Source organism: Rhineura floridana, chromosome 5 (assembly GCF_030035675.1).
Source record: "Rhineura floridana isolate rRhiFlo1 chromosome 5, rRhiFlo1.hap2, whole genome shotgun sequence".
Lineage (NCBI taxonomy): Eukaryota > Metazoa > Chordata > Lepidosauria > Squamata > Rhineuridae > Rhineura > Rhineura floridana.
Window position 1 is genome coordinate 168,571,152 of NC_084484.1, and position 288,358 is coordinate 168,859,509.

The window sequence follows — 288,358 nt, forward strand, 5'->3', positions numbered from 1 at the left end:
CACCTGTCAAACTGGCCACGGGGATTGGGGAAAGTCAGAATCGAGCCCACCCTAGCGTCCAGTGCCTTACCCCTGCCATACACAAGACAGCATTCATTTGTTACCACTAGAGGCCACCAGAAGCTGTTGAAGATGGAAAACGCAATATAGCCTCCTTTCTCTTTTAATGGTAGTTTTAATCAGTATGTTTGCCTTGCCAACTCTATTTACTCCTTACAACATTCAAAGTTGCCTTAACCGTTCCTATCTGAGATTCTTTCAGTGGGGGTTGCCAGGGGTTGAACCTGGGACCCTTCCGCCTGCAAAACATGTGCTCTGCCACTGACCTGTGGCCCCTCCAGAATTGCACGCTTGTCCTCAACCCTTTTAGCGCAGAAGCCCTGTCTGATATGTATTTAAGCACTGGCCTGGTAGCAGTAGGCAACGAGGAGTTGCATGCGGGTGGGTGCATGCATTTCCATACAGGCAAATGAGCCAGGCTGATGGGTCCCTCCTCTATGCCCTGCATAGAAACTAAGAGGGCTGCCAGAGGGGAGGAGGATTGTCCTCCGCACCCAGCAGAGAATGTAAGCAGGCTGCTGCAAGGCTGTGTGTGGTGGAGCTCTCTGTTACTGTTCCGCCATATCTAGTTGGCTAGCGAATACATTTTTGCAAGCTATTAACTTTCATGGGTTTATTTGCACACAAGCTAGTATGTGTCGGTATATCAGATGCGGCAGTATTCTGTCCCAGGCTGTATATTTGTCTCCGACAGAGGGGGTTAAGTTAAAATCAACAGTTTTTTAGACTGCCTTGCAGCCAGAGTTTCCGCAAAGCAATATTCAACAAAAAGTGTTTTTTACACTTTACCATTTAAAGAGGTATGCGTGGCGTTTCTGAGTAAGGCAGCTTCCTAATAGCAAACTGACCATTACCCCGAAAGTAAAAATAGCCCCTGGAAGCAGATGCAAATGCAGCAATAGCACCAGAACCAGGAAAAATCAAATTATCCATTAAAAGCCTGGGAGAGTTAAGTCATTTTCAGTGAGGGCCAAGAAGACAGCCACAACCAGGCCCCTCATCTCCAGTCGCCACCTACCACCACTCTGAAGGTAGTGGCACTCAGAGCAGGGACTCAGGTGCTGATCTGGAGGTTCATATAGGAGCAAGTGGTACATACCCCGGTTGCGTAGTCTGAGACAGGAGGTGAGACGACTAGAACGCCGGTGGCGGAAATCCCGTTCTGAAGATGTCCGAACACAGGTTAGAGCAGCAATAGCTGCCTACCAGGTGGCAATAAAGGCAACAAAGAAGGATTTCTTTGCTGCCTCTATTGCATCCACAGAGTGCTGTCCCAGGAAGCTGTTCCAGGTGGTCCGAAGCCTGGTCGGTCCAGTCGCTCAGGAACCCCTGGAACATTCTAAGGCTTCCTGTGACAAATTGGCAAAGCACTTTGCGGATAAAGTCGAACATCTAAAGAACTCGATTCCGTACGCTGTGGATGCGGTAGATGATCCTGAGTTGGCCAGCTGCAATCCGGTTTCATGGGATCTGTTTCGGCCTCTTCCTTCTGAGGATGTGGACAAGGTACTTTCAACTGTAAAGCCTACCACCTGTCTGACTGATCCTGGCCCATCATGGTTCCTTGTGAACTGTAAAGAAAGATTGGGCGAAGGGATTAGGGCGGTGGTAAATGCATCCTTGAAGGAGGGTGTAATGCCACCGGCCCTCAAGGAGGCAATTGTAAGACCTATCTTGAAAAAGTCCTCCTTGGATCCCCAAGTTTTGAACAACTTTCGCCCTATTTCGAATTTACCATTCTTGGGCAAGATCATTGAGCAAGTGGTGGCAAATCAGCTGTCAGCACACTTGGAGGAAGCGGATTATTTGGATCCATACCAATCGGGTTTCAGGACTGGACATGGTACTGAAACAGCTTTGGTCGCTTTGGTTGATGATATGAGGAGGGCTATGGATAGGGGAGAATTCACCTTCCTTGTCCTCCTGGATCTCTCAGCGGCTTTTGATACCGTTGACCACGGTATCCTGTTAGATCGCCTGGGAGGGTTGGGAATAGGAGGCACTGTTTTACAGTGGTTCCGTTCCTTTCTCTCTGACAGGCATCAACAGGTAGCATTGGGGGATGAGATTTCAGACCCTTGGCCTCTCACTTGTGGAGTGCCACAGGGTTCTATTCTCTCTCCCATGCTATTTAACATCTATTTAAAACCGCTGGGTGGTATCATCAGGAGATTTGGGCTGCGGTGTCACCAATATGCTGATGACACGCAGCTCTATCTCTCGTTTAAATCTTCACCGGAGCTGGCTGTAGAGACCTTGTCCAAGTGCCTGGAATCCGTGAGTGGATGGATGGGAAGAAACAGGCTGAAGCTCAATCCTGATAAAACCGAGGTACTGCTTGTGGGTGACAGGGGAAAGTTGGATATTGTTGACCTGGAACTCAATGGGGTAAGATTGCCCCTGAAGGATCAGGTCCGCAGCCTCGGGGTTATTCTTGACTCCAAGCTGTCCATGGAGGCTCAGATTTCGGCAGTGAGCCGGGCAGCTTGGTATCAGTTACACCTGATACGGAGGCTGCAACCCTACCTCCCTGCTCATCAGCTCCCACTGGTAGTGCATGCACTGGTCACCTCTCGACTGGACTACTGCAATGCGCTCTACGTGGGGCTACCCTTGAAAACGACCCGGAAACTACAGCTGGTACAAAATGCGGCAGCCCGTTTACTTACAAATAGCCGCCGCCGTGATCACATTACGCCGGTGTTAGTTCATCTACACTGGCTTCCAGTTGCTTTCCGGGCCCAATTCAAGGTGTTGGTATTAACCTTTAAAGCCCTATACGGTCTCGGCCCAGTTTACCTGAAGGAGCACCTCCAGTACCACCAACTTAGCCGCCTGACTAGATCAGCCACGCAGGGCCTTCTCTCAGTACCACCAACGAAAACAGCTAGGTTGGTGGGAACTAGGGAGAGGGCATTTTCAGTGGCGGCCCCCACTCTCTGGAACTCCCGTTCGATCTTCGACATGCCCCTTCCCTGGATGCATTCCGCCGAGCATTAAAAACTTGGCTCTTTGGACAGGCCTTCGGGACCTCCGGGGTGGGCTAAGCTTTTATCACTATTACTGAACGCCCGTTGTTTACATACTGTTTTATGCTGTAATTTAATCCTTTATTGTCGACTGTATTGTATTGCTATGTATTTTAAATCGTATTTTACTGGAATTTAATTGTGTACATCGCCTAGAGTGGCCTTCACCAAATAGGCGACACAAAAATTAAATTATTATTATTATTAAGGGATCCTGGTCCCAACCTGTATAGAGCTTTATAAGTTTATGCCTTTAACTACTGGCAAGATACAGTCAGAATACCAGTCTTTAGTCTGGCTGCTGCATCCTGAACCAACTGAAGGTTACGAAAAGTTTTCAAGAGTAGTCCCATGTCCAGCTGATTGCAGTAATCAAGTTTATGATTAGCTACTCAGTCTCTGGCATGTTCCGACCTTTCATTCTTCATTTTCCCATCTGCAAAATGGGAGTAATTATGACCCACTCGTAGGGATATTGTGAAGTTATTCTTCATGAGAGGCTGCCAAGTATAAAATCTTAAAGCAATAACCTTTCTTAAGATGTTTCCAGAAGTGAATAGAACTCTTCTGTCTTGCTGGGGGCTGACCTGGTTTGAATCCTTATTCAGCCGCAAAGTTAACTGTGCAGTGTTGGGCTGCTATTGCATAACAACCCTCTGAGGTAGGTATTACTGAGGTATTAAAATAGGATAATCCCATGAATACCACCTTGAGCTCTTTGGATGAAGGGTAGGATATGGATATGATTAAATAAAGATTAGTTACTGGAGTTCCATTTAGAACTTGCATAACCCGTTTCATAGTAGCTGCATTGGTTGCCAGTTGGTATCTGGGTCCAACTCAAGGTGCTCACATTAGTGGTTAAACACCCAGTGTGGTGTAGTAGTTAGAGCAGCCTTTCCCAACCTTTGGGTCCCCAGATGTTGTTGGACTAGAACTCCCATCAGTCCCAGCCAGCATGGCCAATGGTCAGGGATGATGGGAATTGTAGTACAGCAACATCTCAGAACCCAAAGGTTGGTAAAGGCTGAGTTAGAGTGTCAGACTGGACCTGGGAGACCAGGATTCAGATTCCCACTCAGCCATGAAGCTCACTGGGTGACCTTGGGACAGTCACTGTCTCTCAGCCTAACCAACCTCACAGGGTTGTTGTGATGATAAAATTGGGAGGAGGAGAACCATGTTTGTATGCCACCTACCTGGAGGAAAGGTGGGATATAAATGTAATAATAAAATAAATAGTAATTATAATAATAAATAAAGCCCTAAACAATTAAAGCTTCAAGTATCTGAAAGATCACCTCCTTCCCTACATATCGTTTCGGGTGTTGAGATCGGCAGAGGGGGCCCTCTTGGTAGTTCCACTGCCCTCAGAATTTTGGGGGTGGCCTGGGAGAGGGCATTCTCTGTGGAGGCACCTAAGTTGTGGAATTCCCTCCGCACAGAGGGGCGCCTGGCACCTTCACTGTACAGCTTCCGTCACATGCTGGTCCTAGGGAATCTTTAAATCAAGGCAACTATGTACTCCACTTCTGGTTTACACAAGTTGAATATTTTGCCATCTGGGCAGAACAAAATCAGCTGGTGTATGTTCTGCAGTTTCATCCAAAGGACAGCCAATCAAACCAATATTTCTGTTCCAAGCCAAAAGGGGGGGGGGTTAAAATTTTAATCTGCCACTAAAGGAGCTGAATTTGCAAACTCTGTTTTGATTCATTCTGCTCTCTCTCTCTTTGTATTGTATCAACATACATCCTGAACATGAGTAATGATAGCCTTATTTTGCCTGGAGCAGTGTTTTGTGTTTGTTTGTTTTTTAAATCTTGGTGATGTGTTTTGTTTGTTAAAAGATTAGGATTTAGTTCAGCCTTGTGAATAAGCCCATAAAAGTTACTAACCTTTTATTTATTTATTGCTAACCTGCTTAGAAGTGTTTGCTGGGGCTGAGAGCGAGACTCAATAGGAGTGGATTTTGTTTGCTCTTGTAACTTGGAAAGTGCTCATGGGCATAAGCAGAGTGTACTTGTCACCTTATAGCCATCACCCCAGTTGCCTTCAGTGGGAGGGACGTGGTTTTTTGTGTGTGGGGGGGTCATGAGGTCTGGCTTCCTGTTGGGCTTCAGCTGTGAAATCAGATGGCTATAAGGATGTCTTCACCAACCTGGAGGAAGGGCTGCTGCTCAGTGGTGGAGCATCGGCTTTGCAGGGAGAAGGTCACGGGTTCTATTCCAGGCATCTCCCTTTTCTGAAATCCTGGAGAGCTGCAGTAGCCAAAAGACAGCCAAAATGGTGCCCTCCAGATTGTTACAATTTTTGGTATGTGTGTATATGTGTATATATGTATATTTGCGGTAGAGTGCAGAAATGACTGGTTTGTTAGGCTGGTAGTTGAAAGAATAATGAAGCTTAAGGTTTATTACAAAGAGATACGGACATACAGGGAGCCATTACTAACTAAATGAGAACAGAGGCAGGGAGGAAGGGGAGGAGCAAAGCCTGCAAGAACAACAAACACTTTAGAGGAAGAATAAGCAGAGAGAAGAATAGATTGTCTTTTTGTCTGTCGCCCACCCCCACCCCACTGGTTCATGTCACTTGTAGCATGCATTGGTGCATTACTCCCAAACAGACATTGTTAGACTACAACTCCCATCAGCTCCAGCCAATTTGGCCAATAGTCAGGGATGGTGTAGTCCAATCAGATCTGGAGAGCACCACACTGGCTACCCCGGTGTAGACAGTTTTGAGCTAGATGGACAATGATCACACTCAGGGTAAAACAGCTGCCTGTGTCCCTCCAGAAGTTTAGGACCACTGCTCCCATCAGACCTAGACCAGTACGTTGTAGTCCAAAGCATCTGGCGGGCACCAGGTTGGAGAAGCACAGAAGTTTACTTAATGGGGAAGCACAGAAGTTTAAAACTGAAGGTCAGCTCTCCATGGTTTGGACTTTATTGCTCCCTACTCAGACAGGATACATAAAGTGGAAACCTCAAAGTAGTTTCTGGCTGCAGGCCAGGCCAGTGTTTGCCATATGTTTGCTTTCAGAAATCGTGAGAGCTGCTTTTATTTCAAACCTGGTGCCACAAAAAAAGAAAGAAACCTAAATATTCTGGAAAGGATGGTTGGGAATTGTTTGGGGCTAAGTCTCTGGCGCCCTCAAAACCAGATGGAACAGGAAACTTGGCACTTCTGTATAGCTCATGGACCAACTTTTTCTCATTTTGACAGGAACTAGAGCAGAAGGCTGAAGAGGAGAGGATACGGATGGAGAACATCCTAAGCGGGAACCCTTTGCTGAATCTCACTGGTCCAGTCCAGCCCCTGGCAAACTTCAAAGTGAAGAGGAGGTATGGAGGTATCACGTAGCATAGGGATCCCCAAATTTCTTCTGCCCGCCTTCTCTCCATCCTTGTACAAGTTCACGGTTCCAGAACTATTTCATTGGATTTTGATCACATTTGCTAATGGGGTGCTGTTAAAATCCGAGCAACCTGTGAGTCCCCAGATGTTTGTTTATTATTCATTCATTTATTAGATTTATATCCCACCCTTCCTCCCAGCAGGAGTCCAGGGTGGCAAACAAAAGCACTAAAAACACTCTAAAACATCATAAAAACAGACTTTAAAATATATTACAACAAAACATCTTTAAAAACATCTTAAAAAGCAATTCCAACACAGACTGGGATAAGTTCTCCACTTAAAAGGCTTGTTGAAAGAGGAAAGTCTTCAGTACGCACCAAAAAGATAACAGAGATGGCGCCAGTCTAATACTTAATGGGAGGGAATTCCAAAGGGTAGGTGCCACTACACTAAAGGTCCTCTTCCTATGTTGTGCGGAACAGACTTCCTGATAAGATGGTATCTGCAGGAGGCCCTCGCCTGCAGAGAGTAATGATCGACTGGGTATATAAGGGGTAAGACAATCTTTTAGGTATCATGGTCCCAAGCTGTATAGGGCTTTGTACACCAAAACCAGAACCTTGAATTTAGCCCAGTATCTAATAGGCAGCCAGTGCCATTCTTTCAGCAACAAGGTAACATGTTGGTGATACCCTGCCCAAGTAAGCAGTCACGCAGCCGCATTTTGTATCAACTGTACCTTTGGGACCAACCTCAATGGCAGCCCCACATAGAACACTTATAGTAATCCAGCCTGGAGGTTATCAGTGCATGGACAACAGTGGTTAGGCTATCCCGGTCCAGAAACAGCCATAGCTGTCCTACCTGGCATCTGGCAACAAAGATAGATCCAGGAACACCCCAGACTACAGATCTGCTCTTTCAGAGGGAGTGCGACCCCATCCAAAGCAGGCAACTGACCAATTATCTGAACTCGGGAACCACTAACCCACAGCGCCTCTGTCTTGCTAGGATTCAGACTCAGTTTATTGGCCTTCATCAAGCCCACCACCGACTCCAGGCAGCAGTCCAGGGCTTGCACAGCATCTCTCAATTCAGATGTTATCGAGAAATAGAGCTGGGTTTCATCAGCGTACTGCTGACACCTCACCCCAAATCTCCTGATGACCGCTCCCAAGGGCTTCATATAGATGTCAAATAGCACAGGGGACAAGATGGTAAACTGCAACACCCCACAGCACAACTGCCAGGGGGCCAAAAGACATCACCCAATGCTATTGTCTGAAAACAACCCTGGAGGTAGGATTGGAACCACTATAAAACAGTACCTCCAATACCCATCTCACCAAGTCAGCCCAGAAGGATACCATGGTCAATGATATTGAAAGCTGCTGAGAGATCAAGTAAGAATAACAGGGTTGTACTCCTCCTGTTCTTCTGATAAAGGTCATCCATCAGGGCAACCATGGCCGATTCAGTCCCATAACCAGGGCTGAACCCAGATTGGAATGGGTTGAGATAATCTGTTTCATCCAAGGGTACTTGCAATTGCTGCACCACAACCCTCTCAATCACCTTCCCTAAGGGGGCATTTCTGACCAGTTGGTAATTGTAGCAAACCAGTGCATCCAGGGTGGGCTTTTTCAGGAGTGGTCAGTTCATTGCCGCTTTCAGGGTGGCTGGAACTGCTCCCTCCCGCAATGATGTGTTGACCACCCTGGATCCACTTAGCCAAACCCCCTCGGTGACCTTTAATAAACCAAGAAGGGCAAGGGTCCAGAGGACACGTTGCTGAACTATAACTTCCATCAGCCCCAGCCAGCATGGCCAGTGATCAGGAATTATGGGAACTGTAGTCCAGCAACATCAGGGGACCCAGAGGTTGGGAAAGGCTGATTTAAGCTACACTAAACTTGTAGGGTGGGGTCAGTCTCTGCAAGCTTGAACTTTGATGGACCTCAAAAAGGAGACAGCTCTAGAGGGGTAGAATAGTCACTGGAAACAGTGGGAGAGTTGAGAAGAAGCTTATGTTTTTACTAGATTTTAAACTCCTTCACTGGCTGTTGTATAACACAATATAACAATAAAATATAATGTGTTGCAAATTGCTTTACAGATGAAGGTAGATACACTTTTTAATTTAAAAAATGCCTCCTGTGGCAATTTTCTCTCTAGAAGGTTTAGGTCGCATTTAAGAACTGTTGGAATATAGAACTTTCAATCTCTTTTGGTCTGCAATTCTAGACTTGGGTAGACTTTGCTACAAATGTTTTTCTAAACTAGGTGTGGGGAACCTTTGACCTTCCAGAAGTTGCTGAACTGCAACTCCCATCAGCTGCAGCAAGCCTGGCCAGTGGCCAGGGATGATAGGAGTTATAGTTCAGCAACATCTGGAGGGCCGAAAGTTCCCTGCACCTGCTCTAAACATTTTATTCATTTATACTTGGACTTACAAAGTAAACTCTTAGTTGTATTCATAGAAACAACTTCCTCTCTGGGCATCTACAAGGTTAGATCCCTGACTGAGCCCCATAAGATAAGTAAACCAGAATCTTCTGAGGGTGATTATGGGGTTGAACATTTGCTTTGTCCATTCCAGTAGCAGGATTGAATATCCTGTTCTGAGATTCTGTTAGGTCTGTCTGTTTTCTCTCTCACTATAAAGTCACAGATGAATTCCTTAAGAAAACCTTCAGGGTCTGCTGTGACCCAGAACCTCTATCCCTGAGCCAAGAGCTTCTTCTCTCTTTGCAACATTCTGGTGCTGCCAAAATTTGCTCCAAGACTTTTTCAGCCAGGGAAAAAGTTGTTGGGGAAGATCAGTTTCTGGTCTGGCCACGGTTCAATCATCTTGAACATCCTGCAGCCTGTTATCCTGAAATTCTGTACACACTTACTTGGGAGCAAGTTCCATTGAATTTAGTGGGACTTCCTTCCAAGTAAACATGCATAGGATTGTGCTGTTGGCCATCATCTCTTGAGTTTTGTGTGTCACGTTGTATATCGTTGGTCCTACTGCCATGATGGCTACTGCTAGCCACTTGATGCTGAAATTCTCTTCTGCCTCCTGGCTTCCAATAATGAGGGCTGTCATAGTCTTCCTGGGGTTCCCTGGCTTAGCGGTGGCGAAGAGATGGTGGTTCATACTGTCAAGATCTGCCTTGGTGGTTCATACTGTCAAGATCTGCCTTGCAGCTGTGCTCTCTTCTTCTTGGGAACCTGGCAGCAAGTTGGTTCTACCCAATCCTTTGAGGCACTGCAGGTTAGACAGAAGATCTTAATAGAATATAGGAAGCTGCCTTGACCAGGCCAGACTTATTTGTCCAAGTAGCCCAGTGCTGTCTGCTCTCACTGGTAGGGCTTTCTAGGGCATGGGTGGGGAACAGGTCCCTGTGACACAGAAGTTCAGTCACACTAATATTTTTGCAAAGTGAAAATTGTACCCAAACATTATGGTGGAGAGCCTTCCAGATTCTTCTTCAACTTCTTATGATCATCATTATTATTAATTGAGTTTATATCCTGCCCTTTCTCCCCCAGGGTGGCAAGCATATACAAAACAATTTTACAAGAAAAGGAAACGCCTACTAAAAAACGTTGAAATGTTCCAAACTCCAGATTAAAAGTATTCTAAAATATCATTTATTGGTGTTAGGTGACAGCTCCCTTCATCCCTAATCAATAGCTGTGCTGGCGGGGGGCTGGTTGATGTTAAGAGTCCAAGAGCATCTAGATGACAACAGGCTCCATATCCCTGCATTATAGTGTAATTAACGTATTTTGTCTTGTTGTCATGTCATAGATACATTTTCGCTTAATTTGTTTTGCTAATCTATTTTGCTTCTTTGTTTTTCTCCCACCCCGGTTTTAGATGGGACGATGACGTAGTCTTCAAGAACTGTGCAAAGGGGGTTGATGAGATGAAAAAAGACAAAAGATTTGTCAACGACACGCTACGGTCTGAATTTCACAAAAAGTTCATGGAAAAATACATCAAGTAGTATTTCTTAAAATGTGCTGTGTCGCTGATAGACTGAATGGAGCGAGTCATTTCCCTCCTCCTGAAATACTTTGGTTAAAGTAAAAATTTGGCAAGCAGTTCTCCTCCGAGGTCACTGGTACCTGTTTAACGTAACCCTCCATCTGGAATATTTTGTGGTTTTCTTGTTTTAGCTTGACCAGCTAATTTCCAAGAAATATTTTGTTTCATTGTGACGAATTTACTTTTAATGGCTTTTCTGTAAATGTTTTGAAAATGATTTGCAATAAATTCTTCACTCTTAAGGCTGTGTGTTTATTTAACTTACCATAGCAACTTACCTGTTCTGGATGAGGTTGCGCTTTCCCCTAAAGCAGGAGTGTGTGGCCCTCCAGATGTTGTACAACTCTCAGCATCCTCAACTATTGGCCTTACTTACTGGGGTTGGTAGAAGTAGCCTACAACAGACGTCAGCATCTGGAGGATTGCCAGTTAGCCATCCTAGCCCTAAAGAAACAGGCTTGTAGTTAGGGGGTGCTTCTAGGTGAGGGATGGGGAATCTTTTTCCAGCCTGAAGGCCACATTCCCCTCTGGGCAAGCTTCTGGGGCCTACCATGCCAGAGGTGGGTGGGTGAAATTTGAATTTTTCACAACCCTTTCCAACAGGCAAGCAATATCGGAGTTCAAGGGTAAATTCAGACCAGGCAAAAATGAGAATTCGGATCAAGGCTGGTGAGGGATTTGGCTGGCGGGAGAGGCATGGGGGCCAGATTGAGAGACCTGGAGAGCCACATTTTAGCAAAGTGAGGCTGTTGTGTAAGTCCTGGGCAGGGACAGCCTGGCAGCTGTTGTTTAATCACTGCTAGCCTCCGTTAGAATTCTGTAGTACTGAGCCAAGGCCTAATAAAACATGATGAGTATGCCTTTTGAGGTTTCACAGTTGATTTCCAAAGCATCTGTATTTGCACAACTTAAACCTGCAATGCACACCTGGTAGGTAGAAGCATGCTGTTTTAGTCCTGCCTGCCACTAAGTTCCTGCAATATACCTTGGTGCTCGAATGACCAAATGCGTTCCTTGGGACAAAGAGTCTTCACAGGTCTTTTTCTGGTACATTAGCTAAAATAAGCAACTCAAGAATGGTAAGTATACTATATTCTTGAGTGCTGGAAAAGGAAGACGTCGTCAAGCATGTTAGGTAATCATAAAAATATTACTACTTCCAAACACCCACTGGAGGCCTCCTTTCTCCATTCCCTTGAGTAACAAGACTACTGAAAGGGTGCGCAGGAGTGCTTGTCATGAAATGCCCATGCTCTTTTACTTCTAGACTGTTCTGTGTTTGAATGCATGAAACTTGTTCTGGGAATGTTAGTTTAAGCCAAGAGAGAATGTTTGTTCCAGATAAGAAAACATGTTTTTAAAAAATCCACGTAGAGGAAAATTTGATGAAAATAACTTGAGCAACTGAGGCTTCTTCACAGCTCTTACAAATATGTGTTTTGATGGGCCTTTTGCCAAATATGCCAGCATCCATTTTGTGCATGATTTAATAGCTTCTTCAGCAAGCCCAGCTCTAAGCTGCTATTACAATTAATGTAATGCACTATAATCATTTGCAATGTTTTTCATCCCTAATCCTTGCTCTCCCCTTTTGCGCTTCACAAGGGTAGAAAAGGTGGCTCTCACCTTTACAAACCTCATAGAACAGTAAAATTTGAAGGACATCAAGTCCATCCCCCTGCGCAATGTAGGAATCCAGCTGAAAGCACACCCAACAGATGGCTGTCCAGCTGTCTCTTGAATTCCTCCACTGCTGGAGAGCTCACCACCTCCCTAGGTAATTGGTTCCCTTGCTGTACAGCTCTTTTCCTGATTTTCAGCTGAAATCTGGCTTCCTGTAGCTTGAGCCCGTTATTCCATGTCTTGAACTCTGGGATGACTAAGAGATCCTAGCCCTCCAGTAATAGACTCTAGCCACCATGTTCCTTCTATTCCTTGCCTCGTTTATTTTAATACAGATAATCTCAGGGGCTACCAAGCTCATTCTCCTGTATTCTGTGCAGGGATATATGTTTTTAACATATAGTGTGACTCTGCCTCCCTTTTGATTCCTTCTGAACAAGTTGCATCCTTCAATTGCAGTATTCCATTCAAGGGAGTCATCGCACAAGTTTCAGTTATACCTATCAAGTTGTATTTACCCTCCTGTATTTTGTTGCAGCCCCCTCTAGGATGCACATAATGTGGTGAGGGGGTTTGAGAGTGTTGAAGATGCTAAGAGCAATGCTGTCAGGAGTCTAGAGCAAGAGGCTTGACTCCTAGCAGGGACACCCAAGGCAGAATGGTCAAAGCTGAGACACCAGACTAAGATACATCCAAACTCAGAGGAAGGCAACGGTAAACCACCTCTGAATATCTCTTACCACGAAAACCCTATGAACAGAGTATCCAAAATGCAACATGAGATAGTGCTGGAAGATGAGACTTAGGAGACAGAGATGAATTCTGTGAAGCCAATAATTTGTTTCTTGCTAACACATTTTTTGAGCAACCGAAAACATGACTGTACATATGGACATCACCAAATGGTCAATATAGGAATCAAATTGATTACATAATTGGTAGCAGAAGATGAAGTTCCATACTTTCTGCAAAAGCAAGACCAGGAGCAGACTGAGGTACAGATCATGAACTGGTCGTATCAAAATCAGAGTAAAGCTAAAGAAGAACAAGAAAGCAATCATAATGCCACAATACAATTTAAATAACAACCCAGAAGCATATAAAGATCAAATAAGGAACAGGTTTGAGGCTTTAAACTTAGTTGACAGAGAACCAGAAGAACTAAGGAATGAAGTCAGAGGACATTATAAGGGAAAAATGCAAAAAGACAATACCTCTAGTTAAAAAGAGAGAAAAACCTGAATGGATGACTGAAGAAACACTTAAAATGGTTAAAGAGAGGAAAGCAAAAGCAAAAGGAGATAGAAGCACAGTTAGAACCCTAAATACAACAATACAGCGACTAGTGCGTAGGGACAAAGAGAACTATTACAATAGTCATTGTATAGGAATAGAAGAGGACAACAAAAAGGGCAGAACAAGAGCCCTATTCCAAAAGATTAGAGAAATGAAAGGGAAATTTAAACCAAGAGTAGGGATGTTGAATAATCAACAGGGGAACACACTGATTGAACAAGATGAAATAAAAGGAAGATGGAAGCAATACACTGAAGAACTCTATAAAAGAGATGCCAGGATGACAGATTCATTCATGGAGGAACCGTATGATGAAGAACCAGAAATTTAGAATGCAAGGTGAAAGCTGCTCTTAAAATACTTGGAAGAAACAAATCAGCAGGAACAGATGGCATACCATTAGAGTTGCTACAAGCTACTGAGACTGAATCTGTCCAAATTTTGACAAAAAATTGTCAATAAATACGTAAAACTAAACAATGGCCCACAGACTGGAAGTGTTCAATATACATCCCAATTCCAAAGAAAGGGGATCCCAGGGAATGCAGTAATTATCAAACTATTGCCTTAATATGCCATGCAAGTAAAGTAATGCTCAAGATTCTACAACAAAGGCTCTTATCATATATGGAGCGAGAAATGCCAGATGTCCAAGATGGGTTTAGAAAGGGAAGAGGCACCAGAGATCATATCGCAAACATACATTGGATAATGGAACAGACCAAGGAATTTCAGAAGAAAATCACCCTGTGCTTTATAGATTACTGGAAAGCCTTTGACTGTGTAGATCATGAAAAACTATGGAATGCTTTAAAAGAAATGGGGGTGCCACAGCATCTGATTGTCCTGATGCGCAACCTATACTCTGGACAAGAGACTACTGTAAGGACAGAATATGGAAAAACTGATTGGTTCCCCATCAGAAAGGGTGTGCGACGGGTGTCACCCTATTTATTTAATCTATATGCAGAACATATCATACGGAAAGTGGGATTGGACCAAGATGAAGGAGGTGTGAAAATTGGAGGGAGAAATATCAATAATTTAAGATATGCAGACAATACCATACTACTAGCAGAAACCAGAAATGATCTGAAACAAATGCTGATGAAAGTTAAAGAGGAAAGCACAAAAGCAGGACTACAGCTGAACGTCAAAAAGACTAAAGTAATGACAACAGAAGGTTTATGTAACTTTAAAGTTGACAATGAGGACATTGAACTTGTCAAGGATTATCAATACCTTGGCACAGTCATTAACCAAAATGGACATAGTAATCAAGAAATCAGAAGATGGCTAGGACTGGGAAGGGCAGCTATGAAAGAACTAGAAAAGGTCCTCAAATGCAAAGATGTATCACTGAACACTAAAGTCAGGATCATTCAGACCATGGTATTCCCGATCTCTATGTACGGATGTGAAGGTTGGGCAGTGCAAAAAGCAGAAAAGAGAAAAATCAACTTATTTGAAACGTGGTGTTGGAGGAGAGCTTTGCGGATACCATGGACTGCGAAAAAGACAAATCATTGGGTGTTAGAACAAATTAAACCAGAACTATCACTAGAAGCTAAAATGATGAAACTGAGGTTATCATACTTTGGACACATCATGAGAAGACATGATTCATTAGAAAAGACCATAATGCTGGGAAAAACAGCAGTATAAAAATGGGAGTATAAAAAGAGGAAGTCCAAACAAGAGATGGATTGATTCCATAAAGGAAGCCACAGACCTGAACTTACAAGATCTGAACAGGGTGGTCCATGACAGATGTTCCTGGAGGTCGCTGATTCATAGGGTCGTCATAAGTCGTAGTCGACTTGAAGGCACATAACAACATTATGTTGCAGAGTAGCAAAAAGCATCTAAGTGAGCTTTGTGTGTTTGAATCTTTACTAAATATTATACTTTGCCTGGAATTAGTCACACTGAGACTTCAAAAGAAGAACTGCTTTATTCTGGAAGTACATACTTGATAGGAAAGAGTTCTACACCTAGCTAACTAGCTAAGTTGGAGATGCAAACACTAAGCCTAGTGTTTGCCCTCATGCTGTGAGAAGAGAGACGGACAAACAGAAGATGTCTTTTCTCTCTCTCAAGAGAATGAAGAAGCAGCCAGAAGGTGTGGTCAGCATCCTAAGAATACCAGTTTACACAGGAAGAGTTAGCAGGAGATCAAAGGATAGGTATAGTCTAGGAATCAGGAGGTCTCCACTCTATCTACCCTTTTTAACCCCATGCAGACCCAACCCACCAGTTCGAGTTGAACCACATATTCCAACATATTAAGAGTTCAAGTTTGTCCTCTTTGTTTCCCATATCCTGGGCATTAGTATACAGACATATAGAAGACCACGTGATTTCCAGCCTGACTTCCTTCCTACATTTTTATGAAGACTATTACTGGGCTCCATTAGAGCCATTCCCTCATTTGCATAAGCCTTAATCAATACCTCCAAGTTTACTTTTCCCGTCCCCTTAGTATTCAGTTTAAAGCCCTCCTGATGAAACACATTGTTCCTAGTCCTTGTGAGGTGCAACTCATCACTTGCCAGCAGTCCATCTTCAAGGAAGTGTAGCATGTGATCCCAGAATCCAAATCTCTTGTGTCGGCGCAACCTTCATAGCCAGCCATTCACCCGGAGTATTTTTCTTTCCCTTCCTATTCCTAAGTACTGGAAGGATGCATGAGAAAACTATCTGGGCCGCAAAGTCAAGGTTAGGCTTAGAGTTAGTGCCTGGGTCCATGAAAACAAGTCAGCACCACCTGCATACCAGCCCTTCAGATATTTGAAGACCACAATCATGCCTTCCCTCGTGTAGATAGTAGCAAATTCAGAAGTGCAGGGTCCCTTCATGACAGTCACAGTCACAGTCACAGACCCTCCCATCCTTTCCCCCCCCCTCCTGCTGGATTGAGAATGAGATCCTTGTTAATGCCTTCTTCCACAACAACAGACATCCTTTGGAGCCAATACGCATGAAAGGGGAGAGTGTTGGCTACTGAGAAGAGTCTTCTCATCTCATTTCACTCTGATTGGCTCCATGCAGCAAGAAAGGACAAGTAAGCATGTTGGAAGATTTTTCTCTGTGGCTAACATGCTCCCCTTTCATGCTGATTAGTTCACAGAATTTTGGGACCCTGCTCCCCAAAAGGTAAAGGGTGTAAGACCCCCCACAAGTCCTGGATGACTACACCCCTGCTTCTCTTACTTAAAAGCAGTGGTGTTTTCATTGGGACTGGTAGGGCAGAAGGCAGGGCACCCAAACACTAAGGGGAGCCATAGCCAATGACAGGCAGGGTCAACTCCTGCTAGTTCTGTCCTTGTCCTCCTCCCTGCTGAGTTCTACAAAAGGCAACCCAGAGGACTAAGGAGAAAGTAATGGAGAGGTGGGGCCATCTGCCTCTGGACTGAGTGTAAGAAGGCAGGGAGGTGGGGGCTGGCTGGGGGCAAACTGAAGCTGGTAGGCCAGTGGCCTTACCTGAGCAGTCTTGGGGCTTAAAAGGAACTCCCACTGACTTTGATGTAAGCTGCTTAGGCGGATTAAGGGGGGGGCTCTGCAACTGGTCAGCCATAAACTGTTTGCTCAAAAGAAGGAAGGTTAATAACACACTTGAAACCGCAAGAAAAATGGCCCAGCCCTCTTGGGTGCTTTTCCCATCCCTCTCTCTCTCTCTCTCTCTCTCTCTCTCTCTCTCTCTCGCTCTGTGTGTGTGTGTGTGTGTGTTGGCAACCCAGCTTTCCCATTCATCACTTGGGCTGCTGGCATGAGTCCTATTAGGAAATACCAGTGGAATAGCACTTTCTCAAATTCGCTATCTATAAGGAGAGGCTGTGCATTTCTGCCTGGAATGCAGACTGCCTCTTTCTCATGGTCTTTTGGCTCAGAATAGCAAATCCCAAAGAGCTTCCATCCTGACTCCTGTTGTTATTGCAGGCCAGATGAAGACACACTAAAATAAAATCCCTACGCAAAAGCAGAAAACTGAGGCTTCTTGCAGTTTCTCACACATTTGATTAGGTTAGGGAAGGGGTGGAGTAGGGTGTAGAGGGGGTAGTAGTCTTTGTGAATAACCTCAACAAGCAGGAATTATGCTCAGCAAGAGCTCTGCCAGTTTACGAAATAATAAGATCTATTAGAGCCACAATATATGAGAAACTTTGGGACACTGAAATGTGGATGATTCCAAAGGCTTCCCTATCCATTGGTAGACACAAATGTCACACGGTTCCCTGTGATCTAACCACATGGATATGGAACCTGTGGACTACAACTCCCATCTGCCCAAGCCAGCAAGGTCAAGGATGATGGGAACTGTAGTCCAACCACATCTGGACAGCCTCAAGTTCCCCATCCCATGCCTGTCTTAACAGCTGCATGGCATGCAGAAAGTCAACAGGAGAAGCATCTTATCTGTGCATGTCTGTACTGAGAAAGTGTCCCCTGTTGAACAAGAGAGAGAGAGGTCTCAGAATAGTACTGAAATAAAAATGGGAATTTAATAAAACACTGAAATGCCCAAAGCATTTTGATAGAAACACTTCTCACAGGCACAAGAATTCAGTTTATTGGACTGTTTCTAGTAAGGCAACATCAGTATTATGAGAAATAATAAACTGACGTCTTGCACCTAAGGAAGGATTTCACTATTTTACCCAAGTTCCACATTTCTCTCTCTCTCTCTCTCTCTCTCTCTCTCTCTGGTTGATGTTATCCCTCTCTCTGTCTCTTGAACTTAGAAATGGAAACTTTCCCAGAAATAGAAATGCAACGATATTGGGGAAAGCTGCTGATTATCTGCTTAGAGGCACAGGGCTCTAGCGGGAGGAACAAGACATATTCTTGGCCTCTATTTTACAGCAACAAAACACAACTCTTTGGTTGAAGACACATTTACATGAAAGTTCAGAAGGGGACTGAATGTGCTCACAGGGCACATCCCTACCTCAACATTGTCTGTGAACAAACACCATACATTTAAAGCACATTTAAAGGGTATTGCTTCCCCCAAAGAGTCCTGGGAACTATAGTTTACTCCTCACATACAATCCCCACCACCTTTAACAAACTACAGTTCCGAGGATTCTTTGGGGGAAGTCAAGTGATTTAAGTGTGTTTTAAATGTAGGATGTGTACACAGCCACCCGTCCAAAGCAACCCTCTTCCACCAGTCGCTCAGCCAGCTTCCATGCAAGCCACATAGGTGAGGATGAATATTACTACTAGCATATCACTTCTATAAGAAATACTTTCCACACATGGAGTGTAACCGAGGTAGGCACATAAAAAAGTCTGAGAATGTATTCTGAGAAATCCTTCACTTAATGTTGTGGTTCATGTTGGACATCAGTTGAAGTTGCGGTGGATAAATACAACTGGCCTACCTCACTGATATCTTGCAAGGATTATGTCATATCTGGAGACATCTTGTTACCCAACCTAAAGGAAATGAATAAAAATGAATCACATTGTTTATGAGAAGAGGTGGAATAAGATATTTTGAATATCCATGCAACCTTACTGAATTTGTTATTCTTAGTGCCAGGCAATAGACAGAGGGCTGGCCATGCATGATCTGAGGAGTGGGTTCGAATCCCTTCATAACCTTATGTCACCTCAAGCTATTCACTATCTCTCAACCAGAGCTTGGAATATTACTTTTAAAAAGGAATAAATTACAATTACTGTTACATGGCCCCAAAAAGGAATAAATTACCATTACCATTACAACTGTTCTGAAAGGAATTGATTACTTTACTGTTACTCAAAAGTAATCACTACAATTAAGGTTAAATTACTTTAAAAAAAACAGTGCCTACAAGGTGCTGGCCTTAGCTGCTGTACACCTAAGTAGCCTAAAACAACATTAAAAATAAACACACACAAAGAGGGGGGGGAATTATCCATAAGATACCAGTGGTGGTTTCTCCATGGGTAAGGGAGGCAGGGAGGGAGGCACAGGCCACCGCTCAGATCGTCACGCATCAATCCAAGCGCAAGACTCTCTCTGTCTCTCTCTCTTTCTAAGCCGGCAAGTGTCATCTCTCTCACTCAGCCACTTCCCGGACCCTGTCCTGCCACCAACTATGGTACACCCACCTAAGCAAACTTTTCCCCCGGGGTGCAAAAAAATTAAAACACTGCAAATGCAGCAGAGTAGCCGGGAGACTAGGGGAGGCTACTTTGCATGCCAAGTGCAAATACAGTATTAACACACATACACACACACACAGATGTCTCTCACCTCCACAGTTCTTTATCTCCGTTCCGCTGGTGCCTCCTTCTCCTGTTTCATCCACATCCTTGCCCTCCAGCTTTCTCCCTCCCCTTCATTCTTCACCACCATCATCCACTTTTTTAACAAGTGCTTTCTCCACTCCACCCCCATCTCACTCTCCACCTCCTCGCTCGTCACCTCCTAAACACCCACAGAGCACGAGGGAAGAACAACACTGCACAGAAGCACAGTTTGAGGCACATATTTTCATCCATGAATCACAGGAAGGGAACCCAAAGTAATGATAGAAACATTACAATTACTCCTCAAAAGTAATATAATTACTCCTCATTCTATTGCAATCAAAACTTAAAGAAATTACCCACTCATCCCTCAAAGAAGTAATAAATTACAAGTAATTTGTTTTGTTGTAACGAATTACTTCCATGCTCTGCTCTCAACCCAACTTTTTTTTTAATCATTAATTTTTATTCAAATTTTCAAAAACAAAACAAAACAAAACAAAAATACAAATTAAACAATAAAATAAAATGTTGACTTCCGATTTGTCGTAGATCAGTTATAGGTCTACAATATATAACAAACCTGCCTCTTAAATTATATTACAAAATCACTTTCCTCCAGTAATTATCTTAATTAATCATCAAATCTCATAAACATCACTTTATTCTTTCCACAAAAAGTCAAAGAGAGGTTTCAACTCCTTGAGAAATATATCTGTCGATTTTTCTCCAAATAAGCATGTCAATTAATCCATCTCATCAAATCTATTAGGTCCAATAATTTCAATAGCCATTCTTCCATTATCAGTGTTAATTCCATCTTCCATCTTCCATCCTTGCACCCATAATAATCCTGTTAGGTCCAGTAATTTCAGTAGCCATTCTTCCATTATCAGTGTCCCATAATAATCTTGCTGTCATAGCCATAGTCATATAATAAGAGTCTGATGGGAATTTCCTTCATCACAAATAATTCCTTGCCATCAATTCTGAATGTGTTGCTGAAATATTGTTGTAAAATCATATCTCTGTTCTTCTTTTTTACTAAATGCACTGGCACATCTCTTGAGAGTTTTTCCATTGCCACATATCTGTAATTAATTCTATAGATTTTTTCTATGTCAAGCTCCATCACATCATTCCAGTCCAGAAGTTTATCCAAGACATTGATAACTTTATCTCTGATATCTTCATTAATTTCTTCAAGGACAACGCTGAATTCCAAACAGTAAACTTTATCTCTAATATCCATAAACTCCAAATCTTTTTCCAGTTCCACATTTGTTCCAATCTCCAGGGCTTGCATCTTCCCTTTAATTTTTCTTTTTTCATCTTCTGATGCTTGTCCAGTTGTATCTCTGATCTCATCAACCTCCCCTCTCACAAAATCCCCTATTTCTTTAAGCTCCTGCTTTATTTTGCCAAATTCAATTTTCATCTCCTGTCTGCCCTGTCTCAGGGTTTGTTTCGTTATCTCAATCTCATCCATTATTTTTTGAAACATAATTACTTCCAGGGTCTCAGCCACTTTCTTGATTGCCATTCTTAAAACCACGAAGAAGAAAAAAAAAACACTTCTTATTCCAGCAACAAAGGGGTTAGTATTCCAAGCTTGATGACATCACAGTGTAGACAGCACAGCCTGCCTTATCTCTTATATGTTCAGGAATGCAAAACAAATTTAGTTCACAGCATCAAAACAGTTAGTGGCATCGAGAACAAGCAGATTCGTCAAAATGAAATAAAATAGTCCCAGACATATAATACTCAAAAATTCATAAATCAGATTTATTTATTTTTTCTCTTCGGAATAGAAATCCCTCATCCGTTTGTATCTTTAAAATGCACAATTCCAGGCCAGCTTTTTGCAATAAAAACAAAGATAAGCTATTTCGATTTCTTTCCTGCTTAATTTCGTGAATGAAAGAGAAGAGTTATAACTCACCCAGGGATTCTTTATAGCTGATTCATTGACAAATCTCTTTTTGCTGTAACAATTTAAGCCAGATGATAAAAATAGAAACAGGTGCTTGCCTGTTAATCCGTTTTTCTTTAAAGAAAAGATAAACGTCTAGCTTAATCAGTTAGAGCTTGTTTGAAAGTCTGTCCGGTGCTGCTGGCTGAACCTTCTTTCATAAACTAATGAAATCCAGTCCCCCCAACAAACACAAGCTTCTGTGGTTAATCTCTACATTTCTCCCTTCCTGGGAGAAAGTCTTTACCAGTAAAAAAAAACGTTCTGACTGATTTTAAAACTGAAAAAGCTTCTTCTGAGACGAGAGCTCGTCTCAAAGGCAGGCACAGGCGAAGCAACCCTTCCCGGAAGTCGCTCTCAACCCAACTTTATGTGATGAGGTTGTTGTGAGAACTTTATCTATCCTTCCCTCAGCTCTTTAGAAGGTCAGGAATCAGGACAGAAATATACTAATACACTAAAAGTAAACTCATTATTTTAGTGTGGATCTTGCCAAAAGGGCACCACCCATAAACAAAAGGGACATGAAAGTTGTCTCAGGAATGTTGGGAATAAAGCACCAACGCTTGTAACAAGTAACCTGAACGGGGGGGGGATGATAGACAGAAAGGCAATCTATTCTTCCTTCGCTGATTCCTTCCTTAGAAACTTCTTGTTTGTTTTTTCTCAGACTTAACTTCCTCCCTTCCTCTTCCTGTCTAGTCAGTCAGAGTGCCTGTGACTGCAGGCCTCATGGCTCTACAATGGCCACATGCATGCCTGTAGTCAGAATGCCTTTATTTCCTGCTAGTAATAAACCTTAAGTTTCTTGATTCATTCAATCAACAGTTTTACCAGACTATTTCTGCACTCCTAACGTACATTGTTTGCACGCAATTTTGCCTCATAAACATATTATTGCAAGTCATTTTTCTTAATATGTCATTTTCACTCAATACATGCATTTATATTTTATGTCATTTTCACTGACTATATGCATTTTTATGTACACTTCCCCTTATCCGTGCGTTTTTGTGGACATTATTTGGTTGGAAACGTGCATCACAAAATTTGGAGAAGTGTGAATTTTGCAGGATAGATGTGTTTCAGTTCACATAAGGTTTCAGAAAGGGCAAATGAGCTAAGCTGGCATTAAACTCCCTACCAAACCAAATTTCTCACCTATCCTTACCATGTGGCTCTGCCTTGAGTGGTCTTCAGTTTTTAAGCTCTCAAGTTTTCCTCTCTGTGACTATGAGCAGCTGCTGCTGGGGATCATTCCTCTCCCCCTGCACCACATCACTCTCTAAGGCCACATCCACACCAAGCATTTATTCCACTTTAAACAGTCACAGCTTCCCCCAAAGCATCCTGGGAAGTGTAGTTTGTGAAGGGTGCTGAGAGTTGTTAGGCAATTCCTATTCCCCTGACAGAGCTCCAACAGTCAGAGTGGTTTAACAGCCAGTGCCCAGAGAATTCTGGGAACTGGAGTTCTGTGAGGGGAATAATGGTCTCCTAACAACTCTTAGCACCCTTCACAAATTACACTTCCCAGGATGTTTTGGAGAAAGCCATGCATGTTTAATTAATGTCTGGTGTGGAGGTGGCCTCAATCCCCCCAACTGTTTTTATACAATTACATTGGAAGCTCCCAACACAGAATTCCAACACTGCATATAGTTTGGCCCAACACTTCATCTCAAAGGATGTTGTGAGGATAAAATGAAATAATCCTGTTTCCGTCCCTGAGATTGCTGGAGGAAAGTCAGAAATAAACAACCAGTGAATGAAATTTGACAAAAACTGCCAGATGCTGGTTTTAGAGCAGGGATGGTTAACCTGTTGCCCCACAGATGTTGTTGAACTACAACAACTGTCTGCCCCAGCCAGCATGGCCAATGGTCAAGGGTGATAGGAGTTGTAGTTCAGCAACATTTGGAGGGCACCAGCTCAGTTTTAGAAGGACTGGTTGAATGATACCATTTGATTTGGACAATTTGAGTTTTTTCTATTTTTCTCACAGCTAAAGACTGAGGGTGGAGTGGGGTGGTCAAGCATCAATGTCAGATTAGTGACATCTGGTGTATCTCTCCTACTGAGGTAATTTATTTGATGCTGAGTAGACAAGTGAGCTGATCTTTCTCAAGTTTGTTCCAAACACATGGTTCTCATCAAGCAACGTGGGAAAGGGTTGATGTTCAAGGACACGACAAAGTTATGGTTTTCTGACCTGCTAGGGTCATAGACCCATTGACAGCTTGTGTGTTCATTTAAAAAGGAATTACATTTTAATTCATACACTCAAAAGTGCTACAATGTGAATTTAGTTTGGTAAAACCTTCTCTGAATCTTTCAGCCATTCTCTCACTCTCTCTCACACACACCACTAACTGTCCTTCATCCACATACTCTCACACTACACACAACCATCCCAGATACACATACAACTTTCACACAAACACTTTCTGTTCCACACAGGGCTGTTCATACACACTTTGCCTTGACATTTTGAAAGTGAACCGCTAGTAGACAAAGAGTGATGAACTCATTTTCTTTTGGTGGATCTGTCTGTAGCCAAAACGACACCATCCACATACACAAGAGAGGGATTGGCAGGCTTGGGGGAGCCCCAAGGTTTGCAGAAGTAAAATTCTTAAGTGGGAAAAAAACCCTAAGGGGAACTGGAAAAGTCAAAACAAGCCAACGAGGGCAAGAAATGCTGAGTGAATGCTGTGAAAAATGGAAAATGATGCCTTATTTCAGGGGATGTCCCTAGACTATAATTCCTATCATAATTGACTTTTGGCTATGAAGACTGAGCAGGCACACAGAGATCACAGCTTTCCCTATGGAGAGATGTATTTCCATTTAAATTTTAGCCATGATTTCTAAATATGCATCTATACATATAAATTAGCATATGCAAATTCTATGCAAATGCACACCCTCTCTTTGTGTGTGATGGATTTCCTTTTTGTAATGCATAAATGGCCACCCCAGGTGCTTCCTGCACACTTTTATTGCGATGTTAACACCTCACCAGCACAAGGGACACAGAGTTCTTTCTGCTCGTCTTCTTCATTTTGTTTCTATGGCAACACAATACTGGGCTTTTATTTATAGCACCGAATTCCATTTTGTGGCGTGCGCGTGCTCTTTTACCTCCGCTAATTCTTTCCCTTTTGCCAACCTGTCAGTCTCATTTTATTTTTGCCTTCAGCTATGCATCTTTCATGATGTGAATGTTCTCTTGTCATCTATTGGAAGGGCACCAAGAGCACAATCCACCGGGAAGTTCTCCCATGCATACGTCATTGAAACTGGGGGCTGCATAAGGGGACTGGCTTCTGCACTTTCCCCCTTGCTGTTTGTTAGGCCTGGGATCCAACCCCAGAATACCTACGCGGTAGGGTTGCCAGGTCAGAACCATCCAAAAACCTGAGAAAATGGGGGCGGGCCCTAGTGACATCAGGAGGCGGGGCCTAGTGATGTCAGGGGGCGGGCCCTAGTGATGTCAGGGGGCGGGCCCTGGTGATATCATTAACATGATACATTGTATCAACCACAGTTGCTTGGAGCATGCCATTCAAAAAAAATTCTCTGGAGATTAAAATAGAAATCTTACCTAAAATAGGGTGTTCCTAGGTCCATCTGAAGTGACAAGGTCATTCTTTCTCACAAGCTTAGGGTGATGCAAAATGGAAATGGACTGCCTTCAAGTTGATCCCAGATAGGGTCTTCATGGTAAGCAGTACTCAGACAGAGGTGGTTTACTATTGCCTTCCTCTGAGTCTGAGAGGCAGTGACTGGCCCAAGGTCACCCAGGGAGCTTCATAGCTGTGTGGGGATTCAAACCCTGGTCTGCCAGGTCACAGTTCAACGCCTTTAGGGAACATTTAATCTAGCTTACTTGCTTCTGGGAAGAAGGGTTTACGTGCCCTCAGGCCAGCCCATTATTGGAAGAAAGGAGCTTAGTGTTGCAGAGACGTTAGATGGGAGCACAGATAGATGCCCCTGAAGGCAGCAACTGTAAGCATGCTTATTAAGGAACTAAGCCCCATAGAACTCAATAGGACTTACTTCTGAGTAGATATGGTTGCAGCCATGTTAAGGACAAGGGAGGGCATTCTAGGCAAAACAGACAAATAATTGGGTGTCAGAACAAATTAAACCAGAACTATCACTAGAAGCTAAAATGATGAAACTGAGGTTATCATACTTTGGACACATCATGAGAAGACATGATTCACTAGAAAAGACAATAATGCTGCGAAAAACAGAAGGGAATAGAAAAAGAGGAAGGCCAAACAAGAGATGGATTGATTCCATAGAGGAAGCCACACACCTGAACTTACAAGATGTGAACAGGGTGGTTCATGACAGATGCTCTTGGAGGTCACTGATTCATAGGGTCGCTATAAGTTATAACCGACTTGAAGGCACATAACAACAACAACAAACCTCCCTGATAGACTGTGGGAATGCTGTGGACACAATATATTTCAACTTTAGCAAAGCTTTTGACAAAATGCCACATGATATTCTGATTAGCAAGCTAGCTGAATGTGGACTGGATGGAACAGCTATTGGGTGGATCCACAGTTGGCTACACAATCATATTCAGAGTGCTAATCAATGGTTTCTTCTCAACCTGGGGGGGGTAACTAGCGGGCTACTATAGGGCTTTGTCTTGGACCCAGTGCTCTTCAACATTTTTATTAATGACTTGGATGAGGAGGGGCAGGGAATGCTTATCAAACTTGTAGATGATGCAAACTTTGAAGGAATACCTAATTCCCTGGAAGACAGAAACAAAATTCAAAGGGATCTTAATAGGCTGGAGCATTGGGCTAAAAACAGCAGAATGAAATTTAACAGGGATAAGTGTAAAGTTCTACACCTAGGAAAAAGAAACCAAATGCAGTTATTAAGATGGGGGATACTTGGCTTAGCAATACTACATGCAAGAAGGATCTTGGGATTGTTGTTGATCACAAACTGAATATGAGCCAACAGTGTGATGTGGCTGCAAAAAAGACAAATGCTATTTGAAGCTGCATTAACATTTGGAGGCAATATTTGAAGGCCAGTTGCGCTTATTTATTTTATTTATCTATTAAACTGATATCCCGCCCTTCCTCCCTGAAGGGTCCTGCTTGCAGGCTTCCTATTACGGTTGGGGTGAGGAACTAGATGTTCTTATGTCCTTAAGGGAACCTGAAAACTACTGAAAGGTACCAGGAGAACAGATGGGCCCAACTCCTGCTGTGCAGCTCCCAGCACGGGCGGATGAAGCAGGGTGGCCAAGGCAAACTAAGACTCCGAGCCCTGGCCTGAGGCAGGATTGGACCAGATGTGAGGATCCGCTTCATTTACCCAGGAATGTTGGATGCAGACCCATGGGTGCTCTCTAGCCCAGTGCTGTCTGCACTGGCAGCGGCTCTCAGGGCTTCAGGCAGGGGTGTCTCTCAGCCCTACCTGGAGATGCCGCTGAGGACTGAACCTGGGCCCTTCTGCATGTGCAACAGTTTCCCTAAAAATAAAGTAAGATTCTAGTCCTTATGGTTCTGAATGAAGGGTGATTTAAACAGGGAGCTGCTTTATACTGAGTTAGGCCATTGGTCCATCTGGTTCAGCATCAGCACTGTCTCCAGCGACTGGCAGCAACTGTCCATGTTCTCTACCACTGAGTTACGGCCATCTTCCCTTGATTTAAAAGGGGGGGAAGGGCTCTGGCCTGCAGGTCCCCCAATATCACCTGCTCCACAGGCTCTTCTCAGGAGGGAAGGTGTTCAGCACTGGGCAGTCTCTGCTTGAGGAGAATTTTGAAAGTGCACATTGGGCAAGCTGGCAGCTGACCCAAGGCATCTCCTCAGGCCACTGACCCACAGACAAAGCCAGCTGGGGCCTCAGGTTGATTTGGCTGCTGGTGGTCAATGGCTCTTGACAGACAAAAAGAGGCTTCCTACTCTGCTGCGGGGGGCTTTGCATGCACACTGAGAGGTTTAACTTCCAGAGTCTTGAGTGGAGGCAACTCAATGCTGAAAAAAGACTAGAAACTTGTTAGCAGAGTTAGGTTTGGGATCAAGAGCAGACCCAGCGCTGATGTGTGTGTGTGTGTGTGAGAGAGAGAAAGAGAGAGTGAGTGAGAGAGAGACTTTCCCTGTGAAGTAGCAGACTTTTACGCTGCAGCAATAACTGAGGATTCAGACTTAGTAAAATAAGGAACAGCTTGCTTCATTGAAGGAAATACACAATAGATAGGAAAGGGATTCTAGTTCTAGTAAACTACCTGCATTGGAGGTTCATGGACCTGACATGGCCTTTGCCCTCATGCTGCAGGTGAGAGAGACAAAGCAAAGACATCTCTTCTCTTCAAGAGACAGCGAAGAAGCAGGAAGGAGAGAGTTGGAAGGTGTGGTCAGCATTCCTAAGAGGTATCAGTTTTCAGGAAGCATATGACCAAAGGAAAGGCACAGCCTAGCAACCTGGAGGTCTCCTCTCTGTCTCCCTCCAGACATGGAAACACCCAAATCGAGTTGCATTTCCACAATTCCAACACAAGTGATGCTTAAAATGGAAACTGTGATTTATCAGGGACAGGGATTAGGAAACAGACATTGTTCCTGGGGAACCTGGCCTGGTTTTCCCTGCCTTCCATCTGCAAGATTCTTTCTTTATTTTAAGACCCACTTTGCACCCACCTGTTCCCAGGGCTGCCAGCTTTCTTTGGGTGGCAGCCAGAAATTCAAGACGTAGAACTTTCATTGTCACACACAAACCCAGCTGGAAAAATCACATGGCAACCTCATCCTGCTATACATTTTGCTTATTTAAACATTTGGTTTTCAACAATCCAAGGAGCAGCGGCAGACATGGAACCACCAGCTTTCCACAATCAGAAACGGAAGAGGGGGGGCCCAGGGTGTGAGTGTGTGTGATGGAATTTCCTCCCCCAAGGTGTGGTGATGGCCAGAGACTGCTGAGCCCCATCTCTCAGGCCTCTCTCTCTCTCTGGCCTCTCAGGCCTCTCTCTCTCTGGCCTCTCAGGCCTCTCTCTCTCTCTCAGGCCTCTCTTCTCTCAGGCCTCTCTCTCAGCCCCCCCCTCTCTCTCAGGCCTCTCTCTCTCTCAGGGCTCTCAGGCCCCTCTCTCTCTCTCTCTCTCTCTCAGGCCTCTCTCTCTCTCTCTCTCTGCAATCAGCCGCAGTCCAACCTGCTCCAGCTCCTGCCACCCAGCAGCCTTCTGCTTCCAAACGAGATTCCAAACTGCTCTATCGGCCGCGATGCAAACCGCAGCCAGAAACGCCCATCGCGGCCGCTCCTCCCACCCAGCAGCCATGCGTGTCAATCACGCATGCGTGCCTGAGGGGGACGTCCAAAAGCCGGAGATCAGCCTCTTCACACCAAATATGGCTGGAGGCCGGAGATGGCCCACTTTTGCTGGAGACTCCGGCAGAAAACCGGAGACCTGGCAACCCTACTACGCGGAGTCACCTCTCTTTTTTTCCTTCATAACCTGCCTCTTTTTGGGGAGCCTTTGCTTATTTTCCCAGTCTCCACCTATAACTATAACCTCGGTCACATCCACACACCATACATTTAAAGCACATTTATACCACTTGTAACTGTCATGGATTCCCTCAAAGAATCCTGGGAACTGCAGTTTACTCCTCAGAGAGCTGCAATGCTCAGAGTATTGGAAGAGGGATTGATTGTTAAACCACAGGGTAATTGTAGCTCTCAGAACCCTTAACAAACTACAGTTCCCAGGATTCTTTGAGGGAAGTCAGGACTATTTAAAGTGTAATAATGGTGCTTTAAATGTATGGTGTGAATGCGGTCTAATTGACCAAGGAACGTCAGCTGACTTTTGAAGACAGAAATTTAGAGAAGGGAATGGAATGGAGTATCCTGCAAAATGGTATGGCCAGCTGTCTGGAACCCTGAACAGAAAGCATTTTACATGGCAATGTTTTATTGCAGACCCCTCTTATATGCACTAATAACAGCAAACTCTCTCCAAGTGCCAATTCTTATGCAGCCAAAACACCATCCACACACAAGAGGAAGGCATCAGCAGATTTGGAGGAACCTCTAGGTTTAGGAACTTGACTTATAACTGAGACAGACTACCAGTCTATCTAGCTCAGTAATGTCTACACTGACTGTGACATTGGCACCCCAGTTTTTCAAATATGAGTCTCTCCCAGCCCTACCTGGAGATGCCAGGGACTGAGCCTGAGGCCTTCTACATGCATGGCAGATGCTCTACCGCTGAGCTACAGCCGTTCCTGTTTGCAAGGGGGAAAAAGCCTTGAGAAAGCAACCATTAACTGGGTGGAGCAGGGAGTTCAGTGAAGACCAAGTATGTGCCATAGTAGAGAAGGGCAAGAATTTAAATTCAGTTCACATTTGAAGCTGACTCTGCACTTTCCAAAACAATATGAGAAACACAGTCATCCTTCAAAATTCACAGTTATTCAGATTTTGCACAGCAGTTCGCCAATCATACAAAAATGCCTATGTTAGGGGAAAGTGTGCATAAAAATGACTATGTAAGTGAAATTAACATACAAAAATACATTATATGACAAGAAATGGCTTGCAAAAATGTGTACATTGGTGAAAACGCCATACAAAAATGCGTTCATAAGAAGAAACTCACACTAAAGTACTGTTGCGTGCCTCCTCAATGTCCAAGCTGTGATATTTCAGGGTCCCTGTGCTTGTCCCAAACTCACAATGGTACAGATAATTTTCATGAGGATTAAAAAAATGCAAATTGCTGCAGAAATGTGGACAGATCTTTCCATCCCCATGGAATGCTGACTGTTGCGGGGGGCTGGGAGGAGACTGGAAAATCAGAGAAGAACAAAATGGAGTACCATGGAAAAGGGCATGGCTGGCTGGCTTCCTAAACAGAAGCACTCCATATTGCAACATTTTGTTGCAGGTCCCACTTGTCTTTATAATGTCTCAGAATACCAGCTGCTGGGGAGTAGAAGTGGAAAGAATGCAATTTCACCCAGATCCTACTTGTGGGCATTCCGTAGGCATCTGGTGGCCACTGTGAGAACATGATGTTGGACCAGATAGGCCATTGGCCTGACCCAGCAGAGCTGTTCCTATGTTCCTATCATCATAATTAGGGCTAGTGCCTAAGGGCATCCAGAGCCCGACATCACCAAGGGCCCTTGATGCCCAGAGGGGCCCCTGAAGGGGCCCTCCTTAGCGTGTGGGGGTAGTGCTCCCCTTCTGCGATCCTCGGCAGGGTTGACTACTGACCATGTCGCAGATCACAGAAACAGAGCTCCCAGCCTCCCCTACAGACTGTGTGGGCCCACGACACCCGCTCACTCCACCTACCTCTCCTCCCTTTCTGTGAATACCTTGTGCACTGTCTGTGCAGCTGCCATCAACCAAGATGCAGCAGAGGCTTCTGTAAGTTGATGCCCCATCTGCCATCTTGATTGATGGCAGGCATGTACGCACACGTGTGCCATCAGCAAAGATGGTGGCGGGAGTATCAGCCCCTTAAAAAAGTCTCCACTGCCATCTTGGTTAATGGCAGCAACCTGCGCTCCCAGCACGCAGGGCATTCATGGAAAGAGAGAAGAGGCAGGTGGAGTGGTCCTGCACAATCTCTAGAGCGGGGCATGGAGCAGGGAGCCCAGGGCAGGCTGGCACCCAAGGGCCAAGTCACACCTGGTGCCGGCCCTGGTCATAGCATCTGCAAGTTTGTATTTCAGTCCATCTTCTCTTAAACCAAGGTAGAGAGGTACTGTGGAAAAGCTGGGGCAGCAAAGGCGGCAATATACCCGGCATGGGGAACCATTGGCCCTCCAGATCTTGATGAACTACAACTCCCATTAGCCTCAGCAAGCATGGCCAATTTCCAGGGACAATGGAAGTTGTAATTCAGCAAAATCTGGGGGGTCAACAGTTCCCCACACCCATAACAGACTGTAACTGGGGAATTTGAAACTTTTCACCTGGCAGAGAGCCCGCTCCCTAGATAATGGCCCTTCCTTTAAGGAACTACAGGAATATCCCTGCTTACCTTCAGGGCAAGGAGAGGAACTTCAGGCCCAGGAGCCACATGCAGGCCTCCAAACCTGTGCAGGACTAGGGACGGTGCAGGACTAGGGAACCAAAGGCACTCTACAATATCCCTAAGGAATAATGTGCCTAGCTAAAGCTGAATTTAGTAATACTACCAAACAGATGTGCAGGAAGCCCAGCTCCTAAAGTCTGAGGAAGAATCACTGGGTGATTGATTACAAATATATGTATAGTGTTAGATGATATTTTACATTCTTAACTTTGTTTATGGAGGCAGGGCAAAGAGGAACAAAGCAGAACAAAGCAAGGAGGGATCTTTGCTTGTTGATTGGAAACGTCATAAAGGACCTAAATTTTACTGTGACAATGTAGTATATTGTTGTTGCTTTTTAAATGCAAGATATAGAATCAATGCCTAACCTGTTTATTTTTCAGCCAGGCACCGGAGGACTATAAATGCACTGCAGTGGATATACCTTGGAAAGAGTAGGTGGACATGTGGACTATCAGTCTGCTGTGCCCTCTGTGCAATGTAAACAGCAGTGCCAGCATCCTTGTTGATATTCCTGACATCCTGCTGACAAATGTTCCCTCCAAAAAGTGGTGGAAGAGGGAAAGGAGTTGGACACTGAACAGGTGCAGAACAGCCAGGCAAGAATGTGGCAGGGCTATTGGAAAAACTGTCATGCCTTACAAAGAAGCCATCGTCCTGGATTAACTGCAGCATTTTTCACTTAGGAACATGCAATAGCCAGTTGTTAAATCCATTTTATTTCTTTCATTTCTCATCTCCACTCAGATTGATTACATTTTAGTTATGGGATAATAATAGTTGGAAGGGAACTCAAAGTACATCCAATCAAACCCCCTGCTGATGCAGAAAATCCACTGCTATGGTATCTTCTGATAGAGGTTGTCAACCAGAAGCTGGATGGCCACCTAATGAAGGAGACTTTACCACCCTCTGTGGCAGTCTGCTCCACTGCTGAACAGCTTGTCCCACCAGAAAGTTCTTAATGTTTAGTCTAAATCCCCTTTCTTGTACTTTGAACCTATTGGATAATGGTCCAGAAAATAGGACCTGAACCATGTGACAGCAGCCTTTCATATATCTGAATATTAGGGACTAGCTGATTTTATATAAACTTGGTTCCTCAGTCTGAGCAATCACTGGATTGACACCAACATTTCTGATCTCTTGTAAGCTGTTTTGAGAGCTCACATTAGCTGGTAGGAAGGGTAAATGTTCAAATAGAACAAACTGCACGTTCCTGGTCTTCCATGTCCTAAGCTTAGCACTGGGAGGTGGGCAAGATGGGTGCATGGGCGGACAGAGAGAGGATAATTAGGAAACAGCAACATCGACAAAAACAAGAAAACCTTGAGAGATCATAGCTTGCTAAGGGGTTCACTCGTGAGTTCATGGAGGAGGTGAGATAAGTTTTGCACCAGGAGTGTCTCAGCTCATACCTCAAGTTTTTAACTTCATGAACAAAGCAAAGAAACCACCGAAGTTTATTAGTTTCCCTCCAACACGTTTAACACTGAAAATTCAAGGGGTGGGGGAAAGCCATTGTATACATTTATTATATACAATATTAAGGCACAAATTTAAGCAGCAGAGAAGAGAAATCTTTGGCTGGCTAAGGTAATCAGTATATGTTGTGGGAGACGTATATAAGCTATTTGAGTCTTCCCCCAGTGTTATGTACAAACACATTCCAGCTGTACAACGTTCTACGCCAGCCATTCTGTACAACAGAAGGACAAAGGGGTAATAAACGTGACAGTATATTTACCTGGAATACTATACAACACAAGCATCACACAGCACAACACTGTTGCACATGAGTCAAGGTGTTGAGCAGAGCAGAAACAATTTTGCTACAGGTTAAGCTGCCACTTTACTAAGAGCACCATCTTACATAAATTCTGCTTTAACTTGGGATGAGCTAGAGAAACCTTTGCAATGAAAAAAAATGCACAACTAGATTAACAAGAAGGTACTTTCCGGATCCTTTTGGCTGTAAATTTCAAATCTGCCTGGAGTTTGAGCACAAGGTCTATAGCAAATTGCTTTCTGAATGCAAGTGAAACTGTAAGTGTAAATTTAGCCATGGGATGCTGTACTGGTAGGGTTGGTGCTTAATTGAATGCCGTGAGTACAGAGTTAAATCAATATAAATATAGGAAAAAAGGCTAAATCTCTTAAAACTACACCTCAGAACAGCACAATAATGAACAATTATTACATACAGCCAGTTCATACATTTGCTTCATAATAACGCATCACAAGGGGAAAAAAATCTCAGAGTGACTGTAGTAGGTGTACACCCCCCCAGCAGCTATAGCCAGCTATGCCTGGAGATCATCCTTCCAGACTTTTCCTTTCCCTACCCATGCTATGGATAGAGAGTCCCTGGTGCTGCTCACTCACCCTTGTGGCATGCACTATGCTGCTTCTGCTAGACCAGGGATTGGGAAGCTGTAACCTTTCAGATGTAGGACAACAACTCCCATCATACCAGACCATTGGTCATGTTGGCTGCGGCTGATGGGAGTTGGAGTCTAAAAACAACTGAAGGGTCACAGATTTCTCATCCCTGTGCTAGAGGAAACAAGGAAATCCCTGTCCTGGATTGATTTCTCTTGAGAAAAAGGCAGCAAGACTCTCTCCTTGTCTTAAGAGCAGGGTGGGTGGGAAATCTCAAGGTACTGCTCTTTATACTTTCAGGACTGGCAGCCACTACAGGCTCCAGAGAGGCTTATTTCCATATAATGCCTCATCAAGAGGTATGAATCAGAGTAAATACAGAGCACAGTTTTGTAGAATAAACAGTGCAAGCAATGTACAGAAGCTTATTAAATTGTTCATTCAGGAAAGAATACAGCACCGTACCAATAAAATACTGAACCAATGAGGGGAATACAAAAGCCATGCAATCTCATCTTCAGCATGGCATGTCATGGATAGAGATGCACATGCCCATCCATCTTACAATGTGAATGCAAATGCACATCCCTAGGCCAATAATGGGATTGGCACACAACACCCTGTTGTGATTGACCCCATACAAATCAGTCCTATGTAAACATGCAAAACCTTAACAGGCTGGATCCAGACTAAGTTAGGTGGACTAAGGTCCTATAAATGTGGAAAATTAAGTCTTACTGATTTAAATGGAAACTTAAGTAAAATTCACCCAGTCGCTGTGTTCAGCAACGCATGACTGATACAGATGTAAAATGAAAGGGAACTGAGCTTGGCTGTTTCCCAGCTGCATGTATGTGTTGTGATACAGAGGATAAAGCTATCAGTGGTACTAGCCACAATTTGTTCTGCCTCCACTGTCAGAAGCAGTATGGCTCTGAATACCAGCTGCTGAGAATCACAAATGGGAGAGTGCTGTTGTACTCAGGTCCTTCCCATAGGCATCTGGTTGGCCTCTGTGAGAAGAAGATGCTGGATTAGACAGACCCTTGGCCTGATCCAGCAGGCCTCTTCTTATATGAAAGCAAAACACTTGTAGACATGTAATGTTTGAAATGACCCTTAGAGTTACCTCTTTATTTTGTAATTTAGTTCCACTTGTCTTTCAACAAAGGCTACAAGCAGACCTTGGTGGCTGACCAGAGTAATCCTTACTAGCAGGAATAAAGACTCAAAATAGATGGTATACCATTATTTGAATCTTAAGAGTCAGGGTTAGAAGTTTGTCTATTTGTTTTAATAGACATAGTATTATTAAGCTGCCTTATTAATCTTCAAGTTCTTTGAAGATTTGCACAGAACTGGAGGGCAAAGCTTATAACGCTTCCAAAACATGTGCTGCTGCACATTATACATTACATCGTGCTCATCTGTAAAACTAGCAGGAAAGTTAAGAAGAGGGACACTGAAGCAAAACTATTTACAGCAGAGGTGGGCAGCCTTCAGGATAATACAATCATCCTGAGATCCACCAGCCCCAGCTGGTTCAAAAAACATATGTTTACAGTTAAAGAATTCTGAGCCCAGGAATTTTATTTTGAGAATTGAATGCACTCCACCACCCCTCACAAACTCTTGGTTACCTCCTCACTAACTTTCTTAATTTCAGCAATATAATTTTTTGGGGGGGGAGGGGCTTTTGTTGTTGCCATTGTTAAAACAACTGGGAATCAAAAATCCTTGTGCATCTACTTGCAATCACAAAGAAATCTGTCAGTAGATCCTGATCTGCCTTCTGCTCACCTCTGGTTTAAAGTGCCTAGATTAAGGGCAAAACTCAGTGCCTAGATTAAGCAGAAGTGTTTACGATGGGGCTGGTCCATAGTTTACACTGAAAAGAAAATCCACAAAGCTTTTCCTTTACTCCCATCCACTGTAATATCGCAAGTGGGACTTGTTGATCTCTTGTTATCTTATTCCCACAGTCACATAACATGGAGTGTATTAGTTCTCCTCTGGAAGAAGGCACAGACTGCCTCCCTGACCCAGGAGAACAGGGCCTTCCCCAGCCTAGCTGACCTCCTGCACTCCAGGGGAGGGCAGGCGGAGTTGCTCGTGTGCGTACCTTCAACTCATTTTTATGTCTGGCAAATAGATTCTGCAGTTTTTCTATGTGGTTTCAAAAATCTACAAACCTTGTGAGGCAAAAGAAATGTATGTGTACACCGGGGAATCAAAATCTCTCCCAAACCACATTTAACTTTTTTTCAAAACTACTCTAAGCCTCTCATCCAGGCGAACATGCCTTCAGAAAAAAAGTAATCCTTGGTGCTGTGCAGCTCTATGTTTTGGACTTTTGCCACAAGAGTCAAGCGCATATGACACAGCTGAGGTTAGCCAGCTAGCATTAGGACCCAGGGAAACCCCAGTGCAGTATGACTGGGAGTGGTTGCACCCTAAGAGAGAAACAACAGTGGGTGATTGGTAGGATTTGGTTTGAGGCCACACCCTAAAAAGGAGGGGAAGAGAGAGGGCAAAAGAAAAGCCAACACAACCTGGAGAAGAGTAGGCCACAACTCTTGTCCCCCTGACATGCTAGTTGTCTATGGGCAGGGAACATACAAGCTTAGCCATACCACTTTGCAGGTGGGAAACTGCATGTTTGGCTGCACATAAAATGCCCCTCCCTCCCCACATAGAAACATATTCAGAAAGGTTCCAGCCTAGCTTATCCTTTCCCTGCCCCCCCTCATAGGTGATAATTTACCGTGATCAGGGATTTACTTATTTTTAATATGGGAAAACATTTTTTTGCCACTCCCCTACCTGCACTTTGAAGTTTTACCATCTAACAAGAGCTACGTCACCACAGTCTTCTGTTTGTGACCTCTATACACGTTGAGCTGATTGTGACTGGTTTTATGATATGTGAAAGAAAGAAAAAGCCCCCTCCCTTTTCCTGCTTTATCCACACAATACATTTAAAACGCTCATATACCACTTTAACAGCGATGGCTTCCCCCAAAGAATCCTGGGAATTGTAGTTTGTTTAGTCAGAGCTACAATTCACAGTACCCTTAACAAACTACAGTTCCCAGGATTCTTTGGAGGAAGCCGTCACTATTAAACTGGTATGAGTGCTTTAAATGTACAGTGTAGATGGGACTACTCAGTCATGCACAAAAGGAGGTTGGTGGTAGCAACAGAACTGGCCACATTCTAGCACCCAAACAGGCAGGAGAAGAAGCAGGCTCGTAGTGCATTGGGAAGATGGTGGTACACCAGGATTAGGGATGGGGCTAGTGATATGTATATTTTGGTTCCCATATATTTAGGTTACAAGATCCAAACATTCTCTCTTGTGCCAGGAGGCTCCTGTGTTGCTCTTTTCATGTTTGCATTCCACACCCTCAAATAGCAAGAGCAAAAGGTTTTTTGTAAGTAAGCTGGAGTCAGAAAAGCAGGGCTTTTGTGTGTGTGACAGAATTCACTGGTATGGAGTACTGGCACTCCTTTTTTTGCTGCCCATCCCAGTCATTTTGTGCTAGCACCCAGGGTATTTTTATCAAGATATGAGGACCTGGACCTCATTATTCTTTTTTTTTAACCAAAAAAGCAGGCAAGTCTGTAACAAAGTTGGAAATGATTTGAGATAGGCTTCAGGGGCGGAGCATCTGCTTTGCATGCAGAAGGTCCCAGGTTCAATTCCTGGCATCTCTAAGTAGGGCTGGGAGATATTCCTGTCTGAAAACCGCTAGAGCGCTGCCAGACAGAATGGACAGTAATGAGCTAAAGGGGCCAATATAAGGCAGCTTCCTATGCCATTACATAGCATCCCATATTTATATTTTCAGAGAGGGCCACAGCTCAGTAGTACAGCATCTAGTATCTCAAGGTACAGCTGGGAATATCCCTTGCTTGAAACTCTAAGCCTGTTAAAGTTTATGCCACAAAGAATTAGGCTTGAAAATGGTGCAGGACTCTTTTGCTTAGCTAGTTAGTGTTTTGCCCCAACACACTAACCCAACTGCCCTTCGGGAAGGAGATCAGTCATTAAGTCTCACTTGTGATGTGTTTAAGATCTGGGTGTAGGATTCTAACCTAGGGACAGAGCTTGGAAAAGTTACTTTTTTGAACTATTACTTCCATCAGCCCAATCCAGTGGCCATGCTGGCTGGGGCTGATGGGAGTTGAAGTTCAAAAAAGTAACTTTTCCAAGCTCTGCCTAGGGGTAGCCAATATGATGCCTTCTAGCTGTTGTAGGTCTACAACTCCCATCATCCCTGAAGGGAGGTGTAATCCAAAAACATGTGGAGAGCATCACATTGGCTACCCGTGTTCTAAGCCCTCTTAGCAAGGACCATGCTGCTTCTGTGTTGTCAATAGCATAAAGCATACTGCCGTTGCTCAATAAATATTAAATACAGGTAAAGAGTTGCAGAAATCCATGGAAAGAATGCATCATTTTGCAGCCTCTTCTGCTAGGACTCTAAAAAGGTGGATCATAGGGAGACAAAAACAAAGCAAAACAAAAACAGGAAGAAGGCAGTAGATAATATATGGAAGTCCTGCTCCCTCATCCCAGGTGTGTATGTGGCACAAAACATCTCACACCGGGAAATGTAGCTACTCTAGTTAGCTAGCAAGTGATAAAAAAACCTGCATTGGTGGTTGCAGAAAAGTCCTTAGCATGCTGACCACACCTTTCAAAGATCTTCCCAATAAAAAATGCAGTTTCCTATGTGTCACTGCCATCACTTTTTCAAATCCACATCTCACTGACCAATGCTTTTTTGATTGTACGTAGCATATATCCCACATGCTCCAATTCCAACATCTCACATCCCCTGTGCTTTGTAAAAAACAAAAAAAGTCAGATTCACTCTGGGGGGTCCTTGTACAGTTAAACTTTCTTGGTCCAGCTTTATGTCTTCCTCTAGAGGTCTTATGTTTTTGCACAGCAGCAGCAGCAGCAGCACCCTCCTCCAGGGGGTCATATGCACTAGCAGCAGAGGGGAAAACTCAAGAATGATGCCATAGCTTCAAATAAGGACTTCCATCATGTCTGGGTCTGGGAATTCAGGCTTGTGAAGCAGGCTGCTCACCCTGCCTTTGCTGTCAGATAGCTTCCCATGGCTGGGAGAGTTCTCTGTGGAGAAAAAAATTGTACAGAGTAAAAGCTGATCTTGAGACCAAGCTGCATGTCATGTGTACATCCCAATGGTTTGTTGTTTTGGAAAGAAAGCACCAATGTTTGTAACAAGTATCCTGAACCAGTGGGTGGTGGTGGCAATAGACAGAAAGGCAACCTTCCTTTGCTGATTCTTTCCTAAGTAACTACTTGCTATTTGTTTTCTCTGGCTTTACTTCCTCCCTCCTCCTTCTTGTTAGATAGTGTTAGGGTGTAGCGCTAACCTCATGACTCCATAATGGCCACATGTACATGTGTACTCAGAATGGCTTTGTTTTGCAAGTAATAAACCTTAACTTTCTTTATTCTTTCAATCACCATTCTTACCAGACTACTCATTTCTGCACTCTGTTGCTATATGTACCACATTCCAATTTGTTGTTGCTTAGTCACATCCACACCATATATTTAAAGCACTCTTATACCACTTTAACAGTCGTGGCTTCCCTCCCCCACAAACATTCTGGGAACTGCAGTTTGTTAAGGGCGCTGGGAAGTGCAGCTCTGTGAAGGGCTCTCCTAACAACTCTCAACACCCTTTACAAACAATTCCTAAGATTCTTCAGGGGAAGCCATGCCAGTTAAACTGCTATAAGACTGCTTTAAACGTATAGCATGGATGTGGTTCGCATTGAAGTTAAAATAAACGGAGGGTGGTTGTGAAAAAGATTTCTGCTTAACCCTTTCCTGCCTCCCAGCTGTTGTTATTATTTAGATTTGTTAGCCGCTTATTACCCAAAGGTCTCCAAGCAGCTTACAACATTGTTAAAAGCACAAATCAATATATCATACCATAAAAACAAAACAGCCACAGGAAGCTTTGGCAGCACACTAATAATAAACAGTATTATCCTAGCCCATCAAAAGCTTGGGGAAAAAATAAGTCTTTACCTGGTACCAAAAAGATGTCAGCAAAGGTGCTATGCAGAACTCATTGGGGAATGTGTTCAATAGATGGGGAGCCACAATTGAAAAGGCCCTCTACCTGGTCACCACCCTCAGAGCCTCCCTCAGAGGGGGGCACCTGGAAAGGGGCCTCAGAAGATCTAAAGGTTTAGGTAGGTTCATATTGGGAGAGGCGTTTCAGAAGATACTGTGGTCCTGAGTGGTAAAGAGCTTTACAGATCAAAACCAGCACTTTGAATTGGGCTTGGAAGTATACAGGCAAGCCAATGTCACTGGAACAGAATTAATGTTATTAATAGAACTGGTGTTGATTACTCAAATGTCCTGTTCATGGGGGAACAGATATGGGGACAATGCAACTTTTCCCTCACAGAGACGGAAAAGCAGCTGGTACTGGGGCAATTTAGAGCATTCAAACCAGCTGGCAGGGAAAGGATGAAGCAGACCTGTGTCTCCTGTCAGTCGTCCATTCAATCTTGAAACCACTTTGCATTAAAAATAAATGGAAAGAAGAATCACAGAACCTACACAGTATAACATGCAGTCCGACCTTTAAAGGTAAGTAAAGCTCCTCTAGTGTTAATTTAAAACATCTTTTTGGGAGACAGGGATTACAGCCTTTTGTGATGGTAAAAAAATCAGGCAATAAACTGCACCCCTAGAATTGATACACATTCCTAAGCAATGAGAGTAGAAAATGGTATCTACTCCTAGTGGCATCTACTTCTCTTCCCTTTACAAAGCTCCATCCCCATGACTGTGGGAAATCCAGCTAGGCCTCCATCTTGCTCTCTCCCACAATCTGGCTTCTAAGGTATCAGAATACACATTGCACATATGTTTCCAAGGCTCTTTAAAAGCTTAAAATGTTGCACCAATACCAAATTCCACGAAACTGCAAAATTCCCACAGTTCTGCACCTGTCACTAGGCAGTCTTGCTTTTTTTTAAAAAAATTATGTGATCTATAACCCCGATCAGGATTAGCATCTCAATCTGGAATTAGATGTTATGAGAGATGTGTGGGTTGCTGCTGAAGTCAGCAGCTGTGCATCTCCCCCTCCCCCTCCAGCTTCTCCTACTGATGTTTATAGTAGTGCAAACTGTGCAGTTTGATGTCATTGCACTGTGAGCTTCCCCACCTGCTCTGTATGCGGCAGCCAATGAGGTGGAGCGGGGCGGGGAACCTGAGTGCAACAATGCCCCAGAAGAGAGAGAAGTGATCTGGGAATGCAGCTTTTAGTAGCAGCTGGAAGTTGCAGCTGGTGCAAAATGCGGTGGCGACACTGCTCATTGGGGCAGAGTATCGCCAACATGTCATCCCGCTGTTGAAAGGATTGCACTGGCGGCCCATTAGCTACTGGGCCAAGTTCAAGGTTCTGGTTTTGGTGTACAAAGTCCTATACAGCTTGGGACCAGGATACCTGAAACACTGTCTTATCCCTTATATACCCAGTCGATCACTACGCTCTGCAGATGAGGGCCTCCTGCAGATACCACCTTATCAGGAGGTCTGTTCCACACAACATAGGAAATGGGCATTTAGTGTAGTGGTACCTACTCTTTGGAATTCCCTCCCCTTAAATAGTAGACAGGTGCCATCTCTGTTATCTTTTTGGCGCCTACTGAAGACCTTCCTCTTTCAACAAGCCTTTTCAGTGGAGACCTTATCCTAATCTGTGTCTGTGTTGGAATTGCTTTTTAATATATTTTTTTTAAAAATAGATGGTTTTAAACTTTAAAAAAAATTCTTAAAGCTTTTAAAAAATGCTTTTAAAGATATTTTGTTTTAACATATTTTAAAGTCTGCTTTTATGATGTTTAAAGTGTTTTTAGTGCTTTTGTTTGCTACCCTGGGCTACTACTGGGAGGAAGGGCAGGATATAAATCAAAATAATAAATAATAATAAATAGCTGCCATACAACTCCTGTACCGTATTGTTCTGCCCACCAGGTCCCTGCAGACTGTTTTTTTCTGGTGGGTTTATTCTGCAACATGTCATTGACACAATAATGGTGCATTAGCAGATGACACCCAACTCTACTTCTCCTTTCCACCTAATTCCAAGGAAACTGTCTCGGTTCTAAACCAGTGTCTGACAGCAGTGGTGGACTGGATGAGGGTGAACAAGCTGAAGCTTAATCCAGACAAGACAGAGGTGCTCCTAGTCAGTCGAAAGGCGGATCAGAGAATAGGGGTTCAGCCTGTGCTAGATGGGGTTACACTCCCCCTGAAGACGCAGGTTCGCAGTTTGGGTGTGCTCCTGGACTCAGCCTCTGCGGTGGCCAGGAATGCTTTTGCACAGTTAAGATTAGTGCGCCAACTGCGCCTGTTCCTGGAGTCGTCTGATCTGGCTATGGTGACACATGCCTTAGTTACATCCCGCTTAGACTACTGTAACGCGCTCTACGTGGGGCTGCCTTTGAAGACTGTTCGGAAACTTCAGCTGGTGCAATGAGCTGCAGCCAGAATGTTAACTGGGGCTGGTTACAGGGACCATACAACTCCCCTGCTGCAACAGCTCCACTGGCTGCCAGTCTGTTTCCGGACACAATTCAAAGTGCTGGTTATGACCTATAAAGCCCTATACGGCTTAGGTCCAGGCTATCTGTCAGACCGTATCTCCCTATATGAACCTGCCCGGGCCCTCAGATCTTCAGGAGAGACCCTTCTCATGATCCCAACACCTTCACAAGTGCGACTGGTGGGGACACGAGATAGGGCCTTTTCGGTGGCTGCCCCTAGGCTCTGGAACTCCCTCCCTAGGGAGGCAAGAATGGCCTCCTCTGTGCAGTCTTTCCGCCAACAGCTAAATACTTTTTTCTTCCGGCAGGCCTTTGGAACTGAAGGTTTTAAGGGTAGTGACTGAAGAGGATGCTGTATGTTATTGTTTTGCCTGTATGCTCCTAAACTGGGTTGCAGTATTTTAAGAGTAATTGGTTTTAACATCTTAATAGTTTAATCCTGTTTTAATGCTGATTTTACATGTTTATATGTTTTATATTTTTATAGGTTCTTAATGATGTGTACTTGTTTTATCTGGAAGCCGCCTTGAGTTCCAGTTTGGAAAAAGGGCAGGGTATAAATAAAGATAATAATAATAATAATAATAATAATAATAATAATAATAATAATAATAATAATAATAATAATAATAATAATAATAATAATAATAATAATAATTAGTGGTGGATTTCTACTGGACTGTCCACACATCATTTCTCTTTATTACTTGTTCTGTGATGTTTCTCCAGTGTTACTGGATTATTGCCACGTGGAAGGGCACTCTTGCATTTAGTGCAACAAAAGTGGGGCAGCACCTGCTCCTCTTTTCCAGTGTTATGGTATATTTGTGGTAGAAAAGGTTACAGGATTTCAGTAGGAAGCTATGGGATACGCATGGATTGGGAAAAAGTAGTATCTCCACCTTGGAACTTTTGCAGGCGCAAATAGTATTGAAAGAGGGATTGCGTACAACCATTCCGATACCATCATCAGCACAAGCCATCATTAATGCACAATAAAAAGGTCACCTGGAGGGGCCCACCATCGCTAAAGCTAGTTACTATTTCTTTCCTTAACTAAAGTGCTTTGTGAACAGGAACAATAACTGTGGCAGTTACTATCATGAATATAATTATTTATTACTTCTGGGGGTTGTACCCAACTGAGTTATACTCAGGGGTAGAACTACTGAAACTGATGGACCCAAGTTAGTCACATCCATTAATTTCAACGGGTCTCCTCTGAGTAGGACTAGTATAAAATACAACCCTATGAACACTATCCTTCTAACTTTACACATTAGAACCCCCCTCAGTTGTTCCCAGAGTATAATTCTTACTCTGGAATTGCACACTCATGTTCGTCCGGTACTTGATAATATCTGAAATGTCTCCCTCTTGTCATTTACATAATTTTTTTGTTGTTCTTCTGTATTCGTTATTATTGAATTACATAATTAAAAAACTGGATTTGTTTTTAGAAAACTACAATTTCACAACTGAAAACATGGACTAAAGGTGTTGTTGATATGCACAAAACATGCAAAAATAAAATAAATTGTACAATAAAATAAATTTATTACTTGCTTGAACAACAACAATTTTCTCTTTTGTCACTGAGTATTTCCTTTACTAATGACAAAAAATGGAACTAAAAAAATGGAAAGACCTGAAAATTAAGAAGACATCAGCTGGTTGTTAAATTTTTTAAACTGCTGTTCTGAGAACACTGTGGTGTACATAACATTAGTTTGATCTGCAAATTTCAGCTACATTTGTATTAGTTTATTCATATATTTAAAATATTTATATCCCAGCTTTCAGCCGAATATGACTGACATGTGGCTTTTCTCTGGTGCTAGAATCTCACAATTCTGTGTTTTGAACACTCCGGTTCAAAACACCCTCCCTGCCCCAGCCCATCTTCCCAGGACTGATCCAGGTCAATGAGGTTCAAATTACTCACCCAGTCTATCCCCAATGCCTCTGCCTGCCATGTGCCTTAGGGCTGGGCTACTGCCAGGAGTGTTACTCAATTTCCCCCTGCCTGGAAAAGAAGCAGAGCTTGGCCAGAAAAGTTCAGAGCCTTTGTCCGTCTGAGTGCTGCTGTCTTTGCTGCCCATTTTAGTGTGGCAGATGGTCACTGGCCACGAACATGTTGCAGAGGACAGTGAAGAGGGAGGAGGCAGAGGCAACGAAGGGATGGATGAATGATCATGGGGCTCCTTCCCTAAGAGTAATCCTTGAGGAGGTAAAGAGAAAGAAACAAGACCCTTTAGTTTCATTATCATCATTTTTTTTTACACTACGTCTTCAACCACAGTAGCTTACAATCACACAAAAAGCCGTAAAAACAGTAACACAATCAAAACTTCAATCAATACACAGTAAGCAAAACCACCAGCACCACCCACTTTCTTCAAAACAACAGCCAGAAAAGCAACAAGAACCAGCAAAGACAGCTTTCCCCCACCTGGTGCCCTCCAGATGTTTTGGACTACAACTCCCATCGCAGCTGTGCTGGCTGGGGCTGATGGGAGTTGTAGTCCAAAACATCTGGAGGGCACCAGGATGTGGAAGGCGGTGCAAAAGCAACAAGCCAACCGAGCCAGAACCATGACAAACCAGGTCATTACAGAAAGTGTGGCTTTGACCCTCTGCCTAGGTCCACTAAGAGATGGGGTGAGCTGTACCTCTCTGCCAGGGCTCGGTTAACACGGAAACTCACCTATACTCCCTTTCCAAGTCTTGTCTTCCTTCTTCTCATCAGCCATCTGGCTACCGGTGAGGGAGGTCTGGCGGGAATGAGCTCCTGTTGCTGCAGCAATAGATGGGACGGATCGAGCAGGCCGCAAGCTCGAAGCGTCAGCTTTGCCAAGGTCCTTCTTGGACCGCTGCTGGAGGACCTTGATCATGGCATCTTTCTCTATGATCTTTGCATGCAGATTCTTGATCCTATTAAAAATATATTATACAGATCAAAATATTCTATAAGTGAGATGAGACTTAAAAAGATGTTATTTGGTTCCCAAAATGTTGATATGATGAATTTGGTTTGTTAGCTAGTGACGTTACTGGGATTCATTTTAAAAAATGCCCATACTCCATCTGTAGGAGTTTCCAAGGTCTGTTTACTGGTGGGTTTGGTGTACATTTAGTTTCCTGTATCTGACAGTGGGTGTTTGTCACAAAGGGAGAATATTTGTGGATTCCACCTGCCTGCAAAACAATAAAAATGGACCATTGGTCTCACCTGAATGGGTGATTTTCATAGGACGACTGCCATCAAGCGGGTTATGGCTCCACCTATTGTCCGAAGGCAAGAATGTTTTGAAGTCAAGACAAGGGGCGTCAGGCCCCTCCCACTCTCCAGTTCATTCGCAGCGAGTCCAAAGAGAGATATCTAAAAATGCAGGAAAAAAGGCCAACGGGCCTACCAGCAAGAACATAACACAATAGCAATATTCATAATAATATGACTCTAACATAGCGATATAACAGTAATAGCAGTCTCGACTTCACTAGTAAATCAAAATATAATAGCGTAACAGGAATATATGAAACCCCCCCAAAAATATCTAGGTATCCTCCAAATGGGAGGGTCGTGATGGCAGTCCTCCTATGAAAATCACCCTTCAGGTGAGACCAATGGTCCATTTTCCATAGGAGGACTGCCATCAAGCAGGATGCACCAAAGCAGCCCATAACAGCGAGGGACCACCCACATCCTAATCATCATTAAGAACCTGTTGCAACACTCGTCTGCCAAAAGAGGCATCGGCAGAGGCATAACGATCTATTTTGTAATGCCTTATAAACGAGTGTGGGGTAGACCAAACAGCAGCTCTGCAAATATCAGCAACAGGAGCGTTGGTAGCAAAAGCAGCCATAGTGGCCACTGACCTAGTGGAATGAGCTGTTATACTAGCTGGAACTGGGAGCTTAAGGGACTCATAAGCTAAGGTAATACATGCATGCAACCAGCGGGATAAGGTGGAATTACCTACTTTATGCCCCATAGAACGTGGATGAAAGGATACAAACAAAGACTCAGTTCATCGTATATCCTGGGTCCTAGACAGGTAGGACTTGAGAGCCCTCCGAACATCCAATGAATGCCAAGCCTTCTCTAGAGGATGGGTAGGATTCGGACAAAATGAAGGAAGAACAATGTCCTGGTTGCAATGGAAAACTGAATTGACCTTCGGACAGAAGGAAGGATCAGTCTTCAGCACAACAGAGTCCTTGTGAAAGACACAGAGATGGCGGGCAGAAGACAATGCGCCCAGTTCCGAAACTCGTCTCGCAGAGGTGATCGCGATCAGGAACAGGACCTTGAATGACAACAGACGTAAAGGCACAGTCCTAAGGGGCTCGAACGGAGGGTGTTGTAAAGCCTGTAGGACCTTCGACAAACTCCATGAGGGAAAACGGTGGAATACAGCCGGTGAGCGTAGCACGGTTCCCCTCAGAAAACGTTTGATGAACGGGTGCGAGGCAATAGGAGCACCAGCGGAGGACACTGAGAGAATGGACGACAGAGTGGACGCATGTCTACGTAAGGTGTTGGGTCTAAGTCCCATCAGGAGGCCCCTATGAAGGAATTGCAGCACCTGTTGTATTGTGGCCTGGGAAGGATCGAGGTGCTGGGACTGACACCACCTGGAGAATGCCACCCAAGTATGTTGATATATACGGGTGGTGGATGGTCTTCTCGAGGCCAAGATAATGTCAATAACAGCGTCAGACAGGCCAGCAGACCTTAAATGTCCCCGTTCAAAAGCCACGCTGTTAGTTTGAGCCAATTGGGATCCTGATGCAATATTGGGCCCTGGGATAAGAGGTCTGGCCTGACTGGGAGCATCCAAGGGTCCGTCACTGACATGGCAAGGAGATCCGAGAACCACGGTCGATGGGGCCAATATGGAGCTATCAGAACCAGTTTGGCCCTCTCACGTCGCACCTTCCTCAAAGTTCGGTGGCACGGAATGCGTTCTACCAACTTCGGTTGGTAGCCCAGCTACGTCCCTATTTGAGTAAGGAGGACCTCACATCAGTTGTACATGCTCTGGTAACCTCGCGTTTGGACTACTGCAATGCGCTCTACGTAGGGCTACCTTTGAAGACAGTTCGGAAGCTACAGCTAGTGCAAAATGCGGCGGCCAGATTGTTAACAAGGACCAAGCGGTCCGAGCACATAACACCTGTTCTGGCTCGCCTGCACTGGCTACCAATATGCTTCCGGGCCAGATTCAAAGTGTTGGTATTAACCTATAAAGCCTTATACGGCGCGGGACCACGATACCTGTCAGAACGCCTCTCCCGATACGAACCGGCCCGTACACTACAGTCTACTACGAAGGCCCTCCTCCAGGTTCCAACTCATAGGGAGGCCCGGAGGGTGGTGACAAGATCTAGGGCCTTCTCAGTGGTGGCCCCCGAACTGTGGAATAGTCTCCCCGAGGAGATGTGCTTGGCGCCGACATTGTTATCCTTTTGGCAGCAAGTTAAAACCTTCCTCTTTTCCGAGGCATTTTAATTTAAGTTAACTTAATTTTTAAAATTTGTTGTAACTGATTTTAGATTGTTTTATTTTTATATGTTTTGTTGCATTATATTGTGTGATTTTATTGTATTTCTTGTGTTCACCGCCCAGAGAGCTATTGCTAGTCGGGCAATAAAATAATAAAATAATAATAACAACAGTGGTATTGGAGGGAAGGCATACAATAGGCCATCCGGCCACGGTAGCGACACGGCATCCACCGCTTCCGCTGTCGTGTCCAGGTATCAAGAGAAGTACCTGGGTAGCTGGCAATTGCGACTGGAGGCAAATAGATCGACTGAGAAGATGCCGAACCGACACTGGAGAAGATGGAAAATGGTCGGATTAAGTTTCCATTCTCCTGGAAAGACCTGTTGTCTGCTGAGCCAGTCTGCTGTCACATTCCAAATTCCTCTGAGATGTTCTGCTTTTAAGGATCGCAGATGTTGCTCTGCCCAGTCGAATATGAGGGAAGCTAGGTTCTGCAGAGGACGGGACCTGGTCCCCCCTTGTCTGTTTAAATGAGATTTGGCACACGTGTTGTCCGTTCGAATGACAACATGGTCCAAGTGGAACAGAGACTGAAAATGGAGCAGAGCTAAGTGGACAGCCTTCAGTTCCAGCCAATTGATGCTCTGAGTCTGCTCTGCTGTGGTCCAAACCCCTTGAATGAACTGGGAGTTGCAGTGGGCTCCCCAGCCGAGGAGACTGGCATCTGTGGTGATAACAGTCCTGCGGGGTTCTCTGAACGGAGTGCCCTGGGTGAGATGTTGGACCCACGTCCACCAGCGGAATGAAAGACGCAGTGCGGGGCTCAAGGGAATTGCTCGATGATTTGACCTGGCAATGTCCTGCTGAAACGGCAACAAGGCCCACTGGAGTTGGCGAGTATGAGCTCGAGCCCATGGCACAATATGGATGGTGGACACCAACATTCCGAGAGCCCTGGCTAGAAGCATGACATCTGCGGTTGCGTGGTGCATCAGAGACCGTGCAATGTCTGTGATAGCAGTTATGCGGTCTGGAGACAGGAACACTGTCGCCTGCAGGGTGTCCAACATCGCCCCCAGATGTTGTAGGCGTTGGGTTGGTTGGAGATGGCTTTTGTCGAAATTGACTAGCCAGCCGTAGGCCTGCAAGACATGGAGCGTGAGTGTTAGATGGCGATGAGCCAGCTCCCTGGAACTCGCCCGTATTAAAAGATCGTCCAAGTAGGGGTAGATATGCACCCCTTGAAGCAGGAGGTAAGCCACTAGTATGAGTAGCACCTTGGTAAATACTCTCGGGGCAGATGAGAGGCCGAACGGCATCGCTCAATATTGAAAATGCTGGGGGCCGAAAGCAAACCGAAGGAATTTTCTGTGGGCTATGCAAATAGGCACATGGAGATACGCTTCCTTTAGGTCGATAGAAGCCAGGAAGTCTCCTTCGTGAAGGCTTTCTGTAATGGAGTGGAGGGATTCCATTTCGAACCTGCGATACTTTACGAAACGGTTGATGAACTTGAGGTCCAACACCGCCCTCCATGACAGATCTCGTTTGGGCACAGCAAATAGGAGGGAGTACACCCCTTCCGACCTCTCTGTTGTAGGGACTGGCTCTATCGCCGCTGTGTCCAAGAGGTGATGTATGGCTGTCTGCATGATGCAGTGCCTGGCTGGTGCCCTGGGACAAGGGGAGGGATGAAATCTGTCCGGAGGGATTGCCGAAAACTCTAGTGCATAGCCATAACAAAAAAGATCTCTGATCCAGGCGACCTGAGTCAGATGCAGCCAATGGTCTCCAAACAGAAGCAGTCTGCCCCCAACCGGTATCGCGTCAGTAATGTCTGTGCTGGCGAGACCCGCCCCGATATGAAGACGTTGAGGCACCTCTGCGTCCCTGGTACTGAGCTCTGCCTGGGAAACGTCTGTTCCAGACTCCCCTGGAGGGACGGAAATCATAGGTTCGGAAATTGCGGCCTCGTCTCCCAGGCCGCGTTCCTCGAAAGGGCTGGGTCGTGCGGTATGAGGTGAAACGTCTGAAGGGCCTGCGATCAATGTTCCTGACAGTGGCCAAGACAGGCTTTTGAGCATCGTTGGGGTCAACAAGCACTGCCTTTAGGGCTTCCTCGCCGAAGAGTAATGAGCCGGAATAAGGTGCCCTTGATAAATTAACTCTGGCTGTAGAGTCTGCTTGCCAGTGATGAAGCCAGAGGGTCCGCCGAGCGACTACCTGAGCTGCCATAGCTCTTGCTCCCAGCTGATTTGCGTCCAAGGTGGCATCAGCCACAAACGCCGCTGTCTTGCGCAATTTCATCAGTCACCTCCTCAGAGAGACAGGATTGGGATTAGGATCATCTAAGAGGTCATCCAACCACATCATCGCTGCCCTGGAAAAGATGGAAGCTGATGCAGAGGCTCGCATGGAGAAAGCGGTGGCCTCATGGTATTTGCATAAGGCAAGTCCAGCCTCCGCTCAGTGGCGTCCTTTAAATGTGAATCTCCTTCCCTCGGCAAAAGGGATCTAGAGACTAGACTAGAAATCGGCTCGTCTATGCCAGGGACAGCCAGTCTGCTTGCAAATTCCGGAGCCAAAGAGTAAAGCTTGTCCGCAAGGGCGTTAAAACGGCGTGTTTGTAATGGGTGAGACCATTCGTCCTTGGCCAGCTTAGCAATAGGATCTGGCACAGGAAGGTAGTGCTCTGCTGGCGTGGGGGATTTCAGGACCCTGCCCCCTTTAATAGCAGGAGTGGCAGCTGCAGGTTGTGTAGATTGTAGACGAAGGGTGTTCAGTACTCTGCGAGCAAGGGGCTGATAATCGGAGGCATCAAACAGATGAAAAGATGTATCCTCCTCTTGCTCCGACTGGTCACTCCAGTCGTCACCTTCGGCTTGCATAGCATATGGCGGGTCCTCCCCACAAGAGACGTCATCGACAAACCTGCCCCTGGCAATGTCAAAAGGGTTTGGAGAACATGATGGATCTGCCTCATTGCGGACATAGTGGCCCAGATCATCGGGTTGTCTGCAAACACTCCGCTGAGGCATGGCAGTAACCTGTGACTGTGACTGTGTTTGAGAGAAGAACGACAGCATGTCTTGTAGTTGCGATATGAACTCCTGAGACAGCTGCAGCCCCGGTGTGGGAGATGGCTGCGCATGTAAAGGCAAAGATATGGGCAGCTCAGCAGGCTAAGAAGAGGAATGAGCCCTAGGTGGTACTATGGGAGGAGGATAGCTGGCTGCTGGTTAGTCAGGAAACCCTGGAAAGTCCTCCTTGGAGGATGCGGCCGGAGAATTAAACAGATTTGTTAATGGTTCCTGGCCCGCCTCCTCAGAAACCGGTACAGAAACGTAGCGTGCCCGCTTGGTTGTGTTGTGGCTGGATATATGCTTGGTTTTGGCAACCGCTTTGACGTGTTTGTGCTTGGTTGCCTTAGATTGTTTAGGCTTGGTTGCCTGAGCTGTCACTGGCTGTTCCGCCATCATATATTTTTGAGGGGGTTCAGTACACGGCCACGGATGGGGCAGAATGCACTGGCTCAGATGGCTAAGTACACGGCCATGGATGGGGCAGAATGTACAGATTCAACAGCGTTGGTACATGGCCACGGATGGGGCAGAATGTACAGTATCAACAGCCTTGGTACACGGCCACGGATGGGGCAGAATGTACAGTTCAAACAGCCTTTGTACAGTATCAACAGCCTTGGTACACGGCCACGGATGGGGCAGAATGTACAGGTTCAAATAGTTTCAGTAGTCAGCATCAGTAGCGGATTGAGTAGAGGAACCTGTGTAGGATTATAGGTATCCTATCTTGCAGCACACACACAAAAAAGTAGATCTCATTGTGGGAGCTGACTTGCAGCCTTTGGCTCTGTTATCCACAGCCCTTGTCAGTTAGACCCCTTTTCAGTATAGAACAGGTTAAACAGAAAGAGCGGGAAAAGAGGGACAAACAAAATGGCGCCCGTTAAAAGAGCGGGAAAAAATTCAATCAAAAAGGGCGTAGGGACGAAGAAGAAGCAATGGCAGACACTGAGGAGCACCAGCGAGCTGAAATGGGGCTGGCCAGAAAAAATTATGTGCAACAGAACGGCCTCAAAAACGGCCGGAAATACGCTCTACAGCCGCGGGGCTGAGAAACACAATCGCGGCTTAAAAGGCCAGATAAAAATTCTCCGCCAAGGAGGCCGAACGGCCAGCGAAATCCCAGCAGCCGCTGGAACCGTCGCAAAGGGGAGAAGCTGCAGCTGCAGGCTCCTGAAGACCGTTGCGGCGAGATTTTTTTTTTAATGCTGCGGAACGAGTCAGGGGAGGCAGAGCAGCCCAACTAACAAGAGCCGCTGAGAGGAAAAGAGAGAGAGAGCCGCAGCCGCAGGCTCCTGGAGGCGAAAATTTAAAGGAACCGCCGCAAAGTCAAATGCCGCGGCAGGAGCCGGGAAGGCGGCAACCCAACAAAGGGACGTTGAAAACAAAAGGAGCCGCAGCAGCAGGCTCCTGGGGTAGGCGGCAAGCCGTAAAGGCACGAAGAAAGCGGCGGTGCAGACCAGGAAGCTGCAGCCGCAAGCTCCTGGTTTAAGGCTGCGTCCGCTGCCTGAGGAAGGGAGAACCGCAGCCGTGGTCTCCCTAAGTCGTCATTAAGCTAGGGACTGAGAAAAAACACAGAGAAGGAACAACCCCCCAAAGAAATTCCCCAGAAAGAATAAACAAACAGTCTAAGTAAAGACAGAGGGAAGGAAACGCACAGGAATACACACACAAACCTCCCACCCTGTCACACAGATACACAAAAACTTATCTAGAAGCTACGCATCAATAAATTCGAACTTGCACGGACGAAGGCAAGAATGAACTGGAGAGTGGGAGGGGCCTGACGCCCCTAGTCTTGACTTCAAAACATTCTTGCCTTCAGACGATAGGTGGAGCTACAACCCGCTTGATGGCAGTCCTCCTATGGAAAATTGCACATTTTTTACAGGTTGTAGAATATAGTTTTTCTGGCCTCAGGACTTTTAATCTTGTTAGTGCAGCGCTAATTACTGGCTGCTTAAAAGGCATGTCATTTTAAACCCTTAATTTCTCATAGAAACTCATTAAAATGAAAAATCTTCCCAAGTCCTTAATAAAGTAAATGAAATGTCCTACTCGACACTTCTTTTAATAACTGGACAGCAGAGTGTCTGGAACTCACATCTGCCCCTTTGTACACACACATACATACCTGGCTACCACACAGTTTGGGAAAACATCCATTTACTAGAGCCCTATTTGAGTGGTATCTCCTCATGTGTTCAGAGGGAGAGCCGAGCTGCACGCACACTTTGCCCATCTCCGTATCCCCAACTCCCTGTTGTCCCCATGTTGGGACAGGTGGAAGAACATAAAAAGAGCCTGCTGGATCAGGCCAGTGGCCCATCTAATCCAGCATCCTGTTCTCACAGTGGCCAACTAGATGCCCATGGGAAGCCCGCAAGCAGGACTTGAGTGCAAGAGCACTCTCCCCTCCAGCGGCTTCCGGCACCTGGTTTTCAGAATCACACTGCCTCTGACTGTGGTGGCACAGCTCAGCCATCATGGCTAGTCACCATTAGGGATGGGATCTGCTGGCAAGTGCCGGTTCTCAAGCATTCTGTTGAACTAACAGGCTGGCATCGATTTGAGTTCATTCTGTATCTGCTAGCCCCTGCTTTTATCAATCCATGTTTTTTTCACTTGGAAAAAATATTGATATTAATATCGATATTTTAAAAGGAAATACTGATAAATTATCATTCTTACAATCAATGTTTTAGAGGTGACTTGTTTTAAAAAGTCCGTTTTCAAAAATAGCTGCAGAAATTTGTTACATTAAAATCGATCCTCAGTGACCGAGAATGTGAAGTAATGGAAAATTAAGTACCAAATCCGAATTGGGCGGAATTCTAGCACATCCTTAGTAGCCACTGTTAGCCTTATTCTCCATGAATTTGTCTAATCCTCTTTTAAAGCCATCCAAGTTGGCAGCCATCACTGCCGCTTGTGGGAGCAAATTCCATAGTTTAACTACGTGCTGTGTGAAGAATACTTTCTTTTGTCTGTCCTGAACCTTCGAAATTTCAACTTCACTGAACGACCACGAGTGAGGGAGAAAAACTTTTCTGTTTTTTTCCACACCGTGCATAATTTTATACACTTCTCTCATGTCGCCTCTGACCTGCCTTTTCTCTAAACGAAAAAGTCCCAAAGGCTGCAACCTTTCCTCATAGAGGAGTCGCTCCATCCCCTTGAACATTCTGGTTGCCCTCTTCTGAACCTTTTCCTTTTTGAGGTGAGGCGACCAGAACTGTACACAGGATTCCAAATGCGGCTGCACCATAGATTTATACAGCGGCATTATGATATCAGCAGTTTTATTTTCAATACCTTTCCTAATGACCCCTAGCATGGAATTTGCCTTTCTCACAGCTGCTGCATACTGGGTCGACATCTTCATTGAGCTATCCACTGTGACCCCAAGGCCTCGTTCCTGGTCAGTCACTGCCAGTTCAGACCACATCAGTGTATATGCAAGATTAATTTTTTTTGCTCCAATATATGTAAGATCTGAACAGGTAGAGTCTCTTTTATGTCCCTAAGCTCCCTCCCCCCGCCCCCGATTTAGAACCTTGTGTGATCAGGGTTCTACATCATAGGAAGAGTAGGCTCCTCTCTTCAGACTCTCCCCCCAATGCATGGGCAGCCTAGGACAGAGCTAACAGGGATGCAAGAATGGCACTGAGCCATCAAGCAGGGTTCCACTCAAACAGGACTTGTGTGTGCATGCTGGCATATCAAGACACTCAAGTGGCTTCAGCCCTACGGATCCTCCTGTAAACCTCACATTAGGTATTTGACAGCTGTTCCTTACGTGTATTCCATGTCCTGACACCTCCGGTTGGCTTGCAAAATCTCTTCTTCTTCCTGCCACATGCGGACCTCCAGGGAACTTTCGCTGTAGCTGCCATTCCGTGAGTGATTAGTAGCTGAGGTATCCCTGGCAACAGGAGACAAAACACACACACACACACACACATACACAAAGCCATCATTCTTCAAATCGATTTGGTCAAACATAGAAGCTGCCTTATACCAGGTCAGAACGTTTCCTTGTCTGGCTCAGTATTTTTTACTCTGATTGGCAGCTGCTCTCCAAAGGTTTCTGGCATAGGTCTTTACCATTACCTATCAACTGGAGATGCCAGGGCTTGAACCTGGAACCAGGGATAGGCGACTGTCAGCGTCTCTCTGTTTCTAATTTTTCTAACCTTCAGTTCAGTTCTCCACATTAGTTTGTGATTTTTAAAAAATTCATCAGCATTTTAATGCAAATTTCTCCTAACGTACACATTTTTGTACTCAATTTTGCCTCACATATACATTTCTGCAAACCAGTTTCCCCTAACATAATGCATTTTTGTATGTTATTTTCAATAATATGTGCATTTTTATGCACATTTTATCTTAGTACAGGGGTTCCCAAACTGTGGTCCATGGACCACCAGTGGCTCACAAGCTTCATTCAGGTAAGTGTGAAGAATTCAAATTGTAATAAAATAAGTACAAAATAAATAAAAGCAGCAATAAAAATACAATTAAAAATAATACAGGATCTAGCACAGTGCATTGCAATTGCTACAACGGGCAGAAAGATCATTAAGTGCTCTGCCAAGACCCTCAGCAATTTTCAAGTGGTCTGTGGGGACAAAATGTTTTGAGAAACCCTGCCCTAGTATATGCATTTTTGTACACACTACTTGGCTGGAGAGCTGCATTGCGAAATTCAGAGAGTGCAAATTTCAAAAGATGGCTGTTTCAGTTCATGCTTTGTTTCAGAAAGTGAGAGTTTGCTAAGTTCACCTTTAAATGTGAACTGAATCGAATTTCTCTTCCATCCATACCTGGAACCTACTACTTGCTAAGCAGGTAGTCTACCACTACGCTATGGCGCTTCTAGATTTTTTTTTTTAAACCAAAATCTGCAGTCACTCCAAAATAAAAAGCAGCAGCAGAGAGGTAAAATTCTCTACTAGGTAAGAGGCTATAAACAGGCAGACGATGGTTACCACTTCCTAAGTCATCGATCATCATCCAATAAGTCAAATGCTATTGTGGGATTCCCGGAGCCAAGCCTTTATCCACTGAATGCTGCTGCCTTTTATACAGACAATGGCTCAGCTCGTTCCTGAAGAAGAATTTAGCAGAACTCACAGACTATATACAGTTTCTGCAATAAAATCATTTCCTCTGTTTCTGCAGTTCAGAGATGAGTGCAAATCCTTATGTAGGCAAAATGGCAGCAACTGTTTATTTTTATTTTTTATTTAGTTGCATTTCTAAACCGCCCTATAGCTAGGAGCTCCCAGGGCGGTGTACAACATGATAAAACCACAATATTTAAAATACAGCAAGTGTGTATTGCGCAAACAATATAAAACATTATATAAACAAAGTAAAAGAAAACTAAAAATAAAATAATTAAGATTAAAAGCATAAAATACATTAAAATGCCTGGGTGAGGAGGTGGGTTTTTACCTGGCGCCGGAAAGATGACAGGGAAGGCGCCAGGCGTATCTCATCTGGGAGGGCATTCCATAATTCGGGGGCCACCACCGAAAAGGCCCTAGATCTTGTTACTGTTCTCCGGGCCTCTGTATGGGTTGGGACCCGGAGAAGGGCCTTAGATGTCGAGCGGAGTGAACGGGTAGGAACATAGCGAGAGAGGCGTTCCATCAGATATTGCGGTCCAGTGCCGTTAAGGGCTTTATAGGTAAGGACCAACACTTTGAATCTGGCCCGGAAACATATTGGAAGCCAGTGCAGTTGGGCCAGAATAGGTGTTATGTGGTCGAATTTCTTCGTCCCAGTAAGAAATCTGGCCGCAGCATTCTGCACTAGCTGAAGTTTCCGAATTGTTTTCAAAGGTAACCCTACGTAGAGAGCATTACAGTAATCCAATCTAGAGGTTACCAGAGCGTGAATAACTGAGGCTAGGTTCTCCCTGTCCAGATAGGGTCGTAGTTGGGCTACCAGCCGAAGCTGGTAAAACGCATTTCGTGCCACCGAGGCTACCTGAGCCTCAAGTGACAGAAGCGGATCTAATAAGATCCCCAAACTACGGACCTGTTCCTTTAGGGGGAGTGTAACCCCATCTAGGGCAGGTCTGACATCAACCATCTGAGCAGAGGGCCCTCCAACTAACAGCATCTCAGTCTTGTCAGGATTGAGTTTTAGTTTGTTCACTCTCATCCAGTCCATTATCGCGGCCAGGCAGCGGTTCAGTACAGCAACAGCCTCACCTGAAGAAGATGAAAAGGAGAAATAGAGCTGCGTATCATCAGCATATTGCTGGAAACGCACTCCATAACTCCTGATGACCTCACCCAGCGGCTTCATATAGATATTAAAAAGCATGGGGGACAGAACTGAGCCCTGCGGGACCCCATACTGGAGCACCCAGGGACTCGAGTAATGTTCCCCAAGCATCACCTTCTGGAGACGATTCCCAAGATAGGAGCACAGCCACCGCCAAGCAGTGCCTCCAACTCCTAAATCCGCGAGTCGCCCCAGAAGGATACCATGGTCGATGGTATCAAAAGCCGCCAAGAGATCAAGGAGAACCAACAGAGTTACACTCCCTCTGTCTTTCTCCCGACAGAGGTCATCATACAGGGTGACCAAGGCCGTTTCTGTACCAAACCCTGGCCGAAAGCCGGATTGAAATGGATCCAGATAATCAGTTTCATCCAAGAGAGCCTGGAGTTGGCGAGCGACCACGCGCTCTAGAACCTTGCCCACAAATGGAACATGTGCTACCGGCCTATAGTTGTTAAAGTTATCAGGGTCCAAGGAGGGCTTTTTTAGGAGCGGTCTCACTATCGCCTGTTTCAGGAAAGGTGGGACCACTCCCTCTCGTAACGAGGCATTAATCACCTCCTTGGCCCAGCCGGCCGTTCCATTTCTGCTAGCTTTTATTAGCCACGAGGGGCAAGGGTCCAGAGCGGAAGTGGTCGCCCGTGTCTGTCCAAGCACCTTGTCCACATCCTCGAGCTGTACCAACTGAAACTCATCCAATAAAACAGGACAAGACTGTGTTCTGGACACCTCATTAGATTCAACTGTTACAATATTGGAGTCAAGGTCCCGACGGATGTTTATGATCTTGTCTTGAAAATGCCTCGCAAACTCATTACAGCGGGCCATTGATGGTAATATTGCGTCCGGAGAACCAGAGTGTAAAAGTCTCCGGACAACCTTATAAAGTTCCGCTGGGCGGTTACAAGATGACTGAATGGAGGTAGCGAAGTATTGCTTCTTCGCCATCCTCACCGCCTTCACATAGCGTTTCGTGGAGGCCTTCACAAGTGCATAATTACAGCCGTCAGGAGTTTGTCTCCATTTACCCTCCAGCCGTCTCCTTTCTTGCTTCATCACTCTTAGCTCCTCGGTAAACCAAGGAGCCAACTGAGCTCTGCAATGGAGAGGGCGCACCGGGGCGATTGTGTCAACTGCCCGGGTCATTTCTGTATTCCACAGAGTGACCAGGGTTTCGACAGGATCATCAGTTTTATCAGCCGGAAAATCCCCCAGAGCCCTCTGAAATCCTTCAGGATTCATTAGTCTCCGGGGACGGACCATCTTAATTGGTCCTCCACCCTTGCAGAGGGGAGAAGACGATGTGAGTCCAAATCTCAAGAGGCGATGATCTGTCCATGACAAACGAATAGATGTAAGATTCCTCACTCCCAGATCACCTTCCCCCATTCCAGTGGCAAAAATCAAGTCTAGAGTATGTCCTGACACATGCGTTGGGCCAGTAACAAATTGAGACAGCCCCATGGCTGTCATGGAGGTCATGAAGTCCTGAGCCGTTCCAGACAAGGCGGTCTCGGCATGGATGTTGAGATCCCCCAATACCAAAAGTTTGGGAGATCGCAACACCAAGTCCGAGACCACCTCTGTCAGCTCAGTTAGGGAAGCTGTTGGGCAGCAGGGTGGACGGTACACCAACAGTATTCCCAGTCTGCCTCGCTGGCCCAACGTAATGTGCAGACACTCCAGGCCATTAGCCACTTGGATGGGGTGCCTAACAAGAGAGATGGAACTTCTATAGACCACAGCGATTCCCCCTCCCCGACTCTCGGATCTACCCAGATGCTGAACCGAATACCCAGGTGGGCACAGCTGGGAGAGATTAATACCTCCCAGATCGCTCACCCAGGTTTTGGTAATGCATGCCAGATCGGCCGCCTCATCCACAATTAAATCATAGATGAGGGAGGTTCTATTATTTACCGATCTGGCATTAAAAAGCAGCAACTGGAGATCCGAGAGTTGGCTGGTAGAACTACCAGCAATCCTGTGGATGTGAGGAGGACCGGAACACGGCACAGCCACCAGTTGTCTGGTGCATAAGACGGAGGTATCAACTGGTTTGGGAGAAGCACAAAGCATCTTTAGAGGGGGGAAACCCTAAAGGGGGAGGGGAGAGAACAGCTCAAAACAGCCCAGTAAAGACTGAGCATGCTTAAGTAGCCACAGAATCCTAACTGTCTGTTGGGGGAGAAAATGGAAAACCAGGTAGGAGAGGGAATGAAATGGAGTATCCTGGAAAAAGGCATGGCTGGCTGTAACATGAAAAAGAAGCACCCCACATGGCAATGTTTTGTTGCAGGTCCCAGTTATATATACTCTCTATACACCATTTTTAGTTTTATGCCCATCTTTCTTTGAAAGACAAACGAGCACAAAAAACTCCTTTGAAGTTGACAGGGCATTTCCTCTGTTTCCCTACTTTTCTGTTGCAGCTGCAGCCGCGGCATTCATGGCAAAGTGCCGGATAGCACTCTCCTCTAGGTACTTCTGTTCCCACTTGGTCATGTCAGCTTCCAGAGCCAGAATCCTCTCTTCCTTCTCCCGTACTAGTTCCATTAAGGCAGGCATGTTGTACTCCGGCAGGGGGGCTGCCTGGTAGTTCCCTTGCCGCTGGAGAAAAGCAAACGAAGATATAGTTAATGTTGATTGTAAATGGAACAAAAAAGGAGTCCTGCTAGATCCAATCAGAGTTCTGTCTAGTCTGGTACAACATAACGAGTCCTGTAGCACCTAGAAGAATAACCTATTTATTGTGACATTATATATTTCAGCACCTCTCCTCCTTTTCTACATATAACATCTAAAAGCTTCATCGGGCGCATGGAACAGTTTGCAGACAGTCAATTATGGTCCATGTAATTTTCAGATGTGTTCATCTATAAGCCTGTCCTATTGCAATTTGCATTAATCTGCCTGTCTAAAGGTTGTTTTTTTAAAGAAGAAATCAAAAATTAAATATGGATTATAAGATTTTATCTTATGCACCAACATATTTGTTTTACATGTTTTGTTATTTTGCTTTGAGGTGAAAACTCTATCCCAAAATCTGGAGAAGTGTGAAACCAAAAGGATAAATTTGTGCATAATTAGAGTGCTTCCAGAAAGGGCAGTGGTGGCTGGAATAGGACAGCTCCTTGAAATTTCGGACTAAAACCTGGAGCGGATTTCACTGTCCCAATGACATGGAGCGGCTGTTTTGTGTGTGTGATTGACATGTGGGTGTCCATACATTTCCCCCCCCCCGCCATTTCCCGTCTACATCAATGGGTGGTGCTTATTTAAATGTTTCTGTGCTACACTTTCCGGTTCCTCCCCATGATCACATAAGAGAAAGGCGACTCTCCAAGCACTTGATAGTTTTGCTTGCCCTTTGCTTTTCCTGAATTATGTTAAATGTGCTTGTTTTGACAGTTCATTCGCTGATCAGGAAAAGATGTGACTCCAGAGAGGGAGAGATGAGAAAACACTTCAGTTTTTCAGGAAGTTGTACACTGTGGCTTGGGGACCTGATAGTCCCCAAAGGTGGGACTTTAATGAGACTCTAAAGAAGAAAAGCAACTGCTGGGCCTTCATGGCGTCTATCTTTCTGAATCACCTTCAGCGTATGTTTCAAGGCAATTTACAAGCATACCATAAAAACAGCTTAAAATGGTGGGTTTTTTCTAGTACATAAATTACAACTGAAGATAGGTTTAAAAACAATACAAAATGAACACGTAAGCCGGAGACTTCTTCATCCAGCAGGAAAAGCTTGTGGTAACAATAACGTCTTCAGTTACTTCTGGAAAGTACAGATCGTGAGCATCTGTCATATCTCAACAGGAATGCTGTTCCACAGAAAAAGGCAGTCCTGCCCTGAGTTACTGTGGAGTGTGCTTCTGATATTTTGGAGACTTGAAAGAGAAACTCTCCTGCAGAATGCAGTGACCTACTGCACATTGCTTACAAGCAAGATGCACTTGTGAGCAATGTTCAGGTGGAGTGTTCTGAGCCTGTTCTGTGTCAATCATGTATCTATTTTGTCCCCCTTTTTTCACAGGCTGGCCAAAAGAATGCACAGCAAATCTGCATGCACATTTTATGCCGTTTGTGAACACTTTCCCTGTAAAATAGGCATTTTGCATTGCTCTCCCCTTCAAATATGCATGCCGCATGCACTTTTTAGGCAAAATATGGATTTTTGTGCACAATTTTTGGGACTGAAACTAAATTGCAAAAGCCAGAGAACCACATAGTTGGCATGATAATTATATTCCAACCCGCAAGCAAGCTTTGGAACACTGAAGCATGTTGGTTCACTGCAAAAAGTGGACTGGACAAATTCCTCCTCCATCCCTAATGTGTAGTTAGGCCTTCAGTGTAACAGAGAGTGATAACAAAAATATTAAACAGAGTCCAGACTTTCCTTCTAACGGAGGTGGTAAGAAATGGGGGGGGGAAGATCAGGGAGGGCAAGCAACCCTCCCAAAAATCCCTCCCCACCCAACCCCCATTGCTAGACCCCTGTGGTTACTTGAAAGAAAAGAACACCACATGCTAAAAATGTACTTTGTTTGTGCATCCCTACCCCAATACCCTCCCCCCGTGTTGCCATTGTGTTCTAATAAAGAGTAGTACTATGTATATTAAAATGTAAGTTGGCTCCCATTTCCTTCAATATCTCAAAGCAGTACATGTATTGACCTTTATTGTTATTTTATTTACACACTGCATCAGTGTGCATAGTACTTTATAGAACAGAAGTGGTCCCTGCCCTGAGAAGCTTACAACTGGAAATGTGACACAGGGAAAATAATAGGGGAAGTGGAGGCACAGGAAAACAGTCTACAATTGTTTCAGCAGCATGCACTTAGGCTTAGTTTCAGACTGACTTTTTGGCAATATGCAAATTTTCATTGGCTCTAAGTCAGATGATCAGCCAACTAAAAATTATTTAAATGGGCAGACAAATCAGATCAAAGAGATGCATTTCCGTGCAATTGATTTGGCCAGCACAGTACGGGTGCTTACGGACTGTGGGTCGTATCCAATGCAGTGCTCAGTAAGTATCCCGTTAGTGCAAGGATTTCTGGTTGTCCAACAGGACTTTCTCCCCTCTCCTCCCCCCATGCACCCCCTAAATCTGTTCTGAGTTTCCTCCACTCTCCAGAGCAGATTGAGGGGGAGAGGAACAGGACGTGCACAGGGGAAGAAGAAGGGAGCAAGTCCTGTTGTGCAAGCAGAAGTCCTTATGATGACAGGATGAGTTAGATGAATACTGCCCAATTGCGATTTTTGGGTGGGATTCAATCACATACTGACAAATTGAGGCCATACAATTACAGTTGATTGGGAGGTCTTGAGCAACAAACCTGCTTCCCCAACATATCAGACTTTTTGTGGTAAGGAAAGTGATGGGAAAATGCACTGGAAAAGGTAAAGTAGCACTTGCTTTGACACATCATCATCCAACCTGCCTGCCAACAAATCAGAATGAATGCTCCCTAAATAGCCAATTCCCCTCGTATTCTACAATTCCTAGGATTCTCTGGGAAGAGGGACTTAGTGTTAAACCGCTCTGGCCATTGTAGCTCTCTGAGGGGAACAGGGGTCTCCCAACAACTCTCAGCATCCTTAACAAACTGCAGTTCCCAGGATTCTTAGGGCCACATGCACACCATACATTTATTCTACTGTTATTCCACTTTAAACAGTCATAACAGTGGAATAAATGTATGGTGTGCATGTGGTCCTAATCGCCCTGCCGACAAATCGGGATGAACACTTAATAAACAGGTTGTCTGCACCTTAAGCCAGGATGCCAAAGCTTGCCAAATATGCAGGATTCCAGTTGCTCATGCAAAAGCACATATTTCGACATAAATGTCCAAAAAAAAGGATAACACTCTTTTAGGAGGCTTTGCCATACATTTGGCAAGCATGACTATCCTCAGCCTTTTCTATAGAGAAGTTTGCTTTTATATCTTGGATTTGTTCAGGGGAGGAAGCGTTTGGTGGATTCAACCTCCTTTATTCTATCCTCTATGACAGCAGGCAGACACTGCCATGGCATTCGTCATTTAAGACATACCCTCAGACACAAAGGCAGTTGAGATGAAGGTTGCTTTTCCTTGCTGACTCAGCCAGAAAGTCTGTGGATAAGGGGCAGAGCTGCATGTCTTGATCAAGCTTGTGTACAGGCAGGCAGGCAAAAATTCTTGATTTTCTCAGTACAGCTGTGGTGTCCCTTATTAGCTAAGAGCAATGGAAGGTGGGAGTAAGCTGATTTCTCAGAAAATGGGCAGAAAACTGCACCCACATTTTCCTTGTATCTCTGGATCCACAAGGGCTAGAGACTTGCTTTTTTAAAAAAATGAAAGCTGGGAATCTGGGCCACCTAAAGGGCTAAGTGGGCACTGGGTAGCATGGCTAGAAACCGGGTAAAACCCAGCTAACTGGACAATATGGCAACCCTAGGAAAAAACAGCACCTGGTAAAGTATTTCTGGCTTACGGAGCAAGGGCTGCTGGGGACCTGGCAGTACATAAATAGAACAGAATTTAAATAGCCGTTTCAGAATTTGTCTCCCTTGAGTCTATGGATATCCCATAATTACAAAATCAGATGCAGTGTCTTTCTTGCCCTCAGCATATTTAATGGCATTTTACAAAATAAGGCAAGCTCCCTCTCCCCAACCCAGCTAGGCCAAGTTTGGCCACAGGCCCTGATCCAGCTAAAGTTAGTCATGACTAAGTCCCATAGAAATCAATGGAACAAGTTTAGTCACACAACTCACTTACATCCCATAGGTTTCAGTGGGTCTTCAGTGATGACTAACCTGAGCTGGGTTGGTGCCATTATCAAAGGGAATAAATATCCTGAAAATTACTCCCCTCACCCTGTCTTGCAAAGTAAATTATCTTCTCATACGGCTACAGCCTCAGTCAGTCTAGAATAGTAGAGAACATATGTGGGGGGGGGGTAGGGGGAGAACCTCAATCATATTCAAGTTCTCCTTAAACAAATCTAAAGTATAACTTTCCAAATTGGCTCAAAGTTCACCAGCACATGCCAGGGAGCTGTTTTTACACTAGCTCATCTGTGCATAAAAATACCCCGAAGGAGTCTTTTAAATCTCAATTTGGCAGCTGACAATGAGGTTCCTATCAAGTAATTCACAGAAAAGCCAAGTAATTGAATCAAAGGAGCCATTTTCTGAAGCCAAACGACTGAATTGGTAGCATTTAGTTGAATTTGCTCCCACAAAACTAGTCTCAGGAGCGTGCCCTTTGGCATATGGATTAGTATAAGGTAGTAGTTAAACAAATTAATTAATTAAACACAGACTCTCATCTCAAGTGGGAGCTTTCCAGTTTTGGTTCTTAACTGAGAGAGTGCCCCTGGGGACTCTTAAAAAAAAGAGTCTTAGAAAATTCCAAATACTTGCTCCGTGAAACTCCATATTTATTGGAATCTATGAATCTTCTAAGATTTTTAAGATCAGTGCAACCACAACAATCTGCAAGCTTTTTAGTATACCAGAAAGCAACTGCCCTCTTTTCAAAAGGGACTTGAGCCAAATGGTTTTTCCCAGATGCTCCTCCAAGGAAAGAGCAGGCTGGCTCAAAGAAGGCTTTAACTCACTCAATTTTTATGCAAGTTCGAGATATCATATGTGCTTCATGGTCCTATGACTGAAAACATGACGTTGGTGGTACTTGTTTTAAAATCTATAATTTAAGTTGAAAAAAAAATTCTGCTTAACCAAAGTGGACCACAGCAGTTAACAGATCTCCTCAGTCCCACCTGAGAAAAGGAGTGCCAGGTCATCAGCATAAAGAAAAACTGGTAAAAGGTGGGCAAAACCTGTCTCATTTAAGGCAGAAATGAGGGTTTTTTTAATCTACCTACCTATTTAATTTCACTGCATTTTTATCCTATACTTCCTTTCATGGAGCTCAGGCTGGTAGTCTTTTCTCTCCCCACCCCATTTCATCCTCACAACGACCCTGTGAGGTAGATCAGACAGCTGATCACCCCATGTTGTCAAGAAAGCAAGCAAATGTACAAGACCAAAGCCTTGCTTCACCTCCGCCCCGCAGGCCATAGGGTTTTTTTGATCAAGAATATGTGGAAGTAGTTCTTATCCCCAAAGGGCGTAGCAGGGTACAAAAATCTCTATTAAATATTAACAATCAACAATCTGTGTTGGATGTTTCATTTCACTGGACAACCAACAAAGAAAGAAGGTTGTTGCACGCAAGCAGAAACAAATTGTGTGCCACAAAATTCCTCCTCTCTCTCAACCTCTTTTCCTTTCATGTCATGTCCTTTAGATTAAAAGCCTGAAAAAAGGAACTCTCTCATCTTTCAGAGGAACTGTCTCATCTTTCATGTTTGTAAGCCACTCTGGGAGCCTTTTCTGACCCAAAAGTGGACATAAGTGCTTTAAATAAATACTGAAGATTCCAGTTCAGTGGTGAAGTTCCAATAGCCACGCCTCCAAAAAGGCAGGCAGCAGCGCATAGCCTAATTTATTATGATCAGCTGAAAATAATAATAGAGAGCTGGCAAAAGGTAGTATAGTGATTAGCATGCTGGAATTTGGCCAGGGACACCTGGGTTCACATCCCTGATCAGCTATTCTATGCACAGTTACCTGGGTGTAAGCTTCATTGCTGCTTACTTCTGACTGCATAATTTCAACTTGTAAAAGTACATTGATCTTTAACAAAAGATCTTCAGCCAGCTGAAATGCAAACTTTAGCTTTGACAAAAAATGCAAGCTATCTTCCAAAAGATGTGTTGCCATTTAAACCGTGGGCTTTGACACTGTGGAGGTACGTGCAAGAACGTAAGAGCAGGTGGTTGCAACTCAAGTGCAGAATCGGCTGGTGTGGTGGGACGTAGCTGGGGAGCTGCCCTCCCAACACAGGTATTGCTGCAAGCATCTACAGCAATGCCAGACAGGTTCTGCCAGTGGGTGGTATTCAGTGGCTGTGTCCTGTCAATGCAAAGATTTCCGCTTGTGTAACAGGGCCTTCCCTTCCTCTCCTCCCACCATGCACCCCACGTCCTCTCCAAATCTGCTCCACAGGGTTGGAAGAACCCCTAGAACAGGTTGAGGGGGTGCACAGGGAGGGACAGAGGGAGAGAAAGTTCCACTGCGCAAGCAGAAATCTTTATGCTGAAAGAACATTCATGTAGTGTTACACTGGATACAACCCAGTGTGTCCACACAGTGTCCCTCATCCTGCTGCCGCCGCCTGGGGATAGAGGAAGAATGTGATTCAGTTTGCATTGAAAGCCGAATCTACCAAATTCACCCTTTCCAAAACACAGCCATCCTTTGAGATTTGCACTTATCTTATTCGCATTGCGATGCAGTTATCCAACCAGACAATGTTTGCAAAAATGCATCTATTAAATAAAACTGAGCATATGAATGAATATATTTGTGAAAATAACATAGAAAAATGCACTATATTGCTTACCAAAAATGTGTCCATTAGTCAAAGCCGCATAGGAAAAAATGTGTTTATTAGGAGAAATTTGCACTAAAATGCTGAAAAATATTCATGAGGATTTCTTTTTAAAAAAAGAAATTCATAAATTGCTGCAGAAATATGGAGAACTGAATTTTAGATTGGAAAAACGAGAGCTGGAGCGAACTGCAATGAATAGATCTTTCCATCCCTTCTGCCACCCCATTCTGCAAGCTGCAGCAACACCAGTGTTGGAAAGGTGCTTCCGCCCCACCACAATGGCCGCTACAGTTGACCTTCACACAGAATGGATTTGACCTGGGGGGGCTTCAAAGCTCCTTTGGCAAACACACGATCCCAGGACCTGCCTCACCTGTTGCATCCTCAGGGATTCCAGCTCTCTCTCCAGCCTGGTACGCAGACGACGCTCCATTTGCTCCCTTTTCTCATAGGCTGCCTGAAGCTGAGTTAGAGCCTGCTGGAGTTTCTCTACCTTCTCCACATGAGCTTGCTTCTTGCGCAGCTGAAGGGCAGCAGGAGAATAGACAGTGTCATTAAAAAGAAGTGGATGGCAATGACATAAGAGAGAGCTCACACGTAGCAGATAATAACACAGGCTTTATGGGTGTCAGCCTGTGTTCGGTCACCTCTGGATTTCAGGCGTCAGGTCAGACAAAGCACATGCAAAGCATTGAAGTGCTGCTGCTAGTCAAAGCTTTCAGTCCTAAACTAGAACTGAAGCTAGACAAAAAGGTGTTAGAATAGCAAGATGTGTTTTACAACTTCAGTACTCACATGGTCCAAAGCAGCTCCTTTACTCCCAACTTAAGGATGGAAAACGGAACATCGGTGGACAGCAAAAGAGGTTTAAAGATGTTCTCAAAGCTAATCTAAAAAAATGTAACATGAGCATCGAGAACTGGGAAGCTTTGGCCCATGAGCATCCCAATTGGAGGTCAGCCATTATCAAAGGTGCTATGGACTTTGAAGAAGCGCAAGTACAGGGCGAAAGGGACAAACGAGCTAAGCGGAAGGCACATCAGACAAATCCTCATTGTGACCATCTTCCATTTGGAAACCTATGTCCTCACTGTGGGAGGCTGTGTGGATCCAGAATTGGCCTCCACAGTCACTTATGGACCCACTGTTAAAGACCTTACCCTGGAAGACAATCTTACTCGGCCACGAGTGATCGCCAATGAAATGAATGAAATGGTACACATGGTTTTTATAATATTCATATGACAAAAGGATTAGAGTGTAAGAGTTTACATGAAAACAAATCTGCATTTTTGTGAAGGGTGGTGGTACTATACTGTAGAGTTCACTAGTTTTGTTAACAATGGCAGGTTGTACACATCTATGCAATTGTACAAAAAAAATTAAGAAAACTACATGTAAAATCTTGATAGCTACATAATTTGTCATTTCTTTATATGGAACACATTTTGGGTTGTTAAAAAAATTATAACCATTATACAGAAAGATTGGAAACAGTGTGCTTTATAAAAAAATGTTTATATAAATCCCTATTAAAAAAACAAAACAAAAAAGAGGCAGTGCGTTTGTTTAACATCACTTCAGCTCTGTAATGGTACCAGACATATACAGTATCCATGTCCTGTGTCCTTTTCCTTACCAGAGAATTTGTGCAACACCAAAACTATCAACATACATTTCTCATGGTTTTGTGTCTGACCAGCACTGGCTTACAAAATAATATTGTCCTGAACTTCCAGTTGACGTAGCTTTTCCACCTCCTTCCATGCAGAAATTAAGTCTTATAGGAATTTATCCAGCCAGTTAGTTTATTGATTGTAAGTCACTTTGAGTTCATTGTTGTGAAGAAAAGTGACTAACAAATTAAACAAACAAAGAGGCTGTTTGTTTGAGTCTTCTTTACTGTTTCCACAATACTGGGTGTGAGGTCATAGTAGACGAGCTCCTAAGGCTGTGTACACACCATACATTTGAAACACATTCTCCCCCCACCAAAAATAAAAAATCCTGGGAACTGTAGTTTGTCAAGGGTGCTCTGTGAAGGGTAAACTACAGTTCCCATTGTTCTTTGTCCAGGGGGTGGGGCGGGATGTGCTTTAAATGTATGGTGTGTATGCAACCTAAGATTCTCAACTTCTATTTTTAAAAATCAAGTTGCTAGCCCCCGTGGCTAAGATAGGAAGACTGACAATGTATGTGTGTTTGTGTTTCCTAGTGGTCAGAGGAGGGGACTTCAGTGCTCTATAGACCCCTATCCCTAAATAAGAACAACAACAACAAAAACAATATTAAAAACAGTTTTAAACCAATTATATCCACAACTAGAGAGGATCATAAAAATATGTATCTCAAGTGTCAACAGCCAGGATGAAGAGGTGCATCTTCAGCATGCAACGAAAGCTGTACAGTGAAGGTGCCAGGTGCACCTCTATGGGGAGGGACTTCCACATCTTTGAGGTTGCCACAGAGAATGCCTTCTCCCGAGCCATCACCATCACCCCCTTAACTTCTGAGGGTGGTGGAACTACCAAGAAGGCCCCCTCTGCCCACCTTTACACCTGAGAGGGTTTGTAGGGAAGGAGGGGATCTTTCAGATATTTGGGGCCTAAGTCATTTAAAGCCTTAAACATTAGTGTGAGCACCTTGAACTGGGCCTGCAAATGAACTGGCAACCAACACAGCTGTTTCAAAATAAGGATTATATGGAACTGCAGCCAATAATCTGGCTGCTGCATTTTGGACCAATTGAAATTTCTGAGTCGTCTTCAAGGGCGGCCATAGAATGCAATGTAATAATCCAGTTTGGAAGTTACCAGAGTATGGAGTACCATGGCCAAGTCATCTCTGTCCAAAATGGGCTGCAGCAGATGAATCAGCCAGAGCTGGAAAAAGGCACTCCGAGCTATAATCTAACATGTAGGACAAAGCTTCCCCCCACCCCAAAATTTACTTTGCTGATGCTGCAAAGTAAATATTTTTTGTCTGGTGCTGCCACTGCCATCTAGACCTAAATCAACTCTCCAATCATCATAGGCTGCTCACTCCCACTGGATATTCCCACTACAGGATGCAAGACTGATTAAGGCTTACCAACAGGGCTACCCTGCAGTGGGAATCAGAGTTCCTGACCTGGCTTGGGAGTATTGTATTTCAATGGTTTCCACCAGCCAAACATTTCATGTGCTGAAAAATATTCAGGAGCTGTCGTAAGTCTGCAGCCCTAAATATACAAACTTGGATGCAAGTTCAACTGAACTCAACGGCACTGCCAAGAAAGCGAGGTTAGGATCAGGCTGTGGGCGTGAATGCTGATAATAAATGTGTGTGTGTGTGTGTGTGTGTGTGTGAAACAGACAGAGAGACAGTGTCAGGTGTAGCGTAGTGAAGCAAAGGATGCTCTGATCTCACCTCCTCTTCTAGTTTGATCACTTTGGCTTGTGCACTGTTCAGAGCCTGATCCAGGATTTCGATGTGCCTTCGCTGCTCCTCATTGGTCATGCGCAGGGCTGTCAAGTCCATTTCCAGCTTCTCTTTCTCTTTCAAGTGCTCTTTGTCTGGAAAGGAGACAATGGCCAAGACCAGCTGCATCAGAAAAGCTCACAGACCAGAGGCCACAAAACAGAAGTAAGTTCAAGAAGAGTCAAATGTGATGCAATGGTTAGGATTAGGGGTGATGAGTTTTATTTCCAGCCCACTGTCTTCATTCCCCTGTGGGCAACCTTCTGAGAGCTACATGGCAGTGGTAGGTGGGACCTAGGGATGGGCAAATTCTGCTGAATTCGGATTTAGCACCAGGTTTTTCAATGCACCACATATTCTCCATCTTTGTGGAGTGATCCTGTTTGGTTCGAACTTCAGCAACTTTCCGCCGACACAAGATCTTTTCCCTTCAAATATTCCTACAATATATTGTTCTTTTATTGATTTTACTCACAACACAAGTCTCTCTCTCTCTCTCTCTCTCTCTCTCTCTCTGTGACAAGCCCCAAGTGGAACGAAGCAAGGCAAGTCTCACCCATGTTAAGGACTCAGGAATTGCCAAAGAGGAGGTGGGGGGCACTGAAAGCTGCTTTCCTACTTTCCTTTCCAAAAGGAAAGCAGCCAGCCTCTGCTTGCTAATGTGAAACCTGACCAGCCTCAAGTCACAGCAGAAGAGGAGGCAAAGCTGTTTTCCTTTCCTTTATCAAAACTTTCTTTCAAATTAAGAATATTTTCTTCAAAACTATTGATATTATCTTTCAGTTATTATTTCCTTTCAAAATATTGATTGTTGAAAGAAAATACTGATATTAACATCCATTTTTTGAGAAGGAAAAAGACTGGTAAAAGCATCAAGGATTATCAATACCTCGGCACAGTCATTAACCAAAATGGAGACAGTAGTCAAGAAATCAGAAGAAGGCTAGGACTGGGGAGGGCAGTTATGACAGAACTAGAAAAGGTCCTCAAATGCAAAGATGTATCACTGAACACTAAAGTCAGGATCATTCAGACCATTACCAATCTTTATGTATGGATGTGAAAGTTGGACAGTGAAAAAAGCAGACAGAAAAATCAACTCATTTGAAATGTGATGTTGGAGGAGAGCTTTGCACATAACGTGGACTGCGAAAAAGGCAACTGATTGGGTGTTACAACAAATTAAACCAGAACTATCACTAGAAGCTAAAATGATGAAACTGAGGTTATCATACTTTCGACACATCATGAGAAGACACGATTCACTAGAAAAGGCAATAATGCTGGGAAAAACAGAAGGGAGCAGAAAAAGAGGAAGGGCAAACAAGAGATGGATTGATTCCATAAAGGAAGCCACAGACATGAATTTACAAGATCTGAACAGGTTCACGACAGATGCTGTTGGAGGTCGCTGATTCATAAGGTCGCCATAAGTCGTAGTCATCTTGAAGGCACATAACAACAAGATAGTGGAAAAATAATGAACTCGAATCAATACTGCCTGTTAGGTCGACAGAATGCTTTCAAATCGGCACCGGTCAACGGATCCCATCCCTAGTGTAGCCACAGGCAAAAGTGGACGTGACTTTGTACCATAGCCCTATGGTTCCAACCACATAAAGGCCAGAGGTTTCAACACCCCCCCACCCACCCCCACAGCTTCTTCTCCATCCAAGCAAGCAAGAGGTATTCCAGCCAGGAGAAAGCACTCAAGGAAAGCACAAAGCAGAGCTGACGAGGGGCACAGCCTGGTGTCTGCAGAGAATCTTGAGGGCCAGGCAGAGAGGTCTTGAGGGCCACATCTGGCCTCCTGGCCTGAGGTTCCCCACCCCAGGTTAGAGTGTGTCAGAGCAGGAGTGGAGAGACCCACATTCAAATCTCTTGCTGCCATGAAACTCACTGGGTAACCTCACTGGGCCCAGTCCTTTTCTCTCAGCCTAATCAACCTCACAAGTTTGTTGTGAGGATAACATGGGGGGGGGAACTACTTTCACTACCTTGAGGTCCTTGAACGAAAGGCGAGATATAAATATATAAAACCAGTACTTTCATGGTCTTATTGTAGAAGGTTGTCTTACTGCAAATCGTTCTAAGTAAGGTTATGGCGTTCTTATCCTTTCTAGAGCAAATTCACATTTCTTTCTTTAGAGCCAGCTACAAGGGAAGACACTTGAAAGTCCTTGAAATTAAAGCTCAGCTGCTGGATTTGCTCATACTCTAATGAAACTATGTGCTGCCCTAACCCTCGTGTAGGCAGCCAGGGAGTTCTTTTAACATTTTATTTGCAACCTCTTCTATTACTGAAGAGGCAACTTGCTTTTAGCTAGATTACAGTGTTTCTCAACTGGTGTGCCTCCGCATGTTGTTGGACCACAATTCCCATCTTTCCTGACCATTGGCAATGCTGGCTGAGGCTGATGGGAGTTGTGGTCCAACAACATCTGGAGGCACACCGGTTGAGAAACACTGAGCTAGAACTTTAAAACGTATGTTCGCTTGCTTCCTCAGCATGTAGTACAAATGTGAAAGAAGCCCCTGATTCATTAGCATTTTCCTTCCCATTGTGGTCTTGGGGACTGTTTTAAAAAATGAACTGGAATGGCAGTTTCATTCATTAATTTAGATTTTATTAATCCTAACCTTTTTTTCAGGTGTTGCATATATGGTCTCCTTTTCCATTTTATCCTCACAACAATCCTGCAAAGTAGGTGATGCTAAAGCAGGGATGCTGGCTGAGGAGAGTTGGAGCCTAACAACATCTGGTGCCCCATCTCTGGGCTAACAGATAGCAACTGTTCCAAGGTGATCCAGTGAGATTTATGATGTCAGTGGGGTGGAGAAGTTTGTAGAAGCTACGTTTCCCTGGATTCTGACACTCTATTCATCAGACCACACCTGTTAAAAATTTAAGAACCAGTGGGGTACATTACTGCTCTTTCATGCCAGCTGTTGATTCTGAAAATGCCTTGCTAGTACCAACATCCTTTTTTCAGTGGGTGTTGCTGTGCTTTATTTAGCTTTGCGCCATTCAAGTGAGCTTTGCCGTGAGTCATTTAAACGCACAGGAATCCACAGAACTTCAGCTGTTGCCAAACATTCCAGAATAGCTCTCATGCCCTGGAACAAGCTCTGGATTACAAGATATTTTTCTGTCTGCTCATTCAGCAATAGACGTTTATTTGGAGGCCTCTTGACCTTGACAAAGTGAAAGATCCCTCAAAAGGATCACAAGGACAAATCACAGATCCTTAGAGTTTAAAGACCTGTTCCTTGACAGCCCGGCTTCTCCACACACCCTCTTCTGCTGTTGTCACTGCCTCTACTCCTTTCTCTGCATTTTTTTTTTAATTTTTGGCACATTTTTTGCCCATGCACCAAATCCAAGGGTCTTGTTTCCTTGTGATACAATACCTGCCTGCACACCTAAACACACTTTTCCTTAACTTTCATTCTTTATTTCAAAGACACACAAAATAAAAGCAATTTGTGAAAGTGCAGAAAAGAGAAAAACAATTATGCAGTGCAAGGGATTAGGAACTTTTTCTGATGTTCCCCTGAAATTAACATTTTTTAAAAATTGGTATCTAATTCAGTGTAGGCCTATGGTTTCATGTCTTATTTTATTTTAAAAAGACTGTCCTGAAAGCATTCACAATCAGATAAAGGAAAGGGAGATGTACTTCACTCGTGAATGCTGTGGAGAACCCCAGGTGGCAAAACTATCAGCTACAGTAGACCTTACATTGAATCAGCCACAGAAGCCTTGCAAAGTAAGTCCACAAATTGACAAGACATGGGTATTTTTACTAGCCTGCTGTCTACCAGTTCATAGTTGTGGCTGGGGTAGAGTCTCCAAGATTGTGCCAATGTTCTAAGAGGATGGCAAGATTTATTTATTTTTTAGAGTGGTTCCATCTTGGCTTTATTGGCCACTCTAGGACAACAGACTTCACTTCCACCCCAAGGGCTACTGCATGCATGACACAGACACATTCCAGGCTAGAGGTTATCAAAGTATAAATAAATTTGACCTGCTTGAGAAGGTCCTATATAACCCCTTTTTCTATTCTTGGAAATACCTTTATCTCCTATTTGAAGCATCTAGTTTAGATGGAGTACACATGCCAAACATCTCTGCCATTTTGTATGATCCTGTCTCAAGGAACTATATTGTGAATTGATAGGCTGAGAGCTACAAAAATGGCTGCATCAGTATATTTAGCAATGTGTTAACAGACGCATAGTCCAGGCAACAATGTGTTAACGTGAAGCAGTAGAGCTTTACGAGACCCAGGACTATCACAGACCAAGTCATCTAAAGTACAGGTCCATAAGAAACGTAGGCCAGATCCGCACCGGACATTTGAAACACTCTTATACCACTTTAAATGGTCATGGCTCCCCTAAAGAATCATGAGATCTGTAGCTGGTTAAAGGTGTTGAGAGTTGTTAGGAGACCCCCTATTCCCCTCACAGAGCTACAATCCCCAGAGTTCCCTGGAAAGAGGCTGTAAAACCACTCAGAAATGTACCTCTGTGAGGGGAACTTTTAGCACCTTTAACAAACTATAGTTCCCAGGATTCTTGGGGGAACCCATGACTGTTAAAGTTGTATAATGGTGCTTTAAATGTATGGTATGGCCTTACACTGGAATTCCCGTGATGATTATGCTCTACCTCCACTGCCAGAGGCAGTATATCTCTGAATACCAGTTGCTGGAAACTGCAGGAGGGGAGCGTGCTCTTGTGTTGGGGTTCTGCTTGTGGGCTTCCCATGAGCAATGGGTTGGCCACTGTGAGAACAGGAAGCTGGACTAGATGGGCCTTTGGCCTGATTCAGCAGGACTCTTCTTATGTTCACTCTAGAGTCAGCCCAACCAGTTTGGGACCCCACCAATCCACAGGCCCGCTGTAAATGTCAGGCCTCTAGGACAGGCAACCTATGGCCCTAAATCTAATTTCATGCAGGGTGCAGGAGGGGGAACATGGGGGGGGGAAAGGTTAGCAGAGAGAGAGAGAGAGAGAGAGAGAGAGAGAGAGAGAGAGAGAGAGAGAGAGAGAGAGAGAAAGAGAAGAGAAGAGAAGAGAAGGGGGTGGCAGAAAGAAAAAGGGAGCACCCAGCCCCATCTACCACTGGCTCTAGCCTTCCCCACCACCAGCTTGTGGCCCTCAACAGATTGCCCCCAATGCAATACGGCCCTCGACAGAAAAAACATTCCCATGAAAATTTGTCAGCATTACTCCTGATAAACACATTTTCATATGCCGTTTTGAGTAATAAACAATTTCAGTATTATTTTACATGGAAGATAAGGCTACCAATGGCTACTAGCCATGATGGATATGCTCTGACCCTGTGGTTGGGCGGAGCATGCTTCTGAGTACCAGTTATTGGAAACCACAGGAGGGGAGCGCGTTCTTGTGCTCAGGTCCTGTTTGTGGATTTTCCATGGGCATCTGGTTGACCACTGTGAGAACAAAATACTGGACTAGATGGGCCACTGGCCTCATCCAGTAGATTCTTATGTTTTTATTTCTACTAATATATACATCTTTATGCAATTTCCCCTTAATTTATATACATTCTTGTTTATATTGTTTGGCTGGAGGACTGCATTGCAAAATTCAGAGAGGCGCGAACTTCAAAGGATTAGCTGTTTCAGTTCACATACTGGGTATTCATCACCACTCCCATTCAGCGTAGACCTAATGAAGTTAATGGACATGACTAACTTTGATTCATTCATTTCAATGGTTGTACTCTGAATAGGAGTTAATTGACTACCACCCAGTGGTTTAAGATGTGCAAATTAGGTAGTTTCTTATTAAAATGCAAACAAAAATGAATTTCTCCTCTATCCGTAGACATGGTAAGAAATCCCTGACAAGCAACTCCCACAGAATGGCAATAATGTATGAAGGCCTGTTCAAAACTCATAAAACAAGGAGCTTTAGTCTCCTTTTGTTTGCACCTGTATGAATTCAGAATTATAATAATAATAATAGTAAAATTTTATTTCTAAGCCGCCTATCTGGCCGAATTAACGGCCACTCTAGGCGGCGTACATAAAATTAAAATACAACATATAAATACAAATATAACATCAGTCTCTAATTAATCTACCCCCCACATCTTTACAGACTAAAACCAGATTACCCAGGAGTCCCATAGGCCCGCCTAAACAGCCAAGTTTTCAATCCTCGGCGGAAACCTACCAAGGAGGGGGCATGGCGAAGGTCATATGGTAGAGAATTCCAAAGGGTGGGAGCCACAATCGAAAATGCCCTCTCTCTGGTCCGCACCAGCCTAGCTGTTTTAACTGTCTCAGTAACCTATTAGAATTCTTTGAGAGTGTCAACAAGCATATAGATAGAGGTGATCCAGTGGACATAGTGTACTTAGACTTTCAAAAAGCGTTTGACAAGGTACCTCACCAAAGACTTCTGAGGAAGCTTAGCAGTCATGGAATAAGAGGAGAGGTCCTCTTGTGGATAAGGAATTGGTGAAGAAGCAGAAAGCAGAGAGTAGGAATAAACGGACAGTTCTCCCAATGGAGGGCTGTAGAAAGTGGAGTCCCTCAAGGATCGGTATTGGGACCTGTACTTTTCAACTTGTTCATTAATGACCTAGAATTAGGAGTGAGCAGTGAAGTGGCCAAGTTTGCTGACGACACTAAATTGTTCAGGGTTGTTAAAACAAAAAGGGATTGCGAAGAGCTCCAAAAAGACCTCTCCAAACTGAGTGAATGGGCGGAAAAATGGCAAATGCAATTCAATATAAACAAGTGTAAAATTATGCATATTGGAGCAAAAAATCTGAATTTCACATATACGCTCATGGGGTCTGAACTGGCGGTGACCGACCAGGAGAGAGACCTCGGGGTTGTAGTGGACAGCATGATGAAAATGTCGACCCAGTGTGCGGCAGCTGTGAAAAAGACAAATTCCATGCTAGCAATAATTAGGAAAGGTATTGAAAATAAAACAGCCGATATCATAATGCTGTTGTATAAATCTATGGTGCGGCCGCATTTGGAATACTGTGTACAGTTCTGGTCGCCTCATCTCAAAAAGGATATTATAGAGTTGGAAAAGGTTCAGAAGAGGGCAACCAGAATGATCAAGGGGATGGAGCGACTCCCTTACGAGGAAAGGTTGCAGCATTTGGGGCTTTTTAGTTTAGAGAAAAGGCGGGTCAGAAGAGACAGAAGTGTATAAAATTATGTATGGCATTGAGAAAGTGGATAGAGAAAGGTTCTGCTCCCTCTCTCATAATACTAGAACTCGTGGACATTCAAAGAAGCTGAATGTTGGAAGATTCAGGACAGACAAAAGGAAGTACTTCTTTACTCAGTGCATAGTTAAACTATGGAATTTGCTCCCACAAGATGCAGTAATGGCCACCAGCTTGGACGGCTTTAAAAGAAGATTAGACAAATTCATGGAGGACAGGGCTATCAATGGCTACTAGCCGTGATGGCTGTGCTGTGCCACCCTACTCAGAGGCAGCATGCTTCTGAAAACCAGTTGCCGGAAGCCTCAGGAGGGGAGAGTGTTCTTGCACTCGGGTCCTGCTTGCGAGCTTCCCCCAGGCACCTGGTTGGCCACTGTGAGAACAGGATGCTGGACTAGATGGGCCACTGGCCTGATCCAGCAGGCTCTTCTTATGTTCTTATGTTCTTATGTTCTTAAGTGGTGGGACCGAGAGAAGGTCTTGTGAGGCTGATCTCGTCAGGCGGCATATTTGGTGATGCTGGAGGTGCTCCTTTAGATAAACTGGACAGAAACCGTGTAGGGCTTTAAAAGTTAACACCAACACCTTGAATTGGGTCCGGTAAACAACTGGTAGCCAGTGTAGATCTTCTAATACTGGAGTGATATGATCACAAAACAAGAGGACTTCACCTTCCTATGAGGCATGTTTCTCTTCAGACTTTGCCCTGACATCAACGTATTTATTTAAACTTTTTCCCTGACCATTTAACCACTGATCATTAATTCCAACTTAACAGCTCCAGTGCAGAGCAGTAACATAGTGGCAAATTCAGAAGTGCAGGGTCCCTTCATGATAGTCACAGACACACCCCATTCTAAGAATATACAACCTTCTAAGATTGTAGAACAATCTGACAAGGCTTGAATTCTGCTTTCTGCTTCTCTGTCACCATTTGCCTGTCTTTTCTTGTCAGAGATATTGCTTGAATTACTGAATTCAGAATTCAGTGTCTACACGTTTATCTCCTGCTACTCCCAAATTTCTTGATGATGTAGATGGGATGCTATCACCAGGATTCACTCCGTCGTCTTCTGAAGTTACAGAATTCTCACTCTCCACAACGTGTCGTTTTGAAGTAGGAACTAATAAAGGCTTACTTGCAATTGACACTCATTGGGGCCTGCATAACTGACTCAGAAAGCCCTACAGCAATAAAAAAACAAACAAACTTATTTTTGACTGCTGGGTGCATAGGTTTATCTCCCCTTCTCCACTCTCTTTCTCTGGCAGCATTTTTGCTGCTGGGCTAATACAAAGCAGGAAAGGACAAGGAAACCTGTTAGAAGACCAACACACTTCCCTTTCATGTTGATTGGCTCATAGGATGCTGGAGACATAGGGGTCCTGCTGGGACCTGGCTACCCAAAAAGTAAGGGGACTAAGACCCCCAAAGACCCTGGACAACTACATCCCTAGTGCATGGTAAAACACTGTCTGTTAGAAAGAAACCAGTCTTCAACTTTAAAAACTGTTTTTTAAAGAAGAAGGAACACCTTCTCCGTTTTCCAACAAACTACACACATCCAATGCATATTTCTTCACTGTACATGAATGTGGTACTCACTGTGAGAAGCATAAAGACCCTCTGTTGCCTTATCTTCATTCCCATCGAACTCTCTGCTGGCCAGCTGCCTGTTGGCAGTCTCCAGTCTCTCTACACAGAAAGGGGAAACAGCTTAAGATATATATATATATATATATATATGCGCGCGCACACACACACACACGTATGTATATAAAACTGAAGGCCAACTTCAGAAAATAAGAGGAATGCCAGCTGCTGTGATATAAAAAGAATTTTGGGAAAGTGGAGCAGTTTATACTACAATGAAAAAACAGGAGATTATACTGAAAAACAGGGAAGGCCAACCTGCATTTGTTGTTTGTTTGTTTTGAAAGGGGGTGAGCTCTATTCTGTAGCCAATGATCTGGGGACTGAAAGTATATTTCACTACACAGACAAACCTTCTTATGGATCTCAGGCTCTCTCATGATTGGTACCATCTAGCGGTCACGATTTCACAATTATGGAACACCATGGACTAACATGCAAAATCCAAACAACTGGGCTCTGCTGCCCTGGGCTCCTACTGGGAGAAAGGGTGGGATGTAACTGTTTTGTTTTAATATGTTTTTAAAGACGTTTTGTTTTAATATATCTTAATCTCTGTTTTTATGATGTTTTAGAGTGTTTTCAGTGTTTTTGTTTGCCGTCCTGGACACCTACTGGGAGGAAGGATGGGATATAAATCTTAATAAAACAAACAAACAACTGCAATATTAAAATGTGGACGCTCTCTCTCTTTGTTTTTTACAACGCCTTTTTTTTTTTAAAAAAAAATTCTTATACGAGAACTGTTAAAATTTGGTAACGCTAATCGAGGCTAGAGAAAATTGCTTTGATCTGGCCCAGTTAGCCATCCATGCTATAAGAAAGGTGTGGGGAAACCTTTAGCCCCACAGATGTTGCTGAACTACAACTCCTATCATTATTCATCATTATGAAGTTCCAGGTTGCCTAAAGGAGGCAGTTGTAAGGCCTTTGTTAAAAAAGCCCTCCCTGGACCCCTCCATAATGGATAATTACCGGCCAGTGTCCAATATTCCATTTTTGGGTAAGGTAATAGAGCATGTGGTGGCCTCCCAGCTCCAGGGATTCTTGGATGAAACAGATTATCTGGATCCACTTCAATCTGGTTTCAGGCCTGGTTATGGGACAGAGACGGCTTTGGTCGCCTTGGTGGACGACCTATGCAGAGAACTGGACAGGGGGAGTGTATCCCTGTTGGTTCTGCTGGACCTCTCAGCGGCTTTTGATACCATCGACCATGGTATTCTTCTGGGCCGCCTTGCTGGGATGGGACTCGGGGGCACTGTTTTGCAGTGGCTCCATTCCTTCCTGGAGGGACGAACCCAGAAAGTGGTGCTGGGGGATTCCTGTTCGACCCCTTGGCCATTGGCCTGTGGGGTCCCTCAGGGCTCAGTTTTATTCCCTATGCTATTTAACATCTACATGAAACCGCTAGGAGAGGTTGTCCGGGGGTTTGGGGTTCGGTGCCATCAGTATGCTGATGACACCCAACTCTATGTCTCCTTTCCACCTAATTCCAAGGAAACTGTCTCGGTTTTAAACCAGTGTCTGGCATCAGTGGTGGACTGGATGAGGGTGAACAAATTGAAGCTTAATCCAGACAAGACAGAGGTGCTCCTGGTCAGTCGTAAGGCGAATCAGGGAATAGGGATACAGCCTGTGCTGGATGGGGTTACACTCCCCCTGAAGACACAGGTTTGCAGTTTGGGTGTGCTCCTGGACTCAGCATTAAATTTGGAGGCCCAGGTTTCTGCGGTGGCCAGGAGAGCTTTTGCACAATTAAGATTAGTGCGCCAACTGCGCCCGTTCCTTGAGCTGTCTGATCTGACCACGGTGACACATGCCTTAGTTACATCCCGTTTAGATTACTGTGACGCACTCTACGTGGGGCTGCCTCTGAAGACTGTTCGGAAACTTCAGTTGGTACAACGTGCTGCAGCCAGAATGTTAACTGGGGCTGGTTACAGGGACCATACTACCCCCCTGTTAAAAAAGCTCCACTGGTTGCCAGTCTGTTTCCGGACACAATTCAAAGTGCTGGTGTTGATCTATAAAGCCCTATACGGCTTAGGTCCAGGCTATTTATCAGACCGTATCTCCCTGTATGAGCCTGCCCGGGCCCTGAGATCCTCAGGAGAGGCCCTTCTCTCAATACCCACATCTTCTCAAGTACGACTAGTGGGGACGCATGAGAGGGCCTTCTTGGTGGCTGCCCTTAGGCTTTGGAATTCCCTTCCTAGGGAGGTAAGAATGACCCCCTCTTTGCAGTCCTTCCGCCGACAAGCAAAGACCTTCCTATTCCAACAAGCCTTTGGAATTGAAGGCTGATAGGGCGTGAAGGGTGCTGCATTGCTAATGTCTATTATATCATTTTTAAACTAGTTTGAACTTTTTTAGCTATATGTGTGTATGGTTTTAATATTGGAAATAGTTTAATCTTATTTTAATGTAGACTTTGTATGTTTTTAATTATATGTATTTTTTATCTGGAAGCCGCCATGAGTTCCAGTTTTGGAAAAATGGCGGGGTATAAATAAAGATGATGATGATGATGATGATGATGATGATGTATTTAATTTAATTGGAAACAGAAGATGGAGAAGTTCCATACTTTCTGCAAAAACAAGACCAGGAGCAGACTGCGGTACAGATCATGAACTGATTGCATCGAAAATCAGAGTAAAGCTAAAGAAGAACAACAAAGCAATCATAATGCCAAAATACAATTTAAATAACATCCCAGAAGCATATAAAGATCAAATAAGGAACAGGTTTGAGGCTTTAAACTTAGTTGACAGAGAACCAGAAGAACTATGGACTGAAGTCAGTCTCATGATCAGGGAAGAATGCAAAAAGACAATACCTCTTGTTAAAAAGAGAGAAAGACCTCAATGGATGACTGAAGAAACTCTTAAAATGGTTAAAGAGAGAAGGAAAGCAAAAGCAAAAGGAGAGAGAAACAAAGTCAGAACTCTAAATGCAACTATACTAGTACGTAGGGACAAAGAGAATGATTACAATAGTTATTGTATAGAAACAGAAGAGGACAACAAAAAGGGAAGAACAAGAGCCCTATTCCAAAAGATTAGAGAAATGAAAGGGAAATTTAAACCAAGAGTAGGGATGTTGAATAATCAACAGGGGAACACACTGACTGACCGAGATGAAATAAAAGGAAGATGGAAGCAATACAATGAAGAACTCTATAAAAGAGATGACAGGATGACAGATTCATTCACGGAGGAACCATATGATGAAGAACCAGAAATTTTAGAATGTGAGGTGAAAGCTGCTCTTAAAATTCTTGGAAGAAACAAATCACCAGGAACAGATAGCATACCAATAGAGTTGCTACAAGCTACTGAGACTGAATCTGTCCAAATTTTGACAAGAATTTGTCAAGAAATATGGAAAACTAAACAATGGCCCACAGACTGGAAGCGTTCAATATATATCCTACTTCCAAAGAAAGGGGATCCCAGAGAATGCAGTAATTACCGAACTATTGCCTTAATATGCCATGCAAGTAAAGTAATGCTCAAGATTCTACAACAAAGGCTCTTACCATATATGGAGCGAGAAATGCCAGATGTCCAAGCTGGATTTAGAAAGGGAAGAGGCACCAGAGATCATATTGCAAACATATGTTGGATAATGGAACGGACCAAGGAATTTCAGAAGAAAATCACCCTGTGCTTTATAGACTACAGCAAGGTCTTTGACTGTGTAGATCATGAAAAACTATGGAATGCTTTAAAAGAAATGGGGGTGCCACAGCATCTGATTGTCCTGAGGCGCAACCTATACTCTGGACAAGAGGCTACTGTAAGGACAGAATATGGAGAAACCAATTGGTTCCCCATTGGAAAGGGTGAGAAACAGGGTTGTATTTTACCACCCTATTGGTTTAATCTGTACGCAGAACATATCATACGGAAAGCGGGATTGGACCAAGATGAAGGAGGTGTGAAAATTGGAGGGAGAAACATGAATAATTTAAGATATGCAGACGATACCATACTACTAGCAGAAACCAGTAATGATTTGAAACGAATGCTGATGAAAGTTAAAGAGGAAAGCACAAAAGCAAAACTACAGCTGAACGTCAAGAAGACTAAAGTAATGACAACAGAAGATTTATGTAACTTTACAGTTGACAATGAGGACATTGAACTTGTCAAGGATTATCAATACCTCGGCACAGTCATTAACCAAAATGGAGACAATAGTCAAGAAACCAGAAGAAGGCTAGGACTGGGTAGGGCAGCTGTGAGAGAAGTGGAAAAGATCCTCAAATGCAAAGATGTATCATTGAACACCAAAGTCAGGATCATTCAGACCATGGTATTCCCGATCTCTATGTATGGATGTGAAAGTTGGACAGTGAAAAAGGCAGATAAGAGAAAAATCAACTCATGTGAAATGTGGTGTTGGAGGAGAGCTTTGCACATACCATGGACTGCGAAAAAGACAAATTGGGTGTTAGATCAAATTAAACCAGAACTATCACTTGAAGCTAAAATGTTGAAACTTAAGGTTATCATACTTTGGACACATAATGAGAAGACATGATTCACTAGAAAAGACAATAATGCTGGGAAAAACAGAAGGGAGTAGAAAAAGAGGAAGGCCAAATAAGAGATGGATTGATTCCATAAAGGAAGCCCCAGACCTGAACTTACAAGATCTGAGCAGGGTGGTTCATGACAGATGCCCTTGGAGGTCGCTGATTCATAGGGTCGCCAAAAGTCATAATCGACTTGAAGGCACATAACAACGACAACATGTATTTATTTATTTATTTATTAAATTTATATCCCACTCTTCCTCCCAGTAAGGGCCTAGGGTGGCAACCAAAAAAAGCACTGAAAACACTAAAACATCATAAAAGCTGACTTTAAAATATATTAAAACAAAACATCTTTAAAAACATATTGACACAAAACATCTTTTTTGAAAAGCTTTAAAAACATCTTTTTATAAAAGCAATTCCAACAGACTGGGATAAGGTCCCTGCGTAAAAGTCTTGTTGAAAAATAAAGGTCTTCAGTAGGTGCCGAGAGCCAGTGTGGTGTAGTGGTTAAGGTGCTGGACTACAACCTCGGAGACCAGGGTTCGAATCCCCACACAGCCATGAAGCTCACTGGGTGACCTTGGGCCAGTCACTGCCTCTCAGCCTCAGAGGGAGGCAATGGTAAACCACCTCTGAATACCGCTTACCATGAAAACCCTATTCATAGGGTCGCCATAAGTAGGGATCGACTTGTCGGCAGTCCATATCCTGTATCAGTAGGTGCCAAAAAGATAACAGAGATGGCACCTGTCTAATATTTAAGGGGAGGGAATTCCAAATCATCCATTGTCATCCACTGGGCATTGGCCATGCTTCCTAGGGCTGATGGGAACTGTAGTTCAGCAACATCTGGAGGGATGAAGGCTCCCAATGTGAATGGAATATAAAGCCAAGGACCAATAGTAGGACCAGCAACATCTGGCTTACAATCCACACTTGTTTTCCTAAACTATCTTTCCCCAAGCTTCTGCCCTCCAGATGTTCTTGGATGACAACATCTCATCATCCCTCACAACTGGCCATGCTGACTGGGGCTAATAGGAGCTGGGAGTCCAGAACATTTGGAGGGTATCAGTTTCGCAAAGGCTGTCGCAAACCATAATTAACATTAACTACAGTTTTTGGCTTGAATACAAACAAATCACTTTGGTTTACTGAAAACGGGGTTGTAGTCAACTAGGTCCTACTCAGAGTAGACCCACTGAAATTAACTAACTTAAGTGCTTTTCGTTGTTTGTTTGTATATGTTTTTGTATTTTTATTATGATATATTGTATTTTATTTTGTTTGTTCACCGCCCTGAGAGCTATTTCGCTAAGGGCGGTATATAAATTGAAATAATAAATAAATAAATAAATAAATAAGTTATTGATGTCTATTAACTTCGGTGGATCTACTCTGAGTAGGACTAGTATAGTACTCAGAAACAAAAGAGTTCAACCTCCACCTTGTGACCCTTCCAGACGAAGAGTCCAAGGCTGCTCAGGTTTGTTCCCAGAACAGTAAACTATGGTTTAGCGTTACATCTGAAGTAGAGCTGGGACAGTCACTGAGGGCACCACTTTTCAGAGTTTAAGGGAGAGAGACAGTTAAGTACAGATTTCCAACCAGACCCAGAACCTCCTTCTTTGGCAGCCCTACCAAAAATAACTCTCCTAAAGCTGTAACAGGAAACAGTTTACCCAGTTAGAGTCTCTGACGTGGCAATCTGGAATTTGATAGTTTAGGAACAAAACAGAAATGCAATGAAAAAAATACATATCAAAAGACCTTTTGTAAAAAGGACATACCACGTAAGTCCCTGTTGAAATCATGGAGCCGTCTGATTTCACCTTCTAGCTTGTTACGCATTGCCTTGTCTAGTGACTCTCTCTTGGTGGTCATCTTCACCAGATCTTCATATGCTTCTGAAATCCTCTGAATTTCTATTTCAAACTAAAAAGAAAGTAAGAGAGACACTGAGCAACTTTCCATTAAAAGCTGGGCAAGATGCATTGGCATGAAACTTCTGAAAGAGAGGTTTGTGTGGAGCCCAGAAGTGTGTGCCAACTTTCACACTAGCACTGTACAGCAGGAAGAATTTTCCCTACAATGATGCCAAAGTGCAACTCCTCCACAGGCATTAATAATCCTGCTGCTGCTGAAGGCAATCAGTTCCCCACCCATCACAGAAGCAAGTGACCACAGCAACAAAAGGGACGTACCTCTGTGGCACAGTTCATGCTAGGCAGCAGACAGACCCAGCTTTAATCCTCAGCATTTCCTAACAGGGCTAGGAAAGACCTATCTGAAATCCTGGAAAGCCACTCCTGGTCAGAGGACTTCTACCAAGTCCAACCATTGGTTCATCAAGCTCATCACTGTCTATGTTGACTAGGAGTGGCTCTCCAGGCTTTCAGGCAGGAATCTTTCCTAGCCTTTCTTGGAGATGCTGGGGATTGAACTTCTGCATGCAAAGCAAGTGACGTCCCCTCCTACGAAGGGGGTTATTGAGCAATAAAATACCCCATTTTTGCACTGGGAGCAAGATGGACCATTGGTCTGACTTGGTGTAAGGCAGCTTTCTACGTTCCTAAGGCCTCTGAGGAGCCACAGAATGGGGCTGAAGTTAGCCATGTCTGAAAATGTTGGATTCACCAATTTCATAGCCCTCCTTTTTTTTTAAGCCAAGCCCAGCTTGATGTTTTCCCCCATGCCACCATAGCATTTTTCTTGTGGATTCCGCCACTCATTTTCTTGTACAAATGGAAAATATTTCAATTGACCTCTGTCTCTTTACATATATTTGCTCACTTGGATACCTCTATTGTATCCAAGCACGGTTATCTGGCAACTGATGGAAGTATCTGTAATGCTGAAAATGCTTGATTGGTTTCCAGTCCTCAAGAACAGCTTGTGAACATCCATGCAAATTCTAGCGGGGACTCATACTCTTGTATTGGGGAGCAATGTATTGAACAAAATTCTAGGTCAAGATAATCTAAATTCTGCATAAAATTACCTAAATTTGCACACACCTCTTATTTCACACAAATTATTTCCATAAATTACATTGCAGTGAGTCACGGAGACAGGCAGGGAGAGACCTGCCCATTCTCCGTAGTCTGTTTCCAAGTTCCAGGCACTGTACACATATTTTTCAAATCTCCCATAAGAACTAGCAACTTGTTGAATAAAATAAAGTAAAATAAAATAACTGATGGTTGCACCTGCTCACTCAAGCTGCCTCTGTCTGATTTTTGGCAATTTCCATTTCTCAAAGAAGCCCCCTCATGTCAATCCCAGCCCTGATATGATCCCCAGGAGCGTGCAGGTGGCTGCAGGGGGGAGGAAGTGGTGCGACATCCATGTTGCACAAGTAGTCTTCCACTCAAACTTGAATGCAAGCCTAAGATTTTCCAGAGGCTGAATTCTACCACTGCTACTAAATTTGAAAGGATCCAGAATATTTATTTATTATTTGATTTATATCCCACCCTTCCTCCCAGCAGGAACCCAGAGCGGCAAACAAAAGCACTAAAAACACTTTAAAACATCATAAAAACAGACTTTAAAATACATTAAAACAAAACAACTTTAAAAACATTTTTTTTAAAAAAGCTTTGAAATTTTTTAAAAAAAGGTTAAAAAACATATTGTTTTAAAAAAAGGTTTAAAAACATATTAAAAAGCAATTCCAACACAGAAGCACACTGGGATAAGGTCTCAACTTAAAAGGCTTGTTGAAAGAGGAAGGTCTTCAATAGGCGCTGAAAAGATAACAGAGATGGCACCTGTCTAATATTTAAGGGTAGGGAGTTCCACAGGGTAGGAACTCAATATACTCAATCCCTCAGCATAATCAGAAGGCTGGAACATGTTGCCGTTTTTATCCATCCTGTGCCAAAGAAACGGTAGCCACAACCCTCGAGGAGACAGTTTTCTAGCTGGTTCTCTGTAAGGCTTTTATGCCAGTAGACAAATATGCTGTGCAGGTTTGGGCAAATGTGCCACTTTAAGTGTGGAAACATGCAATTGGACACTTCCCAGCGAGCAAAGAAGTGATAATTAAAAAGGACGGCAGACTAGCTAACAAAGCAAACCCCTGCCAGCTACTTTAGGAAAGAAAAATTTGCCGACAAAGGCTGGGGTCCCCTTTTTTTCTGGCAAGGGAAAGCCCACAGCTGTATAAACAGTGTTGGGTTAGAATTTGGCCAGCGTTCGAAACAACATCACTGTCTTACAGAAAGCCAGTCCATGTTCTGCAAAACAGTATCGTACACATTTATGATGAATTTTGCTATGGGGTCAGGTAAGAATAGTAATCAAACTCAGCATTTATACCACACTTTAGAGCAAGGGTGCCTAACCTGTGGCTCTCCAGATGTTGCTGAACTACAGTTTCCAACATTCCCTGACCGTTGGCCATGCTGATTGGGACCAATGGGCGTTGGAATCCAATAGTATCTGGAGGGCCACAGGTGAGCCATTCCTGCTTTAGAACCTTCAAAGCAGATAGTATCACTGTAAGCAACAGCAACCCTGGAAGGTACAGGAAGGCAGAATGGCATCTAAAGTCCACGGGTTATTTTTTTCTTATTCTTCCTTCCATCCTGGAATGTATAGCAGCACCCATATGGTTCCCAAGCGGTCTCCCATCCAGACACTGACCAAACATGGACCTGCTTAGCTTCAGCAAGGCAACGGCCTCATGTGCCTTCAGACCGTACCCTTGAATTGGAGGCTTCCCAGATCCCATGCCACTGCATTACATCAGTTCCATATTAGACATGTCCCTGAATTTCTCATATTCTGGACCAAACCAGGCAATGCTGTTCCTCCCACTCAGCGAGCTCAACAGTACCCTTTCGACGTGTCACCAAAGAGGATCAAGAAGCAAAGGCCGTTCCCACTCAATCACGCCACGCACCTTCTGAAGCTTATCCGCTTTCTCGTAATAGCTCTCCAGCTCCTTCTGCAGGGCCTCGTTGTCATCTGAGAGCATCTCCACCATTTGCTGGGCTCGTTGCACTATAGTAAATGCATCTGGTGTGAGCTGCTGCTGGCTCGGTGGAGTTGCAGGCAGAGATTGAGATGCCATGGCCATTGAGAAAGGCGGCAAAGATGCAGAGTGCAATGGGCCGGTAAGAGAGGAAGCCTGCGAGGACATCGGACTGTGCTGCTGTTGCATCTGCATTGAGGGAAAAGATGACTGGCACTGACGGCTAGATGGGGAAAAAAATAAGAGGTGGGGGATAAAGATCAGAACGCAAGAAGAGCCCTGTGGGACCTAGCCAATGGCCCATCTGGTCCAGCATCCTGTTCTCACAGTGGCCATCGAGATGCCTACAGTTAGGCTGCAAGCAGAACCTGAGCGCAACAGCAATTCTCCCCTCCTGCAGATATTCAGAAGCATGCAGCTTCCAGCTGTGGTAATAGCCATCATGGCTTGTAGCCATTGATAGCCTTATCCTCCATAAATTTGTCTAATCCTCTTTTAAAGCCTTCCAAGTTGATGGCCATCACTGCCTCTTCTGGGAGCGAATTCCATAGTTTAACTATGCACTGTCTTTTGTCTTTTCTGACTCTTTCTGTTCTGAATCCCAAGTGTGGATCCTGATGTAGCTAAAACAGCACCAACTATGCACAAGAGGGAGGTATCAACAGGCTTTTTAATACAAAATGCTTTTTTTGGACCCAAACAGTCCAATGAAAACTGAGCATGTTCTGTGGCCACAGAATGCTGTGTGTCTGTTGCAGGAAAACCAGGAGGGGAGGGCAAAGGGGAATGGAATAGAGTACCTAGAAAAGTGTAAGGCTTGTTGAAAGGAACCCTGAACGGGAGCACTCCACACCACGTTTTGTTGCACGTTTATAACGTTTTGTTATAATAATATTTGTTATTGATAATATTAAATAGCTGTATAGCGCCATGTACGTACAGAGTAACTTAATTTAAAAAAAGAAAAGAAAAAAGAAACAGTAGTAGTCTCTTTCCCAAGGACTTTACAATCCAACTTTCAGTAATTTGAGAGGCAACAAAGGAGAGGGGAAGGAAAGTGAGAGGTCAACATAACAAGGGACAAATATGGGCAAAGGCAGTTGTGCTTAGGGTTAGCTTTATATGCAGAGAAGAAAGAGTGGGATATAATTTTTCTCTCTGAAATTATCAATCCAGTAATGATGAATTCTATGAAATCTTATTGACCACTAGAAATCTTATTCAGCAACCTTGCTGGCTGCTGAAATTTCAGCAGGAATCACCCAAACTATTTTTGAGCATATCTCTGCAACAATAAGGGATGGCAACTTGATTTTTTAAAAAGAGAAAAGCTGAGACTCTCAGGAAACTGAATTCTGCAACTAATACTGCATTTTACACTTTGTCTGCACTCCTGTGGAACTACAACAAACACACAGTCCTATCTGTAACTAAAAAAAAAAAATGAACAGAACCAGGCCTTGTATTCTGTACTGAACAAGGAACTGCATTCTGCATAGGCTGGGGCTGAATTAGACATGGTCTTAAGTGATTATCTCAGCAAACATTTCGTTGTGATTTGTGTCGCTCCTTTTGATGTGCAGCTGTCAAATGTGTTACTCTTCAGGATGAAAAGTTCCTCCTCCTCTGTTTACAAACCACATTTGTCCCAGATCTGTCTCTGAAGCCTTTTCCTCTTATTGTATATATAAACTGCTAAGTGAAGCATCTCAGCCTGTCCCTACAAGGCACTCAGTGCACCTCACAGTAGCAAGCCAGTCCATTTTGGAATGAATAAACTCTCCCAGCCATGAAAGAAATCCACCCAATATCCAGTCTCTCAACAGAATATTTTTAAATAACTAACTCCAAACCAAATGTGAGGCAGGCTGTCCAGCATAAAGGATTTGAAAAACTGTCCTTGCCATTTGCTGATCCAACAACAAAAGGTGGCAAGCATCCAAAAGAAAAAAAGAAAAAAAGGGGGGGTAAACCCAAAATGCTTGAAAAAATATATTTATTATGACAAAAGCCCAACGTGTTTCAGCCACTCTGTGGTTTGGCCTTCGTCAGGGGATAAATGGGTCTAAAATATTCTGGTGTAGACTATAAGTGTGAGTTGGGTTCCCCCCCCTTTTTTTCTTTTTTCTTCTTGCCATTTGCTGCTCACCTAGGGCAAGTTGCCATTTCTCCTAGGAGAGCAGATGAATGGAAAGTATGCAAGCATCTGCTACAGTGTCATATTGCTTTCCTCCTAGTTGACTAGGATCCCCTTGAACATGAAAACAGTTGTGGAGATGCCTGAATCAGACTGGATCTGCAGTGTCAAGATGATGGTGTTAACGCTATCCCCATTCATTTTCCTGAAACAAATCACATTCTAATGCTGCTAATATAATAGCAGCATTAGAGCACAGAGAATCCAATCCCCACCCTCCAAGCTAGAATACAGGATGTTGCTTTATACCAAGTCAGACAATTTGTCCATTAGCCCTGACTACTCTGACTGGCAGAGGCTCAGGCAGAGAAAGGTCTATCACCACCTAACTACTTGAACTTTCTAACTGGAGATGCCAATGACTGAATCTAGAACTCTTTGCATGCAAAGCATGCGCTCGACCATTGAGCTATGGTCCTATTATTTTTTTATTTTTTAAAAAAACACAGGACGTCTTATCATAGATTTCCTGAAATCATGTCTAGTTTGGCCTTTAGACTATCAGAGAAGATGACCCATTCAGTGCATGGCTTAAGGGTGGTGTGTTAGGCATACTGACTGAATCCATGTGCTTGACACCTGAAGAATCTGTCTGGAAGAAGCCTTGGAGACAGAATCCTCTTACAACTTCCTGAGACTATAACCCGAAGCTGACCCCATTTTCCTTTCATTCCACTCTTCCCTTGTTGCTGCCTCGATTACATAAACAGGGGGTTTCGCTTTCTCCTTTGAAAGCCATAGGTTTTTGGCTGGAAAAATGCACACACACACACCTCTCAATATGTTGCTGTGGGAGGCTTAAAACATGTGCTGATCAGATGGAATGCAAACACCATTCCTTATGCTTCAGGAACACAAAACAGCCAAGGAACTGTGAACTTAAGAGGCCATGTCCCAGGCTACCATTTCAGGAAATATATTGCTACAAAACTCCATGGACCTGATCCAAACACTCAGGCCACATACATTACTGCTCACTGCCCCACTTGAACTTGGAGAGGGACCTACAAATCCACCCACCGCTTTCTCCTTTACAAAAACAGCAGGAGGAAGGTATCATGTTGCAGAGGAGAAACAGCAGACAGGAAAAGGGTGAAGCATTTCCCCCGTGCCCACTGCTTTTCCCCTGTGATTCTCTTCCTCTGGGCACTTGGATCCCAGTTGTATGTCCACCACACCAAGCAGGGACAGTTCCTTGGAGTTAGGATTGCAGGGTGGGGAAACATGCGAGAAAAGGGATAAGCACCACACCCATGCTTTTCCTCTACAAATTGTGCAAATATGCACAAACGTGATTGCCATGGAAAGCTACCTAAATATGTCCTGAACACTCTTACCTTGTAGTAACCTTCCTACTTATTACAGTACTTTAACTGAGTGTGTAATAGAACTGGTGACTGCTACTATTTTTAAAGAAATGATTATTAGTGTTGAAGAGCTTTGATTTATTCTCAGTTGCAATTAACTGCTATGTACACTGGTCTGTAGATTCCTGGTATGCACTAGCGGTGTGGAATGTGTGGCCCTCTCAATATTGTTATTTAATTTTATTTGTTGTTATAATGTTATTTGTTATTTAATTTAATTTTTGTAAATTGTATTGCTTTTATTGTATTTTTATATTGTATATTGTATTTTTATACCTGTGTTTATTTTTCTTTGTAAGCCGCCTTGAGGGCCTTTGGCTGAAAGGTGGGGTATAAATAATAATAATAATAATAATAATAATAACAACAACAACAACAACAACAACAATAATAATAATAGCTTAGCTTTCCGTTAGGGATCTTACTTCACTTTAAGAACATAAGAACACAAGAAGAGCCTGCTGGATCAGGCCAGTGGCCCATCTAGTCCAGCATCCTGTTCTCACAGTGGCCAACCAGGTGCCTGGGGGAAGCCCGCAAGCAGGACCCGAGTGCAAGAACACTCTCCCCTCCTGAGGCTTCCGGCAACTGGTTTTCAGAAGCATGCTGCCTCTGACTAGGGTGGCAGAGCACAGCCATCATGGCTAGTAGCCATTGATAGCCCTGTCCTCCATGAATTTGTCTAATCTTCTTTTAAAGCCGTCCAAGCTGGTGGCCATTACTGCATCTTGTGGGAGCAAATTCCATAGTTTAACTATGCGCCGAGTAAAGAAGTACTTCCTTTTGTCTGTCCTGAATCTTCCAACATTCAGCTTCTTTGAATGTCCACGAGTTCTAGTATTATGAGAGAGGGAGAAGAACTTTTCTCTATCCACTTTCTCAATGCCATGCATAATTTTATACACTTCTATCATGTCTCCTCTGACCCGCCTTTTCTCTAAACTAAAAAGCCCCAAATGCTGCAACCTTTCCTCGTAAGGGAGTCGCTCCATCCCCTTGATCATTCTGGTTGCCCTCTTCTGAACCTTTTCCAACTCTATAATATCCTTTTTGAGATGAGGCGACCAGAACTGTACACAGTATTCCAAATGCGGCCGCACCATAGATTTATACAATGGCATTATGATATCGGCTGTTTTATTTTCAATACCTTTCCTAATTATCGCTAGCATGGAATTTGCCTTTTTCACAGCTGCCGCACACTGGGTCGACATTTTCATTGTGCTGTCCACTACAACTCCGAGGTCTCTCTCCTGGTCGGTCACCGCCAGTTCAGACCCCATGAGCATATATGTGAAATTAAGATTTTTTGCTCCAATATGCATAATTTTATACTTGTTTATATTGAATTGCATTTGCCATTTTTCTGCGCATTCACTCAGTTTGGAGAGGTCTTTTTGGAGCTCTTTGCAATCCCTTTTTGTTTTAACAACCCTGAACAATTTAGTGTCGTCAGCAAACTTGGCCACTTCACTGCTCACTCCTAATTCTAGGTCATTAATGAACAAGTTGAAAAGTACAGGTCCCAATACCGATCCTTGAGGGACTCCACTTTCTACAGCCCTCCATTGGGAGAACTGTCCGTTTATTCCTACTCTCTGCTTTCTGCTTCTTCACCAATTTCTTATCCACAAGAGGACCTCTCCTCTTATTCCATGACTGCTAAGCTTCCTCAGAAGCCTTTGGTGAGGTACCTTTAAAAAAACCCTCACTCTAAGTTTGAAGAAAAGCAAGAAGAAGGCAAGACCCTCAACATTACCTAGTCATACCGTATTCCGGGGGAGGTTGGTATCGTACAACAGCTACTTCACTCCTCGCTGCCTGCGGTGCTGAATAGGAAGGCTTCACCCCTTCTTGGATCACCCCGGAGTGCTGGTCGTTAAAAAACATCCCCGGCTCCTGAGTTTTGCTCACTGGAGAGACCACCTGCTTGCTTTTGTACGGATAGTCTGGGGGCGGCCCCCTTGGATCAACGCCTTTGCTGGTGGATTGGGAAGGGGACGGCCCACCCGTTTTGAACCCTTTGCTTCTCCCCAAGGTGGGGGGATGCTGCTTAGCCCCATTCCTCTCCAGCGACAACTGCATGATCCTCTCACTTAAGGACCGGACATGGCCTTGCTTCAGTTCCTTAAGCGCTTCATCTTTGTGTGCCTGCCCACTGTTGGCACGGGCCAGCGTTGGCCTCCCTTCCGTCCTAGATTTTGGACAGGAGGTTCCCGCCGTGTAAAAACCTGGCCCAACAGTGCCAGGATGACCCCTGAAAAACTGAGATTGGGCTTTGGCTTCTTCGTAAGTCGGTAGCTCCTCATTGTTCTGCTGAGGCTGGGAGCCCCTGGGCTGCTTCTCCATCACAGTGTTATCCCCTTGATGCTCCTGGCCCTGTGGTTCCTGGCGCGCTGACTGCCGGACCATTTGTGGGTCTTCCGGCACCAGGTTTTCCGTGGAAGAAGAAAGTGTGCTGGCAGTGGAGTTGGACGGTCCCGCGCTCCCCGTGGCCTGGTGCTGGATGGCCAGCAGGTTCATGCTCTCGTTCGGGTTGCCATAGCGCAGCTCCTGGATCAACCGCTGTAACACAGTGCCAGGGGCAACATCCTCCGAACCTCTCATTTCCACCTCTGAGACCTGGAGGAAGCTTGGAGGGTGGAAGTTGCAAGGGGGGTCTTCAGCTGAGGAAAGAGAAAAGGCGAGAGAGAGAAGGTGAGAGAGAGAAGGTAAAGGCTGAATCATTTGGAATCCTTGCAGCTTTTAAAGAAAGACGGAGAAATCCTCCATGTCCTTTTCCTGTAAATTGTCCTATGGTCCGCCTGAGTTCAAGTCCTGGCTCAGGTGGGAAGGAAGTTGAGACCTGAGGCTCTTACCAGTAGACATACACACACAAGCGCGCACACACTTTAGATGGTAATGTGCATTACTTACTGGTAGAATCACAGAATCATAGAGTTGGATGGGGCCTATAAGGCCATCAAGTCCAACCCCCTGCTTAGCTGCAGGAATCCAAATTAAAGCGTACCTGACAGGAGTTCAGCTGCCTCTTGAATGCCTCCAGTGTTGGAGAGCCCACCACCTTCCTAGGCCATTGGTTCCCTTGTTGTATTTCTCTAAAAGTTAGGAGGTTTGTCCGAATGTTCAATCTAAACCTGGTTTCCTGTAACTTGAGCCCATTATTCTATGCCCTGCACTCTTGAATGATCAAGAAGAGATCCCAGTCCTCCTATGTGTGGTAAGACAGTCCCTGCGGGGTTTGGGGGGGTCCTCCTGCTCATTCTGCTGAGTGGGGCCCTCGACATTGCCTGAAGTCCTGCCCCAACAGTACCACTGGTTGTTGTTGGTGGGTAGAGTGGGTTGACCAATTCTCTCCCATTCATAATAGTTAGGTTGCAATTGTCATTTTCACCAGGGATCCCAAGATAGTTGTTTGTCAAGAAAATGCAACATGAAACTCAATCAAGGGAAGCAGCTAGAGTTCTGTTTTCCAAGCACAAGAACTTACCTTCAATATCACTGACCACGTCTACCATTAATGGGGAACCATCCTGCCTGCTGCCGAACAGCTGAGGGTCGGTATAAAGACAGCTGATTTCTTCCAGTATCTGGGCAGGAGTACTGGAAGTGTAGCAAATTGATGGGGGGCCTATAGGGAAGGTATAATAAAAGGAAAAGGTGTTTATCCATAGACTGTTCACATTACAAAAACCTTTTCCTGTAGTGATTCATGCTTGTGGCTTCTGAATTGTGTTTAGTCATTGCTGAACAAGTAAAACAGCCCCCAAAGACATCCGTTGTGTACAGACTTCTCCGTGAATCATTTCAGATGTCTGACTACATAAAGGAGTGCATGCAGAAATACACATTTTAGTGCAAACATCACAAACTTGCTACAGAGGTGCAACACAGAAGTCCCAGAGATGATGAGCACTCGTGCCACAGTGGCAAACGAGCTAAGAGAGTTCAAAGACTTGGCACAAAATTAAGCAGACAAAGAATTAGACCCCCTCCCCGAGTATAAACTCCCTGTTCCGTTTCTCTCAATGCCATTGGCAGTGATGTGGGGCAGAACATTTGCTGGAAAAATTTCCACTGCTTTATTTTTCCATTTCTTAAGTTCATTAGTAACTATGAATGGATGCCTGTTGCAAACACAGTATTAGGCAAGTGTGGCAGTTTCTAGCTTTGTTTAGTTAATGCAAAGAAAATAAACATGGTAAACTAGTTCACTCTCTAGTTTAGGGCATCAGAAAATTTTCTGATATAAACTGAAAGAATTCCAATGAAAATTACCCTGTGCAAGTTACCCTAATTCAGTGCAAATTAACTTTTCCTAATCTGCATAGGAAAATCTTCCAGTTCAAAATTTTCCAGAAAACTCACATCACTGGCCATTGGGTTGACCTGTTCTAACATTACAATGGGGTTTTTTTGCAGCCAAATGAGTCACCACTTTTCTGGCAGCTAATGGCTTACGTCTGAAGGTGTCATAGAAAATGGGGGCAGCCTTGGATTAGGCAGCTAAAAGGATACTCAGGTGGCCTTAGAATCTGAACCTAAAGTTCATGAGTAACATATTAAACTCCTTGCAAGCAAAGTGCTTTTGACTGGTTTTTCATTGGTTCCAGAACCTTTTGATAAAAACAGACATAGTGTAAATTCGGATGTAATGGGAAACCAACAGCTTCCGACTACCGAACAAGCCTCAGGTTTATACACTCCCTCCAACCTTCTCTTCCTCTTTTGCAGCCACAAGACGGAGATCAGAAGCTTCCGCTTTTAAACAAACCACGCCTGTGGAACTGTGGTTTGTTTAAAAACCGTAAGTGAAGAACTTGTAGTCCTTCAAAGTTATCAGACTACAACTCACATCTTTCCAACACTGGAGGCATTCAAGAGGCAGCTGGACAACCAACTGTTGGGTATGATTTAATTTGGATTCCTGCACTGAGCAGGGGTTTGGACTCAATGACCTTAGAGGCCCCTTCCAATTCTATGATTCTATGATTCATCCCTGACAATTGGCCATACTGGCTGAGGGCTAATGGGAGTTGGGGGTCCAACAACATCTAGATCCCACAGATTCCCAATCACTTCTTTAAAGTATGGTTTCAGAACAAGCCAAGATCTGAAAGAATGATTTGAACTTGTTTTTTCTAACAAACCACAGTTCCCTATTACATCTGAACTCAAGGAACTGTGATTTGCTTAAAGGGGGAAGTGAACACTTCTGACATCCTTGCAGGCATGTAAGAGGAGGGGACAGAGAAGCATTTAAGCCCACGGTTACCCATTACGTCCAAAACACCCCATATAGACAATACTAGTGGCTTATTTATCACACACACATACATACACATCTTGCTGCGGTACATTTTAGTTATATGTAGTATTTTCTTGTCCATAAACTTTACAACTGGACAATGCCTCAGAAAATAATATACAGGACATTCATACAAACTAGAGGTCACTGTCATGAGAAAAACTGATTATATGATATATTGCCTGCATCTGTACAATGACATCAAACCTCCCCATACCATACACTTTTATACATGAATGCTTCCATCTGTCTACAGACTCATATTCTAATGTAGCAGCTATGTTCTTCTATGGCCATAGTTCATGCATATATTTCCAGAAGGTATTATTTTGGATTAATAATGCCTATTCCCTGTTTTTCATGCTATTTTAACCAATGTCATACTTACCAATAAAATCATTTGGGGGGAAGTCAGTAACAAACATCAGTAACAAACATGCTCTTAATTATATTTCAAATATAAACTCTCTATTATAGCATGTTTACAATTTATACAACACAATACACATCAGCATTATCTTCCAAAACCCCAATTTTCAAATTACAATGTCGAATTTACACCAGCCCCAAGTAAGTGATTTGTGGAATATGTTCCATTCGTGATTTCATTGTTTATTGCAGTAGCCATGCAAATTTAATCACTGGAAATTTAAATAAAACCCTAGAATGAAACTGCACACACATCATTCCCTAATTTGTGTGGAAGAGATAACCAGGGCTTTGAAAGTTCAGTGCTTGGCAAAGGGCTACAACCCAGACTATATACAAGAATGCAATATGGAAGCTGTGTTTGAGTTTAATACAGTAAATATCACAAAGAAGGGAGAATTATAAGCTCATTGGCCCCATGGGTTGTTCACTAATTTCCCTTCCTTTGCCAGATTCCCTTCCACATGGTCCCTGCCACCAATTTAGCACAAGCCCAACTTCTTGTCCACCATTTATGGTGATTGGTCCATAACTAGTTTGATTTTCATGCACTTTTCCGGAAGAGCGCAAAAACGTATCTTTTATTAACACGCATGCACAGGTTGGTGTTTAAATAGAAACTCCTTCAACTGCAGAAGGAGCAAATTATTATTTATTATTATTAACAAACTTTATTGAAACTTTTTTTTAATAAAATACCCTTATCTGGGCTGTATCATATAACATTGTACATACTGCTTAAAATTTACTAATACAGATATGCATTCTGTGTTTTCAATGAATTGTTTGTGTAATATTGCAAAATAATTTTTAAATGAATTATTATTCATTAAACATTCAATTTTATGTTTGATTGCAAAAGAGTAGTTTAAAAAAAAGCAATGGGATACAGCCACAGAAGCCAGAAGGAGTAAGTACCCCAGTTCTGTACCGGAAGCAGGAATGAACTGTAAGAAAGAAGTATGAGGCGTGGACAGAGGATGGGATCTAACGCACTAATAAAAAAAGTGGAGAAAGACATCCTCACTACAGAGGTTAGGGCAGTTAATAGTCGGGACAGAAATAATAATTGGTTTATAGCAGGGTACGGGAAGTGCAGATTTCTCTAGAGAAAGTTGAAAATGGTGGGGAACACCATATGGAAACTGGTGAATTAATGGACATAAAAGGGGATTAGAATGCAGAGTAAAAGGAGGAATGGATGGGCTCTATGAAAGAGATCAGAAGATCCTCAGTTCGAATACTCCCCAGCCAAATACTTCATTATTCCACATTGGGGCTATTATAGCTACAAGAAGCAACCCCCAAGAGTATTTTAAGTATGAGATACTTGTTTGTTTCCACTGATAAGCTCAGAACAGTTTATATAATTTTCCTGGGTTGTCTCCCATGTAGGCAGTTTACAGGGCTGAACCTGCTTAGCTGTAGCAGTAAAATTGCACAATGATGTCAGATTTTACGGAATGTGCTGCTAGATATAATACATAGGCACATTCTAACTAAATTCATGTGTGAGCAAATTTAATGCAGGTAAACCTAGACCATCATATTTCTCCCTAACCCTCAAATTCAAAAAAATGAGAAGAGAATTAGCTAACTTATTCATTTTTAAAAAAATATATATTATTATATGCCGCCTTTCAAAATAAGTGTCCACAGTCCAAAGCTAACATCAAATGATGATTGTTTTAGTTTTGGTTTTTTTGCACGTTAACATAGTTTTTCTCTGCAAGCATCAATTCACATGGCCAGATTAGTACATTGGGGATCCTTGCCAGTTCTGGCATAGTAAGAAGTGAGAAGCCAACTACACACAGTAACCTGGTCATTTCAGTTCCCATATGGCACTCATTCATCCAGAGGCATTTATAGTGCACCTTCATCATGCGGTCTCAAGGCAGATTACAAGAGAACTCAATACAATTCAACCATGCAACATCTCCCATTCCCTTGTGCAAAAAGGCACATCTTGAGCTGACGCCAAAACATATACAGTGATGAGGCTAGACGCACCTTGGAGAGAAGAGCATTCCACAATCTAGGGGCCACCACAGAAAAGGCCGTCTCACATGACATCACACCACAAACTTCACATGGCAGCGGAACTGCCAGCAGGGCCTCAGAAAATCTCAATACCCAGGCAGGTTTACATGGGAGGAGGTACTCCTTCAGATGGCAAAGACTCTGCCACTGCTCACATTACTTTTGGCAGCTTAGTAGTTCACACATTCATGTGCATTCCTTCAAAGGACAGCTTGTGTTTGTGAATGAGTTCTCACGGATTAACCCTAAAAGTGATTGAAATATTTATCAATAGAGCTGGTCCACACCTTTTGCGGAGAGTCACAAAGCAACCAATCGAGTGATGTAATCCAGTAGTCAAGTGAACCACTAATTCATGACAGGTGAAGTAAGCACAGCATGTAAACCCGCAGGGAAGCCCCTCACAAATTTGATTCCAATGACAATTTTATTTTACTTCTTTTGCAAGAGGAAAGCAGCTTATCACAGCGGTGTCTGGGTATTGAAACTATTGACGTGGCAAATTATATCTCACCCCAAATATATGTGTGTATGCCCACGAACACACACAATCTGGAAATCCTGTATCAGATCCAGAGCGGGAAATGAAGACAAATTAATTTCTTGGTCTACAAAGTAGTTTCTCCCCCCCACCCGCCAGCAAAGTCTCTCAAACTGCAAAAGCCCATCATTTTATTATTTAATCATTTGATGAAAAAGGGCAAGTGTCTTACTCTAGCATTGTTTTTAAACTGGGGATTACAGAGAAAGCGGTCAGTGTTAGCATCTGGAAAGAAAGAAGTAAATCCAGCTGAAGTTGACTCACATCCTTTTCATTAGGATTTTATTCTGGGCAGGATCTCTCCTACTGCCTTGGGGCAGTCAACATTAATTTGCCTTACTCAGCTAGAGACAACAAAGGTGTTAGCTGGGTTGAAAACATACCGTACCATGACTCATAATAAAAGGATGCAGGATCTCACTATCCCGTCCCCTTTACTGTATTCAGCAAAATCAGCCAACTTAATCAAACTCAGATAACAGCACGGAAAGTTCTTACAAAGCTATATCAGTCTGTGATGGGGGTATGCCCTAAAACAGCTTATTGGGCAAACTTATCTCTGGATCAGGCTAGTGATTCTCTCTGTATTTAAGATATCCAAACAGCCTTTTTAACATTGCAACCCTATACTCACTTACCTGGGAGTAAGTTCCATTGGGACTTACTTCTGAGTAGACATTTAGAGGATTGTACTGCTGTCTTCAGTTCCATGAGTCCACAGATATCGTGGTCATCTAATCTAATTCTCTTGCCCTTCTTTCACTCTGACAGTTAATTTAAAATTAATTTAATTTAATGAAGCCTGATGTTCTCCATCAAGCAGTCATCCGTGGCAAACATTTCAATAAACCTCCAGCAATTTCTTTCTTTTTTTTGGAGAAAAAAATTTAATTTTTTGTATAACTCATTCTGTACCCGATTTATGTGTAGCTATGGATTCCCTACTATCCAATAAGAAGGTTCAGTAAGATTACAATGTATTTTTTCCAATGTTTCCCTTCTTTAAAATATATGAGCCCATGGAGATAAAAAAAAGTAATTTGAAATAAGACATGTAATACACCCATCAAATTTCCAAAAAATATTATGAGGATGGCAGTAAATGGCTGTGCAAGAAAATGTCTTCTGGTGTACTTTATTCAGCATTAAATATAGTGTCCTTGAATTGCGCCTTGTACTTTTTTGGCTCTATCAATGGCAGAATGGGGGATATATACATTTTTACACTAAATCAACCTCCCCACCACCACCACTCTCTCATTCTCCCTCTCAGGCTACTTGATAAACTCCTGGCCTAAAAAATGCCCAGGCAGCATAAAACAGGGGTGGCCAACATAGTGCTGTCCAGATACTGTTGAACTCCAACTCATATCTGCCCCAGCCAACATGGCCAATGTTCAGGGATGATGGGAGTTGGAGTCCAACAACATCTGGAGGGCACCAGGTTCCTCACCCATGGAATAGAGGTTGAGATGCTTAAGCCTGCTGCCAGATCCTTGGTTTGAGTCCTCTGGACCTTATAGCCCCAGCATGATGCTATGTCAAGGCCAATGTGGGGAAACTAAAATGGCAGCCACTTGGATGGAAACACTTGTCAAGGGGAGGGGGACAGGGAAGGCAGCAGCAGTAGGCCCTACTGGGATGCTGGGCCCCTGGCAGTTACCAAGGTAACCACATGGTGATGCTGGGCAAGAGGAGATAGAATCCACTGTGGGGCATAATTCCTCTTATGGAGCTTCCATTTGCTCACCTGTAGATTAAATCACACGTTAATGAACATGTGAGGAGAAGTTGCCATTTTGATCTTTTACTTCAGGCACCAAAATATTTTCAGCCAACATTGTGCCCATTGATCTACTGCATGGAGCAGCCCTCTCCAATCTTGTGCCCCCCAGATGTTTTGGACTACAGCTCCCATCAGCCCCAGCCAGCACAGCCATGCTCCACAGTACAGCTCCAAAACTGGTGGAGACTATTTACCTAGGGGGCTTTTGCAATTAACTCCACAGCAACTTCTGAATTCAGCTGTCTAATTACCAGTTTTCATGTTGCCTATAAATCTGTCATATGTATTAGACACCAGGAGGCTTGCTGGATCAGCTTGTCAGTCTACTCTCCATTAATATTTGATCTTAGGAAGAAACTGAGGGAGAAATTGGTTATTCAGCTGTGAAAACAAAGTAATAACAACAAAAGACTTTTTTTATTAAAAAGATCTGCAAAATTCATTGGGGAATGCCTTCCTGTTTTAGATGCACAGCACAAATGGTCCTTTCAAAGGATGACCTTTCAAACAGCATGGAGTGTGTTTGCTAGTCCTTCATAAACATAAACACAGCATACTGACTTACAACAAGGCAGAGTTCCAGGTTGCCTAAAGGAGGCAGTTGTAAGGCCTTTGTTAAAAAAGCCCTCCCTGGACCCCTCCATAATGGATAATTACCGGCCAGTGTCCAATATTCCATTTTTGGGTAAGGTAATAGAGCATGTGGTGGCCTCCCAGCTCCAGGGATTCTTGGATGAAACAGATTATCTGGATCCACTTCAATCTGGTTTCAGGCCTGGTTATGGGACAGAGACGGCTTTGGTCGCCTTGGTGGACGACCTATGCAGAGAAATGGACAGGGGGAGTGTATCCCTGTTGGTTCTGCTGGACCTCTCAGCGGCTTTTGATACCATCGACCATGGTATTCTTCTGGGCCGCCTTACTGGGATGGGACTTGGGGGCACTGTTTTGCAGTGGCTCCATTCCTTCCTGGAGGGACGAACCCAGAAAGTGGTGCTGGGGGATTCCTGTTCGACCCCTTGGCCATTGGCCTGTGGGGTCCCTCAGGGCTCAGTTTTATTCCCTATGCTATTTAACATCTACATGAAACCGCTAGGAGAGGTTGTCCGGGGGTTTGGGGTTCGGTGCCATCAGTATGCTGATGACACCCAACTCTATGTCTCCTTTCCACCTAATTCCAAGAAAACTGTCTCGGTTTTAAACCAGTGTCTGGCATCAGTGGTGGACTGGATGAGGGTGAACAAATTGAAGCTTAATCCAGACAAGACAGAGGTGCTCCTGGTCAGTCGTAAGGCGAATCAGGGAATAGGGATACAGCCTGTGCTGGATGGGGTTACACTCCCCCTGAAGACACAGGTTTGCAGTTTGGGTGTGCTCCTGGACTCAGCATTAAATTTGGAGGCCCAGGTTTCTGCGGTGGCCAGGAGTGCTTTTGCACAATTAAGATTAGTGCACCAACTGCGCCCGTTCCTTGAGCTGTCTGATCTGACCACGGTGACACATGCCTTAGTTACATCCCGTTTAGATTACTGTAACGCACTCTACGTGGGGCTGCCTCTGAAGACTGTTCGGAAACTTCAGTTGGTACAACGTGCTGCAGCCAGAATGTTAACTGGGGCTGGTTACAGGGACCATACTACCCCCCTGTTAAAAAAGCTCCACTGGTTGCCAGTCTGTTTCCGGACACAATTCAAAGTGCTGGTGTTGATCTATAAAGCCCTATAAGGCTTAGGTCCAGGCTATTTATCAGACCGTATCTCCCTGTATGAGCCTGCCCGGGCCCTGAGATCCTCAGGAGAGGCCCTTCTCTCAATACCCACATCTTCTCAAGTACGACTAGTGGGGACGCATGAGAGGGCCTTCTTGGTGGCTGCCCTTAGGCTTTGGAATTCCCTTCCTAGGGAGGTAAGAATGACCCCCTCTTTGCAGTCCTTCCGCCGACAAGCAAAGACCTTCCTATTCCAACAAGCCTTTGGAATTGAAGGCTGATAGGGCGTGAAGGGTGCTGCATTGCTTTGTATGTTTTTAATTATATGTATTTTTTATCTGGAAGCCTTGGAAAAATGGCGGGGTATAAATAAAGATAATAACAACAACAACAACAACAACAACAACAACAACAATGAATGCAAACAGTGCAATTCTAATCATGTTCACTCAGAACTAAAACCCACTGATTTCAGTGAGGCATACTCTTAGGTAATCAGGTATAAAATAGCAGCCTATGGTAAGTTAACTTCAAGAAGTTAACTGAAGAAAAGTTTTCTATCCCCTTGTAGCCAACTGTGCCCCCCAACCCCAGGCTCTCTGCAGAATCAGAGGACTCTCCTGAACAATGTGGGGTGTAGTGATGCAGTTGTGGAGGGTAGGAAGACGCAGGAACCTTTCCTTCCATAAACTCCCTTATCTTATGTTCTAAGCCACGGTGTGTAAAGCCAATAGGTACGGCCAATAAATTCTCCAAACCATTTGGTGAACCATTGCACTTAATCGGTGTGCTGTGTGGCAACACCAGCCACGCTAAGCAATTAAAGCAGCCTTCAGGTGTGCCCAGTCCTGAATGGACTGTCTGGTTTTGCCTGAGTATGTCAATACAAACTGCTACCTACTATCCAGCGCAGACTGTTATAGTGTTCTGTGTTTTGCCAGCAAGCACTGAAACAGAAAACAAAGGGCCCTAGATTAGTAGTTCCCAGCCTATGGATCGGAACCCCCAGGGGGAGCACAAAGCCATCCTGGGGGGTCACAAAAAGCCAAGAGAATAATTTTTTATTCATTAAAAAAATTAATGGCTGGTTTGCGCACCACCAACTTCTCAGCCTGCACTGCATGTGCGCACAGCTGCTTCCGCCTCCCCTTCCTTCCTTCTGGCCGGCACAGTCAGTTCCTGCCACACAGAGAGCTGAGCAGCACAGCACTCCAGTGAGTGCATCAAGAGAAGGGGCCAGCAGGGCTTTTTTAAGCTCCAGTGTCTCTCCCTCCCCCTCTTTTGTCAGCAGCAGTGAGGGAAGATCAATTGAGCTGATGGGCTCAGGCTATACAGACAGAGGGATCCTGGGAGGGGGTGCCTGCCAAAAAAAGTAACAGGACAGTCCTAGAGCATCCACCCACGAATACACACCTAGACACTCATTAAAAATTCACTGTATAGTTAACTTATAGTATAATGTCCACATGTCTACTCAGAAGTAAGTCTGTTCATATTTAATGAGCCTTATTCCCAGGTAAATCAAATTGTACTAATCAGACCAGACTAAGAGTCTGTTGAAGCTCTTAAGCGGTACTACTTTTGCAGGTGGGGGGATAGGACATGGGGCTGTATAGTACAAGGATGCATCATTCTGGTTAAAGGCACTAAAAATTTATATATATTATACAAGAATTTAGGCTGTAATCTTAACCAGACCTACTCAGAAGTAAATCCTGTAGAATTCAATGGAACAGCAGCCATATGAGGCGGGTTAGACTGAGAGGAATTGGTTGGAAACAGATTGGTTCTGATTCAGGGGTGTATTTTATCACCCTATTTGTTTAATCTGTACGCAGAACATATCATACAGAAAGCAGGATTGGACCAAGATGAAGGAGGTGTGAAAACTGGAGGGAGAAATATCAATAATTTAAGATATGCGGATGATTCCATACTACTAGCAGAAACGAGGAATGATTTGAAATGAATGCTCAGGAAAGCACAAAAGCAGGACTACAGCTGAGCATCAAGGACTAAAGTAATGACAACAGAAGATTTATGTAACTTTAAAGTTGACAATGAGGACATTGAACTTGTCAAGGATTATCAATACCTCGGCACAGTCATTAACCAAAAGGGAGACAATAGTCAAGAAATCAGAAGAAGGATAGGACTGGGGAGGGTAGCTATGACAGAACTAGAAAAGATCCTCAAATGCAAAGATGTATCACTGAACACTAAAGTCAGGATCATTCAGACCATGGTATTCCTGATCTCTATGTATGGATGTGAAAGTTGGACAGTAAAAAAAGCAGATAAGAGAAAAATCAACTCATTTGAAATGTGGTGTTGGAGGAGAGCTTTGTGCATATCATGGACTCCAAAAAAGGCAAATAATTGGATGTTAGAACAAATTAAACTAGAACTATCACTAGAACAGAAACTGAGGTTATCAAACTTTGGACACATCATGAGAAGACATGATTCACTAGAAAAGACAATAATGCTTGGAAAAACAGAAGGGAGTAGAAGTAGAGGAAGGCCAAACAAGAGATGGATTGATTCCATAAAGGAAGCCACAGACCTGAACTTACAAGATCTGAACAGGGTGGTTCATGACAGATGCTCTTGGAGGTCGCTGATTCATAGGGTCACCATAAGTGGTAATCGACTTGAAGGCACATAACAATTGTTGCAAACCACCCAGAGAGCTTCGGCTATGTGGCGGTATACAAATGTAATAAGTAATAATAATAATAACAACAACAGGTGACTGTATTTTGTGAGTTGTATTAAGGAATTTAATTATACTATTGGGATTTTTTTAGAAAATGGGGAATTGTTTAAACTGGATGATAAGCAGATGATAAGCAGATCACATAATGAGGTGTAGACTGCCTAAGCCGTTCTTCATATTTCAAGGTGCAAATTGGCCAACCAGGACATACCCTCTGGAAAACTCATGTGTTCTCATTGGCCTTGGAAGGATCATTCTGACAAAGTTTCAGAACCCCTGGGCAGAGATGTGAAGGTCCGGGGGGGGGGAGTGAAAAAAATGGGGGGGGGGAGTCAGAAAAAAGGATGCAAGTCAACTTGAGCAAATATACGTTGGATAATGGACCGGAGCAAGGAGTTTCAGAAAGAAATCATCCTGTGCTTTATAGATTACAGCAAAGCCATTGATTGTGTAGATCATGAAAAACTATGGAATGCTTTAAAAGAAATGGGGGTGCCACAGCATCTGAATGTCCTGATGCGCAACCTATACTCTGCACAAGAGGCTACTGTAAGGACAGAATATGGAGAAGCCGATTGGTTCCCAATTGGAAAGGGTGTGAGACAGGGATGTATTTTATCACCCTATGTGTTTAATCTATACGCAGAACATATACAGAAAGCAGGATTGACTTGAAGGCACATAACAACAACAAGCAAGCCTCAGCACCTTTCAAAAAACTACACTTCGCAAGATTCTTTGAGAGAGGGAGTCATGACTGTTTAAAGTGGAATAAACGTATGCTGTGAATGTAGCCCATGTCTATCTCCTGTCACCTTTTGCTCCATACCTTCTGATCCAGGGCTGAACCTTCAGTCCATTCGTGACCACATTCCTGCACTTTCTGATCCCTGTCTACTCACACCTAAATCAACCTTCACACCTGTCTTAGAGCTAGGCCAAGGCTTGTTAAGCTCTCATTCCAGTCTGCTATCCAGCCATGGCCAACCTACTCTGAATTTTAGAGCAAATACCAAGTTCTGCACTTTCTGTGACAAACACATACAGCTATGTGGAATGACCTAGTTATGATCACCACTACAGAGGCAAGGTATCAGTTACAATTTTGAAAACGTTTTGATCACTGTAGGAGCTAATTTTCCTTTAAAACAAACAGATTGTAGCATAAAACACAGAACACTAACACTGAATCTACACTTTTAAACCATACACAGCTGGCTTATGCTCCAAGAAACAAGTATAAAAGTGGTCTTTTGTAGTCTTACACCAGCTGGGATGGGCTTTTTGAGTGCACATCTCCGTATAATCCCCCCATAATGCATTATGATGCAACAAACATCATAACTAGCAGTGAATTTTCTGGGGGGAGGGAACAAAAGTGGCAATGTCCACCAACTTAGATGGCTTTAAAAGGGGATTAGACAGATTCGTGGAGGAAAATGCTATACAGTAAATTGCTGTTAGTCAAGATGGCTATGTGCTACCTTAGGATCAGGGATAGCATGCCTCTGAATATCAGCAATGGGGAACAACAGAAGGACATAGCTATTGCCCTCATCAGGGCTGTGGAGTCGGAGTCATGGAGTGGAAAGCAATTTTGGGTGAGTCGGAGTCGGTAGAAATGTAATTTATTAATATTAATACATTAATATACATTTGCCATTTATGAAGGAGTCAGAGTCGGAGTCAGACAGTAGAAAAATTAATATACATTTGCCATTTATGAAGGAGTCGGAGTCGGACAGTAGAAAAATAGAGGAGTCGAAGATTTGACATACTGACTCCACAGCCCTGGCCCTCATGTCCTGCATGTGGGCTTTCCATGGCCATCTTGTTGCCAAGGTGGGAAACAGAAAGCTGGACTTTGGCCTGATCCAGTAGGGTTTTTTAACGTTCTCATGTTGGGCATGAGTTCTAGAATGGTGCCGCTGGAATGCACCAATACAGTTTGGAAAAGAACAAAAAAGCTTGGCCATTAATTATAATATCTTTATGCATATATCCAGAAGTGATCAAATCATAACTTGGTTGATCTTGATCTGCAAGGCAGTCATAATGAATTCATTACATTGCTTTAATAATAGGGAAAATAAAAATTGTTTTTTTAAATAGGTATTTTAATTTTATTTAATTACAGTTAAATTAAATATCCCTTAAACATTCATCTGGTTTAAAATGACATTGGAATTCAATTCAACAAATTTATTGAGTTCTACACCTCCTGAAAACTGAATCAATGACCCTCTGTCAAAGACATCAGGCTAGTTCACATGCGATATGAACAAGTCTTGTGCTAATGTGCCTCCTTCCCTCAACTTCTCTCACTCAAGGAGTTGCCTCCTCTTTAGAGCAAACTATTGTTTGGGATGGTTCAGAAATAATACCAAACCATGGTTGGGTAAATTATAGTTAGTGATGACAGACAGAATTGAAACAGTAAATTCACATCCAAGCTTTTTCTCACTAACCATAGTTTAAAGCAGAGTTGGAGAAACGAATCCTCCAGATGTTGTTGGACTACAACTTTCATCACACTCTGACCATCGGCCATGCTGGCAGGGGGTGACTGGAGTTGAAGTCCAACATCATCTGAAGGGCCACAGGTTTCCCATCCTTGGTTTGAGTAAATTGAGCAGGGGGTTGGACTTGATGGCCTTATAGGCCCCTTCCAACTCTATCTACTATTCTATGATTCTATGAAATCCAGTTCCCAGTTATCATCTGTCACTGGGAACTGCAGTCAGTTGAAAACCAGAACTGGATGCTTCTGATCTATCGTGAACGAGAAGAAGGAGGCTTGCTGCAGCAAGTGTAGCAGTAAATCATGGTTTCTCATTGCATCTATACTGGATCTTCAATTAAGAACTGCTTTCTGTACAAAGGAACAAAGCAGAGGTAATAAAATATGATTTTTGAAGATAACCATTATGACACAATAGGTCAGGTATACTGTATTTATTATTGTGCAAACTATGAGTATTTCAACTATTTATTTAGAAAATTTCTTAATTACTTTATATTCAAAGAATCTCAAAGCAATGTACAAAAAATTGAAATAAAATATAACAGAACAAAATTTCAGTACAAAGTAGAGGTCCAGTGCCATAGAAAAGTATCAAAACAATGTGACCAACCAGGAGAGAGACCTCGGGGTTGTAGTGGACAGCACGATGAAAATGTCGACCCAGTATGCGGCAGCTGTGAAAAAGGCAAATTCCATGCTAGCAATAATTAGGAAAGGTATTGAAAATAAAACAGCCGATATCATAATGCCGTTGTATAAATCTATGGTGCGGCCGCATTTGGAATACTGTGTACAGTTCTGGTCGCCTCATCTCAAAAAGGATATTATAGAGTTGGAAAAGGTTCAGAAGAGGGCAACCAGAATGATCAAGGGGATGGAGCAACTCCCTTACAAGGAAAGGTTGCAGCATTTGGGGCTTTTTAGTTTAGAGAAAAGGCAGGTCAGAGGAGACATGATAGAAGTGTATAAAATTATGCATGGCATTGAGAAAGTGGATAGAGAAAAGTTCTTCTCCCTCTCTCATAATACTAGAACTCGTGGACATTCAAAGAAGCTGAATGTTGGAAGATTCAGGACAGACAAAAGGAAGTACTTCTTTACTCAGCGCATAGTTAAACTATGGAATTTGCTCCCACAAGATGCAGTAATGGCCACCAGCTTGGATGGCTTTAAAAGAAGATTAGACCAATTCATGGAGGACAGGGCTATCAATGGCTACTAGCCATGATGGCTGTGCTGTGCCACCCTAGTCAGAGGCAGCATGCTTCTGAAAACCAGTTGCCGGAAGCCTCAGGAGGGGAGAGTGTTCTTGCACTCGGGTCCTGCTTGCGGGCTTCCCCCAGGCACCTGGTTGGCCACTGTGAGAACAGGATGCTGGACTAGATGGGCCACTGGCCTGATCCAGCAGGCTCTTCTTATGTTCTTATGTTCTTAATGTACAAAATAAAATAAAAATCAAGTACAATACAAAAACACATACACCCTAAAATCAATATACAACATAAAAACCAGATACAGTATAAAGAAATCTCAAAACAATATACAAAGTGGAAGTCAAATACAATACAAAAGAAATCAAACCAACATACCAAACAGAACTCAAACATGACAAAAAATAAATTCATCTCAAAATGGAATAAAAATCAAGTACAGCACAAATGATTAATAATCAAATAAAAACCTTTTAAAATAGCATTATACTATGAGTAACATTTACAAAACCCCAGCCAAGCAGATTGGGCAACAAAGACAGCTGACCAGATGACAACTCATACAGCTCAGAAGTGAAATAATCATAAATCATTCGGGGCAGTTCTGTGCTGATAAGTCTCTCCCTCTGAATTATCAGCCAAAAAGCACAGTTGCTTACTTTCCATCTCATGGAAAAACAGTATTCTGTCCAATAACTACCCGACTTCACTTCTGGAAAGTTCTGGGCACTTAGCCTTCAAAAAGGTGGTCTTGCTTCATGTCCTTCAGTATATTCAAAGAAAGCCAAACACAGACCCTCAATTTCAAAATTGGTCTCCTGGATCAAAACACATACACTGCAAAAGCACATTGGCTGTATGATGTGAGGTTTAAGGTTACAGTTCATGGTAGCACACAGCTCTATTTCAGGGGCAGGGCATCTTTTTGCCTTCACAAGCCACATCCTTACCAGGATCACCCTCATGGGCCAAATTTGCCGGGAAGGGGGGGCTGCCCAGCTGTCAATCACATGACAGCATTGTGGTATCACATGACTGACATGTGGATTGTCCTGCCCGCCTGTCAAAAATCCATTGCAGGGTTCCCAAGCCTCTGCTTCCACAGAGGGAAGACTGAGAAAGAAACCTTTATTTTAAAATGCAGGCTTCGTTCTTGCACTTCCTGCAGCTGCAGCAATGGGGAGGGGAGGAAGAACGAAGGGGAGAAAGACTTTCTCCTTTAGTTCCCCCACCAGCAGTGGTGGCACCAGTGGCAGGTTGGGGGAACAGAAGGGGAGAAACCCTTTCTCCCCTGCCCCTGACGTGGGAGCCAAGAGACATCAGAGGTTGAAAGAGGGAGCGTGAGAAGGCTTGCAAAGCTCACCCCATAATGACCCTTTCAACCTTCAACATCAGAGGTTGAAAAGCTCAACGCAGGGTGGCTTCCAAGAGCAGCGCCAGGCATGAGAAGTGGTTATTCAACGGAAACAACGTTCCCCTTCCTTAATCAAGGCGTGCTGATGGGCAGTCAGCTGTTGGGTGGTTGGAGCCTTGCTCCAGCAAAGGAGCAATCAGGAGCCCAGGTTAACTTCCCGATTGTTCCTTTGAAGCTCTGCCCTTACCTGCCTTACACCTGACCTCATGTATCATACAGGGGTGTAGTAGTCCAGGGTCTTGCAGGGGTGTGTGTCTTAGACCCTTTACTTTTTTGAGATGTCTCCAGCATCCTTCGAGCCAATCAGTATGAAAGGAAGAGTCTTCTAGCATGCTTCCTTGTCCTTTCCTGCTGACTGGAGCCAGTGAAAGGTGGTGAGTCAGCCACTGAGAAGCCTCTTCTCAGTAGCTAACAGTCTCCAGTTTCATGCCTGTTGGCTTCTAGGGATGTCTGTTGTGGTGGGAGAAGGCATCAACAAGGATCTCATTCTCAACTCAGCAGCAAAAAAAGGGGGAGGGGGAGGGACTGTGACTATCATGAAGGAATTCTCCAACTCTCAATTTGCCACTACATGATGTCAGGTGTAGAGCGGGTGGGTGTGGCTTTCCCAAAACAACCTCAGGGGCCAGATGGGTAGACCTGGTGGGTCAAGTTTGGCCCATGGGCTGAAGGTTCCCCTCCCCTGGTCTATCTGATGCAAAGCTTCCTTTTATTTGATCTCCATCTTAAAATAAAAAAGTACCAGGTAGTATCAGGTAATGGGAAATACCTCTACCTAAAATCCTGGATAGGCAGTTAGATTAGACAAAACTAGGTTAGATAGAACAATTGTCTGACTTTACATAAGTCAGCTTCATATATAGAAATGCATTAGTAGTATCCATGCTTGATCGGGAAATATAATAAAACTGGAAACTTTGTCTTGATGGTTTAAATTAGAGGATTTAGAATTAGAGGATTAGACTAAATTGCATTTTTAAGTAGATTAGTTGCATTTAGGCAGTGGTGGCTGGTGGCTACATGTCAGAAGGGCAGTGGAATCCGCTCCAGGTTTTAGTACAAACTTTCAAGAAGCTGTCTCACTGACATGGAACCATCAGCAGCCACTGCATTTAGGTCTTACAGAAATGAATGGGAACTAAGTACTTGTAACATAGGCTGCAATCCTAAATTAGTAGCTCTTAGCATTAGTTAGTAGCATTTAGTGCTGTTTTAATACAAATGTTGCAAACCGCTATGTGATCCTGATGGAAGAGGGCAGTCTAGAAATATAGTAAAGAAATAAATCCTATACAGTAGGGCCCCACTCATACAGCGGGTTACATTCCGGACCCCCGCTGTAAAGCGGAACCCGATGCCAGAAAACAGCCGTAAAAGCGGAACAAGCACCGTATGAGTGGGGCTTTAGTCTAATTGCGTCTAATTGAGACCGCTGTATTAGAGAATCGCTGTAAAGCAAAGCGTCGTAAAGTGGGGCCCTACTGTACTCCATTTACCTGGAAGTAAGCTCCACTGAACTGAATGGAGCTCAGATTGCACTGTTAGTCTGGATCCAATCTATCAATTTAAATAAATCCACCCTACTTTACTAATAAAGAATACTATAATAGCTACCACCAAACATTTCCATATCACTCTAGTGTGCAGAGTGCACTACAATACTTTCTGCCTTCATTCATCTGCACCACACTAGGTTTCTCTGTACTGAGCTGCAGTCTCAATCCTTTTAACTACAGTTGCAGTTTCCAGCAAGAAAGAACCCTGGAAGTAAATAATAGAAGATAATCCCTCTTGTATGTTTGGCATTTAGAGCAGTCAACACACAGTTTGCCTGCTCTTTTCTCTCTTTTTTTCAGGCCATTTGCCAAGGCAAGACCTTTTTAGGATCATTTACTTAGAATTATTCCTACAATTAGCCAGCCCATTGTTAAGGCCAGTGTGTGGTTTTTCTTATGCAAACCACATCATTCTCACTGCACAAGGTATAAAACACAGTCCTAGCCATTCACTTCTCAGTTTTTGAAAGGGAATTGGCACTGGTTCTACAGCCACAAGAGTGGATGTTATACTATAACCAGCGTGGATTTTTTTGCATTCTGCAATGTTAAATTGAAAATACCCGCCATGCCATTCTGATGCTTCCCCTAAGCTCATTTCAAAACAAAACCTTACAAAACTTATAGTCCTGAACTCAGAAACGCTTGCTTAACAACCCTCTAAGTTTTCATGCTGATACACAAAACACTCAGAGAGAATCGAGAATTCAAAGTGTAAAACAAGAGAGAGAAAATCCAGACGCCTGTTGGACTTCTTTCTGTCAGTGGTCTCATAATTTGTTGAAATTAATTAAAAATCAGCCATGTTCACAGAGTACCTGGAATCCTATTACTGACCTTGCCCCATACTCTGACCTTCATCTTCTGCAGTTTAAAAGTTAAAAAAATGCATGGCTGTTTTTTAATTAATTTAAGAAATTTAACATTGAAGTCTATTATAGCGTTGGGCATGCTCAGTAAGAACCAACTCTCAGTGTTGTAAAAGCCAAACTCACAGCTGTTTGGCTTGGCTAATCAGGTGGCTACACCCACGCCAGATCTTTATTTCAGTTTAAACAGTCATAGCTTCCCCCAAAGAAGCCAGGGAAGTGTAATTTGTGATGGGTGCTAACAGTTGTTAGGAGACTCCTATTCCCAACAGAGCGCCAGCGGCCCAGTGGTTTAACAATCAGCCCCTCTTCTGGAGATTGTAGCTCTGTGAAGGGAATAGGGCATCTCCTAGCAACTCTCAGCACCATTCACTAACTACACTTCCCAGGATTCTTTGAGAGAAGCCATGACTGTCCAAAGTGAAATAAAGGCCTGGTGTGGATGTGGCCAGGGACAGCTTTGGTTTAAATTTGGATAGGAGACTACATGTGCCTGTTGTAGAATAAAAAGGTGGAGAAAACTCTAAAAAACAATGATATTGTTCACAATGTTTCCCTTTTGGAAAGGAAAGGGGCTTTCCCTCTCCCCAGTGCACGCCCACCCAATCCCCTGCCCTATCTATCCTAAGCATGATTGCAGGGGAATAAATCCCACTGACCTCAATAAGCATGCAAATGATCAGACCTGCCTTTCCCCTCTCTCTCTCTTATCTCCTCCTTATCTTTCCTTCCCTCACTCTCCTTCCCTCCTCCTCTCTCCTCCTCCTCCTCCTTTCTTCCTCCCCTCCCTTCTTCCTCCTCCCCTTCCCACTCCAGCCCTCCTTCTCTCCCTATTCTCCTCCTCCCCTGTAGTCAGTTTCACCTATGCTAATCATGACTGCAGAGGAATAAATTCCATTGAACTTAATAAGCATGCAAATGATCAATCCATTCTCAGCAAAACTTGCACAGGATCCCATTTCTTACCTCTCGGATGAAAAAGCAGAGAAATTCACTAACAGGCAAAAAAAAACACCCTTGCAGTTTAAGAATGTACCAATAGCCCACAGATATTTCTATCAAATTTAAAAAGCAGGGAAATTGGGCAGCTATAGTGAATGCACCAGGGGAGCAGGAGACCTGACCTCTCTGAGATATTGTACTGCATTTGGGCTGGTCTTTCACAGTCCAACCCACTTCCTGTGTAGCTTGGAAGAATTTGGTAACGTGACTCTGAGCATATGGTGACTGGTGGCAACACCTGCAATCAGCCCAAGTAACAGAAACAAGACATGTGCTGTGCTGATCTTGTTTGAGCAGGGAGGAAGCAACAATATTAAGACAGATGATATAGTTCAGATAGTCACTTTAAATATGTTTGATTTACTTTGCAATTTTAGTGAAGCGTTTTCTTATGCTTCTGTTTCTGTGAATATGTGGAGTACAGCAACACTTTGCATAATTTACACTAAAAGACTCCAAAAACAATTGTGGAATAATGGCACTGACTATTTTGCATAATAGTCTCCAGTTTGCACAAGATAAAATAGTGGAGGTGAAATATATTCTAGAAAATTTCTTTGTGTGCTCTATGGTTTTAATTGACCATGCCCACCTTTCCTTAAGTGGGGTGGTTTAAGCATAGCAGGCTGAACACATGCATCTTGGGCAGGCCAAGTTTGTTTTTTCCAACAGCTAGATTCATTACTTAAGTAGCAACATACTGTGATCAGTCTGATTTTACATCAAACTGAAGTTTCAGTTCCAACTGTTGATGCACCCAAAATAAAAACAGAACAAACCTCCAGTTTGAAACACAAAAAGCTGTCTTCATCATCATATGACATTGACTAATAACAAGGCTTTGAAATTAATAAAAAATAAATTTGACACAGATTTCTAGTATGAATAATAAGAGAAATATAATTTTTGAGGTTAGATTCTCTGTAGAAACAGTAGTAACACAGGAAAGAATCAAAGCAAAAAGAATGCCAACAAACATACAAAATATGTAATTCTCTATCTTTGATGGTTGTAGGTGTTGCCACCACTCACCATATGCTCTGAGACACACCATCTTGTACATAGAATGGCAATCATTGTAACTATTGTTTTGATTATTTTTCAGCAGCAGGTCTAAAATTCTGTTCTAAGAATACCAAAATCAGCATTTGGAACAAAATACAAACCACACATTTCCTTGCTTACAAGTTCTGTTTGCTGAATAACAGAGTTTTGCAAAGTTTGGAAATGGATTTGCTAGATGAGAGAGAGATTTAGGGCACAGGGTGCACTCGAGTTGTGGGGCAAGAAGATTGTAACATCAGAAACACCAGTATAGAATAAGCACTTCGTTTTTAACGTCATTAAACTTTATCTAATTATAATAATTCATATTAACTTTATTTTGTAATTGTGCCCAGTACTATATTTTACCTTCTTTTAATAAAGAACTGGTTTGCAACATATTTTTCCTGCACACAGTTTTCTCTCTCCTCCCCCCATTTTATTTATTTAGAAAGTTTTGTAGACCACTTAATCACAAAACTCTTTAAGCAGCGTATACAGTAAGATTATTGCATTCACAGAATCCACACAGACCCAGATACATTTGTGCCTACTGTTCTGATCAGGACTTTTTGTTGTTGTTGTTTGTGTCACCACTGACTGTTACGAAGCACCATCACATCTTTTCTCTTTTGCTGCCATTGGCAGCCATTTTATGTTGGTACCCACGGCACTTTTATCAAAACATGAGTACCAACACTCTTTTACAAAAAAAGAGCACTAGTTGTGATAAACCTTACCACTTTGTTCTAATGTTCCTTATTTATTCAAAATAAGCTGTTAGACACCTTTACCCACACACGCTCAGGGTCAGTGTACAAAAATACCCCAATTACTCTCCGCTGTAAAAAAAAAACTGCAGAGAAGAAACAAAATAAACAGCACCAAACAAGCTAAATAGTCAGCTGAACTAAAGGCCAAATGGCACAAAATTGTATTTCACACACTCTTGAACAAGCTAATAGAGAGGCAGAGTTACATGACCCTCAGAGAAAAGCATCTTCCACAGACTTGGAGCAACTGATGTAAAGGCCCTGTTTCTTGTCGCTCTGACGCTTCGATTTCTCTGTGTACACACCATACATTTAAAAACATCTCCCCTCCAAAAAAAGTCCTGGGAATTGTGGTTTACTCCTCCCAGAGCTATAATTCCAAGCCCCCTTAACAAACTACACTTTTTGATTTTTTTGTGTGTGGCGGGGGAAGGGAATGCACTTTAAATGTATGGTATGTACGTTCTCTCTCTCTCTCTCTCTCTCTCTCCCAGAATGTCAGTACGTTATGAGAGGTATTCAATCACATACTGGGAATTTAGTTTTGTGTCATTAAAGTACTTTCTTGCTTTAGTGCAACAAATCTACTTTAAAAGAAAGTACTTTTTGCAGTTAGGAAAGTGATGGTGAAATGCACTAAAAACTGTTGGATTAACGACTGATTTATGGAAAGACATAATCACTGCACAAGCAAGTCAGGGTGAAATCAGGATGAATGTTCCTTGTTGTATAACCTTGCCAAAAATAAATCAGAATGAAAGCTCAATAAGGACCAGACATAACCTAGCCTCTGTGTAAACTTTGTGCACACAAACCAGGAAGAATGGTCAATAAACAAATAATCTGGAGGAATTCTCTCTCTCTCTCTCTCTCTCTCTCTCTCTCACACACACACACACACACCCCAGTGTAGCATGCATGCATGCACACACTTCTAACTAATACAGATCCTAATGGGGCCATCTGGGTAACAGGAAACTGTATTTTTAATGAATTTGCATTTATAGTACACATTGTGTTAAACTTATCTTTAACATTATAGCTTATACTACAACAGAATTTTAAATTGATTTTAGAATTGTAATTCACTTTAAATATTATTAAATTAATTTTAAAAGTGTGTAAAGTATTTATTTCAATGTGTTCCTTTGCTTTGTAAGCCATCCAGAAAAGTTCTGTTGCAGGATAACTATATGAATGCAGAAAACAAAATGACTTCTATCAGGTGTGGTGGCGGATAGGTGGATCACTCTATTCCCCTCCTACTATGTTTCCATGCTGGTTGTGGAGGGAGAGGCTTCCCTTCCTCTGTAACTAGCAGGGAAACCGAGTAGTTTGGTGGCAGGTGTGGGCTAAAGCAATCCATTTCTCCTCCACTAGCCTGTTTATTCACCTTAATGGAACTACGGGTCAAGCAAGCTGTTAAACACAAGGCTGGTTTATAGTCTGCGCTTTCTCCAGAGAGCACAGGATGGCATACATGGTCCTCTTTCCTTACAAGAACCTTTCAATATAGGTTAAAGCTGAGAGACAGTGACTAGCCCCAGTAAGGTTTGTCACTGAGTGGAAATCTGGATCCTGGTCTCTCTGGTCAAAGTCCTGTCCTCAAGCCCAGCTTCCCCCAACCTGGCGCCTTCCAAATGATGTTGGACTACAACTCTCATCATTCCTCACCATTGGCCATGCTGGCTCAGGCTGATGGGAGCTGGAGTATAACAGCACCCGGAGGGCACCAGGTTGGAGAGTGCTGCTCTAGCCACTACACCGACTGGCTCTCCCAAATGGGTTAACTACAGAATCAGTGGTTGGAGAAGTATAATGTCATGGTGTATTGCATGAGCCTTGTCCAAGGTCTGGCTTTTGATCTCAGCTGTCGAGGTTTTGGAAATAAACTGAAAGACACCCTCTTCTCCCTTCCATCTGTACAGTAGAGGGAATATTCAACTACCACTTTGGGGCTAGTCCAGCCTCCACACAAAAGACATATTTCATTTTTGTAGCAACGCATGTTCACTGAAAACTATGCAGAATTGGAAAGCTTCCCTACACTCTCCATAGAGAGATAAAACAAACAAGTCAACCGACCTGCCCCAAACTTCTACATGTATTGCACAGAGCTATGGATTCTGCAATAACAGTCTACTGCATCAAACACGGGTGTTTCTCAGGCCTGCCATTTGAGCCACTTTAAATCAGAAATTATAGAGAGTGAAACTGGGAGCTCCTGCATGCAAGGAATGTCTCCTACCACTGAATGGCCCCTCCAGATTTTTCTCACAACTGAGTAAGTACATGCAGCCTCCATCACATCCAGAACTGTGAAGAAGAGCTGCTGGGAAAGATGGTGCAATACTCAGGTCCTGCTTGCAGATTTCCCATAGTGAGAAGAGGATGCTGGACTAGATGGGCCTTCGGTCTGATCCATAAGAACATAAGAAGAGCCTGCTGGATCAGGCCACTGGCCCATCTAATCCAGCAACCCGTCTAGTCCAGCATCCTGTTCTCACAGTGGCCAGCTAGATGGGTCTATGAAAAGCCCCAAAGCAGGACCTGAGCACAACAGCATTCTCCCCACTCTTGATTCCCAGCAACTGGCATTCAATAGAGGTAAAACACAGTCACCTTTGAGGCTAGTAGCCATTAATAGCCTTTATCCTCCATTAATTTGTCTAATCCTCTTTTATAGCCACCCAAGTTGATCCCGTAGGCTCTAATCTTAGGTTTATTTATTTATTTATTTTTATTTGGTTACATTTATATACCGCCCTTAGCAAATAGCTCTCAGGGCGGTAAACAGCATAGGGTAAAATACATACATGGCAATAATAAAATCACAAAAACATATATGACATAAAAACAAACACAGTTAAACAGAAAATAAAAATAAAGACTTAGTATACAAGATTAAAAAGCTAAAAAGATTAGAGTGATTAAAATGCCTGGGAGCATAAAAAGGTCTTTACTTGGCGCCAAAAAGATAATAGTGTAGGCGCCAGGCGTACCTCTTCGGGGAGGCTATTCCACAACTCGGGGGCCGCCACGGAAAAGGCCCTAGATCTAGTAACCACCCTCTGGGCTTCACAATGAGTTGGTACCCGGAGGAGGGCCTTCGATGACGAACGAAGCGAACGGGTGGGTTCATAGTGGGAGAGGCGTTCCACCAGGTATTGCAGTCCCACGCCATGTTCTTATCTTGGGAGACCTATCGATCCCTGACATCATTTGTTTTAAAAACTAGGCATACCACAGTTTTACATTTGTAACTGTGGCCCTTGGATGGGGTTGTTGCCAACTTTTTTAATGGAGAGACTCCTGTGCCTTTAAAAGCAACCTGGCAGGGCACCCAATTGATGCCCAGCAGTGGGATGTAGCTTTGGGGAAAGCTTCCATTGTGTGGGCATATACCTGTCACAAAACTCTTCTAGGCCCAGAAGCCTGTCCAGAGAAACAAAAGGTGGCAGCTCTGCCTTGGATCTGCCAACCCTCCAATTTGGCAGTCCATTTTGAATGCCACCAGATTTTCCTGGGCCTTAAAAGGCAACTAAATTTGACTATCAGGGATCATTGTCCAAAAGGCAGAACAAAACCAACTATATGATAGAACCACTTCAGAAATCACACATTTATACATGCTGCAATGGACGGGAAGCTAAAGCAACCTCCAAATAATAAAGCAACCTCTTCTAAAGCATTTGCACACACATGTACCCCAGAACCCAGGGTGTAGTCATCCAGGGTTTTTTGGGGGGGGGCTTGGACCCCTTACATTTTTGGCAGCCAGGTCCCAATGTCTCCAGGTTCCTATGAGCCAATCAGTATGAAAGGGGAGTGTGTTAGCCACTGAGAAGAGTCTTCTAAAGCAGTATTTAAGCCTGGCCAGATGATTCTGTAATCTTAGAAAGCTGTATAATTTTAGAATGGGGCCTGGCTACGAGAGGGCATGGCTGTGACTATTATGAAGGGACCCTGCACTCCTGAATTTGCCAGTACACTACTGTCAAGAACGTTCTCTCAGTTCACAGTTCATTATATTCTTCCCTGATTAGACTTTCCTTCTAGCATGAAACAGCAGCGTGGCTCTGTTGAAGGAAAATATCACCATCATTTCTGCCCCCGTTTATTTATTTATAAGAATGATAAACCATTTGATCAAAAAGCTCTCCAAATGGTATACAAATAATAATTATACACTTTTAAATTAGAGGCAGCTGCTACTTCTCTCTCTGCTCTACTTTTTTATCCCAGTCAGCTAAACTGCAGGAAAGCTTGGCTTCAACTTTCCTGTGGTAGCCAGAAAGGAGAGGAGGTCTTTCTGCCCTTTGCACACCAAAAAAAACACAAAAAACCCTAACCAAAAAACTTTCCCACCATATGCCAAAAAAAGCGTTCCACAGTAAAAGTAACCCCTTCCACTTTTCAGATCACTCTGAACACCCATGCTGGGCGAGGGGAATTAAGAGAAGCCCTAAAACTGGCAGGCGCTTTCCCCTCGTTTCTCCGTCGAGGTTTCTCCGTCTCTAGCAGACGGGCGGTTACTCCATCGGGCTTTTCTCTCCTATAAACAAGCACGCACAGCCGCAGAGTCCGTTTCTCGTTACCTCTTTTTTCCTCGGAAGTTTTTTCTCAGCAGAGCGACTCCACGATACGCGTGAAGTTAGAGCGGTCAGAGTCCCACCCTGGCCCAGCAAAGACGGAAAGAGGGAGGGAAGCGGCCCCCCGGCGTGCAAACGTGTAGCTTTGACAGGCTGCGTTGTTGCAAAGCGAAGCAGAAACGCACACGCGCACGCCAAAAAAAAAAAAAAAAGCCCTCAAACAGTCCCTTTTTCTCGCGCTGGAATGAAAGGAATGTCAGCAGAGCTTTTACCTACTGCCCAAATCATAGCCCAGCTTCTCCAGGTCCTAAGGTTGGCCCATCTATCCGCCCCGCCGCGCGCTCTCCCGGCCGATCCTCCGCCTTCCTTCCCCCAAACAAGCCTGGTCCCTTGGAAAGGCGGCCGAGGGGCTGGGATTGCCAGAGTAATTCCATCCGCTCGCACAGAAAGCGAGTCACCCGTCGCCGCCTCGGTGGCTGCCAGGTCCTAGCGCGCGGGAGTTGGACCGCCCGGGCTTTGACTTTACCCTTGGCATTTTCTCACGGGGGAGGGCGACGGGGAGGAGCTCGGAAGGAGCATCTTCGGCCGGGTCTGCTCTGTACGGGCTGCCCCATGAAGGTGGAAGAACAGGTCAGAAGAAGAGGCCTGGTGGATCCCACCAGGCTAGGTCCATCTTATTAAGGATCCCACAGAGTGTCCCTCGGGAGTGGGAGGGCGGAAGGCAGAGAAACCAACAGGAGGCGGCGCCAGAGCCAATGACAGGTAGAGGCACCTCATTCCATCCTCCTCCTCCTCCCTGCTAAGTTCTACAAGGGGCAACATTGAGATTAAGGAGGCGGAGGAGGAAGCTGACAGCCAGTGTTGCCACCTGGACTGGTTGCAACTTAAGTAGGGCAGGTTTGGCATATTGAGGTTGGTGGGGCAGTGCCCCACTTGCTCTAATTGGACCAGCCTGCACAACTCCCACACAAACAACCCGGAGGTCTGTGGAACTTTAAAGGCTAACACATTTATTGCATATTTATTATATTGGTATACAAGTGGGACCTGCAACAAAATGTTGCAGTGTGTGGCGTGCTCCTGGGTTCTAGCAGATGGCCATGTCCTCTTCCACAGTGCTCCATTCCATTGCTCCTCCTCTGCCCCCCCCAACAGACACTTAGCTTTCTGTGGCCACTGCATGCTCAGTCCTCGTTAGATTGGGGTTTGTTCATTTTTGGCCCCACTAGGGTTTCTTCCCTAAATATTTTTTTATAGTTCTACAAATCTTGGGGAACTTCCAGGCAGACAAATAATTCCCTTTTGTTTCTCAGTGGCTCCATTTGGGCTACACTCTTCCCAGCACCGGTCAGCAGCTGAGTTTGCTACTGATGTGATCCTACCCTTTCTCCAAGTAACTCAGGGTAGGGTGCATGGTTCTCTTCCCCACTCATTTGATCCTCACAACAAGCCTGTGAGGTAGGTTAGGTTGAGAGAGTGACTGCCCCAAGGTCACCCAGTGAACTTTGTGGTTGCTGCATATGCACAATACATTTAAAGCATATCCCTCTCCCCCCCAAAAATGAATCCTGGGAACTGCAGTTTACCCTTCACAGAGCTACAATTCCCAGTACCCTTAACAACTACAATTCCCAGGATTTCTGGTGGGAGGGGGAAAATGTGCTTTAAATGTATGGTATGTACACAGTCTAACACACTAGACTGATTTACAATGATTTAAGTTTTGGTGGTCATCAGATGCACGTTGTGGATTCTAGTTGATAAAAGCTTATGGTGTTAAAAACAAACCAACACTGGCTAATCTTTAAGGTGGCACAAGTCTCTTGGTTGGTTTTACCACAACAGACTAACATAGCTACCCTCTTAGAAGCTGTTTCCAGGATACCCATAAAGCAGGGCCTGAAGGAAAAACTCTCCTTTGCAGATTTGTTCCTAGTGTTTGGTGTTGAGAGGTATACTGCCTTTGAGTATAGAGGTTCTATTTAGCTATCACAGCTAATAGCCATTGATGACAGACCTTCATGAATTTCTTTAATTCATGTTCAAAGACACCTCAGCCGTTACAACATCTGGTGGTAGTTAATCCCATAAATGAGTTATGTGAAGAAGTACTTTCTTTTGCCTCATCCTGTGTCTAACTACCAATCAATTTCATCCAGTGGACTGTACCATTTCAGACTGCAGGTGGGAGATATAGTTTTGGAATCTTCCCCCGTAGGATTGCGGTAGAAAACTAGCTCATCAAGAATAAAGGTTCAAGCCAGTATAATCAAGATTTCAACTTGCAGGACGTTTTTTTTTTTTTTACCTAGTGGAGTTTTCAGAAATGCGATTCCTCTATCTACTTTCTGCCCAACCACTCTAGAAGATCTAGGCTGCAGGTAGATGGAAGGCTTTTTGTGTGTGAGAATTAAAGGAGTTATGTTGGAGGCATTGTTGACAGTGATGTGTCCACTCACCCCACTATCATCTCTGTTCAGAATGTTGCCCTTTGCTGTAGTGCTCCCAGAGTAGGGGGACAGTCTCCTCTCCACCACAGCAGCTAAACCTTTGTTTGTTATGAGATTTATTTTTAAAGGTAAATACAACAAATGTTTTTAACACATACTGATTTTTTAAAGAAAACAAAATCTGCAGTTTAATCTTGCATGCATTCTAGATAAAGCTTTTGGACCTTATAGTAAATTATTTTTCCCATTCCACCCCAAAATCTCTTTAAGGACTTCCAACTGTTATGCATCTTACCTGTCCACAACATTAACACTGTCATCCTATAACTGTAATTCTGATTCAGTCCTCCAAGTTCCAGTACTTATAAAAGGAAGGTAGCAGCAGACTTCGGTGTGACCCCAAGGTTTGCAGAAGTATAACAATATTTAGGGGGGGGAACTAATCTCAAAAACAGCCCAATGAGGAGTCAGACTGAGCATGCTCAGTGCCTACCGAATGCTGACCATCTGTGGAGAGGAAAAAAACTGACAACCAGGTGGGAGAGGGGATGGAATGCAATAATTGGAAAAGGAAAACAGAAGAAAAACTAGAGATACCTGCCCATTCACTAGATCTGAGCATCCTCCTGCCTGAAAGAGAGAACTTTGAAGGCTTTCCCACACCCAAACACACATTACTTTTTGTTGCCAGCCCCCACTTGTTCCCTCGATTTCTGAAGTTCAGGGGTGAGTATCCATCCTTATGTAGCAAAAATCACACCATCTGCTCACAAGAGAGAGGTTTCAGCAGGTTTGAGGGACAGCGAAAGGTTTGTAAATTCCAACAAATCGTGGAAAACACCCTACTGTGCTGTGTTGAGGGAATCCCTCAACAACTGATCACTGAGCGTGCCCGTAGCAACTGAAAGTTTGCTGACTTGACTGTTGGGGCAGGGGAATGGAAAACCAGGAAGTGGGTGGGAAATGAAATGGAGAATCCTGGAAAAGGGAGTGTCTGGGCAGGAGTCCCGAACAAGAGCATACTGCAACAGTTTGTTGCAGAACCTGCTGTATATTTCTGTAATATATACCAATTACTAACATTCTGTCACACTGCAGGACGCCTTTACAAGCCCTACTCTACTCTACTCATGATAATGATGGTCATTTTGCTAGTTATTATTCATCACATTTCTATCCCACGTTGCCTTCAAGGAACTCAGGGCAGCACACATGAGGTTATCCAATGTTATCCTCACAGAACCTTTTGAGGTAGGTTAGCTTAGGCTGAGAGACAGTAACTGGCCCAGTGAGTTTCACAGCTGAGCAGAGATTTCGAGCCAGTCTTATTAATGTTGACTCTTCCACATGTGAATTCACCATATGCAAACATTACTTTATATTGAAAAGGGTAAAAGAAAGATATCTGAACTGTGAGCCTCCCAATACAAGTCATGTATAAGCAGCTCTGGGAAAGCCAAATTCAGAGAGGACTCCATGGTGTGACAATCATTTGAAAAGGCTACCTTCGCCCTTGCCTAACCCTCCAGGGGACACATGTCAGTAGCCAAAAGTGTGTGTGGCCATCCCACACTTTCTCATGCACAGAGGACATACATAGGAAGACGCGCACAGAGGAACACAGCCCCATCGTCAGCTGATCCATGCAGATCAGTTGATGGAGGGGGCGGGGTTATCACATCCTCTCCACCCACATGATCAGTCTGCTGATTGAGGAGAATGTGTTGTGCATCCCCATCAAGGGTCTGGGCTTCACTCACCCCCGCACTGTCTCTAGCTTAATTTTTTTTTGCTGCTGCTGCTGCTACCGAAATCAGTGAGTTATGGGGGGAGGGAGAGAAACATTTGCTTGGAAGGAGGGCCCCAAACTGGGAGGTTCGCCATCCTAACACAGAGCATTTTCCTAAAAGGATGGTGACGCCAGGAGATTTTGTTAGGGGTTCAGGCAAGATTCTCAGCAAGGTTCAAGTATGTGAGGCCTGCTCTTAAATATTTTCAAGAAAAATTCCCCAAACTGCAGTGTATTGTGAAAGCATTTGTGATATTTTTCTTTAAATAATTTCTCCAAATATTTATATACCACTTTCCTGAAAACTCCAAAACAGTTTAAAATAGCGAAAAATACAATTTAAAGCCAACAATATGATATTAATATAACAACAACATAGAGCTGTATCCAGCATTGCAGCTCCTCTGGGGCAACCGACTTCCTTGCATGCAACAGAATTTCCTCTTCCAGCCCCCCATATGCCCTCAAAATCAGCTCTGGAGGGTTGGGAAGACGAAACTGAAATCTCATTGCACGAGCAGGACTTTGCTCGGATAGCGTGGGCTACATGCATTCTGCCAAACAAAAGCATTCTGCCAATCTAACTGGACGGTATCAATTCAAGTTTATTCTTTGTTCTCTAGTCACTGCTTTTACCCATCCCTTTTTTCCCCTTCGCAAATATTCATATCATTGAATTCTTTGCATCTGTCTTCACAGTGGAAGATATAGGGCAGATCCGTGAACCAGAACTAACATTTGCAGGAAGGGATTCTGAGGAACTGAGACAAATAGTGGTAACGAGAGAGGAAGTTCTAAGCTTAATGGACAATATAAAAACTGACAAATCACCGGGCCCGGATGGCATCCACCCGAGAGTTCTCAAAGAACTCAAATGTGAAATTGCTGATCTGCTAACTAAAATATGTAACTTGTCCCTTGGGTCCTCCTCTGTGCCTGAGGACTGGAAAGTGGCAAATGTAACGCCAATCTTCAAAAAGGGATCCAGAGGGGATCCCAGAAATTACAGGCCAGTTAGCTGTAGAAAGTGGAGTCCCTCAAGGATCGGTACTGGGACCTGTACTTTTCAACTTGTTCATTAATGACCTAAAATTAGGAGTGAGCAGTGAAGTGGCCAAGTTTGCTGACGACACTAAATTGTTCAGGGTTGTTAAAACAAAAAGGGATTGCGAAGAGCTCCAAAAAGACCTCTCCAAACTGAGTGAATGGGCAGAAAAATGGCAAATGCAATTCAATATAAACAAGTGTAAAATTATGCATATTGGAGCAAAAAAACTTAATTTCACATATACGCTCATGGGGTCTGAACTGGCGGTGACCGACCAGGAGAGAGACCTCGGGGTTGTAGTGGACAGCACGATGAAAATGTCGACCCAGTGTGCGGCAGCTGTGAAAAAGGCAAATTCCATGCTAGCGATAATTAGGAAAGGTATTGAAAATAAAACAGCCGATATCATAATGCCGTTGTATAAATCTATGGTGCGGCCGCATTTGGAATACTGTGTACAGTTCTGGTCACCTCATCTCAAAAAGGATATTATAGAGTTGGAAAAGGTTCAGAAGAGGGCAACCAGAATGATCAAGGGGATGGAGCGACTCCCTTACGAGGAAAGGTTGCAGCATTTGGGGCTTTTTAGTTTAGAGAAATGGCGGGTCAGAGGAGACATGATAGAAGTGTATAAAATTATGCATGGCATTGAGAAAGTGGATAGAGAAAGTTCTTCTCCCTCTCTCATAATACTAGAACTCGTGGACATTCAAAGAAGCTGAATGTTGGAAGATTCAGGACAGACAAAAGGAAGTACTTCTTTACTCAGCGCATAGTTAAACTATGGAATTTGCTCCCACAAGATGCAGTAATGGCCACCAGCTTGGACGGCTTTAAAAGGAGATTAGACAAATTCATGGAGGACAGGGCTATCAATGGCTACTAGCCATGATGGCTGTGCTCTGCCACCCTAGTCAGAGGCAGCATGCTTCTGAAAACCAGTTGCCGGAAGCCTCGGGAGGGGAGAGTGTTCTTGCACTCGGGCCCTGCTTGCGGGCTTCCCCCAGGCACCTGGTTGGCCACTGTGAGAACAGGATGCTGGACTAGATGGGCCACTGGCCTGATCCAGCAGGCTCTTCTTATGTTCTTAATATTTTTCAAGGAAATATTGATAATTTTAAAGGAAATATCAATATTTTGAAAGGAAATATTGATAGATGAAAGGAAGTATCAGTAAAATTATCATTCTTATGTCAGAGGTGGATTTTTTAAAACAAAACATTTTTTCTAAAATAGTCGCAGAAAACCACTACATAAAAATACTATCTGCAGTTATAATCTTTCCCTGAGGCCTTTCTCCAGGTCTCCCCTTTGAGGGAAGCTCGGAGGTGGTAACAAAGGAGAGGGACAGTTGTGGCTCCCCATTGGTGGAATATGTTCCCCAGTGGGTCTGCCTGGTATTGCCATCTTTTTGGCGCCAGGTAAAGACATACCTTTTCTCCCAGGCATTTGATAGATTGAGATGATGTTTTGCTTTTAATATGCTGCCAAATCTTACCGTGGCTGTGTGGGGGCAGTATTGCTATTGTTGTGTTGTTGTTGTTATGTTTTTATAGTGTGTTTTATTTGTTTTGTTTTAACATTTTGTAAGTAACTTGGGGTTCTTCGGATATCAAGCAACTAATAAATCTAATTTATTATATAATAACAATAACAATAACAAGAAGCAGCAGCAGCAGCAAATTAATAGGAAATTCAGTACGAAATCCGAACTGGGTGGAATTCTAGCACATTCCCAGGCTACAACTCATAGAAACAGCCACAATATTGAAAGCAACTGTGTGATGGAAGAGGTTTTCCTTATATCACTCTGACATGTTACTTTAATGGCCCCTTCAAATAGTGAACTCAATTGGTGAGTACAGAGCCTGGAAAAGTTACTTTTTTGAACTACAACTCCTATCAGCCCCAGCCAGCATGGCCACTGCATTGGGCTGATGGGACAGCTTTGCAGAAGTACAAAAAATATTTTTTGGGGGAAAATACTTGAGTGTTAACTTCCTCCACAAACAACCCCAATGAGACTGAGCATGGTAGCCATGGAATGTTGGAAAAGAAAAATGTGACACAACAGAGAAGGGGGGAAGTGGGATGTCCTGCTTTGAGAGAATGGCTGGCTGGAACCCTGATCTGGATGACTCCTGGGGAGATACACTGCAGCATCCTTTTGCAGGTCCCATTTGTTCCTCATATTAACTATAGCAGTTATCATCTGCCTCAGTTGAACAGCCAGGCTCAACAGCATCAGCTGAATAGTCAGCCTCTGCCTTTCCAGTATCCTCTGTCTTTGCCATACATGGCTACTATACAGACCCACTTAACTGTTTTCTAACACACAAGTCCCCCCTGCCCAGAGCAACCCAAGGCACAGAAAAATAAGAAGCTGCCTTATACTGAGTCAGACCATTGGTCCATCTAGCTCCATATTGCCTATCCTGACTAAAAGCAGTTCTCCAGAGTTTCAGGCAGGGTTCTCTTCCAGCCCTACCTGAAGATGCCGAAATTGAACCTTGGACCTTCTGCATGCAAAGCATGTGCTCTGTCAGTGAGCTACAGCTCTTTTCCTTCTCCATCAGGGTGCTTGAGGCAAAAAAATCCATATAGCATGCCTTCTGGTGAAATCAATAATAAATTACATAACTGACCATTTTATGCTCTCAAACTTCAAGAGGGTACCTGGAAAACCTTCCGCCTGAGGCCTCCTTAATGATAGGGCCAGTTTGTCCATTGCTTCCTCAGGGGATCCTTACAATACACATACCCTCTCTGTCCTAATTAATGATGGACATTGTGCTAGCCACATTTATAATTAAAGTGGTGGGTGGAGGCAAAAGAATCACTTACTATCCTTTTCATCCCATCATAGATGTACCGAAAGGGGCCTGCTTATTCTGGTTAATCGAAACCCCATTCCCTCCCATCCCCTAGAAACACAGCTTGTTGCAGCACGTCTTGTGTTAAAAGTAATCAGCCTGCTGAAATTATTTTAAGTTAAAGAGTGGAGCTTCTCACTGTATGCCTTGTTCCAAAGTTCCATCTGCAAGAAGTGTTTAAAGCAATCCTTGCTACCACATGGCCCATTGGCGCCCGAATCTGGTAGGCACTGAAAGAGACCTTGTATTCTACTCCTAAAATTAATAGGCATCACGAGATCTTTTGCCATGGTGATGAATGTACATATTTATAACATGTTCTCCAACGAGCCTTCTCTGGCATACAGTGCTGCTGCTGGAAAAAGCACACACACAAAAAAGTCACTGGCTGCACATCTGTTTTCCCTATTTAGATGAAGAGCTCTCCTTTCTTACTTTCCTTTAATAATTTGACCTCTTTTGTTTCTGACAAAGGATGCTGTCGGGCAGAGCACTGGTTCCTTGGATTCATTCCAAGCTCAGATGAGGTCAGAATGTGAGATGGGGAAGGGGGTAGGGAAGCCAGTTCTCACAGCTGGATGGCCACTAAGTAATCTGAGCAAACAGTGGGGGGCAGGATTAAGAACATCAAATGGAATTGGATTCCTGGTTGGAAGAGTTGCACCGCTGATGCAGGAATCACAAAAGCTTTGACTTCTGTCATCATGAAAAGCTGGTGGGTCTCTTTTTTCTTGCACGTCCACACTGGTGATTGCCTCTGTTCTGCATCACCTCCATTCCGATTCACAAAGGACCCCTGCAGGATCTAAGCAGCTAACTGGAGCAAACATTACTGCGTCTGCTCTGCCACTGGCTGCGCTGGGTTAGGAATAAATGTTGAGAATCCAGGCACTTGGCAATAGGAATGAGGAAGAAATCTGGTTCACTTTGCATTTTAATGCAAGCCTGCCTAATTTGTACTTTCTGAACCGAAATGCAAACTGAAATGCAGTCCTCCTTTGAAATGCAGTCCTCCTTTGAAATTCACACTTCTCTGTATTTTGCTATGCAGTTTTCCAAGCAAATAAGTACAAAAATGCATATATTTGGGAAACGTGTGCAGAAAAAGGCATTTATTGGTGAAAATAACAAACAACCATGCATTATATTAGAGGAAAGTGCTTGCAGAAATGTATATATTAGTCAAAACTGAATCGAAAGTGTGTATATTTAGGAGAAATTCAGACTGAAATGCTGAATGTTCATGTGAAAAATTGCAGACTGCTGGGAGGAAGGACAGGATATAAATAAATTAATTAAATAAATAAAATGAGGATAAATGAATTCTAAGATTGGAAAAAATGAGAAACAAAAATAGATGCATTTGACCATCCCTACTTGGCAGCCCCTGTATTAAAAAAGAAAAAAAAAGGCTTCCAGGATCACACAAAATGTGGCAACCATATGTGTATAACTGCCATGTGGATGGAATAGTTCATACAACTGTTGCCACCATGTAATCCTAGCTGAACTGCAGGCCAATCAATGGACCACTGCAAAGTTTTGAAAGGGTCTAGCAAGCATCAGAACTGGAACATAGTGCTAGACCTGGGGGAGGGGGGAGCCTCTGGCCATCTACATGTTTATTTACTTTTATTTTAAAAATATTTATATGCCACTTTTCCAAGCAAAGGCCATCCAAAGCACCCTGCAACAATAAAAAATACATGAGTAAAAGTGTCAATATTACTAACACCAAGAATAAAACTTATGTATACCAGGGTGTCAGATTGGCTCTGCAATTAGTCTGGAGCCATTTGAGAGCAATTATCTCTATGGCCTGAGTCATTCTCTCATTCCAAATGGAGACTAGGGTCCCTCGACAGGACTGCTAGCCATATCTTCAGGGAAAAGCCCCCAGGGACTTCAGAAATCCATCTGGATTCATCAGTTTTCTGGGGTGGACCATAACAATTGGTTCACCATCCCTGTAGAGACTTTGAACAGCTCTAAAGTTAACTCTGACCAGGTACTGGTATGACCAATGGTCGGGGACGATGGGAACTGTAGCCCACCAATATCTAGAGGGCCACAAATTCCCTATCCCAGTGCTAGGCAATATCTTAATTGTAGACCATCAGCTCCAATTTTCTGCAAGCAAGTTCACTAATTTTTGTCCAGAAGAACAAGAACTCCCATCCTTCTCTCCAGTGATTTATTTATTTATTATTTAATTTATATCCCGCCCTTCCTCCTAGCAGGAGCCCAGTGATGACAGGCACACTTGCATATAGTGTTGGGCGTTGCCTTAGGAGACCCAATTACTTCCTTGGCCAACCCCCTGATGATATAGGAAATCCCACTACATCTTCCTCAATAGGTAGCCATCCACCCTATCAGGGATATCATAACAATGTTTTTCCCTGCACTGGCAGGGTTGGACTTGATGATCTTTGAGGCCCCTTTCAACTCTATCATACTGTGATTCACAGGCAGCTCCACATAGAGCATATTGACATAGTCAATAATGTTAACATCATAAAATCACAAACTGTGACCTCTCTTCCCAGCCAGGTAGGGCTGCAGTTATAGAAGAGGCAGAGTCCACCCCAACTGTAGAATTCATCTGCAGTTGATATCCAAAGATCCACCATATGTTGAGACCAATTTAGCAAAAGACAAGCGACAAACTCACGTGGATGCCAGGACTGGGGGTTGCCCAGATAGGGGTGCACCTGTCCTGACCTCCCCACACTTAACTATCCACTCAGTACCTGAAACAAACACTACATCTTCAGTTGTACAGCTCGCAACTCTGAGCCCCGCACAGCTAACATTATTATTATTAATTATTGTTATTGTTATGTGCCTTCAAGTCGATTTTGAATTATGGCGACCCTGTGAATCAACAACCTCAAATAGCATCTGCTATAAACCACCTTGTTCAGATCTTGTAAACTCAGGTCTGTGGCTTCTTTTATGGAATCAATCCATCTCTTGTTTGGCCTTCCTCTTTTTCTACTCCCTTCTGTTTTTCCCAGCATTATGGGCTTTTCTAGTGAATCAGGTCTTCTCATGATGTGTCCAAAGTATGATAACCTCAGTTTCATCATTTTAGCTTCTAGTGATAGTTGTGGTTTAATTTGTTCTAACATCCAATTATTTGTCTTTTTTGCAGTCCATAGTATGTGTAAAGCTCTCCTCCAACACCACATTTCAGATGAGTTGATTTTTCTCTTATCCGCTTTTTTCACTGTCCAACTTTCACATCCATACATAGAGACCGGGAATATTATGGTCTGAATGATCCTGACTTTAGTGTTCAATGATACATCTCTGCATTTGAGGACCTTTTCTAGTTCTCTCATAGCTGCCCTCCCCAGTCCTAGCCTTCTTCTGATTTCTTGACTATTGTCTCCATTTTGGTTAATGACTGTGCCGAGGTATTGATAATCCTTGACAAGTTCAATGTCCTCGTTGTCAACTTTAAAGTTACATAAAATAATGATTAATTATTCTTATTAAGAGGAAAACTTAAAATTCGGATAAATCCTACATGCACATTATGCATTCAAGTTGTGAAATAGATGACAAAGACAAGCAAATAATCATAAAAAATTCAAAACCTGAACAAATGGAAGGGGGGCTAGACATTCTCCTTGCCTGGGGCACTGTTTAGTTTAGAGCTGACACTGAATAGGGCTCCATTGCCACCCTTGCTCTTGGAGGCAAGCAACAGTTCTGCCGGCACTCTTTGGGTCAAGCTAGCTTCACATGAATCCTTCCGCATGGGTGACTGCAAAGGCTTCCATACAGTGTGGTGTGAGATTTCTGCCATTAAGTAAACAAAACAGGGCTGAGCCAAAACTTCAGTGTGGTGTGAGATTTCTGCCGTTAAGTAAACAAAACGGCTGAGCCAAAATTTCTCAGAAAATGATTTTCTGACAAATTTTTGGAAAATGTTATTTTCCCCCCTAAGCTCTTCCTGCTGGAGAATTGCAGTCCTCCCTTGCAGAATATTCAGCAAAAAGTATCCTCCTTAATTTTGCCATCCATGAATTTTGAGTGCATCTGTGGATCTGGTTTTTAGTATTTAATATTATTTTAACGTCATTGAAGGAAGCCCCTGCTCCTTCTAGTTCCACTCTCATCCACATCCTTGCTTCATTCACAAATATGAACTAACAATGGAATTTCAACATTAAGGGATTTCACAGAAGAGAATTTTCTGTTGAAGAATTTCATTTCCGCCTGCCAGAACTAATTAGCAACCCCCCCCTCAATTTTGCCACGCACAAATAGTGTGAAGAATTTTGTGAAACCGTTTTCACTCAACCCTAAAAATACCACCACCATCACACTGGTAAGCCCATTGCTCCTATGCAGCAGAACGCAACTAGAAATTACCCTGTGTTTTTGGCAATAGTGCAATCCTGTGCCACTGAGGTCTCACTGAGTTCATGTACTCCCAGGGTACATGTGTATAGGACTGTAGCCTAAGGCATCCCAAAACCAAATAATGCAAAAGATGAAAAGAATTCCAAAGATCTTTACTTACCTGTCTGACAGGCACCAAAAATTGCTGGATCACCTTTGGAAGCCTCTGTCTCTGGAGGGAGAAAAACAAACAAACCTTCTGAAAAATCAGCTTGATTCAGAAGTGCAAAGGGAGCAATGACATTGTCATAATCAATACAGAGTGGCTGTTGCTAAGGTGTTCCTCCTAGCTACTTAATTTGGTCCATCCTCATTCTATGCCTAAATTCAACATTGCCTGATTTGATTGATGATTGTAATGAGGATGATGCGCTTTGGGTCAACTGGACATAGAAAAAACCCCACACATCTCCAATGCTGTGGGGTCACATCAGCCCCCAAACTTTGCACTGGCCAATGACTCTGACAGCTGGATTGTGCAGTTTCTTTGTTCACTCTCACCTCCTTATTTTGGCAAGACCTCCCTGATTCCATCTTCTTTCTTCACCAGAGCCCGAAATTTGCCCTTAAAGAGCCATTTATGGCTTTCAGAGGTGACAAGTGAATGGAGCATTCCAATCTCTTACCCACCTGAATTGACACAGCTTTACCTCTTCTCCGTCAACACAGCCCCCTTTCCTGCCATCCAGCCTGCCTCACATTGGTTGCTAGGCAACCAAAGCAGGCCTATTCTCCAAAGATAATCGGCATTAACTTGCCATCCTTTTTTTAGGTTGTATTTTAGAAATGTTATTTATTTTATTATTATTTCTTAACAAAAGTAAATTAAAAAATGACCAGGTCCAAATTGAATAAACCGTTCTCTGAATGTAGAGTAAGTTATCCTCACAAAAGCAGCTCACACATCCCATAGAGATTTGTGAAGCCAGAGTACTTTTCATTTGATAGGATATACTGGGGAGGGGAGTTGGAATGCTAATCTTCACTTGTTTTTCTTGCATCTCAAGAGGCCTTGAATCTTCCAAACATTAGCTTCTCCTTTTCAGTCAGGACTGCAAGATTATATATATATATATATATATATATATATATATATATATATATATATATATATATATATATGTATTCTAATCTATATATTCTTGTAAGAGTGTCTTCACAGTGTAATTCACATGGCTGCCAACAGATGGCACTAACCTGCAAACAACAATATAATGACATTTTGGAAGAGGAGGCAAGGATAGGAAGAGCAGAGGAGAATAAGGCTGAGATAGAGGAGGAAGGCCAGGTAGTGGGGGGGGGGGAAGATGACAATTAGAATGAGGAAGTGAGATGGGGACTGAGTGGGAGAGAAGGTTAAGGCAAAGGAAGAAGAGGGTAGCAGAGGAGGTGACTAAGGGGGAGCTCAAGGGGAGGAAAGCAAGGGGGATAGTCCCATTTGCTGTCGAAATAAGTCACATGGAGCAACTTTCAGAGGGCTCAATTTGCCTGGGCATGCCTGACCCCCTCCTGAGAACAGATACGCACAACCAAAGCAAGCTGCCCTTCCCCGCTCCCGAAGGTTGGGAGGGTCCACAGGAAAGCTGTGACTTCCCCCCCCTTCATGCTTGGGAGGGGGCGGGCTAAGCAGGATTGACCGCTCGCCATGTTGCCTGATACAAGAGAGATCAATCCAGGTTAATTTGGGTATGCGAGACAGCTCCCTCCGGTGACTGCTCCCACTCTCCTGAACGTAGCCTGTTTTGCTGGGCTTTCGAGTCCCAAAGTCTGGCCTTCAAATCACCTTGCAGGCAGCAATATGCTAAAAGAAAGGTTTCCACCTTCTTTTTAGCAGTGTGTCGTGGCTTGCAAGGTGCTTTGAAGCCTCCAAAGCCCAGCAAAACAGAACACATTCAGGTGAGCGAGACATCTCTGCTCTCTCGGGCACCCCAAGCAAGCTGGACTGGACAGAGGCACATAGGAAAGCAGCTGCAAAAGGAGCACAACTCCTTTTGCACAACTCTTAAATAATAAATAGAGCTATCAAAGATTCCCCATTCCTCCTGCATCCCTTTAGAATCCTTCCCTCTATGCAATGCAGTAACACTTTGGTTCCTATCCAAGTTTACTCTCACTACCAAGAGCCCCTTGCACATGTGGAAATTCATCTATTATGGAGCTGCTTTATATCAGGTCAGGCCGTTGGTCCATCTAGCTCAGTATTGTCTACACTGACTAGCAGAAGGTCTCCAGGGTTTCAGGTAGATGCCTCTCCTAGCCCTATGTGAAGATATTGCGAATTGAACTTGGGACCATCTGTGTTTAAAGCAGATTAACTACCACTGAGCCAAGGCCCTTCCTCATTTGGTATTTTATTATTATTGAGTATACAGCCAGCCTCAAGGCCAACCTTAATGTAATGCAGCAAGAGATCTGCAGTTAGGATCTCCAAAGCAGGTCTCTAGGACAGGTTGTTTAACCCTTTTCTTTCTTCTCCTTTCCTCTCATCTCTGCTACTGGGCTGGAGGTGGGGGAGAGAGAGGTACGAACTAACAGCCATCCAAAATACTATACCTCTTAATGCATTGACAAAATGAAGAACCCCACTGTGGGTCAGCCAGCTGAAGTCATCCAGGTTCCAGTTTTCATTGAAGTCCATCTTTTCTGTACAAGGTCAAAGCAACCTCTGCCTTACAAGATCTGTGCAATGTCACGATAAGCTTTTCAAGGTGACAAGAAAGGGGCAGCAAATCCTTCTGAGAAAAAACAGGACAACATATAGTTAATTATGATTAGCACCGACTTCATGATATGAAAGAATGGAAGGCTGCTACTGAAGCAGAAATGCTGTAACACATTTCAGATTTCCTCCCCCGTTAATCTCTGATGTCAGGCCAACATGTTATATCAATGAAGATCAATGAAGCAGGAAAGAAAAATCCTTTGCAGATGCAATTAATGTTGGTCTTGTAACTCTACCCCTCCTCCACTGTTGTTGTTATTATGTGCCTTCAAGTCGATTACATCTTATGGCGACTCTATGAATCTGACCTCCAAGAGCATCTGTCATGAACCGCCCTGTTCAGATCTTGTAAGTTCAGGTCTGTGGTTTCCTTTATGGAATCAATCCATCTCTTGTTTGGCCTTCCTCTTTTTCTACTCCCTTCTGTTTTTCCCAGCATTATGATCTTTTCTAGTGAATCATGCCTTCTCATGATGTGTCCAAAGTATGATAATCTCAGTTTCATCATTTTAGCTTCTAGTGATAGTTCTGGTTTAATTTGTTCTAACACCCAATTATTTGTCTTTTTCACAGTCCATAGTATGTGTAAAGCTCTCCTCCAACACCACATTTCAGATGAGTTGATTTTTCTCTTCGCTTTCTTTCACTGTCCTTCTTTCACATCCATACATAGAGATTGGGAATACCATGGTCTGAATGATCCTGACTTTAGTGTTCAGTGATACATCTTTGCATTTGAGGACCTTTTCTAGTTCTCTCATAGCTGCCCTCCCCAGTCCTAGCCTTCTTCTGATTTCTTGACTATTGTCTCCATTTTGGTTAATGACTGTGCCGAGGTATTGATAATCCTTGACAAGTTCAATGTCCTCATTGTCAACTTTAAAGTTACTTAAATCTTCTGTTATCACTACTTTAGTCTTTTTGATGTTCAGCTGTAGTCCTGCTTTTGTGCTTTCCTCTTTAACTTTCATGAGCATTCATTTCAAATCATTCCTGGTTTCTGCTAGTAGTATGGTATCATCTGCATATCTTAAATTATTGATTGCATATCGTAAATTATTAAACCAGGAGGCGGGGCTTGGACACCAAGAAAGATGGCGGTGTAGGGTGAAAGCTCCCCTGCCCGACATATCATTAATGCCCTTAATCACAGAAAAAAATGGTTTGTTCATTTATCAAACAAATTCCCTTTACGGGGCATGCTCTGGGAAGAGCAGAGAAACAAAAACCTGGACCTTACAGGATATTTTAAACCGACGGGAAGGATACTGATTTCGAGACCAGCTCAAGACAGACTCCTGATTAACTCCAAAATGGTGACAAGCATGAATAAAACCTCTATGGGTACACAAACAGAGGCAGAGGTGGGCACCCCTGAAACAATTGTGGGGACAATTGAGGAGGAAATTTCAAAGCACTTTCAGTCCCTTAAACAAGATTTGATGGCTAGCTGGCTGTCAATACTAGAGGAAAAACTGGGAAGTGTGACTAAAAGAATAGACGTAGTGGAAAGAACTATGACCCAAACAGAGGAGACTCTTAGGGATTAAGATACCAAATTTAAAATGTTAAAGACAGACCACATAATTATTAAACTTAAACTGGAGGACCTGGAAAAAAGAAATAGAAGATCCAACCTTCATTTTAGAGGGGTGGAATAAAATGAGGAACAAGATAATGTTAAAATATTGATTACAAAATGGCTGACAACGTTGCTGCCAGACTTTCCCCTGGAGGAAGACTGTGAAAGAGCTCATAGAGCCCTTGGACCAATACTCAGAGAAAGCCCCAGGGACATAGTAGTCTGTTTTGCGAAATACTCCAAGAAAGAGGCTTTACTTAAAAATCTCAAGGAGAAGGGTGAAGTTAAATATAGTAGTAGTAAAGTTTAATATGGTCACAGACCAAACAGAGTTAAATATAAAGACTCCACAATTATGGTACTCCAAGATCTTGCCCCAGAGACGTTAGAGAGAAGAAGAAATCTGAGACCTTATACACTTATATTGCAAAAAGCAGGGCTAAAATACTGTTTGGGTTCCCATTTAAACGTATAGTTCCCTACAAAGGGATTACACACATAGCATCTACAGAAAAAGAGGTAGCAAATATATTAAAAATATTACAGTTGGAACAATCATAAGAGAAAGAGAATCAGAAAAAAGGGATTAGGTTGGAGAAGCAGAATTAGAAAAGGACAACGAGGATTTTGAAATGATCAGGCGAAAAAGGCAGAACAGAGGGAGTCTGGAAAACAGAGGAAAAGGAATGCACCCCTTCTTTGAGAATTCGACTCTGCAACGCAGTCTCAGAAATCTTCCAGACGCAGATGAGAAGGAGCATCAGATCATCATAATAGTTCCAAACAGAGTTATATCTAAGTTGAGTTTGGGCAAAATGTAAACCAGTGGTTCCCAACCTTTATGAGCACGGGACCCCCTTTATAAGCTGAAAATTTTTTTGACCCCCTCCCCCCAGGAAGGCAGGCTGGCTGCCAGGAAGGAAGGGGGAAAGCAGCCTTTCTTTGCAGGCTTGCTTCTTTTTGCTTCACAAAAAGCCCTCTCCTCTCATTCTGAGCAAGGGTGTTAGCAGCAGCGGCAGTGCGAGGAGACAGGAGTCGGTGATAGTAATCCCCTCTTCTTCCTGGTAGCTCCACCCTCAGTCTCCTTTGGCATCTGCCATGTATTTTATAGGCAGATGCCTGCCCTTGGCGCGCCTAAAAGACACTCTGGAGCTTCAGCAAAAGGCCTCCCCTCTTGTTTGGAGCAAGGGGGAGGTGTCATCTGCAGCGGCAGCAGAAAGCAGACAGTGTCGAGGGAGTGAAGACTTTTTTAAAAAAATTAATAAATAAATCATTTCTTTACTGTTCACGGCCCCCTCTGGATTACTTTGCGGGCTCCCTGGGGGTCCCGGCCCCCAGGTTGGGAACCACTGATGTAAACTAAAGGTCCAGGTTGGCTTGTTTGAGTTTGAGCCACTTCCTCCCCCCCCATAATATTATTTTATTTTATTGCTTTTTTTTTTTTTAAGGGCATATAAAAATAATGATGAAGATAAGGGCTGGGATAAGATCTTGTCCCATGTTATCGTCCTATGAGGTAATAGGTCGAATCCCTGTGAGCTATAATTAGTTTTTCAATATTTCAAAAACTATAAATTAATTTACTGGGTGACACAGAGACGTGCACCTGAAGGGGAAAGAACCAGGCCTCTAAAAAAAGGGGGTGAGGTAAAAGAAGGGAGGCACAGGAAGGGGTTAACAGTTCTGTGAAAAGAGAGAGTTAAATTAGAAGAAATAGGTGAGGTTATATTCAAGATTAGTATTACAACATGAGAATTTCAACACTTAATATTAAAGGAATGGGCACGGTCATTAAGATAAACAGATTAGCCAAACCAGTAAGAGATTTACACCCTAATGCACTAATGTTGCAAGAGATACATAAGGCCAAACTGGCAGATGGATTTCTAAATGGCACTCAATGGAACCAAATTCCTGGCAAAAGGGACCAGTAAGGCCAGAGGAGTGGCACTTCTTTTTCTTGATTTTGAACCCAGTAGACAAATGTTAGACCCTCAGGGTAGATTTATCTGTGTAGAAGGAATGTTGGAAGGGAGTTTGAAAACCAGGGAGATGGCCTGTTCTGGATGTGATTGCATTTCCTTGGAAGGAGCAGTTCCACAGCTTGGGAGTACTCCTGGATCCAGCATTCTCACTGGAGGCTCAGGTGGCCTCTGTGGCTAGGAGTGCCTTTTCCAGGTACAGCTGGTTTGCCAACTTTGACCCTTTTTGACAGAGATGACTTAGCACAGTACTCCATTCTCTGGTAACTTCCAGATTGGATTATTGCAGTGTGCTCTACTTGGGGCTGTTCTTGAAGACGACTTGGAAACTTCAACTCATCCAAAATGCAGCAGCCAGATTACTGGCTTGGGTTCTTTTAGATCTCACATAAACCATGTTTTAAAACAGTTGCATTGGTTGCCATTTCACTTCTGGACCCAATTTAAAGTGCTCACGTTCGTGGTTAAAGCCCTAAACAACTTAGATCCCAAATATCTGAAAAACCATCTCCTTCTCTACAGACCCTCTCAGGTGTTGTGAGCAGCAGAGGGGGCCCTTTTGGAAGCTCCACCACCCTCAGAAGCTGAGGGGGTAGCGTAGGAGAGGGCATTCTCTGTGATGGTCCCTAAGCTGTGCGTCTCCCTCCTCACTGAGGTGCATCTGGCAACTTAAGAACATAAGAACATGAGAACATAAGAAGAGCCTGCTGGATCAGGCCAGTGGCCCATCTAGTCCAGCATCCTGTTCTCACAGTGGCCAACCGGGTGCCTGGGGGAAGCCCGCAAGCAGGTCCCGAGTGCAAGAACACTCTCCCCTCCTGAGGCTTCCGGCAACTGGTTTTCAGAAGCATGCTGCCTCTGACTAGGGTGGCAGAGCACAGCCATCATTGCTAGTAGCCATTGATAGCCCTGTCCTCCATGAATTTGTCTAATCTTCTTTTAAAGCCATCCAAGCTGGTGGCCATTACTGCATCTTGTGGGAGCAAATTCCATAGTTTAACTATGCGCTGAGTAAAGAAGTACTTCCTTTTGTCTGTCCTGAATCTTCCAACATTCAGCTTCTTTGAATGTCCACGAGTTCTAGTATTATGAGAGAGGAAGAAGAACTTTTCTCTATCCACTTTCTCAATGCCATGCATAATTTTATACACTTCTATCATGTCTCCTCTGACCCGCCTTTTCTCTAAACTAAAAAGCCCCAAATGCTGCAACCTTTCCTCGTAAGGGAGTCGCTCCATCCCCTTGATCATTCTGGTTGCCCTCTTCTGAACCTTTTCCAACTCTATAATATCTTTTTTGAGATGAGGCGACCAGAACTGTACACAGTATTCCAAATGCGGCCGCACCATAGATTTATACAACGGCATTATGATATCGGCTGTTTTATTTTCAATACCTTTCCTAATTATCGCTAGCATGGAATTTGCCTTTTCCACAGCTGCCGCACACTGGGTCAACATTTTCATCGTGCTGTCCACTACAACCCCGAGGTCTCTCTCCTGGTCGGTCACCGCCAGTTCAGACCCCATGAGCGTATATGTGAAATTAAGATTTTTTGCTCCAATATGCATAATTTTACACTTGTTTATATTGAATTGCATTGGCCATTTTTCTGCCCATTCACTCAGTTTGGAGAGGTCTTTTTGGAGCTCTTCGCAATCTCTTTTTGTTTTAACAACCCTGAACAATTTAGTGTCGTCAGCAAACTTGGCCACTTCACTGCTCACTCCTAATTCTAGGTCATTAATGAACAAGTTGAAAAGTACAGGTCCCAATACCGATCCTTGAGGGACTCCACTTTCTACAGCCCTCCATTGGGAGAGCTGTCCGTTTATTCCTACTCTCTGCTTTCTGCTTCTTCACCAATTCCTTATCCACAAGAGGACCTCTCCTCTTATTCTATGACTGCTAAGCTTCCCCAGAAGTCTTTGGTGAGATATCTTGTCAAAAGCTTTTTGAAAGTCTAAGTACACTATGTCCACTGGATCACCTCTATCTATATGCTTGTTGACACTCTCAAAGAATTCTAATAGGTTACTGAGACAGGACTTTCCCTTGCAGAAGCCATGCTGGCTCTGCTTCAGCAAGGCTTGTTCTTCTATGTGCTTAGTTAATCTAGCTTTAATAATACTTTCTACCAGTTTTCCAGGGACAGAAGTTAAGCTAACTGGCCTGTAATTTCCGGGATCCCCTCTGGATCCCTTTTTGAAGATTGGCGTTACATTTGCCACTTTCCAGTCCTCAGGCACGGAGGAGGACCCAAGGGACAAGTTACATATTTTAGTTAGCAGATCAGCAATTTCACATTTGAGTTCTTTGAGAACTCTCGGGTGGATGCCATCCAGGCCCGGTGATTTGTCAGTTTTTATATTGTCCATTAAGCCTAGAACTTCCTCTCTCGTTACCACTATTTGTCTCAGTTCCTCAGAATCCCTTCCTGCAAATGTTAGTTCAGGTTCAGGGATCTGCCCTATATCTTCCACCGTGAAGACAGATGCAAAGAATTCATTTAGCTTCTCTGCAATCTCCTTATCGTTCTTTAGTACACCTTTGACTCCCTTATCATCCAAGGGTCCAATTGCCTCCCTAGATGGTCTCCTGCTTTGAATGTATTTATAGAATTTTTTGTTGTTGGTTTTTATGTTCTTAGCAATGTGCTCCTCAAATTCTTTTTTAGCATCCCTTATTGTCTTCTTGCATTTCTTTTGCCAGAGTTTGTGTTCCTTTTTATTTTCTTCATTCAAACAAGACTTCCATTTTCTGAAGGAAGACTTTTTGCCTCTAAGAGCTTCCTTGACTTTGCTCGTTAACCATGCTGGCATCTTCTTGGCCCTGGCAGTACCTTTTCTGATCTGCGGTATGCACTCCAGTTGAGCTTCTAATATAGTGTTTTTAAACAACTTCCAAGCATTTTCGAGTGATGTGACCCTCTGGACTTTGTTTTTCAGCTTTTTTTTTACCGATCCCCTCATTTTTGTGAAGTTTCCTCTTTTGAAGTCAAATGTGACCGTGTTGGATTTTCTTGGCAATTGGCCATTTACATTCACTGTACAGTTTTAGGCAAATGCTGAAGATGCATCTCTTTACCTTGGTGTTTGACATGTGAGATGTAAAGAATGAGTTTCTCACTAATTTGTTGTTGTTGTTGTTTTTTGTTGTTGTATCCCGCCCTTCCTCCCAATAAGGAACAGGTTATGGAATATGTATGATGCCCTCAACAGTTTCTCCCATTTCCAAATGTGCCCACAGCCCAGAAAGGTTGGCAACCTCTGACCCATTGGTAGGGCCGGTTCTGCTCCTTCCACCCTGCCAAACAGGGAAGTGCTATGATGTGAGTAGTTTGTACATGGTCCAAATCAGTCACCAACCTGGGCACTGGAAATTGTCAAAATTGTTCAGGGCAAGGGACAACCCAAACTGGAAACGAAGTAGAGTTCTTCATCCTATACAGAGCTAGAAGAACTTTCACTTCTCATTTCCCAATTTTTCATGATGTCTTTCGTGATGCTGGAATTCTTGAAGATCCGCGTGTCTCTCATTGATCAAAATCCAACCATCATGAAATCACCGGGTCCTCTCCAGCAAAATATTTCAAGCAGAGCCACAAAGGCTTTTGGTTTCACTGTTCTGTGCGAGCTGTCTGCCAGTGATTCCGAAACCAGAGCACCCACCCACCCCACTCTCCTCCAAAAAAACTAAGCAAAATCACTGCAGGCAGCAAGAAATTACAGGAAAAATGGTTAAGATCAAAGGAAAGGAGTGGTAGTTTCTTTTGTCCTTAAACCATAGCAGACAGAAACTAAAGCTTAACTATTTTAAGTAGAGATCTTTCCCGGTCTGCATCTGTACTGGAATTGTTTTAAAGATGTTTTTAAGATATTTTAAATATATTTTTATTGTTTTATCACTTGTTGTTTGCCCCCTTGGGCTCCTTTTGGGGGGACTGGCGGGAAATAAATTTAACAAACAAACAATAATAAATATTTGGGGAGGATGAGACTGTTTTAGGGGCCTAAAGGTGCTGAACGACAGGGTTCTGTGAGCCCATTTTATTGAAAGATAAAATGTGGAGCCCTTCACCTGCATTGCAGTGCCTGCAGAAAATAATTAGAAACTTGCATTGCACACCCTGGGTGCTCCCTCCCTCCCTCTCTCTCTCTCTCTCACACACACACCCCTCATGCAATCCATATGCTTTAATCCCTTTTGACATCCAACATCTTTTGGTCTTTTGCAGCTCTCCACAGAATTACTCCACCCTCTCAGCCCTCATTTTGCACGATAACCCTACCCATGACTTTCACTCTGCAACTCTACCACATTATTTGCTACCATTCTAAATGGAGGCAGGGCGCGTTTACAAGATAAGAAGAAAAGAGCCTTGCAGGACCAGGCCAATGGCCCATCTAGTCTAGCCTCCTCTTCTCACAATGGCCAACCAGATACTCACAGGAAGCCCACAAGCAGTACCTGAGTGCAAGAGTGCTCTCCCTACCTGTGATTCCCAGCAACTGGTATTCATAGGCATGCTGCCTGTGACAATTTCTGATGGGGACCACAGCAGGAGTAAAGGCTACCAAAAAAAGCCCTACACAGCTTGGGACTAGGATACCTGAAATATCGTCTTACCCCTTATATACCCAGTCGATCACTGCGCTCCGCAGATGAGGGCCTCCTGCAGATACCACCTTATCAGGAGGTCTGTTCCGCACAACATAGGAAGTGGACCTTTAGTGTAGTGGCACCTACCCTTTAGAATTCCCTTCCATTAAGTATTAGACTGGCACCATCTCTGTTATCTTTGCGGCGCCTACTGAAGACCTTTCTCTTTCAACAAGCCTTTTAAGTGGAGAACTTATCCCAGTCTGTGTTGGAATTGCTTTTTAAGATTTTAATAAACTCAGAACAATTGTAAGTACAGTTCCATGGCATGCCACCCTAATGAGAAAAGGAGTCGAAGATGTGTGGGAGTTTCTAAAAAATGAAATTTCTAAAAAAAAAGAAAAGGAAATTCTAAAGGCGCAATGGCAAGCAATTCCAACAAGGAAAAAAGGGGGGAAACAACAGAAGAAGCCAATGTGGCTTCACAAAAAGCTTAGAGATAACCTGAAAACAAAAAAAGGACACATGCAGGAAGTGGAAAGAAGGCCAGGCCACAAAGGAAGAGTACAGGCAGGTATCACGGAATTGCAGGGATGGTGTCAGGAAGGCTAAAACTGAGAATGAGCTGAGGATAGCGAGGGATGCTAAAAGCAACAAAAAAGCTTTCTTCAGGTATGTCCACAGTAAAAGACAGAGAAAAGAAATGGTGACACAGCTACTCAATGAAGATGGCGAAATGATAACAGATGAGAAAGAAAAAGCAGAAGTGCTCAATTCCTACTTTGGCTCAGTCTTCTCCCAAAAAAGGGCCTATGACCCTCCCGGGAAACATGAAGTAAAAGGGTCAGGATTGGACCTTGAGATGGATAGACAAATGGTCAAGGAATACCTAATCACTTTCAATGCGTTCAAATAGGCGCACCGTTTGAAAATCACTGTCCTAGAAACAGAAAATCCTGATGCAAACTGGAGAATACAAAAGAACAGCACGCAGGGGCAGAGTGTGTGTGTGGAAGGTAAATGGAAGCCACTCATGCTTCCCAAGTGTATTGCACTAGCACCCATGCCACAGAGGCTTCTCTGGTACTCTAATTTGAATGATAAAATAAAAGAGAGCCTTATTTTCTTTTAGGGAGGCACTCAAATGAAAAAAAAAAACACCCCACACTCAGTTAATTAAAATCTGCATACATTTTCATATGGCTAAAATAAAGCATTGTTTTTTTCTTTGTCTTCTGAAGTAGAAAACATGTTCTGTAGATGAGGCACGCACAATGTCACAACAAGCACATCTCAGAAGAGGCATTCCCTGCTGTATTTCAGAGAAGAAACGTCTCTTCAAAGATGGCATTGGTACCTGCTGCCAATGAACTTGTAAATGCTTAATAATTAATATTGTTGGAAGTGGGGCAAGAGAAACTCCTGTTTGGGTTCTTTTGTTTGTATTCGAGAAGGAAGATAGAGTCCTCCAGCTGGCAAGGCTTGCCTACCTTTACCTGCACTGTTCTCTGCCTAACTTCCTTCCATTGTAAACTGATATGCTCAGGGAAGCTGACCTGCCCCTCCTTTGTCTTCTTCTTTGACTGAGGAAAGAGGAGACATCTCTGTCTTTGCTCTCTCTCCTGAGCCATGAGAGCAATACCCAAGTCTGGGCATTGCGCCTCCAACGTAGTTAGTTAGACAGAGATTGGAAGTTACTTTTTTTGAACTACAACTCCCATCAGTCCAATCCAGTGGCCATGCTGGCTGGGGCTGATAGGAGTTGTAGTTTTAAAAAAGTAACTTTTCCAAGCTCCTAGGTATGCTTTTCCTATCTACTTAGTATTTCTATAAATAAGCTTTTCTTATTTTACTAAGTGTTAAGTCTCAGTGATCTAAATGCAGGGTAAAATCCTGCAACTTAGGTAAATATACACACTAGCACACACGCAGCTCAGACTGCTGAGTATCTCTGCATATTTCCATAACAAATATATCTCAATTATGTATTTAATTATGTATTTAACCATGAAATAATTTTTTTTAAAAAAAAACTGCTAACCAATTAACTGGAGACTTTTTTAAAAAATTATAAAGAACATTTGAGGTGATTGATTTATTAATCAACTAACATTTAGGTGCCTCCTCTAGGATGCACACCTCAATGTGGTGAGGGGGTTTGAGAGTATCAAAGACGCTGAGAGTAATGCTGTCAGGAGTCTAGACCAAGAGGCTAGACTCCTAGCAGGGTCACTCAAGGTGGAATGGTCAAAGCTGAAACACCAGACTAAGATGCATCCAAACTCAGAGGAAGGCCATGGTAAACCACCTCTGAATATCTCTTACCACAAAAACCCTATGAACAGAGTATCCAAAATGCAACACAAGATAGTGCTGGAAGATGAGACCCCCTTAATATCCTTAGTGCCTTAATATCTCATGCAAGTAAAGTAATGCTCAAGATTCTACAACAAAGGCTCTTACTATATATGGAGAGAGAAATACCAGATGTCCAAGCTGGATTTAGAAACAGAAGAGGTTCCAGAGATCATATCACAAACATATGTTGGATAATGGAACAAACCAAGGAATTTCAGAAGAAAATCACCCTGTGCTTTATAGATTACAGCAAAACCTTTGATTGGGTAGACCAGGAACAACTATGGAATGCTTTAAAAGAAATGGGGGTGCCACAGCATCTGATTGTCCTGATGTCCTGTACTCTGGACAAGAGGCTACTGTAAGGACGGAACATGGAGAAACCGATTGGTTTCCAGTCGGAAAGGGTGTGAGACAGGGCTGAGTTTTATCACCCTATTTGTTTAATTTATGTGCAGAACGTATCATACAGAAAGCAGGATTGGACCAAGATGGAGGTGTGAGAATTGGAGAGAGAAATATCAATAATTTAAGATACACAGACGATAGTAGAAACCAGTAATGATCTGAAACAATTGTTGATGAAAGTTGAAGAGGAAAGCACAAAAGCAGGACTACAGCTGAACGTCCAGAAGACTAAAGTAATGACAACAGAAGATTTATGTAACTTTAAAGCTGACAATGAGGACATTGAACCTGTCAAGGATTATCAATACCTTGGCACTGTCATTAACCAAAATGGAGACAATAGTCAAGAAATCAGAAGAAGGCTAGGACTGGGGAGGGCAGCTATGAGAGAACTAGAAAAGGTCCTCAAATGCAAAGATATATCACTGAACAGTAAAAATCAGGATCATTCAGACCATGGTATTCCCGATCTCTATGTATGGATGTGAAAGTTGGACAGTGAAAAAAATGGATAAGAGAAAAATCAACTCATTTGAAATGTGGTGTTGGAGGAGAGCTATCACTAGATAGATAATGAGAAGACATGAGAAGAAAAGAGAATTATGCTGGGGAAAACAGAAGGGAGTAGGAAAAGAGGAAGGCCAAACAAGAGATGGATTTATTCCATAAAGGAAGCCGCAGATCTGAACTTACAAGATCTGAACAGGGTGGTTTATAGCCGATGCAATTGGAGGTCGCTCATTCATAGGGTGGCCATAAGTCGAAATCAACTTGAAGGCACATAACAACAACATTTAGGTGACTAAACACTGAAGTACCTTCTTCCTCTATATCAATATTATAATAGTGTGGATTCTTATTCTAGTTGCATTTTCATAAACCACTAATCTTTGAGAACAGAATACCATTGAACATAGGTCAGCTAAACTTTCAGCCGGGATTGACTCCAATGTAAAACAATCTGCCACTGCATGCATTGCCTGGACAGGAACAAGTGTGCCAGAATTTTGTTCTCTGTACCTCCATACACTCCGCTAAAATTGCACATTACCCGGGGAGAGAGGGAATGAAATAGAAGGAACAGGCTAAGACTAGCTCACACAAACAAGAAGATTTATGGGACTAGGACTCAATCTCACAAAGCTCTTATTTTGCCAAACAGTTATGGACTCTCAATTATTTTAAGCTATCCATGTTAGGTTTTGGTTCTTTTGGAAGAATGCCAGCTGATTCTCCCATGGTAGCATATTACTGTGTTTTTAAAGTTAATTTTCCTTGTAGTCTTTGATTTTCAATTCTCATTGAAAAATGCCACCATCGTGCTTTTTAGTGTTTTTATGTACCCCAGATATAGAGTTGGCACACTTTAAAAACAAAACACCTGTCTACCATTTCTACCTCTGAACATTTATTTAAGCATAAATATCACATTTCCAATTAATAAACTTCAGTTATTGTGTGTTTTTTAAAATCCATTCGCCTACAATTTGCCTGTTAAGTGATTGTGCTCTATTAGGAGACTCAACCAGATGTTGGTCTTTCTAGCCTGACAGGGGCCCACATCTCAAATTTTTTGCTTGCTTGCTAAAATTTAAGAAGGGGGCTAATTTTTAGTGAGTGTGCATCTCCAGCAGCCTTCTTCAACCAAGGCAGCAGGATGAGGAGGGCTGGTCTACAGTTAGTTGTACTGGCTGAGGCTGATGGGAGTTGTAGTCTAAAACACTGGGGAGGTTGAGCCAGCCTTCCTTGTTTAGGTGGGGCATTTGGGGGGGGGGGGGAAAGGCGCATAGCACCACCCAACCCCCGTCCCCAACTGGTGGAGAGGATGTGAAGGCCAGGCCAAGGGAAGGTGACATATTTGGCAGGTGACAATGGGTATTTCTATAGCCTGCAGGGGGAAAAGGATGTAGCTCAGTGCTGCTTTGCATGCAAAAGGTCCCAGGTTCATTCAGCAGCATCTCCAGGTAGGGCTGGGAGGGACTCCTCCTGTCTCAAATTCCTGGAGAACTGCTACCAGTCAGTGTTGACAGTATTGAGCTAGATGGACCAAGAAGAGCTGTTCCTACCATTAAGCAAAGTGAGGAGACCACCTCATCTGGGAGATTCTGGGGAGCAACACCATTGGTCCAATCTAGCTGTTCCTCTTGAGCCTTATTCCCCATTGTTGCTGTGTGGCTTCTCCAGAGGCTCCCTGATTTGGCCCGTTGACTCAGGTGCGATGGAGGATGCTAACCCATCACGAGCGTTGAAGTAAAATTCAACTGTCAGTCCAGTCAGTTTCTGTATGTGCAGTGCGGAAGGGGCACCATGTTGACATTTGCCTCGGGTGGCAAAACTTATTGAGACGGCCCTGAGTATAAGGCAACTTCATATATTGCTATGGACTAGGGCTGGATACACCCCATGCATTTAAATCAGCTTTAATGCACATCCCCTCCCACAGAATCCTGGGAATTGTAGTTTGTTAAGGGTGCTGGAAACTGTAGCTCTGTGACTGGTAATTTATTTATTTATTATTATTTATTTATTTATTTATTATTTCAATTTATATACTGCCCTTAGCAGAATAGCTCTCAGGGCGGTGAACAAACAAGATAAAATACAATATATCATAGTAAAAAATCACAAAAACATGTACAAACAAACAACAGAAAGCACAACAAAAACGAAATACAACACAAATTAAGAAGGATACATGTTAAAAGTAGAAAGATTTAAGAAAATTAAAAAATTAAAATGCCTGGGAGCATAAAAAGGTCTTTACCTGGCGCCGGAAAGATAGAAGTGTAGGCGCCAGGCGTACCTCTTCGGGGAGGCTGTTCCACAACTCAGGGGCCACCACAGAAAAGGCCCTAGATCTAGTAACCACCCTCCGGGCTTCCCTATGAGCTGGTACCCGGAGGAGGGCCTTAGATTCTGAATGAAGTGAACGGGTAGGTTCATAGCGAGAGAGGCGTTCCACAAGGTATTGAGGTCCCACGCCGTGTAAGGCTTTATAGGTCAAAACCAGCACCTTGAATCTCGCCCGGAAGCAAATAGGGAGCCAGTGCAGACGCGCCAGAATAGGTGTTATATGTGAAGACCGACTGGTCCTCGTCAATAGTCTGGCAGCCGTGTTCTGCACCAGCTGAAGCTTCCGAACTGTCTTCAAGGGCAGCCCTACGTAGAGCGCATTACAGTAATCCAATCTTGAAGTTACCAGAGCATGAACAACGGAGGCGAGGTCATCCCTGTCCAGATAGGGGCGTAGTTGGGCTACCAGACGAAGATGGTAAAATGCATTCCGTGCCACCGAGGCCACTTGGGCCTCGAGAGACAAGGAAGAATCGAAAAGAACCCCCAAACTACGTACCTGTTCTTTCAGGGGGAGTGTAACCCCATCCAGAACAGGGTGAACATCCACCATCTGAGCAGGGAAGGCGTTCACCAGCAGTGTCTCGGTCTTGTCTGGATTGAGTCTCAGTTTATTAGCTCTCATCCAGTCCATTATCACGGTCAGGCAACGGTTCAGCACATCAACAGACTCACCTGAAGAAGATGAAAAGGAGAAATAGAGCTGCATGTCATCAGCATATTGATGGCAACGCACTCCAAAACTCCTGATGACCGCACCCAGCGGCTGCATGTAGATGTTGAAAAGCATGGGGGACAAGACCGACCCCTGAGGGACTCCACAATGGAGAGTCCATGGTGTCGAGTGATGTTCCCCAAGCACTACCTTCTGGTGACGGTCCGCGAAGTAGGAGCGGAACCACTGCCAAGCAGTGCCCCCGACACCCAACTCCGCGAGTCTCCCCAGAAGGATACCATGGTCGATGGTATCAAACGCCGCTGAGAGATCAAGGAGAATCAACAGAGTCACACTCCCCCTGTCCCTCTCCCGACAAAGGTCATCATACAGGGCGACCAAGGCTGTTTCGGTGCCAAAACCGGGCCTAAAACCGGATTGAAACGGATCTAGATAATCGGTTTCATCCAAGAGCACCTGGAGCTGGCCGGCAACCACCCGTTCCAAAACCTTGCCCAAAAAAGGGACATTCGCCACCGGTCTATAGTTGTTCAAGTTATCTGGGTCCAAGAAGGGTTTCTTTAAAAGAGGTCTCACTACAGATTTCTATCCCACCCTTTCTCCTGGTAGCAGCCCAGTTCCTGGGATTCTTTTTGGGAGGTGGGAGATGGGATGTGCTTTAAATGTATGGTGTGTGTACGCAGCCGTTGGCTGAAGGGGCAATCCAGTTGTATGACTGACTATTGCAGTCTAGGTATAGAAGATCTGATCACTTTGATTTTCTCCTTTTCTCAGTTTTCCAATCTTAAATTCAGTTCTCCACATTTCTGCAGCAATCTGCACTTTAAAAAAAAAAGTCATGAAAATTCTTCAGCATTTTAGTGCAAATTTCTCCTAATAAACACTTTGTTGTATGTAGTTTTGACTTGTGTACACATTTTTGCAATTTCTCCTAATATAATGCAGTTTATGTGTTATTTTCACTAATACTTTTTATGCGCACTTTCCCCTAATATCTACATTTTTGAAAAATACCCATTGGTTGGAGAACTATATTACAAAATTTGGGTAAATGCAAATTTCAAAGGATGGCCATGTCTTGCTTCTCATATTGTTTCAGAAAGTGCAAATTTGACAGATTTGACTTTAAATGCGAACTGCATCAAATGTCTCCCTCTTCCCTATTCCAGTCCATCTGCAGAGCAGACATCTTTATTCAGCTTTGAAAAGGCAAGACATGATGAGCAGTGATGCAGAAAATCTTGAAGTAGCTATGGGTACTAGGGATGGGTGAGAAATTAGATTCAGTTCGCATTTCAAGCAGAATCTATCAAATCTGCACTTCCTGAAACAATATGAGAAACAAAACACAATCCTTCAAAATTCACACTTGTTCAAATTTTGCAATACAGTTCACCAACCAATGTTTACACAAATGCATTATGTTAGGGGCAAGTGTGCATAAAAATAAATATATGAGTGACAATAACATACAAAAATGCATTATATAAAAAGAAATTGCTTCAAAAATGTATACATTAGTCACAACTGCCTACAAAAATGTGTTTACTAGGATAAATTTGCACTAAAATGCTGAATAATTTTCATGAGGATTTTCTTTTTTTTTAAATGCAAATTGCTGCAGAAATGTGGAGAATAAATATAAGATTGGAAAAATGAGAAACGGAAAGAACCGAAAACGACAGAACTTTCCATCCCTAGTACTACTGTTTAACTTTGTCGATTCAGGTCGACAGGCACAGGACAAAGAAGGTTGACAAGAAACCAAAAGGTTAAAAGTAGATATCCTATATACTCATATCACACTCATTCTCCGTGTACATATCCTTGTGTAGTCAAAGTAGCATTATCAACACAAGAAAAAGATATCAGTAGGCTTTAGGATTCCCAAAGTTTGTAGAGGTACAAAAAAATCTTGAATAGGGAAGGGAGAGAGAAACAGTCTGATGAGGACTAAGCATGCTCAGTGAACACAGAATGCTGGCTGACTGTTGTTTGGGATGTGGGGATGGAAAGCCAGGGGTGAGGGAGAACGGAACTAAAGATCCTGGAAAAGGGCAGAGCTGGCTGGCTGACATCCTGAAGAGGCACATTCCACACTGCAACATTTTGTTGCAGGTCGCACCTGCATGAAACATGAAAACTAAGCTCACGACAAATTCTCTACCAGTCCCGTGAGTCCAGCTTCCTGCCATTTTTCACCTGAGATGGCAGGTCTGCATACTAGCAAATCAGCCAGGCTCAGACAGGCAGGTTGTCTGCCTTTTTTTTTTTATAACCCAAGTCAGCACACAGCCATACAAGAAATGCAATGAAGGAAATAAATAACTTGCATTAACATGTATTAAAGTCACCTATCCCTACCACTAGGCAGCTGTACTTAGTTAAAATATGTACACAGCAACTGAAGTCACCCAGATGCATATTGCATAGTTCACATGATTCAAGAAAAGCTGACGGAGGCAAATCTTCCAAAAGCTTCTCACTCACACTCCAAAAAAACCCCATCAGCTGACACCTTCATTCCCCCAACCAACTTTATCCTGAGATGCCCATATGTCCTTCAAACTGATTCCTTCACAGGCGATCTCTATAGAACTTCTAGATGGGGAACCAGTGGTTCACAGCAAGGATCATTTTAGAAGAGGCATTATCCTTTCTCTCAAAGGCAGAAATGCTTCTGCGAAGATGGGACGAGATACCTGCAGCTTGTTATACTACTTGGATCCAAAAGAATTTTAAAAGCTGCTCTCCAATTAATTGGGGGCACCTTATTCCTTGACTGAAATATTTTTAAGTGTTTAATCAAACTGATTGATCAACTAAACATTGCAGCCATAATCATTATGCTCCATGGCTAAGTACTTGCATTAAAAACAGATTCAATAGTCCTTCCTTCAGGGATCCTCTCTCTCTGCATGTGCATGCCTCCCTCCCTCTTTTCTTGCTAGTAAACATGAAGTAAAAAGGCAATCATAACAACATCCAAAGACTTCATCTCCAGCAGTCACAAGTATTTGTTATATTGTATATAACACCATACTACAAGGACACCAAGCTTTTTTTTTTCACACCAGGAATTGCACAAAAGAATTGTTTCTTTATGGCTTTTCTTCCAATTTTCTGAAAAGCAATCCTAAAACTCGCGTGTTTTGCCATGCACCAGCAGTAAATACTTCAGCCTCAATCAGCACAAGAAACCTTTGTAATAAATGCCAAACTATAAAGAGCAAAATCTTACCTGTGCACTGTAAACTCTCCTTTGACACTTTAAGAAGCACAAAGGCTTGTCTCCTTGCAAGTTACGTGTTTCTTTATCTGGTGATGATGACTCTCTCAAAAGTATGTGGCTGTTGTCTGGACTTGCTTAAGGTTTGTATAGAGAAAGGATTGGAATTCTACACTTACATTTTCAAAGAGCTTCAAAAGATCTCTCCAAGCCTCCCAACCAGCACTGTAAATACTGAGAGTATCTGAAGCACATAGTCATTGTCCAGAATCATATAATTAACTTTGGAAAATTAAACAATTGCAATGCAGCTAGAAAGACAGAAGAGATAAAAGCACCAATTGTTTAAATTCCTGTATGTGAGTTTTTCAGGGATATCTGCTTTGCTAGCATTGGATATGCTTTGGCCCCATCCAGAAAAAAAAATCTTATATTCCTGCAGATCAAGTTGGAGTGTGAATTGTGTAAAACTTTGGCCTGTCCTTAGTGAAAATATGGACTTACTCCTGAGATTCTACAGTTGGCAAGGATATGTTAGTATTTCCCACTCCAGTGACTGGAGAGAAATGGCCTCCTAAGTTTGTCTGATAACATCTGCTACTATAGTGGGTGCTATGCTAGGTATTTAGCGTAGAATATGTTTTGGTCACTCAGTTTTCATGGGGCATCTGCACAACTTAATGAACATGGCATCCCCCTCTCACAGGGAGGAACTGTGGCTCAATGACAGAGCACATGCACATGCCTGGGACAAAAGGTTCCAGGTCAGTCCCTAGGATCTGCAGGTACGACTCGGAGATAGCGTGTCTAAAATCCTAAAGAGCTGCTGGTTATGAGTGTAGCTAGAGAAACCAAAGGTGTGAGGGCACTTTCACGGCAGTGTATTGTGGGCTTGTCACTGCTTATGCATGCAAGGTTTTTGCAGCATCCACACAATGCCATCCTCATAAAGGAGGATCCCATATCCCCCTGTTTAATCCAAAATTCTGTTACTTTTTACTTACTGGATTTTCTGAAAAACAGTAAAAGGGAAAATAATATGGGATGGTATTTTTATAAGGATGATGTTTTATGGACGCTGTGCAAAACTTGCATGCCAAATCCACAATAAACTGCCATCTGGAAATGCCTGGACACAGTATAGGGCAGCTTCCTGTGTCCTCCCTGTTTAGCTTCCATTTTTGTTTGGAACTCATGAAATTAAGGGCCCATCTTCACAGGGGTTTGCTGTGTGTCTGGTGCTACTTGCATCCCCTTTAATTTGCATGGTTCACATGACACTCCTGGCAAACAGAAGCTATCACAGTTTCCTCTCTGTAAATCCGTACTAACCCAATCCTCTGATAATCCAAAAAGAGAAGGAAAAAACTTCTCCATTCCGTATCTCTAGGGCTTACAGATGCTTTACTCTGATGCTTCTAGGTGGGTACGCCAATCGTTCCCTTCTCCACGCCCACTCCCTCCTCCCTTCATTCATTTCCTGCAACTTGCAGCTGCTCGCACCCATTCTACAATGCTTTTTTATGTTGCTGCAAACGGTGCCTTTATTTTCTTTTTCCCCTAACGTGCACAAAAGCATAACACTGCTCAAACAAAGATTTGTATTTCAGCTGTATAGTACCAGTGAAAATACAAACAATTGCACTTCCGGATTGCTGCTTTTTAAATGAAACTAACTGGTAGAACAAACTGAGCATGCTTGGTTGCCAGATAACAAGAGGGAGTGGAAATGTTAAATTAGAGGGTGTGGTCATTAGGAAACCGCTTGATCCTTCCCCTCCAGTGTGAATAGAAAACACTGTGTTTGCAGCTGGCATTGAGCCCTTACTGTGAACGGTACAGATAGAAAACAGAGGTAAAAACAGCATATTTAGTACGAAGTAATGCTCCAGTGTGGATAAGCCCTAACTGTTTTTAACTCTATGGAATGGTTGTACAACAGTCCCAAGTGTTCATAGCCTATCACGTTGCTATTTAGACTGATTAACCACTTTCTAGATAACACTTGATCTACTTCCTTTTCTGCAGCCGTGAAGGCTGGTCCATAAGGGCTAATGGAGCTCTGCCCCATCAACCTTAACCAGCCTCCACCTACCTGCCTGCCTTCTTACTTACATCCAGTCCAGCGAGTGGCAATTTCCTCCTGCTGCTTATTATTTATTTATTTATTTATTGCATTTGTATACCACCCCATAGCCGAAGCTCTCTGGGTGGTTTACAACAATTAAAAATATTAAAAACAAATATACAAATTTAAAAACACATTTTTAAAAAGCAATTTTTAAAAAATCTCTGTGTTGCCCTTGTGGAGCTAAACAGGGAGGATGACAAAACTAGTATTACTTGGCTCTGTCTGTTGTTGGCTCAGGGTCCACCTACTGTTGGTCTCCCTGCCTTCTGTCTCACCAGTCCCAATGGGTACTAGCCTCTGCAGTCTCTCTATGGCTTTAACCATTCTCTTTCCAAGTAGCATTGCTTTTTCGCTCCTTCTACAGTAATACCTCAGTTAACAATTTATCAAGGAAAGAAGCTCCCTTTAACAAAGTCTTTTTGGGGTGCAGGGTGTATGGGGGGGCACACAGTCTAACATACAGTAGTCAGAATGTGGCTCCTTATCTACTGGATTGCGGCGGCTGCATGCAGCTCTCTCACTCGTGGCTGAAATGGTGCTCCTTGACAGGTGGTGTAGGCGCAGGGCCGGTTTTAAAGGGCAACCAGGTTGGGCACTGGCCCGACGGCCCCTGGGGCTACAGGGGGCCCCTCAGCCACCCCTCCGCTCCCCTTCCGTGATCCACAGGGCTCCCACATCCCCCCACTTACCTGTCTGCTGTCTTTTACCATTGCCCTTAAAAAGATGGCGGTCACGGTTTCCCTAAGGTACTGAAGCCCCTGCCACCATCTTAGTTGATGGCAGAGATGCGCGCGTGTACCACGCATGTGTGCCATCAACAAAGATGGTGGCGGAGGCTTCATCCCCTTAGGGAAACCGTGGCCACCATCTTGGTTAATGGCAATAATAAAAGACAGGAGACAGATAGGTGCAGGTGGGGTGGGCTGCGAACGCGCACACGAATGTGAATGTGCACATGAGGGCCCAGGACAAGCTGATGCCCAAGGGCCCCCGCATTTCTGGAGCTGGCCCTGCGTAGGCACTTCTGCAGTAAATAGTGCTTCAGGTGCCCTGGAAGCACTGTTCATGCAGACGCTTCTGCTCAAGTGTAGGGGTGGATGGCAGAGAGAGAGACCAAGCACAGGGTGGTGATGGTGGTTGCCCCTTGCCTGACTGCTCGAGCGTACAGAGAGCAGAACTGCGCTCAAAGCTTTAGATTGCTATAGAAACATGCTACATGATAAAAAAGGCAAGGCAGGCATCCCTGGATGCATTTTGGAAGAAGTCTTCAGGTGGTCTGTATGCAAGGCTTACCTGACCTAGCTGTTTCATTTCAGACAAGTTTTGAATAAAAAGTTTTCTGAAATACGTCAAACTGACCTTTTATGTGATGTAGCAACCTATCCCTATTCTTTTCATGCTATTCCTACCTCTGGTACCAAAGTTTCTGTTAAAGAAGTAATGTCCAGGAATGCATGTACTGTGTTAACTGAGGTATTACTGTATTTAAAGCAGAGCTTGGGAAAGTTACTTTTTTGAACTACAACTCCCATCAGCCCAATCCAGTGGCCATGCTGGCTGGGGCTGATGGGAGTTGTGTCATGCCAGTTTGATCCCCTTAATTATTTTCCTGGGTCCCTGGTCATAGATAGTTAAATCTTTTGATATTTTTCCATCCCGGTGACCCGGTGATTTTTACAGCCCAGCTGTATCAGCTAACAGCAAATTGGCACCTCTTTATCAGCAAGAGGGGCCTGGTTCCGTCAAGGCCGTAAAAACTCCTACGGCTTGTTATGGGAAACCAGGAGGGACGGGGCCTGGTACTGTGGGAACATCGTTTCATCATTCCTGTGATGAAACTGCTAATTAGTTGATTGTCTCCAGCTGAGGCAGGGATTTTCTCTATAAGAGAAGGCCTCAGTCTCAGGGCTGTGTTCCACTTGTGGGCACCACCTTGCTTATGGTGATGCTCTGCGGTGGCTCCATTATACTTCCTGACTGGCCGTCCCTGAGGGGAAGGACGCTAACTACTGAGAAAGAGCTGAGGCTTTGTAAGTACAACTGAGGCAGTTAGTTTTATTATTTTCATTTTGTGCCAAGAACCTTTATATCCTGTTTGTTATATACCTTGCCCCTTTTGGGTGTTGGTTTTAGGATTTGATTTGCTGCTCCAAACTATTTGTATGTACCTTTTTATCTTTTGTATCCTTTATCCCTTTTCTTATTTTCTTTCTTTTAATAAACTTTACTTATTTTAAAGCAACGTGTGTTTATTCCAGAGAAGGGGTTCAGTTACTAAGTTCAGTCCTGGCTGCTTGACCAAACTACCGTGTACTAGAGGAACGTTTTCACTTAAGACCTCTGAAGGGGCCAGGAGGGTATCAAGCCTCTGGTCCTGAGAGGTTTAGGTGTTCAGTGGGCTCTGGGGGTCCCTTCACCCCAGAGTAGTTAACCAATAGAAGCGTGGTGGCAGTACTACCGTGCAGGGTTGGTGTAAGCCTACACAGCCCTAGCAGACCAGGTTTGCTAGGATCAATTGCCCAAGGCTGGGGATTGATTCCTGGGACAGTAAAAGTAGGAGGAGTGGAACTCCCTGCTTTCACTACAAGTTGTAGTTCAAAAAAAGTAACTTTTCCAAGCTCTGAATTAAAGTGCAGCAAAAGCAACAGTCACAACCCAAAATGTGGTAAATGGAGACTGGGAGAAAGTATCTAACACTTAAATTCCCCACACCCTTGAGGCTGGGGAAAGGGGAGCTGCCCATTCAGCTACAGAGAGTTAGAAATCTGGAAGCAGAGTGGAAGGATCTCTCCATTTTGGTTCTCTGTTTTTTATTTTTCCAGTCTTAAATTCAGTTGTCCACATTTCTGCAGCAATTTGTGATTTTTTTAAAATCCTCATGAACATTCTTCAGTATTTTAGTGTGAATTTCTCTTGCAATGTATACATTTGACTAGCCTACACATTTTTGCAAGCAATTTTCTACTAGTATAATGCATTTTTGTATGTTATTTTCATTTATTCATTTGTATGCCCACTTTCCCCTTATTACAGGGGTAGGGAACCTTTTTCAGCTCAGGGGCCACATTCCTTTCTAGGCAACGTTCTGAGGGCCACATGCCAGTGGTGAGAGGGACCAGAAGTAAAAGCGGATGGAGCAACAAATGTTAATTTATTCACACATCCCTCTCAATCCTCCATCCAAAGCAAGAGTCATTACCAAAGTTCAAAGACACAGGCAAAGGCACTCAAGAAAGGTACAAAGCTGAGTTGACGAGGGGGTGTAGCCTGAGAATAGTCCTAAGGGCCCGATAGAGAGGTCTGGAGGTCTGTATTCAGCCTCTATGCCTGAGGTTCCCCATCACTGCCCTAATAAATGCATTTTTGTAAACATTGGTTGGTTGGAGAACTGCATCCCAACATTTGGATAAGTGTGAATTTAGAAGGATGTTTTGGTTTGCATACTGCAGGGGTTCCCAAACTGTGGTCTGCAAGCTTCATTCAGGTGGTCCATGGGATGTATAAATTTCTGGTTAAGATGAGAGGTACCTCTTGAAAACTGCTGATGGTCCTAGAGGAACTTAATTATTTTTCTGCCCACTGTAGCAATTGCAATGCGCTGTGCAAGATGCTGTATGCTTTTTTTATTGCATTTTTATTCATTCTTTTGTTTCTTATATATTGTATTTTATTGTATTACAGTTTGAAATCTATGGAATTCAAATTGTACTATAATCTTTTATTGCACTTCATACAGCATCTAGCACAGCACACTGCAATTGCTACAACAGGCAGAAAAATCATTGAAGTGGTCCGCCAGGACCATCAGCAGTTTTCAAGCGGTCCACGGGGAAAACCAGTTGAGGAACCATTGTCATACTGTTTTGGAAATGTGAACTGAATCAAATTTCTCCAATATTCCTAGAGCAGAGTTTCTATTCTACTTGAAACTTAAAACAGAGCGGCAGCAATTGTGTGAATCTCCCACATCTGGTATCCCCCGCTAAGACATACAAAGATATGGCCAAGTCCTTAAGAGGCAACACAGATTGGGGCTGCAGGGAATTTGTTTAGCTCTGGCTCCAAGGTTATATGAATAGTCTGGGGGAGTCTCATGTGATTCAAGTAAGCTTCTGTGGCAGGGAGACTTTTTTATCTGTGGAGACTCCCTGCACAATTGAGAACCCTGATCTTCCAAGGTTCTCAATCACTCTGGAGCCTCCATATAAGGTTCCCTGCTGCAGTTTAGTTGAATCTTGTGACAAAGTCAGGTTGCATGATTAATAGTTGACTGGGAGGTCTTGTGCAACAAACCTGCTTCCACAAAAGATTGGGCTTCTTGTGATAAGGAAAGTGATGGGAAAATGCAAGGTGCACTCTGCTTCTGGTTTAGTTCCCCTACTGATCAGCAGCACCTCTGTCTTTATCTAGATAAAGCCTCAGTTCATTAGGCCACATCTAATCAGTTACTTTACCCAGACCACAGGTCAGAACCTTCTCTTTTTCCTTGGCCTTGGATGGAGAGACAGAGCCTCATAGTATCTGTATATTGATGACACTGACACCCAGTCCTACATCCCCAGGTGACCTCTCCTAGCAGTTTCACATAAATGTTAAATAGCACAGAAGACAAAATGAACCCCCGTGGAGCCTCAGGAGCCAATAGCCCAGGGGTCAAACAGCAGTTCCCCAGCACCACCTTCAAGGATCTGCCCATTAGACAGGACTAACAATGCCACTACAGAGCAGTGCCCCATCACATTATTGTTACTTCCTTGTAACAAAATGGTAGATATATTCTAATGCTCTACATCGGGGGGGGGAAGTCTCTGACCTGTAGGCCTAATTGGGCTCACCAGCCCTCACTCCTATTTAGCCTTTGACCATTTTGGCCAAGCCACACACACCTGCCATACACAATGTCATATATGACATCAGATGCGGGACAGGTAAAGACCTGAATCAGCTGGATGGGGTTTGCAGGCACCACTGATCAGCTGATGGACGGCACATGCAAAGCCCTGTGCTTTGCAAGACCCGACGATCAGCTGGTTGTGGGGTCTTGCAGAACACTTTGAAAGCCACTTTGTAGGTTGGATTTCAAACTGTGCAGGCAATAAAGGGTCACCTGACCTCGTGGCATCAGGTGACTGATAGATGGTCCTGTCCACCTGTCAAACCTGGCCCACCAGCCAGATCCAGTCTACATGTTTTAAGTGTTTGCTCATCTGTGTTTCTTCACATTTACACCCTTAGGTTTGGTTTGGCTTTATTAAATGTTATATATTGCTTCCCACCAGTGGCATCCATTGGGACTGGTAGGGCACAAGGCCAACAATAGGTGGAGTCAGAGCCAATTACTGCCGGAGCCAACTAATTCTGATTTTGCCCCCATCCTCCTCCCTGCAGCTTCTGCCAGGGCAACACTGAAACAAAGGAGGAGGAAGTAGATAGGGAGTGTCACCCCTTGGAAATATATTGTGGTTGATGGTACTGAATGCTGTTAACAGATCAAGGAGAATCAACAGGAACCTAAGAACTGTCATGTTCTGTGGAATGCTCTCTACGTGGGGTTACCCTTGAAAACGGTCCGGAAACTACAACTTATACAAAATGCGGCGGCTCGACTACTTACAAACAGTCGTCGCCGGGACCACATCACACCAGTGTTGTTCGATCTACACTGGCTTCCAGTTGTTTTCCAGGCCCAATTCAAGGTGTTGGTATTAACCTTTAAATCCCTATACGGTCTCGGCCCAGTTTATCTAAAGGAGCGCCTACAACGCCACCAATTATGCCGCCTGACAAGATCGGCCACACAGGGCCTTCTCTCGGTCCCGCCAACCAAATTAGCTAGATTGGCGGGAACTAGAGAGAGGGCCTTTTCAGTGGTGGCCCCTACCCTCTGGAACTCCCTCCCACAAGATCTTCGGCACGCCTCTTCCCTGAATATGTTCCGCAAGGCCTTAAAGACCTGGCTTTTTCAACAGGCTTTTGGGACTTCTGGGGAAGCTTAATGTTCTTATGTTTGAAATGCCTCCTACCCTGTATTGTTGTTATCTTAATTTATATTGTTATATTGTATTTTACTGTATTGTATTCTGCTGCATTTTATTATATGTACGTTGCCTAGAGTGGCCATCGGCCAGATAGGCGACACATAAATTAAATTTTATTATTATTATTATTATTATTAAATTAGCTTTAACAGACAAGCTCACAAAACAATTTGCTCCCACGGGCAAATACATCCTGACAACTTAAATTCATTGACATCTATTTATGCTAACCAACATTCAGCCTCTGACATATTGCTTAAGTCTTTCTAGTTGTATGCTCTATCCTTACGTAATTTCATGGTTGCTCAGGTATAATCCTGTATTTTCCTACCTCCTTCACATTTATTATTTTCCAGTTGCTGTTCTCGTTATTATTACTGTCGTATTATTCCCCGTCTGTTTTAATTTTATTTTCTCTTCCTATTTTTTAATAACAGTGGGGGTGGAGGTGGAGTAGTCTAGATGTCATTTGAGAGATCCTCCACCGCCCTGTGATTTTTGGTGGTAAGACTGAAGAGGGTTAATAAAACAAGCAGAATTGCAGATTACTCTGGTGGTTCTGGATGATTGGTTAATTGACCCTCATTTATTAAGGAGATGTCTCTCAACTTGGACTGGAATTCTAGAAAGAGAGAACCATTTGGGAATCAGGGCTCAGCTTCCTCCCCTAACTGTGGGTTGGCGTGAAAGAAGAATCACCAGTCTATCTTACAGTGGAGAAAAACAGAAAATCAAGATTGATTTTGCTCTGTGTGAGAATTAAGTGTTATCACATTGGGGAAGCCCCCCACCGAAAACTAATGGGGAGGGATCAGTATCTGTTGAAGGGTTACTGCTGTGAGGCCCTCCATCTTACATTCAGCTTGTATATAGGTGTATATAAACTCAGGTATCACAAGGACACCACAATCTTCCATGATCTTCATTCTAAAGATGTATCCAAACTCAGAGGAAGGCCACCTCTGAATATCTCTTACCACGACAACCCTATGAACAGAGTATCCAAAATGCAACACGAGATAGTGCTGGAAGATGAGACCCCCAGGTCAGAAGGCACTCACCGAGCTATTGGGGAAGAACGATGGACAAGTACGAGTAGCGCTGTGACTAATGATGCAGCTGGTTCAAAGCCGAAAGGAAGCCCAGAGGATGATGCACACAGATGCAAAAGGAGAGTCTGGAGTTGTACGGCGCACACAATAGGAACATGGAATGTGAGAAGCATGAACCAGGGAAAGTTAGAAATATTTTACGCAGGAAATGAGAAATCAAGAAGAAACGGGGTTGCTTTAATAGTGAGAAGTGATGTAGCAAAAGCAATTAGGAGCTACAACGCAAGGTCTGAGCGAGTGATATCAATGAGATTAAATGGGAAACCTATTAACATAACCACCATTCAAGTCTACACTCCAATGGCAAACACAGAAGGAGAGATTTTACGCAGAAGTACAGGAGGAAATTGATCACACACCAAAACAAGATGTGCTGATAATCATGGGGGACTGGAATGCAAAAGTAGGGAACAGAGAAGAACTAAGAATTGTGAGGAAATGGAGTTTAGGAGACAGAAACGAAGCAGGAGAAAGACTTATTGAATTCCGTGAAGCCAATAATTTGTTTCTTGCAAACACATTTTTTGAGCAACCAAAAAGACGACTGTACACGTGGACATCACCAGATGGTCAATATAGGAATCAAATTGATTATATAATTGGCAACAGAGGTTGGAGATGTTCCATACTTTCTGCAAAAACAATACCAGGAGCAGACTGCGGTACAGATCATGAACTGGTCATATCGAAAATCAGAGTAAAGCTAAAGAAGAACAACAAAGCAATCATAATGCCAAAAAAAAATTTAAATAACAGAAGCATATAAAGATCAAATAAGGAACAGGTTTGAGGCTTTAAACTTAATTGACAGAGAACCAGAAGAACTATGGAGTGAAGCAAGAGACATTATAGGAGAAGAATGCAAAAAGACAATACCTCTAGTTAAAAAGAGAGAAAGACCTCAATGGATGACTGAAGAAACTCTTAAAATGGTTAAAGAGAGAAGGAAAGCAAAAGCAAAAGGAGATAGAAACACGGTCAGAAGCCTAAATGCAACAATACAGCGACTAGCACTTAGGGACGAAGAGAACTATTACAATAGTTATTGTGTAGAAATAGAAGAGGACAACAAAAAGGGAAGAACAAGAGCCCTATTCCAAAAGATCAGAGAAATGAAAGGGAAATTTAAACCACGACTAGGGATGTTGAATAATCAAAAGGGGAACACACTGACTGACTGAGATGAAATAAAAGGAAGATGGAAGCAATACACTGAAGACCTCTATAAAAGAGATGACAGGATGATAGATTCATTCAAGAGGGAACCATATGATGAAGAACCAGAAATTTTAGAATGTGAACTGAAAACTGCTCTTAAAATACTTGGAAGAAACAAATCACCAGGAATAGATGGCATACCAATAGAGTTGCTACAAGCTACTGAGACTGAATCTGTCCATATTTTCAGAAAAATCTGTCAAGAAATATGGAAAACTAAATAATGGCCCACAGACTGGAACCGGTCAATATATATCCCAATTCCAAAGAAAGGGGATCCTAGAGAATGCAGTAATTATCGAACGATTGCCTTAATATCCCATGCAAGTAAAGTAATGCTCAAGATTCTACAACAAAGGCTCTTACCATATATGGAGCGAGAAATGCCAGTCGTCCAAGCTGGATTTAGAAAGGGAAGAGGCACCAGAGATCATATCGCAAACATACATTGGATAATTGAACGGACCAAGGAATTTCAGAAGAAAATCACCCTGTGCTTTATAGATTACAGCAAAGCCTTTGACTGTGTAGATCATGAAAAACTATGGAATGCTTTAAAAGAAATGGGGTGCCACAGCGTTGGATTGTCCTGATGAGCAACCTATACTCTGGACAAGAGGTACTGTAAGGACAGAATATGGAGAAACCGATTGGTTCCCCATTGGAAAGGGTGTGAGACAGGGTTGTATTTTATCACCCTATTTGTTTAATCTGTACGCAGAACATATCATACGGAAAGCAGGATTGGAACAAGATGAAGGAGGTGTGAAAATTGGAGGGAGAAATATCAATAATTTAAGATATGCAGACGATACCATACTCTTAGCAGAAACCAGGAATGATTTGAAACGAATGTTGATGAAAGTTAAAGAGGAAATCACAAAAGCAGGACTATAGCTGAACATCAAAAAGTCTAAAGTAATGACAACAGAAGATTTATGTAACTTTAAAGTTGACAGTGAGGACATTGAACTTGTCAAGGATTATCAATACCTTGGCACAGTCATTAACCAAAATGGAGACAATAGTCAAGAAATCAGAAGAAGGCTAGGACTGGGGAGGGCAGCTATGAGAGAACTAGAAAAGGTCCTCAAATGCAAAGATGTATCACTGAACACCAAAGTCAGGATTATTCATTCCATGGTATTCCCGATCTCTTATGTATGGAAGAGAAAGTTGGACAGTGAAAAAAGCTGATAAGAGAAAAATCAACACATTTGAAATGTGGTGCTGGAGGAGAGCTTTGCGCATACCATGGACTGCGAAAAAGACAAATAATTGTATACACCACGGTTGCAGGGCTTGAAGCAGGAGGTGAGACGACTAGAACGCCGGTGGCGGAAATCTCGCTCAGAAGACGATCGGACACAGGTTAGAGTAGCAATAGCGGCCTACCAAGTGGCAACAGAGGCAGCAAAGAGGGGTTTCTTTGCTGCTTCTATTGCATCTGCAGAATGTTGTCCCAGGAGGTTGTTCCAAGTGGTCCGAAGCCTGGTCGGTCCAGTTCCGCAGGAACCCTTGGAGCACTCTAAAGCCTCCTGTGACGCATTTGCAAAACATTTTGCTGATAAAATCGATCGTCTGAAGAGTTCGATTCCGTACGCCGTGGACACAGGAAGCGGGCCAGAGGCGGTCAGTTGCGATCCGGTCCGGTGGGATCAGTTTCAGCCTCTTCCCTCTGAGGAAGTGGACAAGGTGCTCTCTACTGTGAGACTGACTGCTTGTTTGTTTGATCCTTGCCCTACATGGCTCATTGTGAGCTGTAAAGAGAGACTGAGCGAAGGGATCAAGGCGGTGGTAAATGCCTCCTTGGAAGAGGGGGCATTGCCATCTGCCCTCAAGGAGGCGGTAATAAAGCCCATCTTAAAGAAGCCCTCCTTAGATCCCCAAGATGTGAATAACTTCCGCCCAGTCTCCAATTTACCATTTTTGGGCAAGGTGATCGAACGCGTGGTGGCCAAACAGTTACAGACACACTTGGAGGAAGCGGATTATTTAGATCCATTCCAATCGGGCTTCAGGACTGGACATGGAACTGAAACAGCCTTGGTCGCTCTGGTGGATGATTTGAGGAGGGCGTTGGATAGGGGTGAATACTCATTCCTCGTCCTCCTGGATCTCTCTGCGGCTTTTGATACCGTTGACCACGGTATCCTTTTGGATCGCCTGGAGAGACTGGGAATCGGGGGCACTGTGCTACAGTGGTTCCGATCCTATCTCTCTGACAGGCACCAACGAGTGGCAGTGGGGGAGGAGGTTTCAGACCCTTGGCCTCTCAATTGTGGTGTGCCACAGGGCTCTATCCTCTCTCCCATGCTATTTAACATCTATGTAAAGCCGCTGGGGGCCATCATCAGGAGATTTGGGCTGCAGTGCCAATATGCGGATGACACTCAGCTCTATCTCTCATTTAAGTCCTCACCGGAGTTGGCTGCGGAGACCATTTCCAAGTGCCTGGAGTCCGTAAGTTAATGGATGGGAGGCAACAGGCTGAAACTGAACCCCGACAAGACCGAGGTACTGCTTGTGGGAGACAAGAGAAGATTAGGAGATTTTGACCTGGTGCTGAATGGGGTTAATTTGCCCCTGAAAGACCAGGTTCGCAGCCTCGGGGTCATTCTTGACTCCCAGCTGTCCATGGAGGCTCAGGTATCAGCAGTGAGCCGGGCAGCTTGGTATCAATTGCATCTGATACAGAGGCTGCGACCCTATCTTCTGGTTCATCTGCTCCTGCGGGTAGTGCATGCACTGGTCTCCTCTCACTTAGACTACTGTAATGCGCTCTACGTGGGGCTACCCTTGAAGACGGTCCGGAAATTACAGCTGGTACAGAATGCGGCGGCACGGTTGATTACGAACAGCCGCCGGCGGGATCACATCACCCCGGTACTTGAAGATCTACACTGGTTACCAGTTGTTTACCGAGCCCAATTCAAGGTGTTGGTATTAACCTTTAAAGCCCTACACGGTTTCGGTCCAGTGTATCTAAAGGAGCGCCTCCAGCATCACCAAGTATGCCGCCTGACAAGATCAGCCTCTCAAGACCTTCTCTCGGTCCCACCAGTTAAAACAGCTAGACTGGTGCGGACCAGAGAGAGGGCATTCTCGGTTGTGGCCCCCACCCTCTGGAACTCTCTGCCATACGATCTACGCCATGTCCCTTCCTTGGTAGGTTTCCGCCAAGGACTAAAAACATGGCTATTTCAGTGGGCATATAGAATCCCTAGTTAATTTTAGTTTTATAGTGTACAGATGGGCGTAACTGAATATGTTATAATTGTGCGCCGTGGATACAGTAGATGAACCAGAGTTGGCCAGTTGCACACCGGTATGTTTGGATCATTTTCAGCCTCTCTCTTCTGAGGATGTGGACAAGGTGCTCTCAACTGTAAAGCCTACCACCTGTCTAACTGACCCTTGCCCATTGTGGCTCATTATGAACTGCAGAGAGAAGTTGGGTGAGGGGATTAAGGCGGTGGTAAACGCATCCTTGAAAGAGGGTGTGTTGCCATCAGCCCTCAAGGAGGCAATTGTAAAGCCCATCTTGAAGAAGCCCTCCTTGGATCCCCAAGTTTTTAATAACTTTCGCCCAATTTCAAATTTACCATTCTTGGGCAAGGGCATTGAGCGAGTGGTGGCTAATCAGTTGTCGACACACTTGGATGAAACGGATTACTTAGATCCATACCAATCGGGCTTCAGGACTGGTCACGGAACTGGAACAGCCTTGGTCGCTCTGGTATATGATATGAGGAGGGCATTAGATAGGGGAGAATTCACCTTTCTTGTCCTCCTTGACCTTTCAGCGGCTTTTGATACTGTTGACCACAGTATCCTTTTATATCGCTTGGAGGGATTGGGAATTGGAGGCACTGTATTATGGTGGTTCCGTTCCTTTCTCTCTGACAGGTACCAACAGGTGGCATTGGGGGAGGAGGTTTCAGACCCTTGGCCTCTAAATTGTGGTGTGCCACAGGGTTCTATCCTCTCTCCCATGCTATTTAACATCTATATGAAGCCGCTGGGGGCAATCATCAGGAGATTTGGGTTGCAGTGTCACCAATATGCGGATGACACTCAGCTCTATCTCTCGTTTAAATCTTCACCAGAGTTGGCTGTGGAGACCTTGTTCAAGTGCCTGGAGTCCGTGAGTGGATGGATGGGAAGGAATAGGCTGAAGCTGAACCCCGACAAGACCGAGGTACTACTCGTGGGGGACAAGAGAAGGTTGGGAACTGTTAACCTGAAGTTCAATGGGGTGAGTTTACCCCTGAAGGACCAGGTCCGCACCCTCGGGGTTGTACTTGATTCCAAGCTGTCCATGGAGGCTCAGATTTCGGCAGTGAGCCGGGCAGCTTGGTATCAACTACACCTTATACGTAGGCTGCAACCCTACCTTCCTGTTCATCAGCTCCCACTGGTAGTACATGCCCTGGTCACCTCTCGATTAGATTACTGTAATGCACTCTACGTGGGGTTACCCTTGAAAACGGTCCGGAAACTACAACTTATACAAAATGCGGCGGCTTGACTACTTACAAACAGTCGTCGCCGGGACCACATCACACCAGTGTTGTTCGATCTACACTGGCTTCCAGTTGTTTTCCGGGCCCAATTCAAGGTGTTGGTATTAACCTTTAAATCCCTATACAGTCTCGGCCCAGTTTATCTAAAGGAGCGCCTACAACGCCACCAATTATGCCGCCTGACAAGATCGGCCACACAAGGCCTTCTCTCAATCCCGCCAACCAAATTAGCTAGGTTGGCGGGAACTAGAGAGAAGGCCTTTTCAGTGGCGGCCCCCACCCTCTGGAACTCCCTCCCACAAGATCTTCGGCACACCTCTTCCCTGAATATGTTCCGCAAGGCCTTAAAGACCTGGCTTTTTCAACAGGCTTTTGGGACTTCTGGGGAAGCTTAATGTTCGTATGATTGAAATGCCTCCTACCCTGTATTGTTGTTATCTTAATTTATATTGTTATATTGTATTTTATTGTATTGTATTTTGCTGCATTTTACTATATGTACGTCGCCTAGAGTGGCCATCAGCCAGACAGGCGACACATAAATTAAATTTTATTATTATTATTATTATTATTATTTTATAAGTGTATTTTAAATTTAATTATGTACACCGCCTAGAGTGGCTGTTCATTCAGCCAGATAGGCGGCCTAAAAATAAAATTTTATTATTATTATTAATTGGGTGTTAGAACAAATTAAACCAGAACTATCACTAGAAGCTAAAATGATGAAACTGAGGTTATCATACTTTGGACACATCATGAGAAGACATGATTCATTAGAAAAGATAATAATGCTGGGAAAAACAGAAGGGAATAGAAAAAGAGGAAGACCAAACAAGAGACGGATTGATTCCATAAAGGAAGCCACAGACCTGAACTTACAATATCTGAACAGGGTGGTTCATGACAGATGCTCTTGGAGGTCACTGATTCATAGGGTCACCGTAAGTCATAATCGACTTGAAGGCACATAACAACAATAGTAACAATAACAGTAGCAGTTTTTAGATAATAGTAACAAGAGTAATTCTATTATTGCTACTTTTATAAAAATCAGTAAAAAGGTACAAGAGAACTGCCATTTGGATCAGACTGAGGGTCTGAGCCAACATACTGTTAGAATCATAGAGTTGAAAGAGACCTCATGGGCGTCAAAGGGCATCTATTCCAATTCCCTGCCAGTGCAGGGAGTCTTTTACTACAGCATCTCTGATAGGTGGCCACCCAGTCACTGCTTTAAAAAACTCAACATAAGGAGATTCCACCATCTTCCAAAGCAGTTTGTTACATTGGCAGTCCTTTATTTGTACATTCTGAATTTGCAGTATTTGACAAGCTGTGAAGGTTTTTGTAATCTAAGATTGCTTGCCAATCCTCTCCTTTGTTTGGAAAGATGAAGAACATGGAATAAACTCTGAAAAACCTCTCTTCTGGAGGACCAGCTCTATTCCCTCTATGATGAGGTGAGTAATTGCCAAGCAATGACCCCCACATCAGGGGCCCAATCCAATCAAACCTTTCACACTGACAATTTATGAAGTAAAAAGCTTGCACTCAAGGGCAAATTACATGGTAAAACTGAGTAGGTAATAGTGCTAAGGAGCAGCAGGAACCAATGGGAACAAGGAGGAGATGGGCCCGCACTGTAGATGTCTTGTCCAGAGGCCATTAAAACCTTAAGCCAGCCCTGATCTGAGGGGCAGAGCCTAGGGCTTTTACTTAATTTTATGTACAGTGCATAGTTTATATGCACTAGAAATGAATAAAAACAATATAGTGAGCCCAAGTACTTTTTAGCCAATAAAAAAGGAAGTTTTACATAACACATAAAATATAACTTTAATGCAAAAACAGCTCAGCTTTATAAAAACAATCCTCTTTTAAAATATCTTCAAACTTGAACTCAAAACATCCACTCACAAGAATAATCATCAACTTAAAAGAATGCAGATACGTGCTCAAAGACATCTCAATAAAAGCATAAAACAAATGTGGCTAAAAAGCTTGTTCCATGATCACGAATGGGGAAACGGGCTTTGGTTGCTTCAGTTCTAAAACAGGAACTTCTTTTTAAAACCATGACTACGCTCCCTCTTGACATTTGCCACCTCAATGTCCTTCACAAATAGAAAAGTTTGTCGGTAAGTCTTAGGCTTGGCTCACGGTGGATGCTCTGGCCCACCAAAAAAGTCAGCTTGTTGGCATATTGGCATGGTGCTGGGACTCTGATTAGGCCCTAGAAAGCAAATGGAACACATCAGAGGTCTTGCTCCACTACCCTTTGCTGAAAGCAGCAAGGTGCTTCCAGTCCCTTCAAAACGTATGAAACAATAATCCATTAATTCTTCAGCCAGCAGTACCCAGTAGGACTGTGCAAGGCACCCCAATTCAGCAATCCTGATGGGCCCTGATCCAGGTTGGACCAATCCAGGCAGAACCCAAGCCCTGAATCAAATTGGGGGCCTTGCACAGCCCTAATGTTTAATTAAGAGTTTTAAAACAGGAGCAAGGGTGGGTGGGGGAGAGACAATTCAGGCACAGACACATTGTGTAGGCCTAATCCCATATAAAAGGAAGAGGGCACTGTCACTGTTATTTGACACATGGGCCAATCCTTTCCTAATTTCATGTGGGGAAAAAGTTGGCAATTAATGATGCTGACTGAATGCAACTGTGCTACTTACAGGCCAGTTGTAGTACAGGTGGCACATCTTATATGTAAGACGCTGCATATGGTCTGGCTTTAATCCATTGTCATCATACACCACGTTGTAGTAGGTGGGATTGACTGTGCCCTGGCGGGCAAGCTGGCTAATCAAGAAAAAGTCATACCTGTTCGGCAATGTTAGAATTAGCAGAGGGAAAAGTTCTATGTAATATGTTCTGTTTAATAATATTGTTAAATATTAATATTAATATTTATGTCAATGATACTAATAAAGACAATTATTAATATAAAAATTAATATGAATAATATTGATAAAGGCAATTATAAGTTGATCTATATTATAACCATATACTCAGTAGAGAGCTTGCTTACATTTGTTTGATGCATATAAAATAGTAGAAAATTTATTTTTAAAACACATTTGACTCCCAACTTTTCTCCAAGGAAGCATACATCCCCACTCCACCTCACCCCTCTATTTCATCCTCACAACAATCTTCTGAGGAAGATTAGGCTAACAGAAAGTGACTGGCCCAAGGACACCCAGTGAATTTCGTGGCTATGAGAATACAAATATGAGTCTCTCTAGTTCAAGACCAAATCAATCTGCTATACTACATGGACTCTCAATTTTCACTACCCAATTAAAAAAAAATAATTTGGTGTTTCTTATCCTAATCCAGGAATGAGGAACCTGTGGCCCCCAGATGTCACTGGGCTACAACTCCCATCATCCCTCACCAAGCTGACTGGGGCTGACTGGAACTGAAATCCAAAACATCTGGAGAGTAGAAATGGTGGAGAACTTCAATTCAATTTGAATTTAAAGCCAAATTTATCACATTCACACTTTCCAAAACTATATGGGAATCGAAACATAGCCATCCTTTGAAATTTGCACTTATCCAAATTTTGCCATGCAGTTCTCCAACTAAGAAATGTTTGCAAAACAATGCATATATTAGGGGAAAGTGTGCATAAGAATGAATATATGAGTGGAAGTATACAAAAATGCATTATCATAGGAGAAACTGGTTACACAAATGTGTTCATTCGTCAAAACTGCATACAAAAATGTATTAGAAGAAATTCACACTAAACTGCAGAAGAAGAATTTTATGAGGATTTTTTTAAAAAAAACAGCAAATTGCTGCTGAAATGTTGGGAACAAAATTTAAGATTAGAAAAAAAATAAACGGAGAGAACCGAAACTGACAGCTCATTCTATCCATACTGGAGGGCCACAGGTTCCCCATCCCTGCCCTAATCTGAAACCCTTTGTGATCTGTGATGGATATTGTCAAGCTCCTATACAATTGTTTCAGTGGAGGAGCAGCTCTGCAAATGCAAAGGAATGTGGCTGCAGATCTTCCCCTTTTCCCAAAATGAGTTCTCACAAGCCAGGACACTGTGTCTGTAACAAATCAATGGGATAACCACGGGCAATGCCATCAAGCTTCATGTCTAAATTAGGTTAGCTAGCATTTTTATTTATTTTATTTTATTGTTTATTTATTTATTAAATTTATATCCCACCCTACCTCCCAGTAGGAGCCCAGGGTGGCAAACAAAAACACTAAAAACACTCTGAAACATCGTTAAAAACAGACTTTGAAGTATATTAAAACAAAACATCTTTAAAAACATTAAAAACATCTTTAAAAACATTAAAAACATCTTTAAAAAACTTTAAAAATATCTTAAAAAGCAATTCCAACACACAGACTGAGATAAGATCTCTACTTAAAAGGGTTGTTGAAAGAGGAAAGTCTTCAGTAGGTGCCAAAAAGATAACAAAGATGCTGCCTGTCTAATATTTAAGGAGAGGTAATTCCAAAGGGTAGGTGCCACAAAACTAAAGGTCCACTTCCTATGTTGTGCAGATAAGATTGTATTTGCAGGAGGCCCTCACCTGCAGACTGCAGTGATCGACTGGGTATATAAGGTATAAGACGATTTTTCAGGTATCCTGCTCCCAAGCCATATAGGACTTTGTACACCAAAACCAGAACCTTGAACTTTGCCCAGTAGCTAATGGGCAGCCAGTGCAACACTTTATTTATTTATTCCTCATATTTCTAACCCACCCTATTTCCAATAAGCTCAATGTAGCACACATGGGTGGGGTTACCCTGTTACCATCACAATAACTCTGTGACATAGGTTAGGCTGAACTGAAATTTGAATCCAGGTCTCCCCAATCCAAATCCAATGCTCTAACCACTTTATCCTGTTGGGTCTTGATTATAAACTATCTAGCTATAGCTATCACAATTTAGATGACAAAATGTTCTGCACATCATGGTATGAGTAATTTGGGGGTTTCAATCTCCATTAGTGACTGCGAGTATAGTCCAGGGCAGAGATAGGCAATTCAGTGTATCCAGGTATTAACAGATTTCAACTCCCATCAGCCCCAGCCAGCAGGCTCAAGATGAGGGATGGTGAGATTTGTGGAATTTGTAGGTCAACATTTCAAGGAAACCACATTAGCTACCCCTGCTCTGGATTAATGCAGGATATAAAAGTATACTTTGTGGTGGAACCCCAAGAGATTGGGGACCAGGAGAAAGATGCTGTTCTTGGGCATCACTGACATGAAGAAAAGTGCTGCACTTTCATTACAACAAGGATGGTTGGAATATGACATTTTAAAGAAACAATTTGGCAAGTAGCTTGGTTTTCTTGCATGAGTCACTAGGGCACAGGACTCAGAGGTTAACTATTATGTGCATCGTACCCTCTGCACCCCTTGCTGATTAAAAGGACTACTATGGAACCTCCTGTCTGAGTGCTCCAAAACTCCTCGGACATGAAGCTTCATAACCTTGATAGGTTTCCGCTGAGCCTTGAAGACCTGCCTGTTCAGGCAGGCCTACGGGATCTCTGGGGTGGGTTAGTTTTTAATGCTGTTGATTAAATGTAAGAGGGGTGATTAGTTTAATTATTGAGTGTAGTTTGTACTGGTTTTATATTGTATTTATTTTATTGTGTTATTGTACGTCACCTAGAGTGGCCGTTAATTCGGCCAGATAGGCAACTCATAAATAAAATTTTATTATTATTATTATAACATTATGTAAAGAGAATTTCCATTTGTCACAGTAGCCCTGGTTATTCAAATATCATCCATAATCTCTGGATATTCTGACAAGGCTATTAATTTGAACAACCAAAGCAAAGAAATAAGGAAAAAGTCTTCAAGAGAGGGAGCCTTCTTGGTTTGCAACTGACAGAAACCAGTTGCTTAATAAGTTTAAGATCTCTTATTTAGTTGATCTGAAGCTGTTCTCCAGGTAGACAGCATCACATTGGTTTTGCGCTTGTACCAATATATACTTGCCATTCAGGTCGAGTGGCCTCTGTGTCGATAACTGTCCCAACAGGAGGGTTTTGCAGGCTCCTGTTGGTCTCAGTGAAGAAACGACAAAGACATTTTTTCCTGACCACAATCATAGACAATTTGGGTCTCCTGATATAAAAGGAAAGACATTTTAAAAGGTGAATAAGCAGTTGCATGACTAATCACACACTCTTTGCTTTGCTTATACTGCTAAATAGGTGATAAAGATCTAGGCTTGCTCTTAACATCCATTACTGTTTCTGAGTCTTTGGCAAAGGGATGATATCACCACAGAGTGGACTAACACAAATGTAATGCTGCCTTGTCTCCTAACAATGGAGATGAATCCTCCTGCTCTTTTTCATGTTCTGTTTATCATTATTTCTATACCAACGTTTTCACTAAGCATAATTAACTCCAAACCAGTTTCCATCTATTGTGGCTTGACCTAAGCATGGCTTGTTAAAGAGCTAATGCGGAACATACCACTAACCATGGATATCTTTGAAAATAAACGGGTGGGAAAATTCACTTGCAAAGAGGAGGAAGAGAGGAGGAGCTTGCTAGACATTTTTAACTGCCTACCTGATAAAGACAAATGGCAGGACAAGATCTATTTACCTGCCATCACCAGTGCATTCATCAAGGACACTTATTATCTGAGGGACTTCAAAGTCCACCACCATCTTCAGCTGTCCATCTCCAACACCATCACGATACACTATTATGCGTGCAGGTAGCTGCCCGTTATACGTTTGCCACTTACTTATAGCACCTACAGAATCAAAAGGAGGAAGAATGAATTATGTAACTGGTTCCATGTGGAAACAAGCTTACTACATGTGAGCTCCCCTTCACATTTACAAATGCTGCTTACAGATAAAACAAACAAAAAGTAGTTTTATTTGCAGCTACAAAGAATATTGCTTTAATTGCAGTTTTAAAAGGTCTGATGCCATTTGCTTGAGAATGAATGAAGTTAGAGACAGACAACAGATCGGTCTTCCCCAGCCTGGTGCACACCAGATGTTTTGCACTACAAGGCCCATCAGCCTCAGCCAGCATTGCTGTACTAGCTGGAGCTGACAGAAGCTGTAGTCCAAAACATCTGAGGAACACCTGGTTGGGGAAGGCTGCAATAGGTTCAGCACTGAAAATGGTATGATATCTATTGAAGATGGTTGACTACTGCATGGTGTGTACCAAGCTTGGGGAATTTATAACTCAAGATGTTGTTGGACTACATCATCCTTGACCATTCACCATGGCTAAGGCTGATGGGAGTTCAACAACATGTGAAGGACCACACATTCCCCACTAATGATGTATACAATAATCCCATTGTCTTCTCTGGAAAACACATTTTCCAGACTGATGTAGTATTTCAAAATCCTCTTTGCCAAGACACACCAGTAGCACCAAAAAACCAAACATACAGACAAACCCTACACAGCTGGCATCCCAGCAGACTCAATAAGCCTCTACTATAGCTGCCTAGTCAAGTATCCGGTAATCCAAAATAGACAGCCCATGAACTGTGCTTGATTTGGCAGATCACACAAGTATGGTGTACACCAAAGGCAAATAGTTTCAGTGCCTTCCAGTTAGCATCTGAGCCCAATTCAAAGTGCTGCTGCTTCCCTTTAAAGCCTTACATAGCTTGGGATCCAAATATGTGAAGGATCGTCTATATCACCTCAAGGAATAAATCTTTAACCCCAAAGTCACACAGTCCTTACCTTTCATGCAGACCTTTAAACAATCTGCAATGTTTGACCCTGAATTTTGCAGCATGCAGCGAGAGTACCACCTGGGCATAAAAGGAAAGAAAGCTAGTTTCAAGGCTATTAAGACATTGCTATAGCAGCACAGTCTTATGAGACTCTCAGATCTATACAGAGTCCTCTACTGCCTCCACTGAGGTTCTATACACTCCTACATCATCCAGAGAAACTGACAATAGGTCAGGGTTCTTCAAAACTGGGGAGCTACCAGCTGCAGACCCCTATTATCTTTACTTGCATTTACAGTAAATTGATTCAGAGATATAGACCCACATACTTGTGGAACAAATGCCAATGCTTTGTTCCCATTTCCCATGAGAAAGATTGAAATGGCAGCAAACTGGCATTCATCACCCAGCACAACAACACAGCAGCCAACAGTAATGTTGGAACTACACCTTCGCGTTACATAGCCATCGAGCCTTTACTGCAATGACACACATAACAATCTCCTGAGAAGTGTCAATCTTGTGAATTAAGAATCTTACCGGGTAAGCTGGAAATTAGTGCTGGCCACGAATCCAATAACTGACATTCCTTTGGTCATGGCATCTTTGTTGACATCAATGCCAACCACCATGAGTGACTTCAGCTGTTGAATAAATAGCAAACAGAATCAGAGGCTGCATATAGGTCATTATTTGTCTGAACCTGTGGCACTATCCATGCTCCATCTCCAGTGGCTGAGCAACTATACAGCCATATTTGCAGAGGATCCCCAAGTACACCTCTTGGGTTGTGTAATGCAGGTGCTCTGTGCACAGTGGGATACATATGGCCATAAGGCACGTTTCCCCAAAGTAGTACTCATGGGCACTATGGCAGCCATACCTAAGAACAGAGGTGGGAAACCTCCAGCCTCCAGAGCAATAATGGCTTCTGCAGGGGGTCCAGTTTGGCCTGGGTGCCATTTCCCCCAAACAATGCCCACCTGCCTATCAACTGATGTCACCAGTGTTGTCTGCTGATGGGCGAGAGGATAAGGTTTAATCCTGCATTGGCTGCACAATCCTGTTCTCAGCAAGGAATAAGGCAGCAGGATTTAATCACTGCTCATCAATTGAGCGGGGATTAAAACCCTGTGCAAAAGTGTCCTTTGAAGGAGCTCATGCTTGTGAGCTATTTCAAAGAGGCTTTTGCAAAGGCTTTAAGACAGCTCCTGTGCTCGTTTCCTCAGACAGGAGCTATCTTAAAGCCTTTTCCAATTCTTGGCAAGCTTCTCTTTTAATTTTCCAAGATCAAGGACTTAAATTTTCCAAGATCAGGACTTCATGGCCTCCATGACAACCATGGGTCTGTCCCAAGTAGTATCTGGCCCCACTCATGTTGCTGGCCACACCCTGGACCTTGTTTTCTGTGTGGAGGGGGATGATGGTGATCTTGGTGTGGAGAAACTTTTTGTAGTTCCTTTGTCATGGACAGATCACTACCTGGTGGGGTTTAGACTCACTGGGACTCAGAACCTCTGCAGAGGTGGGGGACCGATTAGGATGGTCCGCCCCAGGAGGCTGATGGATCCGGATGGTTTCCTGATGGATCTTGGGGATTTTCCTGCCACCTCGGCAGGCGATTCTGTCGAAGCTCTGGTTGACCTCTGGAATGGGGAAATGGCCAGGGCGGTGGACATGATCGCTCCTGAGCGTCCCCTCTCACGAAGTGGAGCCAAACCGGCCCCTTGGTTTACCAAGGAGCTGGCGGTGATGAAACGAATGAGACGGAGACTAGAGCGACGTTGGCGGAAGACTCGGAGCAAGTCTGACCAAACACGGACTAGAGCCTCCTTGAAGGCCTATTCCGTGGCAGTGCGGGCAGCAAAGAAATCATTCTTTTCTGCCACCATTGCATCTGCAGGGAGCCGTCCAGTGGAGCTGTTTCGAGTGGTCAGGGGTCTTTTACATTCTGCCCCCAAGAGGGTAATATAGATCACTCAACAGCCCACTGTCAAGAGTTTGCACAGCACTTTGCAGATAAAGTCGCTCAGACTCGTTCCGACTTAGACGCTATAATTGATACAGTCTCAGGGGATGTAACTTTGGCTCCTGTCTGTCCAATAATGATGGATTCTTTTCAATTTGTACAGCCCGAGGATGTGGACAAGATCCTTGGAGAGGCGAGAGCCACCACATGTCTGCTAGACCCTTGCCCTTCCTGGCTTATAAAAAGTGCCAGAGAGGGACTGGCTGAGTGGGTGGGTGGAGTGGTTAATGCCTCCTTACACCAAGGCAGAGTTCCAGGTTGCCTAAAGGAGGCAGTTGTAAGGCCTTTGTTAAAAAAGCCCTCCATAATGGATAATTACCAGCCAGTGTCCAATATTCCATTTTTGGGTAAGGTAATAGAGTGTGTGGTGGCCTCCCAGCTCCGGGGATTCTTGGATGAAACAGATTATCTGGATCCATTTCAATCTGGTTTCAGGCCTGGTTATGGGACGGAGACGGCTTTGGTCGCCTTGGTGGACGACCTACGCAGAGAACTGGACAGGCGAAGGAAGCTGTCTCGGTTTTAAACCAGTGTCTGGCGTCAGTGGTGGACTGGATGTGGGTGAACAAATTGAAGCTTAATCCAGACAAGACAGAGGTGCTCTTGGTCAGTCGTAAGGCGAATCAGGGAACAGGGATACAGCCTGTGCTGGATGGGGTTACACTCCCCCTGAAGACACAGGTTCGCAGTTTGGGTGTGCTCCTGGATTCAGCGTTAAATTTGGAGTCCCAGGTTTCTGCGGTGGCCAGGAGTGCTTTTGCACAATTAAGATTAGTGCGCCAACTGCGCCCGTTCCTTGAGCTGTCTGATCTGGCCACGGTGACACATGCCTTAGTTACATCCCGTTTAGATTACTGTAACGCACTCTATGTGGGGCTGCCTCTGAAAACTGTTCGGAAACTTCAGTTGGTACAACGTGCTGCAGCCAAAATGTTAACTGGGGCTGGTTACAGGGACCATACTACCCCCCTGTTAAAAAAGCTCCACTGGTTGCCAGTCTGTTTCCGGACACAATTCAAAGTGCTGGTGTTGACCTATAAAGCCCTATACGGCTTAGGTCCAGGCTATTTATCAGACCGTGTATGAGCCTGCCCGGGCCCTGAGATCCTCAGGAGAGGCCCTTCTCTCAATACCCACATCTTCTCAAGTACGACTAGTGGGGACGCATGAGAGGGCCTTCTCAGTGGCTGCCCCTAGGCTTTGGAATTCCCTTCCTAGGGAGGTAAGAATGACCCCCTCTTTGCAGTCCTTCCGCCGACAAGCAAAGACCTTCCTATTCCAACAAGCCTTTGGAATTGAAAGCTAAGGATAGGGCGTGAAGGGTGCTGCGTTGCTAATGTCTATTATCTCATTTTTAAACTAGTCTGAACTCTTTTAGCTATATGTATGTATGGTTTTAATATTGGAAACAGTTTAATCTTATTTTAATGTAGACTTTGTATGTTTTTAATTATATGTATTTTTTATCTGGAAGCCGCCATGAGTTCCAGTTTTGGAAAAATGGCGGGGTATAAATAAAGATAATAATAATAATAATTAAAGGAGGAGGCAGGGAGACTTGGAAGAGGCTTTTGCAAATCTCCCCCAGCCCTTTAAGTCCCTAATAGTAGAGAATTAAAAGGGAAGAATAGAGACACTTGGAAAAGGCTTTTGCAAGCCTTCCACTCTTTTCCCTTCAAGTCCCTGATCTTGGAGACTCAAGGGAAGCACAAGTGATTTTGATAGGTGGGTGACCTCACCCACCTGCGAAATCCATGTGACATCATACTGGCATCATGTGATTGACACCTGTCAGATTTGGCCCACAAGGCAGAATCTGATAAGGATCTGGCCCATGGAGCCAAAAAGGTTTCCCACCCCTGCATAAGAACGTAAGAAAAGCCTGCTAGATCAGGCCAATGGCCCATCTGTTCCAGCATCCTATTGCCACACTGGCCAGCCAGATGCCTACTATAAACTTGCAAATAGGACCTGGGTACAACAGCACTCTCTGCACTTGTGATTTCCAGCAACTGGCATTCAGCAGAATACTGCCTTTGATTCTGGAGATATTATATAGCCATGACAGTGTTGGCGTGTGTGCGTTGTTGCGTGAAACAGCATACATTATGTTGGAGTTAAGTTGAGCAAGAAACTTCTTCAGAGCATGTTAAGAGTCTTTATTGAAAGACATTAAGGCCAGAGGCTTAAGAGTAAATACATGTAGAGATTCTTCAGTCACCCCCCTTCTGGTACATCTCTCTCCATAGATAAACACAAAAGACAGCCTCTCAGCTCAGAGGCATAATTCTGAAGACGACAACACACAGACTCTGCTAGAACTTTCCCAGTCGCTATCAGATGGCTACCATAGCAACGGCCCTGGCAGTCCGTTCCTAGACAGGGCATAGGCATAACTCCCCCTTAACCTCAGTTACGTCTTCAAACTTGCAGGCTTCATGGAAAACTACTAGAGACAGTAATGCCTACTGGTCACCAGCCCAACAGTTCCCCCTTTTTCCATTAAGACTGTAAAATACACATGAAATACATCTCCATAATACATAGTCATACAGTCATACATTTCTACAATACCTCTTGCAATACATTTCAGTACATTGCATCATATATTTTCAGTTCAGTACAGTTCAAAATTACATCTCAGTACAGTTCAAAACTTTATTCACTCAAACTTTGGTTCATTCCAAGCCTTGTCACCAGTTTGCCAAATTTCTCCTCACACAAAGGCTTGGTCATTATGTCAGCCACCATGTTGTTAGTGTCACAAAATGTTAGGTTAACAAACCCCTGCTGCACAAAATCCCTTACGTGAAAGTATCTGACACTAATATGTTTTGTTCTCTTGGTATGAGGTTCTGATGTGGCTATCTTAATGCAGGTCTGATTGTCTTCATATACAGTAATCGGAAATTGCATATCAATGCCTATCTCCTGCATGAGCATTGCGAACCATTGTAGCTCATTACAGGCCTGTGATAGGGCCACATACTCGGCTTCTGCACTTGATGTTGCAACCACATTTTGTTTCTTGCTGCTCCAGTCAATGCATGACCCGTGCCACATCACAACTATGCCAGAGGTTGACTTACGACTGCTCAGCTCCCCTGCATGATCTGCATCCACAAAACATTCAAGACCTCCTGTCTTTGCTCCTGACAAAACCAGACTCTTTGTCTTCGTGCCTTTCAGATAATGCACTATCCTTTTAATCCCTTGCCAGTCAGCCTCTGAAGGATGCTCTACCTTCCGGCTTAAAATACTGACTGCATTACATATGTCTGGGCGAGACACCTTCACCAAATATTGCAATTTCCCTATTATGCGCCTGTACTTCTCAGGATCTGTACAAGGCGTCTTCTGCACATTCTGTTGGAAAGCCACAACCATTGGAGTCTTCACAACATTGCATTCTGTCATGTTGCATTCTTCTATGATCTGATTTATTTTACTTTCCTGACTCAATGTTATGCTTCCGTCTTCTGCACGCACAATATCCGTGCCTAAATAGTGTGTGACAGGCCCCAAATTCTTTGTGCCCACCTGCCTGCCCAGTTGCTCATTAAATTCTTGTTCCTCTTGCTGCTCATGATAAAAATACATGATGTCATCAACGTAAACTGCACAGAACGTGGTTTTCATCCCCTGTCTCTTTATATACACACATGGATCTGCCTTGCATCTTTGGAATCCCATTCCATGCAACACTCTGTCCAATTTCTCATTCCAGCAGCGTGCACTTTGCCGCAGTCCATATATTGATTTATGCAGTTTACACACGAACCCTTCCTTTGACACAGAACCCGGAGGCAGTTCCATATATATCTCCTCTCTTAAATCACCATGTAGGAATGCTGTCCCTATATCGTAGTGATTTACACTCATGTTCTGCATCGCTGCCAGCTTCAGCAGCACACGAATGGACTCATGTTTCACAACCGGGGCGAAAACAGCATCATAATCTGTCCCATGCTGCTGGGTGAATCCCTTGGCAACCAAACGTGCCCTGTACCTCTGTACTTCCCCGGAACTTGCTTTCTTCTTCTTAAACACCCATCTGCAACCTATGGCCTTTTTACCCATGGGTAACTTTACTAATGTCCATGTGCCATTCTTTTGCATGGCTTATAATTCTTCCTGCATGGCCTGCTGCCATTTGTGCTGCTCTGCCTCAGGCATCAGCCTGATTGCTTGAAATGATGCTGGCTCTTCTAGTTCTCTGTGAACTTCCTCCATCTGGGCAGTGAATACCGATGGCATGCCTTTTACGGCTGTCTGTTTACAGCCCTGACCGTCATTCCCTTTCCGCCCCATTGAACTCAAGGCATCAGCACACTTCACACCCATGGACATTTTAAACTGTGAATCATTAAGGCTTCCCTGCAAACACACTTGATCTCCCCTCATTACAAAACATTGGTCTTTGTGGAACAAAATTGAATAATTACAACTCACCAGTTTTCTAACTGATAAAATATTATGAGCCAATTCCGGAACAAACAAACAGTCTGACATTAGTCCAAGTTTGTCAAATTTCACCAGACCACGGGCTTCAACGTTCTTACGCGATCCATCAGCAAGTAAAACAAAGTCTTTCACTTCTTCTGAAACGTAAAACAAACGTCTGTCTTTAATTAATATATGGCTTGCTCCGCTGTCAAGAATAAAGTTAATTTGTTCCAAGTCTTTAGACTTCTGTTTACAAACAAAGTTCACACTTCCCTGCTTCAAGCCTCCATCCCTGGAGTTTCGCTTGATTGCACAATCTTTACGGAGATGCCCACAGGCCCCACTGGCAAAACAAGACTTCAGCCACTGCTGCTCCCGCTTGTTTTCCTGTCTGCTTTCGGCAGCCTGCTCCGGTTCGGCACATTTCTCCTCGCTTCTGACAGCTTCCACCGGCTGGGCTCTCTGCGCCTCCTGCCTCCGCTGCCATTCCTGGGACAAATCCTGCAACACGTCCCACATCTGTTTAGCCGACGGCTCATCTCTCACACACATCAGTTGAGAATCCGATAGAGCCAAGATTATAAACGCCTGCGCCCTCTGGTCTCGACGCTTCCAGGCCGCGGTCAATACCGCCGGGGGTGGTCCATCTATAATGTCCCATAAATCCTCTGTTATCAGCAAAGCCCGCATCCTCGGCTTCCAGCTGCCATAATTCTTTTCATTAAGCCGTTCCATCGGCAAGCCTCCCCCAGACAGGTTTACAGCCATGTTGCTCACCTCCGTCTGGTTCAATCAATCAAGCTGCCCTCTCTGGAACTCCGTCTGCCGTTCAGACCAGCAACTTACTCCCGTGTAATGCGCTGTGGATCTGGGCCCATAACCCCTGTTGGCGTGTGTGCGTTGTTGTGTGAAACAGCATACATTACGTTGGAGTTAAGTTGAGCAAGAAACTTCTTCAGAGCATGTTAAGAGTCTTTATTGAAAGACATTAAGGCCAGAGGCTTAAGAGTAAATACATGTAGAGATTCTTCAGTCACCCCCCTTCTGGTACATCTCTCTCCATAGATAAACACAAAAGACAGCCTCTCAGCTCAGAGGCATAATTCTGAAGACGACAACACACAGACTCTGCTAGAACTTTCCCAGTCGCTATCAGATGGCTACCATAGCAACGGCCTCAGTTACCTCAGTTACGTCTTCAAACTTGCAGGCTTCATGGAAAACTACTAGAGACAGTAATGCCTACTGGTCACCAGCCCAACAGACAGAAGCCTGCTTTGTTGGGGAGAAAAAATACATGTAAACAAAAATACTTACTGGTATCTCAACTCCCCACAGCTCCCCTCCAAGTTTACAAATGATCTGCATCGCAATTTTTGTGGCCACGCTCATCATCATTCCTTGCTTGCTCAGGGTGCGAGCAAGGACACACTGGCTAGGAATAGGATGCTCAAAACTCAGGAACTTCTTCACAGCGTCATAACAGTCCTTCTTATTGGAAGGCAGGACACACAGCACCTAAAAATGGCAAACCAGACAAGCAGGTTCAATCCCTGAGATTTACTCACAAGGCAGGCTTGATCCATCATGACATAACTGGAGCTCTCCTGGGGCAAGACCACAAGGGGCAACAGCAGCAGGAAAGGTTGGTGAAAGAAAGGCTTAACTCCTCCTTTCCTGCTGATAACTGCCTCTATCCCAAAGCTGCTTTTCAGCCACTGGAAGCAGGTTGCTAGGTTTTTCTTAAATGTGTTTGCATGTAACATGCAGTATGGCCAAAATATTAATTGAAAAGAGTTTCCAAATCAGCAAAAACTGCCAAATTAATGAGTGGTTACCTGCAAGAGTCATCAAAAACATTTATTCTCTTAGCTATACGCTACTGCATTAATGACATAATTAGCAATCACCCACAATGTGATTGCTAATAACATCAATTAATACAACATGTGGTCAATTAGCTGTTTAACCACAAAGTGTTTGGGGGGGGGGAAGTGCCCAGGAGTCCCAAACCAGTAGATCACATTGCACAGCAGAGAATATCTGTTCACCCTTTTTCCTTCCATTTTATCAGCACAAGTTATAAGCGATTTTGACAGTGTATAAGGGACAAGGCAGTTCTTTCACATTTAGCTTTCAAATTTTATTTGTCCTGGGATTTGGCTTTTCCTGGGACAATATTTGGGTACACTTTGGAAAATGATTTTTATGGTTGATGGTGGTGGTTATACTTTGTTTACAAAAAATATTGTTACATGTTTGAAACTGAAAAAATATATTGCTGAATATCTCTTTGTAAAGAACATAATTCCTTCTGTTTCCATGTTCAGGCTGTGAGGCTTATAAAGCCAAAACAACACGATCTATGAACAAGAGGATGGGGATGGGGGGAGGGAGCTATCCCCATACTAGTGTACCTGGACAACTGCTGCCAAGGTGGTCAGGACACTGAAAAAAAGTTGTAAACATGCAAAAATAAAAAAGATACAAATCAGCCTACTGTGCTTCCTCTTTAGAAGGACCAGCTTTCAAGAGCTTACTTCCAACCACCTTGAACATCACCAGGTGACATGCCTCCCTTTAAACACACCTGGAAAGCAACTCAAATATGCATACGCACCAGCTGTAGCTCAGGATTTACATGCTGTTGCAGGGCTCGTACAAATGTTGAGGGACTCTCTTGTACTTGTATTCTGCAGACAAAATCAGAATGCATTGGAGAACATTAAAAATGCTAACATAGTAATTGGCAGTCTCAAGGACATATCTCAGAACATAGCACTCCACCAGCTTCTTGGGGAGATGACATCAAAGACAAGAAAGGATTCATCAGCATTTTACCCACACATTCAACATTTAAACAGAGATTAATAATACACAACATTATGTTGCAATGGTGGAAAGAGGAAAGATGATCCATGAAAAAAAGAATTAACAGTATTACATTCTATCTGTGAGGCCTAGTAAAATGTCATGAAGTGGTGAGATGTTTTGTAGTTAATAAAAATAAACCTCAAACCCACTGCATGGTAATACTGTTATTAAGACCATAGAAGTTGCTGCTGCTTATTCATCACATTGCACACTCAAAGGAGTTACTAGCAGGGCCAGTTCCAGGCCCTTAGTAAAATGCCCTCTAGAAAGCCCCCTCCAACACTTTGGGGCCCCATCCCTCAGGTTGGCAAAAGCAACAGAAAGGGCTTCTTTGGCTATGTTAGGAGCAAGAAGAACAAGGGGTAAGCCCACTGCTCAGGGGGAAATGGTGAAGAGATAACAGGTGATGGAAACAAGGTGGAACTACTAAATTCATATTTTGCCTCCAGCCTTCTCCTGCAAAAGGAACTGTGTTCTACATGTGAAAAGTAGAATGAACAGCACAATGAGAGACTTAAGTAAGTAAGGAGTTGGTCAGAGATCACTAGGGAATGAGGAGAAATTAGATTCTGTTCACATATAAAGCTGAATCTATAAAATTTACACTGTCCAAAACAATGAGAACCGAAAAACAGCCATACTTTGAAATGTGCACATCTAAATTTTGCAATGCAGTTGTCTAACCAATGTTTACAAAACTCCATACAGTATATTACGAGAAAATGTGCATAAAAGTGAATATATTAATAAAAATAGCATACAAAAATGCATTAAATGACATATATCAGGAGAGAGATGGGGGAGAATGATTTTGCTAATTCTCCTTGATTTCTCAGTGGCTTTTTAAAATAATTTTATTGAATATATGATATACAGGGGGGAAAAACATTAAACAGAAACAATAACCCTATCCCAGGATCACTGAGGATATATATGTATATAAAATAATGAACATTATTTACTCAATACATTGAGAAAAAGAATAAGAGATACATATAATTTATAGAATACAATTCGAAGTTTATGAGTTGGTTAGCAAAAGAAAATTAAGAAAAAAGATGTTTCCTATTTCTTTAAGAAAACCAAATGGATCTAGCTGTAGATAGGAGTTGATCATGTAAACCATGTTTAATTGTGTAATCAATAAATAACCACCAGGTGGCAACATATGCATCTGATTTAGTCTTATTTTGTAGAAAAGGAAGATTATGAGTAATTTTATCTAATAAAGCTATACTCTGTACCATGTTGTTTTGTCCAAATTTTCTTCTTGTTTTTGTTGTTGTTGTTATGTGCCTCCAAGTCGACTATGACTTATGGAGACCCTATGAATCAGCAACCTCCAATAGCATCTGTTATAAATCAGATCTTGTAAGTTCAGGTCTGTGGCTTCCTTTATGGAATCAATTCATCTCTTGTTTGGCCTTCCTCTTTCTCTACTTCCTTCTGTTTTTCAAGCATTTCAAATGAGTTGATTTTTCTCTTATCCGTTTTTTTCACTGTCCAACTTTCACATCCATACATAGAGATCGGAAATACCATGGTCTGAATGATCCTGACTTTAGTGTTCAGTGATACATCTTTGCATTTGAGGACCTTTTCTAGTTCTCTCACAGCTGCCCTCCCCAGTCCTAGCCTTCTGATTTCTTGACTATTGTCTCCATTTTGGTTAATGACTGTGCCAAGGTATTGATAATCCTTGACAAGTTCAATGTCCTCACTGTCAACTGTAAAGTTGCATAAATCTTCTGTTGTCATTGCTTTAGTCTTTTTGACGTTCAGCTGTAGTCCTGCTTTTGTGCTTTCCTCTTTAACTTTCATCAGCATTCGTTTCAAATCATTACTCGTTTCTGCTAGTAGTATGGTATCGTCTGCATATCTTAAATTATTGATGTTTCTCCCTCCAATTTTCACACCTCTTTCATCTTGTTCCAATCCTGCTATCCGTATGATATGTTCTGCATACAGATTAAATAAATAGGGTGATAAAACTCAGCCCTGTCTCACACCCTTTCCAATGGGGAACCAATCGGTTTCTCCATATTCTGTCCTTACAGTAGCCTCTTGTCCAGAATATAGGTTGCACATCAGGACAATCCGACGCTGTGGCACCCCATTTCTTTTAAAGCATTCCATAATATTTCATGATCTACACAGTCAAAGGCTTTGCTGTAATGTATAAAGCACAGAGTGATTTTCTTCTGAAATTCCTTGCTCCATTCCATTATCCAACGTATGTTTGCGATATGATCTCTGGTGCCTCTTCCCTTTCTAAATCCAGCTTGGACGTCTGGCATTTCTCGCTCCATATATGGTAAGAGCCTTTGTTGTAGAATCTTGAGCATTACTTTACTTGCATGGGATATTAAGGCAATAGTTCAATAATTACTGCATTCCCTGGGATCCCCTTTCTTTGGAATTGGGATATATATTGACCGGTTCCAGTCTGCGGGCCATTGTTTAGTTTTCCATATTCCTTGACAGATTTTTGTCAAAATTTGGACAGATTCAGTCTCAGTAGCTTGTAGCAACTCTATTGGTATGCCAGCTGTTCCCGGTGATTTGTTTCTTCCAAGTGTTTTAAGAGCAGCTTTCACCTCACATTCTAAAATTTCTGGTTCTTCATCATACGGTTCCTCCGTGAATGAATCTGTCATCTCTTTTATAGAGTTCTTCATTGTATTGCTTCCATCTTCCTTTTATTTCATCTCGGTCAGTCAGTGTGTTCCCCTGTTGATTATTCAACATCCCTACTCTTGGTTTAGATTTCCCTTTCATTTCTCTAATCTTTTGGAATAGGGCTCTTGTTCTGCCCATTTTGTTGTCCTCTTCTATTTCTATACAATAACTATTGTAATAGTTCTCGTCCCTACGTACTAGTTGCTGTGTTGTTGCATTTAGGGTTCTGACCGTGTTTCTATCTCCTTTTGCTTTTGCTTTCCTTCTCTCTTTAACCATTTGAAGAGTTTCTTCAGTCATCCATTGAGGTCTTTCTCTCTTTTTAACTAGAGGTATTGTCTTTTTTCATTTTTCCCTGATGACGTCTCTGACTTCAGTCCATAGTTCTTCTGGTTCTCTGTCAACTAAGTTTAAAGCCTCAAACCGGTTCCTTATTTGATCTTTATATGCTTCTGGGATGTTATTTAAATTGTATTTTGGCATTATGAGTGCTTTGTTGTTCTTCCTTAGCTTTACTTTGATTTTCGATACGACCAATTCATGATCTGTACCGCAGTCTGCTCCTGGTCTTGTTTTCACAAAAAGTATGGAACTTCTCCATCTTCTGCTACCCATTATATAATCAATTTGATTCCTATATTGACCATTTGGTGATGTCCATGTGTACAGTCGTCTTTTCGGGTTGCTTAAAAATGTGTTAGCAAGAAACAAATTATTGGCTTCACAGAATTCAATAAGTCTTTCTCCTGCTTCATTTCTGTCTCCTAGGCCCCATTTTCCCACAATTCCTAATTCTTCTCTGTTCCCTACTTTTGCATTCCAATCCCCCATGATTATCAGCACATCTTGTTTTGGTGTGTGATCAATTTCCTCCTGTACTTCTGCGTAAAATCTCTCCAATTCCTCTTCTTCTGCGTTTGCCGTTGGAGCATAGACTTGGATGATGGTTATGGTAATAGGTTTCCCATTTAATCTCATTGATATCACTCGCTCAGACCTTGCGTTTTAGCTCCTAATTGCTCTTGCTACATTACTGCTCATTATTAGTGCAACCCCGTTTCTCTTGATTTCTCATTTCCTGCATAAAATATTTTGTAGTTGCCCGATTGAAAATGTCCCATTCCCGTCCATTTTAGTTCACTCACACAAAGTATTGTAATGTTGATACGCTCCATTTCTTGCTTGACAATTTCTAACTTTCCCTGGTTCATGCTTCTCACTTGCCATGTTCATATGCGTCGTACAACTCCGGACTCTCCTTTTGCATCTGTGCGCATCAGCCTCTGGGCTTCCTTTCAGCTTTGACCCAGCTGCGTCATTAGTCACAGTGCTACTCGTACTTGTCCTTTGTTCTTCCCCAGTAGCTCGGTGAGTGCCTTCTGACCTGGGGGTCTCATCTTCCAACACTATCTCGTGTTGCATTTTGGATACTCTGTTCATAGGGTTTTCGTGGTAAGAGATATTCAGAGGTAGTTTACCGTTGCCTTCCTCTGAGTTTGGATGCATCTTAGTCTGGTGTTTCAGCTTTGACCATTCCGCCTTGGGTGGCCTTGCTAGGAGTATAGCCTCTTGGTCTAGACTCCTGATGGCATTGCTCTTAGCTTCTTCAACACTCTCAAACCCCCTCACCATGTTAAGGTGTGCATCCTAGAGGGGTGTTATTCAATTCAAAACCTAAATCTTGTGCTCATGAGTTTTAAGACCTGTAAGTTGACCCATTTGTGAATCTAGTAATATTTTATAAAACACAGACACGATACCTTTACCTCTAGACCCCAACGGTGACACTGCATGTTCAAATGCAGTAAGCCGGTAGGTAGCATGACTTCTAACATCTGGATCTTTGAGAATGTGAGTCAATTGGAGTGTGTGAAACTAACCTAAATCTGAATTTGGTATATTTACTCTGAGCTGATCTAATGTAATTGGCAATCCCATATGTAGAAGTCTTTAAGCCTAAAGTAGCCACACCATTCCCATTTTGCAATGTGTTTCCTAAGTGTCTCATCTTTAATACTAGGATAAGATTGTAGTGGAGTTAATGGAGAATATATTGGTGAGATTTTTGATTGCCAGTTTTTCCAATTTAAAAAGGTAGCTTTTGTAAACGGATTGATTATGGAGTGTAGAAAAGAGTACTGGAAGTTTGTAAATGGTAATGACCACAATGGTCTGAGGTGTAACATATAGTCCTCCAACTGAATCCAAGTTTTATTAGTTCTCATAATTTTAAAGCTTAAATGATCAAGTTGAAAGGCTGAATAATAAATCTGTAAGTTCGGGAGTCCCCATCCCCCTTCACCCGTGTGAGGGTAATATAGTTTTTTTTGCTGAGGTTTTTTCTTTTGAAACACAAATCTATTCAATATGTTTTGTCATTTATTAATGTTTTGGATGAAGGAGGATGGGAAGAATTTGAAAGAGATACAAAATCTTGGGATTATGTTCATACGTATGGAAGCTGTTCTTCCCTATATGGAGAGATTAAGTCTAGACCATCGTCTTATGCCCTTTTTAAGTTTACTTATCAATGGGTAGAAATTAAGTTGGAATAATCGGGATAGTTTTTGGGGGAATTTGTACTCCCAAATATAGGAATGAAGTATTACAGATTGATATTTCCAAATTTTTACAAATTTCTATTTGATGACCAGGTGACGTATGAAAAAACATATGATGATTTGTTATAATTAATTTGGAGCCCTGCTACCTCTGCAAATTTATTCAACTCTTCTTTAAGAGGTTGTGCCGCTGACTTTGGATCCCCTAACGTTAATACCATGTCATAGGCATACATATTAATTAGATGCTCATCTCCCACTCCCCGGTATGCCGCCACGTTGACATTACTGCGTAAATGTGCAGCTAACGGTTCCAGGGAGAGGGCAAAGGGGGCACCGTTGTTTGGTTCCACTTTCAATAATAATTGGAATTTAATCCAATTTGCTAGTCCTAATCAGAGCTTTAGTAGGGACATATAAACTTGGTATTGTTGATATAAAGGTCTCTCCCAACTTAAATTTTTAAAAAACTTTTACTAAATAATCCCACCCTAAACAATCAAATACCTTGAAAATATCTAACGAAAGGACTCCCAGGGAATATTTATATGTCGTTGCGTGGTGAATTACATTCAAAAGCCGTCTAATTGGGTCTGAAATGTGGCGTCCTGGGATGAAGCCTGTCTGGTCTGGGTGAATTATATTTGAGATCATAGTATTAAGATGGGCTGCTAAAATGGAGGTAAATAGTTTTTGGTCTTGGTTTAATAGATTTATAGGTCGATATGATTCCACTCTTTTCCTGTTCTTACCTGGTTTCAGTAACAAGATTATGTGGGACATACCCCATGTATCAGGTAAAGGTCCACCGTTCCATATATGATTAAATAATTGAACTACATGTGGAATAAGAATATCTTTAAATTTTTAATAAAAAGAGCTGCCAAACCCATCTGGGCCAGTGGCTTTATTTTGTTCTAATTTTTTAATAGCAGTAGCCACTTCTTCTGTTGTTATCGGTGAACTAAGACTTAGTATTTGGTCTTCTGGTAAGTGCTGAGGCTGGAAGTCTTGAAGATAATCTACAACAGAATCCTCCCTCTTGGGTGTAGATTTGTATAACTCCTGATAATAGTTAGCAAAGGTGAAATTAATTTCTTTGGGGTCATTAAGTGAGATTCTCTTATTTCGTATAAATTACAGGTACCTGCGAAGATTGGCGTTGAGAACGTAATGCATATGCCAGTAACTTGGAGCATTTATTACCAGATTCATAGTATTTTTGTTTAATGAACCATAGAGATTTGGCTCTTTTAGTAGAGTTCAATGCTTCTAATTCCTTGTGCTTTCTACATAATTTAGTATAAATTTGTTTAGAACTTGTACATTTCTCAGTGGCTTTTGATACCATTGACAACAGTATCACTTGGGAGTGTCTCAAGGAGGTGGAGGTAGGAGGCACTGTGCTTTAGTGGTTCTGCTCATACCTCCAGGGCTGCTTCCCAAAAGTAGTTATGGGAAGCTACTGTTTGGCACCATGGGAGTTATCTTGTGATGTTCCACAGTGTTCCAACTTGTCCCCATGCTATTTTAACATCTATATGAAGCCACTGGGAGCAGGAGATATGGAGTGAGGTGTCATCAATATGCTGATGACATCCAACTCTATCTTCTGCTCATTTTGAATTGGGAGAGGCAGTTGAGGTGCTAGATCAGAGCTTGCAGGTGATTATGGGGTGGATGTGGGCCAATAAATTGAGGCTAAATGTTGAAAAAGACAGATATATTGTATGTCCAGAGTTCTTCAAGTCTGGGAGACAGGGAGATGGCCTGTTCTGGATGGGGTTGCATTTCCCTGGAAGAAGCAGGTCTGCAGCTTGGGGGTACTCCTGGATCCAGCATTCTCACTGGAGGATCAGGTGGCCTCTGTGGCTAGGAGTGCCTTTTCCAGGTCAGGGCTGTGGAGTCGGGAGTCATGGAGTCGGAAGCAATTTTGGGTGGAGTCGGTACAAATGTACCGACTCCGATTTCAAAATAAAAACCCATAGGAATTTAGGAATGTTTTCTTGTTCAGAAATTTTAATCAAATAAATATATTTTATGTTCTATCAATCTAGGCTGATGATTCACGTGGTGGTGATGAAATGCCTTGTGCTATCATTTTACTACAGTAAATTTGTTATTACTTGTTAATATACATTTGCCATTTATGAAGGCGTCTGAGTCGGACAGTAGAAAAATGGAGGAGTCGGAGTCTAAGGTTGGGCATACCGGCTCCACAGCCCTGTTCCAGGTACAGCTGGTTTGCCAACTTTGACCCTTTCTAACAAAGATGACTTAGCACAGTACTCCATTCTCTGGTAACTTCCAGATTGGATTATTGCAGTGTGCTCTACTTGGGGTTGCTCCTGAAGATGACTTGGAAACTTCAACTCATCCAAAATGCAGAAGCCAGATTACTGGCTTGGGTACCTTTAGATCTCACATCAACCCTGTTTCAAAACAGTTGCATTGGTTGCCAATTCACTTCTGGGCCCAATTTAAAGTGCCCATGTTAGTGTTTAAAGCCCTAAACAACTTAGATCCCAAATATCTGAAAAACCATCTCCTTCTCTACAGACCCTCTCAGGTGTTGTGAGCAGCAGAGGGGGCCCTTTTGGAAGCTCCACCACCCTCAGGAGCTGAGGGGGTAGCCTAGGAGGGCATTCTCTGTGATGGTCCCTAAGCTGTGCGTCTCCCTCCTCATTGAGGTGCATCTGGCAACTTCAGTGTACAGTTTTAGGCAAATGCTGAAGATGCATCTCTTTACCCTGGTGTTTGACACGTGAGATGTATATGTGAAGGACCCAGCCTATTTTGTGATTTTAGGGTGTTTCTAATTGTTTTTAATGCTGCATTTTAAAATTGTTGTAACCTACCCTGGGACCTTTGGGTAAAGAACTGGTTTCTCACTAATTTTATTATCATCATCATAATCATCGAAGAAATTACTTGCAAAAATGTGTACATTAGTCAAAACGGCATATAAAATGTGTTTATTAAGAGGCCCTAGTTCTAACATCTCTAGTTCCAACTGCTCACCATTTCACTACAAATCTTCCAGTATATTCAAGGCATATGAATTGTCCATACAAAACATAAAGTGTTCTCTTTGAAGACAACATGACCTTACCATCAACAAATAGGTTTTGCATGATTGGCTATGAATATAAAGTTTCATGCAAGAATTTCATTTATCTTTGTGGTTCCTCTGGAAATCCTATCTCTACTTACTTGTAGACAAGCATGTGGCTACAAAGCCAACTAACGTAAGTGTTGATTATTATCAATCTACCTGCACAAATCCAAGCCAGCTTGGAAAATAAATTTTCCTTTGTGTGGATCACAAACTTCAGAGATATTTTGGAAGTCTGCGTTTTTCCTTCTTTACCTGATCTCTAAAATTCAACTATCAACCTTTGTACATACACAGGTCCATTTGGATATGCAGGATGCAAGCATAGCTCATCCATGAGAGATGGCTGCCCAGCCTCTGCTTAAATATCTCCAATGCAGGGGAGCTCCCTGTTCCAAAGCAATGTATTCCATTGTTGAACAGCTCTTTCCATTAGGAAGTTCCTCTTGACTTTTACCCAAAATTAGCTTCTTTGCAAATTTCACCTACCCTGTGGAGCAACAGAGAACAAGTTTGTTTCACCTTCTGCGGGACAGCTCTTCAGATTACAAACATAAGAGAGTAAGCCTCAAGGAACTCAGTGGCACTTACTTTGGAAACTACGGCATTAAGCTAATACTGTTTCAAGTGCACAACTACTTCCTTGACGGACAGTCATTAGTCTCCCACAGCAGTAGAAAATTGGACATGAAGCCAATGCAAGGGATTTCTGTGCCAACTCTCTTGGCCCGGACAAAGGGTGAGTCTGCCAAGAACAGGAGGAAGCCTAACTATAGAGATATTGCCAGAGCATGATTACAGACTGACCCCTCACAGCTGGTGCAGCTTTGGTACTATAGCCAACTTGTGTTGGATACGTTACTCTGCCAGGATTCTGACATATTCTAGGACTGCAGCCACTTAATTATAGACAGAGAGAGGGAGAGACAAAGCATATTAAGTATGGAGCAGCAAATATCAATGCAGGCCCTTTGTGAAAGCCAGTTTTTAAAGTTTCAGAGTAAACCATGCAAAACCTGTTCAATGATGACAGGGTTGATCTTAAGCACAGAGCACAAGTCCCTATCTGCAAAGATCCTGAAATCTGCTAAGATAAACAAGTTTTTTTCTTTTACAAATACCAAAGAAACAAGAACAAAGGCAACGTTTATTTAATGTCACAGTAAACCAACCTTCAACAACCTGGTACTCTCCAGATGTTTTGGACTACAACTCTCATCAGCCACAGCCAGTGATGAGCTGCAGTCCAAAATATCTGGAGGGCACCAGGTTGGTGAAGGCTGCGATAAACCATTTATGGACAAGCACCAAACCTGTGGGATTGATTTTTTAAAATGTTCTATCTATTGCAGTTAATTTGTTATTCATTTGCTTTTAAAAAATTATATACTGCCCATCAGTATTTCTATTGCCAGGATTGCTCACACAACACTGGAAAAAGACACAAACTTCCACAACCAAACAAAGGAATGCTAGGGTGTAGGATGTACCGATTATGGGAAAATGATCACATCAAATAAAAGCTATACAATTCTTTTCTCTATGGCAAAGTCAACATGAAGTGGATCTGTCAATGTGGAATGGTTCAATACATACCCAGAAAACAACCCCAAATGTCCTGAAAAATGTCTTTGAACTAGGATAGGGCAACTCCCAAGCTGGTTGATGTGTTGTTAATATTTGCAAAACCCTTCAATGTATGAAATTCTACTAAAAAGTCAACTTAGGTTCACTCCATCAGTTAAAAATTGTATGAATCAGCTACTATTCATAGGTCATCACCTGCATTGCTGTAATATGCACAGAAGGAAAAGTAGTGCATTCAGTGTTGAATGGGGGTTAGGTTTTTATGACTTGGAACTTCTCACTTGCCTGAAATTCCAACATTCAATATGGACCACCAAGTCAAGGACAAAGCTAGAGATGTCTGAGATATGGACAATCAAGGTTGATCAAATTACCATGCAGATGTTGAAGAACTTCAGGATTTAAAATGAGCAAGGGAGGTTATATATAAGCCAGTTTCTGGGTTTTCTAATGTGACCAAAAATAGAATCCCACTAAGATCTATATGAATGCTCACTCCTACCTAGCATCAAGGCAGTCTTGCAAGAATTGCACTTTCCATACACCACACATAATGTGCTTCTGTGGTACACAGTGCAAGAAGCTCAATCCTGCAGGTGCTGGCAGTAGCACATGACTGACTTGCTGCTTGCAAGAAGCCATCATACATGGCAATTTTACACTGCTAACATATACTCAGTAGTTGCTCAGTATCCTTCCTCAGTGTGCCTAATGTACACAGGACAAAAGAAGGAAAGCACACTGTGGAAGGGCCATTACATACATTACGCAACAGCAAACCTGGGGGCCTGTCGCCAAGAGTTCCCTTTAGGAGCAGACAGCCAATGCACATTTCCTAATGAATATGCAAATATGTGTTCATCAGATTCACATACTTTATAACATCATCATATGTATTACCCGCCCTTCACTGGAAGATCCCAGGGCGGGCCATAACAACATAAAATACAATACTAAAAACAGGTCAAAACAAATTACATTCACAGCTAAAAAGGGTCCTAAAAACTTATCTCTCAAGTGTCAAAGGCTAGGATGAAGAGGTGCATCTTCTGTATACAAAAGAAGCAGTATAATTAAGCTGCCAGACGCATCTCTGTGGAGAGTGAATTCCACAAGTTACAGGCTGCCACAGACAATGGCTTCTCCCAGGCCACCACCACCCCGAACTTCTGAGGATGGTGGAACTACCAAGAGGGCTCCCTCTGCTTATCTCAACACCAGAGGGGAAAGGAGGTGGTCTTTCAGATATTTGTAACCTAAGTCATTTAGGGCTTTAAACACTAACATGAGCACCTTGAATGGACCCAGAAATGAACTGGCAATTAATGCAGCTGTTACAAGAGTTACACGAGATCAAAATGAAACCACAGCCAATAATCTGGCCACTACATTTTGGATAAGTTGAAGTTTCTGAGTTATCTTCAAGGGCAGCCTCACGTGGAGTGCATTGCAATAATCCAACCTGGAAATTAACAGAGGATGGAGACTGTGGCCAAGTCATCTCTGTCCAAAAGGAGCTGTAGCTGGCAAACTAGGCATTCCTAGCCACTGAGGCCACCTCCAGAGACAAGTTTGAATCCAGGAGCACCCTGAAGCTATGGACTTGATCCTTCTAGGGGAGGGCAATCCAGCCCAGGACAGGCTGGCTTGGGACACAAAACACCTGTGTCTTTCCAGGACTCAAATTATTAGCCCACATCCAGCCCATCACTATCTCCAAGCACTGGTCTAACACCTCAACTGCTTCTCCTGATTCAGATGAAACAGATAGAGCTGGGTGTCATCTGCATATTGGTAACACCTCACTCCGAATCTCCTGATGACAGCTCCCAACCGCTTCATATAAATGAAAAATAGCATGGGGGACAAGACTGAGCCTTGAGGGACACCGCAGGACAACTCCCATGGTGCCGAATGTTGGAAGTGGGGCAAGGGAAACTCCTGTTTTGTTCTTTTATTTATGTTCCAGAAGGGAGATAGAGTTAGGGTCCTCCAGATGGATAGGCTTGATTACCTTTACCTGTGATGCTCTGACTGACTTTCTTCCATTGGTAGACTGATACGTTTCAAGGGAAGCTTATCTGCCCCTCCTCCTTCCACCCTCTCTCTTCCTCTTCTCCCACTGTCTGGGAGAGAGGAGACACCTTTTGTCTCCGCTCATTCTCTCCTAGCCGTGAGGGCAATTCCCGCGCCTCCAACTTAGTTAGAACTAGGTATGCCTTTCTATCTACTATGTATTTCTATAAATAAAGTAGCTTTTCTTATTTTCCTAAGCCTTAAGTCTCAGTGATCCTAATGCAGGGTAAAAGCCTGCTTTCTTAGGTAAACACACACACATGCTGGCACACTTGCATTTCAGACCGCTGTTACTCTCTGCTGTGCTGCTTAACTAAATTTAGCACCAGCAACACCAAACAGTAGCATCCCATAACTACTTTCTAGAAAGAGCCCTGGAAGTAGAAGTAGAACACTGAAGCACAGTGCTCCCAATCGCCATTTCCCTGAGACACTCCAAAAGGATACCATGGTCAACAGTTTCGAAACCCTCTAAGAGATCAAGGAGAGCAAGCAGGGTTGTGCTCCCCCACAACAACTGTCATCAAATGTCAGAGCAACCAAGGCAGGTTCAGTGCCATGACTGGGCCTGAAGCCATATTGGAATGGGTCCAAGTAATCAGTTTCCTCCAAGAATACGTGAAACTGGACCCCCTCCCCAAGTACTTTGCCCCAAAAGGGGATATCCACCACTAGGCAATAGTTGTTTTCTGGGTCCAGACAGGTCTTCTTAAGAAAGGGATGCACTCCTTCTTCAAAGTGGATGGTACTTCCCTGCTCCAGTGAAGCACTGATCACTCCCTGGATCCACCTACCCAACTCCCCACAGCTAGCTTTAAGAAGCCAAGAAGGGCAAGGGTCAAGGAGGCAGGTGGTTGGTCTTATTTCTTCAAGCAGCTTGTCCATGTCCTCAAGCTGCAATAATTGAAACTGATCCAGTACAGATGGATCAGACAATGCTCTGGATGCTTCCATTGGACTTACTCTAACTGTGGCATCCAACTCTGTCTCAATCTGGGTGACTTTGTCTCTAAAGTGCCTTGCACTTTAGATACGTACACATAATATTAAAAGGGGTTTTGAGGAATGAGGTAAAAAAGCAAACAGGATTTCTTATCTAAATCTCTCTCACATTTTCGGATATTCAATGCGGAATCCCATGGGACCTCCCACTCTTCTTAAACAGTTCACAAGACTATGCGCAAGCTCCATGTTCCTGTTACTGCATAGCAGTATCCAGTTCTCTAGAGGTACCACTCCAATTATCTTCATATTACGCATATCTCTGAACCAGTCGCCAGCATTCATTGGCATACACTGTAAGTAGAAAAAGAATGGAGATGCACAGAACGTCAGTAATTTGAGGGAGAAAGATTATGTATAAACAGTCAATTAACAGAAACGTCAAATGCCGTTTCAGATGGCTGGCCTTAAATGTGCAGAAATTCAGCATCTCCCTCCAAGGACTCACACACAAGCAAGTGCTACCATGGGTAGAAATTTTTCTGATGATCTTTATTTTTAGCCAATCATAAAACTGTTCACATTGCATTTACTTTTCCCTTCCACAATATAATCAGTTGTATTACATATGCAAACATTAAGGCTGCAATCTAAGCATTCTTGCTAGAGAGTAGGGGCAAGGAAGAAATTCAATTTAGTTTCTCTCCTATCCCTATTTGTGAGCCACCATGTCTACTCAATTGAGAGGTAAGGTGGTATGTAAATGTACTGCCTTCAAGTCGATTCTGACTTACAGCGACCCTATGAATAGGGTTTTCATGAGGCTGACAGGCAGTGACTGGCCCAAGGTCACCCAGTGAGCTTCACGGCTGTGTGGGGATTCGAACCCTGGTCTCCCAGGTCATAGTCCAACACCTTAACCACTACACCACACTGGCTCTCAAGGTGGTATATAAAAAAAATGGCTGCCACTTTTACTCAATCAGTTAGACAAGAGAACCTGTGGCACTCCAGATGTTGTTGGACTCCCAGTTCCCATCAGTCCCAGCCAGCATGGCCAATGGCCAGTGCTGATGAAAGTTGTAGTCTAATGACTTCTGGAGGACCACAGATTCCCCATTCCTCCTCAGGTTGCAAAGCAGTTGCGTCTTGAGTCTAATGCATACGTATGGCACGTGCCACACATAAATGCCATGAACAAGTAATTTTTTGTAAAGTAAATACCAGCTGTTGCTGAGAGGAGAGCAGCAGCAGAACCTATGGAGAAAGGAGAGTTTAACTCCTGCCCCCTGCCATAGCCCAGTAAAAGTCACCACTAACCTGAAGCTGCTAGTTAGATCCAAAAAAAGTAGGCTTCCCTCTTCATGTAAATAGTAGCTTTGCGTAGGTGGATGAGGTTTATTGGGACCAGAGCAGGAAGAAACAATTAAGGTCCCTCTCTTCACCTCCTGTGGTGCTTCCTCCCCCCCCCCATGCCTAGCTACTATTTATAGTACAAAAACATGCACTTTAACCCTATTTACACAAGTAATCAACTTTGGCCCTTTGTTGGTGTGCTGGAAGGCCTTCAGTCTCCCTCACCCCTTAAAGAACTCACAGTTCAGCTTTTAGGGTAGTAGAAATAAAATGTTGATCTAGTACAGACCCTGTAGCCAAAGGTAATGCTTGGAATCGTATTGGCGCTTCCTCCTAATAGAGGTCACATTCAAGTACAGGACATAAAATGGAATTTGACCCTGAATAATACTTACCATGTCATTCTGCATGAGGATTTTTTCTGAGGTGACCACACGGCCAGTCAAGGAAGCCTGGCACCCAAGCTTCAGTCCCCAGCTCTCCAATTCTAAACGAGCATCTTTGTTTCTGCAAAAAGTATGCACCACCCCCAAGATTATGTATGCTGATCATTTTTCCCAGTGTAAATTAAGACAAAGCAGAAAATAGTATACTTCATGATCTTCAATTTTTTATATCAACTCCACTTAAAATGTGGCACAGTAGTTTGAAACTGCTCCCATGTGGATGAGCCTCCATGCGGTTAGCATCATGTCTGTGGGCCATATGGCTGAGCCCTGTCATCACAAAATGTTCCCACAACAGTTTTTGGGAGGGTGCAATGGTGTGGTGTGAAGGCAGTATTTACAGCAGTACCAAACCCAGAACTCAGGGATTCTTTCTGTGATGTACAAGATGGCAGAAATGAGATCTCCCAGTCCTTCAATAGTGACCACTGACCATAAATATTGGCTGGCTACTAAGGACAGCCAAAATGTGTAGAATAGAGGTGGAATCCTCTCCTTTTTAAGTGTGGCCCCCTAGTGGTCATTAACGATCTGATTCCTTTTTCCTCCAATATCTTTTCATTTTTCTGATCTCCTCCAATATGTTTTTTGGCTTTGCAGAGAATTTTCAATATTCTTCACTTGTATTAACCTTTATTCTGAACTCTGTAATTATTGCCTGTTTACATTCCTTTCAAATACATTTGCAGTGCAGATTAAGGCAGATAATCAAGTCAGTGTCTTCTCCCCTGCTGCTTACAATCAACACCTCATTCCCCCCTGCTGCTTTCTGTCAGTTACAATCAACACTTCACTGACATTAGTGAAAGCGAATACACATTTGAAGAGCTCAATACAAGTATCACTCACACTATCACTGATTTCAAAGAAAAATTTAAAAAAACGTTGCTACTTCAAAATTCTTTCCACAAAGATAGAGAATATCAGAAATAATAATTAATCCGATGGCACATTTGATTATTGCAGAAACGGAGCCCATCACTAGTGTAGAATCATGCTGGTGTCTAAGCAAGCCAGTCTAATCAAGGTTTGTTCATTCATTAGCAGAACTAACCTGTCGTTCTGTCAATATACTCAAAAAGGGAACTATGATATGGTAAAAATTAGGAATTAAACAATAACCTCAATAAACATAATTAAAATCAACCTTAAACAATACAGGAATCCAAATAAAATATGAAAGAGTAGCATCCATCAGTTCTCGTTTAAACAGCTGTATCAAAAAACTGTCCAATGAAGAAGGAAAATAAGTGGCAATGGAGTCAAGTGGACTTCCCTCAGAAGTGGTTCCAGATTCTGGCATTACAGCAGAGAAGACCCTATCTTTTATGTCCACTCACTGTATTTCGGGTAACAGGTGACTCAGAGTAGGGTCTCAAAAGGGAGCCTCTTTTCAGGCAGGTTTGTGTGGGAGGAAGCAATTCTTAAGGTACTCTGATTTGTGAAGTATTGGCTCCCCTCTATTCAGCATTGGTTAGGCCTCATTTTGAGTACTGCATCCAGTCCTGGACACCACACTTCAAGAGGGATACAGACAAACTGGAACAGGTTCAGAGGAGGGCAACAAGGATGATCAGGGGACTAGAAACCAAGTCCTATGAGGAGAGACTGAAAGAACTGGGCATGTTTAGCCTACAGAAGACTAAGGGGAGATATGACAGCACTCTTCAAGTACATGAAAGGTTGTCACATAGAGGAGGGCCGGCATCTCTTCTTGATCATCCCAGAGTGCAGGACATAGAATAATGGGCTCAAGTTGCAAGACGCCAGATTGCAGCTGAACATCAGAAAAAACTTCCGAACTGTTGGAGCGGTATGACAATGGAAACAATTATCTTTGGGGGGGGTGGCTCTCTAACACTGTGGAGGCATTCAAGAGGCAGCTGTTGGGTATGCTTTAATTTGGAATCCTGCATTGAGCAGGAGGTTGGACTTGATGGCCTTACAGGACACTTCCAACTCTATGATTCTATTCTATGATTCTATGATCCTAGGCTTCTTAGAGCTTTAAAAGTCAAAATTAATTTCTTGAACCAAGACCAGAAACAAAACTGAAGCAAATACAGGTAATACAGAATTGGAGCAATTATCTAGTTCAGTTTCCAGTTAAATAATAATCTAGTCCAGGTTCCAGTTAAAACTCTGGCAGCTGCATTTTAGGACAATACAAACATTTCAGAACTATCTTGAAGAGCAACATGACATAGAGTGCCTGATAACAATCCAAGTTGTTTCTCTATAAAAGTGCAGCTGGCAGACAAGCCAAAGTAATAGAAGATGTTCACAGGAACACAGGAACGTGCCACTAGCTCATTACCATCTCACTGGTGGCAGCTCTTCATGGTTTCAAGCTATGTCCAAGTTTGCATGGCAGGCTAAACCAAAGTTACTGGTTTACTGCAAATGCATTGATCTCACCCACTTTGCTCCTTCCCGCTACTGTGCAGGAAAAACAAGCTACAATCTTCTTCTCCCAAACAAGAGCCTATGACCCTCCCGGGAAACATGAAGTAGAAGGGGCAGGATTGGAGCTTGAGCTTGACAGACAAACGGTCAAGAAATACCTAATCACTTTGAATAGTTCAAATCTCCAGGGCCCAATAAACTGCATCCTAGAGTATTGAAGGAACTGGCTGAAGAACTCTCAGAACCGCTCTCTATTACCTTTGCGAAATCATGGAGGACTGGTGAAGTGCCAGATGACTGGAGGAGAGCTAATGTTGTCCCTATCTTCAAAAAGGGCAAAAAGGAGGAACCGGGGAACTACAGACCAGTCAGCCTAACATCAATCCCTAGAAAAACTCTGGAGCAGATTATAAAGCAGTCAATCTATAAGCACCTTGAAAACAATGCAGTGATTACTAGAAGCCAACACGGATTTATGAAGAACAAATCCTGCCAAACTAATCTTATCTCTTTTTTTGATCTTTTTTTGATCTTTTTTTGAGTGCAAGAACACTCTCCCCTCCTGAGGCTTCTGGCAACTGGTTTTCAGAAGCATGCTGCCTCTGACTAGGGTGGCACAGCACAGCCATCACGGCTAGTAGCCATTGATAGCCCTGTCCTCCATGAATTTGTCTAATCTTCTTTTAAAGCCGTCCAAGCTGGTGGCCATTACTGCATCTTGTGGGAGCAAATTCCATAGTTTAACTATGCGCTGAGTAAAGAAGTACTTCCTTTTGTCTGTCCTGAATCTTCCAACATTCAGCTTCTTTGAAGGTCCACGAGTTCTAGTATTATGAGAGAGGGAGAAGAACTTTTCTCTATCCACTTTCTCAATGCCATGCAGTCCTTCCCAGTCCCAACTCAGCCAGTCTTCCCAGAAGGATACCATGGTCGATGGTATCAAAAGCCGCTGAGAGATCAAGGAGAATCAACAGAGTCACACTCCATCTCTCTCCCGACAGAGGTCATCATACAGGGCGACCAAGGCTGTTTCTGTGCCAAAACCAAGCCTAAAACCCGACAGAAATGGGTCCAGATAATCGGTCTCATCCAAGAGTGTCTGCAGCTGGCCTACCCTCACTCGTTCAAGGACGTTGCCCAAGAATGGAACATTTGCTACCAGCCTATAGTTATTAATATTTTCTGGGTCCAGGGAGGGTCTCTTCAGGAGTGGTCTCACTACTGCCTCTTTCAGGCAGCCAGGGACCACCTCCTCTCGCAGAGAGGCATTAATCACTTCCCTGGCCCAGCCGCCTGTTCCATCCCTGCTAGCTTTTATTAGCTAAGAAGAGCAAGGATCCAGCACAGAAGTGGTTGCACAAACCTGTCCAAACACCTTGTCAACGTCCTCAAGCTGTACCAACTAAAACTCATCCAAGAAATCAGGACAAGGCGCTCTGGATACCCCGCTTGATTCACCTGCTATAACACTGGAGTCTAAGTCCTGGCGGATGCTAAAGATTTTATCCTGGAAGTGCCTAGCATAGACGTTTTCCACATCATATTGCTGAATGAACCTAATGAAACTTATCTGAGTCAGTACTGGCATGTGAGAACAACAACACAGCTAACAGTATCAGATGAAGGTGAAAGGAATGAACAACAGAAAAAGAATCAATTAGTTTCTGCAGACCAATTACGAAAATGTGGTATTTTTTTAAAACAAAAATGTATGTATTTGTTTATTTATTCATTTGATTTATTATAGCCCATCATTTCTCCCAGGAGGAGCCCAGGGCGGCATGTAAAAATGTAATAAGCCCTTTCCACACAGAAGTCTGCTCAATGCCTATGACACATCTGTAGAAACCCTCCATTTATGTTTCAGGATGTTTATAGAGAAAAATATTCCTTTTAGTCTGTGTAATAACTAGCTATGGTGCTTTAACTCCATCTAGGGGTTGTAGGCACAGGATAAACACCACAAGCGTCTAAGGCTGTAAATTCTCTACATGCATGCCTAGGAATAGACCCCATTGAATTCAATAGAACTTACATGTGAGTAGACATGGATAGGACTGCACTATAAACCAGCTACAGAGGACATTGTTCTGATATTTGATCATTTAAAATCACCTCTAATTGAAGGATTTGGACTTTGTGTTGTCGATTTTGTTTTTTCCTATCTCATTAATTTAAAAATTCTGTAAAAGGGATAATTTCAGTTTATACTATCTTTAATAACCATATCATGATATCCAATATTAATAACAATCAGAGTAAGTCCATTTATTTCAATGGTCTCCTTCAAGTATGACTAACACTGGATATTGCTCAAAGCGAATTCTTACTTCATTTTACTATAGTATACACACCTGAAGATAAAATACATACACATATGATGGGCAAGCATACTACTCTTGTGGGCATTTGAATGGAGCTTGCACAAGAGAATATCCTGATTAGACACAAGCTTAAGAAGCAAATGTGATATATTGGCCAAGCTAAGACACTAAGGGCTTGATCACATGGAGGATTAATGTGGATCTGGTGCTTTTTGCAGATCCTTTTAATTTGGACCGTTTGCCAACGCGAGTGCATTCAGCTGCTATTGCCTTTAAATCCGGATTAAATCAATGTGATAAAAATCCGAAATTGGTTTGAAAATCTGTACCTGCTTCGGTGCCTGCCTGCTGTATGGTTGCTTTCTCTGCTGTTTTTGGCTGCACAGGTTGTTCGTCATTTTAGATCCTCCCTTTCGCCGCCCCCTACACTGTCTATGGACATCATTTTGTTTCCTGCCGCTGATGAACAAACTTCCAGTCGCTCTAGCCTTTCTTTCCCCCACTTCCCCGCCGAACTAGTCCCCTCTCACAGTCCTTTAAACCAGCAATGCGCTCCGTTTACTTGCTATTTTTACTTTTCTCTCAACATATATTTTTTATGTTATGCTTAGACATATGCCACCGTCCTCGACGCACTCCTCGGTGGGCCCGGGAGGGTGGCAATGGTAGAGGAGGAGCCCCCGCTTGGCCCTCGTATTTCCTATGCTCTAGCCTTCCTTTCCCCCACTTCTCCCCCCAGCAAGTTCCCTCCCTCAGTCCTTTAAACCAGCTAAGCGCTCTGTTTACGTGCTATCTTACTTTACAAGCCAGGCGGGGGCAGCGAGGGAAGAGAAGGGGCGCTGTGCTGCACTCTCCCCTGCATCTCTCTCTACCAGGGGGAGGAGGAGGAGCCGCTTCACTCCATGCCAGGGTATTTAGGGCCGGTGCTCAGGGCGCGGGTGGGTGCGCGGCAGCGATGGCGAGCAGTCCTGCCAACCAGCAAAGGCTGCCTTCCCTACAGCCAGCATGAAAGCTGCCCGCGACCGAAGAGAAGAGATGCAGCCCAGAGAGCAGGACTTGCCACAGGATGCACCAGGGTGGCCCTGCTTGGTTTTCTGGAGGGGAAGTCGACCTGATCCCCCATCTAACACTTTCTGGCCGGGACGCAGCCCGGGTAAAGCTCCTGCAAAAGCCCTATTGCAACTAAGGTCTAGTTCACAAAGAGGTTGTGTGCGCACACAAACACACAAATATACACACTGTGCACTATAAACATTTAATTCCTTCTTCACCAAAAAGGGCTTTGTCTAGAGGAAATGAAACTGACAATAGAAAAAAGTAATTGGCGTCAGTTGCACCCCCCACTGTCTCCTGGCTTAATGTGAAATTGACAGAAAACTCCTCCCCTTCTTGATTCGGAGTTAACATGTAAATTTGGGGGCGGGGCCACAAGAAAGCAGCAATACTAATAAATGCGAACGTATGTGAATGCAAAACAGCAAATTGGATGGTAGGGAGGACAGACGTGTGTGAACCACAGAACTCATCGCGAAGGAAAAAGCTTCATATTCAATATGGATTTTAGCTCCCATGTGAACTTGGCCTGGCCTGAGTTATAAATCAGCAGAGCCCACAGTTTGAATTGTACATCTGCCATGAATTCACAAGGTTAGCTCAAGCAAACCAGTCTTCCCAGCCTCAGTGGCCCCTTCCAGCAATATTATCAGTATAAGTATACTGATCTACCTTACAGTTGCACCAGATCTGAACACACAAAATTGCTATACAATTGCTATACTATAAAAGCTTTGGAGCCAAAATATTTAAAATACCATCTCTTCATATATGAATCTGCCCAATTCCTTAAAATCAGGCGTCTCTCTGATGAGGAATCTCTCTTGTGTACCTTGTCCGTAGTTGAGACACAGGTGGCAGATACTTCTCTATGACAGCATCCAAATTCTCTGTCCTTGGAGACCTGCTTGGCTTCCTGAATATTTTTTTCCAGCATGTGTTTTTAGACACATCTGGCTTGCCTGAATTTTTATCTGCCATATTTTTCCTGCCTTTGCTTATTTTGTTACTTTAACTTTTTTTAACTGTTTTTGTATTGCTTATTCCACTTGGTTAATTGCCTTGAGCCTCTCTGGATGGAGAAACAGGATACAAATTAAACTGAATAAATATATTTAGTAACTGTTCTGTGTTGTATATTAGTTAGGAGTAGTGGTGCCATTCTGATTTTCTGCCTCAGGAATGATACAATCTTGGGTCAGCTCGAGCATCCCTTCAGACATTATGCCTTTGAAAGAACTTCTGCATAAAAAAAGAGGCAAACACTTTCATGTAAATCTAGGATGATTAACTTTGTACTCTTAGGGACACTTCCGACTGTGGTCTGTAGTGGAGGTATAAGTCAGTCAGCAAGGTGCCATCTAGCACTAAGGGCTGAAATATTATGCAGCACATGTACTCAGGCCTAGCATAACTGATAAATATGTAAACCTGAAATACGATACACTTCTGTTTGGATTTTGTATGTAATATTAAAGTGAGGAATATTTCCATCTTATATAACTTCAAAGCATGATTCTTTTCCTTAAGAGTAAAACTGTGGAGGCTTTTTTTATGTATACCTGGATTAAAATTTGGAAGAGCTCTAGGGAAAAAAATGCTTCAAGAGCCAGTTCCGGCCTGTGAACCAACAGCTGGCCAATTTTCATATAGATCACATCAAAAAAGATCACGCTCACAAGTATTATACTGCCTGAACACGGTCTGGAAAGCTATGCTTGAAGCTGTCCAAACATGACAGACACAGCATAAGTCAGGAAACAGATCTGTTAGAAATAAGTTTATTGATGTAAATTACCTCTGAATGTTGTCAGCAAGTCTAGACAGACGTTGATGCCTGCGCTCTGGGGACAAGTGAGTTTCTTGGGCCAAATCTTTCATCAAACGGAAGTCAGAAGTTGCATGGCTGCTCAAACCTAACAAACAATTCACATAATGAAATTAATCTTGGACCCATGGGGGAAAAATGATAACCAAATGCAAGGTAGGCAGTATGATTGATGGGCAAGCAGAGAAGTGCAAAAACATCTCCTCTCCCACTTCCTCCAACAGGCCTTCAGTCATAGGATACTATTTACACTAACTTGCAACAGTGTGAAGTTAGAATATCCAAGAGCCAATCTACACAATCAGAATAAACACATGATATCACTTTAGACTGCAGTGGGACAGAGGAGGGATTGCATGTTTAAATGCATCTTCAGTGTAAAACTAAAAAAACAACACTCTGTACTTAGAAAATGTGTGTTACCAAGTTCTAGCCTACTGATATACCACAGTGGGCCAGTGGTGCAGCTTTGGGAGTGTCAAATTGACTCTGCTATGCCTGCATCATGCTGAGCTCCCCACTGCCTTGCCTCCCCCTTTTGGTAACCAGCAGTGACACATGGTATAGGGATGCCAGAAGAGCCATGCAGCCTCACCCACAGTGCCTGCTACTGCTGGTATGCACTGTGAAATGCTGATTTTCAGTCCAACACTTGGGTGTGTCAAATATAGGACCTCCAGAAGAGTGGGCAAGCTTACAAAGGATGTGCTGTAAACACTGCACATACATATGCCACTTCTCAACAGCCCACTCTCACAACATTCCACCACACTTTATCTTCTCCCCCACACTATTTAACAATTATGCCAGGACTGGGGTACCTGTGGTCTTCCAGATACTGTTGGACTCCAAGTATCAACAGCACCAGTCAGCATGGCCAATAGTCAAGGATGATGGGAGTTGTAGTCCAACAACAACTGGAAGGACAGCCCTGCTTTAATCACAGATACCAGAGACTGACCTTATATAATGAATATTCCCCCACATTCTAGATTCCACTGGGCCTGACTAAAAATGTCACTTCTCCAAAGCCAATTTGGCCATGAGTTATGTCTGTAGGGCCTGAATAGTGACAGATTGGATGAAAACAAGTTCAGACTACTTACTTTAACTTCACAACTCATATAAACTGCTGCTCTACTGGGCCAGATCTTTGCAGTTAACTGTTGTTTACCTGTCAAGTAGCAGAGTTCAGGGATGAGGTGGGCCACACGAGGTTCAACAGTGCTACTGCCCTTATTCTTCAGCTGGCTAACCAGCATAGGTTGATTTAGGTCAGTCAAGACTATATCATACTGCTGTTCAGGAAAATATAAAATGAGAGGTAAGCAAGTCACTCTCATTCTGTGCCCAGTTGGTACTTATGGACAGAAAACATGCCCATTACAAAGAAAAATGGGATTTCCAACTCAATTCGAGTATTTCACTTTCCTAAAGACGTTATCCCATAACCATTTCACATCCATTCTTTCCATACTTTTACTTCCATTTTTTCACCAGTGAGTTCTTTCCCCTGCCCCTTTTCTTAATTTTCCATTCTGTCCATGACAAGGAGTTTAGCCCTCCCATATTATCCTGGTTATTTACCTGTTTGTAGTAATCTTCATAACAGATCCGAGTACCATCACTTTTCTGGAACGTATCTGTTGGCTTCACAGTCCACTCAATATCATCAACACGATAAGTCTTGTTGTTGTATCTGAAATAATTAAGTGAATAAAAAGTGAAACAAAATACTATCCTGCTCTGTCAAACACGCAACCTAATCCATCAGAATTATCTGCTCCACTAAGATTTAGCATCAATGACACACGAGGAAAAACTTGGAATTTTTTAAAAAATTGGTCTACTCGTTAGCAGCGTAACTTGGGAGGTGTGAACTCATGCAAAATGCAGCTCCCCTTCAGTGAACAGAAAAACACAAATTGCAGTTGTTCTTTCCATAGAAACATCCAGGGGGGCACAGGTTGGGGAACTCTGCCCCACCTAAATAGAGCTCTATAATCTGTTAACCGACAGGGAGGGAAATTCATACAGGAATAAGCATGTTAAGGTTTGAATACATATGAGTCTTGGCTCACTTTTCTAATTCAAGTGTAGGCACCCACTTAAAATTTCCAAAACAAGAAGCAACTTCCAAATAATAAACATTACCTTGTAAGGACAATAAGCCCCACCAGTTCCTTTTCACATGTTTCTGCAAAACATGCCTTGTCCACACTTTCATACAAGCTGGTCATGAATTCTAAAACATTCTCATTACGAAGGACTTTGTGACTCACATCCGCACATAGCATCACTGTGTTCTCAAACTGTCCAACAGACATAGCAAATCCCGGCCAAAGAGTCAATCTGAAAGAAGACAACGAAGACAAATCTGGATTGATCTAATAAATCCAGACTATGCACAATGTCTGATCCAAAGGCAGATTATGTGTGACTGAAAAACCTCAACCAAGAACAATACCCCACCTCATCCCCACAAAATGAAAAATTGTAAAGCAGATCCAAATGATGATTTTAAAGGTGGGTGCAAAATTGATGGGGTGTGTGTTTGGTAGAGCAATTTATTGACATTTCTTTGCTTTGATTGGTTGGCAGTCATCTTTTCCCTAAAATACCGCATTCTGAGGAAAAAATTACAGCCACCACCAAATAATGAAGAAATCCAGAAGAGAATGCTCAACTGTCCTCACACTGACTGGCTACATATGTGTTCCAGTTACAACAAAGAGGGAAAATCATAGAATGTACAGATGTAGAGATACCCTAAGTTACTGTGCCCTAGAACAGTTGGTCATAGAACCAACCAGAGTCCAGGCAACCCTGGACTTAATCTTAAATGGTGCTCAAGACGTGATGCAAGTCGTACATGTTGTTGAAATCCAACATGGTCACATTTTACTTCAGAAGAAGAAACTTCCCAAAAACGAGGAGACTGGTAAAGAGAAAGCCGAAAGGCAAAGTCAAGAGAAATCTCTCCAAAAATGCTTAAGAGTTGTTTAAAACCACAAAATTATAAGTTCAGCTGGAACGTATATTGCAGATAGAAAAAAGTATCACCAGGACCAAGGTGGTGCCTGTGTGGTTAATGAGCAGAAGAGGCAAAAAGGCTTCCTTTAGAAAATGGAAGTTTTGTCTAAATGAGGACAACAAAAGGGAACACAAACTTTGGAAGAAGAAATGCAAGCAGACATTAAGGGATACTAAAAAGAATTTGAGAAGCACATTGCTAAAGACATAAAGACCAACAACAAAAAAATCTTTTAATAAGTTAGTAGTAAGAGAGTGGCTAGTAAGGCGGTTGGGCCCTTAGATGACAGGAAAGTCAAAGGTGTGCTAAGGGAGGATAAGGAGATTGCAGAGAAGCTGTATGAATTATTTGCATCTGTCTTCACAGCAGAAGATATAGGGAAGATCCCTATGCCTGAACTGGTTTTCACAAGGGAGCTTTAGGGACTGAGGCAAATAGTGGTGATGAGATGCGAAGTTCTAGGCCCAGGATGGCCAATATGGTGCCCTCCAGATGTTGTTGGACTCCTGCTCCCATCAGCCCAAGGCCAATGGTGAGAGATTATGTGAATTGTAGTCTAGCAACACCCTGTCTAAGGCCTTATTGATAAAATAAAAACTAACAAATCACCAGATCTAGATGGCATCCACCTGAGAATTCTTAAAGTACTAAATGTGAAATGGCTGATCTTCCAAGAAAAATATGTAACCTGTCCCTAAGATGAGCCTCCATAACTGAGGACTGTAAAGTGACCAACGCAATACCAATTTTTAAAAAGGGATCTGGAGGAACCTTGGAAATTACCTACCAGTTAGCTTAACATCTGTCTTGAGAAAACTGGTGGAAAGTATTGCTAAATATAAAATAACCAAGCATATAAAAGAACAAGCCTTGCTAAAACAGAACCAGCATGCCTTCTGCAAGGGTAAATCCTGTCTTGCTATCCTATTAAGAGTTATTTGAGGGTATCAACAAACATACAGAGAGGCGATCAAGTTGACATAGTGTACTTTTGACAAGGTATCTCACCAAAGACTCCCGGGTAAGCTCAGCAGTTATGGAACAAAAGGAGGAGTTCCCTCTTGGATCAGGAACTGGTTAAGTAATAGGAAGCAGAGAGCAGAAATAACTCGATAGTTCTCCCAATGGATGGATGTAGAAAGTGGAGTCCCCTAAGGATCTGTATTTTTATTTTCAATTCCTTTCCTAATGATTCCTAGCATGGAATTTGTCTTTTTCACAGCTGCTGCACACTGGGTCACCATCTTCATCAAACTATCCATTACAACCCTAAGGTCTTCTTCCTCATCAATCACCGCCAGTTCAGACCCTCTGAGAGAATGTGAAATTAAGACTCCTATTCTCTGCTTCCTGTTCCTTAACCAATTACTGATTCATATCTGTACCTCTCCTCTTACCCCATGACCACTAAGCTAACTCAAGACGAGTCTTGGTGAGGTACTTTATCAAAAGCTTTTTCAAAGTGTAATGGGGAATTTTAAATATCCACGCATAATAAATATAGATATTAAGAAGGTATATGTTTTAGAATCACAAGGAACTAAGCAATAGGCCACAGGGTTTGTGATACTACAAAATCTAGTCTCACAGAGGGGCAAATGAAGTTCAGCCCTCAACCCTGGATCCCTGACTCCATTTTATTTACAAGTCCCATAGATATAGATATGTATGTTAAGAAATATACTTAGAGAACCCTAAACCCCCTAAATCTTAGCATTTAATTCAGACCTGTGAGCAAGGTTTGATGAAGCAGGCAACGGTCACAGTGATCTTCTGTTTCCTTGCCAAATTTGGCCGGTGCCAAATTCGGCCAGTGTGTGACTGACAAATGAATAATTAGTCTATTATGTAAACCCAATCAGCATATAACTGGTAAGCAGTGATTAATATAATATTGGTTTTGATCCAAGGAGATGGTTTCTTGTGTAGAGCAAGAACTCCATCTAGGGGGAAAATTATGTAACATGTATTAGAAGTTATAATGAGACAAACCGTGTGATTTTATAATGATTTTAAAACAATCCAGTGTGTTATATTATAATACAGCATCAGCAAGTATGTTTTTCATGGTAAAAAGGTATTCCGAGTTATTTATTTTATTTATTTATTAAATTTATTAGTCGCCCATCTGGCTGGCTGTCCAGTCACTCTGGGAGACGTACAAAATAAAAACATACAAATACATTAAAACATTAAAAATCTCAACAATAATAACAAAACCTAACCCACCCCAAAAGCCTGCCTGAAGAGCCAGGTCTTCAAGGCCCGGCGGAAGCTCATCGTAGAGGGGGCATGTCGGAGATCATTTGGGAGGGAATTCCACAAAGTGGGGGCCACGATTGAAAAAGCCCTCTCCCTAGTTCTCACCAGTCTAGCTGTTTTAACTGGTGGGATAGAGAGAAGGACCTTTTGAGGCTGATCTTGTTGAGCAGCATCCCTGATGATGTTGGAGGCGCTCCTTCAGATAGACTGGGCCGAAACCGTATAGGGTTTTAAAGGTCAGAACCAACACATTGAATTGGGCCTGGAAAACAACCGGTAACCAGTGCAACTCCTTCAGCACTGGAGTGATGTGATCTCGCCGGTGGCTGCCTTTAATCAGGCGAGCCGCCGCATTCTGTACCAGTTGCAGCTTCTGGACCGTTTTCAAGGGTAACCCCATGTAGAGCGCATTACAGTAGTCTAGGAGAGAGGAGACCAGGGCATGTACCACAGATGAGAGCAGATGGTTGGGAAGGTAGGGGCACAGCCTCTGTATCAAATGGAGTTGATACAGTGCCACCCGGCTCACAGCCAAGACCTGAGCCTCCGTGGACAGCTGGGAGTCAAGAATGACCCCCAGGCTGCGGACCTGGTCTTTCGGGGCAATTGTACCCCATTGAGCACCAGGTCAACATCCCCCAACCTTCCCTTGTCTCCCACAAACAGTACCTCGGTTTTGTCAGGGTTCAGCTTCAGCTTATTCCTTCCCATCCAGCCACTCACCAACTCCCGGCATTTGGATAGGGTTTCTACAGCCAACCTTGGTGAAGATTTGAATGAGGGATAGAGCTGTGTGTCATCAGCATACTGGCGACACTGCAGCCCAAATCTTCTGATGATAGCCCCCAGCGGCTTTATATAGATGTTGAACAGCATCGGGGAGAGGATGGAACCCTGTGGCACCCCACAAGTGAGAGGCCAAGGATCCGAAACCTCATCCCCCAATGCCACTCTCTGGTACCTACCAGAGAGGAAGGAACGGAAGCACTGCAATACAGTGCCCCCTGTGCCTAATCTCTTCAGGCAGTCCAGAACGATACCGTGGTCAACGGTATCAAAAGCCGCTGAGAGAGCCAGGAGGACAAGGAAGGTGCATTCGCCCCTATCCAACACATCATCCACCAAGGCAACAAGGCCGTTTCAGTCCCATGTCCAGGCCTGAAGCCTGATTGAAATGTATCCAGATAATCAGCTTCCTCCAAATGCACTTGCAACTGCTTCGCCACCACCTGCTCAACCGCCTTGGTAGCTTGCCTTTTTTATTTTCTCTGAGGCTAAGAAACAACAGCTGGTTTTAGAATTGCCCAGTGTATTTCTTAACTCAGTGAACTTCCAGCACAGTACAGTATAGCCCCTTAATTATAACTTTTCTTCTACAGTTAAGTACTTTACAGTAAGAGATGAAACTTCTAAGAAAAATATAAGAAACCCTATTAAGATACTGTGGGGCTCATGGAAATTCAGTCCTCCTGAGTTGAGGCAAAACCTAAGCAGCAGTACCTGGGCCAGCATGCCCAATCAGAACAATGAAACAATGTATGTACTAGGTATGCTTGAAGGCACATTCACAACGGTACTGGCCTGAAAGAGCATTAGTCTTGAGGGACAGCAGAACAATGGTGACATTAATGAGATGGACAGAATCTTGGAATCAGCACTGGAGTTATCTAATGCTTTCTGATTGGTTTGGAACAATTGTAGAGAGGAGGAACTGTGATGTTATGTGGGCAGGAACTCGTGAGATTGGTGAATCATTGTCACATGCTGTAACTGTACACTATAAAAGAGCTTGCACCCAGTGTCTCAGCGCAGCCTCTCCTGGATGTTTCTGGGAGGCTGACCCTGCATATGCTTGTAAAGAATAAAGGGTTTTTGCTTTAAGCCTGTGTCCTCAAATATTTTTTTAAGGACCCCCAGCAAAAGATCCCAATGGAGAAAAAATTCTCCATCAAGTGTAAGTACCTGATGTCAACTGGATTGCCTCTGTCTGTGTTAATGATGGGGAACTTCCAACCTGCAGGCCAAATGAGGCCCAGCAGGGGTCCTAAATTGGCTCATTAGGTCATTTTCCCCAAACCACACCTACCTGCTCCAGACCTGATGTCAGATGTGGGGCAGATAAAGATACAGCTACAAAGGAATAATTGGGAGCCTTAACGTATATTCCTGGGCAAGTAAGGCTTACTATCAGCACCAATTAACTGATCAGTGGTGACAGCAAGCCCTGCAGGGATCAGCTACTGCAGCTGATCTCGGTTTAAAGTCGACCTTGCTACAAGCACTAATCAGCAAGATTTACTGAAAGCACCAATCACCATATAAACTCAATAAATAGGTCACCTGGAGGAACCCTTGATTCACATCCCCAGAACCAATGTGCAAATCCAAACATGACTATCCTTTGGATTTTGCAGTTCTGATTTTACAGGGCAGTTCTTGGCTCAGAAAAAAAAATGCAAAAATGAATTTTAAAATGTGTGTGCTTTTATAAACTATATTTAAAAATGTGTAAGAAAAAATAGATTTGGAAATGGAAATATGCACTTAAATGCAAATTTTCATGAGATAGTTTAAAAACTTGAGGAAATGGCACAGAAAGGATTTATGAAGGAACACATCCAAAGGTGACACAGAACAGAAATAAATTAGTTCACACCAGTCTGAATGTCCACCATTACTGATCAAATCCTGATAAACTTCCAGGATCTCCTTGAACAGTGGCTTGAAAACCACAGTTGCGGTCAATGATATCATGGGTGCATGCCATTTGAGACATATGCAACAACAATTCTAGAAGTAGGAAAATTTGTTAAATTGTAAGCATGGTGGTATGTAAGGCAGGATCCCAAGAGAAAGTCTGTAAGGATGTAATTTAACAGCTAAAGCTTACATTTGCTGCAAAAACATTAAGGCTGCAATCCCTACATGGGAAAAAATCCAACTGAACCTAGTGAGACTTACTTCTGGAGTAAATATATACAGTAGGGCCCCGCTTATACGGTGGGTTAGGGACCAGGCCCCCGCCGTAAAGCAGAAATCGCCGTAAAGCTGAACCCATTAACTATAATGGGTCGCGTCGCACAAAAATGCCGCAAAAGCGCAAAATCGGCTTTAAAACAGGGAATTTCCCCTAATTGAAAGCTGCTGCATGAGCGGAATGCCGGAAAACGGAACGCCGGAAAGCGGGGCCCTACTGTACAGGATCAGGCTACATATAAAATAAATTGCCATACAATCTATCAGTAATATTCATTCTAGAATTACAAGGTGAGGGCAGCCAACTTACTTGTGCTGGGGAATTTCCACTGGATCCGAAGGACTGTAGAAGTTTCGCCCAATTTGGTGCATAGACAACTTTCTCAAAACCCTAAATATTAGCATATATTTTAAATTGCCATGCAACAGGAACATCATTTTTAGAATTAGTTAAATTTATACAATACACACTTCTCAAATTTAACTAGGCATGCAAACTAACATTTGCCTTGGCAGAAACTACTGCAGTGCAAGGACTCTAATCAGAACTACAGACCAGCCTTTCCCAACCAGTGTGCCTCCAGATGTTGTTGGACCACAACTCCCATCTTTCCTGACCATTGGCAATGCTGGCTGAGGCTGATGGGAGTTGTGGTCCAACAACATCTGGAGGCACACTGGTTGGGAAAGGATGCTATAGACTATAGTTCTATTTTGCAACATGTTTATACAAAAAAGAGCAATTTTCATCTAACAAATCGTTTTGAGACGCGAGTGCCACAAAGGGCACAGAAAGTAGAAATTTGTGACAAGCCTGAATAAGAGACTAGGGAGAGTCATAGTAAAACATCTGGAGGGCACCCAGTAGGGGACGGTTGCTGCATGAACAGCAATGTATAACGAAGTCTAGCATCCTCTTCTATTTTGCAAAGCACTCCCAGGAGAGGGTAGCTTGAAACAGGCAGCAGGGAAGGGAAAACCAGCTGGCTCCCACTCCTGGCATAAACCACAGTTAACAATTTATTATGAACATGCAAATGGCTCCCACACTGTTCCTCCCCCACTGTGAGGAGAAACCCACAGTCCCAAGCTGAGTACTATTTCTGACCAGAAATTGTGAAGTCAGAGTTTGTTTTTGATTTATTGACCATGGTTTGAGTGAAACAAATCATGATCTCTGGTTCAGACATTAATGCTAAGCCAGGGATTGTGGTTTGCTGTTTCTGCTCAAGCTAGTAGAAGATGAAGCAAGAATGATCTCTGTTTTCATGGTAAACCATTAGCTAGGGTTTACTGTGATGTGAGAACTCTTATGAAGGTAGCCTCATTTGTTGATGCAGTGACAAAACTGCACAAAATTTGGAAACAAGCATGATACATTGCCACTTATGTTGAAGGTTTTTTTATAACTTGCTCTTTTATTGTTTAAGCTGCATATAAATATTCTGAACATCTGTTTATGACCCACTGGTTTTTTACAATAAATTATCAAAGGCTTACTTCTTAAAGACGATGTTTAAGAACTGAAGGCACACAGGATTGCTGGGAAGTAGCTGGTGGGTTAGTGTAATGGTCATCTTCACAGTCTCGCTTCTCCGTGTTTGACAAGACAGTTCTGTAACCTAAGTGCGGGGTGGGGATGGGGGTGGACCATGTAAGTTATGTGGTTTCTCTTTAGACTAAACCTTCTCATTCCTATATACTGCAAAACTTCAGGACTCCAAAACGTTTCACTAGACCATCTCAACTGTGGGAAGTTCAGGACAGGCTTCTATAGTCAAATTCATTTCTATAAGTTCTTTTTTTGAGAATACTGGAGTTTTATAGTGTATTTGTGGAAAAACCTGTTTATTTTATTATTATTTATATCTGTCTTCTCTCCCAAGAAGCTACAGCTGCAAAAACAACCTTGTGAGGCAGGATTAGGCTGACAATATCAGAGATTCTGGGATGCTCTAGGAACCTACAGGCAGACGTCTTGTAGCTAGCTAAGTGAAGGGTTAAGAATTCAGAAGATGCATACTAAGGCCTTAGAGATCTTTTCATCACAGAAGGGACAGGAAGCAAAGGCTATCATATACCAGTTTCTACAACTGACAGGCAGTAGGAAGTCTCTTCACACAGCACATAGTTAAAAATATGGAATTTGCTATCACAACATCCAGAAGACCACATGTTCCCTGCCCCTGCAGTAAAGGATCATGAGAGTTGGAAGCGACTTCAAAGGTCATCTATCCCAACCTCTGTCAGTGCAGTACAGCATCACTGATAGGTGGTCATGGAGACACTGCTTAAAAACATCTAGTAACTAAGAAGAGAGTCCACCACCTTTCATAAGAACATAAGAAGAGCCTGCTGGATCAGGCCAGTGGCCCATCTAGTCCAGCATCCTGTTCTCGCAGTGGCCAACCAGGTGCCTGGGGGAAGCCCGCAAGCAGGACCCGTGTGCAAGAACACTCTCCCCTCCTGAGGCTTCCGGCAACTGGTTTTCAGAAGCATGCTGCCTCTGACTAGGGTGGCACAGCACAGCCATCACGGCTAGTAGCCATTGATAGCCCTGTCCTCCATGAATTGGTCTAATCTTCTTTTAAAGCCGTCCAAGCTGGTGGCCATTACTGCATCTTGTGGGAGCAAATTCCATAGTTTAACTATGCGCTGAGTAAAGAAGTACTTCCTTTTGTCTGTCCTGAATCTTCCAACATTCAGCTTCTTTGAATGTCCACGAGTTCTAGTATCATGAGAGAGGGAGAAGAACTTTTCTCTATCCACTTTCTCAATGCCATGCATAATTTTATACACTTCTATCATGTCTCCTCTGACCCGCCTTTTCTCTAAACTAAAAAGCCCCAAATGCTGCAACCTTTCCTCCTAAGGGAGTCGCTCCATCCCCTTGATCATTCTGGTTGCCCTCTTCTGAACCTTTTCCAACTCTAGAATATCCTTTTTGAGATGAGGCGACCAGAACTGTACACAGTATTCCAAATGCGGCCGCACCATAGATTTATACAACGGCATTATGATATCGGCTGTTTTATTTTCAATACCTTTCCTAATTATCGCTAGCATGGAATTTGCCTTTTTCACAGCTGCCGCACACTGGGTCGACATTTTCATCGTGCTGTCCACTACAACCCCGAGGTCTCTCTCCTGGTCGGTCACCGCCAGTTCAGACCCCATGAGCGTATATGTGAAATTCAGATTTTTTGCTCCAATATGCATAATTTTACACTTGTTTATATTGAATTGCATTGGCCATTTTTCCACCCATTCACTCAGTTTGGAGAGATCTTTTAGGAGCTCTTCACAATCCCTTTTTGTTTTAACAACCCTGAACAATTTAGTGTCGTCAGCAAACTTGGCCACTTCACTGCTCACTCCTAATTCTAGGTCATTAATGAACAAGTTGAAAAGTACAGGTCCCAATACCGATCCTTGAGGGACTCCACTTTCTACAGCCCTCCATTGGGAGAACTGTCCGTTTACTCCTACTCTCTGCTTTCTGCTTCTTAACCAATTCCTTATCCACAAGAGGACCTCTCCTCTTATTCCATGACTGCTAAGATTCCCCAGAAGTCTTTGGTGAGGTACCTTGTCAAACGCTTTTTGAAAATCTAAGTACACTATGTCCACTGGATCACCTCTATCTATATGCTTGTTGACACTCTCAAAGAATTCTAATAGGTTACTGAGACAGGACTTTCCCTTGCAGAAGCCATGCTGGCTCTGCTTCAGCAAGGCTTGTTCTTCTATGTGCTTAGTTAATCTAGCTTTAATAATACTTTCTACCAGTTTTCCAGGGACAGAAGTTAAGCTAACTGGCCTGTAATTTCCGGGATCCCCTCTGGATCCCTTTTTGAAGATTGTCGTTACATTTGCCACTTTCCAGTCCTCAGGCACAGAGGAGGACCCGAGGGACAAGTTACATATTTTAGTTAGCAGATCAGCAATTTCACCTTTGAGTTCTTTGAGAACTCTCGGGTGGATGCCATCCGGGCCCGGTGATTTGTCAGTTTTTATATTGTCCATTAAGCTTAGAACTTCCTCTCTCGTTACCACTATTTGTCTCAGTTCCTCAGAATCCCTTCCTGCAAATGTTAGTTCAGGTTCAGGGATCTGCCCTATATCTTCCACTGTGAAGACAGATGCAAAGAATTCATTTAGCTTCTCTGCAATCTTCTTATCGTTCTTTAGTACACCTTTGACTCCCTTATCATCCAAGGGTCCAATCGCCTCCCTAGATGGTCTCCTGCTTTGAATGTATTTATAGAATTGTTTGTTGTTGGTTTTTATGTTCTTAGCAATGTGCTCCTCAAATTCTTTTTTAGCATCCCTTATTGTCTTCTTGCATTTCTTTTGCCAGAGTTTGTGTTCTTTTTTATTTTCTTCATTCGGACAAGACTTCCATTTTCTGAAGGAAGACTTTTTGCCTGTAAGAGCTTCCTTGACTTTGCTCGTTAACCATGCTGGCATCTTCTTGGCCCTGGCGGTACCTTTTCTGATCTGCGGTATGCACTCCAGTTGAGCTTCTAATATAGTGTTTTTAAACAACTTCCAAGCATTTTCGAGTGATGTGACCCTCTGGACTTTGTTTTTCAGCTTTCTTTTTACCAATCCCCTCATTTTTGTGAAGTTTCCTCTTTTGAAGGCAAATGTGACCGTGTTGGATTTTCTTGGCAATTGGCCATTTACATGTATGTTTAATTTAACAGCACTGTGGTCACTGCTCCCAATCAGTTCAACAACACTTACATCTCGCACCAGGTCCCGGTCCCCACTGAGGATTAAGTCCAGGGTTGCCGTCCCTTTCATGGCAGCCTCCATTCCATTGTCAAAGAGCTCGGACCATCAGGAAGTTCTTATTATTTGAGGCCTATCCTCTAGAACAGCCTTTCCCAACCAGTGTGCCTCCAGATGTTGCTGGACTACAATTCCCATCTTTCCTGACCATTGGCAATGCTGGCTGAGGCTGATGGGAGTTGTGGTCCAACAACATCTGGAAGCACACTGGTTTGGAAAGGCTACTCTACAACAACAGAAAACAAATCTGCTCCATCATCTATGTGACAGCTGTCCAAACATTTCAAGATGGCAATCATATAGCCTCTTAAGCAATATGATGTTAAGACTAAACATACCAGAATGATGGCTACTATATTTTTGTTTTAATTACACATGCGGCCTTACCTCGTTTTCTAATTTCTCTGTTAGAAACAGAGATGAACCATCAAATACTTTGGTTTTTCCCAGAAGTTCAGAATGGTTATATAACAAAGCAATCTTTAAACGCCTCGACTCAAGGACTGGGTTAAATTCAACACAGTATTGGTACAACTGCCATTGCTGTGGCAAGCCTAAACTAAACAAGTTTGTTATCACTTTAATAGGTATCCCAGTGGAGCCTGAAATAGACAAGATTATTAAAAATTATTTTTGCACTAACAAATATGTATTATTGCTTCTTGCACATGTGCTGCTTGCCTTGGGTGGATAACAAGTTTCTCCAGGCAAGAACAGACTTAACTCATAAATCGCTCCTACTGTATCAATATAATTTACCAATATACTAGCAGCTGCCATATGACTGTGCTGTGTTTAGCATAGAGAACTACACTATAAGGGCTAAATACATGTCTGTCTTTCTATCTGAATGTGTTATAGAGCAATTTACCTTTAAACAAGAGATAGGCCTTGTTCACAGATAACACTAACACAAACCATGGCTAAGCATGAACACCCAAGTATGTAAATAAGCACAGTAAAAATTGTGGCTGCTTTGTTCTCCCCCCCCCTCCTGGTTCTGCTACTACCCTGCTACCCAGAGAAGCCATGGCTTGTCTTAGCATCATGTGCAAATCTAGATTTGTGATTTGTTTTCCCCAAAAAACCTTGGGTATAGCTCATGGCCTCTGTGGAGTGAAACAAATCGTACGTGTGGGTTCGGATGTTATGCTAAGCCAAAACATGGCTTGGATCTGGGTAGCACGGCAGCAGCAGGACACTTTTGTTGTAAAACTGTCCATGCCATATACCCAGCCAATCCCAAATGAATTTAAAAACCAATGGACACATAATCATCGTTCTTTTTCACATGGCAGAAATACCATGACAGAAATTTGCCAAGGTACAAATTTTCTGCTCAGGCTGATTTACCTGTTGATTATACAGCCACAGGAGTAGCTGTATATTTATTATTATTATTATTATTATTATTATTTATTGCACTTTTAGACCGCCCTTTAGCGACAAGCTCTCAGGGCGGTGTATAACCAGCATGGAGTTTTCACATTCTGCCATGTTAAATTGAAAATACCCCCCATGCCATTCTGCTGTTTCCCACAAGCTCATTTCAAAACATAATCTTACAAAACATATAGTCCTGAACTCAGAAAGGCTTCCATAACAACCCTCTAAGTTTTCATAGTAATCTATAACATTCAGAGAGAATCTAGACTTTAAAGTCTGAAATAGGAATAAAAAAATCCAGAGCCCTGTTGGACTTTTTTCTGTCAGTGGTCTCATAATTTGTTGAAATTAATTAAAAATCAGCCATGTTCAGAGTACCTGCAATCCTGTTACTGACCTTGCCCCACCCTCTGACCTTCACCTTTTGCAGTTTAAAAGTTACAAAAATGCATGGCTGATTTTTAATTAATTTAAGAAAATTAACATTGGAGTCTATGACAGCGCAGGCATGCTCAGTAAGAACCAAGTTGTCAGTGTTCTAAAAGCCAGACTATTTGGCTTGGCTAATCAGGGTCAAATTTGGTTTACATTTGAGTGGAAGATTACAGGCGTCTGCTGCAGAATAAAAAGTTGGGGGAAAATAATGACACTATTAAGAATGTTTTCCTTTTGGAAAGGAAAAAGAGCTTTCCCTCCACCCATGTCCCACCCACCCAATATCCTCCCCTTCCCCCTTCTCCCAGATCAGTTTCATTTCATTTTTCATTTTCATTTTATTAAATTTATATACCGCCCATAGCCAAAGCTCCCTGGGCGGTTCACAACAATCAATATAAAATACATCTATCCTAAGCATGACTGCAATGGAGTAAATCCCATTGAACTTAATAAGCTTGCAAATGATAAAACTCCCTCACCATATGCTCAGAGCATATCTCATCAAATTCTTCCAAGCTACACAGGAAGTGGATTGGACTGTGAAAGACCAGACCAAACTGTGTTTGCATTTTTATAAATTTGTTGGGCAGTACAATATTTTAGAGAGGAGGTCAGGTCTCCTGCTCCCCTGGTTCATTCACTATAGCTGCCCAATTTCCCTGCTTTTTAAAGTTCAATAGAAATATCTGTCAGCTATAAGTACATTCTTATGTACTTATGCTCTGGTAACCTCTCGATTGGACTACTGCAATGCGCTCTACGCAGGGCTGCCTTTGAAGACGGTTCGGAAGCTACAGCTGGTGCAAAATGCGGCGGCCAGACTAATAACGAGGACCAGGCGGTCTGAACACATAACACCTGTTCTGGCCTGCTTGCACTGGCTACCCATATGCTTCCGGGCCAGATTCAAAGTGTTGGTTTTAACCTATAAAGCCTTATACGGCGCGGGACCACAATACCTCTTGGAACGCCTCTCCCGATATGAACCTGCTCGTACACTACGCTCAACATCGAAGGCCCTCCTCCGAGTTCCGACTCATAGAGAAGCTCGGAGGATGGTAACAAGAACTAGCGCCTTCTCAGTGGTGGCCCCCGAACTGTGGAATAGTCTTCCCGAAGAGGTACGCTTGGCGCCGACATTGCTATCTTTTCGGTGCCAAGTTAAAACCTTCCTATTTTATCAGGCATTTTAGCTTTTCGTAAATATGTTTTAACTGGTTTTAGATTATGGATTTGCGTTTATATTTTTTGTATTGTTCCATGTGATTTTATTGTATTCATTATATTGTTGTACACCGCCCAGAGAGCTATGCTAGTGGGGCGGTATAAAAATTCAATAAATAAAAAAATAAATTCTTAAACCGCAAAGTTTTTTGCCTATTAGTGAATCTAGTACAGGGATGGACAACCGCTGGCACATAACTTATTTGACTCACCAACCTTTCCCTTAGTAGCTTACCAACAATTAAAAAACTCCAAAGCACTTCCCAATCACAAGGCTATGCATGGGCAACGCTGCTCTCTTCCATAACATGGTGTTGGGGATATTGCTGAATTTGGCTGCTACAATGCAAAAGGCCATGCCACCCTGGGAAGGTGCAGGATGTAAATTTAATAAATAATAATAATGTTGCCATAGTAGGAAAGCAGGGTTGTCTTCAAATGAAAATTCCTTTCCAGATGAAGATTATTATACCTGTTTTAGAGTCTTTTACATGGATCATTGTCTCCCTAGTATTGACCCCCATGTCTTGAAAGTTACAACGGATCCTTCCCCCTCTGTCCATCACTTTATATCCAGAACCCCCAACGGAAAAGCCATCTGGAAGAGTAAACAAAGATGGAGAATTACAGGAAGGCGCCATGAACATGAAGTTCTAAAATGGAAGAAATGAAGAAGGATGGTGAGCTTTTCTGGGGACATGGTGTTACACAGTACAGCCACAAAGCCACTGTTTCATTTCCTAACATATTGATGTATGGTTGCGGGGTTACTCCGGATGTCATCTTTGAGTACCCTCCAAACCTGTGGTTTTATACCTGTGAGATGGGATACTGTAGTAGAAGAAACTGCTGAAGCAGTCAAACCAGTCTCTTAGTTAAGTGAATGGCCCTAGGCAAGTCTGTTAAGGATCTCCTTGTACGACCAATGAGCTGGCTAAGCACTGGTGTGTTACCACAGAAACCACTCATTAGTGATTCTTCCAAAAGAAGGGGTCAGGCCTTCCCTCCTCACTTAGCTGGAGATTATGTCATCCTAGGCGAAGGAGAATAGGCCAGGGGTCAGTCCTGCCTTGACTCTGAGCTGGGAAGAAAGAGAAGGCTTGACTTGCTCTCTTTTCTGAAACCAGTTATAACTATGGGAACCCACTTAGAAACCTAGTAAGGGAGCAAGATCTGTTGGGAGCATTAATGCTGTGAGCCTTTCCATCTTATGCTCAACCTGTATATATATGTACATAAAGCTATACATCACAGACACCAGCAGTGATCTTCATTCCAAGAAAACCAAGCCTGGAGCATCTGCTTGCTGATACCACTGAAATATCTCATCATTTGAAGATTGGAGTGTAAGTTAACAGTATTTTACTTCAGAAAAGGATGGGTCTTGGAGCAAGGCACCCCAAGATGACCTGAGGGGAGAAGTGGTCTAGGTGGGAGAGGTTACTCCCTCAGTTGTGCCCTGCAGAGCTTCAAAGGTAACCACTATCACTTTTAATATGTCTTATCATACTCTGGAAGTTAGAATATTTTAACAGTAGTTATTGACTAATATTTAAGTCAGACACTTACATTTAGGAGGACTCTTCCCAGCTCTTGTATGGCTACTAAAAGCTTCCTTCTGCAAAGCAAAGGAATCACCAATCCCAGAGCAGCTCTATGAAGAAGAAATGGCAGAACAGACAGTGGCACAAAGATAGAAAGGATCATTTAAAATATTTTGCACCAAGGTGATTTTTTCTTTAAAGAAATGTTTGCATCATCACTTGTTGACATGTGATACGCTAGAATCCAAAGTGTAAAGATATTTGTTCATCAAAACCACAGTTTGATGCATGAATATGCACCACCCGTAGCTCTCTAGATGTTGTTGGACCCCAACCAGCATGTTCCATGGTCCAGGCGATGGGATCTGTAGTCCAACACCTAGAGGGTCAACAGACTTCCCACTCCTGGTTTAATGCAATCAATACAATAAAGAACACACCTATTCAAATAAAAAATATTATATTATTCATATTGAGAGTTTTTAGCCTGAAAAGTGGGCTAGAAATCAAATAAACCAGACTTTACCTATAAGAATTTAATTTCAATTATTAAAAAATCCAGTTATTAAAATTAAGTCACAATAAATTATATCTAGCACTGATACTAGTGCTTTATCGTGTTCTACTTTTAATCAATAATCCTTACAACAAACCTGTTAAGGGAGGCCAGTGTCATTCCCCTCATACTGCAGATGGGAGGCTGAGAAAGTTGAGTGGATTATCAAAGCCTAAGGCACCTACTGAATTGATGACAGAGGCAAAATTTGGGCGATTAGAAATAAATGTGCAGCACAAAATGAGGTCATGTATTCTAGGGTGTAGCTAATGGTATTTCATCCTGTAAACTTTATAGTTGGTTAGTTTGTATATTGTTTGCCCATTTAGCAAGCCTAACATTTATTTCGCTATTTAACAATAACCATTGGTTACAAGATCACAAACAATACTGACAAACTGATGTTTGGTAACAACAGCTGCCCTTCTAAAAAAAAAAGGGATCAGAATTTGTGGAAACTGACCAAGACATTTTGGTGCCTAAAACAGAAAATCCAAACGGTCCCTTCCCCACACCATGGTAGGGAAAATGTAACATGTGAAATAACTGGCAATTTCCTGGCAATTGAGTAATACCCCAAAATCTGCTGCTTCTGATGAATCTCCTCACCCTGCTCTGATACTTGAGGTATGATGTAAGTTTTAAAAAAAACCCAGTCACAGGATTCACATCCATACCGCTTGAGGGGAACCAGGTTGTCCAAACATGCCTTCTTCTTCAGAAAGGAGTTGCCCTCTGGCTTTTACTCGAGCCCGTCCAGTCATATTTAAGACACTGAAATAAACAAACAATACAGTGAAATACTTGAAATGAATGCTACCCAATTAACTCTAGTTTGAGCAGAACAAGTTCCTGAATGCACAAGAAGGGACTGTGGATCCCTCAATAATCACCTTCTCCTATACCAAACTACCCACTTATGCCATCTGAAGACATCCTATTCCGTATTCCCCAACTGTCAGAGATGCAATGGGAGTATTGTTATATGGGATAGGGCTTTTTTGGTGGTGACACAATGGTTTTAGAAGTCCCTCCCTGAAATCACACCCTTTCACACAAAAATCCACCCCTGGTTTTCCTCCGAGGTTTCTTGATTTTAGCAGCCTAATTTAGGAACAAAACTCAGTGGGGGCTGGTCAATTTAGGCACAGCCCCACTACGCTTAGTCTGCCCTCCAGGACCCACCTGCCTACATCCTTACTTACAATCAGCCTAAGAGGTGGCACTGTTTGCCATTTTCCTCCTGCTTCTTAGTGTTGTCTTGTAGAACTCAGCAGGGAGAACAAAACCAGAATTACTTAGCACTGGCCACCTTCTGTTGGGCTCACTGACTACCACCCCACCACGCCCAATGGGCACCAGGCACCACTGCCAAAAACGATAGCTGTTGCTATTGTTAAACAGTTCGCAGTCAGAAACTCTAATCTACTGCAAGTCACTGAAAGGGCTACTTTCTGCCCTCCCCTACATTGTTACTTTGGTGACAGATGCTTGGGAACAAAAGCCAATCAGTTTCCCTCTATATGCACATGCAGGAAAAAAAAACCTCAAATGTGTATAGAACATACATGATTCTCCATGGAAACCAAATGCCATTTCTTTCGTGGAGGTGCTTTCCACACAGGAATTCTTGTGAAGTGTAAAGCAGCCCTTAAAACAGGATTTAAGAGTTTCCAGTTGTTCCTTATTTGAAAAGACTGGCCCCCTCCCTACTGTAGACTAAACATAGTCAAATATTTTAATCTGTGCTTTCTGTTTTGGAATACAGTTTTCCTAATTCTGGAAATTCCCATTTGCCAGCACGGGATTCGGGGGAAGCAATGGTTAACAGTAACTTTTAAAGAGCAGGCATTCATCATGACCACCCCATAGCTTAACCCCAGGTGAATCCAAAACTGCAGGCAGCAATGTTGCTTCATTATTGTGTGTGCATGTGTTACACACACACATACACATTGCAAAGAACAGCAGTACATAGATAGCATAAGGATCAGCTGGACTGCAATTCTGTGCTGTTTCTGGAGAGTAAGGTCCACAAAACTCAGGGGTGTGTACTTCTGACTGCATTGGTCGAACTTATAAAACACATGAAAGATTAGCAAAAGATATTCATCCAGCTAAAATGCAACCACCAGCTTGGACGGCTTTAAAAGATTAGACAAATTCATGGAGGACAGGGCTATCAATGGCTACTAGCCATGATGGCTGTGCTCTGCCACCCTAGTCAGAGGCAGCATGCTTCTGAAAACCAGTTGCCGGAAGCCTCAGGAGGGGAGAGTGTTCTTGCACTCGGGTCCTGCTTGCGGGCTTCCCCCAGGCACCTGGTTGGCCACTGTGAGAACAGGATGCTGGACTAGATGGGCCACTGGCCTGATCCAGCAGGCTCTTCTTATGTTCTTATGTTCTTAATTAGAAGATGCATCTTGAGGTATGAAACTTTAAGAAGTATCTGGCCTCCAAATTATTTTCCTCTTTTTATGATTTCCTTATGCCCAAGGTAGCATAGTGCCCTTCAGATGATATAGGATTACAATTCCCACCAGCTTCTGACAGGCTATCAGGAAAGAAGGGAGAATGCAGCCTTTCCTTGCAGCCTTGCTTATTTTTGGTTCACAAAAAGCCCTCTCCTCTTATTCTGAGTAAGGGCGCCATCAGGAGCAGCAGTGCAAGGAGGCAGAAGGCAGCAATAGTAATCCCCTCTTCCTGGTAGTTCCACCCTCAGCCTCCTTTGTCACCGGCCATGTGTTTTATAGGCAGATGCCTGCCCTCAGCACACCTGAAAGACATTCTGGAGCTTCAGCAAAAGTCCTCCCCTCTTATTTGGAGCAACAGGGAGATGTCATCTGCAGTGGCAGTGGGGAGCAGACAGCATCCAGGAAGTGAAGACTTTTTAAAAAATAATAATTAATTCTCTTTTTTTTACTGTTCATGGCCCCCTCTGGATTACTTCATGCCCCTCCTGGGGGTCACCGCCTCCAGGTTGGGAATCACTGCTCTAGAGGACAGAATGACTACCTGACTTCTGCTTTTCTGTCACAGACAAAAGCTTTGTTATCACCTCATTAATTTGCCAGAGCAAGGATTGTCAATTACCCCTTGTGAAGCAGGAGACAGCGTAATTGCTCCTGCACCCCTCATTCACTGTACCTCCGGTGGAAGGGGAGAGACGGAACAGGGGATTCTCACACGGATGGAATGTATGTATTTTTTTGTAGACAAGGAAATGGTGAGAAATGGGGGAGGAAAAGAGAAATATCAGAGCAATGATGGATGGAAGATGAAAGAATATCAAGAGCAGGAACAGCACATTAAGTTCTGCATCACCATTCATCGTGGAGGGTGAAGGTCTGGAGTAGGGAGCCTCCTCTACTCCTGGAGCCTCCCCACCTGATCTAAAACCTTGATTATTCAATGATCCCTTGTATGTACATGAGGCTCCATGTTTCAGACCTTCCCCTCCATAAATTAGAGTGATAAGGGAGGAGAAGATCTGAGCACACTCATCCCCTCAAGCAGAATGCCCTAACATAGCCAGGGTAGTGTACTAAAATTACTCATTTGGAAAACAGATAAAGACACAAAGCATAGGGGTCAGAGTGTCAGGACAGGCCTTGCAAGACCTCGGTTCACCACTCCACTAATACATGAAGCTCAATTAGTGGCTTCAGGCAAGTCATTCTTTCTCAGCCTAACCTTCCTCACATGGTTGTTGCGAGCACTAAAATGTGGGTGGATGGTTACAAAGAACCACGTATGATGTCCGGAGCTGCTCGGAAGAAGGGCAAGATAGAAATGTAATACAAATAAATGAAGCAGTATCTTTATAAATGGTGACATTGGATTTGGCAGGGTGACAAGAGAAGAGGGACAAAGAGATGTGCCTCCCACTCCACCCCCATTGCTGGCAGAGACAGATTAGCCCTTTATTTTATTTAATACATTTTTATACTGCCCTTCATCAAAACAGATTCCAGGGCAGCAAACAACATTATAAAGTAACTGAAATCTAATACAATAAAATGCCAATCTTAGATACAAAAACAAAAAATAGCAGATAAAAATTGCAAAGCAGACTTGAGGGATTATACAAATCACAATATCTGGATAAATAAAAATGCCTTAGCTCGTTGAGGACCAACTTCATGGGGAAAAAAAGCAAACATCAGTGGGATTTGGGGAATTAAGGCCTGGAAGGTGGCAGTCTTGAGTTAGGGGTGGGAAAAGTCATGAGGCATGTCAGGAGTCAATATGATGTAGCAGTCAGACTAGGGCTGATGAGACCCAGTTTCCAATCCCCTACTTGCCCACTGGGTCACCTTCAGCACCCTCACAAGGTTGTTGTGAGGATAAAGGTGGGCAGGTGAAATAATGCCATGAGCTCTTTGAAGGAAAGGCAGAAAATCAATTATTGGGCAAGTTAACTTGTTCAGCCTTACCTACTTCACAGGGTTGTGAGGGAAAAAGCAGGCAATTGAAACACTGCCTTGAGCTCCTTGGAGGAAAGGCAGTAAATTAATTTTGGGCCAGTCACCCTCACTCTGCCTCGGCTTCCTCATATGGTTGTTGTGAGCATTAAAGGGGGCAAGTGAAACACTGCCATAAGCAGCTTGAAAAGATGGCACTTAATTAATCCTGGGCCACAGGGCCAGCCAGCACTGGCGTGTTCAGCGCCCCCCTGCAAATTATAAATTGGCGCCCTTACCTTTTATAATTTTTTTGTTGTTCATTCTTCAATTCAAATGTTATAAAAAATGTAACAAGGCAAATAAGGACAAATAAGAAAATCATTATGAGTAGGAAAATGTTTTGTGTGAATAGTAAAATAAATAAAGTAAAAAGAAAACAACCGTTTTGTATTGCCTTTATTTAGCAAAAAGATAAATAAGTAAGGATTACTTCTATCCTTACTGAGGTCAATATCTTACTTCTGTGCCAAGTAACTAACTTTACCGACTGAGCCAATGCATCCTTACTCAGAAGTAAGGCCCACTGAGTTCAATAGAGGTTACTTTCAAATAAAGGCACCACTATAGAGTCATGAATCTAAGAAGTGCCTTTGCATATCAGACCAAAGATCCGTCCAGTCTCATTGCTTCCGACAGTGGTCAGTTGTATGCTTCTGAAAAGCCCACAAGGAGGGCATGAAGGCAATAACCCTCCCCCAGGTTTATCTCCTACCAGATGGTATTCAGAGAAGTATACCGCTCCTGCCTCTGGAGATTCTGGGTTGCAGTCAACTAAGTCCTACTCAGAGTAGACCCATTGAAATGAATGAACCTAAGTTAATCATGATCATTAACTTCAATGAGTCTTCTTTGAGTAGGGCAAGTGTTGAATACCACCCTCTATTTATTAATAATTTTATTTACTACATTTGTAATCTTGCTTTTCCTCCAATGAGCCCAAGGAACAATGTACATGATTCTCCGACTAGATTTATCCTCAGAATGACCCTGTGAGGTAGGCTGATTTCTGTTGTTTTTATTTGGTTTTACATTGTATTGCTTTGGAATCCACCTTGGGACCTTAGGGTGGAGGGAATGAATCTAAGTAAGTAAGTAATAGTTATTAATATTTCTTGGATTTCTTATCCACCCTTCACCATAATGTCCTAGGTCACATTGCAACAATATAAAAATAAAAGACTAAAATCCATTAAAGCATCTTACAATCTGAATAATTGATTGTCATCAGAATTGATATGTAACCATCAATTGCTTCAGATATCTTGCAAAGACTTATGTTTTTACCCAGACTTTCTCTGACCCATTAGAGAAATGTTTGCAGGGGGCAAGTATCCCTCTCAAACAATGAGTTCACCCCCACCTAGTATTTTTCACTCACCTAGAAATATACTTTGCCCCATCTGTCCCCCCCCCCATTTTTTTTCTGGTGTCATTGCTGCATGTTTGAATCTTCTGAATTTGTTTTCACGTTTATGTTTTTATACTGCTGCTTTACTGGTTTTTGGTTGTGTTCTTTTTAAATGAAATATGCTTTTTTAGACAGTACTCCACTGATTTTTTTTAAAAAAATAGTAAGCTGTATATAAATGCTTTTAAATAATAAAAAAGAAAGAATAGGCTGAGAAAGGGTGACTGGCCCATGACCCAGCACCATCCAAAAAACTTCACACACATACACACACAAATTCTACAGCCAAGTTGCGTGGGGTGTCAACGAGAGGCAGCTTATTTTGCTGCCATAACTGTAGCCTGTGAGCCAGTGTGGTGTAGTGGTTAAGGTGTTGGACTACGACACGGTTTGAATCCCCACACAGCCATGAAGCTTACTGGGTGACCTTGGGCCAGTCACTGCCTCTCAGCCTCATGAAAACCCTATTCATAGGGTCGCCGTAAGTCAGAATTGACTTGAACGCAGTACATTTACATTTTTAACTGTAGCCTTCCGTCCAGCAAGCAGCAGGAGTATCTACCTCCGGTCCCACCTCGCCCTTTCCCTGCTTCCTATTTTATGCAGTCTCGTGTTTGGGAAGAAGACGGCGAGACAAACACTCACGACCCCTTCATAGTGAATGGAACAGAAATTCGAGACCGTGGCCAGACTTAGGGGTCTGAATTGTGGAGCCTGAGATATCTTTTTAAAAGGCAATTCACTCTTCCCTTCATTCCCCCCCCTCTTCTCTCTGGTTAGTTTTAATGGAAAAGGGCGTTTCCCGGGCGTTTAAAATTTGTTTTCCGGGCTTTGTGCCCTCCTGCCATGCTTGCTTACCGTGTTACGCCGGCCCTGCTGCGCCAGTCACATTTGCTCAGCCTCCTCTACCTCACAGGGTTGTTGCGAGGATAAAGCAGGCAGATGAAACTGCCTTGAGTTCCTGGAAGGCAGTCAATGAATCTTGGACCCGTCACACACACTGTGACTGAGGTAGCCTCATCTACCTCACAGGGTTGTTGTGACGATAAAAATGGGCAGGTGAAACATTGCCATGAGCTGCTTCAAAGGATGGCAGCAAATTAATCTTGGGCCAGTCACACTTGCTCAGCCTCACTTATCTCACGGGGTTTTCGTGAGGATAAAAGTGGGCCGGTGAAAATATTGCCTTAAGCTTCCTGAAGGAAAGGCAGGAAATAAATCTAATGAAATAAGCAATAATCAAGGTATTCTCCAGTAGCCAGAACATTAAACTGGAAGCGAGGAAAATACCTACAACGCTTCGCCCACGCTAAAGCAACAATCCTCGCCTGCCTCTTTTCTTAACTGTAAGCGCTTCGCTCACTCGCGCCCGCTCTCTCCTCTTCTCAGCGCACGTTCTCCATCCGGACGCCTCGCGCCGACAAACCGCCACCCCCGGAGCCACGCCCACGCCCCTCCCAGCCTCGTGGTACTGCAATTGGACCCGGACGCGTGACTTGTTGTAGCCAGAAGACACACGCTCGGCGATATAGCTCCGCCTCGTCCGTCGTAGTTCATCCTTTCTGCCAGGAGGGGGAACCAAAGCACACATCCTCTTGGCTGGAAAGGAATTAAGCATGTTGGGAATAAATAACTTGCCATTCCTCGAGAAAGAAGAGGGAAGGGTGATGGCAGCCGGAGCAGGATATTGTATTTGTTTGTTTTGAGGGCTTAGACCCTAAATTATTCTTTGGTAATAATATACAAACACACACACCCCTAAAAAAAAAACCTTCACACAGACACATGATGGCTATGCTCAAGATGCCGCTCACAGCCACCTGTCGGGTATACTTTAATTTGGATTCCTGCATTGGGTTGGACTTGATGGCCTTATATGCCCCTTCCAATATTGCTCTTCTATGATTCTGTGTTCTACTCAGCTGTCAAAGGCAATGTGAATACCAGAGGCAGTAATGGCCACCAACTTGGATGGCTTAAAAAAAGAAAAAGAAAAATTCAAGGAGGGTAAGGCGATCAATGGCTACTAGCCATGATGGCTGTGTTCTTCCTCCATAGTCAGAGGCAGTATGCTTCTGAAAGCCAGTTGCTGGAAACTGTAGAAGGGGAGTGCGCTGTTGCACTCAGGTCCTGCGCGTGGGCTTTCCATTGGCATCTGGTTGGCCATTGTAAGAACAGGATGCTGGGCTAGAAGGGCCACTGGTCTGATCCAGCAGGACTTTTTTTTATGTTCCCTTGACACAACCCAACAGCACATAGTCCTTTAGAAATAAACCTTGCACATTTGTGTGTTGTGATCAGATTTATGCACCTTTAAAAACGTCATGTTAGGCAGAAACTCAACCTGTGCAACTCCCACATATACGCACTGGATTTAGCTGTTTGTAGCAGCAGCACTTATCGTGTATAAAGGCCTAAAAATGGCTGATTATTGGTTTGCTTTTCAAAATGTCTGTCACTGACGCAGAAAGTGCATAAAGAAGCAATTTTTTTCTCCCTGCCCTGCTCCATTTGAGCTGTTAAAGGCACAGTGTTTTTTTTAGGAAACCAATGTTGGAAGCAGTGCACACTCTGAGGAAATGACCCCACAAGACCTCAAAGGTTGCCCACTTCCTGCTCCTGTGCCTTTCACAGTAGCCTGCAGCCATTGTAGCAGGCAAAGATCTTCCTGGCACAAAGACAGAAGGATTCAGGAAAGGCTTTGCCTGTTAAACTGCCTTGTTGAAAGGCACAAGTGCAGGGCAAATTCCATTGGCAACCTTGCCTAAATAGCCTCTTTTCCAGTAAGAAGATCTTCATTAAGAAGCACTGGAGAGGGCCAAACATCTGGGATCAACCATTTCTGGATGTAGGAGATGATGACTCACAATGTATGCTTGGCCATAAAGCTCACTAATACAATTGCCATCTGTTTAATGCCTGCCCTGAAAATTATGAAATTGTTATTACAGGGCCTGGGCCACAGAACAACCTGAAATGTGTGACTCAGGTCCTTCCCAGATGTTTCTGTTTAGGTGAATTTGTGAGAAACTCAGCAGCTAGAAATAGCACTATCTTACCTCTGACATGGATTTGTTATGTCCTGCCCCACCCCCACCTCCTATAGAATCTCTATATGGAGGTGATGAAATCTGCAGGTATGGACTTGTCTGCACTTGGCAACAGTCCTTGGATGAGTGTGTGTGTACGTGTGCTTTGTTCAGGATACATAAGCTCTGTTTTTGGCCCTGATGAATTCCCCAGGCTCATCAGAGTAAGGCAGAAGCTGCATTGTGAGTTTTCGACCTTGCTGAGCACATAAATAAGGGCAATTTCACAAAATTGTCTTTTGAGCTTAAATCTGCTTTGAATGCAAATGTAAACTTTAGTAAAAGGTAGCAGAACACTCCATTTGGTTTCTTTGAAGCACTCTAGAATACATTAACAGCATAATGAGAGACAGACAGACTCAGAAAGAGACTCAGATTCACTTTAGTTATTTGTTTCATTATAGTTATTTACACCTTGCCTTTCAGGATATAAATCTTTCCAAGGCAGCTTACAAATAACATAAAGATGGATCGATGAAATAACAGTAACAATCTCAAGATATAACAATTCATCAGGATCCTTTGCAGAGGGCAGTTGGTGGCAGATGGCCTTATAGACAAGTAGAGGGGTGTCTAGTTGGAGCAGGCTCTGAAGTGATCTTTTCCTCCCTCCCTCCCTCTCTAGGATCCTTCCCAAAGGGCAGTTGATGGCAGATGGTCCTGTTTGGGGACAGGGGACAGTCTGTCAGGAACAAACTCAGGGCTGGTCTTCGCCTCTCTCCCTCAGACAGTTTCATCCAGCAAGCATTTGCCATATAACTGCATGCAAAACATAGTGTTGGTCAGTCCTGGTTCCCTTGTATCTTTACAGCACCAGACCTAGACCACATAGGGTGTCCCAACAAGCAATCTTTAGCTCTCTCCTTCCATTTGTTCAGCTTTTTAATACCTTTTTGTTTGATAAAAGGACACTGATGTTAATGTTCCTGTGAATGCTTTTAAAGAATATTCATGCAGTGCTGGCCGTGTATGTCAGTGCTACTGAGTTATTTGTACTACTTGTTTCAGTTACTGAGTGAATAGCTGAGTAGAGGGCCCATAGCAGATCCCGTCACCCCCCAAGACAGTTATCTGGGTTGCCTCCTCCTGAATCTATATGATATATGCAGCCAGAGCTCATGCATTTATCATGTTAACATATTTCAGAGTCATTGTGTGATGTGGTGAGTGGACACAATGCTGGATGGAATGCAAAGGCCGACATTCAAATTCCAACTCAGCCATGAAGCTGAGTGATCTTGTGCCAACCATTAGCTTGTACATAAGCCAACAAAAGTCACTAGCCTGCAGTCAATAAAGCACTAGCCTGCTTTGAGGCTAGTAGCCTGTGCTTCCATGCTTTCTTACTCACCTGCATGGAAATCCTAGTCACCTGTGGCTACCAGGTGTGTTGTTATAAACAAGACTGGCCAATTACACTCTCTAAGGCAAGCTAGATGTTACACCCACATTCATGTAACAAAGTGGCAGTGACTTTTTAAAAAATGAAAAATAGCCTTGGGAGGAGAGCCATTCTGAGTGGCAGGGCAGAACAGGGCAGGTGCTTAACCCTTTTCCTGTCAGCTGTTTGTGTATTCCAGATCATTTTCCCAAGATGTTTCCTGTTGTGCTCTCCCGTCCCTACTTGTGTGTGTGGCAGGGCCAACCCAAGACAATTTGCTGCCTGATGCAAAGGACAAGATGGCATATAATTCCCTTCCACATACTGAAGATAGTTCTGGACTAGCAATTGAACCTCACTTCACATCTCCAGCTGGTGCAGAACGCAGTGGCTAGACTGCTGATGGGGCTAGGCAGTCTACAACATGTGACAGCTCTGCTAAAGCATCTGCACTGGTTGTGCATATGCTACTGGGCCAGATTCAAGGCTCTTGTGTTGACATACAAAGCCCTGAACAGCTTGGCTCCAGGATACCTTAAGGACAGCCTCAGCCCTTATATCCCATCCTCATCACTGAGACCATCTGGAGGAGTGCTGTTAGTTGTCCCTGGTGTCACAGAGGCCCAACCTGAAGTCAGGCATTGAGTGTCGTCAGTCAGTCCCATGCTGTGGAACGCTCTTGCAGCAGAGATTTGTCAAGCATCCTTGTTTTTGACATCCAGGCATCTCTTGAATACTTTTTGGTGCTGAAAGTCCTATATAAAATGTTTTCTTGAGTAGCCAGTCGTTTTAATGATTGTTTTGTATTGCTTTTAACTATTTTTATGTTGCTGTACACCACCAGGATGTTTTGCAATAGGGCAGTATATAAATAATTTTATAATTAAACAAACATTGGCAACAGGACTCTATGCATGTGTGGAGAGCCTTTGGCTCTCCAGATGATCATAGAATTGTAGAGTTGGAAGGGGCCTATAAGGCCATCGAGTCCAACCCCCTGCTCAGTGCAGGAATCCAAATTACAGCATACCCGACAGGTGGTTGTCCAGCTGCCTCTTGAATGCCTCCAGTGTTGGAAAGATGAACTACACCTCCCGTCAGCCCTAGAAAGCATAGCCAATGGCCAGGCATGATGAGAACTGTAGTTTAGTGACATCCAGAGGGCCAAAGGTTCTGCACTGAGGGCAGCAGGCTAGCTTAGGAGGCTCAAGAGAAATAGCACAGGACAGGCAGGAGTGCCGCCTCCCTCTGCCTAATGGTGGTGCTGGCTTTATGTGTGTGTGTTTAAAAACTGTGTGGATTTTTGTGCCCTAATCCATGACCTCCTTGGCCCTGTCTCCATGACCCGTTTGGTCCACCTCCTTGCCTGACCTCTGTGACCCCCTCCTTGGCCCTGACTTCACTTAGCTGCCAAGCCACCCCATCAGAGCCAGCGGCCACCAGCTGCCACTGCTGTGTGCAAAGAGAGCAAGGTGTCATTGCCCAACCCCTTATAGTGAGCCAGAAAAACCTCCCTCTGCCTTGCCATGCTGTGCTGCTTGTCCTGCTGCCCTGCCCAAACCCACTGAAGTCAGACACAAATGAGAAGGTGTACTTTTCTTTAGTCGTTTTAACAGAAAGTTTCAGTTCAGAGCGCTTCATGAATCATCTTACGGGTTACGTAGAAGTCAGCATCTTCACCAGGAGAAGCTAGACATGATATATTGCGCTAATATTAGATGTCACCCCATTTAATAATAAAAAAATAGTTATGTATTAAAATAGTGTCCCCGTGCAACCGAGGTTCACTTCCCACTTTCAGCTGAAACACAAAGCATCCGTTCTTTTGCTGCATTTGCATTTATCTGGAGCAGCTGTTCTCCCTGTAGTGAATTTACCAGACCCTTCTCCATCAGATTGTATAGGTGTGATTATGAGAATTACATAGGAACAAAGGGATTGAAATGCAGTCAGGCCTGATTCTAGAAGGTTGGCTGGCACCAAAGACCTTCCCTCTCAAAGCAACTTAGAGAATATTCTCCCCAAGGCAAAGCTAAAGTAGCAAACGGCTCTCACAATTAATATGCAGTATGCAGGCTGATATATCTGATAGGTGTAAGTGGCCGTAGGGGTAGCTGGGTGCTGAACTTTAGGCTGTCTTCGAGATGGTGAAGGGTGGAGCTAGATCCTGTGGTCTCTGGCAGGTAGAATACTTTTTTAACAAAAGGTAGCAGATACAACTGGACTTGAATGGAAGAGACCCAAAGAAACAACTAATAATAATAATGTTTTTTTCAGCAACTGTATCTAGACATATAATTATTTGTTTGTTTTTTTATCCATGTTTTATTAATAATTAGGAACATAGGAAACTGCTTTATACTGAGTCAGACCATTGGTCCATCTAGCTTAGTATTGTCTACACTAACTGGCAGTGGCTCTCCAGGGTTTCAGGCAGCCCTGCTTGGAGAAGCCAGGGATTGAATCTGGGACCTTCTGAATGCAAGGCAGATACTCTACCAGTGAAATTATGGCCTTTTCTATTTTATGTATACTTTTTAAATATATTTTTTGGGGATTTTTTTGATATATTTTATTATCTACACAGTTCAGAGAATTTTGTGATTAAGTGGTCCATAAATACAATATTTTCTTAAACATTCATACTAATTCAAAAGAATCGTGATCTTGTGCGTGTTGTTTGTGCAGGTATAAATCCTACTGAGCTGAATAGAACTCATTCCCAAGTAAGCACACAGTCTTTGTAAAACTTGCCCAAATGGCACAGGCTTGGCTAGAATATCATGACAGGCAACTAACTGACTCAGCTGAAGACTGAATGCCAAGGAGAAAGGCAAGCTATGCCCAAGATCACCAGCTAACGTCACCCTCAGGGAGAAATCTTTCTTCCATGGTTATCAGAGCTTAAGGTGAGAAGGGCCAAACCAGTTTGTAAGACTTCCTCAGGACCAAATGTTCTTTGGTTTCCTGAGGCTAGCGGGATTCTCTCCTCCTTGTCCTTTACAAATCCTTGAGGTAAAATATTTCTGCCATGTGTGCGTGTGTGCACGCACGCACACACACACACACTAACTAACCCCAGACCTCATTTCTAGTACCAGGCAAAAAACTTTTATTTTCCTAAGCCTTTTAATTTATGTGGTGGTTTAGTACGGTTTGCACTCTGCGAATTTTTATTCCTCTGTTTTGGGTTTTTAGGTTGTGTATACACCACACATTTAAAGCACATTCTCCCCCACCCCAAAGACTCCTGGGAGCTGTAGTTTTTTAAGGGTGCTGGCTATTATAGCTCTGCGAGAGGCAAACTACAACTCCAAGGATTCTGGTGTGTGTGCATTTTCAATGTTTGATGTGTATATAGCACAAACTGAGTTTTATTTTCTTACATTTACTATCATCATTTAATTAATTAATTAATGTCTCTATTGACTTTTTGCTCTGGAAGCCCGGAGCAATATTCTTATTCTTACTATTTCTTTTCATTTCTAGGCCAGTTATGCGTCACAAAAACTGCATTTTGGAATATATTTGCAGAAATGGCAAAAATTGCACATCAAACTGTTATCTATATCTTAATAATTTGAGAAAAACAAAATGAGAAAGTGACATCTAAAGAATGAATAATATCTATGTTGATAGTTGCTTGAAGGGTAATAATTAAAATGGGGAAACTGTAGAACTTTTGAGACTGAATTCTTGATATAGCAAGCTGCTCAAATAGCCATGGCAGAAAAACTGACTTACCAACTTAAATTAACTAAAGGCATAGCTGAAATATTTGATTTTTATATAGCATGGTATGAGTTTATCTAGTATACAAATCATGGACTTACGGAGACATTTATCATGTGATTATTATAATATTCTGATGGAGTATAGAGAAACTGTATTACATATATGCTTACCTACATGAAAAGAGGAAAAGTATGTTAAACACATTATCTTATGTTAGTAATTCTATGATGTAACTCTTTTTTTGTATTATGGAAATAATAAAGAGATGGCACATATTTGCATAACATTTCCATATGCTAATACATATGGTGGGCTGGATGAGGGCCAATAAACTGAGTCTGAATCCTAGCAAGACAGAGGCGCTGTGGGTCGGTGGTTCCCGAGTTCGGATAATTGGTCAGGTGCATGCTTTGGATGGGGTCATACTCCCTCTGAAAGAGCAGGTCCGTAGCCTGGGGGTGCTCCTGGATCCATCTTTGTCGCTAGAGGCCAGGTGACCTCAGTGGCTAGGAGTGCCTTTTACCAGCTTCGGCTGGTGAGACACCTGCAGCCGTTTTTGGACCAGGATAGCCTGACCACTGTTCACTAGTAACCTCCAGGCTGGATTACTGTAATGCGCTCTACATGGGGCTGCCCTTGATGTTGGTCCGGAAGCTGCGGCTGATGCAAAATGCTGCGGCGAGACTGCTCCCTGGAGCAGGGTATTGCCAACATGTCACCCTGCTACTGAAAGAATTGCATTGGCTGCCCATTTGCTACCAGGCCAAGTTCAAGGTTCTAGTTTTGGTGTACAAAGCCCTATACAGCTTGGGACCAGGATACCCGAAAGACCTTCTTATCCCTTACATACCCAGTCGATCACTGCACTCTGCAGGTGAGGGCCTCCTGCAGATACCATCTTATCAGGAGGTTCGTTCTGTACAATATAGGAAACGGACCTTTAGTGTGGCAGCACCTACCCTGTGGAATTCCTTCCCTTTGAATATTAGGCAGGCGCCATCTCTGCTATCTTTCGGCGCCTTTTGAAGACTTTTCTTTTTCAACAAGCCTTTTAAGTTGAGAACTATCCCAGTCTGTGTCTGTGTCAGAATTGCTTAATATGTTTTTAATAATGTTTTTAACCCTTTTAAAAAAGTGTTTAAAATGTTTTTAACGCTGTTTTGTCTTAATGTATTTTAAGATTTGTTTTTATTATGTTTTAAAGTGTTTTTAGTGCCTTGTTTGCCACCCTGGGCTCCTGCTGGGAGGAAGGGTGGGATACAAATTAAATTAATAATAATAATAATAATAATACCTGTGTGAGTTTCTGCAAGACCTGCTCCCTGCATTTCTGGCTGATTTCCACCTGGCCTGGAAGGGCAGGGCCCTGTCTCTCTCCAGCTACAAAAGCAGCAACTGCTGAAGGGGCCAGAGACCATCTACCTGTGTGAGTTTCTGCAAGACCTGCTCCCTGCATTTCTGGCTGATTTCCACCTGGCCTGGAAGGGCGGGGCCCTGTCTCTCTCCAGCTACAAAAGCAGCAACTGCTGAAGGGGCCAGAGACCATCTACCTGTGTGAGTTTCTGCAAGACCTGCTCCCTGCATTTCTGGCTGATTTCCACCTGGCCTGGAAGGGCGGGGCCCTGTCTCTCTCCAGCTACAAAAGCAGCAACTGCTGAAGGGGCCAGAGACCATCTACCTGTGTGAGTTTCTGCAAGACCTGCTCCCTGCATTTCTGGCTGATTTCCACCTGGCCTGGAAGGGCGGGGCCCTGTCTCTCTCCAGCTACAAAAGCAGCAACTGCTGAAGGGGCCAGAGACCATCTACCTGTGTGAGTTTCTGCAAGACCTGCTCCCTGCATTTCTGGCTGATTTCCACCTGGCCTGGAAGGGCGGGGCCCTGTCTCTCTCCAGCTACAAAAGCAGCAACTGCTGAAGGGGCCAGAGACCATCTACCTGTGTGAGTTTCTGCAAGACCTGCTCCCTGCATTTCTGGCTGATTTCCACCTGGCCTGGAAGGGCAGGGCCCTGTCTCTCTCCAGCTATAAAAGCAGCAACTGCTGAAGGGGCCAGAGACCGTGTGTGTGTATGTGTGCGTGAACCTGCTGCTCGGGATGTCTATAGACTACTGGGGTTTTGTTTTGTATTATATGTTATATTTTACTCTATGTTATATTTTAGTCTATGTACGCCGCCTAGAGTGGCCGTTAATTCGGCCAGATAGGCGGCCTAGAAATAAAATTTTATTATTATTATTATTATTATTATTAATAATAATAATTTGTGCAAATTTAGAAATTGTTACCACATTATATATCAAAGTCCAATGCATCTCACCATACTGAGGACTGTGACCAAGTGACCTGTATTGTGACAGATTTCCTGGCACAATTAGGGCAAGCAATATTTAATTGCCTCAAAGTTGGTATTGGCTCAACCCAAACACCAAAAATCCCCCACCCAAACCAGGCACAGCTTACATTTTTGCACCAAAAAAAAGGCTCTGTAGATCCATCTGACCTTGAGAGAAATATATTTTAAAACAACAAACTTTAGAACAAGAAGCAAACCAAGCACACACCAGTGATTCAAGATATTTTAAGCAAAGCAGATTTTTTTTTAAAGTATTCCATAGAGACACACACAAAAATACATTAGCTGGTAATTTAGACCTTGGTGCTGTGAAAGTGTCAAGATTATGTGCTGTCTTTCAAAGTTTATTTTAAAATTTACTTTTCAAAAGGGTAATCCAGTTGATGTGTGATCTATTCCAGTCTTTTGGCAACACATATGGCAGTTATAATTTGTAACTGATATAATTCTTGTTTTAACGTGAATTTTATTAAGCTGGTATTTTATTGTATCAGTTAACTAAGGACATGAAAGAAAAAGGAGCTGGATTTCTTATATGCATGTTGTTACACCTGTTTCTTGACTTTTATTTTGACATGATCCAACGTCCACCAGTGCATTTGCACTGCATCCCCCTCACCACTCCGTCCACTGCTAGTGGCTAATACCTTTTATGGCATGCTGAATTATAGCTAAAACATTTGCTAAAATTGACCATTTATTCATAAATGGCACTGGAGGGGGAAAAGTGCTTTAGAAACAAATGTGAGTCGGATGTCCTAATTAACATTTTCCCATGTAAAGTATTCATGACCAGGGCTGTTTTGAGAGAAAATACATGGAAACAGTATTTGATAGATTTTATTGCCCCCAAAATTGTTTTCTCTTAAGATAGGTGATGAGCACAACAACCAAAACCGCCACCACCAACAACAATAATAAATTAGAGTGTTTAAGCAGTGGTGGATCCTTCCTGTGCATTCCTGGCTGTAATTCAACCCATGGCTGCAATTTATCTTTGTTTACAGGCGTGACTTGAGGCATGGCTGTAAAGTAAGAATATTCTTCTGCATCCCCAGCTTGAATTCAAAGGAACTTCCTGGTCTGAATTCAAGGTGTGGCTGCAAAGAAAAAAGATTCCTTTGCTGGCGTGGCAAAACCTTTGCTGTGCCTGCAAAGCAACAAATAAAAGAATGGGGAATGCATTTAAGAATATGCTCTCCCATTCTTTAATTTGATGTTGAGTCACTGTCACCTGACATCATTGTAATATCGGATTATTGATAGGTAGGTGGCCCTGCCCACCTGTCTTCACAGTACAGGATATAGGGCTGATCCCTGAACCTGAACGAACATTTACAGGAAGGGAGTCTGAGGAACCGAGGCAAACAGTGATGACAAGAGATGAAGTTCTTTTTTTTTTTTTTCAATAATTTTTATTCAGATTTTCATAAAACATACAAGACAAAATCATAAAACATTCAAAGACAAAAAACAAAATCAAAAATAGTTAAACAAAAAGAAAAAAAGAAAAGAAGAAAAAAAAAAAAAAAAATAAAAAATAAAGAGTAAAATATTGACTTCCCATTTGTCAAAGATCAAATCAGTTATAAGTCTATAATATATAGCAATCCTGTCTCTTAAGTCATATTATAAAATCACTTTCCTCCAGTAGTTATCTTACTTAATCATCAAATCTCATAAACATTACTTTATTCTTTCCACAAAAAGTCAAAGAGAGGTTTCAATTCTTTAAGAAATATATCTATCAATTTTTTTTTCCAGATAAGCATATCGATTAATCCATCTCATTACTAATTATGATAATCTTATTGTCATAACCATAGTCAAAATAAACATTTCAATTAATCCATCACATCAGAATCTGTTAGGTTCAGTAATTTCAATAGCCATTGTTCTATTATCTCTATTAGTTCCATTTTCCATCTTCCATCTTCAGTAGTCTTGTTAAGTCCAGTAATTTCAATATCCAATCTTCCATTATCAGTATTCCATAATAATCTTGCTGTCAAAGCCATAGTCATATAATAAGAGTCTGATGGGAATTACCTCTATCCCAAATATTTTCTTGCCATCCATTCTGAATAAGTTGCTGAAATACTGCTGTAAAATCATATCTCTGTTCTTTTTTTCAAAATACACTGGGTCATCTCTTAAAAGTTTTTCCATTGTCACATGGCTGCAGTTAATTCCATAGATTTTCTCTATATTGGGCTCCATCACATCATTCCAGTCCAGAAGATAATCCATGCCATTGATAACTTTATCTCTAGAATCTTCATTAATTTCTTCAGAGATAACATTGAGTTCCAAACAATAGATTTTATTTCTAAAGTCCATAGACTCCAAATCTTGTTCCTGTTCCACGTTTGTTCCAATCTCCGGGATCTCCTCTCTCACAGGGACCCCTATTCCAGTCTCCAGGGTCTCCTCTCTCACAGGGACCCCTATTCCAATCTCCGGGGTCTCCTCTCTCACAGGGACCCCTTCCAGGGTCACCTCTCTCACAGGGACCCTTATATCTTTAATCTCCTGCTTCATTTTACTCAATTCAATTTTCGTTATCTCAATCTCATTCATTATTCTCTGAAACATAGTTATTTCCAGATTCTCAGCCACTTTCTTAATTGCCATTTTAAAAGAAAAATATAGGAAAACCACTTCTTATTTCAGCAACAATTGGGTTAATACTCCAAACTTGGTGACATCACAGTATAAACAGAGCAGACAGCCTTATCTCTCCAATAGTTAAGTAAACAAAATGCAGTTCCCAGGATCGAAGCAATTAATGGCAATCGTCAAGAAACAGATTCGTCAAAATAAAATAGACCAAAAAGAGAGTAGTCTCAAAACAGTATAATATTTTTCAAAATAAAAATCTGGAATAGAAATCCCTCTTCTGTGTGTATCTTTAGAATGCAAATCCAGGACAGCTTTTTGCAACAAAAACAGAGATAAGCTATTAATTAGTGCGTAGCAGAGAGAAGTTACGGCTCCCCAGTGAGATGTCAAAAACCGATCAATCTGGCAAATCTCTTTTAAACAGCAACAATTTAAGTCAAGTAAAAGAAAAATATAGAAAGAAGGGTGCTTGCCTGTTAGTGCGTTCTCTCTTAGAAGATAAGATGAACGTTCGCTTTAACAGATAGAGCTTGCTGTTGAAAATCCGTCCCACCTTCGTCGGCTGGACCTCGTCCCATAAATTAATGAGATCTGGTCGTCCCAACAAAAATAGGCTTTGAGGTTAATCTCTTCGTTTCTCCCTACCCGGGAGAAGTTTAATCAGTCAAAAAAAAAAGAAAAAACTGACTGATATATCTGAATAAGCTTCTTTTGAGGCAGGAGCCCGTCTCAAAAGCAGGCACAGGCTAAGTCACCCTTCCCGGAAGTCACAAGAGATGAAGTTCTAGGCTTAACAGACAAAATAAAAACTGACAAACTGCCGGGTCCGGATGGCATCTGACCAAGAGTTCTCAAACAACTCAAATGTGAAATGATCATCTAACAAAAATATGTAACTTGTCCTCAGATCTGCCTCCATACCTGAGGGCTGGAAAGTGGCCAATGTAACGCCAATCTTTAAAAAGGAATCCAGGGGGGATCCCGGAAATTACAGGCTGGTTAGCTTAATGTCTGTCCTGGGAAAACTGGTGGAAAGTATTATTAAAGACAAATTAATTAAGCATATAGAAGAACAAGCCTTGCTGAAGCAGAGCCAGCATGGCTTCTGCAAGGGAAAGTCCTGTCTCACTAACATATCAGAATTCTTTGAGAGTGTCAACAAGCATATAGATAGAGGTGATCCAATGGACATAGTGTACTTGGACTTTCAAAAAGCTTTTGATAAGGTACTTCACCAAAGATTCCTGAGTAAGCTTAGTAGTCATGGAATAAGAGGAGAGGTCCTTTTGTGGATCAGGAATTGGTTAAGTAGCAGGAAGTAGAGAGCAGGAATAAATGGACAGTACTCTTAATGGAGAGCTGTAGAAAGTGGAGTCCCTCAAGGATCGGTATTGGGATCCTCATGGAGGATAAGGCTATCAGTGGCAACTAGCCATGACAGCTGTGCTCTACCCCCATTGTCAGAGGCTGTAGGCTTCTGAAAAACAGTTGCCAGAAGCTGAAGGATAGGAGAGTGCTGTTGTACTCAGATCCTGTTTGTGGGCTTCCCGTGGGCATCTGGTTGGCCACTGTGAGAATGGGATGCTGGACTAGATGGGCCACTGGCATGATCCAGCAGGCTCTTCTTATGTTTATTATTTATTTATTATTTATTTATTTGATTTATATCCTACCCTTTCTACCAGTAGGAGCCCAGGGCGGCAAACAAAAGTACTAGAAGCACTTCAAAACATCATAAAAACAGACTTCAAAATATATTAAAGTGCAACAACCATTAAAAACATATTAAAACAAAACATCTTTAAAAAGATTTTTTAAAAAGATTTAAAAATATTTTAAAAAATAAGATTTAAAAATATATTAAAAAGCAATTCCAACACAGATGCAGACCGGGATAAGGTCTCTACTTAAAAGGCTTGTTGAAAGAGGAAGGTCTTCAGCAGGCACCAAAATGATAACAGAGATGCTGCCTGTCTCATATTCTTACACTAAAGGTCCATTTCCTATGTTGTGAAGAACTGACTTCCTGATAAGATGGTATCTGCAGGAGGCCCTCACCTGCAGAGTGCAGTGATCAACTGGGTATATACGGGATAAGAAGGTCTTTCGGGTATCCTGGTCCCAAGCTGTATAGGGCTTTATACACCAAAACTACAACCTTGAACTTAGTCCAGTAGCTAATAGATAGCCAGTACAATTCTTTCAGTAGCGGAGTGACATGTTGGTGATAACCTGTGTGGAAGGAAATGCTGAACTTTGACCTTTACTGATAAGAGAGATTCTATCATCAATATGCCTACATCTGCTTATAAAAGCTAAGAGGCTTCTGATCACATCCTAAGGTACATTTTGCGGTCACAAGGGAAATGAGGAAGTGCTGTGCTCTGCTAGCTAGCTGGTGGACAAGGAAGTTTTGGGCAGCCAAGGTATGTGAAATCTTTCTGCTTAGACTGTTTAGATCTGGTTCTGGCTGGGTACAAAGGATATATACAGTCAGCATGAGGGGTACATGCACTCAGCATATGCTCTGGATGATTGGCTGAGAATGCTGGATGATTGGCTGAGCGTTTGAATGGCTGGGAGTATAAATGGAAGGATGACAGTTGAATCTGGGAGGGTGTTTAGGAGGTGGTGTTTGAGAGGTTGAGAGAGAGGTTGGAGGTTTGGTGGTGTGGAGAGTGAGTCGGAGTTCTGAGGCAATTAGTAAGAAGTTAAGTACCTAACAGAATATAGATGAAACCATACGCTTGTGAAACATTCCTTAAGTAATCTTGTTATTTCTGATATTAAATAAATACTTACTTGGTTTACCAAAGGCCTGATCCTTGGCTGGGGAAATATACAGACCAGAAGGGAGGGCAAGGTAATTACCAAGGATGAACAGAAACTGTATCTAATGGTGGCAGCGGTGAAGGGAGAGATTGTAACAAGTCAAATATCCAGAGTAATCCAGAGTTGTATGCTTTAAATATAAAGATACAAGGGGGTTGGGAACAGCATAGGCACACAGTCACAAAGTAACAAGCTATAGAGAGACTTAGGCAAAGTCTCTGGGAGTTTGGGTTACAGAAAGTGACTGGTGGTGCTGCCTAGCAGTGGGATCTAGGGACAAGATGGTACCCTGTGGCACTCCACAGCACAACTGCCAGGGGGCCAAGAGACAATCACTCAATTTTATTCTCTGAAAACGACCCTGGAGGTAGGATCGGAACAGAGGGCAGAATGAAGGACTTTAGATTTCTAGTTTGCACCTACTGCCTAATGGCGTGGTTGTTCTAGTGCCACGTAAGATATGACTTATCTGCCTATTGCATCTGCTAGGGAAAGTATTAGAAGTTACAATCAACATTTTCCCTGTTGATTTACTTTACTCCCTTTACTCCCTTTTATATTTTCCATGTTTGCTCATAAAACAAACTTTAATAAGGCCCAAATCTGGTGTGCTCTGATAGGTAGATTAGGGACAGTCTTATCTCACTCCACATTATTAATTCTGCAAAGAATGGCAGGATATAAATGCTTCCAGGAGTTCAGGTACGGAACTGCCAAAGTGCATCTGCAAAGGAACAATTGGGAACACAGAGCGTGCACCCAAATGTTCCTTTGCAAGTGCAGTTTGCATGTAGCATTGTTTATTTTTGCTGCTGAATGCAAGCATTCTGACCCTGCTGGGGTCAGATCCATTCAGGAGCTCTCAAGTGGGTGCGATGTCTGCTGAAAGCAGTGTGGCTTGCACTTGGTGCCAAATGTAAACAGTGCTGCAGGCAAGCTGTGTGTACAAAGGAACAATGGGGAGCCGAATTCGAGCCACCCTGCTTTGGGCTGGGGTCAGAGCCACCTGATGCCATATGATGGTGGGTGACTGACAGGTGAACAGGCCTGTGGAGGGTGGACCACAATTGGATGTGTCCCACCAGGTGAAACTCTGCTCTGTAAGGTTTCAGACAGCAGTCTCTCCCAGCCCTACCTAGAGATGCCAAGAATTGATCCTGGGAGGGACCTCTTTGTGTGCAAAATATATACTTAACCCCTGAACCAAGGCTCTTCCTTTAGCAGACCTTTTTCCCTCTTCCACTTAGGAAATGACATTTTAATCTCAAGTATTTAAAACACTTGGGAAGTAGATCAGGTTTGCTGGATCCAGGGCTTTCAGACTATCTTTGCATGTGCCACTTGCGCTATTTGTGGACTCGTGAACTTTACCAGTGCAGGACCAAAAGCAACAAGAGACCCTTTTTAAAGATCAAATGTACCTGGCATTTATTTTGCACATGCCCCTCTCTGTTCTCCATCCAGACAAGCAGAGTTGAAGGACACATTCCAGCCAGGAAAAAATATATGGGGTATGAAACGGGACCAGTGAGGAATGTGTCCTGGGGAAAGAGGTGTGTGGCCTGAGAATTCTGAAGGCCAGACAGAGAGGCTTGGAGGGCCAGATTTGGTTTCCAAGCCTGAGGTACCCCATCACTAAGGTAAAAGGATGGGGAAATATTTCACGTGTGGTACGAGCAGGTGGGAGCAGGATGTCAAACTTTTATCCACCCACCGTTTCCCCCTTGAAGCCCTCTGTTTCTAAAGGGGGTGTTTGGGGTTTTCTCCCAATGGAGCTCCATAACCAAAGACAGTCTCACTTCCGCCTTCACTCTTTATTGCCCTCTTCATTCATGGACGAAATTTGAAGTGGCAGGTAAAGTAAGGGCAGCAGGAATTTATCAGAAGTTCCAGCTGTGAAGGTGTAAACAAGCTTGCTTTTGATAAGTCAGAGGCAGTCAAAGGCTGCCCTCGCTGCTGTTGAAAGCAGACATGGTCCTTCTCCAAGATGTAGCTGAATAAATAATACCAGCTGCAAACCTTCCCAAGTTTGGTCAGTGAAAAAATTATCACAAGCAGTGACAGTTCAATAAAACTGTATTCAAGCTGCTGCATTTGATCGAGGAAAAGGGTAGAGGGGGAACACCTTTCCTGCTCCTGTCAGACATAAAGGAAGGCTGTGAGCACACTAGTCACTTACAGCATAGGGTTTCCATTGGCCACACCTGGAGGGGTAACAGGTTGATCTGCCAGTCGGTTGTGAAATCTGTCTGAAGTTGAATTTTTTTTAAAAAAACGTGCTCAAGTTGATCCCACAATGTTTTACAGTAGAAAGGGTCAGTGTTTGACTAGTGTTGTGTGCCCGCTTTTAGAAAAGAGAGGTGGAGACGCACTACAACGGGCAGAACAGTAAGTGTATCTCTACCCAAAGACTTCCAAACCTATCACAAAAGTTTAAGAAACAGGGACTATAGGAGAGTAAGAGAGTAAACATCTTGATATACTTCACTTATTTTATTGTCCTCTTGTCATAAATATGACTGCAAATATAAAAGCATTTTTTAAAATGGCATTCAAAATGCCTGAAATTATAAAATTCCCTGAGTTACACACATAAAAATGCATTTAAAAAATGGGATCGTATACACTTCCATCTCAGTTGGTCCAGATAGTTGAGATGCTATTTGCCTCACCTCACTGTTATTTTTAAGAAAAACTCCCATGCTAACTTAAGACATACACGCCAGACTAAACAATAACACTTCCTAACACACTGTGTCATTTTGAAAGCAAGTCAGAACACAAAGAAATTTGGTTTTACACAAGTATACCGCACAAAAGAATGTTGTGTACCCAGTTATAACTATATTAGCATCTCCCAAAGTTGCATTAAATATATACCACCCTGATCCAGCAATGGGGATCTGGGCAGAAAAAAAAAAGAAGTCCTTCAGGAACCCGTGTGCATTGGAATCCACATTTCAATGTGAATGCCATTCATCAACACTGTAGTGTTCAGTAGGATACAGATTTGGATGCACATTCCCTTCCACCTTCCTGATGGAAACTAATCATGACCAAATAGTACTTTTTTTATAGCAAGACTAGAGTTGGATTTGGGTTATAGGATTTACATAACATAAAAGTATGTTTATGAATGGGCCCTGAAGTCTTTAAGCCTTTGGTCTCTCAACCCCACAATCAGGTAAACTAGTGCAAATAAGACTGTTAAAATGGTAAAATGCGGATGCAAGATACTTATCAAAATAATTTTGCTAAAAAACATTTTTTAAATGACAAGATTTGCTAAGTCAGTCGGAGGACCTCTTTAAAAATGACTGTTGCAAAAAATGATTGACAGAAAAACTTAATTTGTTAAAGATTCCTAACAGTGTTTACTTTTGCAATACACCCAGTAGCAGGCAGCTTGCCTGACCTCCTGGCAGGTGAGTCATTGCTGCTGATTGGGAGTGGCAAGGTGGTGGTGATGTTGGCATGGTGCAAATCCAGCACTCTGGTTGGTGTATGCCTCACTGCCACTGCACCCCTCCCGGTAAGTAGCAATGACTCTCCTGCTGGGAGGTCAGATAAGTACCTCTGCCCCACCATAAGAACATAAGGAGAGCCCTGCTGGAACAGGCCAATACCCCCTCTAGTCCAGCATGCTGTACTCACAGTGGCCAACTACATGCTTGCCTATGGGACGCCCAGAAGCAGGACCTGAGCACAACAGCACTCTCCCCTCATGCGGTTTTCAGCAATTAGTGTTCCATGCCGTCTGCTGCTACATAAGTCCTTTGCAGCTAGACCACTGGGTGAAGCCAATGACCCTTGGAGAGACAGAAAGAAATGCTTCCAACCAACGGACATAAAAGCCATGAAATGACCACTGCAATCAAATTTCTCAAACGCAGTTTCATAATTTGAGGCAGCAATCCTATACACAATTACTTGGGAGTAAAAACCATTGGACTGAACAGGGCTTATTTCAGAGTACATGTGCTTAGGATTTGAGAACGACATTTGAGGGCTACTTCTCACTTAACATTTTGTACTCAGGTATTATTCTTTGCATAGCATCACCTATGTATGCATGGATACCCCCATACAAAATAAATGTCCCTTGCATTGCCTAGGAATAGCACATGCACAGTTAAATACCCACTTTTCTAATTTAAATGAATAGAAGCAGCAGTCAGCAAAATGAAAGCTCTGGGCCTCCGTTTCTGTGCAGTTTGCAAAATAAAAATTAAAAATGCAGCAACTGAAATGTGTATACACCTTTCAAGGACCACCTGAATTTCAGGAACACCATTTTCTATACGAGAGGATTTCTGGGGCTCCACTCAACCAAAACACAGCATAGAAATATTTGTTTAAATAAAGAGATTTACAAGTGATGCAAAGCAAGTGATGCCAAAAGGGAAGAGTTAGGTTCTCATTGTGTATCAAGTATTCTTGTTCATCACAATTGCTATACACCTGCATGATGACCTTTGAGAATACAGACACAGGACAGGATGCAAAGAATTACCTTTAGTTGTGCCAAAAAGCTTGCCCAGTGATTTGTTTTTTAACTTGAAATGGCAGAGCTACACACCTGTGCGAAGGACTTATGAAACTCTGGTCTGTTTCAAAAGAGGTTTACAATGCGACATGGAGGACTAATGTTCAAGAAGCCTTCCTTGGATATATGCAGAACTAAATCATGAGCTTCTTTAGGATTCAGTGCATGGGAAATTACAAATTATTTCATGAATTGTCTCCTTGGCCAGATATCAAATGCCAGGCTATATTTTAAGCATATGACTCAATCTTGAGCATCATGTTCTTTTGACAGAGGTATAGTCATTAGTTAAACCAGAACTATCATTAGAAGCTAAAATGATGAAACTGAGGTTATCATACTTTGGACACATAATGAGAAGACATGATTCACTAGAAAAGACAATATGCTGGGGAAAACAGAAGGGAGTAGAAAAAAAGGAAGGCCAAACAAGGGATGGATTGATTCCATAAAGGAAGTCACAGACCTGAATACAAGATCTGAACAGGGTGGTTCATGACAGATGCTATTGGAGGACGATGATTCATAGGATCGCCATAAGTCGTAATCGACTTGAAGGCACATAACAACAACAATAGTTGTTAGGGGTCATGAAGGGTTGTAGATCCCTTACTTTTTTGGGAGCAAGGTTCCAGCCAGGTCCCTATGTTTCAGCCAATCAGTAAGAAAATGGAGCCACTGAGAAGAATCCTTGTCCTTTCGTGCTGATTGATGCCACCAAGGAGGTGAGTCAGCCACTGAGAAGATTCTTCTCAGTAGCTAACACATGGCCTCCTCTTTCATGTGAAAGGGATGTCTGTTGTAGTGGAGTGGGGACTCGTGAGCTGACACAGAGAGCAAGGGAGGTGGAAAAGGGGGCCTGGCTATGAGAGGTGTGGCATGACTACCATGAAGGGACTCTACGTTTCTGAATTTGCCACTATACTACTGCCTTTTGAACATCAGTGAGGCACAAACAAGACATCACAGGGAGATGCCCTGCTCACCTGCATCTTGCCTAGTATCTTCCTGGTAATTCGCTGCTATAGGGGGTGGGGACGAAGAGTGCAATATCACTCTCTTTATTTCCATTGTCCACAGGTGAGCACTGGTGCTTATGAAGCCGAACCATGACATTCACATGCAAGGGAGAGGTATCAGAAGGCTTAGGAGAACCCGGACGTTTGCAGAAATACAAAACATCTGTTCACAAAGAAAAGCTTAACTTGAGCATGCTCAGCGGTCATGGAATGCCAACTCCGTGTAGGGAAATTGAAAATCAGACGGAAGGTAGTAAGGAACAGAGCATCATGGAGGATGGCAAGGCTGACTGACTGCCATAGTCAACAGGAGTATTCTACACTGCAATGTTTTGCTTCAGGCATGCTTGTTTACATTTATTTCAGCATGCATCTCCTTGACTGGAGCTTTGGGGAAAAAAATCTAGGTTCTTAAGAGCCTGCATCAAAATCTTAGCCAATGGGATTTTGCCTCTCCTTAACCTTTTGGAAAATTTGTGTGTAGGTGGTAAAATTCCTACAGCTAGTGCAGAATGATGTTCTTTCTTTTCAAAATGGTACCTGCCCCCCATGACCCAGTCGTATTTCTGAAGAAAAGTACACCGGCAGCTTCCAAGATGACATTTGAATCTTGAACAAAAACCCCATTCGAACTGTTCACACACATCATTTCCTGGGAATGAAGCATAACAGTAAATCATCCCCAGTTCTGGGAGGGTTGGCCGGTTCTAGGAGACCAACAAGTGTCACAAAAGATAAATATCCAACTAAATGATACTCACAGTAGACCCACTGAAATAACTGGACTTAAGTTACTAAATTTATTTCAATAGATCTACTCTGAGCATGACTATCAAAGCATGTCTCCCATTGTTCCTGGGGAAAAACAAGTTTCTACTTTTGTAAAAAAATTTTTTATTGCTATCGGCTAATCATTATCTTAAGGTTTGGTGAGTAGGAGGAAAGTCTTATAGGCCTAAAACAGAGCGATCTCTCCAAACAAAGTTGCATCCTTTTAAGTCCCATTGATTTCAGTGGAAGAGGTTTAAGTGTACCTTTGAAATTTTCCTACTGAAGTCAAAATGACTTCAAAGTGTTCCATTTGAATTTGGATTTTGTTCAAGGTGATGAAGTAACACTTAATTTTCTTGACAGATAATTCTTTCTTTGACCCAATATGATTAAAACAAGCCCAGGACTAATAATCTGTTTTCATTTCCTGATTCACAAATCACAAAAAGGGCATTCAAAATGATTCGCCTTCTGATATGGATATATTTTGCTTATCATGGTTACTCAAAGGGGCTCTGTACTGCTGCAGTCACACCAAGGAGTGTGGATTATAAGAGTCTAATGCAGAATCCAGCAGCCAGAGAAAAAGCCCAGGCTTTCAAGTGTGATTACATTATTTTTGTTTAAAGTAAGTTACTAGCCCTCAGGATTGGAGAGGGGAAGAAAAATAAATGCACATTGGTAGTTTCTGCTACAACAGGTAGGAAAGAAAACAGTTATGGCAAGTCTAGTGGTCAAGAAGTGGCACAGCTTCACTTGACCTTTGGCTCCCTGTCTTTAAAGATAACAGTTATCTTAATACTCTTCTTCCTTCACAACTCCACAGAATAAAGGCTCTTAAAAAAATAATAATCCACATTTCCCATATGCAGCTAGACAATAGTTTGTAATGAACGAAAACTGGTATGAGATCTCGCCTGACTTGAATAATGCCTTCCAATAACTTATTTTGAATTCTGAACAATTGCAGAGTCTCTGATTAATCATTGCATCATACTGGCTCCTAACACTAAAATGGGGGGGAAATCCTTCATAAATAAATCCAATGAAGTCAGAGATCATGTCGAATTTTCCCTTCCCGTGAGAGCATGGGAAAATTGTGCAAAAGCCTGTAAACATGCAAAACTCTCAGCTCCAGCTCTGAAGCTGTTTTGTTTTCTTCCCTCCTGTTTTTGGCTCTCTTTGCTTTTCTCCCTGGGCACTAGTTATTTTTAGTAAAAGAAATCCTTTATACCCTACAGAGCTGTTTTTTTTTTGGTGACACCACACACACACCTCTGTGTGTGTGTGTGTGGAGAGAGAGAGAGAGAAATTCTTGTCCACTGGGATTTATCCGAAGATTCACAGAGAGGGCTTCTTTTAGCCTATTGCAATTAAAACTATTTCTAGGAGCATGGTTCAGTTTTTACATCAGATATCAACACAGGTATGTGACTGTGTGTGATAACTACAGCAGCTCAAGCACGAGTCCATGAAAACACATTGGAACCTGTCTTATACAGAGTCAGATAATTGGTCAATCTAATTAATTACAGTAGGGCCCTGCTTTGCGGCGTTCCACCGATACGGCGGTTGTCAATTGCAGAAAGGCCCCGCTCCTACAGCGCTTGTTCCACTTTTACGGCATTTTTCAGGCATCAGGTGCAATTTTAGACAATGTTAGTCAATGCGTTCTGCTTTACGGCGGATTTTGCTTTGCAGCAGCAGTCCAGAACGGAACCTGCCGTATGAGTGGGGCCCTGCTGTACTGTCAACATACATTGTGGACAAGAGACTTTCACATCACCACCTTCCCGCTCCTTTTAAAAATTGGAGATACCATGTATTGAACCAGAGATGTTCTGTATGCAAAGCGTGTGCTCTGCCACTAAGCTATAGCCCTTCTCTCTCCATATATGCAGGACACTGTTGGGCCTTGTCACTGAACTACAGATGAAGACACACATAATACTTGTAAAGCAGTGGCTCTCCTTTGAAAGCGCCTTCAATGTATTCACTACGCATGTACCTTGCCCTCTCAAGAATTGAGCTTTGGTGCAAGGAGAAATGGCTCTATGAGTCTGCAGCAAAAGTTTGTTATGTGCAGGACACCTCTTTCCCCAATCCAGGGAGCACTTTTAAAAAACAGGGAGCATTAAAAACAAGCATGAAGGACATGCATATGGCAATACGTTTAGTTATAAAGGTAGGATCCAACCAGAACCATAGGAATGCAAGGCTGACGGCTCAAACAGTGTTTGATTCATGGGTATTTGAATCTTTCACTCCAGTTGAAAAGCCAGGAGGAGAGACTTCTCTATTATTATTATGTCTGTCTTCATCATAAGAGTGCACCTGGAACACACACACACTGTGGCTGTATACTGTAGGAGAAGATGGTAGTGGATGGACTGTTTTTGAGAGAAGTGCATCCACTGTTGCTCTCTCCAAGGAATCTCTGAATTCCTAGGAATGCAATTTAGAAATAATTGGTTTAGGTCAGGGATGACACACCTGTGGCCCTCCAGATGTTGCTGGACTTCAACACCTAGGCTGGCTGGTGATGATGAGAGTCCAACAACATCTGGAGAGCCACAGGTTCCCCATACCTAACTGAGATAAACCTTTAAGCACAATGGAGATCATCAGCCCAAAAGACCCACTGTCACAGGAAACGATGCTTACAGAAACATGGGGTTTCCAATCGGTGCAGCATCTATAGAATGAACGACAGAAGACCACGATGGTTTGTATCTAAGAGAATACTGGTTTTGAAGCAGCACCAGATCTATCAATACCTAATGATGGAACTTCATTTAGCCACACTTATAAAGCCCCCTTTGAATACCCAAGTCAAGGTATGTTCACACATTTGAACATTCTGAATCTGCAATTACCATTTGGTAACCTGTAAAATGGCAACATTGGCTTTGGCTTGAGTTTTGCAATTATTTACCAGTGGTGCTTATGTGATGAGAAGATTTCATTTTGACATTTTCAGGCAATTTTGTTGTGATGGTTAGTCTCATAAAACCATCAATCAACCATCATAGCTCATGGTGACACAGAAAAGCTTCAAAATGTGGATGGAGCCCAGAGATGGCAAATCATGATCTCAAACTGGTTGGCCATTCTGAAGATCAAGCATCATGCCTTAACAGTCATCTTGTGGCCAGTCACCATAGATCATCACCTTTAAATCCCCTGCAAAATAACTATCGAGTTACACATTCAGCAAAATTACTTGGCACAGTCCTTCTGGGGCTCTTACATTTCACACTTCAGATGTGTGTGTTGAGGGGGAACCACATGTATGAATACTCCCTGCATTAAAATTTCTAGTATATCACAAGAACTAAAGTGTTCGTTTTCTAGTTGCAGGGGGGGGGAATTAACACAGAGAAGCATTCAAATACAGTTTCCCCATCTGAAGTGGTACAGCCCAACAGGGACGCTACCATGTGAACTTGGTGAACATGCAAATCTGCACTGAAGAGAGCCAATGAAAGTCAACAATCCATGGTGACTAACCACCTGGTGTTTGAAGCAAAGCAATCCAAACTTGTGAATTTGCCCCCAGATAAATCCCTGAGAGTTTCCTTGCCCTATGTATATTACCTAGGAGAACTCATCAACCCCAACTCTTGGTACCTCTCATAATTCCCTCCTTTATAAAACAAAGAGTCCTGCATAGAAACCTAACCCCTACAGGGTCAATTCTCAAACCAGTTAGCTAGATTTTGGATGGTCTTGGGTTGCTTGCCTGCAATCCTGACTGCCTTGCAAACCCTGCAACAGTGCTCGTCCCAGAAGGAGGTCACCTGGACATCATATCGCTTCCTCCAGGCAAAATACCTCCGGTATCTGCTCTTGTTTTTATCTAGGAATTTCAGGTAAAGGGCCAGCTGCATGGGGCCAGCAAAATCATCAATATGGATAAAGGAATCCGAGGGAACAAAAAGCTCGTAGTTGGACCTCGGGGGGCCCAAGACGATGGGCACGGCCCAGGACTTGAAGGCGTTCCTCCAGAGTTTCTCGGTAATGTAGTCCGTGTGCTGGGAATTTTCAAAGGCCAAGTAGAACTTGTACTCCGAGACGGTCTTGACCACATTGTTGTTCTTCAGCTCCAGGCCTTGGGCCCCGTAAACGTCGATAGGGAGGTAGTCCTTCAGCTGGCGGTAGTAGCGGACACGGGCATGGTCTTCGTTCCAGTTGCTGATGACCCACGCCACCAGCTTGGTCTTCCTGGGCAAGGCGAGGTGCAGAGCAGGTGCCCGGCTGGGCTGGAGGTATCCGTAGGGCACAAAGACATCGGAGTCCACCCTGTAGGTCATGGACCAGTTAAAAATGCCAGCCAGGTCCCGGAGGCCCTGGGAATGCGAGGGAGACTCAAAGTTCATCCAGACCCAGTGTTGGGCAAGGGGCCTGACTCGGGGCAGCTGGCCCATGCCCTCCACCATGAGGTCCCTGTGATGGAAGAGGATGGCTTGCGCCTCCGCGTGGCGACTGCGGTCGGTGGTGAGGTTGCAAGCGCTGATGTTAAACCGCAGGCGGCAGTCGCCCAGGCGCCGGCTGCGCCCGAAGGGCTCCCACCACAGGAGGACGGTCACCGGCTCTTCCTCCTCATCCTTGTGCCGGCCGCGGCCCCCGAGGAGCGGCAGGTCCTGCAGGCTGCTGGCGGCGTACAAGGCCAGCGCGGCGCAGCAAGTCAGCCCGGCCACCAGCAGACGCCACTGCTGCCTGGGGAAGCCCGGGCAGAAGGAGCAGCGGCGCTGCCGCCACCAGCGCGCAGGACCCGGCCGGCGGCGGCCTCGCAACCTCCACAAGCCCGGCTCCGGGGGCTCCATCGTGGGCCGCTGCCGCTCTCCTTCCGACTCCAAGCACCGCCGCCGCGGATCTCCAAAGCCCGGAGCAGCAACGGAAGGGGCAGCCCAGGCGGTGGCCTCCAGCGCCGGGCAAGGGGATGAATAAGGGAGCGAGAATGCATCGCGGTCCTCTTGGTGCTGCTGCTGGGGCTGCCACCGCCTCCTCCCAGCGCCCTGCCCCTCCCGCGGGATCCCCGAGAGGAGCCTCTCGATGTGCCCAGAGGCGCGGCCCCGCCCGGCCATAATCTCCCCACCCCACCCCCAACACCTCGCCAAACCCGCCTTACCTAGAGGCAGCGGTGGCGGCGGCCGCCCCTCCCTCCTTCCTTCCTCCTTCCTCCCTCCGGCCCAGCCTTGCTTCAGAACAGCTTGGGCCACTTCCCCCAACCCCACAGTCTCGGATCCGCCTCCTTGGAGAGCCGCCGGACGCGGGGTGGTTGTCTCTGCAACTTTTTTTTCCCCTCAAAACCTATGCCTGTTAAGGCTCTTTTGATTTTTCAACAGCCGCGGGACAGTCACCCGGTGCAGGTTTTTCCCCCACCATCGTCATAGAAATCCAGGATGGGGAAAAGTTAGAGGGTCCCCTGTGGAATGGAGATTGTGGCTGGCTCAAAGTCACCTATCGCCTTTCAGAGCTAAGTGGGGATTCGAACCCTGTCTTAGTCCAGCACTCTAACCACTGCACCACAGTGGCTCTCTAGGTGTTTCTTGTGAGGCCCTACCTACACCAGAGAATGAAAGGAGGAACGTGTGACACCCCCCCATGCTGTTTCTGATGGCAGTTGACCATCCAGACATTGTTGGGCCTGGCTGATAGATGGAATTTGACAACATTTAGAAGGCCATAGGCTTAACATCTCCGCCCTCCACCTTTTCCCAGGCATGAGTTCTTCCCAGCCCAGACAACTCTGAGAAGTCACCATTGCCCCAGGGAACTTCCATTTGCCGATTACCAGCAAGAGTCTTAAGAAAAAGCATTCTCTAAGATGAAAGCCGTGACTCAGTCACTCGGCAGCTCTAGTTAATGATCTCAGGTAGCAGAGCCGTGGAAGGTAATATAAGGCTAGGTGGATGCATAATGAGGTGGCTTCCTTATGGGAGGGGCCTTGCAGCACATGCCTTGTTGGCAGATGGGTCTCGGCATCTCCAGCTAAAGCAGATCAAGAGCCAAGTGAAACAGGCCTCTGCCAGGACAGCTGCTGCCACTCAGAGTAGACAACACTAGTCAAGGCAACAGCCTGACCTGGTATCAGACAACTAGTATTAGTCCTCTAAAGCCAGATTGTCTGTGCAGCCCATCCCAAGAAAAAGCACTGGCCTTTTCTCCCAGAGCTATCATAATATGACAGGGGAGTTGTGGTCCAACAACATCTGGAGGCACACTGGTTGGGAAAGGCTGCCGTAGAGCATAAAAACCTTTTTTTGAATGGACCTTTCCATCACAGTGATCATAGATGCTAACTCGCTTTTCAGAAATGGGTTCAGTTTTCTGTTGAAACATATTTGTTTGGCATAAAAAGGGATTCAGATGTGGCCAGGGAAAATGTAAAGCACAAATGGGGGGACTTTCAGCCTTCCAACTGCTGTTGGACTAGAACTCTTATCAGCTGTGACCACTGGACATGCTGGTGGGGTTGATGGGAGTTAGAGTCCAATAACATCTGGAGCGCCACAGGTTCCTCATTCTTGCACAGACCTGTAATGCACCTAGCTCAGGGATGAGGATCCTGTGACCCTCCAGATGTGGCTGGACTCAAACTCCTATAATTAGGGATCCCTAAACATTGTGCATGCTGGCTGAGACTGATGCAGGCCAACAACAGGTTGTGTATCTCTGATCTAACTTAATATTTTATACTCCTGCCCCTGCACTGGCAAATTAAAAGTGACTTTCAAATAAACAATGACAATGTTATTTTCTTTTTTTAATCCAGCAAAACGTACACTGTTGTATTACAAATATTAACATGTACAGCACAGCAACAAGCTCTTGATTGTAATCCACTTAAATTTAAAATGCAGCGGAGCAATAAAAAACCATTAAAAGCATTAGACCAGCTAACCCATTAAAATAACATCACTCAACTCAAATTAGTGTGTGGGAGGAATATAAAAAAAAACACCAATTGGAACAGGAAAGTCTTGGCAAATCTCCTGAAAGATTATAAAGACGAGCGCTAGACAGAGCTATGAACCAGGAAGTCTTGGGTACCAAGACCTGGGTGGGTGAGCTTGGAGGAGTTGATCTGACCCAGCTTTGCCCACCTGGATACTCTGTGCAATACAGGCGGGCCCTGCTTATATGGCAGGTTCTGTTCCGGACTGCTGCCGAAAAACAGAAACCGCCGTAAAAGCAGAACCCATTGAAAATAATGGTGTGAGTTGCGCGAAAATGACGCAAAAATGGCGTGCGATGAAAAAAACCGCCGTAAAAGCAGAACAAGCGCCTTAAAATGGGGACTTTCCGGAATTGAAAGCCGCCGCATTAGCGCAATGCTGAAAGGTGAAACACCATAAAGCGGGGCCTGCCTGTACCAGCACAGGCTGCAGGGATGTGGTCTACAGAACTTCCATCCCTGTCACCAGGAAACCACTCTGTCTTGGAGTTGGGTGTGAGAGCCTGCACCTGGTGTTGGGCCAAGGACACAGTAAACTAGGGTTGCTGGTGGCAGGCCCTCCCTTAGCATGTGCGGGGCCCAGGGCAAAAGCATAGTTGGGGACCCCCCACATTTGCTCCGGGTCACCGTCTTGGTCTTGGCCGAGTCGCCGTAGGTGCGCAGGCACCAGTCCTGGAACTGCCAGCCCAGCTCGCTGTCCCCAGGGTGGCTACTGCTCGCTGACTGCAGCAGGAGCAGCGATGGCAGCGGTGGCTTCGGCATGGCGGGCGGGCGGGCAGGTGAGCAAGCCCCTGTCCTGGGCAGAGAGAAAGAGAGCGAGCGAGCGCTGTGCCCTGCCTGGCGTGGCGAAGGTGAGCAGGCAGGGAGGGAGGAGCCGGCTGGTGAGCAGATCGCCAAGTGTGGGGCCCCCCCAAAGTGTGGGGCCCAGGGCAACTGCCCCGCTTCCCAGTGCCTAGGGGTGGCCCTGGCTGGTGGTACACCATCCACCCTGCTGCCCAGCAGCTTCTCTGACCGAGCTAGTGGAGGCCATCTTGGCTGTGGTATTGGAGGAGCCCAGATTTCAGTGTCCATGCTGAGGCTGCCTCTAGGGTTCCGGCTTGGGACTTCATAGCCTCCATGATGACTATGAGGCTGTCTCAGGTTGTCACCAGCCCAACCCATAGGGCAGAGCACACCCTCAATTTGGTTTTTGCTCTAGAGGGAGGAAGGGGTAGTCTGGAGACGGGGGGTCGATGTCACCCAATTGTCATGGTCAGACCACTTCCTGGTAAAGTTTAGACTTACAGTTCCGATCGTTCCCTGGAGGGGAGGTGGACAGATTAAAATGGTCCGCCCCCGGAGACTAATGGAATCCACAGGATTCCTGAATGCTCTGGGAGAGTTCCCAGTAGATAGAGCAGGCAACCCTGGTGAAGCCCTTGTCACATTGTGTGTTGGGCTCTTCACACGGTTTCCCCTGAGGGCCCACTCTGGCATCATGGACCCCGGTTTGTACCTTGGTACACCAGTGAGTTAAGGGCAATGAAACAGGCTGGACAATGGCTAGAGAGCAAGTGGCAAAAGATGTGCTGTGGGGCTGATCGGGCATAAATGAGCATCATAACTGTGTGTACTGCGTGGCATTGAGGGCAGCAAAGAAGGCCCACTTCTCTGCCACCATTGCATCCTCAAGTAGCTGTCCAGTGGAGCTTTTCCATATTGTCATGCACTTTGAGGGTAAAGTTGCTTGCTTCCATAACAATCTTGATGCCCCATCCACATCCACTGTAGTCCCCAGTGAGGTGTCGAGTGCAATGTCTGCTGAAACTTCTTGGGAACAGTTTCAGTTGATGCGGCCTGATGACATGGACAATGTGGCCTGCAACATATCCTCTCAACCCTTGCCCTTCTTCACAAGCACCTTGTCTACGTCATCAGGCCGCATCAACTGAAACCATTCCCAAGAAGTTGCAGCAGAAGTTGCATATTTTGTATATATGCAGAAGTTGCATATTTTGTAATATATTGTTTGTTTTTTCACAGTCAAGACCGTCCAGAGATCCCAATCCTGGAGATTATGTCTCCCTGCGTCCCCCTCTCCTCAGGCCAGGAGGGAGCAACATTGTTCTTTGCAATCCAGCCTTAACAACCTCGATTGCTTCATTCCAGTGCACAGGTAAAAGGGTTAGATGGCTGCACAGCTAGCAAACAAGCATGGTAACCTTTTCTTCCCAAACATGTGAAGGAGTAGTCTGGAATCTCTATTCCTCACTAATGTTGTTTTTCTTTTAGTTACTCTTGTATCCCACCCCATTTTATTCCTTTGGTGCCAGTGTAATGCTGTGGTGAGAATGTCAAACTAGGACCAGGGAGACCCAGTTTAAAATCCATGCTCAGCTATATGCTGCCCTTGGCTGCCAGGAGCAAGTGCAGGATATAAATAAAATAATAAATGTATGTATGTATGTATGTATGTATGTATCTTGCTGCTGACTTTATGCCTGTCACACTCTTTCAGCCTAACCTACCTCATGGGGTTGTTGTGAAGATAAAATTGAATAAATGGAGAAGAGAATCATGTACACTGCTTTGATCTTTAGTTTGACAATACAGAAAGCAGAAGGTTGACTGAGAATGAAAAATCAAGATTCAACTTAACCAAGAGCTAATTGGAAGAGCCGGGATCTACCCGGTCATTCCTGTAGCTTGTTGTTAAGTGCCTTCAAGTCGATTACGACTTATGGCAACCCTATGAATCAGCGACCTCCAAGAGCATCTGTCATGAACCACCCTGTTCAGATCTTGTAAGTTCAGGTCTGTGGCTTCTTTTATGGAACAATCCATCTCTTGTTTGGCCTTCCTCTTTTTCTACTTCCTTCTGTTTTTCCCAGCATTATGGTCTTTTCTAGTGAATCAGGTCTTCTCATGATGTATCCAAAGAATGATAACCTCAGTTTAATCATTTTAGCTTCTAGTGATAGTTCTGGTTTAATTTGTTCTAACACCCAATTATTTGTCTTTTTCGCAGTCCATGGTATGTGCAAAGCTCTCCTCCAACACCACATTTCAAAGGAGTTGATTTTTCTCTTATCCGCCTTTTTCACTGTCCAACTTTCACATCCATACATAGAGATTGGAAATACCATGGTCTGAATGATCCTGACTTTAGTGTTCAGTTATACATCTTTGCATTTGAGGACCTTTTCTAGTTCTCTCATAGCTGCCCTCCCCAGTCCTAGCCTTCTTCTGATTTCTTGACTATGGTCTCCATTTTGGTTAATGACTGTGCCGAGGTATTGATAATCCTTTACAAGTTCAATGTCCTCATTGTCAACTGTAAAGTTACATAAATCTTCTGTTGTCATTACTTTAGTCTTTTTGACGCTCAGCTGTAGTCCTGCTTTTGTGATTTCCTATTTAAATTTCATCAGCATTCATTTCAAATCATTACTGGTTTCTGCTAATAGTATGGTGTCATCAGCATATCTTAAATTTTTGATATTTCTCCCTCCAATTTTCACACCTCCTTCATCTTGGTCCAATCCTGCTTTCTGTATGATATGTTCTGTCTCACACCCTTTCCTATTGAGAACCAATCAGTTTCTCCATATTCTGTAGCCTCTTGTCCAGAGTATAGGTTGTGCATTAGGACAATCAGATGCTGTGGCACCTCATTTCTTTTAAAGCAGTCCATAGTTTTTCATGATCTACACAGTCAAAGGCTTTGCTGTAATCTATAAAGCACAGGGTGATTTTCTTCTGAAATTCCTTGCTCCGTTCCATTATCCAATGTATATTTGCGATATGATCTCTGGTGCCTCTTCCCTTTCTAAATCCAGCTTGGACGTCTGGCATTTCTCGCTCCATAAATGGTAAGAGCCTTTGTTGTAGAATCTTGAGCATTACTTTACTTGCATGGGATATTAAGGCAATAGTTTGATAATTACTGCATTCCCTGGGATCCCCTTTCTTTGGAATTGGGATATATATTGAACGTTTCCAGTCTGTGGGTCATTGTTTAGTTTTCCGTATTTCTTGACAGATTTTTGTCAAAATTTGGACAGATTCAGTCTCAGTTGCTTGTAGCAACTCTATTGTTATGCCATCTGTTCCTGGTGATTTGTTTCTTCCAAGTATTTTAAGAGCAGCTTTCACCTCACGGGAAACCCGACAGGAACTGAGAAAGGTCCGGTTCGGAATAAACCTCCCCCCTGGGATAAAAACCAAAGAAATGATGAAATTTTAAAAGGGGTAGGCCTAGAAGTAGGCATTGTGAGAGCAGGGGCACAGGATATAAATTCAGAAGAGCAAAATGACCACAGGCCTAACCACAAGTGCCAAAGACACTTGAAGAGAGACACTGCTTACAAGTGCCTGTACGCTAATGCTAGGAGCCTCCGAACCAAGATGGGAGAACTGGAGTGCTTGGTCTTAGAGAAGAGCATTGATATAGTGAGCATAACCGAGACCTGGTAGAATGGAGAAAACCAGTGGGATACGGTTATCCCTGGATATAAACTATATCGGAAGGACAGGGAAGGACGTATTGGTGGCGGAGTCGCTCTATACATGAAAAAAGGCATTAAATCCAGCAAGCTCGAAACCCCAAAAGAGGCAGACTCCTCCACAGAATCGTTGTGGGTGGTGATACTGTGCCCCAGGAGGGACTTAATACTGGGAACGATCTATCATCCCCCTGATCAAAATGCTCAGGGAGACCTTGAGATGAGATATGAAATTGAGGAAGCATCCAAACTAGGAAATGTGGTAGTAATGGGTGACTTCAACTACCCGGACATAGACTGGCTGCATATGTGTTCGTCATGACAAAGAAGCAAAGTTTCTAGATATTCTAAATGACTATTCCCTAGATCAGTTGGTCATGGAACCGACCAGAGGGACGGCAACCCTGGACTTAATCCTCAGTGGGGACCGGGACCTGGTGCGAGATGTAAGTGTTGTTGAACCGATTGGGAGCAGTGACCACAGTGCTATTAAATTAAACATACATGTAACTGGCCAATTGCCAAGAAAATCCAACACGGTCACATTTGACTTCAAAAGAGGAAACTTCACAAAAATGAGGGGATTGGTGAAAAGAAAGCTGAAAAACAAAGTCCAGAGGGTCACATCACTCGAAAATGCTTGGAAGTTGTTTAAAAACACTATATTAGAAGCTCAACTGGAGTGCATACCGCAGATCAGAAAAGGTACCGCCAGGGCCAAGAAGATGCCAGCATGGTTAACGAGCAAAGTCAAGGAAGCTCTTAGAGGCAAAAAGTCTTCCTTCAGAAAATGGAAGTCTTGTCCGAATGAAGAAAATAAAAAAGAACACAAACTCTGGCAAAAGAAATGCAAGAAGACAATAAGGGATGCTAAAAAAGAATTTGAGGAGCACATTGCTAAGAACATAAAAACCAACAACAAAAAATTCTATAAATACATTCAAAGCAGGAGACCATCTAGGGAGACAATTGGACCCTTGGATGATAAGGGAGTCAAAGGTGTACTAAAGAACGATAAGGAGATTGCAGAGAAGCTAAATGAATCCTTTGCATCTGTCTTCACAGTGGAAGATATAGGGCAGATCCCTGAACCTGAACTAACATTTGCAGGAAGGGATTCTGAGGAACTAAGACAAATAGTGGTAACGAGAGAGGAAGTTCTAAGCTTAATGGACAATATAAAAACTGACAAATCACCGGGCCCGGATGGCATCCACCCGAGAGTTCTCAAAGAACTCAAAGGTGAAATTGCTGATCTGCTAACTAAAATATATAACTTGTCCCTCGGGTCCTCCTCCGTGCCTGAGGACTGGAAAGTGGCAAATGTAACGCCAATCTTCAAAAAGGGATCCAGAGGGGATCCCGGAAATTACAGGCCAGTTAGCTTAACTTCTGTCCCTGGAAAACTGGTAGAAAGTATTATTAAAGCTAGATTAACTAAGCACATAGAAGAACAAGCCTTGCTGAAGCAGAGCCAGCATGGCTTCTGCAAGGGAAAGTCCTGTCTCAGTAACCTATTAGAATTCTTTGAGAGTGTCAACAAGCATATAGATAGAGGTGATCCAGTGGACATAGTGTACTTAGACTTTCAAAAAGCGTTTGACAAGGTACCTCACCAAAGGCTTCTGAGGAAGCTTAGCAGTCATGGAATAAGAGGAGAGGTCCTCTTGTGGATAAGGAATTGGTTAAGAAGCAGAAAGCAGAGAGTAGGAATCAACGGACAGTTCTCCCAATGGAGGGCTGTAGAAAGTGGAGTTCCTCAAGGATCGGTATTGGGACCTGTACTTTTCAACTTGTTCATTAATGACCTAGAATTAGGAGTGAGCAGTGAAGTGGCCAAGTTTGCTGATGACACTAAATTGTTCAGGGTTGTTAAAACAAAAAGGGATTGCGAAGAGCTCCAAAAAGACCTCTCCAAACTGAGTGAATGGGCGGAAAAATGGCAAATGCAATTCAATATAAACAAGTGTAAAATTATGCATATTGGAGCAAAAAATCTGAATTTCACATATACGCTCATGGGGTCTGAACTGGCGGTGACCGACCAGGAGAGAGACCTCGAGGTTGTAGTGGACAGCACGATGAAAATGTCGACCCAGTGTGCGGCAGCTGTGAAAAAGGCAAATTCCATGCTAGCGATAACTGGGAAAGGTATTGAAAATAAAACAGCCGATATCATAATGCCGTTGTATAAATCTATGGTGCGGCCGCATTTGGAATACTGTGTACAGTTCTGGTCGCCTCATCTCAAAAAGGATATTATAGAGTTGGAAAAGGTTCAGAAGAGGGCAACCAGAATGATCAAGGGGATGGAGCGACTCCCTTACGAGGAAAGGTTGCAGCATTTGGGGCTTTTTAGTTTAGAGAAAAGGCGGGTCAGAGGAGACATGATAGAAGTGTATAAAATTATGCATGGCATTGAGAAAGTGGATAGAGAAAAGTTCTTCTCCCTCTCTCATAATACTAGAACTCATGGACATTCAAAGAAGCTGAATGTTGGAAGATTCAGGACAGACAAAAGGAAGTACTTCTTTACTCAGCGCATAGTTAAACTATGGAATTTGCTCCCACAAGATGCAGTAATGGCCACCAGCTTGGATGGCTTTAAAAGAAGATTAGACAAATTCATGGAGGACAGGGCTATCAATGGCTACTAGCCATGATGGCTGTGCTCTGCCACCCTAGTCAGAGGCAGCATGCTTCTGAAAACCAGTTGCCGGAAGCCTCAGGAGGGGAGAGTGTTCTTGCACTCGGGTCCTGCTTGCGGGCTTCCCCCAGGCACCTGGTTGGCCACTGTGAGAACAGGATGCTGGACTAGATGGGCCACTGGCCTGATCCAGCAGGCTCTTCTTATGTTCTTATGTTCTCACATTCTAAAATTTCTGGTTCTTCATCATATGGTTCCTCCGTGAATGAATCTGTCATCCTTGCATCTCTTTTATAGAGTTCTTCAGTGTATTGCGTCCATCTTCCTTTTATTTAATCTCGGTCATTCAGTGTGTTCCCCTGTTGATTATTCAACATCCCTTCTCTTGGTTTAAATTTCTCTTTCATTTCTCTAATCTTTTGGAACAGGGCTCTTGTTCTTCCCTTTTGGTTGTCCTCTTCTATTTCTATACAGTAACTATTGTAATAGTTTTCTTTGACCCTACGTACTAGTCTCTGTATTGTTGCATTTAGGGTTCTGACCATGCTTCTATCTCCTTTTGCTTTTGCTTTCCTTCTCTCTTTAACCATTTTAAGAGTTTCTTCAGTCATCCATTCAGGTCTTTCTCTCTTTCTAACTAGAGGTATTGTCTTTTTGCATTCTTCCCTGATAACGTCTCTGACTTCAGTCCATAGTTCTTCTGGTTCTCTGTCAACTAAGTTTAAAGCCTAAAATCTGTTCCTTTTTGATCTTTATATTATTCTGGGATGTTATTTAAATTGTATTTTGGCATTATGATTGCTTTGTTGTTGTTCTTTAGCTTTACTCTGATTTTCAATACAACCAGTTCATGATCTGTACCGCAGTCTGCTCCTGATCTTGTTTTTGCAGAAAGTATGGAACTTCTCCATCTTCTGTTGCCAATTATATAATCAATTTGATTCCTATATTGACCATCTGGTGATGTCCACGTGTCTTTTCGGTTGCTCAAAAAATGTGTTTGCAAGAAACAAATTATTGGTTTCACAGAATTCAATAAGTCTTTCTCCTGCTTCATTACTGTCTCCTAAGCCCCATTTCCCCACAATTCCTAATTGTTCTCTGTTCCCTACTTTTGCATTCCAGTCCCCTATGATTATTATCATATCTTGTTTTGGTGTGTGATCAATTTCCTCCTGTACTTCTGCGTAAAATCTCTCCAATTCTTTTTCTTCTGTGTTTGATGTTGGAGACTTGGATGATGGTTATGTTAATAGGTTTCCCATTTAATCTCATTGATACCACTCGCTCAGACCTTGCGTTGTAGCTCCTAATTGCTTTTGCTACATTATTTCTCACTATTAAAGCAACCCCGTTTCTTCTTCATTTCTCATTTCCTGCATAAAATATTTTGTAGTTGCCCGACTGAAAATGTCCCATTCCCGTCCATTTTAATTCACTCACACCAAGTATTGTAATGTTGATACGTTCCATTTCTTGCTTGACAATTTCTAACTTTCCCTGGTTCATGCTTCTCACATTCCATGTTCCCATTGTGTGCGTCGTATAACTGCCGACTCTCCTTTCACATGTGTGCAGATCAGCCTCTGGGCTTCCTTTCGGCTTTGACCCAGCTGCATCATTAGTCACAGCGCTACTTGTCCTTTGTTCTTCCCCAGTAGCTCAGTGAGTGCCTTCTGACCTGGGGGTCTCATCTTCCAGTACTATCTCATGTTGCATTTTGGATACTCTGTTCATAGGGTTTTCATGGTAAGAGGTATTCAGAGGTGGTTTACCATTGCCTTCCTGTGAGTTTGAATGCATCTTAGTCTGGTGTCTCAGCTTTGACCATTCCACCTTGGGTGCCCCTGCTAGGAGTCTAGCCTCTTGATCTAGACTCCTGACGGCATTGCTCTCCGCTTCTTCAACACTCTCAAACCCACTCACCACTTTAAGGTGTACGTCCTAAAGGGGCTCCTGTGGCTATTGAGCCTTTATTGGGTTATTTGGGGAGGTTATCCCCCTCTTAGATTTTTAAAGAGCTTTTGTACTCATGCAGATCTTGGAGTTAATCTGAGCAGTGGCGGAACTTTGTCATTTTCAGATGCTGGACTAAATGTCCTTATGGGGAAATCACCTCTTTAGAAAATGTCACTTACTTAAAAATGTAGCAAGCCAGTCCTGCTGCACTTGCCCCCACCCCCTGCTCATTCTGCTGAGTAGGGTCCTGGATGTCTGCCCCAAAGTCAAGACCTGACAGTACCACTGACCCTAGAGTCTGCTGATATACTTCCCTCTTGTATGTGGGTGTTGTTGTTTTGGCTACATTTTGCATGATCACAGGAAGACATGAATCAGAAACAGAGGGAATGCTGCCCCTATATATGCCTCTGTATAAGCAAGGCCAATTTACTTAAAATGTCTAACAGCAGGTGATAGACTCACATTCCATAAATGTCTCCAATACCCTTTGTTAAAAAGCCATCTAAGCTTCCCTTTTATACATACCTCAGTCTGTCTTTCTGTCTGTGTGTCCTGTTCCCCCTTCCCCCCGATTTATATCAAGAGCCAGCAGGATTAAGGCTACAATCTTATATATAAAGATTTGTTAGCTTTAAAAAATGTCTCTTAAAACAGTGATAATATGGACATGGGATGTGGTGACAGAAAGAAAGAGTGGGGTATAAGCAGCTAGATTTAAAAAATAGCAGCCACCTGGATGCATGTGTGGGTGCATCCAGTTAGGCCCACCTTGTACTGGGGAAAACCTGTGTCATTTTCCAAATCAATCTGCCCTCTTTACCTGCTGTTTGTACCCCGGGACAAATAACTTTGGGGGGGGGATTTCAGTTTGGAAAATGATGCAGGATAAAGGGTTAACCTACTCTGCCTCTAGCATTAGGGTTCTGGTCAGATTGTTCTTTCTGCCCTATTCCTCCCCCACCAAAAAAAATGTTTTCAAACATTAAAAAAAACCAGTAGAAGATGTGATCACAAGTTCACCTGCTGTCATATCTAGTTTGGCCTTGAGGCACGGCAGGAGAAGGTAACATGAGGGAAACCGGGTCTTGAGGTGAGGACAGAGGCAAGGCATGGTGCAAGTTTATGTGTTTCCAATTCTCTTCAAATTGGCACCGCACCATTAGAAAGATGTAAGAACTTTTAGAAGTCGGAAGGGGCCTATAAGACCATTGAATCCAACCCCCAGCTCAATGCAGGAATCCAGCTTAAAGCATACCTGACAGGGGGCTGTCCAGTTGCCTCTTGAATGCCTCCAGTGTTGAGGAGCCCACCACCTCCCTAGGTAAATGGTTCCCTTGTTGCACTGCCCTAACAGTTAGGAAGTTTTTCCTGTTGTTCAGCTGACATCTGGCTTCTTGTAACTTGAGCCCATTAGTCCTTGTCCTGCACTCCGACGATCGAGAAAAGATCCGGCCCTCCTCTGTGTGGCAACGTTTCAAGTACTTGAAGAGTGCTATCATATCTCCCCTCAGTCTTCTCTTCTCAAGGCTAAACATGCCCAATTCTTTCAGTTTCTCCTCATAGGGCTTTGTTTCCAGTCCCCTGATCATCCTTGTTGCCCTCCTCTGAACCTGTTCCAGTTTGTCTGCATCCTTCTCAAAACTGGACACAGTACTCAAGATAAGGCCTAACCAGTGCCAAATAGAGGGGAACTAGTACTTCACATAATTTGAAACTATACTTGTGTTAATGCAACCTAAAATAACATTTGCCTTTTTTGCAGCCACATACATGTTGTAATTTTCAAGTGTGAGTTCTAAAAAAATTATCACTGACTTGTATATAAACCCACAAAGGTTACTAATCTTTTTTTTATATAGTAGCTTGCTCAAAGGCTACTAGCCTGCATTGCCATGCTGGCCACAGTGGGGTCATTAGACTTTAAGCAGACTAGTAAAAGAATGGCCTTCTACCAAAGAGGCTGATGGAACAACCCATTTCTCCTCCATCATCCCACACACTCGCTTGCATGGAGTTTCTTGTAACCTACACTAACCAGGCGACTCATTATATACAAGCCTGCTCTATAGGTTATACTAATTTAGAGAGATTAAGCACTTTGGTCTGGAATATTTTCAGCTAGGGTTACACAGATACTAGCAGAAGATCAACACAGATAAACTGACTGATGCACAGTTGTAAGGTTTATTTTACAAGCTATTATACAAATTCTAAAATATAGTACTCTGCATTTGGATAAAAAAAAGCAGCTGTAGGTTTGCCTAGTTCTTGTCACTTTCATCACGGGAGATGCCACTTTTCAGATGGGCTATCCTAGAGAGGAGAAAGGATAAAAATGGAGATTAATAAATTTTTATTTCTGTGGTATTTCCAATTACACATTTATTTATTTTGTTAGGCTGCAATCCAATACATGTCTACTCAGAAGTAAGCTCCATTGGGTTCAATGGGACTTACTCCCAGATACGTTTGGACTGGATTGCAGCCTTAGGGCAGTCTCTGGATGACTTAACATTTTTTTAAAAAGATGTCTTTTTATTTAATAAAATTATATATATAGCACGACCTCATTGAGTGTCAAATATTCTTAAACTGAAGGTGGAAACTCATTTCAGGTGTCACAAAGATGCCTCTCAACTACAGAAGTTAAGCTCATTAAATTAGTGACAGGAATTATTTAAAATCTGATCAACCAGGGTCAAAACACATTGAAGTGTTTGTATGCTATGAAACTTTCAGTAATCAAACAAATGAAGTTGTAGGTTCACCAGTTTATGAGAAGTTTATTTTATTTATTTATTAAATTTATATCCTGCCCTTTCTCCCAAGTTGTAGTTGTTTGTGCAAGGTAGGATTCTTTGAAAAATATTAGAAAACAATTTTTTCAAAAACAAGGACTAAGCGTAGTATCATGGTTAATATATCTAACTAAAACTGGTAAGAACTGGGTTCAGATCCACACTTAGCCATGAAGCTCACCTTCTCTCAGCCTTACTTCCCTCACAGGGTTGTTGTGAGAATATTATAACGTGGGGAAGATAACAAAGTGTGCTGCCCTACGCTTCTTGAGGGAACACCAGGATATAAATGTATAAAGAAGATAAGGTTGTAACCAACGACAGTTCTACTCAAAGCAGACCAATTGAAATTAATGGAAATGACTACTGTGGTCCATTAATTTCAATGGCTCTAGGTAGTGCTTTTTTTTTTTTAAATAAAAAATGAGGTGCTGGTAATACATTAGTAAAAGTGCTGTGGGTGCCAGCAAAAGATGGCTGCCATGCACAGCAACAAAAAGGAGTGCTGGCACTCTGTACCAGTGAGTACTGTCATTAAAAAAAGCCCTGGGTCTACCTACTCTGAGCCTGTAGACCTAATGTTGATACAACCCCTTAGATTAAAGCAGCTTTCATCAAACTGGTCCCCTCCGGATGTTTTGCACTACAACTCTCATCAGCCCCATCCAGCACAGCTGGAGGGCATCAAGCTGGGAAGGTAATGGAAGAGAGGGACTAGAAGGGTCTGAAGGCATGCTAGGCCAGTGTCATCTGAAGCTAAGCAGGTCCATGTCTGGTCAGGGCCTGAATGAGTGACTACCTGGGAACCATATGTATGTTATCTTAAGTGACAGAAGGAAAGTGGGATATAAATGCAAGAATATATATATGACCATTTACTCTAGAGCAAACCTGGTTCCAAACCTGAGGGTCAGGACCCCCAGGGTTTCATGAGCAGTCAAGAAAAGAACTATTTATTAATTTAAAAATTGATAAATGGCTGGTCTGTGCACCACCAATTTGTGAGCCTGTATTGCATGTGTGTGCAGCTGCCTCCACCTCCTCTTCTTTCTTTCTGGCTGGCCAGCCAGCCGGCACAGTTAGTTCCCACCACTCAGAGAGCCAGGCAGCACAGTACTCCAGTGACTGCATCAAGAGAAGGGGCCAGGTGGGCTTATTTAAGCTTCTGTGCCTCTCTCCCACTCTCTTTTGTCAGTGGCAGTGAGGGAAGATTGATCAAGCTGCTCGGCTCTGGCTGTAGAAACAGAAAGACCCCAGAAAGGGGCTGCCTGCTAAAAAAGTAACAGGACAGAGTCCTGGAATGCTCCTCATGAATTCATACCCAGGCACTCATTAAAAACTTCACGGAATAGTTAATGTATACAATGTATACAAGTCTATGTAGAAGAATGTCTTGGACTTACTCCCAAATAAATTTGACTTAAGATTCTGTTGATGCTTTGAAGCTGTACTACTTTTTTCGGGGGGGGGGGACACACATGGGGCTTTATAGTACAAAGATGCATCATTCTGATTAAAAAATGTATGTCTATTATACAAGGACATTGCAATCCCAACCAGGACTACTCAGAAGTAAGTTCTATATAATTCAGTGGAACAACAGCCATATGAGGTAGGCTAGGCTGTGAGCTAGTGGCTGACCCAAGGCAGTAAGTGAGCAAAAAAATGATGGGGGAAGTAAGTTTTAAAAATGTGAAATTGCACATGCTCAGTGTATTTTTGTTGCTAATTATTAAGGCTTTGAGTGTGTTTTTATACAGTTGTATAGGTTCATTTTAAATATATTTTTAAATACTTTAGAATATGTTAAATTGCCCAGATTTTATTGTTTTTACTCTTAACTTGAGTTCTTTGCATGGTTTAGGGTTGGCATTGTGGGAAAGCAGGGGTCTTCTGCCTTTAACAGCTGTGTGGCAGGCAGAAATCAAACAGAAATTAAGCCTTTTCTAGTATGGAAATACAATTATGGGGAAAGCTTCACCTGTTGACATTCTGTCTGTTAGACATATTATTACTGTCATATGGAGCTTTCTGAGCCAAGTGCCAAAGAGGAGGCATAATTGTATATAGGTGGAACACTTAAAACCAGATCCAAACGCCCTGGCACCAACCAGGCTCTGTTCACCACTCTGGGTGGTTTACGTTTATCTCCTTCCTTTCATTCCCTTTAAACTTTGTTAAAAGTTGTTTATGTTGCTGTAACCTGCCCAGAGTTTCTGGTGAAGGGCAGGCAATAAATATCATATTTGTTTTTGTGATGAATAAAAAGTGACATTATTTAACACTTCATTATGTCTTTTTTCAATTAACAGAGACTAAATCTACAATTAGCATGTGGGGGGTCGTGAAAATCTTTGAGGTTACAAAGGGGGTCCTGTACTCATAAAGTATGGGAAGCACTGCTCTAGAGTAATCTCATTTACTTTATTGGGGTTACTCTGAACAAACAGTTAATAGTGCAAGGTCACAGAGCAGAGCTGGCCTGCACCTGGTCCTTGGGATTTTTATTTTTTAATTGTTAACATTTTATTTGGCCTTGTTTTTTGATTGTCCCCTAGAGAGTCTGAGGGTTCTGGGCTGCACTTTGTTGACTTGATACTAGGGGAGGCACTTTCTCCTCCTGCAGCAACCACCACCTCTTCTGTGAGTTTGGACAACTAGACTCCATCCCCCCAATCCTCAATTGTTATGGGAGAACTGGCAGCACTGCCTTTCTGTGAATGGTAGTAATCCTCCCTACAAAGTGCATGAATGAACCAGCCCCTCCACAAAGGAACAAAATGAATCTGAACAAAAAAGCCACACTGCAGTCCAGGACTAGTCATGCATCTCAGTAATTTGAATTAAAAAGACTAAGGAACAGCCACAGTATGGTGTAATGGATAGAGCGCTGAACTATAGCCATGCAGGTTTCGCATAGTCATGCGGTTTACTGGATTGCCTTGGGGGCAGCCATCCTTTCTCACTCTCAGCTTCACCTACCTCACAAGAATGTAGTGAGGATAAAATAGAAAAAAACATATAGAACTCTGAGCTCCTTGAAGTAAGAGTGGAGTGCCAACATGGTGCTCTGTGTATGATTTTTTTTAATGTTTATAAAAAAAATGTTTTAGGTGACTTTTCAAAAACTGATGAATGCTGGCATTCACATAGGAAGGTTGACAATCCAGGGTGAATGCTGCGAGTCAACATTCACTGGTGTGTGATGCAGCCCTCAGATATTTCATTTTGTTGCTGCTGTAAAGCAGCATGTTTTTTGTTGGGGGTTGGGTGGGGAGCTTGTACATTGACCATGCACTGGTAATCTCCAGGCTGCATTACTGTAATGCGCTCTATATGGAGCTACCCTTGAGGTTGGTTCAGAGGCTGCAGCTGGTGCAAAATTGGGGGTGCGACTGTTCACTGGCGCAGGGTATCGACAACATGTTACCCCGCTGCTGAAAGAATTGCACTAGCTGCCCATTAGCTACTGGGCCAAGTTCGAGGTTCTGGTTTTGATGTACAAAGCCCTACGTAGCTTGGGACCAGGATACATGAAAGATCATCTTACCCTTTTATATACCCAATCAGTCACTGTGCTCTGCAGGTGAGGGCCTCCTGCAGATACCATCTTATCAGGAGGTCTGTTCCACACAACATAGGAAGCGGACCTTTAGTGTAGTGGCACCTACCCTGTGGAATTCCCTCCCCTTAAATATTAGACAGGCGCCATCTCTGTTATCCTTTCGGTGCCCACTGAAGACCTTCCTCTTCCAACAAGTCATTTAAGCACAGACCTTATACCTGTCTGTGCTGGAACTGATTTTTTAGATGTTTTTAAAGAAGTTTTGTTTTCATATGTTTTAAAGTATTTAGTTTTTAAGATGTTTTAAAGTGCTTTTAGTGCTTTTGTTTGTCCCATGGGCTCCTTCTGGGAAGAAGGGCAGGATATAAATTTAATAAATAAATAAATAATACTTACTTCTTATTACTGCATGCCTGGAGTAGTATTTGGGCTGGGAAAGCAAGCTGCTTTGATTCTGCGATGCTGGCTTAAAGCCTCCCATGGGAAAATTCCTTTTCAAGCTCCAAATTCCTTCCAAAGCCACTGTTCAAAATATGCAACCATTATTATAACGAGGGTTTCAAGCTGCCCTTCTATTTTTAGATAGGATGGAAAGCAATTAATATCCACAAACTGAAATACTGGTACAAACCAATCGCTTGACAAAACATAATCATGTAACTATAGGTTTGCAAGGACCTTGCATTATTTATTTATTTGGTTCAATTTATTAATCTTTTCCTATAACATATCTTGAAGGGATCTCACAATAAAAACAAAAATAACATAAAAGCAATTAAAAATAAATCCATATGTAAAAACAAAACACAAATAATTAAAAAGCAGTTCCATATATAAAAATGTTTTCAAATTCAGTATATGGATACAGATTGGGGTAAAAATAACCACTTAAATAAGCTTGCTGAAAAATGAAGATCTTCAATAGGCACTGAAAAGACAATATAGATGGTGCTTGTCTAATGTGTAACAGGAGGGAGTTCCAAAGGTCCCCTGCCTAACGGTGTTTAATTAGGGTTTTAAAAAACCTTAATTAAACATTAGCCTCCCCCCCACCCAATTGATTCAGGGCTGTATCTGTGTCAGGTGTCCCCCAGGATGGCCTGGGTCAGGGTCAACCTGGGAGCCTGGGTCAGGTTGGGCGGGGGGGGCTGTGCACAGCCCTAATAAATGGATAATTTAATTTGGTAATTTCTTAATGAAAAAGAAACATGTATTTTCATCCTAATGCTGTTGGGTAAAGCATAAAATGGGCTCCTGCTGGGAAGAAGAGTGGGATAAAATCAAATAATAAACAAATAAATAAACATACAATCCTGCTAAATTTGGTTAAAATCAATGCAGTTTTGAAATATTCAGTCCACCATTCTGATTCAAAATGGTTTCCAAACATAGACCAAAATAAGTCTAAGGAATCATTGTGCCAAATTGGGTGATGATATCTTCAGAGGTGTTCAAAGCAGTGTAGTTTGGAATAGTTTAGTACACCATCTTGATTCAAAATGGTGTCAGACAGTATCCAAACAAACCGACTCCTCCCTCTCAGGAACCATCATGCCAGATTGGGTGACGACGTCTTCAGAGGTGTCCAAATGCATAGAAACCGGATGGACAGAAAAACAAATTTCCAAAATATGTAGTAGATAATAATTTCCCAGGATCTCAGGGGTTCCATAGAAGCTTCTCAGGAGTTCCTAAATGAAATCAGTAATGGCTGCCCAGCTTTTTGGAAAGACAGCTTGCCTACTCTGTTGATATCCTCCTGAAATGGGCAGCTGCAGGAGTATGCTGTAGGGTTCATGCTTAGTTCATGCAGGGTGATTGTGAGGCCTAAAAAAGCCTCTCCCCGCTCAATTATCTTGGAAGCTTTTCAGGTTGTGAACCTGAAATGTGTAACTTGTCTGGTTGAACTGGGGAGTGCAAACCTATGATAATATGTGAAGCTAATTTATTTAATCTGGAGAATGAATTCAATGATTTTTCAAGAGAAAAGCTCCCACTGTGCAAAAGAGAACAAAGCCCTACTTGTCAAAGGGGAGATTATCTCTGCAAGTGTGTTTATTTCTCTTTTTTAAATGTCAAGCTAATGAACCAGTAAGGCATAGCGGTGGCTAGAGTTTTTGGGTTGCACATGGGAAATTCACTTTTCAAATGTCCAGCAATGAAGCTTACTGGACATGATCCAGCAGAAAGTATATGCAGGAGAGGGCTGCTGTATGTGGCTCCTTAGGCTAAAATGCCCCATCCAGGAGCTGGGACTGTGCAGCTATACGTGCTGCAGAACCAACTGCTCAGGGGCACAAAGGGAGGAAGGAGTGGCAAGTTCAGACTTCTCCCCTCCTTTGAAAAAATGGTCAGCGCTATTGTGGGGGATCTGACTGGGATTCCACTTCTGGCTGGGCTTTTAGCCCATGGGAATGCATTAAGGGTTCCTTATCCATTCATATGCACGAAGATACCTGCTTCCATGTGCATAGACAGATCAGGGGAATTATTTCTGAAGGCAAAACTAGGGCTGTGAGCACAAAGGCAGTGAGGATGGTTTTTCTGGCTGCATTTTGAAGCAACTCTGCCCTTGGCTGGGCATACCTCTCTTTGTCCTGATGACTTCAGACCTTTCAGGACTGCTCACAGCAAAGTGTTGGGCCAATCACTGTCTCTGCCTGAGCCTACACAAAGTGTTTTTACTGGCCACACCTGGAGGAGTAAAATCTGTCTGAAGCTGACTTTTTAAAAAATGGACTCAAGCTGATCCAACCAGGTTTTAGAGTAAAAAGGGGTGGAGTTTGACTAGTGTTGTGTGCCCGTTTTCAGAAAACAGGTGGAGACACACTGGAACTGGCACAACAGTGAAATATAGTGTTTCTCCACCCTAAATGAGGTTTAACAATTGGAAGGTATGGGAGGATCTGAGCTGTACTAGGGCCCTTGTGTGGGGCTGGAGGAGAGGGACTTTAACCTTTCAGCCTTGCTGCAGTCCTGACTGGAATCTGCCCCACTTCCCAGGCCTGGTACTCTCAAGGAGAGGAAAGCTCCCACTGGCACAACTGGGACTTTTAAGAACATAAGAACATAAGAAGAGCCTGCTGGATCAGGCCAGTGGCCCATCTAGTCCAGCATCCTGTTCTCACAGTGGCCAACCAGGTGCCTGGGGGAAGCCCGCAAGCAGGACCCGAGTGCTAGAACACTCTCCCCTCCTGAGGCTTCCGGCAACTGGTTTTCAGAAGCATGCTGCCTCTGACTAGGGTGGCAGAGCACAGCCATCATGGCTAGTAGCCATTGATAGCCCTGTCCTCCATGAATTTGTCTAATCTTCTTTTAAAGCCATCCAAGCTGGTGGCCATTACTGCATCTTGTGGGAGCAAATTCCATAGTTTAACTATGCGCTGAGTAAAGAAGTACTTCCTTTTGTCTGTCCTGAATCTTCCAACATTCAGCTTCTTTGAATGTTCACGAGTTCTAGTATTATGAGAGAGGGAGAAGAACTTTTCTCTATCCACTTTCTCAATGCCATGCATAATTTTATACACTTCTATCATGTCTCCTCTGATCCGCCTTTTCTCTAAACTAAAAAGCCCCAAATGCTGCAACCTTTCCTCATAAGGGAGTCGCTCCATCCCCTTGATCATTCTGGTTGCCCTCTTCTGAACCTTTTCCAACTCTATAATATCCTTTTTGAGATGAGGCGACCAGAACTGTACACAGTATTCCAAATGCGGCTGCACCATAGATTTATACAACGGCATTATGATATTGGCTGTTTTATTTTCAATACCTTTCCTAATTATCGCTAGCATGGAATTTGCCTTTTTCACAGCTGCCGCACACTGGGTCGACATTTTCATCGTGCTGTCCACTACAACCCCGAGGTCTCTCTCCTGGTCGGTCACCGCCAGTTCAGACCCCATGAGCGTATATGTGAAATTAAGATTTTTTGCTCCAATATGCATAATTTTACACTTGTTTATATTGAATTGCATTTGCCATTTTTCTGCCCATTCACTCAGTTTGGAGAGGTCTTTTTGGAGCTCTTCGCAATCCCTTTTTGTTTTAACAACCCTGAACAATTTAGTGTCGTCAGCAAACGTGGCCACTTCACTGCTCACTCCTAATTCTAGGTCATTAATGAACAAGTTGAAAAGTACAGGTCCCAATACCGATCCTTGAGGAACTCCACTTTCTACAGCCCTCCATTGGGAGAACTGTCCGTTGATTCCTACTCTCTGCTTTCTGCTTCTTAACCAATTCCTTATCCACAAGAGGACCTCTCCTCTTATTCCATGACTGCTAAGCTTCCTCAGAAGCCTTTGGTGAGGTACCTTGTCAAACGCTTTTTGAAAGTCTAAGTACACTATGTCCACTGGATCACCTCTATCTATATGCTTGTTGACACTCTCAAAGAATTCTAATAGGTTACTGAGACAGGACTTTCCCTTGCAGAAGCCATGCTGGCTCTGCTTCAGCAAGGCTTGTTCTTCTATGTGCTTAGTTAATCTAGCTTTAATAATACTTTCTACCAGTTTTCCAGGGACAGAAGTTAAGCTAACTGGCCTGTAATTTCCGGGATCCCCTCTGGATCCCTTTTTGAAGATTGGCGTTACATTTGCCACTTTCCAGTCCTCAGGCACGGAGGAGGACCCGAGGGACAAGTTACATATTTTAGTTAGCAGATCAGCAATTTCACCTTTGAGTTCTTTGAGAACTCTCGGGTGGATGCCATCCGGGCCCGGTGATTTGTCAGTTTTTATATTGTCCATTAAGCTTAGAACTTCCTCTCTCGTTACCACTATTTGTCTCAGTTCCTCAGAATCCCTTCCTGCAAATGTTAGTTCAGGTTCAGGGATCTGCCCTATATCTTCCACTGTGAAGACAGATGCAAAGAATTCATTTAGCTTCTCTGCAATCTCCTTATCGTTCTTTAGTACACCTTTGACTCCCTTATCATCCAAGGGTCCAATTGTCTCCCTAGATGGTCTCCTGCTTTGAATGTATTTATAGAATTTTTTGTTGTTGGTTTTTATGTTCTTAGCAATGTGCTCCTCAAAATCTTTTTTAGCATCCCTTATTGTCTTCTTGCATTTCTTTTGCCAGAGTTTATGTTCTTTTTTATTTTCTTCATTCGGACAAGACTTCCATTTTCTGAAGGAAGACTTTTTGCCTCTAAGAGCTTCCTTGACTTTGCTCGTTAACCATGCTGGCATCTTCTTGGCCCTGGCGGTACCTTTTCTGATCTGCGGTATGCACTCCAGTTGAGCTTCTAATATAGTGTTTTTAAACAACTTCCAAGCATTTTCGAGTGATGTGACCCTCTGGACTTTGTTTTTCAGCTTTCTTTTTACCAATCCCCTCATTTTTGTGAAGTTTCCTCTTTTGAAGTCAAATGTGACCGTGTTGGATTTTCTTGGCAATTGGCCAGTTACATGTATGTTTAATTTAATAGCACTGTGGTCACTGCTCCCAATCGGTTCAACAACACTTACATCTCGCACCAGCTCCCCTTCCAAACAGCAAGTGTCACAGGAGTAGACTTTTATTCCAATCAGAACTGTGGGGGGGGGGACAAAGGGTTACAGCCCCTCACACAAACTGCAGGTCTGAGCCAGCTCACCTATGCATCCCATGCCAGCCAAAAAACAGCTACTCAGCAACAGTCTACAACATGATCAAAGTCATGTCGAGTTTGGCCTTCAGTCTACCTTACTTCACAGGTGTTTAGTGAGCATAAACTATGATAAAAGAAAATGCCTCTTGATCCTGGCCTTTGACAGTTAAGGTATTTTGTTTTGCAGGACCTACCTCTTTTGTTTATGCTGTTCTGTTCCTCTTGCAACAGTTTTTACTTGTATTCATAACTGTAACGGTTTTATTTACCTTATGGTGAAGGGTAGGTAAGAAATCTTGGGGCAGTATCCTACAAAGTGCTTCCACGAGCACAAGGACTTATGGCTGCGCAACAGAACTTCCCCTTCCTCTCCTTCCCCTGCGTACCCCCTAAATATGTTCTGGGGTTTTTCCCAACCACCTGGAGCTGATCTGGGAAGGGTGCGGGTCATGCAGGGAGAACAAAGGGAGAAGTTCTATTGTGCAAGTGGAAATCCTTGCGATAGCAGCAGCACTTCATTTATAAGGACACTGCTCATAAGCATATAAATAATACAACATGCACCATTCTGAGCTCCTGGAGAAAGGGTAAGATAGAAATGTGACTAATAAATAGAACGTCCCTTGTCCCACAATAGCTGACTTTATATATTTCCCCAAGATCAGCAGTATTTAAATCTGGTCTTCACAACATATTCTCTCTGTAAACTTTTCAGATTTTATTTTCCTTTGCCAACCACAGAGCTTACCTTCTGAAGGGTGTTTAACTCTACATTCATCCTTCCGGAAATAAAGCTCTTCTTCGAGCACTTCCTTAACTCTCCTAGGTGGTTCAACATACACAAACTTCTTCCCTGTTTTACAAAAGACAATTTGAGGGGATAAGGAGTTCCAAAATGGTATACCTTATTTCATTCTGCAGTTTCAGAATTAAATCACTGAACAGTCATACAGAGCTTGGAAAAGTTACTTTTTTGAACTACAGCTCCCATCAGCCCAATCTAGTGGTCATGCTGGCTGGGGCTGATGGGAGCTGTAGTTCAAAAAAGTAACTTTTCCGAGCTCTGCACTTACATTAGATTCATTACCATTTAGAAATACTGCTGTGGGGACCTTGGCAAAGTATGTTATATAGTAGATTGTTTGGAAAAGGGACAAAAGTGAACTTATTTCCCCTTTTTGGGCACCAGAGGCACTGTATAAAATTATATATGCAGCAGTTTTTTTTAAACAAACTCCTTTTTCATCCCACTCGCTATTGGTCTGGACAGCTGCATGGAGTGATAACCAGATACATATATGCATATACTACAATTCTGCAGGAGTGGAGAAAAAATGCAGAATGCGAACCTGGTCCCAGAATTCCATTTCCTGAGAATCCTGACTATTTTATTTTTTAAAACGTCCTTATAAGCTTGTTAAGATATGCTTCAAATCATATTGATTCCTACTGAAATCTTAAAAGCCAAAGCGGTTCTTGAGTAATATGTCCAATGTTGGAAGGCAGAGCTTCACTCCTGTCTGCAGCTCCTTGCCCCTCCCCATGACTAGCATAATCAGTTAGTTCAGGGGCCAAATTGGGAGGCCTGGAGATGCACATTTGGCCTCGGCCTGAGGTTCCCCATCTCCAGGGCCAGCCCCAGAGGGCGGCCAGGTTGGGACCTGGCCGAGGGCTCCTGCAGCCCCCTCCTTAGGGTGGGAGGGTAGCACTCTCATTCTATCATCCACATCAGCGTCAGGCCCTGCAACCTGACCCTGCCGCAGACTGCAGAGAGCGAGCTCCCAGGCACACACACTACAATACAGACAGCGCAGGTTTCAATAAGCCCATGCACATGCCTTACCTACCTCTCCCATCAGCGTTAATGCCATCACCCAAGATGGCGGTGGAGGCTTCCCTACGGGGCTGATGCCCCTGCTGCCATCTTGGTTGATGGAAGGCATACATGCTATGCACACATGCCATTCCCACAACATGAAAGGTAGGTGGGGCAGCCAGGTGGGCTTATTAGCCCCACACCGCCAGTATCAGGGGGGAGAGTGTTGGGCTACAGTGCTGTGGGCCCAAGCGCAGGCTGGTGCCCAAGGGTCCATCATGCCTGGTGTTGTCCTGCACCTTCTCCACACTAGGGGAACACTGTATATGTTTTCTTGTAATGGGATGTCCAAGTGTAGAATGAAACTACTTGAAATAGGCTTTGCAATAGTTTTGTACATTGGTGTATTATCAGTCTGTTCAACAACTAGTTTTAATAAAAACGTAAGGAGAAGCCTGCTGGATCAAAACTATGGTCCATCTAGTCCAGCATTCTGTTCTCTGTAGGGATAGAAGCCTCCAAGAAGTTCAACACAGAACATGGAGACAATAGCCCTCACTTGCTGTTGCTTCCCAGATATTGGTATTCACTGGAATACTGCTTCTGAATATCAAATCTAATGGACAAGGATAGATGTATCCCCAATGAATTTGTCTAATTCTTGGTTGGTTAGGTTAGGTTAAAGTTGTTGTTTTTATGCGTTTTTTCAGCCAGAAGGTCTTCAAAGCAGCGCACACAGGTAAAATGCAAACTAAAAGATAAATTTATTTTAAAGTCTTCTAAGCTAGTGGCCGTTACCACATCCTGTGACAGCAAATTCCATGGCTTAATTATATGTTACATGCAGAAGTACTTCTGTCGGTCTGTTCTGCATCTATTGTTCCATAGCCAGGGTGTTGCCATTAAGAAGGCCCTGGGTTGTAGTCAACTAAGTCCTACTCAGAGCTTGTTGTTGTTGTTGTTGTTATGTGCCTCCAAGTCGACTACGACTTACGGCGACCCTATGAATCAGTGACCTCCAAGAGCATCTGTTATGAACCACCCTGTTCAGATCTTGTAAGTTCAGGTCTGTGGCTTCCTTTATGGAATCAATCCATCTCTTCTTTGGTTTTCCTCTTTTTCTATTTCCTTCTGTTTTTCCAAGAATTATTATCTTTTCTAATTAATCATGTCTTCTCATTATGTGTCCAAAGTATGATAACTTGAGTTTCATCATTTTAGCTTCTAGTGATAGTTCTGGTTTGATTTGTTCTAACACCCAATTATTGGTCTTTTTTGCAGTCCATGGGACTGAAATTAATGAACTAAATTAGCCATGTCTATTAATTTCAGTGGCACTACTCTGAGCAGGACTAGTAATTGAATACCAACTGCTGTCTCTTCTGGACCATATTTCCCAAGGGCACCACAAGCAGGGCCTCCCTTGCACATTAGAAAACTGGGGAGTACTTGGGTTCTAAGCCATTTAGGGCTTTGCAAGCTAGAAGCAACATCTTGAATTGGGCATGGTAGCTCACTGGTTTTAACCTTATACGGCGCGGAAGCACAATACCTGCTGGAACGCCTCTCCCGATATGAACCTGCCCGTACACTACGTTCTACATCAAAGGCCCTCCTCCGAGTTCCGACTCATAGAGAAGCTCGGAGGGTGGTAACAAGAACTAGGGCCTTCTCAGTGGTGGCCCCCGAACTGTGGAATAGTCTTCCTGATGACGTGCGCTTGGCGCCGACATTGCTATCTTTTCGGCACCAAGTTAAAACCTTCCTCTTTTCTAAGGTGTTTTAATCTAATTTTAATTTAGTTTTAAAATTTGCTGTAATTGATTTTAGATTTCTTATTCTTTTATATATGTTTTTGTTGTATTATATTATGGGATCCTATGGTATGTATTTGTATTTTTGTTGTACACCGCCCAGAGAGCTATGCTAGTGGGGCGGTATAAAAATTTTAACAAATAAATAAATAAATAAACCAGTGCAGTGCTTTCAGGATCAATGTAATATTGCATCTTACTGCCCCACACACCATAGAGGCAGCAGCGTTCTGCACCAATGAGTTTCTGATTCAGTGACATTTCACTGTATTCTGTATCTGGTATATCCACGCAAAGGAATCAAGAGCTAATCACCATTTTCAGGGATGTATATATGAGAGCCAGTGTGGCGTAGTGGTTAAGGTGTTGGACTACAACCTGTGAGACCAGGGTTCGAATCCCCACACAGCCATGAAGCTCACTGGGTGGCCTTGGGCCAGTCACTGCCTCTCAGCCTCAGAGGAAGGCAATGGTAAACCCCCTTTGAATACCGCTTACCATGAAAACCCTATTCATAGGGTCGTCATAAGTCGGAATTGACTTGAAGGCAGACCGTTTCATGATAGCTATATAGTGGTATACACAAGTGTGCTCCTCAAAAATGATGATCTACACATGCATTTTTGTATATAAAATCAGTAAAGTGTTGGCTAAGCGGTCACTCGGTGAGCCAAAATGATTGGAAAAAGATAATGCTTGCACATAACAAATGGACTGAGCTGCCGCTGGCTTAGGCAATGC

General features: G+C 43.3%; 5 protein-coding genes across 18 annotated transcripts in view; 1 reads left to right on the forward strand and 4 right to left on the reverse strand.

Annotated features, from left to right (window-relative positions):
* The window catches only part of CWC15 (CWC15 spliceosome associated protein homolog), a 22,657-nt gene extending 11,918 nt beyond the window's left edge, over positions 1-10,739 (forward strand). Inside the window, exons 6-7 of the mRNA XM_061628784.1 lie at positions 6,321-6,439; positions 10,327-10,739. Of these exons, the coding sequence (XP_061484768.1) occupies positions 6,321-6,439; positions 10,327-10,456 (249 nt within the window). The 3' untranslated portion in view covers positions 10,457-10,739. The remainder of the gene's footprint in view (positions 1-6,320; positions 6,440-10,326) is intronic.
* A 21,694-nt stretch (positions 10,740-32,433) lies between these two features.
* Positions 32,434-155,128, reverse strand: AMOTL1 (angiomotin like 1). 8 transcript variants are annotated; one of them, XM_061628785.1, is made up of 15 exons: positions 155,057-155,128; positions 137,186-137,367; positions 134,754-134,804; positions 96,028-96,168; positions 94,297-95,203; positions 88,902-89,196; positions 85,783-85,927; positions 79,393-79,482; positions 70,502-70,647; positions 67,467-67,616; positions 60,049-60,239; positions 55,126-55,251; positions 45,436-45,662; positions 44,674-44,949; positions 32,434-39,255 (listed from the first exon to the last, which is right to left on the reverse strand). In XM_061628785.1, exons 2-15 carry the CDS (start codon positions 137,268-137,270, stop codon positions 39,149-39,151), a joined length of 2,937 nt encoding a protein of 978 aa, XP_061484769.1. In that variant the 5' UTR covers positions 137,271-137,367; positions 155,057-155,128; the 3' UTR covers positions 32,434-39,148. The 8 variants fall into 8 exon arrangements, with proteins under 8 accessions (XP_061484769.1, XP_061484770.1, XP_061484773.1 ...); XM_061628786.1 differs by lacking the exons at positions 134,754-134,804; positions 137,186-137,367; positions 155,057-155,128 and adding an exon at positions 124,802-124,860; XM_061628789.1 differs by lacking the exons at positions 134,754-134,804; positions 137,186-137,367; positions 155,057-155,128 and adding an exon at positions 122,333-122,657.
* Positions 155,129-171,365: 16,237 nt separating this feature from the next.
* PIWIL4 (piwi like RNA-mediated gene silencing 4) lies at positions 171,366-235,108 on the reverse strand. 6 transcript variants are annotated; one of them, XM_061628796.1, is made up of 21 exons: positions 234,920-235,108; positions 228,429-228,525; positions 227,221-227,305; positions 226,124-226,249; positions 222,991-223,205; positions 219,307-219,428; positions 218,117-218,197; positions 211,689-211,886; positions 211,122-211,233; positions 210,709-210,832; positions 209,505-209,622; positions 201,873-201,984; positions 200,291-200,475; positions 186,908-186,980; positions 185,605-185,805; positions 178,353-178,456; positions 177,820-177,890; positions 176,702-176,855; positions 176,081-176,209; positions 172,754-172,901; positions 171,366-172,305 (listed from the first exon to the last, which is right to left on the reverse strand). In XM_061628796.1, exons 2-21 carry the CDS (start codon positions 228,513-228,515, stop codon positions 172,189-172,191), a joined length of 2,562 nt encoding a protein of 853 aa, XP_061484780.1. In that variant the 5' UTR covers positions 228,516-228,525; positions 234,920-235,108; the 3' UTR covers positions 171,366-172,188. The 6 variants fall into 6 exon arrangements, with proteins under 6 accessions (XP_061484780.1, XP_061484781.1, XP_061484782.1 ...); XM_061628797.1 differs by having other exon boundaries at positions 234,916-235,108; XM_061628798.1 differs by lacking the exon at positions 234,920-235,108 and adding an exon at positions 234,484-234,907.
* A 17,033-nt stretch (positions 235,109-252,141) lies between these two features.
* On the reverse strand, positions 252,142-260,952 carry FUT4 (fucosyltransferase 4). Its single transcript, XM_061628803.1, has one exon. It carries the CDS (start codon positions 260,795-260,797, stop codon positions 259,664-259,666), a length of 1,134 nt encoding a protein of 377 aa, XP_061484787.1. The 5' UTR covers positions 260,798-260,952; the 3' UTR covers positions 252,142-259,663.
* A 13,273-nt stretch (positions 260,953-274,225) lies between these two features.
* Positions 274,226-288,358, reverse strand: part of C5H11orf97 (chromosome 5 C11orf97 homolog) — a 15,166-nt gene continuing 1,033 nt past the window's right edge. For both annotated transcript variants that reach the window (XM_061629613.1, XM_061629615.1), the window contains exons 2-4: positions 284,736-284,840; positions 278,785-278,910; positions 274,226-274,338 (exon numbers count right to left, since the gene is read on the reverse strand). In XM_061629613.1, the coding sequence (XP_061485597.1) occupies positions 274,334-274,338; positions 278,785-278,910; positions 284,736-284,840 (236 nt within the window). In that variant the 3' untranslated portion in view covers positions 274,226-274,333. The remainder of the gene's footprint in view (positions 274,339-278,784; positions 278,911-284,735; positions 284,841-288,358) is intronic.

Excerpts from the sequence above, each read along its gene's own strand:
- AMOTL1 (XM_061628785.1), bottom strand. The coding sequence starts at position 137,270 with ATGGACTTCAATGAAAACTGGAACCTGGATGACTTCAGCTGGCTGACC. Across the intron at positions 89,197-94,296 it reads CCGGAATACGGTATGACTAG|CCGTCAGTGCCAGTCATCTT; the intron begins GTAATGTTGAGG and ends TTCCCCATCTAG. Across the intron at positions 60,240-67,466 it reads AATCCCTGAGGATGCAACAG|CGGCAAGGGAACTACCAGGC; the intron begins GTGAGGCAGGTC and ends GCTTTTCTCCAG.
- FUT4 (XM_061628803.1), bottom strand. The coding sequence starts at position 260,797 with ATGGAGCCCCCGGAGCCGGGCTTGTGGAGGTTGCGAGGCCGCCGCCGG.
- PIWIL4 (XM_061628796.1), bottom strand. The coding sequence starts at position 228,515 with ATGACTGGACGGGCTCGAGTAAAAGCCAGAGGGCAACTCCTTTCTGAA. Across the intron at positions 211,234-211,688 it reads GGGCTTATTGTCCTTACAAG|ATACAACAACAAGACTTATC; the intron begins GTAATGTTTATT and ends TAATTATTTCAG. Across the intron at positions 200,476-201,872 it reads TCCTCATGCAGAATGACATG|TGTATGCCAATGAATGCTGG; the intron begins GTAAGTATTATT and ends TTCTACTTACAG.